The 282365-nt window shown below is 42.6% G+C and overlaps 3 protein-coding genes and 1 pseudogene across 7 annotated transcripts; 2 read left to right on the top strand and 2 right to left on the bottom strand.

Annotated features, from left to right (window-relative positions):
• The first annotated feature begins 52909 nt into the window (after positions 1-52909).
• Ints6 (integrator complex subunit 6) lies at positions 52910-134777 on the top strand. 4 transcript variants are annotated; one of them, XM_036199050.1, is made up of 18 exons: positions 52910-53621; positions 53943-54020; positions 54918-55067; positions 78109-78198; positions 108123-108306; positions 110351-110476; positions 112054-112208; positions 116543-116695; positions 117145-117277; positions 118697-118791; positions 120240-120350; positions 121765-121980; positions 124211-124337; positions 125040-125182; positions 126455-126656; positions 130265-130627; positions 131713-131806; positions 134330-134777. In XM_036199050.1, exons 1-18 carry the CDS (start codon positions 53511-53513, stop codon positions 134421-134423), a joined length of 2625 nt encoding a protein of 874 aa, XP_036054943.1. In that variant the 5' UTR covers positions 52910-53510; the 3' UTR covers positions 134424-134777. The 4 variants fall into 4 exon arrangements, with proteins under 4 accessions (XP_036054943.1, XP_036054941.1, XP_036054944.1 ...); XM_036199048.1 differs by having other exon boundaries at positions 126455-126686; XM_036199051.1 differs by lacking the exon at positions 54918-55067 and having other exon boundaries at positions 126455-126686.
• An 860-nt stretch (positions 134778-135637) lies between these two features.
• Positions 135638-165618, bottom strand: Serpine3 (serpin family E member 3). Of its 2 annotated transcripts, XM_036199054.1 has the most exons (10): positions 165571-165604; positions 164470-164577; positions 164032-164306; positions 156497-156730; positions 154361-154558; positions 152666-152864; positions 143496-143596; positions 138925-139011; positions 138379-138462; positions 135725-135859 (listed from the first exon to the last, which is right to left on the bottom strand). In XM_036199054.1, the coding sequence occupies exons 3-10, from the start codon at positions 164291-164293 to the stop codon at positions 135816-135818; spliced, it is 1209 nt and encodes a 402-aa protein (XP_036054947.1). In that variant the 5' UTR covers positions 164294-164306; positions 164470-164577; positions 165571-165604; the 3' UTR covers positions 135725-135815. The 2 variants fall into 2 exon arrangements, with proteins under 2 accessions (XP_036054946.1, XP_036054947.1); XM_036199053.1 differs by lacking the exon at positions 164470-164577 and having other exon boundaries at positions 135638-135859; positions 165571-165618.
• Positions 165619-210036: 44418 nt separating this feature from the next.
• On the bottom strand, positions 210037-264780 carry Fam124a (family with sequence similarity 124 member A). Its single transcript, XM_036199595.1, has 4 exons — positions 264575-264780; positions 256008-256039; positions 234515-235248; positions 210037-212515 (listed from the first exon to the last, which is right to left on the bottom strand). The coding sequence occupies exons 1-4, from the start codon at positions 264634-264636 to the stop codon at positions 211724-211726; spliced, it is 1620 nt and encodes a 539-aa protein (XP_036055488.1). The 5' UTR covers positions 264637-264780; the 3' UTR covers positions 210037-211723.
• Positions 264781-268385: 3605 nt separating this feature from the next.
• Positions 268386-269709, top strand: LOC118591370 (annotated as a pseudogene).
• Positions 269710-282365: the final 12656 nt, after the last annotated feature.

Raw genomic sequence — 282365 nt, 5'->3', positions numbered from 1 at the left:
GCCTCCATAAGCACCAGGCACTCACATGGTGCAGAGATATACATGTAGGCAAATCATTCATGCACATGAAATATAAATAAATAAATAAAAAGAAGAACTTGTATGACATACCCTTCCTCCTTAGCTAAAGCTATACTTTGAAATTAGGAAAATTATTTGTAAGGTTAAATACATCATAATCTTTTAAAAAAAGATTTATTTTTATTATTTTTATCTGTGCTTGTTTGTGTACACACACACAAGTGCAGTAGTTGGAGTTAGAAGAAGTTGTGAACCACCCAACATGGCTGGTAGGAGTGAACCTGGGTCCTCTGGAAGAGCAGTAAGTGCTCTGAACCACTGAGCCGTTTCTCCATCTCCTGTGTCAGAATCTTAACACTGAGAAACATATTCGCTTTCTGATTGGCAATAACCAATAAAAATATATATCATTGGATATGAGGAGGTTAGAAACTAACAAGTTATGGGAAGATAAAAGAATGTGAAGGTAATCTCAAAGATACACTTTCCATGAAAGGTTTCATGTCCTCTTCACTTATTGAACAGGAATCCAAGAGGGAAACTGATAGTAACTCAGTGTGATGTTCTGCATTTGTGTTACCCAGGGGTACAGAGCAAGTAAATCAATATCCTTAAGCCTACACTAAAAAACAATCATCATTTAAAAAAATCTCCCTAAATTTCTTTTTCCTTTAAGAAATGAAAGCTCTGAATTTGAAGCAATATGAAGACTTGGTATCTGAAAGATGACAAAATTTGACATGTCATGGCACCTTTTAGAAATGTGAACTGGGGGGCTGGAGAGATGACTCCACGGTAAGAGCAATGGCTGCTCTTTCAGGTTCAACTCCCAGCATCAATGTGGCAGCTCACAACTGCCTGTAACTCCAGTTTTAGAAGATCCAACACCTACACACAGACATACATGCAGGCAAAATGTAATGCCTGTTAAATAAAATTAAATAATTTCAGAAAATGGGACTTTGGTGCTGGGGAGATGGCTCCCAGGTGAAATGATTGCCTTGCAAGCATGAGGACCTGCATTTTATCCTTAGAGCCAGTGTTTTAAAATGTCAGGTATGGTGGTGCATGCTTATAATAAATACCATTGCAGGAGAAGCAGAGATAGGTGAATCCCTGGGCACATTGGTTAGCCAGTCTAACCCCCTTGGTTAGCTACAGGTGAGAGACTCTGTTTCAAAAACCAGGGTGGGAAGCTACTGAGGAACAGCACTTGAGGTTGTCTGTCTTCTGCCTTCCATGTGCTCGTGCATACAGGAGTGCACACATATGTGTGAGCTCACATGCATGAACACACAAATAATTTTGGCTTTTGTTGAATAGTTCAGATATTCTTATTTCATCTAGAAAATAATTTGTACCATAACTGTATTTAACATACTTATATATTACTATGTGCACAAAGTAATTAAAATCTAAGGAAAAGACATTCTCCAATTTGTGTTTTGTTTTTCGTAATACTGGAGATCAAGCCCAGTACTTCATGTATGCTGGGTGTCTTAGTTAGGATTCTATTGCTGTGAAGAGACACCATGACCATGGTAACTCTTACAAAGGAAAATATTTAATTGGAGCTAGCTTACAGTTTCAGAGGTTTAGTCCATTCTCATCATGACTGGAAGCAAGGCAACATGAAGGCAGACATAGTGCTGAAGAGGTAGCTAAGAGTGCTACATCTTTTTTTTTTTTAATTAATTAATTTATCTATTATGTATGCAGTGTTCTGTCTGCATGATTGCCTACAGGCCAGAAGAGGGCACCAGATCTCATTACAGATGGTTGTGAGCCACCATGTGGTTGCTGGGAATTGAACTCAGGACCTCTGGAAGAGCAGCCAGGGCCCTTAACCACTGAGCCACCTCTCCAGTCCCCAAGAGTGCTACATCTTGATCTGCAGGCAGCAGGAAGTGAACTGTGTATCACACTGGGAGTAGCTTGAGCATATAAGACCTCAAAACCTGCCTCCACAGTGACACACTTCCTCCATCAAGGCCACACCTCCTGATAGTGCCATTCCCTATGGGCCAAACATTCAAATACATGAGTGTATGGAGGCCATTCCTATTCAAACCACCACACTAGATGAGTGTTCTACCATTTACCCACCTCTCTATTCCAATCCCCAAATCCTAAGGAGTGCTTGAAACTGGAAGCAACCTTCAGTGGCAGTGGTAAGAGCAGAAGAGCCCACACATGGCCATCAGAACTGTAATGAAAGGTTTCCTGTGTCACTAAAGTAGTCTGGCAGACCTGACTGCAGCTGTTCATGTTTCAGAGTATTCGACAGTGGCACATGTGCCAAGGCCCAGCTGTGCCGTTTCAGAGGCCAGAAGGTGGTGTCTCAGCCATGGCTCTGAAAGAGTGGGAGAAGACCTCTCCCAGCAAAGCAGCCATGGCTTTTTAGGGCTCATGAATGAAACAAGGGTCTCCCCCATCAATTCTGTGCTTTCTCAAGGGCCAAACACACAGCGGCATGAAGTGTCGGCCAGGCACTGCTTTGGCAGGACACGGTACAGTAAAGTGATACTTATGTTGAAATAGTCATTCAGAGCTCAAGATAAAAATTCATGGAATTTTATCATTTCTGGGTTTTGTGAATTGTTTGTGGAATCATGTATGATGTAAATAGGAGGTGGGGTCACCCCAAACACCACTGAAGAGCTGAGTCTGAGAGGACATGGTACTTGTGGGGGAGGGAGGGTCTGGGCTGGGAACATTCTACAGCCTGTGTGTGTTCTAGAAGGGCTGGGATGAGACAAAACCCCTCCCTAAACCAGCACGGTCTAACCTCATGATCTAGTCATAGGCCTAATTCTCTTGTTTCTCTTTTCTTCAGTCGACACATTAATGAGTTAATGACATCACTCTAGGCCCCACATCATTCTTTATGTTCTCTCTCTCTCTCTCTCTCTCTCTCTCTCTCTCTCTGTGTGTGTGCATGTGTGTGTGTGTGTGTGTGTGTATGTGTGTGTGTGTGTGTGTTGTATGCATGTGTGTGAACGGATATGCTCAGCCATGCAGAAAGGCCAGAGGTCAATGTTGGATGTCTTCCTCTATCATTTTGAGACAGAGTCTCTCATTTAATCCAAAACTCACTGTTTTATATGAGCTGGGGAGCTAGTGAGGCCCCAAAATCAACCTGTCCCACACTGATCCCCAAGCATTAGAGTGACATGTCTGGCTTTTCTGTGGGTGTTGCAGATCTGAACTCAGGTCCTCATGCATGGACAGCAAACGTTTTACCCACTGAGCCGTCTCCCCACCTCCTCTGTCTCTTCCTCATCAGGGCTATGTAGACTAGGAAAAGGAATTATTCATGTTTTTTTTTTCTTTTTGTACTATAGAGATAATCACCAAGTAATTTTCTTGTCTAGACATTATCATGATGGATATAGAGACATACATAAGTGCATATCCAGAACAATATTAAGTGCCATTAAGAAAACTTGAGAAAGAATTTTGAAAAGTTTTACTCTGGAAATACAAACTCATAAATTTTTCTTCAGTATAGGGGATTTGATCCTAGGGCCTCACACATGCTAAGCAACCATTCTGTTACTGAGCTACATCTCCAGCCCTGAAAACAGATCTTAACTCAAATATATACCTCCTACCTTGGCCACATAGGTAATAACAACAATATGCCAGAAGTCTATCTACTCATAAGTTTATAAAGACCACAGGGCGATTTTATTGACAATAAAGTTGCACTCTAGAATTAGAAGTGATGAAGAAATTCAGTTTGGTTTGTATTGTTTCTCCTCCAAACAAATGAAAAGGTTTTAGTGCCATTCTCCAGATTCTTTCAGTGAAATCTCTGCACCCCAACCCAGATCACAAAGGGTTCTCCATTTGCCACAGAGAATAAATGAGTATGTAAGTGTTTAGCTTACTGCTTATTTTACTATGATAAAAGGTACAGCATTGTCTGCTTTACTAACAAAAATAAAAAGAATTCATGTACTTTAAACTACTGTAGTCCAGTCACGCCATTTTCTAGTCTTCATTGTTTAGTGTCAAATAGGTGGTGGGTCCTGGGAAAATGGAGTCATGAATGAGGTAGACTAAATTCTCATGCAATAGCCAACTTTACACAGACATCAGACAATTGGTACTCTGAGGACTAAGCAGAGTCACCTGAGTAAAGTGTACAATCCCAAGGCCAAGCTGCATGTGGCAAAAACATGTTTTTCCATAGAGGCATATAAGCAAATAACAATAGCCTGGTTTACAGAGCGAGTTCCAGGACAGCCAGAGTTACACAGAGAAATCCTGTCTCAAAAAATCAACAAAAATTTTAAAACATTTTTCCGTCCTACCCCCACAAGTTTACATAGCCCTCCCACAGACACACCGATGATGAAAACTGGCTCATTCTATGAATCAGCTGTCATTTCTTTTGAAGTTTCAATTATTTCAGTCTTTTGGATTTGTATAATCAAAAATTTAAGATCTGTTTCAAAATTTATTTCAGCTTTTTGCTTTTTAAAATGTACATTTTCCTCTCACTTTCCTGAAATCTTATTCTCTAGGATAATAAAACTGTGTGTAGTAAAGTATCTGCCTACCCACTGGTGTAATAGTGGCATTAAGATATGGGAGTAACCAATCACTTTTGGATTGGATTTGAGACCTTCTCTACTGGAAAGAACTCCTGCCTGATATTGTAAACCTTGACAAAGGCCCTTGGGTCAGGAGATCAAAGACCCTTGAGGGGAACCTGTTACTATTGTCCTGCTAAATGACATGTTGTCCACCTGCCTTCAAAATATTTATATTTATACACGTAGATTATTGGCTGCCCTCAGCGGTGGCCAGAGAACTGAAGCAGTCAGCATTTCCTGTGAAGACTAATCATAACTGGTCAAAATGCTGAGAATACATGAATATTGAGTGCTCAGTCATAAATGGGTCATCATCATTATTATAAAAAAAAAAAAAAAAAGATTTTAACCTACAATGCCGAAAGGGAAAGTAAGTTTTAAATGGGAGAGGAAGGTTGAAGTAACAGACAGTACTCAGCAGAGCCTTGTGTCTTGGCATTGAGTGATGAAGTCCTCATGTATACACACACACACACACACACATGCATGCATGCACACATGCACACACGCACGCACACACACACATGCATGCACACATGCACACACGCGCGCACACACACACACACATGCATGCACACATGCACACACGCGCGCGCGCACACACACACACACACACACACACACACATGCATGTGTACAAGAGAAAGAGCACATGCACATACACACAATCCCAATGAAGATATCAAGGCTAAAGTTATCCTTAATGTTGAAATACTGAATGTTTTCTCCTGAATCCTAGGAATACAGCAAGCTTTTCCTGGGTGTCAGCAATTCTGTTCAACCTTGTCCTAGAGATCCTGGAAGGATGTCAGAGGGGGAGAAGGAAGAGACAAGCAGACATAAAAATTTGAATGAAGGAATAAAATTGACTTTATTCATAGCGAAAGTTATTGCATTCATAGAAAATCCTGAAGGACCAAGAAAAAGATCCTTGGACCGGGTGATTCCCGAGATATAATGTTAATATACAAAGTCAACTGGGTTTTTATACAATGAGATGAGCAATATACTGAAGAATGAAAACATAAGACAATGAACTTAGGATTGTATATAATAACACAAGACATGAAATATTCATGGAATTTAAGCATGTGCAAAGCCTGCAGACTGAAAAATACAAGACACTGCCGAGAGAATTTAAAAGTCTAAATACATGTTTCAGGGTAAAATTGGTCAAAAATGGATTCCCAAAAGACGAAAATAGCAAACATTATGAAAAATTGGAGTATGTAACCCATTTTAAGATTTAATATAAAGCAACAGAAGACTGGCTAATTACATTGAAATACTAAATTGAATAACACATTGAAATAACACTAAAAATGCATAGTCTTCCAATGTTTTCAGCCAAGCAGGTGAATCCCTGGGATGCTAAAGTCAGATGTAGTGAGCTCATTTTCAAATGTGCCTAGAGCCAGCTCGGGTCCAGATAAAAACGAACCGAAAACTCTAGACCCTTGAAACGCTTGCTAGTCAACCTGTTCCCTTCTACCCAAACTCTGCTAAGCTGTCCTCCTCACTCAAACTACAAGCTTAGAGAAGAAAATTAGTAAGAGCCAAGCTTGCCTGCAAGGTCATGTGTCTGATAAGTTTGAAAATAAACAGGATGTAAAATGTGGAGATGAACCCACACACAGTTTTGTTCAGAAAAAAAAGACAAATGTAGAGATAAGATCTAGATGGCTTCTGAGACTGCACCTTCCTCATGACTCAGTGATGAGGAAGGGGGAGGCAGGCTCACCCACAAGGGTTTATAAACTGTTCTTGGTGCTCAATAGGTGAGCCTGCAAGTCTAGCCTGACCCCTGCTTATAAATCAAACTGCTTCTTGTTAGCGGCTCTGAGTCTCCAGGGCTCTTATTATGAAGTGAGGATCATTGTTTCTCACACCTGCAAGAGCAGGCTGAATGGCTTCAGCCCCAGTGCCAGCTAATCTTGAAGGTCCCTAAGTGCATGCGTGTGCACCAGGTGCATGCAGTGCCCTCAGAGGCTAGAAGAGGGTGTTTGGTCCCCTGGGACTGGAATTACAGACAGTGCTCTACTATGTGGGTGGATGATGGGAATTGAACCCTGGTCCTCTGGAACAGCAGACAGTGTTCTTAACTGCTAAACCAACTCTCCAGCACTACCCTCCTGCCAGCACAAATTCTTATTTACCCTTAAAATACTAATTCAGCACATAGTTGTACACACTGACGTGCTACAATGTGATAATTTGATTATTATGAACAATGCAAAAGGGTCACATTCAGAAAACTGACATTTCTAACCCCTGAAATAGCTATCGTTTTTTATGTAGCTGGGGAAATCTTATTCTTGCCCTTCAGTTATTTATAAAATGAATAATGAATTACTGCCAACTGTTGTCACCTTACTGTGAGATGGGTACTTGAGCTCAGTCCTCTTCCCTATTTGTTTCTTGGGATCTGTCACCTCCCCTTGAGCATGTCCTTCTGCTGTGGTTGGAATGTTAACTGTTTCCAACAGGCTCCTACGTTTGAACTCAGTTGTTAGGTAGTGGTGCTTTCTAGGGAGGTTGTGGAACCTTCTGGTAATAGCTGGTGGGCCCAGGGCTCTGGGAATGCAGCTTGATGTTTGCAGGCTAGCTCTGCTTCTTCCTGAAGGCTGAATGCTCTAATTCCTGGCCCACAGGGATACAAGAGGCCACACACCACGGATAGAGCCCCAGCTACCTCGCCTTCCCCATTGTGATGAACTACATCCCCAGAGCCAAAATGACCCTTCCTGCCCTTCTGCCCTTAAGTTGTCACTTTGTTGCATTCATGAGAAAAGAAACAAAGAGACCCTCTTGGTATCGAATGGCTACTATTGTGCCCTCTTTTGGTGTCTACATATGAGAGTGTTATATTTGCCTTTCTGTGCCTGGTTCTTTTCAGTTAATATAAGGTCCTCTACTATCATTCACTATTTGATTCGATTATTTGTTATGACACAATAATATTCCATTATATATGCACTGCATTTTCCTTATTCACTGTAAGTAAGTGGACACCTTAGACACTTCCATTTCTTGGTTAATACAAATAGTTTGACACTAATTCAGATTTTAATTACATTTGTTTAGTTAATGATTTGGGGTACATGTGTGTGCGCGCGCGCGTGTGTGTGTGTGTGTGTGTGTGTGTGTGTGTGTGTGTGTGTGGCTGTGTGTGTGTGTGTGTGTGTGTGTGTGTGTGTGTGTGTAGGTATCAGAGCAGCTTGCAGGAGTTGGTCCTCTCCTCTCCTCATGTGGAGCTTGGAGATCTAACTCAGGTTGCCAGGCTTGGCAGCAAGCATTTTTACCGACCAGGTAATTTGTCAGTGACTAGGACTAAACATTTGGTCTCCTCTGTATGTATACTCACAGAACAATGAAGAGAAGAAGCTTGTCTTGAGTTTTTATATTGAATTCCTAAGATACACTGTAATTATTTTTGTTTTTGTCAGGCAAGACAGGAATAGTGGGGCTGGGGATGTAATTCAGGTGTAGAGTGCTTGCTGGCCATGCAGGAAACTTTGTGGTTTGATCCTCAACACGGCATAAAACAGATGTGGCTTACCATATACCTGCGATCCTGGCGTTGAGGAGGGGAAAGTGGGAGAATTGGGAGTTTAGGGTCATTACTGGCTACATAGTAAGTTCAAGGTTATTGGGCCTTATGAGACCCGTCTCAAAAAAAAAAAAAAAAATTTAAAACATCATACACCAAACTTTTTAAAAAATTTTTTATAACTCTTTTAACAATAAAGTTAAAAATCAAAAGACAAAAAAGGAAGTGTGGGGACTGGAGAGATGGCTCCGTGGTTAAGAGCATCGGCCATTCTTCCAAAGGACCCGGGTTCAAATCCCAGCACCCACATGGCCACTCACAGCTGTCTGTAACTCCAGTTTCAGGGGACTGGCATCCTCACACAGACATCTATGCAGGCAAAACCCCAATGTACATGAAAAATAAATAAATCTTTAAAAAATTAAAGTGTGTGTGTGTGTGTGTGTGTGTGTGTGGCTGTGTGTGTGTGTGTGTGTGTGTGTGTGTGTGTGTCTTTTGCCAGAGAAAACTGAAGGCCAGTGAGAAGGCCAGTGGATGAGGCACTGGCTGTAAACCTGATGACCTGAGTTCAATACTGGAACCTATGTAAAGGTGGAAGGAAAGAGAGGAATCCACAAAGCTGTCCTCTGGCCTCCACATGTGTGCAGTGTCATGAGCACACACCCCCATACACACATCATGCACACAACACACAATAATGGTAAAATACGAATTGATAGTGACACACACCAAAGAAAGAATTCTTCCGTTGGACGCAGAGGCCTGTACTCTTGATGGGGGAACCTGAGGAAAGCATGTAAGCAGCAGAAGGAAGCAAACGGAAGGAAGAACATAGGAAAGAGCGGCCATCCATGTGGATACTTTATCACCATCCCAATTACTTTTCTGGTGCATGTTAGTGGCTACAAAAGTTAGCTATACTTATTTCCCTTGCAAGGTTCTGCTCATATACAAGTATTGCTTATAATGGTTAAAGCAACAGACCTGGGGAAAAATCCGTTGGACAGGGCATCTCCCTAGCTTCTTCTCTGAAAGAACATGTGGCCTGGTTAGCACCATCCTAAGAGGAAGGTGATGTGTGCGTATCTACCCTCTACATTACAAAAACATAGTCTATGAATTTGGAAGCACGGCCGTCCTCATGTCAGGGCCGTCCTCATGTCAGACAGGGAATGAGGATTGGTAATACCTAACCTGCTAGATTATGGTCAGGGCTAAATGAGACAGCACATGGGAAAGCCCTATTCGGTTCATTCTCTCTCCCTCCCACTCCCTCTAAATATACTTTCATTGATTTATTTGAGGGGGGCATGGCAGGCGTGTGGAGGTCAGAGGACACCCTGCATGAGTCAGTTCTCTCTTTCCATCATCTAGGTTTTGGAGAAAAAACTCAAGTGGTCTGACTAAGTGGCAAGTGCCTTTATCCAGTCTACCTCCTCAACTATTATGTTGGCCCCCTATTCAGTTCTTTACAAGGGATAATTATTATTGCTAGGAAAAATGATTCATTTTAATTGGTAATACTTGCAAGGTGAGGAAGATGATGTGAGAACACAAAAGACAAGGGGAATAGATTCTGCAAAATTCATTGTGGGACAGTGACAGATATGTTCTGGGAATGTGAAATGAGAGAGAGGTATTGGAGTCTTAGTGGCCTGTAACCCCGGCACTTGGGAGGAAGATGATGCTCTATGGGTTCAATGCAGCATGGTCTACATAGTGAGTACCAGACCAGCCAAGGATGCCTAGCAAGACTTTGTCTCAAAAACAAACAAACCAACAAATACATAAGTAAATAAATAAAGTAGTATTGGGACTGAAAAGAGGACTCAGTGGTTAAGAGAGCTTGCTTGAGTTCAGTTCCTAGAATGTGTGCCAGGCAGCTCACAACTGCCTCTAACTCCCAGCTCCAGAGAATCTGACCTCTCAGGGCTCCAGCATTCACCTGCACATACCTACACCCAGACACAAATGCATACACACAATTCAAATGAAAGAATGAATGGATGGATAAATAAATGCACATTTACAGGTGGTGTTGAGAGGAGGCTTGAAAGTTAGGTCAGGGCTATGGATTGTAGGTGAGACTTGGCTTGTTCGTATGTCATAGTGAGGTAACTCTAAGGTTTGACAAGATCTTATCAGTTGGGGGAAGAGCTCTGGTGATCACAGTGGATGAGTCGAGGTTGGGGGAGTGGAGCTCATGATGAGGGGAGTGGAGCTGCAGGTTTGGGGGATGGGGAGACTTACCAGCATGTTCTGGCAGGGCCTGAGTTGAGTTTTGTTGTTGTTGTTGTTGTTGTTGTTTTATTTGTTTGTTTGTTTGTTTGTTTCTTGACAGGGTCTGTCTACATAGCCCTGGCTGGTCTGGAACTCAGAGACCCACCTGCCTGCAGGAGAGAGCAGGTTTTTTAAAGTTACAGTGCCTGGGTACAGAGTCACCAGGACTGGGAAGGTAGGAGTAGGTGAGTGACCATTGCGCCTGCTAGCCAGCAAATCTAGTCTCATTGGTGAGGCCCAGGCCCATGAGAAACCTTGTCTTGGAGACAAGATTGGGGCAAGTAAAGAAAGGTAGCTGAGGTTGGCTTCTGACTTCTGTGTATGTACACACACACACACACACACACACACAGTAGCAGTAAACTTCCAACATCCAGCTTATCATTATTAGGGACTGTGCTTTCCACACTCTTGGAAGCATAGAAAGATAACAAGAAGGCTGAGTGTAGTGGCCCACGCCTTTAATCCCAGATCTCAGTGAGTTCGAGACCAACCTCATCTTCAGAGTGAGTTCCAGGATAGCCAGGGCTACACAGAGAAGCCCTGTCTTGGGGACAAAAAAAGAAGAAAAAAAAGAAAAGATGGCAAGAAGGCTGAGTGTAGTGGCCCATGCCTTTAATCCCAGCATTTATGGGAGGCAGAGACAGAGAAAAAGAAAAAGATGGCAAGAAGGCTGAGTGTAGTGGCCCATGCCTTTAATCCCAGCATTTATGGGAGGCAGAGACAGCCAGATCTCAGTGAGTTCGAGACCAGCCTCATCTTCAGAGTGACTTCCAGGATAGCCAGGGCTACACAGAGAAGCCCTGTCTTGGGGACCAAAAAAAAAAAAAAGAAGAAGAAGAAAAAAGAAGAAGAAAAAAAGAAAGATGGCAAGAAGCCGAGAGGACATTTGAGAAGTAACAAGCTCCTGGCCTAAGCAGGAAGCTCTGCTTAGTTATGACGTGGGTTGGATTTTGCTGGCTCAGAGATAAGACAGGTGAGATAAATGTTGACAGGTAGGCAGTAGAACTTGGTAGAAAGCCACAGAACGATGCCAGCCAGTGAAATGATGTCATTAAAGGCCAGATGTTTTTCCTTACCAACATTGCAAGTTTCCTGTAAACTGGAAAGGCTTGTAGCCCAGCTCTTCTTCACTCCAGGTTTCCCACTTTGCCCTGATGCTGCTGGAACATACCTTTGTGGTCATCAGATGTGAAAAACAGTGGGTATGTGTAATATTTCTTTTAAACATCAGCACATCAGCTTTCCCTTCTGTCTCCAACCTATTTTAGCGTCAATATTTACTACATACCTTTGGGGATTTTTGCTTGTCTTTGGAGATAGTCTTGGGTAGCCAAGGCTAGCCTTGAACTTTCTGAGTTGCAACAACTTGGCTTCCTGACCCTCCTGCTGCCACCTCCCAGATGCTGGGATTACAGGAATGTACCACCGTGTTTGACCCATAGCTTCATTTTTTTAAACATTAGTTCCCCTCGTGACAAACAGTGTGGCATTTTAAGCTAGTAACATCATGCCTAGAGATGGTGAAAGACCAGTTGATTCCACATGGCTGGTCTAAAAGCCACCTCCCTCCCTCCACAAAACAGGAGGAACCCTGGAGCAAGATCACAGCTCAGACTATGCTGGGTATTTGTTGTTCCCTGGCTTCTTAGCACCCAGCCCTCCGCAGTTCTTAAGAACACTCTGCATTCCTTGTTGGTAATTGTTTTGACCCTCCAGGCAGCAGTCAAGATAGTTTGTTAATTAATGAGGCCTGCCTTGTTTTATTCCCGGCCAGTGCATCTTGAACCAGGTAACTCAACTCCAGTGCTGTTGAAGGAAACTGGAGCAGGATTTATTTTGACAATGGTGTCTGTCCCTGGGGAAATCCGGGGTTGTTCTTCCTGAACCTTGTTTTTCAGATGACTTGTTCTGTATCTTTCAAATACATTCTTTCTGGTCTTAGCCAGAGTTGGTTTCTCCTGTTAAAAACAAAACAAAACAAAAACAAACAAAATTAAAAGTTGTGGCTGGTGAGATGGCTTGGTGGTGAAGTGTTTGCTGCTCTCCCAAAAGACCAGAACCCATATTGGTAGGCTCCCAACCTCCTATAACTCTAGCCCCAAAGGATCATATGGCCTCGCCAGTCCTCTATAGATACTGCCCCCACACACAATTTCTATAAATAAATAAAGACAACTCAGTTTCTGACACAATCTGAAAAAATTTACAATTGTCTGGCAAATGTATCTGCATTGACTGGAGAAATCAAGACTGAGAAAGGCAGATGGAGAGCGGGCTGGGGTGTGACTCAGTAGTAGAGTCTAGGCCTTCTGTGCATGAGTGTCAGGGTCTGAGTTTGGTCTCCAGCATGGTCTTCCTCCTGAGAAAGAGGAAGGAAGAAGGGTGGGGGGAGAAGAAGAAAAAAAAAAAAAAAGAGAGAGAACACGCACACTACCAGAACCAGGTATGTAATTTTAGCGTTCAGAAATCTGAGACAGAGGAATATGAGTTCAGTGCTACCTTGAGATAAATAGAAAGTGAGGAATCAGCTTGTGCAACATAATGAATCCGGACTCTGAATAAATGATAGTTTATCTGTTGTCCTTACATTTAATCAAATTGCTGCCCACATAGGGGCTCACACCAGGGCCTGGAGAGTCACCCTTGATATGTAGCCTTAGTATACTAGATCTACTTTCCAGCTCGATCCTGCTCCACTCCATTCTCTGTGCCCAAGAAACAGTTTATAGAGACCATGTGGAGGAGGCTACTGTGTTTTCTGGCTTTCTTTTGTGCTTGGCCTTACCTAACTCTCAGGAGCAAGGCCTGAGTAGAAGTCCTCTTTCTTAGTCTCTTGCAGCATTCACCCCAGCAAGACTGTACCCAGTGTTTTGCTGGTGGATGTGGACCATCTGGCTCTGAAAGCCAGAGAACATTCTGATTTATAGTATTTGGCTCCTGCAATACCGAAGGGCACAATATTCCCAACCTGCCTGACTGATGCCCGCATCCGTGACCTCACTAGACACAGAGTGGCAAACAGTGCTAGCACTCATCGGGTGGCAGGCAGTGAGCTGGTCCCCTGTATGACTCCTCTCAAGACTTGTTCTCCAAGATTCTCTCTTTCCAAGGTTCAGAAACTCTAGTATCCCCTGGTCTTCCTTACCCCTACACATACTGTTTTGCAAATTGCCCATGATCATTAACTTCCACAGCAGCCTTCAGTGATGCTTTCCTCTTTCCTGGTATTTCTATTCCTTATATTGTGTCAGATTTGATCAGTGTGACATGTAGAATATGGCATACGTGATGGCATGTCCCTTCTGGTACTAACTGGGTCAGTAACAATCTTGATTGGACTGAGAAATACCTAGGAGTTAGTAAAGTCATACTTCTTGGAGAATTCGTTTTCAGAAATGGTAAACTAAGGTAGTGAAGATCTATCCTGAATGTGGCGGTCATCATCCCATAGACTGGTAACTGGAAATAAAATACAAAAGAAAGAGGAAGCCCATGAGTACAGGAATCCTCTCTTCCTGACCGTTCTGATGTAAATCCTTTAACTCAGCAATACCTCCATGATGAATGAAATCTCTGAAACTGTGAGCCAAAATGAACCCATCTTATTTTCTCAGGTATTCTGTCCCAGTGACAAACGTGGTTACCACAGAAAATTGTTAAGTAAGGTCATTACTGTTGGTGTTCCTGACCATGTGGGTCAGCAATGTTGGAACTGGTTTGTGGAAGGAATTTAGAGTAATTTGGAGTCATATAAGCAGAACTTAACAGAAGAGAGGCCATAGGGGTTGGAAATGGAGGTGGAGCTTCCAAAGACCTCTAGGGCTCCTATCTTACAGCCACCGTGAACTGGGCCTGTGGGACTTGATGTTTGCTTTGCGGGGTTTGGCCTTGCTTTGCTCTTCTCTGCTCTGCCTTGTTCTTCCTTCCTTCCTTCCTTCCCTTCCTTCTTCCCTCCCTCTCTCCCTCCCTTCCCTCCTTCCCTCCCTCCCTCCCTCCCTCCCTCTCTTCCTCTCTTCCTCCCTCCCTCCCTTTCTGTGTATACATGTATGTGTGTGGTGCATGTGTGTTTTCTTTTTTGGGGTTTTTTTTTTGGAGACAGGGTTTCTCTGTGTAGCTTTGCGCCTGTCCTGGATCTCGCTCTGTAGACCAGGTTGGCCTCGAACTCACAGAGATCCGCCTGCCTCTGCCTCCCAAGTGCTGGGATTAAAGGCATGTGCCACCACTGCCCAGCGTGTGTTTTCTTTTTAAAAAATTATTTATTTTCAGTTTTTCAGTGTGTGTGTGTGTGTGTGTGTGTGTGTGTGTGTGTGTGTGTGTGTATGTCTAGGGGTATGCGCATATGAATGGAGGTGCTCACAGAGGCCAGAAGATGGCACCAGATCCTCTACCACTGGAGTTACAGGTTATTTGTAAGCTACTTGATAGAGATTCCATGAACCAAATTTTGTTTCTCTGGAAGAGTAGAAACCACTCTTAACCACTGAGCCATGGCTCCAACCCTTGGTCCTCTTTCTTATAACTCAACTCTCTCCTTCTGAAATGGAAACATTAACTCTATGCTATTTTATATTGGAGGTGTATAATTTTCTTGTTTTTTTTCCACAAGGATTCACAAGCTAAATGTTGGCCTTGAGTCTTGAAGGGAACTTTGAACCTGGGATTTGAACAATTTTGAAACTGTGAAGACTATGGAGACCCCTGGAGATGAGCTAGATGAATCTTGAATTATGAGGGGGACATGAGCCCTTTAGGGGTGAAATATTGTGGTATAAAAAGATGTATTGGGGTGACAAGTTAACCATGGATGGATTTCTGACGATTAATCTTGATTGTCGGCTTCATTGGATTGAGACATGCCTAGGGATTTAGGTAAAACTCTTCTCTAGCCTGGTGGTGGTGGTGGTGGTGGTGGTGGTGGTGGCGGCGGCGGCGGCGGCGGCGGCGGCGCAGGCGCACACCTTTAATCCCAGCACCCAGGAAGCAGAGGCAGATGGATTTCTGTGAGTTCAAGGCTAGTCTGGTCTATAGAGTGAGTTCTAGGACAGCCAGAGCTACACAGAGAAACCCTGTTTTTCTGTCTCAAAAAACCAAAACAGAAAAAACGAACAAATACAAAAACCTCTTCTCTAGACATCTCTGTGAAGACTTTCTAGAGAATATTAACTAAGAAGGGAAGAGTTCCCAGGTGTGGGAGGCATCATAGCATAGGCTGGGGTCTGGATGAAATCCATACACCCATACACAGATGCTGGTTCTCTCTCTCTCTCTCTCTCTCTCTCTCTCTCTCTCTCTCACTCACTCACTCTCTCTGTTTCCTGGACACCCTGGTGTAAACTACTTTATACTCTGGCATGCCTTCCTCACCATGATGGACCAAAAGCTCCTTCCTTAGGCATTTTAAGAATCTCACAGGTGTCCCTAAGCCACATTGCAGCCCCTCCCACTCATTCTTTCATGGACTCATATTGAAGGAATCCAGTTTCCATGGCAAACAGCCACTCAGTGAGGACCTGGGAGGCTTATGAACAAAAAATGTGAAACTGGAAGCATGTCCTCCAGCCCCAGCCCACATTTAGATGACCCTGCACCTGCCAACAGCTTGGTTCTTGAGAGACTGGAACAGAACTAGGTAAGCTGCTGTGTCCAGAGTTTTTTTCTTGACACAGAGTCTCACTTCACTATGTAGTCACAGCTATGTGGCCCGGCGCTCACTGTGTAGCCCAGGCTGGTCTTGAACTCACAATGATACTTTTGCCTCTGTCTCCCAAATGCTGGGATTACAGGTGTGCCCTCATATGCACAACTATAATTATTGTTCAAAGTTAATACATTTGGGGGTAACTTTTTTTATCAACAATAATGAAATCAACCATCTTGACTGATACTCCACTTCCCTCTTACTATAAATCCAAGCAGTTACTTCCTAAGCATGACTTACCTGTGCACTCTGTCCCTTCTCAAATGCCAACACTGTCCAAGTCTGGATCACTACAACAGATGATTGAATGGCCTTGCTGACTACCTTGCTGGGATGCTCCATGAAGGCTGTGGTAAACATTTTTACTAAAATCCTTTCCTGGAGATTCATATTTCATAGTGTCAATAGAAAACTGAGTCAGGACCTCATTATGCAGCCCTGGCTGGGTTTGGATCTCACAGTGTACAGATCAGGCTGGACTTTAGTTCACAGAGCTCTATCTACCTCTGCCTCCTGAGTGCTAGGATTGAAGGTGTGCACTGCCATGTCCAGCCTTAAGAGAAAAATCTCCTCCGTACTGCTTTTGAAACCTGGACCATCAACAGCCTTCTCTACTGCCAACTTGTCCCAGGCTACTCTCATTCTTATCCAACTTTCAAGTTTTACTTTCATTTTTGGAAAAAAAAAGAAAAAAGAAAAAAGAAGATCTATTTTAATTATGTGCCTATATGTGTGTATGTCACGTGTGTATGGGTACCCAAGGAGGCCAGAGGCATCAGATCCCTTGAAGCTGGAGTTTCCAGTTGATCTGAATTTGTGTCAAGTTGACAAAATACTAACCAGCTCAGGAACTTAAAAATATCTCCGTGAAGTACACAGTATTAGTTCTATAGTAAATATAAAATTAAGGAAGGTTGTAAGAGACACACTTAGGAAAAGCTTCTAATATGGAGTAAGAAATGTTCTATAGGACAGGATAAAAAAAACAGCACTGGAAACTATTTCTAGGGATTTGAAGAGAAAGATCATGTTTGAGAGAAATCCAGAAAGGCTTCCGCAGAGAAATCTGTTAAGGTGTTTAGAAGGAGGAGAGCTGAAGCATATACTTTGATGGGTGGATAGCTTTGAAGAAGAATTGAGAAAAAAAACATTTTGTGAAGCAATTAATGGTAACAGTCACAAGTTGTATTGCAGAATGCTAACTTTAGGTAGAGGATTGTTCCCAGATAGGGATGCTTTCAGGACAAAAGGCCTAAGGTCGTGGGGACTTGGGAAAATGGTCCACAACAGTGAGTTGCTGTGGTTATTGTTGTGCCTGGGTATCAAGACCTCCCCTGCCAAGCAAGACCACCACAGAGCTGATATCTGATGCAAAACACTCAGGCGTTTATTGATAACAAGCAAGCTCAGGCCTGGTCCGTGTTCAAAACTCTGACACAATGGGTGGAGGAGCACGGCCCCCGAGCCCTCAGGCTGAGGGGTTTTTAAAGGGAAAAAACGCAAGCAGGGCGGTACAAGCCTTGGCATCATATGATTGGGTGAGGGTGTGTAACCTTTGAATTTACTGGTTGGGGGTTACAGTTATCATTTTTGGGCAGGTGTGGACAAGTCCCAGGCTCTGTCCTTGAACTGCCATGAAGACTGGCTGGCCTAGCACACTCACACTGACCCATGCACGTAGCTCTAAGTTGGTGAGGGGTCCCCGACAGTAAACAATTGACTGAACTTTGAGTGGTCAGAGTACATGCAGAAAGGGAGCTACAGCAAGGACTATGTCTTTTGCTCATAGCCCTCCTGGAAACTGCTTGCTCAAGTCTCAGGAAACTGAAACTGAAGCCTGGTCTCTGAGAGGAGACTGAGCAGCCTGTTACGGCGTCTGCTCAGTCCTTTCTGTTATCAAAGTTATTACCAAAGTACTGGGGTTCATTTATCATGTGGACCCCCTAAGACCGAATGCTAAATCCTTTTCTCTTCATAATTATCTCAGGTCTTTTGTTAGAGTGACGGCCTAGGAGAAGGCGATGTTTCAGAACACCCTCGAGAAACAGCGAGGGACTGATTGGTCCACTGGGTAAGGAGAAGGAGAGCCTCCTGTGTCTTGGGAATCCAGAGGTACCAGCTTGCTCTGAGATGCACTTTCCACCCTTCTCCACTGAGCCCTCTGATGCTGACCTGGATTGTCCTACACTCCTTGGCTTCCTAAGATGAGTTTAGTTAGAAGGGATTTAAAGGAGAGGAGATCCTGAGAGCTTGCCAAGGCTGACTGGGACACTTATCACTCATCAGTCCTGTCAGGGGACCCACTACTCATGATTTTCCTTATAGGGCTCTGTGAGTTCTCTTTCTTCTTCCCTTTGGGTCAAGAGATGTAAGCACTCAGCTTCTGAGTCCATCCTACTTTTGGGCTTTCCCCTTAACCAGATGTTTTAATAAGCTTTCCATATATAACAGATACTGCAAGCTTATTTTGGCCCACATCTTTAGACATGTCCAAGTGTGACCACTTTGGCTCTATTATTTGGCAACCAATAGCCCTGCATCTCTATGAACCACGCGGCATAGCAAAGCTACTCACTTTGTAGCCAGCAAACAAAAGAGAGGAAAAGGAGGAGGCTGGAGTACCATAACAATTTTGATTATCCTGTCCCTAGTACCCTAGAGGCCCTTCACACAGAGTAGGATCCACCTCTTCAAGGCTTCACCACATTCCAATGGTGCTGAGGTGAATACCAAGCCTTTAACACAAGGGCCTTGAGTGAGATCCAGATCTAAACTATAGTGCCTGCCTGAGATCAGTCCCTAATAAATTCCACTAACTTACCCTAATGCTATACAGTTCATCTTACTTCCTATTGGGACACTGAGGTCACCATTTACACATGGCAAGCCATTGCCTGGATCATTAAATGCTGACCCAGCATATAACCCTAAGCACCCAGGTTGTTCTGGTTTTGAGATAAAGTCTACTGTATAGTCCAAACTGGCCTCTAACTCACAATAGTCCTGCTGTAGACTTCAAATGCTACAAAGGATAACATCATGCCTAACAACCAGGGCTAGTCTATCACCAACCAACAGCTTTTGTGTATTGGAATCTACAGCAAAATTTAATTTCAACTATAATTCTTTCTAGTCTTCAAACTCCTGCCCAGATTGACTAAGTAGAGACCTTTGTAATCAAAGTAAACTTCTTAATGCTGATCCCACACTTTTTGATAGAGATGCTAATCCCTGCACAGAGAAAGCTTTACTCCTACACAGAAAGGAAGGCATCTCTGAGATGACTTGATCCTCTTAAGGTGCTTCTACAGAAGTCTTTTGGGCATTGCTGTCTCTCTGCTGCCAAGGGTTTAATCAGCAGAAGTTTTTGTAGCTGTCACCTGGAATTGGCCCTGTCCCCAGAACATTCCTGGAGCCAGACTGGTCATCATAATGTTCACTGATTACACACTGACTATAACTTCTGTTCCTGCACTGAGGTGAGAAAGCCAGTCTCTGGGACTAGGAATGTGCCTTGGATTGCATAGCCATATTCTCATTTCTTACTGTTGGAAGTTCCTGTTCTGAGCATTCCATTTGCTTAAAGCGTAAGAATTGCTTTATTCTCCCAAAGTCAATAGATTCCCTGGTTTACTTAGCTGCTGGCCTCCATCGTGATCTGACTTTTTGGTTTTTATCTGCCATGCACACTTGCATTCCTGTGTGCCCATCCTTACAGTCACAGATCAACAGTGCTCCAGTTCTTCCTTAACCAACTAACCCACAGAGCTGTCTCCATTCTTCATTGTTCAGCTTGACTGAACACAGTATGGCTCATTTCATTGCCACAGAAGCTTCCCAGGGGATTAGTGGAATGGAACACGTTTTCCAACACTACAGTATGTGTTTCACAATACTGTGAGAATGTGCATTCCCTATACATCCATTTGTTTAGAGAGTTAGTCCCTGGTTTTACAGTGTAGCAATAAAGGCTAAAGGATATTAGACAACTTCCTCTAGTTTCTAAGGAACCAAAGTAGAAAAGTATACATCCCTGTAGGGAAATTATCATATCAACACAAAGAGAAATGTTGGGTAAGTTCAGGAAATTATGAATGAAAACCAACTACTACTGGCTGAAGAGGTTATAGATTAGGAGAAGGGCCATCAGAAACTGACAAAGTTATTATGGCTGGCATGACTAGAGTCACTGGGAACCAACTCTGTGTGTGTGTGTGTGTGTGTGTGTGTGTGTGAGAGAGAGAGAGAGAGAGAGAGAGAGAGAGAGAGAGAGAGAGAGAGACAGAGAGACAGAGACAGAGAGACAGAGACAGAGAGACACACACACAGAGACAGAGACAGACAGACAGTCAGACAGACAGACAGACACACACACACACACACACACACACACACACACACACACAAAGGGTTTTAGAAGAAATTGATACATGAGATAATGGGGTGGGGTGGTCAAATGTGAAGGTAGAGAGGTAACAGGCCAGCAATCTGGAGCACAATTCCTTCTTTCTGAGGAGTTACCATCCTGCTCTTATATTGTACCAAGAACAAAAGCCAGGTCCCAAGCTAGGAAACGAGCTCTATACTGTGGTATGTCTCTAATCCAGCTTTTCTCTGAGGGTCCTATTCAACTGACTCCCACACATTGTGGAGGGTAATCTGCTTTACACAAAGTCTACTGACTTCATGTAATGTTGTCTAAAAAAAAAAATAATTTCATTGAGTAACAGTCAGTACCGGAGTCAACTCAATTTGACCCATAAATTAACACTCACATCTTGAAAAAAGGGAGGCTACTAACTGGGGTAGGAGATGAATTCTAGGCGAATGTTCTGGTATTGTTAGATTTCATAGTGTGAAGACAGCATATGGGGCATAGTAGGCAGACAACTTACAGTTCCACAGTTCTATTCATTCGTAGGAAAGTTTTGAAGGTTATTAGGTCACTCAGCTGCAGTATTTAGGAGATGTTGGGAATTTTTGTTTGTTTGTTTTTGTTTCTTTTGCTAGTAGTGGTATGATACACAAATGCTCCTCCCCTTATGATGCATTACATTCCAGCAAACCTCTCTTAAGTTGAAAAATGTGTAAGCACAAAATACATTTAATTCGCCCAGCCTACTTGACATCATAGTTCACAATAGCTTATTGTAAATGTATGCAAACCACTTACTTTGCCCACCATAGAGCAAAAGTAATCTGACATGAAGCCTAGCCTGTGCTGAAGTACTATGACCAGAGAGTTTGGTACTGTACATTGCTAGCTTGGAAAAAGTTCAAAAATCAAAGTATGACACCAGATTCTCATCAGCATGTGTTGCTTTGGCACCGTTCACAATCTTAAGTCAAATCACTTTTGGCCAGAGTTGCAAAAGACAGGACAAGGATGAGCGACACAAATCTATTGTCATGCAGACATGAAAAACTAAATTGCATCATTTATGAGGTATTACCCCAGCTTTCAGGTACATTATCTTCTTGAATATTCATACCCATCCTGCACATAGATACTTCTTGATCAATGGGGCCCTGTGACCTCCTCCTCTACCCCTCCCAAAGAACTTGTCCAAGATCTCATAACAGTTAGCAGAGGAGAGAGGATGCAAAGACAAGTCTGATTCCAACCTAAGCCACCAATAACAAAGCTGACCGCAGTAGAACACAGAGGGGGTAAATGCTAACCACACTGTGACATTGAAAGACATTGGTAGCAAATCAGATATCCTGGAGCCAAAGACAATGATCACTGCCACAGTTTTAATCTGGATACATATTATAGCAAGAGAAAACTGCAGATGTTCAGGGAAAATAGAGCAGTCTGCCTTAGGAGCTGCTTTCAGACAATTCAGAGGCAAATCTGGATTTGTTCAAGAAATGCTTATTGAGGCAAATGTACAAAGTGCTGCTCAGTGATCCTGCAGTGGACAAGCAGACTGACCTCATCACGCTTTCTGTGGAGAGACAAAAGCAGACAGAACATATGTAAATGGCAGCTTATGTCAATGACAGGTATTGTGAACAAGAATAAAGCAAGGAAGAGAAATAAAGAACATTTAGAGGCAGTTAGGGGAGCCCTTGCAGAGAAGCCATGAATTGAGGACTTCGGGGAAGAGAAAAAGCCAGTCTTGCAAATGTCTGGAGGTGGGCACATTTTAGCTTCTAACTTTCATACTTGTACACAATGTACTGTGATCCTCCTTACCCCCCTGCTCCCTTCTCTTACACCCCAACTCCTGGAGACCACCCTTCTTCTTCACAACTAGTCTCCTCTTTCTTTCATGTCATGCATATACACAAGAGCTCCTTTTTGGGTTGTTGTTGGTTTTTTTGAGATAAGGTTTCTCTCTGTAGCTCTGGCTATCCTGGAACTCCTTCTGCAGACCAGGTTGTTCTCAAACTCACAGAGATCCTCCTGCCTCTGCCTCCCAAGTGCTGGGATTAAAGACGTGTGCCATCCCCACCTGGTTTATGCGAGCTCCTTTTAAAGTTTCATTTTATTTATTTTTTAATAATGTGTGCTTGTGTATGTATTCACGTGTGCCTGTGGAGGCCAGAGGCATCAGATTTCCTGGAGCTAGAATTACAGGCATTTGTGTGATGCCAAACACGGGTGTTGTGAATCCAACGCAGGTCCTCTGGAAGGGTAGTACATACTCTGAACCACTGAACGGTCTCTCTCCTGCCCTACTTACTAATTTGTTGATAACTTCATACAGTGCATTTGGATTGCATTTACCTCCACTCGTTCTAGTTCATCCCAAATCCACTCCCCATATCTTAACCTAGTCTAACTTTGTGTTTTTCTTATTAAAAAAATTACTCAGTGACTTCAATTTGAGCCACCCACTGAAGTACAGTTGCCTACCTGGGAATCATATCCTTCAAGAAAACTGGCTCCTTCTTCCAGAGGCCATCTACTGTCCACAGATCCTTGCGGATTTGGGCCAGTGAACCTTTCCTTGCTCTGTGCTAGAATGTTAACTGGCTTGATTTTTCAGGTCTCCTGCAGGCAACCACAGCTGCTAAGTGCAAGGATGCAGTGGCCATGCCTGTTCAGAAGACAAGTTTTTTTCCTGGGTCTTCCCTGATTTCTAGCTCTTTTTTTCTACCTCCTCTTCTGTGATGGTCCCTGAGTCTTGGGGGAAGGCAGTGTGATACAAATGTTCTGTTTGTGGCTGAACACTCTGCTGACACTGATTCTCTTCACTTTGACGAGTTGTGAGTTTCTGCACTGCACAAAGACACTTCTCTGATGAGGTCTGAGAACTGCACAAATCTCTGGGTAGAGGGATATGACTTTATAAGGCAGTTTGATACTATGTCCATTTACAGAATAATAGTACTAGGTTGATATCTGGGACCTGTGAGCTCCCCAACTATGGGTTCTTGGCCAGATTTACAGTACCAGGCATGTGTTTCTTCCTGTGGCACAGGCCTTAAATCCATAACATTCATGCCACAATTGCATCACTGTATGTACCTTATCTTGCTGATCATTGTTGCAGTTCACAAGGTTCACACCTAGGACAGACTGTTGATGATTTCCCCAACCCCAGCAACCTGCATAGTACTTCCCAGTACTATAAAAGCTAGTCATCAGAGATGATGCTTTCTGCTCAGTACCAACTTGGTTTCTCCATGTTCTATGACCAATGTATGTCGAGTCTTCAGCAATAAGGTCTTACTATCAAGTCTGATGGGCAACAAAAAGCAAAGGCGATAGCCTGCATTGTTGAGGGGTGTGTGTGTGTCTCCAGGACACCTCTGATAAAAAATTCAAGGGGAAGTATCCCACAGCGGACAATGGGCTTTTGATTTGGCAACCTATGGGTTCTTGAATGAGCATAATCCTCTATGGAGGGTAACTCCAATTAGACTCTTTTGTATGTACATATGTATGTATATATTATCTTTACTGATGAATAAAATCTAATAGTTGGCTTCCTATCTCTCTAGCTCATACAAACTTTCTGTCCCCTCTTCCAGGATGTTGGGCGCAGGAGTTGTGTTGTGGATGTTATCAATTGGGACTAGGTACTCCATGGTTGGTTGTTCTCTGTATTTTGGTCACTTGTGGATTTCTGTGATGGTCTCTGTCTGCTGCAAAGAGAAGCTTCTTTGAGGAGGTTTAAGAGTTACACCTATCAGGCAAAGGTGGCTAGTGAACCAAGATGGTTCGCAGGTTGTGGGTCAGGAGCAAGGGTGGGGAGATCCATTTTTTCTTTATAGCTGAATAAAGTTCCATTGTATATAAGCATCATATATTCATTATCCATTCATCAATTGATGAAAACAGTCTATTTCTATGCCTTAACTACTGTGAATAGCACAGCTACAAACATGGATGACCACATGTTTCTGTAACAGGAAACAGAGTTCTTTGGTTATATATACAGGAATAGACTAGAAGGGTCACACGGGAGATCTATATTTAGTTTTCTGAGGAAGCTCCACATGGTAGTAGAATATTTTAAGGTGTGTTACTTTTGTTTATGTTGCATTTGTTTAACTCTGTGAAGCTGTGTTACTGTGCCTGATGGTCTAATAAAGAACTGGCCAATAGCAAAGCAGGAGAAAGGATAGGTGGGGCTGGTAGGCAGAGAGAATATACAGAAGGAGAAATCTGGGAGAAAAGGATTGGAGATCTAGGATGAAGTAGCCAGAGAAGGAGGAGGACTCCAGGAGCCAGCCACCCAGCTACACAACACCAAGCCACAGGAGTAAGAGTAAGATTTACAGAAGAGAATGGGAAAAGCCCAGAGGCAAAAGATAGATGTGATAAGTTAAGGAAAGCTGGCTAGAAGCTAAACCAAGCTAAGGCCAGGCATTTGTAATTAAGAATAAGCTTCTGTGTGTGATTTATTTGGGAGCTGGGTGGCGGGCCTTCCAAAAAAAGACCAAAGACCAACATACCAACACCACCACACTGGTTTCCATAGTGGCTGTACCAATCTGCAATCCCACTAACAGTGCATTAGGCTTCCCTTTCCCCATACCCACACCAGCATTTATAGTCTTTTGTTTTCTTGGTTATTCTGACTGAAGTAAGATAAACTCTCAAAGTATTTTAATTTGTATTTCCCTGAGGGATAGAGATTGTGAACTTTAAAAATATTTTTTAGCTATTGGTATTTCTTCTGAGAACTCTCCTTAATTCCACAGCTCATTTTTTTGAATTTGGTTGTTTTCTTGGTGTTCAGTCTTTGAGTTCCTTGTGTATTCTAGACACTACTCCTTTGTCAGATGTATACTTGGTGAAGCGTTTTTCCTCATTCTGTGGACAGCCTCTTCAACTGACTAACAGTTTCTTTTGCAGTATTAATTTCATGAAGTCCCACTTGTTGATTGTTGGTCTTGTTCCCTGGGCCACTAGAGTTTTGTTTAGAAAGTCCTTATTTGAGCCTATATCCTGAAATTTACTTCCTACTCTTCCTTCAATAAGGTTTAGAAATTCAGCTTTAGCACTCAGATCTTTGACCCATTTGCAATGGATTTGAGTATAGTATGAGAAAGAAGGATCATGTTTCATTCTTCTACATGTAGATATCCATTTTCCCCAGTTCCATTGTTAAAGATGCTGTCAGGTTTCCAATACGTGTTTAGCATCTGTGTCAAAAATCAGGTAGCCATAGATGCAAGGACTTATATATGAGTCCTCGACTCTGTTCCACTGATCACTGTGTCTGTCTTTGTACTAGTGCCATGCTGTTTTGACTACTACGGCTCTACAATAGAACTTGAAATCAAGTATAATGGTGCCTCCAGCAATATTTTTTGTTGTTCTACATTGTTTTGACTAGCTTAGGTCTTTTGCAATTCCTTATTTTTTTCAAGATTGTTTTTTCAATTCCTGTGAAGCTTTGCATTGGAATGTTGATGAAAATTGCATTGAATCTGTAGATTGCTTTTTTTGTGGGCAGGAAGATCACTTTCACACATTAATTGTACCAACCCATGTGCATGGGCAGTCTTTCCATCTTCTGGTGTTGTCTTTAAGGTCTTTTGTCAGTGGTTTAAAGTTTTCATTGTATAGGTATTTCAATTCCCAGGTTAGGTTTCTTCAAGGATTTTGTTGTTGTTTCTGGCTATTGTGAATGAGATGCGTTCTCTGATTCCTTTCTTAGTCTGTTTGGGGTATATAGGAAGGCTACTGATTTGGGTATTATCTTGTAACTGACACTTTGCTGGAAGAGTTTAGCTTGAAGAGTTTCCTGGTAGAGTCTTCGGGGTCTCTCATTTACAGAATCAGGTAATATGCAAACACAAATACTTTGCCTTCCTCCTTTCTTATGTGTACACCTTCTGTTTTCTTCTCCTGTCTTACTGCTCTAAGCAGGACTTTAAGTACTCTATTGAATGGGCACAGTGGAAGTGAACATCCTTGTCTTGTTCCTGATCATAGTGGGAATGCTTCAGAGTTGTTGTTTTGTTTTCCATTTGATATGATGGTGGCTATTGGTTTGTCATAGATGTTGAAATATGTTCCCTTCATCCTTAGTCTCTACAGAATTTTTTAAAATCATGTTGGATTCTATCCAAGGCCTTTTCCTCTCAACTGAAATGAGCAAGAGATTTCTGTCTCTGAGTCTGTTTTATGTGGTGAATTATATTTATTGATTTACCTATGTTGAATGATAACTCCATGCATGGAATCACATTAATTTGATCATGGTGAATGATCCTTTGGTGTGTTCTTGAATACTATTTCCAAGTATTTTATTGAGAATTTGTATCTGTCTACAGATACAGAGAGATTGGCTTATAATTCCCTCATTCTCTCTCTCTCTTCTCTCTTCTCTCTCTCTCTCTCTCTCTCTCTCTCTCTCTCTCTCTCTCTCTCTCTCTCTCTCTGTTGTTGTTGTTGTAGCTAGATCTTTTTTCTCCTATTTCAATACTTTTTGTCCTGATCTTCATTATTTTTCTCCATCTACTACTTTTGAGATTGGTTTGTTTTTGTTTATCCAGTGCCTTAAGAATCATTGTGAGCTTATTGAGTTCCCTCTGATATTCAAGTAAGCACTTAGAGCTATAAACTTCCCTCTTAGGACTGCACTGTATCTCATAGATTTGGATATATTGTGTTTTGATTGTCATTTAATTCTAGAAACTTTTAAGTTTTGTTTCTTGATTTCTGCAATGATCTGCTAGTCATCATTCAGTAATTGTTTAATTTCAATGAGTTGGTTTTTGCTTTGGTTTTCTTGCTGTTGATTTCCAGCTTTGTCTCATGTGGTCAGATAGAGAATGCTGTTTCAATTTTCCCTATTTGTTGAGACTTGCTTTGTTTCCTAATACGTGATATATTGTAGAGAAGATTTCAAGGAGTGTTGTGATGAGTGTATTGTTTGGTATTTGGGTAGATTGTCTTTTTTTAATGTGTAGGTCTTGTGCAGGCAGTCACTGCTGCTGTGTGCTTTTGATTATAATGTCATGCCATATCCAGAAGACCACATTGTATAGTACTCCTCATCCTCTGCTTCTAGTTTCTCTCCTTCCTCTTCCATGATGTTCCCTGAGCCTCCAAGTGGGTGATATAGATGTCCACTTAGGGCTTCACACTCAGCAGTCTCTTATTCTCAGCATTTTGACCAGTTAGTTACCAGTTTTGGATTTGACCAATGCCCACTGTTAAAAGAGGTTTCCCTAAGACTCGGAGCTGCGCCAGTCTGTGGGGCATAAACAAAAATATTTAGAGGGCAATTAGACTACATATCCATTCAGCAAAACTTCAACAGTGGATTCCTCCCTAGGCCTTGTGACCTCTCTAGACATGGGCTTCCACAGGCACCTTAGTTCCTTTTCTATTGCTCTTACAAAACACCACAACCAAGGCAACTTCTAAGAGAAACCATTTGACTGCACTTATGGTTTCAGAGGGCCAGAGTCCATGATGCAAAGGAGCATGGCAGCAACAACAGCTGAGAGCTCACATCTGGATCCCAATGTAAGAGGCAGAGATCAGAATACTGGAATGATGAGAGTCTTTAGAAACCTCCAAGCCTGCTCCCAATGACACACTACTGCAACAAGGCCACACCTCATAATTTTTCCAAACAGTTCCACCCACTGGGGACCATGTATTCACCATATTAGTTTATGAGAGTCATTCTCATTCAAACTGCTACACCAGGATTACAGGACCAGGTATGGATTGCCTCCCACTGAGTATGATCCAAGCAAGAAGTGGTTGGTTACTCCTGGAACGGTCAAGCCACTATTACTTGGCTGATAGCTTGTTGAGAGCATTGATGACTTTCTCTCCAATAACATGAATAGCATCTTCTGACATGATGGAAGTTAATCAGCAGAGAGGAAGCTTCCTATTGGAGGATTTTGTGCAAAGTTGTTGTGTTGTGACTTCTGCTTTTAAAGCATCATTTTGGATGAAGAGTTCACAAGAGTGTGAAGTAGGATAAAGGTGAGAAAGCCTAGAGACCAGGAAGAAGATTACAATAGCAATCCAGAAAGAGCTAATGGTGCCCAGAAGGAGGAAGTGAAGTCATGCTCTGCATGTGTTTTAAAACTAGCAGAACAGATTGTGGATATCTGGATGTGAGATATAAGAAAAGAATGAGTGGGTTTTGGAGTAGACCAGCAGAAAGCTATTTGGAGTACAAAGGATGTTGTGAGACAGAGATCAAGAAACACTCACAGTAGGGCCAACAATGCAAGACAACTTCAGGGTCTCCAAAGAAAGGTGAGTGGGGAACGTGAGGAAGCATGGAGTGTGAGAAGATAACAGAGCTTATAAACCTTTAATAGTGCAAACGGCGAGAGCATAGGAAGAGGAAGAGGAAGCAGCAGTGACTGAAGAAGAAGACAGACTGCCATCAGTTATATGGAACTTTGTGCTTTGTGATATTCTTTGGAAAAGAATGAATCAATATAATCCAGTACTGTTGTTTTGGAAAGCCTAATGGTGATATTATCTAGTTCTATTTATGACGGAAGCATTTGCCACTGACTCATCATATTAATACACCTGACAGTTGACAGAACTTTAATTTGGGATATCAGAATGATTACTTATATTCTTCTACCATCTTAGTGCTCTTGTGTCAGGCTGCTTACTCTGTACTTATGAGTAATATGTGACTCACCCATGATGAACAAGTCTATTCTTCCCTTGGAGAGTAACCTCACTTTTGTTTGGGTTGTTACTTTTTTTTAATGCATAAAACTCTAGAATTAATTTCCTGTTCACTTTTGTGCTTATAAGTCCTTAAAAGGAGTAGAAGCTAACATCATTGGACTTTTCTTTACATGCCCGAAGGCTATGTGGAAATGAGTGACATAAGCAAGGTCCTCTCCACATTAACAGCAAGGCCCAGGTTCAGCTGCAGAATGAGAGGCCTTCTCTGATTCAGTTCCCATTCAACTGTTCAGAATGTTCCATGTGTACACCCCAGGCTCGGGGAAGTGTCCCACAAATGCCCTCCACCTTGACTGATTTGGATCTGGGTTTCCTCCTAATCCCAGATTCTCAATGAACTCTCCACAGCTGCATCTCATCAGCTACAATCAGCTGTGTGGTTCTATTTCCACTTCCTTTGCTTCACCTGCCTCACCCAGGAAGAGCCTCCTTCTGCCCCTGTTATAGCCTACCTGAATTCTCTTCTGGTAGGACTATTCATTCATCCCACCCCTTTGTCCTTTCCTGTCAGAACACACTAAGAACAATGTACATTGTGATTGCCAACCTCCAAGATTCTTCTAGCACACAACAGATTCCAGCCTGAAGATTTTTAAATGTAGAAGCTTTAAAAAAAAAAAAAAAAAAACATGTTGGTTCATTTTCTTACCTATGCTCATTAGCATAGGAAGAGCTTGCATGAATTAGTAGTTGCAATAGCCAACCCTGGGGGCATACATATGCCGAGCACTGTTTTATTTTGTATTTACTACTTGCAGAAATATTCCCATGTTCAAGTGTTGCTGTCATGTTCGTCTTACAGACGGGACAACTGAATTTCAGACACACAGCCAGAAACGGACTTCAAGTCAAGCTGTCTAGCTCCGTAGCCCACACGGAAAGCCCTACCTACACTCTCCTGCTTCTGTGGCGGCTCAAGATGAGAATTTCACCCATTTTGTTGCGTGGGTTCCCTGGTTTTCTTCCGGGTGACAGTATCACTGGTATGAGGATACATCATAGCTGTGTGGGACAGCTTGGAGAGGCATTTGCACTTGGTGACCGCCCCTGAGTGTGAAGCTCAGTCCTTACTGCCCTTTACCACTGAGACACAGGACATGCTCATTTACTTCTTGACATGTCTCCCAGTGGAATGTCTCCAGATGAGAACCAAGGGAGAAGTTTGCATCGAGAAGGAAAAAAAAAAGGATGTAAAAATACGCACATCGTTTGTCAATCTATGCATCCAATTACTCGGCTTTCTCAACATTTTGTACATTTTATGTAAATTTATAACTTTTACAAATGTTTCAACTTTAAAGTACATCAATGAAATTTGGTAGTTTTCAGGTGTGCCTGTGATGCTCTTTTTCATGTGTGAAGCTAAATGATCTTGGATAGTCTGAACTCTACCGTTTACCAAGAGCCCAGCAGATTTTCTTTTTTTATAGTGCAAAGGTAAACTTGGATCCAGCCTGTACCAATCCTCAAAGTCATAATGGGAAAGTCATGAGGCTTTTCCTGTTTATTTTTGGCTCTCATACTTGAGAACATTACACAAATGCCCATCGTCCTTTCTCAAGGAGACCGGATAGACTAAGAATGAATCCTCCCATCATGCTTTCTAGACTGAGCTAGCCCCCTTCAGTAGACTGTAGACTTGAAGCTGAATCTCCAAGGTCATCACAGAATGCTATCACCTCATGAGGCCGAAATGTGGGCTTCCATAGCTCTATTTTAAGTGACTGTGTCCCTCCAGAGTTCCACAGCAAGGCAGGGAGCTCGGCACTGGAAGGGATGCAGTCACTCAGGGAGGAAACATGGGCAATTACAAGACATAGCCTGAAATAGAAACATCTAGAAACTGTACTCCTGGTTTTGTTCACTTATTAAAGTAGTCTGCCAGTCTTAAACATCCAGATAATTTTACAATGTCTGAGGAGTTATCAGCGCCGAGGTAACAGTAGGCTCTGTCCTCTGCTGCCTGTAATAGCACATCTGTTCTACAGTGTCCTGCCAGAGCTGGGATAATACAGCAGATGAGGTCCCTTGATGGCCCCAAGTACTTCAAATTTAGGTCTCTTATTATTAGAACAATTTAAGGACATAGAGATTCTTTTTTTAAAGAATTTCCCTTTGAGTGCCACACACCTCGCAGCATAGCAAAATGTTTGAAATACACATTTCAAATCAGACAGTGGAAAGTAACTCACAGAAAAAAGTTTTAATGGTTTCTTAAGAATTGACTAATTGAAATGGTTGTGATACAGCTTTAGAGCTGAGAAAATAAGGTAAGACCTATTTTAGAAAGGACTCCCCATATTGTATGTATGCATTATTGTTTCAATGTTGCATTGCCCGACCCCAGGCCGCACATTTCACCTATCCTTTTCTTGGGTAAGAGTTGAAGATGACTAAGCAAAGTGGCCTTACTAGCACTTCCCAGGCTCTTCGTGAGAAGAAATATGGCAGGAATGTGCGGCGAGATTTGTGATGGCTTCCTGCCAGGGGGGTTTGTCTAGTCTGACCTGTGGAAAACCAGCGGATCCAAACACATACAAGGTCTCCTTCCTGTTGTTGCTGCTCTCGGTTTTTGGTTTATGTTTTTCGAGGCAGGGTGTGTGCAGCCTGGAACTCACTCTGCAGACCAGGCTGGCCTCAAACTCAGAGCTCCACCTGCCTCTGCCGCTCAAGTGCTGGGATTAAAGGTGTGTAGCACCACACCTGCATAGGTTTCATATTCATTATGAAAGTGAAAATGGTATTCCTGAAAGCATAAAAGATTCTTGCAGAATGCCTTAGAAGAAAACTGAAAAGCAGTTTAACTTAAATTTTTTATCTGCAAAAGATTGAATATTTAAAGGGAGATGATGAGTAACCGCAAAGAATGAAATGTCTGGCCCAGGGTGGTGGCAGCGCACGTCTTTAATCCCAACACTTGGGAAGCAAGGGCAGGTGGATCTCTGTGAGTTCGAGGCCAGCCTGGTCTACATAGTGAGTTCCAAGGCAGCCTTGGCTATATAATGAAATACTCCCCCCCCTTTTTTTTTGTAAAGTGAAATATTCAGGAAAAACTCAGTGTGTGTGTGTGTGTGTGTGTGTGTGTGTGTGTGTGTGTGTGTGTGTGCTTGTATTGCAAAATGAAGTTACTACCAGCAAAAGTATAGATGAACTGGAGCAGGTTTGTGGAATAAGCCATATGATCTAGCCATTGGCTAAATCAACAAGTGTCTGTGCAGATATTATAACAACAATCTAGTCAGTATTGGAATTAAGAATTAACCAAGTGCTCCCCTTATGTGGTGTTCTGATCAGTTCCAGTGAGAAGCGTTTAGTCGACAAGGAGGATGCTGAGGATGGCAAGTGAGAAATGGGGGTGGGGATGATGCAGAAAGGACAGGTGCATATTTCAGTGAGGTTCGGGAAGATACACAGTCCTTAGAAGCTACCACTCCGTCACACTTCGTGAGATGAGTACACTTCTACTCATTTGCATGTGCTGGTCGGAAGGAGAAATGTTCCTCCTAGGCAGACATATTTGAACACTCAGTCCCCAGTGGCTGATGCTGTTTGTGGGGGTGATGGAACCTTTAGGAGATGGAACCTTCCAGAGGAACTATGTCACTGGAGGTGGGTTTTGGGAGTTTGTAGCCTCACCCCATCCCCTACTCACTCCCCTACCTCCCTTCCTATGTATGGACAAAAGTGTGATCAGCCAGCTACTGCCTCCATGCCTTTCCCACCTTGATAAACTCCATCCTTCTGGAACCATAATCCAAAACAAACCCTTTTTTCCCCTTAAATTGTTTTCAGTCCTGGTATTTTATCTCAGCATCACAAAGAAGTCACACACACAAAAAAAAATGGGGGTGCGGCTGTGAGGAATCTGACCGTGTTTTTCTTGAGGAATGCGCTTTGGAATTTTGGGCTAGAAAAGCTACTGAACGCTGTAAGCAGAGCTTAATGGGCCATCCTAGTTGGTGTCTAGAAGGCAGTAGTGCTAAGGGGTGGATGGGGAGCGGGGCTTGTAGGCCTAGCTCATGATGTTTCAGAAGGAAACAAGACTCTTAGCAATTGGGCAAGAGGCCATTCATGTGCTATTTTAGCAGGAATACAGCTGCAGTCTGCCCATGTCCTGAGGCTTTTTGTGAGGGCCACAGTAATTCCTTTGGTTGAGGAAATGTCAAGGTTACTGAACACTGAGACTGAGGCACAGTCATTACTGATCACTCTTATTCAGATCTATGGTGAAAAACAGCAACCCATGAGGCAGATAGAACAATGTCCAGTTTGGAGAGGAAAAGAACAGTAGCCAGATTAAGATTGCAGTAAATCGTATGCAGAAAAAGAGGCTGTAATCATTAAAGAGATTAGCAGAATTGAAGGGGAGCTTCCTGCCCTGCCCTGAATAGAACAGGTTATAAGCAATAGAAAAGGTTCCCTGATGGCAAGCCTCCAACTTTTTAAAGCAACTGAAGCAAACAAATGCTGCTGTAACTGTGGTCCAAGGGGCCAGGGGCCAGCCCAGGCTGGCAACCAACTTGGCAGTCTTGTCCCTGAAGTACTGGTTTTGGAGAGAAAGAGGACACAAGATGGAGGAGGACACGTGCTCTTTCCCTGTGGTTTCAGAGAGCCACTGAGGCCTGGTACTGTGTGGCGGGGAGATCCTGAGAAGTTACTGTGTGAAGCTCTGATAATGAAGGCTAAGTGTCAATAGAGACTCCAAGAGGTTAGAGATACCAGAGCATGAGACACGTGCCTCAGAGAGCTGCATAGAGCGGGTGGAACCGGCCTGACCCAGCTCTGTGTTGCTGGCAGAGAAGCTGGAGAGCCAGAGCTTGCTCAGTCCCTGGAAAGCAAAGCCCCAGACACCAACACATGGAGCTACGGAATTCAGGGTTTGCCCTGCTGGATTTTCTTTGGTCATCATTTTTCACTATGCCCCATTGTTTCCTTTGGGAGTAGTCATGTATGTCCTGCGCCACTCTGTGTTGGAAGTATGGAATTTGGTTGTTGTTGTTTTGTTTTGTTTTTTTAATTTTATTTTATAGGAAGTCACAGTTTAAAAGATTGCCTTGAGTCTCAGAAGTGACTTTTATACTTTTGAATCTTGTTGAGATGGTTAAGACCATAGGAAATTTTTTAATTACTTTTTTTTTTTTTTTAACCAGTTTTTTGAGACAGGGTTTCTCTGTGTACCCCTCCCTGGCTGTACTAGAACTCACTCTATAGACCACGTTGGTCTTGAACTCATAGGTTCCGCCTCCCTCTGCCGCTCAAGTGTTGGAATTGAAGGTGTGAGCCACCACCACCCAGCCAAAGATTTGCTTTCATTTGCACGTCTTTTTCGCCGAAGCTATCCCCATGCCGCAAGTTCTAGTTCCGTCAGCCTCCTCTAGGATGTCTTCCTTCTACGCTACCTCTTCTTCTGGCTTTGGAACAATTTATTCCTTCTCAGCGATGACCACCTCAGATTGATCCAGCCATGAGCTCTGTAAACTTGACAGCACATCTTAGGTGCGTTGTTCAGCTGGACGAAGGACTAGACAATCTACATCAAAACCCGGAAGCTCAACATGACTCTTTCCATTTTTAAGCATGTACAGCAAAAAGTCAGCACTCTGTGACCATCCCCACTGTTTGACCTGGTCATACCTATCAGCTCTACTCTTGTGCCACTGGAATGGCACACATTGCTTCTTTAAATGATGGCTCTCTGATACTTGGTGGCTTTTGGTATATGTATACCCTTGATGGCCTGGGCAATTTTATAGGTGTTCCTGAAGTGAATATGAAGATTTGAACCTCTTGATTTGTATGATTTTGTTGGATTTTCTGGGTCAAGAGAAGAAGGTCAAAGCATTCTCACAGGTCACCTTAGGTGTTGACAGGAAGAGGTACTATGGGGACCTTTGAAGCAGGGCTAAATGGATTCTACATCATGAGATGGGCTTAGAGTGGAATGCTGTGGTTTGAATGGGAAATGACCCTATAGCTCATGTATCTGAGCGCTTGGGCCCCAGTTGGTGGGCTGTTTGTGGAGGTTATGGACCTTTAAGAACTGGAGCTTGGCTGGTGGACGTGTGTTACTGGGGGTGGGCACTGAGGGCTCATAGTCTCCCCTCACTTCTTCCTTGCATGCATGGGTGTTCTCTCTCTTCTGCTGCTGCCTTGGTTGGTCATTGTCTTTCTGAACACTATCACACTTGCTTTGCCACAATGGACTCTCTCCCTCTTGTATCATGAGCCAAAATAAACCCTTTCTTCCTCAAGTTGCTTTGGTTGTAGTATTTTATCACGGCAATGTAAAAGTGGGAATAGAAAAAGATAATGTGTAGTATTATAAAAATTATGGAAGAAAATCATAGGAAACATAGGATATAAGTATGGAAGGAATACTGGAAAGACGTCCTTACCTGGATTGTAAGGAATTTTTAGAAAAGTGGATAAAATCAGATTTTATTTTATTTCAGTTTTTATATATTTTATTTCAGTTATTATTAATTCTTCCTTATGAGTAAGCCCCACTTCAAAAGTGAGGATGATAATGGTTAATGTTGATCCAGGTCCTCTGGGTCAGAACAGGATGCATGCTGCCTTACAGGGTGGCAGAGGGGTTGAGGGGTGGGATGAAATAGCTGATGTGAATTAATTAAAAAACAATATTCTTCTTGAGATTGGGTCAGGATGACCTCTAACTCTGGATCCTCCTGCCTCAGCCTCCTGAGTGTGGGGAATTGCAGGTGTGAACCACAATGCTTGGCTTAAATGAAATAATTTAAAGAAGGTCAAAGGTTATCTAAAAAAGGCTTAACTATAGATGATGGAATAAATCTAGGTTGAGGAAAACTAAGCATGAATAAGCTCAAAAGAAAAAAATATGTGTGACTTTCTAGGGGGACTGAGGTCTCTAAAATTGCAATTTGAATATATATAATTACATTCATGCAAATTGAATATACACGATTACACTCGTTGGCTAATGAATCAAGTGTTTCCATCATTGTAGAGAAAAAATGATAACCCTTATTCAAATGGAAAAATTTGGGATTAAAATTTGTAAACTGAAATCATCAATTATTCTTTCTTATTTATATTGACTAGGTTGTCTTGGGAAAGCAAATGTCAATCAAAATCACATCTCATGGCTGGGAACACTAAAACTACAATGTATCTGCTGGCAGCATCAAAGGCCCAAACTGCTGCAGGAAATGCTAAGACATCAGCCACTTCCACCACACACTTCGGCAATATGAGTCACAGCTCTTCAGCCCTTGAGTGGAACACAGCTTTCTCTGAATGTATCCTTGCTGTGAGCTTTCCTTCATTGAGTTACTGACTACTCAGAAGAAAGATTAAGCATAATGATTTCTGTGTAGAAGGATTGTTTTCAATACCTAGATTATTTTGCTACACACACACAGACATATATGTACACAAACACACACACATAAGCACACACAAACACTCCTTTTATACTGAGTTTACTTGAAAGATGATGGGTAAAGGTTTTATATTAACTAAATTTTTGTCCATTCATTTAACAGCAATTAGGATAAAGAGATTAGGCCTTTTGTTTTATCCTAAGATTGACTCACGTTTGTAACACTTACATGAGGCAGATGCTAACTCTAGGTGTGTTTTACTAATTTTGTTTTCGTTTTTGTTTTTCAAGACAGGGTTTCTCTGTGTAGTTTTGGTGCCTGTCCTGGATCTCTCTCTGTAGACCAGGCTGGTCTTGAACTCACAAAGATCTGCCTGGCTCTGCCTCCCGAGTGCTGGGATTAATAGTGTGCACCACCACACTGCCGCTGCCACCACTCAGCCACTATTGATTTTTTTTTTTTTTTTTTTTTTTTTTTTTTTTAGTGCAGCGATCCAATCAGTGTTCCCAACGTGTTAGGAAGGCATTCTGCCAGAGTCACATGCCTAACCACAGGTGCTTAAAAATATCATAATCAGAATGTATTGTATTATATGAACACAAGTTCATTTAATAAAAAGATTTTTTTATTTAGGTGTATAAGTGTGAAGTGTGTATCTCTGCACACACACACACACACACACACACACACACACACACACACACGTGGATGCCCTTGGGGAAAGGGTACCAGATCCACTGGAGCTGGCTGTGAGTCACCTATCACAAGTGCTTGGAACTGAATTTGGTTTCTCTGGAAGAGCAGCAAGAGCTTTTAACATCAAACCATCTTGCCAGTGATTTTAGATCCATTAAATTGTTTTATTTCTGTAAAATAGTTCAAAGTGCTTACTTTTCTTATAAAATGTATATTTGTATTTTTATTTATTTTATGAAATTAAGTACATTTTGTAAAATTTCTGTCATTGTCACATTAGGCAGTAACACATTACAAATTATTTCTTTTGACTCACAAAAACCCAGGGTCCCCACAGAGACAGTCTGCAAAGTTCAGGGTCTTTATTTAACAATATATAAATAATAGAAATAAATGTCACCAGCCAGACTATACCCTACTTAGGATAAAACACATAATTCAGTGACAATTAAAACAACAAATATTAGTAGTGGTGGTGCACGCCTTTAATCCCAGCACTTGGGAGGCAGAGGCAGGTATGATCTCTGTGAGTTCAAGGCTAGCCTGTTCTACATAATGAGTTCCAGGACAGCCAGAGCTACAAAATATGTCCCTGTCTCAAAAAACGAAAACAAAAACCACAACTATTTTTCCAAATCATGAAAGAGAGAAATGGGGCATTTGTATTGTACAAATTCAACACAACACTCTTTCCCCATTCTTTATTTTGGAAATAGGGCCTCCTGTCTCCTATGCTGGGCTCCGGTTCACTGTGTAGCAGGGGATGATCTTCAACTTCTTATCCTTCCACATTGACCACCACATCTGGTTTCTGGGGTGCAGGGGATCCAAAACAGGGCTGAGTGCATTCTAGGCAAGTATGGATAGTCTTACCTCCAATACCCTTTTATTGTTATCTAAATAATAATTTTTAAAAAATGAAGTTTTAAAAAGTTCTGCACCAATAATTAAAAACCAACATTTTAAAAGCTTAGTAAAAATTTGTTTTCTTATTTTATTACCATATTGAATTTATTATCCATATGAAAACGTTTCTTCATGATGATTAGAAAAGGAGTCCGGGGTTGGTGAGATGGCTCTGTGAGTGTAGTCAGCTACACCCTGCTAAACCTGACACCCTTAATCTGTTCCCTGGGATCGACATGGTGGAAGGAGAGAATTGACTTACAAGTATTCTGACCTCCATGTGCGCATGCCCCCTTCCCCCATAATAAATACCAAACAAATGTAAAAAGAGAAGAAATCCTGAGAGCTGTCCATTTGTTTAGTTCTCCAGCTACTATTCCGCACCTAGGATGATCCAGGTACAGCACGTGATCCCGTGACCTCAGCTCTCCCAGGCTCTTTGTCTTCCTCGGCCAAAAACTACCCTTCCCAGACTCCCTTGCAAGTGGAAGAAGCCATGCACACAGCTGGCGCTCAGACCCAGGAGGAAATTAACAAGGGAAGGTCCAGAAACTGAATTTTAGGGAGGCAGCTTGCATCTTTTTATTCTTTCCATCACTTTTACCAAAGCAAACTTAGAGAACTAACTCTGGACAGAGAAGCCCATGTGGAGACTAGCTGAACAAGAAAGTAGAGGATTAATGCTCCTGATGACGCCATGGAACAAGAGTGGAGGCATGGAGCGCTGCCCCTCTGACACACATTGGAAAAATAACCCGTTTTTCAGGTTTCTTGTTTATCAGTGAACTCTCAACTGCTTCACCTGGGAGAAAATGTTGACCTTTAGTATCTGGCAAGAGACAGGCAGGACAGGATAACTGATACATAGATACCAGAATAGCTTCTGATATGAGTTCTTAAGGCTTCCCAAACAAGCTAAAGAGCTTTATAAACTTTTTTTTTTTTTTTTTTTTTTTTGGTATTTTTGAAACAGGGTTTCTCTGTGTGGTTTTGGTGCCTATCCTGGATCTTGCTCTGTAGACCAGGCTGGCCTCAAACTCACAGAGATCTGCCTGGCTCTGCCTCCTGAGTACAGGGATTAAAGGCATGCGCCACATTCTTTTTTTTTTTTTTTTTTTTTCAATTTCTTTAAAAAATTTTTTAGATACTGCCTCATTGTGTATGTAGCCCTAGCTGGCCTAGAAGACTGGGCTAACCTTGAATTTAGTGATTCATCTGCTTCTGCCTTTCAAGTGCTGGGATTAAACATGTGCACCACCACACTTATCCACTTCTCTCAATTTTATTTCAGTACATTTTTATTTTAGGAGAGTTTCTTTAAATCTAGTTAATCTTCAGTTTACTCACCTGTTTAGATTTTTCAAATTCATTTATTTCTTTTGGTTCTGGGGCTGTAACCTAGGGAACTGCATGTACTAAGGAAGCATTCTGACACCGAATCCCACTTCTAGCCCTAAATCATCTTTGGTGTTCTAGATAATTCCTAAGATTCTTTATAGAGATTATTAAGACATTATATACATTGACATGTAGTAAAACAACAACAGTGATGATAGCCTGGCCCTCACATGTTTAAATCCTGATGACTCAGGAATATTTGTGACCCACAAGTATCCATGAGACAGGTTATTACGTAAGAGCATCAGAACTCCCAAGACTTAGAGCGACAGTCTAAGCAGACAGCGTCACATGACAGGGACGGAGTCACAGGAGGATGTGGGCTCCAGCTTTTCATTTTGTTTTTTGAGACAGGTTATGCTGTTATAGGAAGAGAGCCGAAAAGTACTCTTCTCTTACGCCGAGTATCATAAAAAGCTCTCAATACTGATAGGTGATGAGTGTAGGGGAAAGGGGTCACCTAAAGAAACCCACCCTGATCCTGGAGCTCAGAACCAGTGAAAGAAACACAGCTAGATCTGGGTCCTGAACCAGGGAAAGAAACACTCTATCCCTGAACCCAGAACCAAAGAAACATGCCCTGACTCTGAAACCAGTGCCAAAGAAATACACTTTGTCCCTGGAATCAGAGCCAGTGAATGAAATATGCCCTGGCCTTAGAATTAGAGCCAAAAAGCTAAGGAAGGCCAGTGAAAGAAACAGTTTGGCTCTGATGTCAGAGCCATCTCTGCCCCTGACCAACAAAAGTAACCAGCCCCTGAGCAGAAAAAATTAACCAATCCCTGAACAGAACATCTTCTCCCTAGAGAAACTCTGCCCCTAAGAAATCCTATATGAACCACCCTGCCTGTTCGGTTGTGGAGGCAGCCACTCTCCTGGACTCCCCCTTCCCAAATAAATCTCTTTCTCAAAAGAGTCTTGGGTGTGAAGATCTTCATTCACCAGCACAGAGAAGAACCTTGCTAAGACATCCTTTAGGGGACTGGGCAGAAAAAACCTTGCAGAGATGTTCCCTTAAGGGGCGGAGTAAGGTGGAGGCGAGCAGAAGAACCTTGCTGAGACATCTTAAAGGACTGAAAAGGGAGCAGGAAAAGTAACAACTTGTTGCTGGAGACAGAGGAGATAGCTACATTTCTGCAGGGGTTTCCCTTTTAGCAGAGGGAAGCGACATCTCGGGCGGAGAAGAAGCAGAGCTCTGCTGGGAAGCCTCCTTAACCGGGGAAGGGGTTCTGAGCAAAGCTCAGCTGTAACAGCTCTCCAGAAGAGGAGCAGAATTGCTATATCCTGTGGGGATACCATCCCCCACCGCACTCCAACTCAACTCCAGGTATAGCCTGGCTCCCCTGAACAGTCAGGATACCTTTCCTTCCAGAGCTGAGCTGTCCCATTGCAGCTCCAGCTGCCAGAGCTATCCTAGAAGCTCAAGGTGTCGCCTGACTCCCCAAACAGTCAGGGTACCTTCCCCCCAGAGTTGCAACACTCGCTTACAATGGTGGACGGGGAAAGTTAAAACAGAAAATTTAAAATGATAAATGGTCAGCAGTATAGTTCAGTGCAGAGCATGTGCTTAGCATTGGCAACAGTTCTAACCCAAGCACAAGCAGCTAAGTATTTTAAACTTAACCGTGAATGTATTTCATTTACCAGTAAAATATATGTAGGCTTTTTAACTAAATGTTTTTAGGCTTTTGCTTTGGGTTTACATAATACCCAATTATTCACTGTAGTTCCAATCACAAGTTTAACTTACATAAACAAGTGTGGGGAAACTGAGACTGAGTCCACGAGAGTGTGGGTGTGGTGAGAACAGATGGCCTCCCACTTAGAGGAAGTCTATAGTTTGGAGTGCACACCTTGCTGTGGATATGCATTGGAGAATAATGACTATCATTTACCTGGCAAATTAAGTGGCTGTCATGGCATCTCCTATGTGTCCATTGTTAATGACAGACATTTCATGCACTCTTTAAAGATCACAGGCCTTTGGTGAATTGAATATTAGAAAACACACTCCCTCTCCCCTTTACCCTTTATCCTGTCCTGTGCTTAAGAGCAAATTCTTGCCTTCGACGGTATTTTGTTGACTATCTCCCCGTCATCTTCCTCTGATCATGAGTGTCTTTTTGGTTCCAATTCCTTCACTCATCACAGGGCTGGGAGGTCTCTCAGCCGACATTTCCACGTGCGGGTAAACAATAACTAAGGTCACACCCAGCATCTTGCCTCTGGATTCATATCCAAATTCTAGTTCCATTTTGCTTTGCAACCTCAGACATTGATAAATCAATCTCCATTAATTACTTTTTCTCAAAAGGGAAACCTAGCCTACAGTCTGATTGGGTTACAGGAGCAAGCAGAGGCCAGAACAAGTTCTCAGTGGAGTGTCTGTTCTCCCCTTCATGGGGCCATTGCCTGTTAGCTCTTCATCATGTCCAGCCTACAGCTCCGAACACTTGCATCGGTGTTTGCCAACCTCCTAGCTGCTGACCGTTGGCCCTGTGGCATCCGAGCTTAGCAGGAGCCCAGGTGGTCTGCTGCTTCCCCACACTATTTTTAGGGCTTGTTCTGGAACATATTTTTCTCACTGCAGCTCAGACAGCCATTCCATCTCTACCTTCTCAGTCTCCGAATTTGTCACTCAATATATATTAAATGACTACTATATAGGCAGGGTCTATTAGGGGTCTTCAGAGAAACAGAATTGGTGTGAGATATCTACATACATATGAATGAGATGAGGAATTGGCTGAATTCTCAGATCTGCGGTCAGGAAGTAGATGGCACAGTTCCAGCCTGTGCAGAGGCCTGACAAGCATGAGTCAAACACTAGTCCACAGACCAGAAGACTCAAGATTTAAGAGTCACTGTTTCCGTTTGTGTTTGAAAGCAGGAAATGACTGATGTCTCCAGTTTGAAGGCAGCCGGGTACAAGGAATTCTCTCTCTCTCTCTCCCTCTCCCCCCCCCTCCCTCTCTCTCAGCATTTATTAAATTCTAATTGATATTTCTCTGCAAATTACTCCATGTTATTTCTATAATATTGGTTCCAAAGGGAAACATCTGGCCTTTGGTAATCTGTATTTGATTTTCTTCCTTAAAATGTGTAAATTCGGAATATAACACTTCATTTTCTTGAAAGAGACTGGTCTCAATATGCTGCTCAGACTTATCTCAAGCTACTGGATTGAAGTGGTTTTCTGGCCTCGTTTTCCTGAGCTGCTGGGATTAGAGTCATGAGTGGCCATGGCTTCCTTGCCTTTCAAACCTTTTTGTCAGTTATATGTCACTGGGCATGGAGGAAGTATAAACCGGAACTTCTCAGGTGAACAATTTTGCTGTACATCTAAAGAGCCCTTAACATGCACGTAGTAACTCCTCCTTCGAGAAAATTTCTCCAAGAAAAATACCGGAAATGATTGAAGTTATTCCTTCCTCAGATCTAAAGTTGTTTTCACTGTCAGCTTCATGTATTTTTTTTTTTCAAGCCACCACTGCTGCTGGAGTACAGTAACCACCTCCTGATGCTTCTTGTGTCTACTCATCTTTCTGCAATCTGTTCTAACTTAAGAGCTAAAAGGATGCTCTGCTCAGAGTCCTCCAGTGGTTTCCTGGGCCACACGGAGGTGATTCCACTTATCAGCTGTTTGACATGCGCTAGCGTAACAACCTTCCCGTTCCACTCAGACCACCTCTCTCGGGTCCCTCACATATGAAAGCTCCACTCCAAATTTAGGGTTGTTAACATGTTTTCTGCTGTTGTCCATTATATACCCAGCTTGTTGCCTCATTGCTCTTGGGTGGTACCCCAATATCATTTTCTCAGTGGGTCCTTTTGTAAATGTCCCATCTGAAAATACAACCCCCCCCCAAGCTACTACTTCACTGCTTTAATTCAAAAAAAATTATTGTAAGTGTACGGTTGCTTTGCATGCACATACGTACATCACATATATGACAGTGCCAGAGGAGGTCAGAAGAAGGAATTGGATCCCCTAAAACTGGGATTATAGTTGGCTATGAGCCACCATGTGGGTGCTGGGTCTTCTACAAAAGCAGTGCATGCTCTTAACTGCTGAGTCATATTTCTAACTCCTGCTGTATTTTACTTGTTTTTTTTTTTTTTTTTTTTTCAGTTGAGTGTTGTGGTGTGCATTTGAATGTGTGCATGTATGTATTGTTACTTTTTTTTCTGTTATAAACACCATGACCAAAAGCAACTTGGAGATGAAGGGTGTATTTCGTTTTACAGGCTGCAGTCCAAACCTGGGTCCTCTGCAAGAGCAGCCAGTGCTCACAATTGCTGAACCATGCCTCCAGCCTCCTCCACCTTATTTTTTGGATACAGGGTCTCTCACTGAACCTGGAGTTCACTGTTTTGAGTAGACTACCTTGCCAGTGAGTCCCTGGAATCCTTCTTCAGTACTAGTTACAGAATTGTGCCACCATGCCTTACTTTTTACACAGGTCCTGGGGATTTGAACTCAGATCTTTATTCTTGCTTAGCGAGCACTTTACCTGCTAAGCCTTCTCTCCAGCCCCCTGCTGTGTTTTCCCCTGGATCGATATCACTATCTGATATAATGTATAGTATACAGCTTGTAAACGCTTGTCTGCCTCGTCAATGTGGGTAGCTTGTTCACTAATGAATCTCAAACATTCAGAGCAGTAGCTAGTATGTAGAAAGTAGTTATGGAATTATTACATAGATCTTGATAAGGTTGGCTCATTATCCTTCTTAATTGAAGATATAAAGTTATTTTCATATAACCTATTCTGATCACAGTTTCCCTCCTTCATCCCCTAGATCCTCCACACTTCCCACTCCTCCAGCTCCATGCCTTCTCTCTCTAAGAAAATAACAGGCAAATAAAAAAGACAAACAGGAATAAAACAAAATGAACAAACTAACAAACAGAAGAAAATGAAGAAACTAGGAAAGAGCATAAGAAAGGCATACATATGTGCTGGGCTCTGCTGACTCCCCATGGGAGACCTTGATTTGGGGGATGTGGGGATGCGGGGTGACTCGGGAAAGAGGGCTGGGGCGGGTGTAGGTAGAGTTTTCCTGCCTGGCCCACAGTCAGGACAAATCTCTCTTACCTGTCAGTTCCACAGTCGCTCAGACCCAACCAAATAAACACACAGAGACTTATATTGTTTATACACTGTATGACCGTGGCAGGCTTCTTGTTATCTAGTTCTTTTATCTTAAATTAACTCATTTTTATTAATCTATACTTTGCCTATACTGTGGCTCATGGCTTACCAGTACCTTATATCTTTCTTGTCATGACGGCGGCTGGTGCCACCCAACCTTCCACTTCCCACAGTTCTCCTCCTCCTTGTCCCACCTACCCTATCCTTCCTGCCTGGCTACTGGCCAATCAGCACTTTATTTTAACCAATCAGAGCAACACATTTGACATATAGAACATCCCACAGCAGTGGGGGAGGGAGGAGGGAGGAATCTGTGATGGTATGTGGAGTGAGTAGAAAATTTCTTAATAAAGAAAAAAATTCTAAAAAAAGACAGGCATACATAAGCACATCCCCCACACAAACAAAACTTATAAAAACTCCAAATCATAAACCATATTATACAAGCAAAAGATCAGGAAGGTACAAAAAAATTTCCCAAACCAAAATGAGACAAAAAAAAAAAATCTCCAAAAATACCTTTTAGTTCGTTTTGTGTTGGCCATTTACTGCTGGGCATGGGACCCGCCCTAAAGTGTGGTTTGTATGTCCAGTGAGACTCCCTTAGAGAAACTAATTTTCCCTTTGTGAGCAGTTGTTAATTGGAATACTATTGTGTCTGGAAAACACTGTTTCCTTGGTATCATCCATCCCTTCTGGTTCTTAAAATCTTTCTACTTCCTCTTCTGCATAGTGCCCTGAGCCTTGAGGGGAGGGCTTTGATGAAGACATCCCATTTAATATTGAGTTCCAAGGGCTCTCACTCTCTGTACATTGTCCATCTGTGCATCTCTGTGACACCTCCTATCTTCTGCAGGAGCAAGCTTCTCTGATGATGGCCGAGTAGTCAGACACTGATCTATGGGTATAGAGGAATACCCCCTCCCCCACCCCCGACACACATACCTTTTTGTTTTGAAACAGGGTTTCTCTGTGTAACAGCCCTAGGCCTAGCTGTTCAGGAACCAGCTCTGTAGACCAGGCTGGCCTTGAACTCACAGAGATCCATCTGTCTCTGCCTCTCAAGTGCTGGGATTAAAGGCGTGTACCACCACCGCCCAATAAGGAATATCTTTAACAGTGTTTTTATTGCTACGTTCCTTTAGCAGAACAACAGTATTTGGATTTCCTATAGGCTCATGGTCTATCTAGTCTCAGGTTCTTGGCCACCTGGGCAGTGTCAGGCATGGGTTCCATCTCATGGAGTGGGCCTTAAATCCAATCAGAGAGTACTTGGTTACTCCCATAACATTTGTGTCATTATTGCACTAGATCAAAGAGTTTCTCCTCTGGTAGCAGGCAGAGTACCTTCCAGTATCATGAAAACAACCAGTTGGGATAACCCAAGAATGCCATAGGGCCAGTTTACTGAGGCAAACAACTCTGTTACATCTAAGACAGACAGACAGACAGACAGACAGACACACCCAGAGAGCTGCGCCTGGGGTGTCTGGGCTCTCAGATCGAGAAACCTCAGCACCTTGGAAGTTCAGCTTGTTTATTATTTAGAGGTAAACAGGGAGGCAAGGTTAATGCATGCAGCTGAACATGGAGTCAGGGTTATTACACACAGATAAACAAGGGGGCGGGGTTTATGATGTACAGCTGGATCAAGGAGATACATAAGTTAATCTCAGTGGAGCGGCGTCTGCAGGGGAGCCGTCTTCAGAGGGAAGAACGCTGTGCTGGACATTTTCTGTACACACGATCAACATCCACACAATGCAAACGTTTTCCTAAAGTTAAACTCTGATTCTTTGGGTCATCCCCTGACCCTCTACCATTCAAAAAACAAAATTCAAAACGTCTTAGCTGGGCCCATGGGACCTTTCAGGTTCGTGCCCAGTTTCCGTTCTCACCACTCTTCCACGCAGAGGCCCTGGCTCCCCTGCCCTTCTTCTCTCCTCTTCACTAACCCTCACGCGGTCTCCACTTGGCTGCCATGTTATGGGAGTCATCTGTCCATCCGTGGTGCTCACTCTGCTCTCTGCATCTTCTCCCAACACTTACTTTAATAGCTATCACCAATACACAGCGTTTCCCCATCACCACCACGTGCATTTCACTTTAAAATTTCTAAGGTTGGAAACTGACTGACAGTGGCATCTTACAGGGCTGTCTCCAGAAGGCAGTTCTGAATGAGTTGTCCTTCCTGGTGCTTATTCCCAGTGGCATGACCATCGTCAACCCTCTGTTTTCAGTCAACCTGCCATGTAAAGAAGGGATTTTAAGTTGATCGCTGTCTGTGGCACCTATTGGATCAGAAACTCTCAGAACAGACGCCAAGAGTTTAGAAGAAAACACCAGAGATAAGAATGGAGTATTCTTAAAAAAAAAAAAAAAAAAAAAAAAACTCTGCCACTCATGCCCCTGACATTCGTTATTATGGATGATTTCTAAGTGATGAGATACTGTCATAGTGTAACTAGCAGTATTCCTACCCTACTGGCCCAAAATGAAGATTCTTTAAGGTTATTTTATATGGATAGATATTTTGCCTGCATGTGTATCTGTGCATTACATGTGTGCAATGCCCACAGAGGACAGAAGAGGGCACCAGGTCCTGTTGAACTGGAGTTACATATGCTTGTGCACAACATCATGGGTGCTGGAAATTGAACTCAGGTCCGCTGGAAGGGCAGCAAGTGCTCTTAATCCCTGAGCCAACTCTCTAGCCCCCCACCCTAATGATGATTCTTGACAATATAAGATATCCCCAAACTGATGAAATATGGTACATCACCTTGAATTTTCCAAGTAATTCTTTAAAGATAAGCCTTACTATGGCGTGCTCCAGGGCTTCTGAGGACACTGTATCTCATTATTTACCTATTTCCTTTCTGTTGAAATATAAAGTCTCTGAGAGCCTAGCATAGTGCCTGCCACATATTCCACATGCACCTAGTATTAGTTGAGCAAGGCATACTGAGTCAGGCCTGTAGTCCCTTGGGAGACTGAGGCTAGGGGACAAATTTAGAGCCAGCGTGGGTTACAGAGGGAGTTTAAAGCTAGTGTGGGCAAGCTTAGTGAGACTCTGTCTCAAAACAAAAAATGTAAAATATAGATCAGTGATAGAGCTCATGCCTAGCATCTGTAAGGACCTTAGTTCAATCCCCAGTGACACAGACACACACACTGAAAGGATATTTACAGCGTTCATGTTCTTCCATGAGAAAAACTGTCTACTTTGAATAATCCTCAACCTGATAAGTACACCCTAAAGGCTGACCTTGGACCATTTGTGACTTCAACTATATTACTGTAAAACACTGCTTAGCAGAAAGCTGTAATTTCTTTTTACTGGCATTTCTTAAGGACTTACATAATGTGTGCAGCCAAAACTAAGTTTCCTTTTATGTATATTATCTGATTACCTTGTTTTGCATAATTTCCTATCCAATTTTATGCTTGCTACAATTCTTCTTATGTTCTCAACCTCACTATCATGACCTAAAAGGGGGTAAACCAGCAGAGAGCTGAGGAAGTGATAAGACAGTCAAATGCAACTTTTACATTACTTTGGATGAACACTGGGTTCATTTGATTGTTCTAAATTTCTTATAAGAAGACATAAACAATGTCTAAGTTCTCAAAGGCAAAACGAGGCAAGAGTTCACCAAAGTTAACTGTGGGGAGCCAATGAGTTCAACTTCCTTACACAGATGAGTTACAGGTGTGTAAGCCTCCCATCTTGTCTTCCCGGGATTATATATACTCTAGCCCTTCCCTCAGGCCAAGTGCAATTAAAACAGAGTTGGGTACAACAGGTAGTAGAGCAGCTGGACAGTCAGGTGAGAATATCATGCCTTCTCTGTCCCTCTGTCCTGGGCTGTAAACCCTAGACAAGCCCAGCTGGGATGATCTGCAAGGGAGTGCAGCTGAATGCCCAAACTGGGGGTTACTTGGCTCAGAGGACAGTCACTCATGACAATGGCACATCCAGATATCAAAAGTCAAGTCAGTGGCACATAGTTATTTTAAAATTGTTACCTTGCTTGTTGGTTTAAAGTGATTTGAAAGGGTTCTGTTTGGGTTTCATGAAAGAATATAACTCACCAGTTTTGTTTTGTTTTTTTTTTTTCAGGATACGTCTTTTTTTTTTCTTCCATTTTTCTTTATTAAGAAATTTTCTGCTCATTCTACATACCACCCACAGATCCCACTTCCTCCCTCCTCCCATCTCCCAGCCCTCCCTCCCAAGCCATCCCACATGCCCACGTCCCCCAAATCAAGATCTCCTGTGGGGAGTCAGCAGAGCCTGGCACACTGAGCCTAGGCAGGTCCAAGCCACTCCCCACTGCACCAAGGCTGTGGCGCAAGGCGCCACACCGCAGGCACTGGACTCCCAAGAGCCTGCCCATGCACCAGTTCTTCATTCTGATGGAACAGTTCCACTTAAACGTTTTGGTTAAGTCAGAGTCAGCACACTGTCAGTTTTCCATATAGTTATTCTCTTTGAAAGTGGAGCAAAGACTTCCTATTTAAAAAAAAAAAAAAATTGCTTTTATGTTTGTGAGTGTTCTGCTTGTATTGTGTATGTGCCTGGTGCTCACGGAGGCCAGAAAAGGATGATGAATTGCCTGGAACTGGAGTTATAGACAATTGTGAGCTGCCATATCGGTGCTGGGAATCGAACCCTGGTCCACGGTAAAGGCAAGTGCTCTTAGCCACTGCGCCACCTCACTGGCTCCTGGATGCACTGCTTTAAAAACACCGGCAAAGACTCTCCTCTCCCATGGTGGCTCTAACTAGTGCCTCCCAGGAACAGCTTTCTCAAGGTTCGGCGCAGCCCTTGCAGACACCGTCCTCTGGCACCTTAGCAACAAGAGCTATTTCTTCAGGTGAATTTTAGGAAATACTCGGTTTGAGTTCAGGGACCACGTTTTAGGAAAGTAAGCCTGGATATAGGTAGATGTCTTCAAGAACCCCAAGAAGGAAATGAACGAAGGAGAGATTCGCCGTGCTCATCTCTTGTTTACTTCAGGGCCAAAGCTCGTGGAGGAACGGTAGGTGCTCTACCAGAGCTATTGTGTTCTTGTTCTGTCTCTCTCTCTCTCTCTTTGCCAAATAAAGTTGAAGTTAGACACATGTCACAAATCCACTATGCAGATTGGTGATCACATTTAGCATTGTTTCCCTTATTTTTTTTAAACAAGTGAAGTAATGGTAAGGGTGTGTGAAAAACACTACCAGATGCCAGATATATATAATTCCTGTACATTAAACATGTAGTATTGTGCATGTGCATGATGTATATGGGAGGGGTGTCCACCACATAAGTGTGAAGATCAGAGGACAACCTCATGGGGTCAGTTTTCTTCTGCCGTGTGTGTTATGAGAATCAGATTGAAATCGCCAGGCTTATGAGGCAAGTGTCTTTACCTCCTGTGCCCTCTTGCCAGCTCTAAATATGGAGTTATTAATCAGCACTATTAAGATTCAGCTGGATAAATTTTAAAAATATGAAGACCAGGGTCTATCCCAATTCTAATTTAATTTTATTATTGAACTTGATGTATGTGATGCACATGGGCAACATCAAGCATGTGGAGGTCATAGGGCAATTTTGTGGAGTATGAGCTCTCTGACCTTTAAGTGGGTTCCAGGGAGCAAAGGCAAGTCACTAGGAGGCAAGTGCTTTTAGTCTCTCAGCTGTCTTGCTCATGCCCATCCTAATTCCGTTGAATTGTCTTTCTCTGGGTATGGACTCTGGGGCATTAGGTGTGAAAGCTCTATAGGCTATGCTGATGTGTAAACCTTGGCTGCGATTTAAACTGCTTTTAAACCATCATCAACCAATGATGAAATTGTGAACCGGAGTCACTTCAGAATAAAGGTGGCCCACTTCACCATTTTGTCTTAGGACTGATTGTGACCGTTTCCTGGTTTCTGACTGTGTATCTATTGCCTCTCTTTTTCCTGTTCAGCTTGATGGCCTTGTCATTTAGAACTTCCGGGCTGAAAACCTGATCTTTGGTCCCCAGTGCCATCACAAGCAAGGGTTCTGGCTATTTGCTTCAGGTTAGTTCTTTGGACTTGGCTCCCCTCATCTTGAATCTGCCTCCACCACACACCTCCAGGACAAGCCTGGAGGCTAGTAGGACAGCCTGTCCACAGCACTGGGTCAGGGAGGAACCGCCATGGGTCTACTGGAAAGGAATTTCAAATAACTGTACAAGCTGCAGTGTTACATCAGCAGGCTCCTTTGATTTCCTGCAAACAGGGTTTTGTTTTCGTACCTCCCAACACAACTGACCTAATATAGAGTAGGAAAATCCTCTCTGGACTAAAGATGTTCTGTTATCTGGGCCTGGCTATCAGCAATGCTGTTCTACCTTCCTCCATTTTTAGTGGCCTGTTCTTGTTTTTTTTCTTCCTCTTCTCCCTTCTTTTCACCAGCAACCGCTGCTTCTTTAACTCATACAGGACTCATATTATTCCACAATACACAGCAAAGACATTCTTACGGCTCTAAAGGAGTCTGTTTTCAGACAGGTAGGACCCCCACACACCTGAAAGGCCTGGTAAAAAGAAAAACAGCATGGCTGTGAAGACAACTTGTCATCGATCCCTCATTAGGATCTAGACTCTCAAGAAGTGCTAAACACAAACCTTGGAAACTACTATCACCTCCAGTTGGACAGGTTTCTTTTTCTTCCCAAATCATGGTAATCATTTTCTGATTTTCAATGTCTTTATATTTTCTTACACTACCACAAACTCTGAAGTCAAGGTCCTCATTTTTTCATATATTAATTCCCACCAGCCCTAGGCATAACATAGTCTGCAGCAAATACTGGCTGTTGGCTCATCATTTTTTATAGTCTTAACCTCTAACAATCTCATGCCTCTCCCATGGTTCATTCCCACAAAACAGTACACTACAATTTATTGTTGATAAATTAAAAACTTTTTTCCCTTGAAATATTAGGAAAAGCTCAAACAACAAAGGCAGATATTTAAAAAAAAAAAAAAAAAAGTGCCACAAGCATGCCACTTAGTTGCCCAGCAGCCCAGAATCTCAGCATAGAGAAAATCCGGAAATGCAGGGCCGGTGGGAGAGGCCCTATAAATACCTACAGTCTAACAAGGCCTCTATGTCCCAAATTCAACTTGTCTATCAGGCAGCGTCTTGCAGTTTTCCAACTACATTTGAGAACAATCCTTCGGACTCGCGGGCGCAGACCGAAGACTTCAGGTAATGTGACATGGGCAGAGAAATGTTTTCGGACACAATACTGGCAGGGACTGAAAGGCGGCTTTCCGGGAAACCTATTCTCTGGGTCACCTGCGCAACGTGGTCATCCTTTCCATTTTAAAACGCGGGCGGTGGATTAGGACTTGGCAAGCCCCTTTTCCTTTCGGAACCTAGGCGAGTGCCCTACACGAGTTGAAGGGGTAACTTGGTTGGGGAGGGCAGCCGTTCTCCTCGTCCACACGAGTTCCCCTTCGTGTTTTTGCAGGGTTGGGTGAGGCACTCCAGGCAGGACCGCCTGCCTGTTCCGTGGGTCCCTCCGATCGGCGGCAGCCGCAGCCGAACGACCGGCGGGGATTAGTACCAGGTCATAAACAACCTTCCACTTCCCCCTCCCCCGCCCGGGTCGTCCCTGCTACCGCCGCGTGGGCCTGCACGGACCCCTCTCCCTCGCCAGTTCCCCTCTTCTTCTCAGCCCTGCACTCTCAAATCACGACGCAGAGCCCTCGCCCACAGGCCGAGGGCGGCTTCCACTTCCCTTCTCCCGACCCTGTCACCGAGCACAGCCCAAAAGGCCGGCCGCCCTGACACGCACGCCTACAGCCGCGGCCGCCCTGCGCCCGCCAACCCAGTCCCCGCCCCCACCCGCGGTGCTTCCGCGGCCTGTCCCCGCCCCTTCCCGGAGCCCGCCTCCCGGGCCGCCGGCCCCCGGGCCGCCCCTGGCGCTGGCTCGAGCGCGCACCCGGGGCCCCGCCTCCGCGCGTGCTCAATAACTGTCCTCTAAGTCGGCCTCCAAGCTTCCCCCGCCCCGCTGCTGTTTGAATATGCTAATAAGGCTCCGAGGACCAGCCAGTAGAACGGCGGGCCTCTGCGTCACGTGACGCGGGTACGTGTCAGGGGCGGGGCCTACGTAGCCCCTGCCCGAGTTAAAACCGGAGAGTGAGAGAGAAAAGCGCTTCAGTAGCGAGAGGGGCTGAGAAAGTGGTGACACCGCTGGGGTGCGGAGGGAGTCCCTGAAACTTCTCCCAACAGCCCCAGGGCCCATCTCCCCTCAGCCCACTCCCCTCTTCGCCAGGTCCCTGGTCCCCACTCCCTGCACTGGGGGTGGGGTGGGGAACTGGGCCCGTCTCCCGCGGGGACACACACAGGGGCCGGGAGTGGGGACGGGACCCCCCAGGCAGCGGGGGACGGACGGACACAGACGTCCGTGCGGCCGCCCCAGCGGGGCAGACGGGCCGGAGGCGGGGGTACGACCGGGAGGACCCGGGCTGGGGAGTTTCCTCTCAACTATCGGGGGAGAAACTCCCCACAGCCGGTGTTTTCCTCCCGGGGGCCGCGTTCCCCGCCCCGCGTAGCGGCGGTTGCCGCCGCCGCCGCCGCCGCCGCCGGTGCCTCCACCTCTGCCATCTCTTCACCACCTCGGGCCCCGGTGTCCCCGGCCAGCACTATGCCCATCTTACTGTTCCTGATAGACACGTCTGCCTCTATGAACCAGCGCAGCCATCTGGGCACCACCTACCTGGACACGGCCAAAGGCGCGGTAGAGACCTTCATGAAGGTACCGACTGACCGAGCCCCGGCGGCGACCCCGACCCGGTGGCCCGCGGGGGGTTAGGGCGGGGGGCGGCGGGGCCACTGCGGGCGCCGCGGGGACCCCCTCCCCCACCGCGCGGGCGGGCGGGCGGGCGAGCGGGCGGGCGCTGGGAGCGGGCTCCGCCGGGCCTGGCCCATGTGGGGCTCGTGTGGGTGCGGGGGGGATTCGGCGGAGGGGCGGCCCTGCGTGTGCGGTGCCATGGGGGCGGCCGGGGGACCCTTCTGCGACTGGTAACCTCGCCTCTGTGCTTCCCTCTCTCCTTCCTGTCCCCACCCTGGCCCGCAGCTCCGTGCCCGGGACCCTGCCAGCAGAGGAGACAGGTATATGCTGGTCACTTTCGAAGAGCCGCCCTATGCTATCAAGGTAACAGCCCTCGCCCTCCTCCCCCCTGCCTCCCTCCCTCCCTCCCTCCCTGCCTGCCTGCCCTGCTCCTTCCTCGCTCGCCCTCCCCGCCCCCCTTCTCCATTATGCTCCCCTCCCCCACCGCGGCTCCCGCCTCCAGGTCCCGAACCCCTGCCGCCTCCCACCCCTCCCCGGCCCGGGAGCGCCGGCGCGGTGGTGGCAGTTTGTGGCCCGCCGCCACCGCCGTCCCCTCCGGGTCCGGCTCGGCCTGGCGGCGGCGGCGCTACGATCAACATGGCCGACATTTCCCCTCCGCGGCGTGAGCGGCAGCAATGAACTGTGGGGGATATTTATTCAAGTTAGCCCGAGTGACAGCCGGGCCCAGCCTTGCCTAAGCCCGGGTTTGCATTCGAAGGCAATCAGCCGAGCTGGCTGGGAAAGCCAGGAAGGGTGGGGGTTCGGTTGGGGGGGGGGGGGCTTCGAGACTTGGTCATCCCAGAGTGGACACTAGGAAGGCCACCGATTGGTGGGACGGCTGTGGTCCACTTAAGAAGTCCTGCTGCCATCTGCCTTCCACTCGTACCTTCGCAACACCCACCACCCCTTACGCACCGTTTTTGCGGGATGTTATGTTAGCAAATGTCCCAGGGAAGTTATTGAAGTGTTAAGACTGTGGTTACTTACCAGAAGGCGGAGGGCAGGCAGGTTCGTTCTTGGCCACCTTTGGAACGGTTTCCTTTCCTCACCAGAGACAACGGTTATAGCGTGTCACCCAAGCCGTATCAACCGAAAGCGAAGTTAACAAACCCCAAGTGGCATACCTGCTTGGTGGACATCACATTATGATCGGTGTCCATGGGTGCTCGTGGCTTCCAATGATGAAAAAAAAAAAAAAAATTCTCACATCTTTCTTTTCAGGCTGGATGGAAGGAAAATCATGCAACGTTTATGAACGAACTGAAAAACCTTCAGGCAGAAGGACTTACGACCCTTGGCCAGTCCCTAAGGACAGCTTTTGATTTGTTAAATTTAAATAGATTAGTGACTGGCATAGACAACTATGGGCAGGTAGGTTGACCACTAAGGTAGAAAAGAGTTGTTTTTATTTACGTGTGTGAAAACACAATCCAGTCAAAACATATGCAACGTGGAATGGAAGTACAAAACATGACGGGGTTGAAATACAGTGTGCACACAGTTCTAAACACCTAAGGTGTATGATTTTTATATCCCTATTTCCCCCTTCTAAATGTATTTATATTCAGAGTTTGGATTTAAGTTCTTGGCTAGAAAGTTGACATGAATTTGGTTTCAGTCCCTCAAAAGTTCATAAAAGACATAAAAGGGAAGATACACACCAGTCTGAAGCTCCGTTACCTGTAGGCACATATGCAACTCTTGCAATGGATCACAGCTGTTGGTTGACGTGGGAGTTGCTTCTATATTAGTAAAGACATTAGAGGAAATGACTGTTTAGGATCTATCCTAACCCACATTGTATACTTGGAAAGGTAAGACTTGTCAGGAGTGCAGTAATTGGTTGACTACATTCAGATGTCTCTTGAAGCATATACTATTAGAAGTTACTGCAAGGAAGTCTGAAATTAATGGCAGATTCAGAATTCTTAAAGTTTAAAATTTCCAAACCCTTGGGAAAATGCTTTCTGTGAAACATGAAAGTTTGCCTGTCTTCCTGAACCTTCCCAAAGTCCCTCTCATCTGTGAGGATGAGCAAGAGCTTTAAATCAAAACAGTCATTCACTAAAGAAATGTGAGGTGATCCATTATAAATATTGCTATCCTAGAAATACAAGCTGCCAAAGAATATGTAGTGCTACCACACAAGGAGCAATATCACACCCAAGGAATTCCGTATGCAAAGCACTATTACCATAAGGCTACATTTAGGAATATATATTGTATACTTTGCCCAAGTTCCATAATGCCCAGTTGTCATGAATTTTGAACATTTCAGGGCAGTTCTTCCTGTGACTTCACAAGCTAGCTATGTGCCTCATTTGGGGGATAACGTTGAAACATTTAACCATCTTTAGAAATGGTTGGATTTAGTCCTCAAGCATTTAAAGTATGCATTACATACATATAAACTAGACTTCCCTGAAAAGCTTTTCCATCCTTTAATTAGCAAATATTTAACACATTATTTATTTATTTTTTTGCTGCTCCTTTGCCACTTGGCCTGTCTCTGTAAGAGCGTCTTACTCCTTTGTTGTATGTAGTGCTATTTTCTACTATCGTTTACGATTTTAATCAAACTTTGCCGAGTTAAAGACACATTTGAAACTTGCTATTAAGTTCCTTTATTTTGTTGTCAGGTTATGTGTTATAGAGCTATCAATTTCCTGTTTTTCTGTGTGACATTTCATAAGAGGGAAGGGCATTTGGATATATCCACCTTCAACTACATACTTAAAACATAGGAAGAAGTCCTTTAGGAGAGATCCAGGGCACTTGTGTACTTACTCTCTAGGAAGTTTAAAGTTGAAGGCAGAGCTTTTGTGTTTTGAGATGTTCTTACTGACCAGGGTTTATTAATTTGCAACAAGGAAGGATAATACCTCTCAGTCATTTTTGTGAATCAGCTAAGATTCAGGAAGCAATGTTAATCCTGAATTTGCACATAGTGAAACTAGCTTTAAAATAATTAAGATGCTACAATTTCTCAATAAATGGAAAATTTTTGAGTAAATTTTATTTGGAAGAAGACATGCTTCTGGATTTTTCATCATAAAACCATTTTTCTTCACTTAAATATTCTATAATTCCTATTTATACAAAAGTTACCAGAATTTTGGATGATTGAAAATTTAAGTATCATTTCGATATTTGGAAAAGAACTTCGTAGGATCTCTAACCTTAATATTTTTGTACGTTAAGTATTTCATACTGAATAATAGGAATACTGGATATAGTCTCAGTAGTTGAAGGAAATGAGAAAAGGTGGGTTAGCTGGAAGACATGTTAGTTTTATAGACCATCTATACATCTTAATATAGTTTTATTTTCATATATATATTTCTTATATTTATTTCTTATATATGAAAAAATTACTTTCCTAAATATGGGTTAAATGTACATGTATTTATTGGTATATTTACATAAATAACCTTTTCCTGTATACATACAGATTCATAGATGATTTTATATAATCAATTGCAAGAACACTAGTTTCCATATTGCCTTTATTAATTTGGCATTCTTAATTAGTTAGGATACTTAAAATTGTAAGGTTAAAATAGCTGAGCAGAAAATATTCTTAAATGGTTTTCTCAAGCACCTTTGGATATTCCACTAACAAATTGCCTATGTAGAAGATCCTCTTAAATATTTGGTGACCAGTACTATTTGGTGGTATTTCTACAGTTGTAGATGAGTGTGAACCATGAGTGGGAACCTTCAGTCATCCTTTATCTTTAAAAGCAGCATCTTAGCCAGGCGGTGGTGGCCCACGCCTTTAATCCCAGCACTCAGGAGGAGGCAGAGGCAGGCAGATCTCTGTGAGTTTGAGGCCAGCCTGGACTCTAAAGCGAGTTCCAGGAATGGTGCAAAGCTACACAGAGAAACCCTGTCTCAAAACCAAAAGAAAAAAAACCAAACCAAACCAAACCAGACCCCCCCCCCCCCCGCAAAACCCAGCATCTTATTAAATTGCTTATTGCAGATAAATTTGAAAGTTTTCGTCTACATGTTAATAGTTTCAAAATTATGTTGATCCTTTGAGAATCTGAAAATAAGCTCAAGTAGATACAATTAGGAATGTAGACACATTGCAAAGTTTTATTATATAGATTGACATGTTTTTATATTGTGTTTTTTTTCTTCAATATTTGTAGCATTTTTTAAAAAAAGATTTATTATGTATAGTGTTCTATCTGCATTAATGCCTTCCTGCAGACCAGAAGAGGGCGCCAGATCTCATTACAGATGGTTGTGAGCCACCATGTGGTTACTGGAAATGGAACTCAGGACCTCTGGAAAAGCAGCAGCCAGTGTGGGTTTTTTTTTTTTTTTTTTTGGTTTTTCGAGACAGGGTTTCTCTGTGTAGCTTTGCACCTTTCCTGGAACTCGCTTTGGAGACTAGGCTGGCCTCGAACTCACAAAGATCTGCCTGCCTCTGCCTTCCAAGTGCTGGGATTACAGGCGTGCGCCACCAATCCCTGGCACAGCCAGCAGCCAGTGTTCTTAACCGCTGAGCCATCTCTGCAGCCCAGCATTTTTTTTTTTTCCTTTTTCTTTTTTTTTTCTTTTTTTAAAGTTAGGTTTAGGGGCTGAATCTGAGTCTGGCCTGCACATCATGATTGTTTCCATTGGCTGACTCTATTTCATTCTTCAGTATAGTAGCAGTGATTGGATTGTTTAGAATGGTGCCTGACCCACTGTGCATTTTAAAAAGAAAAATATTTATTGCTTTGAGGATTTTAAATGAGAGTAGTTACGCCATTTGACAATGATGGTTTTGGTGTGAGATGAGTTGGATGTTCTGTTTTTTGAGCTGGCCTCATTATAGCTATTGCTAGCCTGGAACTCACTGTATAGACTGACCAGCCTTGAACTTCTGAGTGTTGGGATTATAAGGCTGCACCACCATGCCTGACCAGGCTTTTCTTCTAATACTAATTAGTGAATTAGTAAAAAGGTGGTTCTTATTTGAGTTTTTGGTTTTTCTTTCCCCTTAGATTATCAGCAAGTTCTTCAGTATTTATTAAGATATTAATAACCTTTTCAAGTGAAAGGAGATTATTAAACTTGCCTGTATACTGCATATACTACAGTGCTGAAATGTGACCTGAAACAATAGTGAATAGTTAGTCTTTGTGTGGTGTTGGATATGAAACCCAGATCCTTGTGCATGCTAGACAAAGGTGCTGCTACAGAGGTACACCCTTTGTCAGTCGACACTGTTGTAAAAATTGTAAGTCCCATAATTAAAATAAGTTTCATTTAAAAAGATTTAATGACATTTGTGTGTGGGGAGGTATAGCATGCCATAGTGCATGTGTGAAATAGAGGATAACTTGTGAGAGTGGTTCTCCTCCCACCACGCTGGTCCTGTGCTCAAATTCAGGTTCTTAGGTTTGGCGGTGCGCGCCTTTCTTTGCTGAGTCATCTTTCCATCCATAAGTCCCTTATTTAAAAAAAAAATTAAGATGTAGAAAACAAAATTTTCCATCTTCATCATTTTTAAGTGTGCAGTTCTGTGGTATTAGGTATATTCACATTTTTATAAAAGCAGTACCTAGAAAATTAAAACTTTACCTATTAATAACTCAAATTCCCTATATTCCCTTGAGGATGCTTTTTCTATTTCCTGCTTTTTTTTTTTTTTTTTTTTTTATAATAGTTACACTACTGTGTATTCCTTATCACACAACATAGATGAACCCTCCATCTGTGGGCTTGCTTATCCATGGATTCAGCCAACCACAGATCAGAACTATCTGAACAAATCCTGCATCTGTACTGACTTGTTTCTATGTCACTGTCCACTAAATACAACTCTTTACATAGCATTAAGATTACATTAGGTAGGACTAGAGAGATGGCTCAGAGGTTAAGAGCTGGTTGCTCTTTCAGAGGTCCTGAGTTCAATTCCCAGCAACCACATGGTGGCTCACAGCCATCTGTAATGGGATACGGTGCCCCCTTCAGGCATGCAGGCAGAACAATACTGTATACATAATAAATAAATCTTTTTAAAAAAGATTGCATTAGGTATTTTAAATAACATAGAGATGATGTAAAAAGTATGTAAGAGGTTATGTGTAGGTTATAGAGAAACACTATATAGAGTGCTTGAGAATCTGGATTTTGGTATCTTTTAGGGACAACCATGAACCAACTTTTTGTGGATACTGAGGGGATGAGTGGGTTTTTTGTTGTTTGTTTGTTTTGGTTTCCTCTTTGTAACAGCTCTGATTTTCCTGAAATTCTCTTTGTAGACCAGGCTGGTCTCGAACTCACAGAGATCAAACTGCCTCTGCCCCTGTCCTGCCTCTTGAGTGCTAAGATTAAAGCCATGTGCCACCACTGCCTGGTTAAACTTATATTAGTTATGTGAATGCTTTTGCCTGCACATACATCTGTGCACCACATGCATGCCTGGTACCTGAAGAAGTGGTGATCCTCCATGTTGGGGCTGGGAGTCAAACCAGGGTACTTTTACTTTACAAGAACAATAAATGCTCTTAACCACTGAGTCAATTCTCCAGCCCATGCTTGTTGTTTTATGACTAAGGATTATTTGCCTAATCCTTAAAGTACATCCACATTATAGTGTGTAGAATTTTTGTCAGAATTTTCTTGACTATCAGGAATAATACCACAGTTTATGTATGTAGGTAAGCATCTCTTTAAGAGTGCTTTCATTTCTTGTGGATATAAATGTTGAAATAGAATAGTAAATTCTTTTTTTTTTTTTTTTTTTTTTTTTGAGGAGCTCGCCATACTCTCTCTGTTTTTTAAAAGATTTATTTATTATACATAACAGTGTTCTGTCTGCATGTTTCCCTGCAGGCTAGAAGAGGGCACCAGATCTCATTACAGGTGGTTGTGAGCCACCATGTAGTTGCTGGGAATTGAACTCAGGACCTCTGGAAGAGCAGTCAGTGCTCTTAACCACTGAGCCATCTCTCCAGCCCCTCACCATACTCTTTTACATAGTAATTGCACCATTTTACATTTCAGCAATAGTACATACACAAAAGATTATGCTTCCTATGTCCTGCTGACCTACACAGACTCCACAAGTTTGCCTTAGCCATCTTAATGGATTTGAGAAGATAACCATTGCTTTGATTTGCATTTTTTTGAATTATTGTTTATATTTAGCATCTTTTCATGCACTGGTTAGCCATATATATACAGTCTTTGGAGATGTGTACTTAAAGTCTTGAGTTAAACATGGACTCAAGACACATACTGGAGTTTTTGTTGTTGTTTTTGTGTTGTTCAAAGTGTTGGGAGTTGAACACACCCTAGGCTAGTAGTACTCTGTGACTGAGCTACCTTCCCAGCCCTTTGGGGTTCTTTATATGTTTTGGTTATAAACTCTTTTATCATACAATTCACACCTCTTCTGTCATTCTGTAGATTATATGTTTATACTGTTGATTATGTTTTTTGGTGCTCAGAATTTATGTAATTTTTTTCCTGTACTTTTTCATATCTAAAAAGGTTTACTTAATCTAGCATTATTGAAGCTTTTCTTTTATAGTTTTAGAACACATTTAGGCCTTTTATCTATTTTGAGCTGATTTTTATGTATATTGGATTCAATTTTTTTGCATGAGGCTGTCCAGTTTGCCCAGCACTGTTGGATAGTCTTTTGATAAGTCCTTATCAAAAGCATTTAAATGATTTGTGGTGAGGGGAGGACTCCCCCATAAAAGTATTGTTTTAGAGAAGAGCAGTAGCTGGAAATGGATTGCCCAGTCTTGACTTTGTCATTGAACCTCTGTATAATACTGAGCCAATGGCATTGTCACCCTGTGTCTCTGCTGCTTATTCTGAATAAGCAACGATGTACCCATACTGTTAGAGAATGAATGAGAGGCTTAAATCTGATTTATATTTAAAGTGTCCATAGTGCTTAGTTAGGGACAAACAAACTTTAAAGACATCCAGGAAAATGGGCTTGGTGGCACAAGCCAAACTCTAGTCCCAACAGAGGCAAGAAGGCCAGCCTGGTCTGTACAGTGCTTTACATCTAGTTTAGTGTTTTACCTCCCTTATTTGAAATTAGAGTTATAAAAATCCAGTGGGTTTTAATGTTGAGTCCTGTTATTACATGCTTTGAAATCTGTTAGCATGTTGAGATTTTTTTTCCCCCTTGGATTTTAGTTCATCCTAGAGAAGCAGGCGTGAGAACATTCTCTGCTGAAGTTGTCCTAATGGCAGTTGATTAGTATGAGCTTGTGTTTTTACAGAAATACATTCAGTGGAAGCAGGAGTCAAATATTGGGAAGACATGTTTTGTTTGTTTGCTTTGCTTTTCAAGAGAAGGTTTCTCTGTGTAGTCCTAGCTGTCCTGGAACTCACTCTATAGAACAGGCTGGCCTTGAACTCATTACCCCCCCCCCCCCCCCACAGGGTTTCCTCTGTGTAGCTTTGCACCTTTCCTGGAACTCGCTTTGTAGACCAGGCTGGCCTTGAACTCACAGAGATACGCCTGCCTCTGCCTCCCTAGTGCTGGGATTAAAGGCGTGCGCCGCCACTGCCCGGCTGGGAAGACATTTTTAAATCAGTGTGTAGAATAAAAGCTGTTTATGAGTTTAGCTGACTGGTCAGAGATGACAGAAGCCATAATGCCCTTGGTTTTTTTTTTTTTTCCTACAGGTTTGATTTTTAAGGAGCTTTCAGGATCATATATTTTCTTAAAAAAAAAAAAAACAAAAAACAACAACAACAAAACAAAAACTGGCTATAGTATCTTTTTATGCTGTAAATCTGTTTTCCAAACACTTAAAAAGTTACTTTTGACATTTCAGAAGGAAATGAAAAAAAATGACACCCAAAGGACATCATTGTTTGTTTGGTTGGTTTTTTTGAGACAGTTTCTCTGTGTAGCCCTGGCTGTCTTGGACCTCACTCTGTAGACCAGGCTGGCCTCAAACTCACAGAGATCCCACTCACCTCTGCTTCCTGAGTGCTGGGGTTAAAAGCTTGTGCCACCACACCTGACTTTAGGTATTTTCTTTAAATGACAGAAAGCTCATACAATGACTCCATTTCTTCCATTTTACAAAATTGATTTACTAATATAAACTTAATTTTTGTTAGCTTAAATTATGTTATTTAAGCATGTTACATTGATTATAAACATGATACAGAAGAGTTTCTGGTTTTGTTTTGCTTTACATTGTAAATTCTATTTATTATGTACTGGGGGACAAAGCAGACCTTTGGAATTTAGAGGGAAAACATGTAGGAGTTGGTTCTCCCCTCCCCCCTTTTTTGGAGTCAAAGTCTCAAGTATCCCAGACTGGCTTTGAAGCCACTATGTAACTGAGGATGATCTTGAACTTATTTTGTGCCTATTTGCTATTGCCTATATGTGTACATATACATTTATGCCTAGTGTCTTGGCTTTGGATCCCCTAAACTGCTGTTGTGGTGCCGAGGCCCACCTGAGGCCCTCTGCAAAGAGCAGGGGTTCCTAACTACTATTCATCTTGTTAGCCCTATCCTTGAACTCTTGATCCTGTCTGCCTGCACTGCTGAGCGCTGTGTTCTACCATGTGGGTTTGGGTTTATGTGGTACCAGAAGTTGAATGCAAGGCTTTACTGAGCTACATCCTCAGCCCCTGCTTTAGTTTTTTTTATTATTTATCTTTTCTACTCCAACATTTTTATTGGGCTAGAACTTCAAAACACAAATCCTGAACTTGAAGGTTAGTGAATTTTTTTTTTTTTCTTCCGTTTTTCGAGACAGGGTTTCTCTGTGTAGTTTTGGTGCCTGTCCTGGAACTCACTTGGTAGCCCAGACTGGCCTCGAACTCACAGAGATCCACCTGGCTCTGCCTCCCAAGTGCTGGGATTAAAGGCGTGCACCACCACTGCCCGGCTAGTGTATTTTTATATATGCTCTTGAGCAGAGTTTCATCTGGCAACTTATCTTTTTTTCTTTCTTTCTTTATTTTTTTTTGTGGTTTAGTGTATCTTCTTAAATTTATAGAAGAAAGGCTCAGAAAAGTTGAAATGCTTACTTTAACCTTTCTTGTAACATTTTATCCAAATATTGTTTGTTACCTTATTAGCTTCAGTTCAGTTTTTCCTTTCTGGTTTGGAAAAAAGGATACAGTATAAGGAGTGATTGATAGGATTTTATGACATTTTTAAGGACAAGGTTATAATATAAATTTTGCAATTTAGTTTGTTTTGATATGTGTATGATCTATCTGCTGAGTCATCTCTCTGTCTTCTAGGCCAAGGTATGTATGTAGTTAATAGAATTTTTGTTTCCACATTTTAACACTTTATTTTCTGATTTAGGTAGTTAACACACAGCTAATAATTTGTCAGTTAATTAGTTGATCTTTCCATTTGAGCCAGCCAGTAATAGGGCTCCAATAATAACTTCCCTGTACATCTTTGTAATCGGTTAACTGTCATGCTTTCTTTTTGTGTAAGATGGCTTTGAAAATATTTAAACCTCATGTCTTGAGTCAGGAAAATGTGACTGGCTTATGGATTTCTACTACACTGGTGAGTTCCTGGCAGGTTTTATAGCCTCTCATCCTGCATTTCCACTAGGAAAATTAAATACACGAGCTCACCATAGATGACTATGGTGAAGGTTGAGTAATGTGCAACCCACTTCATTACTGAAATATAATTTTGTTAATTTCCTTCTAGATTTTAAAAACTGAAATAATGGGAGCCTAACTTTGGTTTAATTCTGCTTCTCCACTCCAGAACAGTGATACAGAAAACCAAAATCCCAAGCAAACAAAAACAAATCTATCTGCTGTTCTGTCTGTCCCACTTAATAGCTTTTGTTTGTTTGTTTGTTTGTTTTTCGGTTTTTTTGAGACAGGGTTTCTCTGTGTAGCTTTGAGCCTTTCCTGGATCTCGCTCTGTAGCCCAGGCTGGCCTTGAACTCACAGAGATCCACCTGGCTCTGCCTCTGCCTCCTGAGTGCTGGGGTTAAAGGCATGCGTTAACCACTGCCCCCGGCTCTAGCTTATGTTTTGACAAGTCCTTTAATTCTTAACTTTCTCGTTCACAAAGTGTTGCCAGTACCAGTCTTGAAAGTTTTGTAAGGATTAGAAATAATGTTTGTTAATCAGCCTGGCAAAAAACAAACAAACAAACAAAACAAAATAAAATAAAAATAAAAAAAAGATCAGCCTGGCAAAATAACTACCTGGCATGTGGTAGAAACTCGGTTGATGAGGCTCATCATCCTCATTATTAAGGAAAACACTTATCAGGATGAAAGCTTTCTGTTCTGAAACTGACCAAACCCAAAATCGCTGGTGTACTGTGTGCCCCTGCCCTACAAGCTATCCATTACTTCTGCTGAAGTTTCAACTTTTGCTGTAGGGAACATATTTTTGGTTTTAATTTTGAGTCTCAATATGTTGTTCTAAAAATATATTTAAAAAAAAAAACTTTACTGAAGTCTTTCTTGAAATCTTCATTATCTTTTCAAAAGCAGTTTCATACCAGTAGACACATGCAAACACGGTTGTGAATTTCAGAATAAGAAGCATCTTCAGTCTTTGGGGAATCTCAGATCTGTCTATTTCCAGGACTGTATATTTTAGAATTTACATTGGTGATGGTTAGAATGGGCAAGGTTAGAAGATAACATTGTCCAAGGAGTCCAAGTGTAAAATGTTCCCTTTTTGTAGATTTGTGTGACAAAAGCTATTAATACGATAAGCCTATGAATTACTTTTTTTAAGATGAAGGGTATTTTTGACATGCTATTTGAAATTTGATTACTTATCAGATACAGTTGTATGTTGAAAGACCTCTTAATTGTCAGATTAGTGACTTTTTCATAATGAAAATGTAGTCTAATCCTCATATACTTGTCTTTTCTGAAATGTGTACCTTAAAAGACTATGGAATCTTTTCCATCAGTTTGGTTTGCCCAAATACAGTATGGTGCTGTGGTAAAGGTCCTGACAAGGATTATATTTTCTACAACACTTTATTACTAGTTTTAAGTATGTGAGCAAAAAATTGTAATATTGCCCGTTAGGTGGTACTGTTTATGGTTAATGAGTGACAAAACTGATGTTGGTTTGTTAAAATATTTTTTTCATCTTAAAGCTTTTGAGTCTTGTTAGATATTAGAAAACATAAACAAGATTAAGAACTCCAAAAGCAATTATTTCAAAGTTAAAAACAATTATTTTAAATTAGAAAGTTAAGATGATTGTGTACTCAGAGTTAGGCTGTAAGACAGCGGGGGATTACCAAGGCTGTGTTCATGAGATGGCAAGGTTTAGTGCTTTTGGATTGCCAGGATTTAGCAAAAAATAATTTTCATGGTCTTTGGTAATGCCTAAATTGTGATAGTTCATGGTCATTTATGTACTTTTACAATTGTAAAAGTTTGAATTTTTGACCAGTAAGTTAGAAAAAGAAGATATCAATATTCAGAAAAATGGGACTAAATGAAATAGTAAAAGGTCTTAATTTAAAATACTTCTATTTATTCTAACTTTTATTGTTAATCCAGAATTGATAAAGTCTGATCTCAAACAAGGTTATATTGAATGCAGATCCTAATGTAAAAAGGTATTATGTTGTATTCATAGAGTTTCTGGTCCAATGAAATGTTTGTGGTAAGGTTTTAAATTTGTTACAGTCTGTATTTCAATGCATATGTGACATCTGCTTTTTTATGACCCATATTAACATGCTAAAGCCATTGTCTGTGTGTGCAGCTCAGAAGTCTTTTGGACATTTTGGGAGAACTGTGGAGATCTAGCTTCATACTACTTGCCTGGCATATATAAACTCCTGAATTTGATCTTTAGCACTACAGAACAGATAATAAAACCATTTTTGAAAGATGGGTCTGGATAGAAAACTAAATTAAAATCAATTAAAAAAAAAAACCTTCTTTAAAAACCTTGAAACTAACTTTGTCTTACCCAGTTAAGATTTACTTTCATCCATAGCATATGGGAAATAATACCCTAGTTTTGAATTTTTTTTCCTTTCAAAAAATAAAAAAAGCTTTGTCACTAATTTTTGTGATCTGTAACATATATCAGCTAGGTTTTCACTATAGGGAAAGCTTTTGCAGAATTTCATGATTTTGTTTTAAAAATTTTAATTTAAAAATGTGAAAGTTTGGGGTTGGGAATTTAGCTCAGTGGTAGAGTGCTTGTCTAGCAAGTTCAAGGCCCTGGGTTCAATCCTCAGCTCCACAAAACAAAACAAAACAAAACAAAAAAAACCAGTAAAAGTTTATATATGTGTGTGTGTGTGTGTGTGTGTGTGCGTGTGTGTGCGCGCGCGTGTGCGTGCATGCATGTGTGTATATTGAGACAGGGTTTCTCTGTATAGTTTTGGTGCCTGTCCTGGATCTCTCTCTCTAGACCAGGCTGGCCTCGAACTCACTCCGAATGCTGGGATTAAAAGGCGCACGCCACCACCGCCCGGCAAAATCTTTTTATTATTTACATTTTATGTATGAGTACTCTGCATTTATACATGCATGCCAGAAGAGGGAGTCAGATCCTATTATAGATGGTTGTGAGCCATCATGTGGGTTCTGAGAATTGAACTCAGGACCCCTGGAAGAGCTATCATACTTCTTGACCACTGACCCATCCATCTCTCCAGTCCGTTATATTATGTGCATTGGTGTTTGGGGTGGGTATATGTCTGTCTGTGCATCACAGGTGTGCCTGGTACCCTTGGTCGCCAGAAGAGTGTGTTGGGTTCCCTGAAATGAGTTAGGGATGATCAGTAGTTGCCATATAATACTGGGCATTAAACCAACGTCCTCTGGAAGACCAGCCAGTACTCTTAACTGCTAAGCCTTTTCTCCAGTATTCCTATATTTTTATTTTTAAAGACAGCATTGTGTGTAAGTTCATTCTTTTGAGAGTCTGTTTATGATGTAGAGAGAGAAGTAACTAGAGTCATTCTACTTAATCAGACATTCATGGTCTGCTTGGTAGAGTTTTCGAGTTTTGAGTTCAAGAAATGATTTAGTGGGCTAGAGAGATGGTTCAATGATTAAGAACATTATCTGCTTTCAGAGGATGTGGGACAATTCCCAGCACTTACATGGCAACTCACAGCCATCTATCTATAACTTGAATCCCAGTAGATCTGTCACCCTCAGATAGCAGGCACACATTTGGTATAGAGATGTACATGCAGGCAAAACACTCATACACATAAAGTAAAATAAATAAATAAAATGATTTAGCCAGATTTGTGCCAAGGTAGTGTCTGTAGATTCTGTGGTAGTCAGCAAATTAAGGAGATTATTAAACTTGAGGATAGGGTAGACAGATCTGGGTGAGTTGTTGAGGCAAAGTGAGTTTTAATTTTTTGTCTTCATTACCTGTCTATAAAAATATATTTATACTTTTGCATTTATTTTACTTTGTTGTCAACTTTCATTTTGCTGCATTAGTTTTCCCACATTAATATTGCGGAATCCCTGTAATACAATGGATATAATAGGTTTGTATTCATGTTATCAATGCTCTTCAGTAAACTATTCTTGCAGCTTCATTTCTCTTTCTATGGTAGTACAAATTCTGTTTGCCTGCTACTACTTTTTAGGAGGTACCAGAACCAAGTTGCTAATCTTTTTCAAACTTTAGAATCGAGTTTAATTGTAAAACCCAAGTTCTGTTGAAATTACTAAATTAGACTTACATTTGTTCCTTAAATATTGTCTTTTTACAAAGTCAAGCATTAGTAGTTTCTTAATTTTTATGGTGAAGGTTATATCTTTTTATTATTGGATTTAAATGAAATTCCAGAATAGTTACCTAGTCAGTCTGATAAAATAAATTTGTTATGTCTCCCTAACTTTATTTTCTCCAGTACTACAGATTGAGTCTATACTTTTGCTCAAGCCTTTTTATTCTATATATAGATCTATCTATCTATCTATCTATCTATATTTTTGTTTGTTTGTTTTTTGAGACAGGGTATCTCTGTGTAGCTTTGCGCCTTTCCTGGAACTCATGCTGTAGCCCAGGCTGGCCTCGAACTCACAGGGATCTGCCTGCCTCTGCCTCCCAAGTGTTGGGATTAAAGGCATGTGCCACCACCACCTGGCCCTATTCTATATTTTTAATGCTGTTAAAGGGATCATATTGGCATACAGTTTATAGTAGGATTAACTTGAAAATAAAATGTTTCTTTTAGTGTATAATTTTAACATTTTTTTATAGAGACCTTGATTATGTAAAAATATACTACATTTTTGCATTCTACCTTTTTCTGTTTGTTTTTGAAGCAGGGTGGTAGTAAATGTAGCTTCATTGGCATTGAAATGGCCATATAGCTCAGAATGGCCTTTTAATTCACTGTCCTCCTGCTTCGACAACTAAGTGCTAGAATTATAGCTATTAATCACTGTGCCAAACATACACTTGGAGATTTTTATAGTTTCATTTTTGAATCTTAAGCATATTTTAACTTTCATGAATATTTGGGATTTAGTAGTAAATGTATAGTTGTAGTCTTTAAAAAAATCTAATCATTATTTTTAAAGTGATAAAATTTTAAGATGTATTAAAAATAGAAATAAGGAGCTTTAGCTAATGAGTTTCTAATGTATCCTTTGTGTATAGTCAGGCATATTATTTTAAAAGCTTAGTTTAAGATGAGGGTTTTAGAGGCTGGAGAGATGGCTCGGTGATTAAGAGCACTGCTTGCCATTGTAGAGAACACAGATTTGGTTCCCAGCATCCACATGGAATGTCACAACCACCTGGAACTCTAATTTCAGAGGAGCCAGTCCTTTCTTGTGACTTCCTTAGGTACCAGACACATGTGCACATACATACATGTAGGCATAACACTGTTACACAAACAAATCTTAAGAAAAAATGACTACTTTAGAATTTGATTAAAAAAAAAAAATACCTGTTTGTGCTGCATCATTTAAGATCTTAATAAATGTACTGTTTCCAGATTCTAAAACATAAAACTTAAAATTCCAGTTTTGGAATATTGACTCTGGAAGTAAGCCTATTATTTTACTCTGTTGACTTCAATAATTATATTTTGTTTGGAATCTCTACAATTGTATATCCATCTATATAACTTAATGAACAGCCCTACCCTTATGAAGGAGTAGCAGTATTTCATGTTTAGGAACCTTGTTGATTCTACTTTTCAACATTCCTTTGCTTACAGTTTATTTGAAATGGAAGTTTCAGATTATAGAAAATCATGAGCTAGTTTTGGAAATTAAAAAATTTTCCTGTTCTTGGGGATAGCTTTGGCCTAGGGATATACATTTTAATATCTCGTTTGTTTATTTCTGAGCATTTCTTCCTGTCATATATCAAAACACTGAGATTGGAGAATAGTGGTTAAGTGAAGATGTTATAGTAGGAGAGGCAGAGAGCTAGTAACTAACCCTTCCTTCACATTTTTTCTTTAATAGAAGCCTCAGCCGTAGCAAAATAGTAGTCAGGCTCTTGGCTTTGTACATGTGTGGAATGTGGTGGCATAGGAAGAAAATTTGGGTCCACTAGGCCAATAACACATGTAGCCACAACCATTTGTACTGAGTGCTTATGGCTAGTTTTCTTTTGCTTCAGCTTGATTATAACTGGTTTATGGGCCCAGTACAAATTTATGTTCCTCTTCTATTGCTTTTTTTAGGGTTTTGAATAAAATTAACAGACTTCTGTCCCTGAGATTTGTTTTTAAAGAAATTGACTTACAATTTTAAAACTAATTTCAAAATAATTTATTTTAACACTTCACAAGCTTATCAATATTGCAAAAATACTGTTGGTTCTAAGTGGGCTCTTTGCATTAATTCTTTTAATTTTTTGAAATTTTATGCTTTCATTGACATGTTTAACACACGATCAGTTGTTTAACACACGATCAAACTGTTCTTGTGAAGTGGAAGTTTTTACTTCATATTGTCTTGGTCAGTATAAAAATCAGATTTTCTTTTCCATTTCTTTGGTTTAAATTCTAATTTACACTGTGTACTGTGGCCTAGCCTTAAAGTAGGTGTATATAGCCTACTGTCCTCAAACTACAGTTTACCTCAGCCTTCAAATACTTGGATTACATTTTTGTGCCACCATGCCTGCTTAAAATCAGATAGTTGTTTAAAGCAGAACTTTTATAACTTGTCATGTTTTCTAATGATTGTTTGTACTCTGCTAAGAACTTGTCAACAGGCAAAGTGAACTCAGTCCCTCTGTGTGTGTGTGTGTGTGTGTGTGTGTGTGTGTGTGTGTGTGTGTGTGTGTGTGACATAATTATGGGAAAAGATCAGTACAAAAAGGGAGATGGGGAAGTGAGTCAAAGCCAAGTGTGTGTGGAACTGCCTGAAGGAAACCTACTATTGCATGCTACAAAAGCAACATGAACTTTGTGACCAAGGTGAACACCAAGAAAAACTCTTAGGCATTGTCTCCAAATTAAGTGACTTTACATACATTGTGTTAAGAATAAAAATATATTGGGGCTGGAGAGATGACTCAGAGGTTAAGAGCACTAGCTGCTCTTCCAGGTGTTCAGAGTTCAATTCCCAGCAACTATATGGCAGCTCACAGTCATCTATAATGAGATCTGATGCCGTCTTCTGGCATGCAGGCATGCATGCAGATAGAACACTGTATACATAAATGTTTTTTAAAAAAGAATAAAAATTATTATAGACTCTTAAATACAAGATCAGAGAAGCAAACATTATAGGCTTGACTATATAGCTAAAAACACATTGAATTTAAATCTAGTTACAATGTAGACTTTTGAATGCTAAATTAAATTGGTTTTTGTTTTAAAACATGAAAAATAACTTACACTGATAGATAACTAAAACTTCTAATTTGATGCATAAGTAATACTGACAAGAAAAAGTGTCAATTTATTACACAAGTGCTGTGAAAGCAGGGGAAGAACAGTGTAGAACTAAACATGAAAAAAACCATTGCAGCAGCATGTCCTGTTACTGTTAGTGATTTGAAACTCACTCATTTCTATTGTGTAGAGGGCTTTTTACCCTGAAGAATAAAAATAATTCATTAAATTAATTGCATATTACTTTTTTTTTTTTTTGGTTTTTCAAGACAGGGTTTCTCTGTGTAGTTTTGGTGCCTGTCCTGGATCTTACTCTGTAGACCAGGCTGGCCTGGAACTCACAGAGATCCACCTGGCTCTGCCTCCCAAGTGCTGGGATTAAAGGTTTGTGTCACTGACACCTGGCACCTTTAGTCATTATTTAGTTCTATAATTACCTTGTGTGTGATTTTTGCTTAACTCATAGAAGAAAGGATCTTAATTATTATAGAGGGGAATAGTTGGCACCAAGAAGATGATTATATTTTTTCTTTGATACTTATGTGATTTTTCCAAATTTGAAAGACATTAATATTTTATCATCTGTTCATGAGTGTGTGTCTGTGGGTATACTCTGGAGGTTGTAGTTTTTACAAGTAAGCATTCCTGTATGTTGTCATTTGTTTTATGCTGGAAGAAGGTATATTGGTTTATATGCAGAAAAAAACTGGTGTGAAATCACAGAACAGGCAGCTATCCTGTTTTAATTATTTTGCTGCTCATAGAATACATTTAAAAGAACAGTGGTGGGCTGTGTAGCTTAGTGATAGATGCTTGTTTAATGTGTGCAATTCTGATATATTCCATTGCCAGCTGCAAAAGCCATGGAGAACAGCAGTTTGATCATAGCAGAGGACACTGTTGGTTGATACAGCACAAACTATGTTGTAGGATTGTATCTAGAGAATTTATGTGCTACCGGTGCAACATTTATTTTCTATTCCTCCATCCATCCATCTACCATCCATCCATCCATCCACCATCTATCCATCCATCCATCCATCCATCCATCGTTTTTTTTCCTTGGTTTTTTGAGGCAGTTTCCCTGTGTACCCTTGCTGTCCTGAAACTGACTAGGCTGGCCTGGAATGCAGAGATCTGCCTGCTTCTGCCTCTCAAGTGCTGGGATTAAAGTCATGTGCCACCACCACCTGGCTTCATTTTATTTATTGTGTTTTTTTTTTTTGTGTCTTGTGTGGAGGTCATAAGACAACTAGTGGGGATGGGTCATTTTTTGGCTTTCTTCTCCCACTGGAGAACGTCATCAGGGTGCCTACCTGCTGAGCCACCTACCTGCCAGTCCTTGTACAACTTCTTGCTGCCATGGAATAATCATGATTTAGGATTTCAAATTCTGCTTAAAGTTGCTGCTTATTAATCCTGCCAGTACATCTTGAGTGACACCATTTCTTCCTGAAAATTTGACCTCTCCAAGACTTGTAGAACATTAAGTACTCTGTTATTGCCAAGATCTGTGTTAGTGGCTTTTGAGAGCGTTATGTGTATTCTAAGACTAGTAAAATTTTAGCTAGCTTTGTTACAGAAAAAAACCAATGTGCATCCTTTTCTTCACTGTAAATCATCTGTAGATTATAATGCCTAATTCCTTGTAAATTCTGTGTGAATTGTAGTTGCTGTGCTTAGGGAGTAATCGGAAAAATAAGACAACAAACATTTGGAGTATAGACAGTTTTTCTTTACTGAACATTTTTAAGATTTACAGTAGTTGAATCCATAGATGTAGACTAGGGAAAAAGGTCAACTGTATTATTTTTCGTCATACACAAAGGACCTAATTTACAGCGTTTTGCTACTTAATTAAAATTTTGACCAGTTCTCTGGCATCTAAAGCCTAATTTTTATTGTGCTTATGTAAGAATAAGAATGAAACTAAAAAGCTGGGTGGTGGTGGCGACGGCAGTGGTGGTGGCGGCGGCGGCCCGCACACCTTTAATCCCAGCACTCAGGAGGTAGAGCCAAGTGGATCTCTGTGAGTTTGAGGTCAGTCTGGTCTACAAGAGCAAGATCCAGGACAGGCACCAAAAAAAAAAAACAACCCAAAAATGTAGCTGATGATGTATGTATATTTTTAAACATTTATTTATTTTATATGTATGAATGTTTTGCTTGCATGTGTGTGCACGTGCATGTGCGTGCACGTGCGTGCGCGCATGTGCATGCCTTGTTTTTAGAGAGTCCAGAAGAAGGCATCAGATCTCCTGAAACTAGAATTACAGATTGTGAGCCACCATGCAGGTGCTGGGAACTGAACCCTCGTCCTCTGCAAGAGCAGCAAGTACTCTTAACATCTGAGCTATTTCTCTTGTTTCCAGCTAGATGGTATTTATTTTTTAGTCATGATGAAAACCCAGCATAAAGTTTAGTATCTTAATCATTAAAAATTTTTTAAAAATTGCGTTGACTCTGTGTGTGTACACACACACTTGTGCTTACGCACACATGCCATGACATATGCCCTGTGGAGATCAGGAACAACTTTCTGGAAATCTTTCCACCATGTGGATCCTGGAAATTGAATTCAGTTTGTCAGGCTTGGCTTTTACTTGCTGAGCCATCTCCTTTGTGCTCATAGTTTTTTTTTTTTTTAATCTACAGTACAATAATGTTAAGTATGTCTTCATTGTTGTGAAAATGGTATATATCATTGTTATTTATTCTTCGTTGAGACACATTCTTGCTATTTTGTTCAGGCTACCCCTGATACATTGTATGGGCTCAAGCCTACTACCTCAAGGGTCCCACAGATAGGCAACTGCTTGACTTTAAATGTGCTCCATGAAACCACTGGAAAACTCAGGTTTATTTGAAGGAACATTTACCTTAATATAAAGCTTGGAAAATTATATTGTTAGAATTTTAGAGTGGAAGGTTTGGCTTCTGACAGCTTTAGTGACAAGGAAGACTTCATGGAAGAACAGAGATTTCAACTGGGTCTTTGGAGTAAGTAGGAACAGGAGAGTTTTTCAGCAAGGTCTGTAACCAGCATTTACTTGAGAGAGACAAAACTCAGGTGGGAATGGACATTGCCAATATCTGGCTCTGTGAGAAGACTTCCACTTTTTAGAATTTAGGACTGACTTTTAGTGTTATTGTACTAGAAGCAATAGAATGTAATGGTTCCAAAATGTGTTCTCTCTAAAATGAAAAGGGGGGTTAGTAATTATGTTTTTTCTATAAGGGTCTTGAGACATTTCATTGCTGTTGCACATTTAGAATCAATATCTCTTGTTGTTTCTCTAGTCTCTCTCAATCTTACTGCTGTCTCTGTCTCTCTGGGTGTGGATGTGGAGATCAGAGACCAGTGTCATTCCTCAGTTGCTTCTTCACTGTATTTCTTTGAGACAGAGCCTCTCAGTAAATCTAGAGCTCACCTATGTGACTACATGGCCAACAAGCCCAAGAGAGCATCTTGTTTTTGTCTCAGTGTTGGAATTACAGGTGTGAACACGACTGACTAGCTCGTTTATTGTGTTTACTGGGAATCTGCAAGTTATATATCTAAAGGTTTTCTTTGAATCAATAGAAGATTTCACTTTTTAGAACTAATTTTATTCTTTTGATACCAGTTTGAGAAGTATATGTGCTACTTACAAGTTGTCATGGCTTATCAAAATGCTTAATCTAGCAGATCTCCTTTTATGGTGATTATATTATAATCATATAATTACTGAACTGTAAATTCATTCAGCAGATAGTGAGTATGTGTGATACTCTGGTAGAAATTAAGAGTAGTAAATATGAAGTTAAGGGAATAAACTGCAGATGGCTTATGCATATAACCCTGTACCTTACTTTGTAGGTGTGGTCTGTGGACATTAGCATCTCCCAGCTTGTGGTCTTGTTAAAGCACTGAATGACTACAGTTTACCAAGATGTCCAAGTGATTTCTATACTCATTAAACTTTGTCATATATTGATTTACATCAAATTAAATAAAACTTCACTTCATTTTTGCTGCCGATGATAGCAGAGAATTCAATCTATTTGAATTTCCCTCCTTTTTCTTTTTTGAGATGGGGGTCTTAACATGTTGCTCAGTCTAGCCTTGAATTCTGCTTCAGTCTTCTTGAGTTGTAGAGACTGTATCATGCTATGTGTAAGCATCTGCAGCTTCAAACAAGTTTTACCTACCTGTAATTTCTATCTTTTGTCTTATTATTCATTTTATGTGTGGTGTGTGTGCCTGTGTAGAGGCCATTGATTAATGTTAGGAGTTCCCTATTTTGAGACAGGGTCTCTTTGAACCTTGACCTCATTGATTTCAGCTAGGTTGGCTGCCCAGTGAGCTTTAGAGACTTGTCTGTCTTCGGTTTCTCCTGCCATGACTGGGTTTACAAATGTGCACCATTGGGCCTGGGTTTTTATATGGGCAGTGGGATTCAAATGCAGGTCCTCATGCTTGTGTGACAGGTACTGTACTGACTGAACCATCTCCCCAGCCCCTGCCTTTTTTTTTTTTTTTTTTTTTTTTTTTTTTCAAACAAGTTAATATGGAGGGTTGGAGAGATGGTTTAGTAGTAAAGGCACTTTTCACCAAGTCTGATTACCTGACACATGATGGAAGGAGAGAATGGACTCCTACTAAAGTGTCCTCTGACTTAGCACATATATGCTGTGGCATGTGTCTCCTTCACCACCAAATTAACAACAACAAGCCAAGGTAATAAAAAAGTTAAAGGGTTAATAGTGAATTTGTTTAGTTGGTAACTGGGAACCATTTGTTTAAAGAGGCAAGGTTGTATTTTCTTTCCCCAAATTCATTCCCTTGAACTGATCAGCATAACTAGTGCTAGGTTTATTTGAATGGAAGATGGCTAAAGTAGTTTGACCTTACAGAAAACAGTTGATAGCAGCATGTCATTTTGTTCTTGACCCTCATTGTCCAAGCATTTGCTTTTAAGTACTCGTTAATTTTAATTCTTTGTCTTAGACTCCTGATAGTTTTTCTAAGCTGAGCGTAACCCTGAAACTGTGAAATTAGTTTTTGTAGTCCTATCCATGTTCCTTGTCACTTGCTTAGACATTGTGATTACAGGCGAGATTCTGATAATGGTTATCTACTGTCTTATTTTCTTCTTCAAGAATAAACTTCTCCTTAAAATATTGCCCTTTTCTCCCACTCCTAAGGAGGAGGACAGGTGGAGCAGGACAGTGATTACTGCTTTCTGTGCAGCCCTGGAAGTCACCTTCTTCCTGAGTCAGTTCCTTAGTGGTAGATTTGAGTTGTGTGCCAGGCACTTGGCTTTTAGACTGCTGTTTTGTATTTTGAGATGTCCTGCTGTGTTATACAGCCTGGTCCCAAATTCATGATCCTCCTTTTACTTTCCACATGCTGGGAACACAGGTGTGTACCAGCATTTTCCACTAGTACTGGCTTGCAGTTTGTACCATACTCAGTCTTAGCCAAAAGGCTAGGAAGTGATCTTTGGGTTTTTATGACAGCCCTGGCTGTCCCAGAGTTTGCTTTGTAAACCAACCTGGCCTTGAACTCACAGAGATTCGCCTGCCTCTGCCTCCCAAGTGCTGGAATTAAAGGCGAGTGCCACTACTACCTGGCTAAGATAGCACCTGAAAAATCAAATTATCAAAATTCAGCTGTTAGGGCACCATTTAAGAAATTAAATACCAGGCTGGAGAAATGGCTCAGTGGTTAAGAGCATTTGCTGCTCTTCCAGATGGCTAGGACTCAATTCCTAGCACCCACTTTGGGGGCTCACAATTGTCCATAACTTCAGTTCCAGGGCATCTGAATTGTCTTTTGTCTTCCTTTGACCTCTGTGGCACCAACCACATACATAGTACATATGCATGCATGCAGGTCAAACACTCATACACTTAGTATAAAATCCTTTTTTTTTTTTTTTTTTCCTTTTTGGGATGATTTCTCTGTGTAGCCTTGACTGTCCTGGAACTTGCTCTGTAAACTATAGGCTGACCTCAAACTGATCCTTCTGCCTCTGCCTCCTGAGTGCTGGGATTAAAGGCGTGCACCCCATTACCTAGCATAAAATCTTAAATAAAAAAAAAAAAAGAAATACTTTATAAGGTACATAAATGCACACTGTGTAAGTGAAAACACAAGAATATATAAAGAAGTGAGAAATCCATGTTTATATCTCTAGTGCTAACCACTATTAGTGGTTTTATATATATATTAGTATCCTAAAAAGTCTGTTTTAAATGTGTAAACAGGTATATATTCTGTAAATTTTACAAGTAGGAGAGAGGGGATTTAGTGAAATGGCTTAGCGGGTAATAAAAAGGTATTTGACTGCTGAGCCTGACACACTGAGTTTGACTCTCAGGTCCCACATAGTAAGAGAGAACAGACTAAGCTGTCCTCGAACCTCCACACATGCCTTATGGCATTCTAGTACACACACAAAGTAAATTAAATTTAGTGAAAAATGTTTTAAAATGAAAAGAGATGGCATACATTGAGGGGGATTGGGGACATTCTGTTCTAAGAATTGGCTTTGTAACTAAAAAAGTTAAGCGAGAATCTAAGCCTTAATACCTGTTTGTGTTTTGACTTCAGGGAAGAAACCCTTTTTTCTTGGAGCCAGCAATAATTATTACAATCACTGATGGGAGCAAGTTGACTACTACCAGTGGTGTCCAGGATGAGGTAAGTCATGTGTGTGTCACATGGGTCATATAGATGCATGACCTCTTGGTATATGTGCATAATAGGGTATTGAATACTTTGTAGTAGATTTTCTCTTTAGTTACCTGTGTAATTTATAATAACCCAACTCCTGGGACCATATGTCTTTGTTCATAGCAGTTGTCTTTATATTTTCATGACTAGAAATCCTTTCTTTGCAAAATTTGTGAGCATACCTCCTGCTCCAGTGTCAGTCTATATAGTAATAAAATGATTATTTTCGGGTTAAACAAAAAACAACCTAGAAATAAAATTCTAATAATTTTACTTATTTTAGTCGATTATTATGATAGCTTTTAATCACTGACAGAAGGACTGAAGTAAATAAGCTTATAACAAGGAAAGGTTCCCATCCACAGTCAGTAGACAGAGTTTGGGCCCTTTGGTGAGGCAGCATTGGTGGGACAGTGTGAAGGAGTGAGCTTCTCACTTCATGTGGCCGGGTAGCAAAGAGAGGCAGAGTCTGCAATCAGATAACACTTTGAAGACTATCTACCATTGACCCAACTTCCTCCAACCAGGCTTCATCTCTCAGAGTTGCCACCATCACCCAATAGCACCCTGAACATGGGACCGAGGCCTTTCCTAGACATTTCATCCCATCATGTCATCTGGGTGGATTTTGTTTGACTAGAGTCCAGGCTGGAGTACAACAATGCTGAGAGGAGGTTAAAACTAGAAAAGGCAAGATTCTCCAGCATTTATGTTTCCTCTGAGTCATGTAGTATAAATAATTCAGAGCTAATGCTATTGCCCTCTGTCAGTGAGTTGTGTGTGCTGTAGTATGATAAGTCAATTAGATTAAAGGAAGCAAACTTTAGAGTGTTTTTATTATATTTGAACTGTTGGTAAATGTGTTACTCATTTTCTTCTTGATGTTCTGATGATCTTTTTAAGACTCGTTACTGTGCGCATTCGCTCTTAGTTACTGTGGTATTAGAGTTTGAAATGGGAGAGGTATGGACTTTAAAGAACAAGATTTAGATTTGGGATAAGAATTAAAATTTAATTAAGGATTTGGAATTTATTTCATTTGTGTGACACTGGATTATAAATTACATGAGGTCAGAGTATGTGGGTTTCTTTCTTAATTCAAGTACTTGTAGTAATGAACTTTGTACCAGTAATCTAATTTCCCTAAATCTCTACCTTATTGATGAAATAATGACAGTAATTCTTGCTTTCCTTCGTAGGGTTGTTGAAATATAAAATGAAAAAACTATGTGGAAGTGGTGGACTATAAAGAAGAAGTGTATTATATCATTCCATCATGAGGCAATAGAATCAGTGCAGAACTTAGATTACCTAATTTGATTTAGGAGGGAGATGCTAGAATTGCATTGTTTCAGTAGTTCATGTTAAAGGGATTTTAGGATATAATCATTGAGATAGCACAGAAAAAGTAGATTATAAACTATAGTTAGCTATTTTATGGCCTGCTTGAAAGTGGAACTGAATGGGTTATTGGACTTTCTTAGACTTAGTTGACATGTATAGCCATTTATGGTCCTGCCACTCTTAGTAGACAGACACTGATTGTATCTTTAAACACAAACAATAGAAATGTCATTTAGCTTAAACTTAGAAACTCTCAAATTGATTTTTCTCTCTTAACCATAATAATTTTAGTGTTTGTGTTCATTTTGTAGAAACTCTAAGTCTTTGTTTGTTTGTTTTTGTTTTTTGTTTTTTTGAGACAGGGTTTCTCTGTGTAGCCCTGGCTATCCGGTAGCCCTGGCTATCCGGTAGCCCAGGCTGGCCTCGAACTCACAGAAATCTGTCTTCCTCTGCCTCCTAAATGCTGGGATTAAAGGCGTGTGCCACCACACCTGGCTCAAAATTCCAAGTCTTCCAATGGTCATTGTTTCCCTTGATGATTTTGATGAAGCAGTTCTTTCTGTTCTCTGTGGTAAACTATGCCTATCCGTAGGCTGTCGATCTGTTCAGGGCACTCTTTGTCTTGCTTTTGTCGAAATGCCTTTGGTGGTGTGGTTTGTTCCTGGTTACCTGGACCTATTTTATTTATAAAGATCTACTTGCGGGGCTGCTTTAAGAGGTCTTGAGATGTACGGGGTTGGAGTCGTCGTGCTTGCGTTCTGACCCTTCCTTGGGAAGGGTAGTGCTGGTCTTTATAGTACTCCATATTAACGTGCAAATAAGATTGAGAAGGTTTTCTTGTGGGCAGAGATCTTAACCTTTCTGTTCTTCTTACTTTGTGTAATATTTACTATAGTACTAAGAATAGAGTTCACATTAAAAATATTACAGATGTTGATGTGTTGAATCTAATAAGTTAAAAATTAATTCCTGTTGCTGTTCCTTACCTAAAGCAGAAAGTTCATTTATTTTTAAGGCAAGCATTTGGATTATGAAGTTTATTCATGTTTGAGGAAGCTCCTGTGTGTTTCTCTCTTCTTCTACCTCTCTCTTCCACCCAGTGCTGTTGATCAAACCTGGGGCCTAGTGCATGCAAGGCAAGTGCTCTAGCGTTGAACAATATCCCAACTCAGTGTTTCTCACTCTGTGGATGTGTACATGTGCATTTATATGCTTGCTCCATGCATGATCTATATTGTTATTTTTACTAGGGAATGTCAGTTTCGTGTTTACATCTCTTCAAGTCTCTACCTTTGCTTTTGGCAAAACTGGATTCTCTGTATTTTTGAATGAGTAAATGTGATTAATTTCCATTTAAGGAATTTTACAGAATGCGTCTATGTAATTTTTAGTGTTTTGGGGGCTGCTTTTTATTTTATTTTTTAAAATAGACTCTCTCTCTATAGCTCAAACTGGCTTTAAACTCATTGAGTAACACTGGCCTCAAACTTAGATCCTCTTGCCTCCACCTCTGAAGTAGTTGGATTATTGGTATGCACCACATTTGCCCAGCTGTGACTACTGTTGATGTAACCTATTTCTCTTTGTGGGTTTGTGTGTTCCACTCTCATGATACACTTTGCTTGAGAGGTATGTGGTAGGTCCTATCTGTTCTGTTAGTCCAGAATGAGTGACCTTGCTGCTTTCGCATAATCCTCACAACATATATATATATTTTTAGTCTTATCTTGTATTTTACAAATGAGGAAATTGAGATCAAAAGAAATAAAATGATTTACTTCGGTTATGGTATTTGTTGCTGCCAAAATCTATATTAGAATCTAAATTTTGAAGATATCCTAGCCCAGTGGTGCTTCCCCCTGCTTCCTGGATCTACCCAGCACCTCTTTGATTCTGTTGTTGAATGCATTTAGAATTTATCTTCCATTGTGTACGTTTGTGCATGTGCTATGTGAGTGTATTTGCAGATACATATGCATTCCATAAGTTGATTTTGGTATCTTCCTCTATTGCTCTTTACCTTATTTTTGAGACAGTTTCTTCCTGAACCTGTAGCTAAGATGGTTAGCAAATCTCGGGGATCCTCCTGTCTCTGCCTCTCTAGTTCTGGGGCTTTACAGGTACTCACTGTACCTGGCTTTTATGTGAATAACTGGGATTTGGTGAGTCCTTGTGCTTGTGTGGTAGGTACTTGTCTGACTGAGCTGTCTCCACAGGCTAATTTACTTTCCATCTGGATTTTTACCTTTATTTCAGCTTTCTATGCAAGTATGATATAGAGAATTCTGATCGGAATTTGTTTAGTCTCCCATAAATACTGAGCAGAACATTTCTAGGCAATGAAAAACAGGATAAGTCTTTGGTGTTGTGTTTCGTGACAGTATTTAAGTAGTGTTTTGAGTGATAAAAATAGTGATTCTAAGTATGTGGAAGCGCTGTAAAGGTAGACTCATCCCATCTCATAGGCACTGCTACCTCTCATGTAATTGGCAAATTCTTTTTAACATTATGTACAATTTAATTTGATTTAAAGATCTTAGCATAACCATTTACTGTGTGTGATTTACTGCATATATTTGTGAAATTTATATATAAAAAGACTCAGTATTTTTTGAGTGTAAAAAAGGAGTTAGTTTAAATATTTAGAGCCATATTAAGCCTTGGCCTGAGTATGTACAGGCCCCAATTTTTTACAGCATGTTTGTGAGCAGGTTAATAGAACAGCTGTGTATTCTGTCACAGCTCTCAGGAGAGAAGACTGACTGCTTTATGCTATAATACTCTTGAGCTAGATGTGATCATTTTATATTAATTAATTAAATGAAACCTTGAGAGTCATTTAATAAAAGTCTAGGTTATTTATTGCTTGAGGTGACCTGAGTATTGTCCAGGACTTTTGATGACTGTTTGGATTGCAAGTTTAGTGTATTATTCTGGCCTTTTTTTTTAGTGTTTATATGTGTACATGTATACAGCCATTTAGTAAAACTGGTTGTCTCCAGTATTTTTGTATAAGGGAAATGGGCTATGTATGGATTTGAATTCTGATATACCCAGAACACTAGCCTTCTTACTCCCACAGTACTTATTTTTTGCTGTTAATAAACATTCTTGTGCCCAAATACTCATAATGCTATTGTATATGCTATAATGTATTACTGGCATATCAAATGTTTTGGTAAAATCACCAAATTATAATTAGAGTTGTTTGTTTTATTTACTTAAGTTTTTGAGACAGGGATCTTCCTTTTAGGTCAAAGCCAAGGCTGAACTTGAAGCCTAGGCTGGCTTCACATTTAGGCTGAGGAGGCTCAGCCTCGGCCTCCAGAGTGATAAAGTCACAGTCGTGTGTCACCAGGCTTTGCTGAAAACTTGATTCTTTTTATTGTTTGCAAAGATCCTCTGGAGTACTAAGTTGCAATGGGAATGTGTTCTGAACTGATTCCAGAAACACATGGCCAAAATTATTCAGTAAGGCAGCAGAAGAAACCCTGCTATAACAGTCAGTGTATTGAAATGGTTATTTTTCTTGTTCCTGAAGATGCTAATAGTAGTCTTCTATTTCAAATATTGAGATTTCTCTGTATAAATGAGTATGTTGGCATTTCTGTATTATGATTGCCATGGAGGTAACATTTTTGAGAAGGTATTCCTTTATCAAAATGAACTGTTGGCTATGCAATACTAACTAGGTTTAAAGACCAACTTGAATAACTCCTTTACAACTTACTGGAGAGATGTCCATTTAAGACACTTGGATAGAACAAGAATGTAAGAGCAGTCTCAGCTTACGGGTTCAGTTGGTCTTATATTCTGATTTGTCAGTTCTTAAAGTTGGTATAAAAGTCATTCAAGCTATGAGTTACTGGATATGATAGCACCATTTCTTGTTTTTGGATTATCCTACACATTACATATTGAAAATAGTTTTACTTTATCTGACAAGGTGTGTAGTTAGGCATTTGCCTTCTTAATGATTCAAAAGCAATACAGACTCTAATATCTGAGATGATTCAGAAACTACTGTTTCCTCCCTCCCCAAAATGTTTTTATCCACTGAAATAAAACTGTTTGCCAGAGGCTCTTAAAACTATTTTATAGGTAAAGACTAGAAAACACATTTAGAGTAGGTTCCCCACTCCCTGGTATGCTTAGAACATTGGGCAACTTCCTTTGTTTTAAAAAAGACTGTAAGAGAAGGGCTGGAGGGATGGTTCAGTGGTATACTGTAGTCCCATGCCCTCTTCTGTATGCAGTGTACATACAGACAAGACACCCACATGCATAAAGTACATAAATAAATCTTATCTGGAGGACCTTGATAGTGTGATGTGAGTTCTGTGCTGTCTGTAGTGGCCTCTCCATGGCGTTACTGGAGTCTAGTAACCCTTAAAGAGTGACTGCACATTTATGGTGAAATATTTCACCCTTGTGGTTTGTGTCACCTCTACCAAGGCAGCTTTGTAATAACAGCTAAGGGAATTTGTTGGATATTTATAGATAATGTACATTTTCTTTTTCTATCTATATTTTTGCCTCTATCTTCTCCATTCCTGGATTTGCCACTGTTGGTATAGTTTAGAAATGTTCATACTTGTAATTAACAGTTTCTTGAAAATACATAATTATAAAATAAGGAAGCTTAACACAACATAATATAGTGTACATTCAACAGTTCATTTATACAGTAATACTGTTAAACTTAGTAAGAATAACTCCTAAGAAAAGCATCTAAACAAACAGAATAATGATAAAGAAATGTTTTGGTTATTCTAATGAAAGTGGTATGACAGTAGTATCTATTACCTAAAAGTCTGTGGTAAGATAAATCAAAACAGTTTAGAGACATTTCTATCACTGCTTGTGGCCCTGCCATACACAAACTACTGTGGCACTTAGAGTGGAAGCTTTTACACAGCTGCATCCAAGTCACCAAGTGAGCTTGTAAAGTATACAGACCTTGACTCTGAGGATGGGGCCATTGCTGTAGGCTGGAAATGGAGATGTCAGTATTTTGTCAAAACAATCCCAATTGATTCTGATGATGAGCAGTCAGATTTGAAAACACATTATAATTGCCCATAGTTTTTCTCACGTAAAAGCATGTGAACATACCTTAATAAACAGTAGTGAAATGTTTTTAACTTAAAAAGGCTAGCCTGAAGTTATTCTAAGGAACAAATAATTCTTGATCTTTACAATTGTTATACTTGGAATCCTTTCCAAGGTTGTGGAATTGGGCTTGTATGAATATTTATAATAGGATTATTTTCTAATCTGTTGATGTTGTTTAGAAGAGATTATTGGACAGTCTTAAAATACTAACTTCCATACTGACTGCCTGTCAGTCTAAAGTTACTGCCTCAGGTGTGCTGTATTGAGGACTTTCTTTCAACCCTGAGTTTAAGATGGGGTAGAGGAGGTGAACTGCTAGGAAGAGCTAAGTAGTTAACTCATGTTGCCTGTTATTGCTATCTCTGCCTTAGAAGTTTTCACCCAAAGGATAAGAGTAGAATTCTGGTGTCTTTACTATGCTGTAATTACGTTCTTGAATGCTATGTAGCTAGCATTATTTAAGAAATACGTTTCTTTGATCCCGATGAGGACTATTTATTTAAAAAAAAGATAATTAATAATTAATTTTCTGGAGAGTTGCCACTTAACTACCTTCCAGAATGTATTCTTCAGATTTGAGTTGTTAAATATGCTTTAGTTTATAAAATTTTTCCCCTGTGATATATAATAGGTTTGGCTGTATACCAGAGCTTTGACAATCACTGTACACATTGTATAGTGTATATTATATTTTAGCTGCTGCAGGAGCAGAGATGGAAGTAAATAAGACTTTTTGCCTCTAGAAAACACACTGTCTTTGGAAACAGGCAACAAAATTAGTACTTGTATAGTGAGAAATGTCATAGCAAAAATAAGATGAAGTTTCTTAGCATAAACAAAGGAGCTTTAAATTTTGAATAAGGGATTGAGCTGTGATATTCCAAGAGAGAATAGTATGCCAAAGTATGAATACATAGACACCATTTAGTAGATGATTATAATCTGAAAGTATAAGACACAGAAAATATAGGTAGATGGCAGGTGATAGTGATAAAAGGATACAGGACTTCATTATGCTAATATTTGTAGGGGAAGATATTCAGATTGAAGTTGACCAGACACATGAAATTTCCATTTTTAGCAGAGTTGTTCTGCCATCTAAGTGAGTGAATATGGACTAAAGACTAAAGTGAGTGCTCTCGGGAAAGAATTAGTAAGCTACATTCAATAGTCCAAGAAAGTAAGTGTGTGTGCCAAAATTAAGCCAGGGTTAAACAGGTAGGTAGAAATCAGAAAAGATTTGATAGTGTGTGTGATGCAGGTTTTTAAAGATGTGTAAGGTAGGAGGAAAGCAGTATTTATAGGGTTCTGAACCTAGACTCTGTAGATGTAACCGTCTTGTTAAATAAGAAACACAGAGCCAGTTGCAGAGTTAAAAGCCAAGAGGTCAGAGCAATAGCTGAAAACCTTACCCTTCACTGCTGCTCTGTCTTTTCTCTCCGCAAGAGACCTACTTCTGTGTCCTTTTATATAGACTTTCTGTTCTGCCTTCTCATTGGTTGTAAACCCAGCCACATGACCTGCTTGTCACTGCCTGTCTGTACAGACCTCCAGGTCTTCTATGGTTGGTACTGAGATTAAAGGCGTGTGTTGCCATGCTGGCTGTATCCTTGAACACACAGAGATCTACCTAGCTCTGCCTCCCAAGTGCTGGGATTAAAGGCATGCACCACCACTGCCCAGCTTCTGCTATGGCTTGCTCTGACCCCAAGGCAACTTTATTAATATACAAGTAAAATTACATTTCAGTACAAATAAAGTATCACTATAAGACTCTTTGCCTTCTATAAAATACTTAAATAGCGAAATATTGTGTTGGTGTGCATGCACACTTTCCTGGGGTGAAGTTCATAGATTTGTCTTACTTCTTTTGTTTTTGGTGACAGTGCTCTGGTAAGTAAATCTAGGCTGTCTTTAAACTCAGTCCCCCTCCTGCCCTCAGTTGCCTCAGTGCCCGGATCTCAACTGCATTATTACACCCAACTCTATTAGTAGCTTTTCAGACAAGTTTTAAAAAATGGTCTAGTATTATTTCTCGGCTTCCATCTTGTGTGTCTATGTAGGTAGTAATAGTGTTATCTGGAATATGGAGGATATAGAAAAAAGTAGGAAGAAAGGAAAATAAAATAATTGCTTTTAGAGTAAGGCTATTGTCAAGGAATTATGAGGCAACTTGTAAAACAGTCATCTCAGGGCTGGGATAATGGCTTTGTCAGTAAAGGGCTGAGGAGTCGCTGCTGGGTGCTCGATGCCACTGAGGGCAGAGAGAGAGGATCTCTGGGACTCCCTAGTCAACTAGTGTAGCCTAATTGGTGGGCTCCAGGTCAGTGAGGGGTAGACAGATAGTCCTTTAGCTTTATGACAAACAATTGCGTCAACTTTGTTTTTTGTTCTTGTTGAGACAGGTGCCATTGTGTAAGCCCTTCTGCTTCGTTCTTCCAAGTGCTATGAATGCTTCCATGTATGCCCAGTGTGGTCAAGGTTGTCCTGTTGTATCCCCTCACCCTACACTTCAGCCACCTCTCTGGCCCATTGTTTGTATTTTATTTTTAAAAGTTAATTTTGACACATTCTCTTTATGTTCACTTGGCTGGCATGGAACTGACTATATAGACCAGGCTGGCCTCACAGACATGTGCTTGACTCTGTCTCCCAAGTGCTGGGATTAAAAGTGTATGACACCACATCCAGCCTCATTGTCTTTTATTATTAAGAAATATTTAAATTTGCTTATTTAAAGCAACCATTGACATTCAAAAATTACTAGAACAGACTGGAATATTCTCTCTTCTCTCTCTTTCTCCCTCCCTCAACCCCTCCCCCTTGTGTGTGTTTGTGTGTGTGTGTATACACGTGTATCAGTATGTGCATCTATAACCCAGGCAATTTTCTGTTGAATTTAGTCTGTTTGCTTATTTTCTGCCTTTCTGAGTCAGATTATAATCTGAGAAAATGCAAATGTTAACATTTGGATTCCTGATGGCCACACTAACATAAACGTTAGGCTGTTAGTTACTTATTAAATATATTGCTTATATTAGCTCTGTTCCCAGTTTTTTAAACTTAATTTTCACTTTTGGTCCTTTTCAGGTGTAGTATAGTAATTTTAAGTCTTTTAGATTTATTTATTAGAAATAAACTTGAAGTGACTGGAATAATCTTGAAACTTTGGACTTTATACCAACACGAGGCTACATTTTGATCTAGACAAGGCTGTCTGGGTGTATTTTTCCCCACGCTCTCTTTTCAGATTGAATTACTGACTTCCCCTCCCCCTGTTTTGTTTGTTGTGGTTTTGATGTTTTTTTTCCTTTCAGCTAAAGGAGCAGCCCAGTGGTTTTCAAGAAGTGCCAAAGTGCACTGACTGTCTCATGATGACTGGTGCCTCAGGGAGGGTCATGATTGTCACTTCAAGCAGTCAGATCGTGGGGAAAAGCCTTGTCTAATGGCTAGCCTTCCTCAAAAGTCTGATGCTAGTCATCTCGGAAGGCCTCAGAAAGCCTTGAAGGTGAGCAGAGTAGAGTGTAGTTCTCTCTGGGGACTGTGCCTTTTTGTTGGAGAATCGGATTCAAAACAGAATGATAACCCTAACCTGATTATTCAGGTTTGATTGGTAAACTAACCTGAAGCTTAAAAATCCATTGATGATGATCAGACCCCAACTTTGAGTTACTAGAGACTTTCTTTATGAGCTTAACAGTCATATCGGGAGGAATTTGCTATTTCCCATGCTCTTCAGAGCTTTAGCTTAATACTTGTTCTCTTAATCAAACACCACCTTTCTGTTGTAGCTAAGTGATAACCTTGATTACAAAATCGCATTCAGTTGTTAACTACAAATAGATACTAAAAACTTAATGAACTGTTCTTTCAGTTTGTACATTTATCATATAAATACCAGGCACTTAAGCTTCAGAGGTTTGCATTTGACTTTTGTCTGTCATAAAAAGTTTGTCTAAAAAAAAAAAAAAAAACATAGTTATTACTGGGTGTGGTGGTGCATGCCTATCAATCCTAGAGTGGGGGAGGGGTAGGAGGATTATGCATTTATTTGGGCTGCATATTATGACCCTGTTTCAAGAAAAATGGCCAGGTGGTGGTGGCACACGCCTTTAATCCCAGCATTTGGGAGGCAGAGGCAGGCAGATCTCTGTGAGTTCGAGGCCAGCCTGGGCTATAAAGTTCCAGGAAAGGCACAAAGCTACACAGAGAAACCCTGTCTCAAAAAACCAGAGAAAAATGAAAAACAAAAACAAAACATTGAAAAACAAAAAGCACAGTAGCTTTGAAGCAATTCATATTTTATTGTATTGACCCTGAAGAATATTAGTACTACCTCCTTCATCAATATCTTTTATCATAGTAAAATAAAGATTCTTGAAATATCTTGGCCATTTTATTTTGGAAAAGTTTAATTTTAGATTGCTTTCTCAGTAATGTGAAGCAATTGTAGAATCTAGTAGTTCGTTAATAACGTAGGTTTCTAAATTTAAGTAAACTGAGAAGTCCTAAGACCTAATTTCCTTTTTTTAAATTACTATTTATTAGTAATACATTATATGGAGCATGTACAATTCCCAGTGTTTGTACTTTTTAAAGTTTAGTACATATACTAGGACTGGGAATGTAGCTCAGTGTAACATGCTTGTAGATTGCTCAATGGGCCCTGGATTCAATTTCCATCATTCAGGAGAAAAGTCACATTTTTATATAGATAGCTTATTTGTTTATTATTTTATGTACATTGGTGTTTTGCCTGCATGTATGTCTGTGTGAGAGTGTCAGATCTTGGAGTTACAGACAGTTGTGAGCTGTTGTGGGAATTGAATCCAGGTCCTCTGGAAGAGCAGTCAGTGCTCTTAACCGCTGAGCCATCTCTCCAGTCCACATGTGTTTATTTCTGTGTGTATGTGTTACCAAATTTGCTTTCTGTGCATTATGAGCTGTGATGTTTCCCAGAAATTTGTATTCTGTCTTGCTTAATGTTGCTATGATGAAACACTGACCAAAACCAATTTGGTACGTTTATTTCATCTTACAAGTTATGCCATGATTGAAGGAAACCAGTGCAGGAGCTCAAGACAGGAACCTGGAGGCAGGAACTGAAGCAGAGACCACAGAGGAATGTAGCTTACTGGCTTGCTTTCCTTAGTTTGCCTAGCTGTTGCCCTTGACCAGCAAGGATGACGCAACACCGGGATCCTTCTTATCACAGTTTAATCAGACCCTTGATTAATTGCATTGTCTTTCTCTCTCCCCTGGGGCAAGCCTCTTCCAGCACCTAAGTAGGGCTGGGCTGCCAACCCCAAGCAGCCACGTGGGCACTGTCCACAGGTTCACGCATATGCCAGCAGCACACGAATCCAGCCATAGCCAAATAAGGAGCTGTTTACCATAAAGAGTGTTTGCCATCGGGAAGGCAGAGGGTAGAAGTCAGAGCCATCTTTAGGGTGCGGCTACACGCAGCTCTCTACACCTAGCTATTTTTCTTATACAGTCCAGGCCTGCCTGCCTGCCCAGGGATGGCACTTCCAGCAATTGAATAGACCCTGTCGCATCAAATAGCAATCTGGAATATGCCCCATAGACATGCTCACAGGCCCTTCTGACGGAGGCACTTCCTCAAATGAGGTTCCCTTTTTTTTTGGTGTGTCAAGTTGATAACTAAAATTAGCCTTCACAGTTTGGAAACTTTTTAATTAAAAAACTAAATAGAAGCCCTAGAGAACATATGGAGCCAAGAGAACCCACTCTTGAAAGTTGTCCTCTGACCTCCACTCATGGACCATGGTACACACACAGCATATGTATGCACATACACATACAAATGTATAGTGGTTTTTTTTTTTTTAAGATTTATTTATTTATTATGTATACAGTGTTCTGCCTACATGCATGCTTGCAAGCCAGAAGAGGGCACCAGATTTCATTATGGATGGTTGTGAGCCACCATGTGGTTGCTGGGAATTGAACTCATGACCTCTGGAAGAGCAGCCAGTGCTCTTAACTGCTGAGCCATCTCTCCAGCCCCACAAATGTATAGTTTAATATGTTTATAAAAAAAGATAATGAACATTTTCAACCCATGTTCTATTAGAATTACTGACTTTTGCTGTTATAGGAAAGAAGCACTCACACAATTATTAGTGAGTAAGTAGTGGTGTGTTCAGAACAGTTTTGTTTTCAGAGATAGACTGGGCTGCAGTAGACTTGTAGACCACAGTTTGGGAAGCCCTGGAATGTCCTGTTTTGTATTCCACTGCAGTAGATCATGGGGTTATGTTACTGTGTTAGATGTTTCCACATCAGCTTTGGAATGGTCTTTATCCATACAATTACTCTTCCTGAATGCAGTGAGCAGAATAACACTAGAGCCAGAATGCACTCAAGTTTTTTGAACAAAACTGTAGAACTGCTCTGAAGTGTAGGCACAAGGTTAGGTGCCGGGTCATGAGGGGCAGTTATCTGTGTGCTGGATTCCTGGTATGTCATTTTAGTCTGCGAGTTTATGTTGTCTCAAAAATGTTACTCTTTTACAGTCTCTCCCAGGTATTGCCTGTACACCCCAACCCCTCATTTCTGTTCTTTTTGGATAGTAGAATTCTGAATTGAACTTCATTTTTGTGCTATATTTTGTGTGAACTTATGTTTTGTTTTTAAATGCATTTTCTTTCCTTCTGGGCATAAGGCACATGCCTACAATCCCAGGACTCCTAGAGGTAGAGGCAGGAGAATCTCTGAGTTTGAGACTAACCTGATCTGTGAGCACCAAGCATTCTGGGATTATACTAAGACCTTCTTCTTTCCCTTCCATCCTCTATCCTCTGCTGTCCTCCAATTCCCCTTTCTCCTACAGCTGTCTTTATTGTTTGGGGCATTTTCTTTAACTGAATTACTAAATTGCTTGACTTTTGGAAAGGTGTGTGTGTGTGTGTGTGTGTGTGTGTACGTGTGTACACATACATGATATGTGGGAATGCATGTGGTGGCGAGACAAGAGTCTCAAGTGGAACCTGGAGCTCTGATTCAGTTAGATTTCCTGTCCAGAAAACCCCAGGGATCTCCGGTATCTATTTCTCTAGTACTAGGATATTGGTACATTCTGCTATGCTTGACATTTTATTTAGGCTCTGGGGATCCAAACTCAGGTCCTCATGCTTGCATGGCAAACATTTCACCAACTGAACCATTTTCTCAACTCTGTGTGTGTGTATTTGAGGTGATGTTTTCATGATAAAATTAATCATTTTGAAGTTAATAATATTCTTTGGCATTTATACACACACACACACACACACACACACACACACACACACACACATGAATGTACACACACACACATTTTTATACAGTGCTGGGTATGGAACCCTGGGCCTCATGTGAGTTCTGTAGCAAGCTCTGTGCCACTGAGCTACAACCTTGGCCCATCCCCCATTCCTTTTTTTTTTTTTTTAAGTAGACTTGTGCTTAGCATCATATGAAATGCATAAATCCTAGTATAAGCAGGTGTCTTTCATGTGCCTTGACCAGATAATTTCAGGTTGGATATCCTTGCATTTGGAATTGATGTTCTTAGAAATAATTAGAAAAAGTACTAAGGATTGAAACTACTGGAAAGTAAAACCTTCGAGAATAGAGGTTGAGGGTCTTTGCTCATGATAGATAGTGTGAAATCCAGTAAAGAGAAGGCCCAACAGAAGAGAGGTATCTACTGGGAAGAAGGAAACTGAAGTAAATCTGTAAGAACTGAGTACAGCATAGCATCTTGTCTTCCTCTGATTTGTTTTGAATTAAAGACCAAACTGAGGCAGTATTGTATTTGAGAGATTACCTTTAAGAAACACTGAAGACATTCAACTGTCTCCTCTAAAGTTTCTATCTCTGTTACCTAAGCAAATCTGAGAAATTGGGACTGGGGACACTAGTTTTCTACTCAGTGTATTAGAATGTATGAATTCTTGCCCTTGCTTCAGCAGCACACTGCCTGGTTTGCTTTTTGAGACAGGGTCTCAGCTCAGATTGGATCTCCTGCCTCTACTTCCCAAGTGCTATACCACATGCTACCATATAGAGTTGGTTTCTCTTTGAATGCGTAGTTTCTGCAGTAAACAAATTGACAGACAGCAGTACTCAGCCTGTGGGACTCAACTAGAGGGGTCACACACCAGATATCTTTCATATCAGATATTTACATTACAAAAATTAATAATAGCAAAATTATAGTTCTAAAGTAGCAGTGGAAATAATTGTATGGTTGGGGGTCACTACAGTGTGAGGAACTGTATTAAAGGGTCACAACATTAGGATGGTTGAGAACCACTGCTCTGGGTTTGTTTTTTTAAATTGGTTTATCGATCTTATTGGCAAACGGTAACGACAAAAACAGAGACTTTTATTTTGAAGGTGGGTTTGATCAGGTAGCAGTCCCAGAAGTAGAGTGGCTCTGCTCCAAGCTGTGCTGGTGTCAATTGCTTCCAAGTGGGCTCCTTTTACAAACATCCTGCAACCCAGGTTTGGCTTTCAAGAAAAGCAGCAGATGTTGGAGAGCAGGAGGTTTCTTTAGATGAAGATGACTCCAGATTTAACACAGGACAGTCCCTATCAGCATTCGCCAAGTAGAACTTTACAACTTAGTTCTCTCTGTTGGTTACATTGAGATTTTGGGGGTTTGGTTAATAGGAGGAGGAAAGACAGATTGATGGGGGGGGGGCAGAAGGAGCTGGAATCAAAGGAATAATAAAGATTAAGCTTCAGAAGCTTGACTATTTTTTTGTTTTCTTATGTAATGGCTGTTCAAAGGTTACATTTTTGCCTTAGGCTTAGAATTGGGTCAGGTTTCTCATGCTTAGCAAATGGTGTATGGAGACTATACCCTGGGCTTAGGGGTGATTCTTACTATTGTGTTGGTGTCCGTGTTTCAGTCAACCCCCCTCCCTGCCCCCAACCCATTGCCATTGTCAATAGACAGTAACAAAGTTAGGATTTTTTTTATCTAAAAGAAAAAATAGATTATATATTAATATTTATATCTACTTCAAATTAAGTTATTTAAAATTCACTAGTTGAAGTATTTATTGTTAAGGACCAAGTTTTGAATCCTGGCTATGCAACTAGAGATCTAACTGTATCTCTTTCGATACAAGGTTTAGTTTTACTGACTTTAGAATGAGTATAATAAGGTTACTTTGATTTTCCAAAGTCCTCCTTATCACTGAACAATGATGAGACATTTCTACTTCTCACAGGGGTTTGGAAGTTGTCTTTAGAGGGGACTGTGTGTAAGTGGGAAGTAGCAGTTTATTTAGTCAGAAGAAATACCTGGTTGTAAGAGACTTTGTGAGGCCATGGTCTGCATTATTTAAAACCTAGAGCATACTGGTTTTCTACATCTTGAAAATCTCCAACTTTTCTTTTTCAAATTGCTTTGTCTAATGTAGAGGCTTTGACTTTACGTTTAAATTTGGAGTTGGGATTCCTAAGTCTTACAAGAAAGTTTACTGAAGTTTTGATTAGGAATCCAGGTAAAACAGTTGGAGATGGGATTGACATTAATATTTTGTCATTCTGATTCATTATTGTTGCTTATTTTTCATATTTTCTACATCTTTAATTTTCTGAACAGTATTTATAGTGTTCAGAGTGTGAACTTGGTAGATCTTTCATAAATTAGATTTTTACTTTAAGTTCTGATTGTGTGTTACTAGTATAGAAATATATAGTGGGTTTTTGTTATTGTTCTGAGACCTTTATCCTGTGAGCCGCCCAAATTTACTTACTGTAGAGTAGCCTTTTCTGGAGTTTTTAGAGAGTTTGTAGACACAAAGTTGTGTCTAAACACAGTTTTACATGTTCTCTCTTTTCACTATTTATCTACCTTTTCTCTTCTTCCCTTAATGTACTAGTAAAAATGGTGAGACTTGGCATCCCTGTCTTGTTCATGATTTGGGGAGATGAGGTTAGAAATGAGTTAGCCTTTTCCTCTGTTGATAAGATATTAACTGCAGGTTTGTGTTTGGTTGGGGAGTGGGCAGTGTGGACCTGTATGGTTTTTTGTTTATTTGTTTTTGTTTTTCGTGACTGCCTTCCCCTGTAGCCCAAGCTGGTCTGACACTATGTTGCGTAGGCTAGACTTAAACTCAAAATTGTCCTGCCTTGGCCTTCGAGTGTTGCTGTGATTACCAGCTAGCACCGCCATCTATACCTGACTATATGCTGGGCTGGCACTGCTGTGCTGCTTAGAATCTTTTCATCAGATTGAAGCAGAAGTTCTTCATTATTCACAGTTTGCTGAGATAGAGGGTTTTTTGTTTTGTTTTGTTTTGTTTTTGTTGTTGTTGATAACATTTTGTTTTTTAAATTGTGAATAGATGTGAGTTTTAAGATGATCATATTTTCTTTTTTAAGTCTGTTAATATGGTTAATTATATTAACTTGAATGTTAAAGCTTTTTTTTTTCTTGAGGCGGTTTCTCTGTGTAGCTTTGCGCCTACCCTGGAGCTCACTCTATAGCCCAGGCTGGCCTTGAACTCACAGAGATCCACCTGGCTCTGCCTCCCAAGTGCTGGGATTAAAGGTGTGCGCCGCCACCACCCATCTTTAAAGCAATTATTTATGATTTATATATTTTATACATCTGTTTTGTAGGTGAGGAAATGTACACAAAAGTTGTGATGTAGTTAGGTAATCATAGTAACCAGAAAACAAGTATGAGCTTGCCATGCATAAGATGCAGCAGGAAACATAATAAAACCAGTACATTACACACTGTAAATATTAGTGAGGTTCCAGACATGGGATAGGCATTTAGCACATTGGTTCTTTCAAAAACCTGCATCAACTAGGACATATAAACCAATCCCATGATGGAGGTCTACTTACCCTGGTCTCCTACCTTTCCAGTGATAGTTATGACAATTATGTTTCTTTGTATAAAATACTACTCACTCATTCCCTACCTACTTTTCGAAAACAGGATGGGACTAGAAATTACTGACAGAAAATTGCAAGTTTCCATGCACGAGAGTAGTACATCACCTGTATCTGGTTGTAATAGGCCAGTACATATACTCACAAGGGTATATGGTTGCTCAGTGGTCCTCCAGCTGAACATTTGCTTTAGGATAATACCTCATGATGTTGAGAATTTTAAATTCTGTTTTAAGTTTATGATTTTTTTAAAAAAAATTATTATGTATATAGTGCTCTGTCTGCATTTATACTTGCAGGCCAGAGAAGGCACCAGATCTCATTACAGATGGTTGTGAGCCACCATGTGGTTGCTGGGAATTGAACTCAGGACCTCTGGAAGAACAGCCAGTGCTTTTAACCACTGAGCCATCTCTCCAGTCCTAAGTTTATGATTTTTAACAGATCATTTTGGCTGAGTTTAATTGGAGAGGTAGTGATAAGTAGGCTTCCCTTCTTGTTCGTTTCTTTTCCTCAGAAGTCTTCTAGAAATTTAACATAAAATTGGCTTCCTAGTTAACCTTAGAAAAAGAACAGCACAACCCGGATGTAGTGGCTTAGCCTTTCAATCTCAGCACTCTGTACTGTAGGTGGAGGCAGCAGGGTCAGATGGAAGGCCAGCGAGGACCACAAGCCAGCTGTGCAGAGGTGAAGGGGCTCTGGAAAAACTGACCAGTCAGTGTAAAGTCAGCTTAAATCTCCAAGTTTCTGAGGTTCAACTCAAAGCTTTCAGTGGTATTGTAAGTGATTCAGCAACTGTGAAGAATTTGTTCCAAGTCAAACTTTAAAATTTAAGCATTATTCTGTCTTATAGCTTGCATTTGAAATAAGGAGAATATGAAATTATTCTAAGGTTAATCAGGTAGGAAACAAATAAAATACTAATAGTCTTTAAGGCATAATTTCAGGATATACTTAAACTATAAGGTGTTTTTAAAAATCCAAGATTACAGGCTGGTGCTCTGCTGAACCTTATTTATTTATTTTATGTGGACCTCTTTATTCTATTTTAAGTATATGGGTATCTGCCTGCATGTATGTCTGTGCACCATGTCCCTCAGAGGTCAGAAGAGAGCATTAGACTCCTTAGAACTGGAACTGTGGATGGTTGTGAGCTACTATGTAGGTGCTGAGAACTGAACTCAGGTCCTCTGCAAGGGCAGCCAGTGCTCTTAACTACTGAGCCAGATCTCAAGCCCTGCTCTGCTTAACTTTTAATGGCCAAAAAGAATTTAGAAAAACCTTCAGCCAGTTTGTAGAAGAGTTAGACCCAAGTCCTCTGACATTCAAACTGTAAAATTCTATATGGAAGAAGGGGATAGATATCCACCTTTATGGATATCATACCCTGTTGTTGGGATTTGAAGACATGATGATGGTGATGATGATGGTGATGATGATGATGATGGTGATGATGATGATGATGGTGATGATGGTGATGGTGATGATGGTGATGATGATGATGATGATGATGATGATGATGATGTCGTCGTCTAGAGAGTGTGAGCATGTATGTCACAGTGCTCCTGTGGCGGTCAGGATAACTTGGCAGAGTCAATTTTCTTTCACGTTTACACGGGTTCTGAAGATGAAAGCCAGCAGGTCAGGCTAGTGAGAACAGCGCCTTCACCTACTTGTCATCTTGCTGCTCAAAAATTTTATTGTATGTGTGCTCAATCTTAAGTTTTGGGAAGCAAAGAAATACATTAAATTGCTGCTGTTCCTTAGAGTCTAAGTCATAGTTAATAGATTTGTTAGGAGAGTTAAATAAAGGAACCTGATGGAGTTAGATTTACTATATGTGTTCAGTAAATGGAGACTTGTTAGCCAGCTTACTGATTTTTGGCTTTCCAAAATGATATATAAAGCTTTTATTTTGGTTTTCTGTACCTATATGTTTTAAATTAACTTTCTGACTAACTAGTTTATGATTTATTTCAAGCTAAATGTTTCATGCTGGATTCTGAATAGTTTGGGGTATAGTTAGTGTATATAGTTGCACTTTGTGTGTGTGTGTGTGTGTGTGTGTGTGTTTTCAAGACAGGGTTTCTCTGTAGCCCCAGCTGTCCTAGAACTCGCCTTGTAGACCTGGCTGGCCTTGAACTCACAGAGATCTACTTAGCTCTGCCTCCCGAGTGCTGGGATTAAAGGAGTCCGCCACCACTGATGAGTAGTGTTGCACCAAAGTTGATAATGTTGCACATCTTTTGAGAAACATGTTCTGATTTGTGTGTCACTGGAGATGGTTAGAACTTAGTTTATAGTTTAAGTCATGATTCATATGGTATGGTTTTGAATGTGTTAAATAGTTTCTGCAATTGGCAGTAATACAGATATTGGAGTTGTGGGATATATCAGCAGGCTCTTTGTCACGCCTTCCGTGTCTTTGGTGTCCCATCCTTTTTGTTAGCGATCATTATTCTGCTGCCCCTTTCTTCTTCCATTGACACTAGTTGTTGTGCTTTTCTCTGTCCTTCCTTTCTGTTTTCCTACAGTGTCTAGCCTCACATGCCAGACACTGTTAGTGTATTCCTTTTAGCAAAGCATTTGTTTGTTTTTATTTTTCAGTTGTGTATGGCTGTGTACACATGAGTACAGGTGTCTGAGGAGGATCCCCTGGAGCTAGTGGTTGTGAGCTGCTTCTTAACTGCTGAGCTACTTCTCCAACCTGTTTTTCCTTTCTTTGCTTTTCTTTCTCTTTTTTTCTCTCTCTCTCTCTCTCTCTCTCTCTCTCTCTCTCTCTCTCTCCCTCTCTCTGGTTTTTTCGAGACAGGGTTTCTCTGTGTAACAACCTTGTCTGGATTTGGAATTCACTTTGTAAGTCAAGCTGGCCTCCAGCTCACAGAGATCTGACTGCCTTTGCCTTCGAGTGTTAGAACTAAAGGTGACTGCTACCACTGCCTGCCTCGCCTGTTTATCTTTTATTCAATCACATTTGTATATTTATTTTGTATGTGGGTGGATATGTATGTGCCATGGTGTGTGTGCAGAGGTTGTTTTGTGAGAGTCAGTTCTTCTACCTTGTGGATTTTGGGGATCAGGCTTAGTGGCAAGCATCTTTATCTCCTGAGCCCTCTTGCTGGCTTGCCTGGTTCTTTTTATGACTGCCGTAAATCTGCCACATGTGGCAGAATTTCTCTAAAATACACCATTTATTTGTGTGTATCATCTGCTCACACTGTCTCATTGCTTTCCATTTCCATTCGATTTCTTGGTGCTTCACAGTTTAGCCTGGCACATTATTAACCTTTTTATTTTCATTCCGCCATGTTTATTGAACAACTTCTATGATCTAGATACACTAGAGTCTAAACATAGCATGGAGAGCAAAGCAAACAGGATCCTCCTCAGGGGGCTGGAGAAGACAAACATTGTGAAAAATAACTTTGTTAATGAAAGTAAGTTTGTATCCATTTCTTCTCCCCAAAGGGAGGACTATAGAATGGTATCTAACTCAGTGGAAGAGTGCTTACTTGGTATGTATGGGAACAAATGGGGGTAGAGCAGAGCAGGGAGGAACATGCTAGAGAGCATACAGGAAGTACTGTAGACCTAGTCAGTGAGGGCATGCATTGTTAATATCCGAAGAGAAGCCAGTGGGGTGGCTCTGCAATTCCCCAGCACTGGAGGTGGAGGTAGGAGGACTCCTATGCCAGCTTAGGCTACAGAATGAGGCTTTATCTAAGAAAAGACCCGAAGAGAGTAAGTTTTATTACATACAATGTACAAATGAAGATCATACCAGGCAGAGGGATTCTTCCTCTGAAAGGAATGTTTGAGAATGAGAAACTAAACCTTGGGGCATTAACAAAAATGGAAATTGTAGGAGAAGATGGAAAAGGTTTGGCTGTGCAAGGAACTTGAACTGTGAGGTAATGATGGTGCTGATATACAGTGAGGGGCTAGACATGTCACTCAGTGTTCTAGAGTTTGTCTAGCATGAGGAAGACAGGCACACGTCGGTCGTTAGGAGTTTTGTGTAGTGGGTAGGGGAGAAGACGGCAAATGAGTGTTGGAAGACAGCTAGGTACTGCTGTGTTTTAGCAGTTTGGGCAAAGAGATGGTGTGGTAGTAGAATAGATGACAAGCTCCATAATTTAATGAAATACTTAGGAAGTTAAATCAGTAGAAGTCACTATCATAGATTGTATTTAAAGTTTTTTAAGGGGTGGGGAAATGGCTTTGTAGATAATGATGATGTCATTCATTTCCTGGCCTAGAGAATATTGTAAATCTTACAGATGAAGAAAAATCATGAATTAGGTTTAGAATGTTTAGGTTTTGAGGTATCTCAGAATCATTTAAGGATGAATGTTGCTGGGCAGTGGTGGCATGAACCTTTAATCCTAGCACTCAGAAGGCAGTGGTGGGTGAATCTCTGAGTTCATGGACTGTAGCATGAATTTTAAAAGGTCTTATTAATAGAAAAACCCAGAGCCAGGTATTGGGGTGAATTCTGAAAGATCAGAGAAGCAGAACAAGCCACAGCTAACCTCACCTCGCCAACTTGTCAGCTGATTTTGTTTCCTCAGACTGGAAGCCTCTGAGTCATCTGAATGGATCTCAACTGAACTGCTACTAAAAGCCTAAAAGCTTAAAAACCCTAGTTCCTGGTGCTCACGCCTTATATACCTTTCTGCTTCCTGCCATCACTTCCTGGGATTAAAGGCATGTGTCTTTCCCAAGCAAGACATGAGATCTCAAGTCCTGAGATTAAAGGTGTGTGTCACCATGCCTGGCTCTGTTTCCAGTGTGGCCTTGAACTCAGAGATCCAGATAGATTTCTGCTTCTGGAATGCTAGGATTAAAGGCATGTGCTTCCACTGCCTGACCTCTATATGTTTAATATAGTGGTTGTTCTGTTCTCTGATCTCCAGATAAGTTTATTGGGGTATACAATATATCAACCACAGTAGACAGCCTAGTCTACAGAGCAAGTTCCAGGACAGCCAAGGCTACACAGAGAAATCTTGTCTCAAAACTGGGGGGGGGGGGGGGGGGGGGAGTGAATGTCAGATGGAGAAGAATTTGGTAGTCCAAGGAGAAAATTTGGCTGTGCATATTCAAGTTGAATATGATCTAGATTTAGATAGTGATTAAACTTGTGAGTAGATAGGGCTGACTGTAAACTGGCAAGGACTCAAGAATAAGCCTACAGATCTTCAAATGTTGGTATTAGGGATTGAGACTGGGTTGAGGGTGAGGCTAGAAAATAGGAGCATCCAGAGGAGAGAAAATACGAGAATACTAAAGTGTGAGAGAGGGAATTGAGAGAGAGAAAGAGGGAGGGAGGGAGAAAGAAATTTCAAACACTCTTTTAAAGATCAATCAGAAATCTCAAGATTTGATGATGACTGTAGTTTTCATTTGATGTATAACATATCATCTTGAAACATAACTGGCTTAGAACCATTTATTTGGGTTATGTGGGCTGGCTGCATTCATTTCTGGGCTTTTGGTGCTAGCTGGCAACTGAGGTGCCTGGCTTCTCTTTCCTGGAGCTTCTGTGTCCGTCATTCAGTAATCCAGTTCAAGTTTCTTTACATGGTTTCCATTCCCCACAAGGGTGAAATAAGCCTCTCAAGGCTTAGTAAGACTCAGTTTAGAATATTTTGGCCACACTGTGCTTCTACCACAGCAACTCAGAATAGTTAAGAATTAGTCCACTTGGTTAAGTGAGTGGACTGGGAGATAACTAGAAGAAAAGTACCTTTATATTATCTTCTCTAATACTCTTCTTGCCCTGAACTGGACTGCTGATTTCCCTGAATGTGGGGCTGTTTCTTTCTCCTCTTACTGAAACCCGGCCTGTTTATTTGTAAACCACTTGTTGATGTCTACTTAGGGGTTGTGGTGCTGGTTTTTATTGTTTCTTTCCTTTCCACCCTGTCTTATCCTTCTCCCTCCTTCTCTCTCTCCCTTCCTCCTCCCTTCCTCCATTCTCCCCTCTGCTGCTTCCTCTTTCTGGCCTCCTTCCCTTCCTTTGTGTCTCCTCCTCTTTTGGAGGTCTTAAGGTCTTACTCCATCACCCAGGACGATCTTGAAGTCATGGTGACCTTTAGCTTTTTGCCTGGATTATAGGTTGGAGCGGCTATGCCAGGCTTAGAGGTGTTCTAAAGCCTCCAGTCTTTTGCTCTTCCCGTCTGTTCTAAGTAGCTTTTACTCTCAAGTGTGTGTGTGTAGGGCTGTTGTCCCTCCTGTGTCTTTAATTAGCTTCACTCTCCCTCACCTCCCCATCCTCCATGAGGTTGTATATTTTCAGTAAGCTGTGCATTCTTTATTTATTCCTGCCTGGGAAGCCTTTCCCCATTTCCTCCCAATAATGAATTACTCTTCTGTCCTTGTTTATGCTTTTACTGTTGTACATGCTATAGTTATTTACTCATATGATCTCGAAGATAAGAAATTATGATGGATAACATGTTCCTTTTCACTAAATAGCCCGAGTCACAACTTGATTTATGATCTCTATTCCTTTCTAAAAAGGCCTCACCTGATAACAATTCAACCTTATTATACCTTTGGTACTCTGCCAGGCTCATTGGTATGAGGCCAATGCAGAAACTACAAAAGAAAGTTATGGTTTGGTGTGTTAGGTAAAATGTTACAAGAAATGATATATGGTCTTTTTTTTCTTCTTGTATATCTTAGTAAAGTGAGAATTTGTGAGGTTGTCTTCTGTGTGGGTCTTAATGGAATTATGTCTGACAGAAAATTTTCATTGTGAGTGTTGAACAGGATAAAAGAGCTATCATGGCATCTGCACAGGGAATATTTGTCTCTGTGTTCCAGGTGTTGGGCAGGTTTTGTAGCTCATTACTTTATCCTCTATGTCTGTGTACATAAAAGTGCTATGAGATAGACTAAAACTTGTATATCTGGAGGTGGGACTACCTGGTTTTATGATCCATTACATTTTTGTTTGTTTGTTTGTTTGTTTGTTTTTTAAAACTATGTAGCCCTGGCTGGCAGGGAACTCACTGTGTAGACCAGGCTGGCCTTGAGCTCACAGATACCTGCCTGCCTCTGCCTCCTGATTAAAGGTGTTCACCACATGCCAAACTCTATCACATTTGTTTTTGGTAATTGTTTGTTTCTGTGTTTGTTTGGTGTTGAGGTAGAGGTAGCAGTTTCTGTTGGTAGGACACTGAAAGGTGCTTTTACTCTGGTTTACAACTCTGACTTTTGCATCATTTTCTTCAGACTTTAATTTGAAAAATGTAATGGGGATTGGGGAAGAAAAGAATCAGATTGTCCCCTCAACCCTCACTAAACCAGTAAGATAGGCGCCAAGTAAACAAGGCCATTAAAAGCTCAAGTGGGAAGTACTATCCTGAAAGGACATACTCTTGCAGTTAATTTAATAACAGAGCTGGTCAGTCGAACATGCCAGAGAAGGTACAGTGTCTTATGTTTTTGTGCAGACTATGTTGTGGCTCTTATCTAAGAACCATTTGAATTACAACCAGTAGATGTCTGATCAGATGCCAGAGTTAGAGATGTTTTATGGTTTCTGTTTATTTCTTATATTCTGCAATTTAAAGTGTAGATAATGTGTAAGAATTCTGGTTATTTGAGATTTTGTATGTTTTCCATAAAAAGTGAAACAGCTAAAATATCTCCCACATGGCAGCATACAAACGTCCAGAATTCTAGTTCCAGGGGATTTGATACCTTCTTCTGACCTCTGCAGACACACACGTTTCACAGACTACTTAAATGTAAGCAAAACACTCATGCAGTAATATAAATCTTTAAAAAGAACCTTAGTACTAATATCTCTACTTTTGTTTATTTGGCTTTTAATATACTAATATGTACCTGCCCCATGAATAACTAAATAAATTGAAAGTGAACTTCTAGTTCACTTTTAGCAAGGTCACGGATAATTAGGATCCAAGCCATTGTCAAATGTAAGACCATCTGGAATGGGGAGATAAGCTGGTAAAGTACTTGCTTTGCAAGGGTGAGGACCTGAATTTGGGCATGGCAACAAGGCTGACCTTAGGCTGAGGCTGTGGAGGCAGGGAGCTGGCTGGCCAGTCAGTCTAGGCAAAGCCTTTTGTCTCCGGGTTCAACAAACGAGACGCTGACCGATAGAAGAAGCTGCCAGGCGTTGACTTCTGGCCCGGCACACCAGCATGTACATTTATCTCACACCATACACACATGACAATCAAATAGGCTATTGAACTTTATAAAGACAAAGTTTGAGCTTGCAGTATGATAAGTTGTTCCCAAACTGCTCTGACATTTGTTTTCAGAGCAGTGTTTGGAAGAAGTTTAGTTTGGTAAGAAGCTTGAGGAATGGTAATGCCACCAAGGGGAAGTCCCCCGACTTCAGACGGGAGCTGTATGTGCTTTTCAGTCGGCCACCAAGAGAGTCATGTGTCTGGATTGAAGATGTTGCTACAAGAACTCATTTATAATTAACAATATAGAAAACCTTACTTGTACCCAAGTTAAAACTTTGTAAGTACATACAACAGTTTCCTTTGCCTATTTGTCCCTTAGACTTGACACTTGCCATGCAGAATTGTATAAAGGCCATTGTATGGTTATGGGAAAAGTAACTGTTACTAAGTCACGTGATTTATCCAATTCTGAAAGTTCACCGTCCTTTTTAGATTGTATAGCAGGGATTGTTTGAGGGTATTCTAACGAACATGTTTCTGAACATAGCTGATATTACCCCTTATCTCTGCATGTGGAATAATGATATCATTATCTCCATTATAATGTTATAAACATTATATCTAAGTCTTGTAAAATAGTGCTCAAAACATGCTATTGTAATTGTTTATTAGTCATTGTTAGTACCCTTGTGTTGAGAATTAGCAGGGGAAGGAGAGAGGGAAGAAACTGCTCTCTCTGTGAGCTGGAATGGTGACTGGCAGGAGTAGAGTCTGTATAGCACAGCACTTGACCGTAAGTGCTTCCCAGAGATGCGAACACTCTTGCTGGCTTATGATCGATCACTAGCTTGATTCCCATAGAAATGTAAAGTCTTTCTTGTGTTTGGTTTTTGTCTTCTTTTGAGACGAGGTTTCACTGTGTAGCTCTGGCTGTCCTGGAACTTACTGTGTAGACCAGGCTGGCCTCATAGTCACAGAGTTCTGCCTCCTGAGTGCTGGGATTAAAGGTGTGCGTCATCACCACTCAGCTTAATTTTTTTAAAGTAGTTATTTTTATGAGGTTTCAGATTTTTTTCATTTGATATAGTTAGATCTTTTAATTATTCCATATTTGATTTTTTTTAAATGCAGATTGTGTGTGTGTGTGTGTGTGTGTGTGTGTGTGTGTGTGTGTGTGTTTCAGTAATAGGTTATATGACCCAGTGTTAAAGGTCACATAGAATCAGGAACCAGATTACCTAGACTTCAATTCTGTCTCATCACTAACTAGGTATCTTCCAAAAGTGCTAATATGCTTCTGTATTTTAATTCTTTAAATCTGTAAGTGGGGATTAAGTAGTAGTCCTTGTTTTGAGGATTAAGTGAATATTAGTAACTACTGTAAAAGTAGCATTATTACTCATGGCTATTTATTTATTGCCAAAGCCTCCCTTAGGACTCATCAAAGTTATGTGTGCATTTTACCATTGGATCACATCTCTAGCCCAGCGGCTGGTTTTGAGATCTGGTCTCACTAAAATTTCCCGAGATTAGACAATATCTCTTACAAAAATATTTTCTTATCAAATGTTCAAAAATAGAAATCCTGTTAAGTACCATGAAAGTTGTGCACTGTGGTTTTTAGTTTTCTTCTTTTTTGTTTGTTAGCTTAATTTAAGCATATCTATGAAAGAGATTCCTAAAGGGTCATGACTCCCTCACACACCGTGCTTTCTCAGTGTTGGAACCATATTTTATTTCATCTTTAAATCACCCAAACTTAAAATTTGCCTAATGTTTATTTGGTAGCTACCTGGGGGGGGGGGAGGAGAGCACAATTGTACGTACTCTTTAGATAGCTGATCAAATAGACATCTTTTAGGGTCCTAACAGATGTGTGAACTTCGGGGTTAGTTGTCTAACTTCTATTTCACTGAAGCACATGTGAAGTTTTGTTACTGGTTTTGTAAAAATAATGACATTATTATTTATCAAAAGTCTGGATACCTGCCTAAACACTTCATTGGTTTTCACAGTTACATCAATATGTTCTAGTAGTTTGGACAAGAATAAGTGTAATATAAACATTTTGCATATTTACTTAGTCGTGTTCTTTTTGTTGTGGATTTAGCACATTGAAGAGAACACTGCAGATACATGCGAGTGTAGTCTTTATTGTCTTACATAATGCCATCTTTGTGCCTCTTGTACAGTTTTCTGGTCCATATTGTCCTGCTAGACATAAAGGAGATGACACTTGTTTGCTTTAACCCTATATAGAGATTGTGTTCGCACACGAATACTCTTTACTCAAACTTTCTGTGAAAATGAGGGTGTCTCTGGGTGGTGAAATTTCTGTGGTCTGTGCTAATCTTCAACTCTGCCAAGTGACATCATTGCCCTCCAGATGGCCAGATATTTACCAGCTCACCAGAATGTGGGGCATTCTCACTACTTTATATTCTCACTACTTTTGCTGATCTTATGAGTATGAAATAGCATTCCTTGATAATCAACTTGTATTATCTGATAACCAGTATACTTGGTCCTCTTTACACGTGTTGTTAGCCACTTGAATTTCCACACGAGTACTTTCCCATTTTTTAATTTTGAAAGTATTAATTTTCATTGCATATTTTTATGATCAGCTTTGTGGGTTTTTTTTGGTTTATGTGCAGTTGTTTTTAATTCTCACAGTATATATTCCTGAAGAGTCTTCCCCTTAGTGACTAAGGCTAATGAGGATCTCAGCTATTTTAGGTTGGGTAATGCAGTCTTCCCAGATTTGTTCCCTGTGCCTGTTTGGCAGCCAGTGCTTTCCTTCATTTTACTCGAACGTTTCCATGCCTTGGAAGATGAGATGTTGGTGACTCAGGGGAGTGAATCAGAAATGCAACAGAACATGAGTGAAAGTGGCCAGTTTTATGCAATTGAAATAACCACGTGTGAAAACATGAAAATATTCTCAGGACCCTGTCTTTTTTGAATTAGAAGTGCATTTTAGACTTGTCATTGGACAACCAAGGACCTGTTGTTTGATGTTGTCAGGGCTGCAGGTGTTTGCCATTGCACAGGCTGTGTATTCAAGATTCCAGTAGAGCCTTTTCTGGCCCTGAATGCTTGAGGTGGTCCTGTGCCTCTTCTGAGAGCACTGAATTAACAATTGAAAACGTCTCTAGCCAGTGCTTTTGATTAGTGCTTTTAAAAGGGAATCTGTTTCTTTACTAATTTATGTCTCTGAGTGTGAAATGTCACACTGAGATTTCTGAAATTGGGGTCTTCTGTCCATTTTATCCTTATTTAAGACTTGAGTTTCTATACTTACTTAACAGTCCCTTAAAAAGCTTGATTTCTCTTCTAGGAAGTGCTCCCTGTGAAATTGTACTCCACCAGTACTTCTCACCCAAGGATTCATGCTAGTAGACTGTATTTTAAGTCTGTGTGCTAGGTATAATGATCAGTCAAGGTTTTTGTTTGTTTTGTTTTTAAGTTTTATTCTAGAAATTATTTATTTTTATGTGTATGGATGTTTTGCTGGTATATAAGTCTGTGTACCATGTATATGCCTTGGTGCCCTTAAAGAAGGATCCCTGATACTTGGGTTACAAACAATTGTGAGATACCATGTGGTTTCTGGAAATCAAATCCAGGTCCTGTGAAAGAGTAACCAGTACTCTTAACATCTGAGCTATCTCTCTAGCCCTCTTAAGGTTTATGGTTTATCCTTACTTTTAAGTGAGTGTGCGTGCGTGCGTGCGTGCGTGCGTGCGTGCGTGTGTGTGTGTGTGTGTGTGTTGGTATATACCAGGAGGCCAGAGGTGTTGGATCCCCTGAATCTGGAATTAGAAGTAGTTGTGAGCAACCTCTGATACAGAATCTGGTGGCGGAATGGGAGTCCTCTGCTGAGCCATCACAGTAATACAGATTTTGTGTTTCAGTTTAAGGTCTTCATAGTAAAATAGTAAAGTAGTATGCGATATTAGGTATATCTGAAGCTTTAACTTCGGAATTTTTTTTTAGCATGATAAAGAAGACTCAGTTTGGTTTAGATGTGTGTTTTTAAAGTTGATTTAAAAAATAGTGTACTTGGGGTGGAGAAATGGCTCCTAGGTTAAAGAGCACTGGCTGCTTTTCCAGAGGACTGAGGTTGAATTCCCAGTACCCATGGGACAGTTCCCAGCTATCTTTAACTCCAATTCTAAAGGATCTAATGCCCTTCCTGGTTTTCATGGTAACCTGACATGCATACAAGCAAAACACTTATTATTGTATGTATTACATACAATGATAAAATCTTTAAAATTAAAATCAAAAGACTGTGGAAAACTTATTATTTTTCTCTATTACTTTCAGCTCCATTTACCTCTTAATTCTCCTTTGCCTGGAAGTGAATTGACCAAGGAACCTTTTCGTTGGGATCAGAGACTCTTTGCTTTAGTACTGCGGTTGCCTGGCACCATGTCAGTAGAATCAGAACAGTTGACAGGTGTGCCTTTGGATGACTCTGCTATCACACCTATGTGTGAAGTGACAGGAGGTAAGCTTTTTAAAACAGTTTCTCTGAATGTGCTCAAATGTCCGCATTGACAGACCTGTAGTTTTAAAATTGCATGTGTTGATGATGGTCTGTGGTCTTAACAAGTCAATAGTTGTAGTTATTGTTAGATATCATGAATGTTAATTTTTATACTTATGTAGCAAATGGTGGTATTTGAAGTTGTTAAGTTGTCTACAGTGATCACCAACAATCTAGCTGGCATGGCGGTGCATACCTCTAATCCCAACACTGAGGAGGCATAAGCAGGTGGATCTGTGAGTTCCCAACTAGCCAGGGCTGGCTACATAGTGATTCCCTGTCTCAGAATAGAAATGCTGTGGACAGCCGTTAATTAATGGGTTAGAAAATGCAAACAAGTTATAATCTTAATGTGAAATAAAATTGTTAAAAGATTTTATAGAAAATGAATAAATAAATCACTTTATAAACAAAATTCTATTAATCTGAAATTAGCTGAAGAGAAAAAGCAACTTTTTCTGCCCTTACAAACTGAGTCTTATCCTATGTAATATTTCTCTTATGATTATTGTTTAGGTCAAATCTCTTCTCTGATAATGTTTGATAATTTCTACCAAAGCATAAAAGTCTCTAGAATTGGTCTTTTTAACTGTGTGAAAATGAAGTGTATTATTGCACAAGTTAAGAGGTTGGCTTATTTTCAGTTATTTAAAAAAAAAAGTTTGGCCTTATTAAGTATAATAAACCTGGAGTCAACATGAGCATCTGAGTGAAACAATAAGGAGTCAAAAGAGATTTTGTGAGTTAGGCCAAAGGGACAAGGAAAGGTACTTATTAACTCTAGAAAAATCAGTAAGTGGTTTTTCATAAAATGCTTTTATCTTTTGAGTAATATGTGTGTTGGATGCTTTTAAATTGCCCTCATCCCCAAACCTCCTCCCAATGTGCACAAGTGATTGAGAGCCCTGTAGCTCATCTCTTCAACTCAAGACCAATGGAGCACCTTGGGAATTAATCCTTGGTTCTTCCTTGCATCAGAGTACCTCCTGCCACCTCCAAATCTGGCAACATAGATAGACCAAAGTATAATGGTCCCTTACTGGTCCTGCTGCTTCCCTTTTCCACTGTACAATACTATCTCATTGAAAAGCTGATCTGAGCCAGGCGGTGCGCGTACACATGTTTTTTATTCCTAGCACTTGGGAGGCAGTGGCAGGCAGGTCTTTAAGAAGTCTGACCTCCTGCCTTGTAAAATGGCTGTCCATGTATGGCAGATAAACACTACTTATTATGACCTGGAAGGCACTTAGTCAATATTATGTTGTGTCTCCACTGCCCCCTGCTCCCCAAAGCCTGTCTCTTTAAATTGAGCACTTAACCCCATGTAAGCTCACAGTATATACTGTCAAATGCATGCAGTATGTCCTTTTCTGTACTACATTTTCTCTTTCCAGATCTTCTTGTGGTTCATTTTCTTTTTCAGTTTCTGGTTCAAGTATAACCTTCTCAGAAGAAACTTAGCAAAAAATACTCATTGTCAACCCTATTTTTACTATCTATATGTTAAAATAAATATAAATAGTTAAAATCTGCAGTAACTGCTAAGAGACCAGTTGAATAATTATTATCGCCTCTATAATTAGCATTTGTTTTAGGGATAATAACTTTTGTTATTATCAAAGCAAGAAGAAGAGTTTTGGAGAATTTTATTACTGCTAGATGTTGTGTGTATGTATGTCTGTTAAAAGATAAATTATATTGGCTAACAGTTGGCAATAACAGCACTTTATAAAGGTAGATCGGTAATTGACTTTTTTCCCATTGTGATTTGCTCAGTTCAGGGTTTCTCTATATTCCATATACCTATAGTTAGAAGAAAATACTTATATACTCACCTACAATGAGATTGTTGGTGGGAAATAATAATTTTTTGCTTATTCTTCCTTAAAATTGGAAAATACCTACCTTTACATTGAATTTCTATTAATGTTGTCAGAAATCCTACTGTAGTTCTTCCAGGGAGTAGACTTCTTACAACTAATTTGCTTCATTCTTTTTATCTCAGGCCGCTCATACTCTGTGTGTTCTCCAAGAATGCTTAATCAGTGTCTGGAATCCTTGGTGCAGAAAGTGCAAAGTGGGGTGGTAATAAACTTTGAAAAGGCAGGACCAGATCCTTCCCCTGTAGAAGGTATTGTTGTATTTTTCTTGACAGTCATTCTGAATTTGATTTAATTGAGCTAGTCACCTCCCCCAGGGTGTGTGTGTGTGTGTGGTGGTGGTGGTGGTGGTGGTGGTGGTGTTGGCATTGAGATCTGCAAGGCAAGGCCATCTGTGTATATCAACAAGGCAAGGCCAGCTGTGTGTGGTGTGGCACACGTTAAATCCAAGCATCTGGGAGGCAGAGGTAGGTAGATCTCTGAGTTCAAGGCCAGCAGGACAGCCAGGTCTACCTAGAGAGATCCTATCTCAAAATAAAATACAACTTAAAGATTAACAAGCCAGTTGTCAGGGGTTCACAATTGCTATTGGCCCAGAAAGGAAGAGAGTAAGAATAGCAGTATAAACTGGTGGTTTAGGAGCATCATCTTTTCATAATGAAGATTGTTGTCTGGGGTTTTAGAGAACCAAACAGCTTTTTATAGATAGAGCAAAGTCATAGTTCCATCTTATTTGTAGGTCATTGACTTTAGTATATTCACTTTTCAAACTATGCTTGGTAATGCTTTGTTCAACTTGAGATTCTTACTCAGTTCCTTAGCTACTGTTGCTCTAAGCATAAGGATGTTAATGGTTTGTGTGGGCACCAAAATGAGGAGCCAGCCTTTGCTGTTGAGGTTGGTTCTTTTAAAAATCCCGCTCTGTTCCACCTGACTTTATTCTCAGCTTGGTGTCCATAAACTATAACAGCCAGTGGATTGAGGGCTTACATAGATCCCATGGCAGTTGTCCATGGCACTTTGCAAAGGTAATTGGCTACAGGATGATTGAGAGAAGAGAAAGGCCATGGGGTGAGTTACGGCAACACTCAGAGGTGACACAGGGAGAGACCAGATGACAGGAAGACTATAGTGAATCATTGTATCAAGTTTATATAACAAAAAATTTTCAAGGTTATTAGAATGTATATTCTTTATATTTATTTTAATGATTGGTTTAGGCCTAAGTCTAAACTGAGTAAAATGTTTATTATTGAAGAGAATTTCTGTTTTGCTAGAATTATTCTAGATTGAAGGTAATTCAACTAGTTTTTCTTATGCCTTGGTTAGCCTTTAATTCTAAAATTGCTTTGCCTTTTAACTGTGTGTGTGATGCATTAAATCCAGGGCACTATCCATGATAGATAAGTGATCCACCAAATCGGAATACCTAGATACTACTTACTGTGTGCCTGATACTGTTTGACAGTGGATATTCAGGGACAAGGAATGCAAAGTGAGTGCTTGCCTTTATCATCTGGCAGGGAAAGCATGTAATTTATTAAACCCACTATGAAGTTTGTTTTACACATTCCAATTGAATAAACAAAAGGTAAAACCTTTGGGCTGGTGACTTTACATTTGAAACGGGCAGATTTTACTAGGTAGTGAACTGCAATCCAGTTTAATTGTTAAGCAGGTATGGTATTCTTCCACTTAAGAAATAGAGAAAAGTTCATAAATCAACAAGACACTAGAATGTTTTTTATTGATTATTAATGGATGTAATTTTATTTTGTTTTTTGTCACCTAACGTTGTGTTTTCTTTGTTCTAATATCTTTGTTATAGATGGGCAACCAGATATATCAAGACCTTTTGGATCTCAGCCCTGGCATAGCTGTCACAAACTCATATATGTCAGACCAAATCCTAAAACTGGGGTTCCTATAGGCCACTGGCCTGTTCCAGAGTCTTTTTGGCCAGATCAGAATTCTCCAACACTAGTAAGTACCAGAGAGACCATGACTACCTGATGAAAACCATTTAGATGACAATAACTCCAGATGACTTTGTTTTGTGGCTCTCCTTGTTTTTGAGAAGGTCCTGCTATGCAGCTCAGGCTTTCTTGAGCTAACTATAGCACAGGCTGTCTTGAATCATAATGTGATTTTAAGCCCCGTTACTTAAAGGCCTGGCTTACTTACAGAAATTAGACAGATTATAAAGCGTTATGAGCCATTATTTTGCTTTATCATATGGTGTTGTTGTGCAGCAACAGGGAAAAGTTATCTTGTTTCTTTTGGAATTTAATACTATCTTACCTTTTTGTTGTTGATATTTCAATACTGAATTGTAAATGTAAGATTTCTTTATTTGGATTTTTGTTTGTTTGTTTGTTTGTTTGTTTTTTTGAGACAGGGTTTCTTTGTGTGTCCCTGGCTGTCCTAGAACTAGCTCTGTAGACTAGGCTGGCCTTGAACTCACGAGATCAGTCTGCATCTGCCTCCTGAGTGCTGGAATTAAAGGTGTGCCTCACCACTGTCTTTATGTGGATTTTAATTATAATTTAATATGTGGATTTATCCTTGGGTTCAGTTTAAATTTAAATGAAGGCTTAGAATACTTGGGATAATTTACCCCCAATCTTGGAAGTCATAGTCTCAGAAACTCACAATCTCTTAACTTGTACACCTTTAGTAGTGTTCAGTGTTGCTACTTGGAAGTTCAGCTTGTAGGGATTTTTCTAGTTTTTATTTTATTATTTTTTAAAATTTATTTATTATGTATGCAATGTTCTGCCTGCCGGCTAGAAGAGGGCACCAGATCTCATTACAGATGGTTGTGAGCCATCATGTGGTTGCTGGGACTCAGGACCTCTGGAAGAGTAGTCAGTGCTCTTAACCTCCGAGCCATCTCTCTAGCCCTGATTTTTCTGGTTTTGCCCACATGAATTGTTTTACGAATGTTGATGGTTGTTGAGTGATCATGATACATTATCAGTATTCTTTATGGTAGAATAAATTTAAAATTGTAATTATTATATTGGTTGTTATAATTAATAATTATACATTTTGTATGGTAATTTACACAATAAATTTAAAATAACTAAAAATAAAAATATCTATTCAGACTTGTTTAACCAATAATTTTTTCAGATTAGTTCTTTTTTTGTTTTTTGTTTTGTTTTGTTTTTTTGTTTTGTTTTTTTGTAGCGTCTAGGGCATGACAGTTACTCACTGATATTACTCCTAGAAGATAGGTTGAATTTCAGAGATTTTTGAGCAATCAGCTATTATTCATGAATTAAAGTGAACAGCTTATGCTTTTTGTTTTTTACTTTGAGATATGAACCTCTATATGTATTAATAAGGTCTTTAACTAGTAGTACATGAAAGTAAAAGTTTATTAAGTTTCATTGAATTATCTTGTTTGTTTTTTCTTTTCCACATTGAATGTATTTAATTTTTTGGTTTGCTCTTACAAACAAGCTTTCCATTTCCTTGGTGATTTTTACTTTTTTTTCTAGAACTTTTTTTTTAACTCTTTCATATTTTTATGAAATATCTTCTTGGTCATTAATCTTCATATTAATGACTGCAGTATAGTCAGTCTATAGTATTTCATGGAAAGTGAAAAAAATGGAAGTTAAAAACAAAGAACAAGGTGCATTTAGAGGAGTGGGGGAGTTAGCTGGAATAATACTGGTTAAATAAACCAAACTACTTGTGCTTAAAATACAAGACTAGGGAATGTGAGCTTCTCCTAGTCCAGGTCAGAGTGGCATTTGAAGTTGTTTTTAAAGGGTCACCACTTCAGGAAAGTAACTTGGTTTTTATTTGGAGCAAATTAGGTAAGTTGTAAGGGCAGGTAGGTTACTTGCTGGGCTAGTAATATGGTTCATTTAAGAGATAGTTTTTGTTTTGTTTTTAACTAAAACGATGAAAGAGAATCATAAGAAATAATACTAGAAAGAGCTCTTTAAAATTTGTTAGTTGAAGGCTATTAGCAGGGGAATGACATTTATACAAATTACTATTTTAAGTAAGTATTGTTACTGAAGTTAAAAGTGAATCTCCATTTACTGTTGGCCTCTGGATCATGGCTCTTGTCTTCCAAGATTGTTTTGGGAATTAAATGGAAATTCATAAGAGAATTTTCTGTACCTAATTTTAGAAGATTTTCCTCTTGGAAAAGGAAAGAGGAATTTTTAAGACTGGCCTAAAAGATTGTATTTTAAATATTTTAAATCTTTATTCAAAGTTAAATATTTGGGTAAAATATCCCCCCACCTCCTGAAAATAGGGTTTTTGTTTGTTTGTTTTTTGTTTTTTGTTTTTTTTGGTTTTTCAAGGCAGTTTCTCTGTGTAGTTTTGTGCCTTTCCTGGATCTCGCTCTGTAGACCAGGCTGACCTCGAACTCAGAGAGATCCGCCTGGCTCTGCCTCCCAAGTGCTGGGATTAAAGGCGTGTGCCACCACCGCCCGGCTGAAAATACGTTTAAACAAAATGCAGCAAGGCAAGAATATATTTACCATCTTGAACATTACTGATCTGTGGACGGATTCTCAGACATATATACTGGAGAGCACAGTTTGCTGACTGCAGTGGGGACAGGGCAGAATAACAGGAAATGGGATCTGCTTGGTGTATGTTTGGAGTACATATTGGGAAGAGGTACTAGAAATGTCTCTCAGAGTTTGATTCTTGGCAGCTTACTCATTCTCTAAAATTTAGTTTTAAAAGAGAAAATCATGAAAGAGCCAGAGTGAAACACAGGGGCATGAAAAATAATGACCTATTCACACAGCTGCCTGTGGGTAGCATGGCTGGAGCATGGAGTCCATCTGTAGGTTATGACTGAGGACTGAGACTAAAGCAGTGAGGCTTTTATTTGTGGAATTAAAGGAGCCTGGGGTCTGTCCTGTGGGGGCGCCCCCCCCCCCATGCTTGGCTGCTACTTTTACTGCATTATTTTAGGTAGTGAACTACATAAAATGACAACAGGGTTATTGGAGTGGGCTAACTAGTCAGGGAGACTAGTTAAAAAGTAATTGTGACAGTCTAACTGGAGAAACTGAAGATTTGAACTGATGTGGTAAGAAAGATTAGTTGTTAAAGTTGAGGATTTGATATTATCAAAAAAGAAGGTGGCAGCAGCTAGCACTGTTTGTTCTGGTGGGTTCTTAGAATTGCAGTTATTTATTTGGCATCTTTTTGAAATGGAAAATGGCAAGGTTATTAGAAGAGAACTTGTGGTTTGGAGAGAACTAGATTAGATATAATGTATCTGAAGGCTGTGTAAGCGTCAGAACATGCTAGTAGACAACTGTAGACATAAGAGAAATGAGATAATTTTGATCCTTTAAGGTGGATTTAGGAACCACCAAAGTATAGGTATTTCTGAAGCCAGCTGAGTCCTTTCTGGAAATGCAATCTCAGATTCGAGCTCATACATTTTTCCTAACTGGTGAGGTATTTATGAAGGGGACTATATTTAGAGATAAAGAAGTGAGTATCATTTTTTTTAAAGATTTTATTTATTTATTATATATACAGTGTACTGCCTGCATATATGCCTGCAGGCCAGAAGAGGGCACCAGATCTCATTAGGGTTGGTTGTGAGCCACCATGTGGTTGCTGGGAATTGAACTCAGGACATCTGGAAGACCAGTCAGTACACTTAATCTCTGATCCATCTCTCCAGCCCTATCATGTCTTTTTTAAGTGTTGTGTTTATTATGTCTCTAGGACAAGGACCTTCAAAATAAGGTTTTGTTATCTTTAGGAATGAATATACCAAAGGAATAATCTGCCAGAGGAATCCATTGGGGAATTCAGAAAGAAATAAAACTTATAGATAAAAGTCTATGTCTTTTACTACATATACATTTTATTATATCTATCTCTATATCAATAGTTTGTAAATAGTGTCTGAATATTATATACTCAGAAATTAATCAAGAAATAGGATTAGTGTGGAAGTTACTATTCTGTATAAATAGATTGCTACAAATGAAGATTTGGACATTTCTTTCTTGGATATAAAAGTAGTGAATATCTTTTAATTCTAAATTAGTTAAATGCTTTTTATTCTAAATTTTGCACTTAGGACATATTTGATTTTTAACAAATTGATTTTTATTTTACAGATTTTGATGTTTTCTTTTTCTTGGGGATGTTACATAAACATTAGTTTGTTTCTTTTCTACCAGCTGAGTGGTATTTCTAGTAAATTAAACTTACAAAACTGAGGAAGTAAACTTTGACAAGAGAAATGTACTTAAGATGTGTTGATTTCTGGTATTTTGTATAAATAGTAATGAGATTTTCCCCTCTAGCCACCTCGTACATCTCATCCTGTAGTGAAGTTTTCATGTACAGACTGTGAGCCAATGGTTATTGACAAACTGCCTTTTGACAAATATGAGTTGGAACCTTCACCACTGACTCAGTTTATTCTAGAAAGGAAATCTCCTCAAACATGTTGGCAGGTAAGCAAGATGTTTCTTTTCTCTTTTTTCTTTTTTTCTTTCCTTTTTTTTTTTTTTTTTTTGAGATGTGTCTTAACAAAGCTAAACTGGGGGACTAAAGAGATGGGCAGTCAGTAGTACTATATTGGCTGTAAGAGCACAAAGACCTGGTAATCCAGATTTTGGATTCCCAGCACCTGTTTAAAAAAACAGGTACAAAAGCTTATCTTCGCATTGTGGTGGAGACCTGGGATTCGTTGGCTAGATGTCTGGCTGAAATGGTGAGCTCTAGATTTAGTAAGAGACTATATCTCAAAGAATAAAACAGAACAATTGAGGAAGGCACCCAGGGTCAACCTCTGGCCTCCTCACATACCTGCACACACAAGCTAAACTGAATCAATCTATGGTTTGCAGAGCACCCACTGCAGGTTTATTGAATGTGGATTTTAACCTTTCTTCTTAAACAGGTGTATGTGAGCAATAGTGCAAAGTATAATGAACTTGGTCATCCCTTTGGTTACTTGAAAGCTAGTACAGCACTGAACTGTGTCAACTTATTTGTGATGCCTTACAATTACCCAGTCCTCCTTCCTCTCTTAGGTAAGTCATTCTTGTCATGTGCTCTTATGTAATGCTAAGGAATGGCCTTCTCTTCTTAGCTCTGGAGATTAATGAGAATGCTAAACATACTTAAGGGCATTTTAATTATAACCTGCTTGTGTTTGTGATAAATTGGAAGTCAGTGTAAAATCTGCAGAGGTACTCTACTATATCTAAAAGTTTGAAAATTAAATATTCTAACTTTCTACAAGTAAGATTTCTTACAAATGATAGTTTCTAGTGTAGGCTTTCTGCATAATGCACAAAGCGTGCTATATTCATTAATATGTGAGTACATGTTCTAAGAATTTATCCAACTTTTCATTTGGAAAACAGTTTTGTGTGAGTATGTGCATGTAGGTCACAAGTGACAGGTCGTCCTTGGACATTATTGTTTAAGGAGCCATCCACTCAGTGGTTGTTGGGTTGTTTAAATTGATGTTTATTTTTGTGTAAAAACATGTGATTCTGTGTGCATATGTGCCATGGTGCTACAAGGACCACTTGGGAGACTTGGTTCTCTTCTTTGACCATGTGGGTGCTGAGGATCAACTTGGGTTGTTAGGCTTTGTTGCAGGCACCTTAACCCACTGAGCCATCTTACCAGCCCAGAAAGTACCCTATTTTTTTGGTTTTTCATGACAGGGTTTCTCTGTGTAGCTTTGGTGCTTTTCCTGGAACTCACTCTGTAGCCCAGGCTGGCCTCGAACTCAGAGATCCGCCTGGCTCTGCCTCCTGCATGCTGGAATTGAAAGCGTGTGCTACCACTGCCCAGCAACCAGAAAATACTTTTATAATGAAGGAATTTGTTCTGACATGAGAAAGCCCAGTGTTTGTTTTCAGGTTCAGTCTGGCTGTCATTTTTGAAGAGTGCTGAGAAACATTCCTTCCACAAAACATCAGATTTAAAAGTTGTAGTGAGGGGAGCTGGAGAGATGGCTCAGCGGTTAAGAGCATTGATTGCTCTTCCAGAGGTCCTGAGTTCAATTCCCAGCAACTACATGGTGGCTCACAACCATCTATAATGGAGATCCTAAGCCCTCTTCTGGCCCTCAGAGGCACATAGAGACAGAGCACTGTATACATAATAAATCTTAAAAAAAAAAAAAAGGTGTAGTGAGGATATTAGTGGGTATTTTTTTTATAAGAACTATTGTACATATTTGATTTTTCTAACAGGATATAAAATTTCTTTTTTTCCTTGTGTATTTTTTGATATTACTTCATTTTTTAGATCATAATTAACACCGTTTTACCTTAAAATTGAATTACAAACAAAAACCCTTAGAGCTGGGTTTCCCGCTCTTAATTTTGTTAAGATTTTCTGGTGTTGCTGCCTCCTCAGTAACAAAGCAGATTTGAGAGGAGCTTTGACTAGATCCCAGTGAGTGATGCTATTCTGCTGTTTACTGTTCCCAGATGACTTGTTCAAAGTGCACAAAGCCAAGCCAACACTGAAGTGGAGACAGTCATTTGAAAGTTATTTGAAGACAATGCCTCCCTACTATCTTGGGGTAAGAATAACATTGTTAAAGTAGACCTGGATGCTTACAGCTTTTTGTCAGTATTATAACCTTTTACCCATCACTGTAAATGACATGAAAATGGAATGTACAGATGGCATATTATGAGTTTAATGATGTAGATTTTAGTGGTTTATAGAATAATAGTGATTGTGAAAATATGTGAATACTGTATAGCCATGGCCAGGTACTGTGCTGGCATGATGTGTGTAATAGTGTTTGGTCCTTATAGTCACTCTGTGAAGCAGACTTGCTTCACAGATGAAGGTCAGGAACTAAAAGTAAAGTGGTCCATTCCTAGCTCTAGTTTCTACTTTGATGCAAGAATTTTCCATCTCTGTCTAGAACTAATCTTCAAGGCAGCCCCAGGTATCATCAAAAGATTAATAAAAGTTTAGTTGCTTTGAAAGTCTAGCATAGGCTGGAGAGATGGCTCAGAGTTTAAGAGCACCAACTGCTCTTCCAGAGGTCCTGAGTTCAATTCCCAACACCACATGGTGGCTCACAACCATCTGTAATCAGATCTGGCACCCTCTTCTGTATACATCATAAATAAATCTTAAAAAAATAAAGTCTAGCTCAGGGTACTTGTCCTGTTATAGAGTAAGAAGGAAGGGACTTTCAGATAATCCTGACTCAGTTATCTTTCATAGCAAAATCTTTAAGAGCATTACATATGAGCTCTGGGATTTGATTTCAGCAGACACCAGAGCTTATGCCCTTACCATGCCATTGGTTGTCTTTCTTTTTCTGGCTGTGTCTTGTCCGCATATATTAGACATGTTTACTGGTGACAGTTTACTGTATAAGTAAATGTAGATATAAGTGACTCAGAATTAGCACCTTCTTACTATTGAATGTTTTCCTGTTATATATTTGTTTTAAAGTTTTTATTCTGTTTATTCTCCTATTTGTTTTCCCTCTTGAGAGCTTATTTTCTATTTCAGCTTAGCTAGTGATGGTAATAGTGAGGGTCGACACCTGTTTTCTGTCTGTCACTTGTTTACTGTGTGCCATGACACTCACCTAATTCCATGACAGCTTGATCAAGATAGATGTTACTGTCCTCCTTCTGAAAGTGAGAGCTAAATGAGGAGAGGGTGTCTCTGTACTGAGTTGCAGTTCAGTGCTTACCCTCAGGTAGCAGTCAGACTATTCCCCCAGCCCCACCCCGGTGTGCCTGCTCCTGTCTTGCACAGGAGTATCTCCCCATGGTACTCTAGCATTTCAGGACTTCATTCTTACTGCCCTGGAATGGATTATTATGCTTCTAATTCATGTTAATTATCTTAAATTGCTTTTCATGCTACTGATAAATTGTATTATGTTCCTTTTAAGGCAAAGAATGCAGTTTGGGGTGGGAAGTTTTACAAAGTCACTATATAGAACATTTTTAACAAACTTGACGTTGAATGCTATTTCCCTTTTCTTTTCTATAGCCCCTGAAGAAAGCTGTTAGAATGATGGGCGCACCTAATCTAATAGCAGACAGTATGGAGTATGGACTCAGTTACAGTGTCATTTCATACCTCAAAAAATTGAGTCAGCAGGTAATGTCAGAAAGTGGAAGTGAGCATTAAGAATTTGATGGATAGCTAGCTGGGCAGTGATGGTGTTCGCCTTTCATTCCAGCACTCGGGGCAGAGGCAAGCAGATCTCTGTGAGTTTGAGGCCAGCCTGGTCTGCAGAGTGAGTTTCATTACCCTGTACTGAAGAACAATAAAAAACCCAAAACCAAACAAAGAAAAGAATTTGACTGATAGCTAAGATAGTTAATAGCCTAGAAGCTCTTTCTTGATAGCTGTCTTCTTTATTGCTCTGGTGCTGGGATTAAACCCAGGGTTTCTCACATGGTAGGCAAGCACTTTGCCACTCAGCTAATATCGCTGGCCAACACTTTCTTCCTTTCATTTTAAGGCAAGTGAATCTACAGCAGACTAGAATTTGGTAGTCCTGTTGCTTCAGGCTCCTGAGTAGCTAAGATGGCAAGTGTACTACCACATCATAGCTAACAGACTACAAGAAAGTTCCTGCTGGTTCTCAATTGCTAACAATTCTCATTTATGAATATGGCTTAACTTCTATATATGGTTATTGGGGATTTTTTTTTTTTTTTGAGAATTTACTTTAGAAAGATCTTTCCCTTAGGGAAAAAAATTACCATTTTATTTTGCTTTGTGTTTTAAAACCTATATTTTTTGGAATTGTTTCTTTGGAGTTTGTAAAACCATGGGATTTTATTATTCTAGCTATAAGTTTTATGAATAGATACTGTGACTATCAAGCAGTAGGCAGTTTACTTCCATCCAAATTGTGAATGTCTTTATAAACATTTTTTTTCCTAGTACTTTAGATACCTCTCTGAAACGTAAAAGGAATCAAAATGTGGCTCAAGTCTGCATCAGTGTTTACCATATCTGTACATGTGTAGTTATGTGTTAAAATACATTGTCTTCAATTTGTTATCTTATTTCCTATTGCTTCTGAATTGGGAATGTTTTCTTCTGTGAAACATTTATACATCATGGTTTCTGTGTGATGAATATTAATAAATAAAATGAAGGCATGTTTGGCTCACTACAAAAGGTTAGAGCTGTGGGGGTTTGTTTGTTCGTTTGTTTGGTTTGGTTTGATACAGGGTTTTTCAGTATAGCTCTGGCTGACCTGGAGCTCACTCTGTAGAATGGGATGTCCTCAAATTCAGAGAACTACCTGCCTCTGCCTCCTGAGTGCTGGGATTAAAGGCCTGCACCACTTCTACCTGGTTGAATTGTAATTATTTTAACTGATAAGGTATTGTTATTTAAGGTATGTTTGGTTTACCTAGTACTCAATGTAAACTATGATTACTTGGAGACTTTAATTTTTTTAATGCAATAAATTTATGGAAGGGCATATTCAGTAGTATCTGAATTTTTTTTTTCAATTGTGCATTGATGCAATTCTTGTTTCTTTTTATTTTAGGCCAAAATTGAATCTGATAGAGTCATTGGATCTGTGGGCAAAAAAGTAGTGCAGGAAACTGGGATTAAAGTCCGAAGCCGGTCACATGGTTTGTCAATGGCACATAGGAAAGGTTTTCAACAAGTGCTGCAGGGAATTTCAGAGGATGTTCCCCACAGGCTGCTGGATCTTAATATGAAGGAATATACTGGGTTCCAGGTTGCTTTACTAAATAAGGTAAGAGTCAGCTTAACACTGCTTTAGTTGTGTTCTGTTCTTTATGGAACAAGTCACAGTTGACATTACTAACGTTCAGTGTGTCCAAGCTTCAAGAGGTCCTTTTATATGGCTGTAGAATGATCCTCATTGTATTATCACTGAACCATTGAGTTTTGGAATTCAAACAGAAATGGTATATGGTATGAATGAATGAGTTGATTGATGAGTAGTAAACTTATTTGTTTTATAGATGAAAACAAAGGCTTAAAGATTGCTAAAAATTATAGAGCTGGTGTTAGAATTCACCTACACTGAAGACCTTAAAATGCTTTATACTCATTATTAAAACTATTTTCATTTCAGCAGCCTTTTTGTAGACAATAGCCAAGCTGATTCTAGCATTTATATGGAAATATAAAGGCGCTGGAATAGCTGAGCCAATTTTGGAATAGGAATAAAGTTAGAGGAATGAATACATGATTTAGATCTGAAAAACTATAGTGATTATATCAAGATGATTGGATGTGGTTAAATACACAGAGGAGAGGTCGAATGGAATAGACTAGAAGCGGGTTCTCACAGTCATTTGACAGGTGCCATGATAATCAAACAGGAAAAAAGCCTTGTACAGTGCTACAACAATGGATAGTCCTATACAGAATTAATTAGACCATTGCCTCACGTTATTTGAAGTAATCATGGTCATGAATAGAAGAATTAAACCTTAAGCTTACAGAAGAAAAAAAAGTCTCCATGATGTTTTCAGCTAATGAAGATTTTTATAATACAACATAACAAACAAAATTGCAAACCCAAAATGTTGGTAAATTGAACTTTTAAAAAAATTAAATATCTTGCTCTTCAGTGAACTGTTGTATTGTAACAAGATGTAGATGAATGGTTGAGTGGTAGCCTAGCATCTGAGAGTTCCTATTTTTGCCCTCACTACTATATACTTTAACGAAAGAAGAAAAAAAAAAAAAAAAAAAACCAAAATGGGCAAGGTACATGTTAGAAAGAAATACATAACATCTGATAAAAGACTGGTATCAAAATAACTGACATCCAGCTCGCTAACAAAAATTGAATATCCCAGTAAAAATAACCAAAATAACCCAACCGAAGAAACACGACCAGCACATAAAAAGGTAAATAGCCTCGTTAGCCACCAGAGGAATGCAAATTAAAGCATGATGTGATATTCATAGTTACTGAAGTGTGTAGTGTTGGTTCAGACACAGAAGAATTGGAACGCTCATGAGTGAAGGAAGGCTAGCTCAGCATTTAAGAGCAATTGGCTGCCATTCCAGAGGACCTTATTTTGAGTCTCAGCACCCATGCCATAGCTCATAACCATGTATAACTGTAGTACCATGGGATCTTGAGGCACTGCTTATACACAGTACACCATGCAGGTAAAACACTCACACACATATAAATAAACTAATTAAAAATAAACAAATAAGTGGCTGAAGGGCCGTAGCTTGTGGTTTCTTAAGAGGTAATAGAAATATTTGTTACAATCAGCAATTCTTACTTGTGTCAAGACAAACGAAAATACTTATCTATATAAAATACATGTGCCAAAATTTCATAGCCACGTTATTTATTGTAGCCAAAAAAACATCCATGTAGTTTTTTAAAAAAACAAAACAAAATGCAATAGTGTTGTGGACTAAAAAAAAAAATCAGGCTAGTGAAGTAAAAGAAGCCAGATGTGAAAACTTAGGTATTAGAATATTCCGCACATAAGATGGAATGAATATTGGTAGGCAGAAAGCTACCTATAGAGGATAGAAATAGGAATTGATAATAAACAGGGCTAGGGAACTTTCCAGACCATGAAAGTGCTGTAAAGCTAGGTTGTGAGGATATTACCCAACTATAAACTCACACACTTACTCATCAGGTCACATGTTGATGGCAAAATGTTTTTTAGAAACCCTTCTAGTGTTTAAATAAGGAGTTTTGTTAAGTGATTTGCTTCTCTTACCCAGAACATACTAGCCCTTAAAGTTAAAGGTGAGGTTGAAATTAGTTTGTTGAGCTTACCATAAAATTTCTATCATTTGGCCCTAAAACAGTGTTTAAGATGGCATCATGTGTCTGTTTCTTTTTTCCTTTTAAAGCTACTTAGTTAACCTACATATTTTATATTTTATTTCTGGTCCTATGCTCCAGGCTAAGAGATTGAACACCCTTTTAAGTTTTGTTTAAAAATATTTTATCCTTGAATGTGTTTATATAGGATTTGAAGCCTCAGACCTTTAGAAATGCTTACGATATACCAAGACGGAATCTTCTGGATCATTTAACAAGAATGAGATCTAATCTTTTGAAGAGCACCCGAAAATTTCTAAAAGGCCAGGATGAAGGTTAGAGTATGATTTTAAATATTTGTTTGTAAAGTAATTTTTCTTTATAATTTGTAAGGGAATGGTAACATGAATTTTACAGGCTAATAGTCTCATTGTTAATTCAAACAAATGACGCAAAAGGAGAGAATCTCATTCACACACACATACATATATATATATATATATATATACATACATATATACATACACACATAATTACAAATTTAAAAAAATGAATTTTTTTAAAAAGGGTAATTTATCCCTTGCTTTCTTCCTTCTTTCTGTCACATAAATTCTTTGAACAGTTTGTTTTCATTTGTAGCCTTCAGAAACATGGCTACATGTAGTCGTTTTCTTGCACTATTTTAGTGTCTCTAATAGTTTGACTCTGGGTGGCCATTTCATGGCATATTCTGCTACTTTGATGTATCTATGTCATCTGCTGCAAATCACATCATTAACCTTTGCTGTGACTTAAGTGTTCTCACTCACTGCAGGTTTATATTCATGCAATAATTCCACTTTGCTTTTTTTTTTTTTAACAAATGCTACTATATTTTGCCTAGAAGAAAAAATTAGTACTTTAAATTTTTCTTTTGGAGATTTAAAGGCTGTTATATTTTTAATTTCTCCATACTAACTTCCAGTACGTTGTAACATGGGATGAGTGTAATTATTAGTGAGGGTAACTTTTATTGTTGATATATTCTCTCTGAAAAGATCAAGTGCACAGTGTACCTATAGCACAAATGGGGAATTACCAGGAATACCTCAAGCAAGTACCTTCTCCACTGAGAGAGCTTGATCCTGATCAGCCTCGAAGGTTGCATACATTTGGCAATCCCTTCAAACTGGATAAAAAGGTAACTCTGAAATGTTCTATGATATAACTTGTTTGTGGTAGCTGTTGCCAATTTAGCTAAAGTTATTTTCTGGGTAGAGTATCTTATTAAGATGTCAATTGACTAAATTGTTAAAGAATTGAGATTAGTTGTGCCATTTAAAAAGCTGTATAGAGGGACTGGGTAGACAAGAGACCATGTCTTAAACAAGGTGGAAGGTGAAAACTGGTACCTGAGTTTGAAACCCCTGACTTTCATATATCTAGTATGGCATGCCCATATCCATGCTGACATTAATGTATGTACCCCCACACAAATGGCATGGACATTCAAGAAAAGGGTAATTTCTGTTTTGGTATAGAGTAGAAAAGTAGATAGATACCAGAGGCTGCTGGAAGAAGGGGAAGATAATAATTAAGGGGTACTAAGTCTTAGCTTGAGGACTAAGTTTTAGTGATCTATTGGCAACATTGTAATCCCAATTAATAATAATAATGCATTATATATTTCAAAATTGCTAAAAGAACATATTTTTAACTCCCTCACCTCATCATACTTGAGTTGGTAAGATAATGGCTGTGTTAATTTCCCTGATATTGTTTAAGTTTTTTTCTTTTGATTTTTTTGAGAAAGGGTTTCTCTGTTTAACAGTCCTAGCTGTCCTGGAAGTTGCTTTGTAGACCAGACTGGCCTTGAACTCATAGAGATCAGCCTGCCTCTGTCTCCCAAGTGCTGGGATTAAAGGCATGCACCACTATTGCCAAGCTTAAGATTTTATTTTTTACTTTCATGTATGTGTGAGCCTGTGGGTTATTCTCCACACGTGTTGGAGTTTTAGAGACTAGAAGAGGGTGCTGGGTCACCTGGAATTGGATCTGTAGGTGTTTATGGGCTGTCACATGCATGTTGGAAACAAAATCTAGTTAAGAGCAATAAGTGCTCTTAGCTTTTGATCCCACAATTAAGTCTTTAAAATATAGTGTGTGTGCATGCTCATGTCATGGCACACGTGTGGAAGTCAGAGGACAAATTTTTGTGGAGTCGTTTCTCTGGTTCTTCCACTTTCTATGGGTTCTGGGCTCAGAACTTGGGTCCCCAGGATTGTGAAGCAAAGCACCTTTACCTTCTATTCTACCTTGCTAGCCCTTGATTAACCCTTTCTACACTGTTTGCATAAGTCATGCTATTATATTATATGCTATAAATGTGTAGTTATCCATCAGTTAAAATACATGGTGGCCATTACATTTTAAAAATTGTGTATAAATCTAAGCATTTTACATCTATTAATAGGGTATGATGATAGATGAAGCAGATGAATTTGTGGCTGGACCTCAAAATAAACACAAACGGCCTGGAGAGCCAAGCATGCAAGGGATCCCCAAGAGGCGCCGGTGTGCCTCTCCACTCTTGAGAGGCCGGCGGCAGAGCCCTGCTGTGAACAGTCACATCGGAGGGAAAGGACCACCCGCACCCATGACTCAAGCACAGCCAGGTCTTATTAAACCCCTTCCTCTGCATAAAGGTAGCACTTTGGGGCTTTCAAATAACTACTTGCTATTTGGGGGTTCCTAAGGGAAGAGATTTTTTATAATAGAAACAGAAAAAGATTGTTCAGCAAAGTCCAGTGAGTATTATTTATTGTGAATTGGTATGTAGTAGTGTTTGGGTGTCTTTTATAACATGTATTCATACTTTATATAGTCATAGTTTATTGTATTATATGTCATGCTCTAAAATGACATTAGTAAATTTCAAGTATTTCACAAATGATTTTAGAACGAGTATTGTCACTACCAGTGAAAATACGCTTTTCCGTTTAGTAAAACCCAACAACTATTAAATGTATATTATACTGTGCTACAGATGTGGGCAGGGCAGTAATGATCTCTGTCCTCACAATAGGTAAGGAAGTCATATTCAGTCAATTCCAAGTGTGACAAATGTTAGAGAATATTCTGTGGAAGTATTTGACCTGAAGAATTAATTTCCTGAGAACATTATGTTTGTGGATGGGTGTAAATTGAAGCTTTACCTATGCTGAAGAGTCTAAAGAGAGTATTCATAAAAATACATAAAGAGAAAGGTATTAAGGAGACCCAAAAGAATCCCATTATAGCCTGATACTGGGCATATTTAGTAAGACAAGAATGCAGAGATATTCAGAGTTCAGATTATGGGTAGCCTTGGAACCTACTGTAAAGATTCTCTATTTTATTCCAAGGACAGTGAGAAACCATTGAAAGGTATGAAAGAGGTGGCAACCTGGTTAGTTAGGATTTAATAATTATATTTGAATATAACATGGGATATCAACAGGGAGAATGTATATATGGGAATATAGAAAGCTTAATAAATCAGTGTTTTTATTAATTACACATAGTGACCCCACTGGCTTATATAACCTCTTAAATTGAGAGAAACCCAATATTATGTACCATTTGATGGGGTTCTGTAATATTCCTTCATAAATACTCTTAACACTTCTCCCCTACCCTTTATTGAATATCAGAATGATCAAGCCTCTAGATCCCATAATTCCACAGGAAATATAAGACAGAAAAGCATGTTAAATAACAAAAGCGGAGTAGAGTCAGAAAATTAAGGTCATAAGGAATTTTAGAGGACAAAAAAAGTCTTATTTTTGTTGTTAAGGTGAAAAGAGAGGTACAGAGGTTTATAGAGTCCAAGGTAGCAGGAAACAAACCAATTACAATGCAAGGGCCTCATTTGGACCTGGAATCAAATAAGTTCAAAATTTTTCAAAAACAAAATCTATAAAATAACTGAAGGAGTAGATGCTGACAGGATAGTTGTTGTTATAATGTAACTCTTGTGTGTCCACAAGGGCTGGTTACTAAATACAGATGATTATAACCTGACAGTGTATGTCTTGAGAAACAATAGGCAAAATGAGAAAAGCAACGAGTGTGAGTGTGCTTTAATTGTGTTTTGGCAATTTCAAATGCTTTAGAAACAGACCAAGAAAATTAGAAACTTCTTTTGGTCTCTGCCTGTTTTACCAGTAATACTGTGTGGAGTATAAGACAGAAAGCTTAAAAAAAAAAGAAAAAAAAAAAAGATGAAGGAAAGTGAGAGGAAGAGAAAAATAGAGACAATGAGTATGAAAAACTAGTTTTGAGTTTAGCCTAAAGGGCAGAGAGGCTGGTGAGTAGTCCTGAAAAGTTCATAGAGAGGAAAATGGTGGTTTTGCTCGAGAGTGTTTAAATCCTGGCATGATGGACACATTATAGAGAAAGGTCAAAGTAAAGATGAGAGAGGCCATAATCTCCACCAGGAAGGCAAGAGGAAATGGCCCAGAGTGCTGATGGAAGAGTGCTGCTTCTGCTGAACAGAATGGGTTTGGGTATAAATGAATTAGGAACAGGGGCATAGACGAGATTGCAAGGCTTTGCTTTTCTTCTGTAAGTAGGAACTAGATACACTACTGAGATGGAGGTGAGATTAGCAGAGAATGAAGGAAGCTGAATAATACCTGTGGGAGAGGAAGAAGATGCGCGGGAGGCTTGCTAAGCACTGCTGAAGATCTAGACCTAGGTGGTCATTGGGGTCATCCCTGCAGACCCGGTTCTCTAGCAGCTGCATCACTCCAGTGGAAGGTTTGCAGCTAGCAGACAGAGTCAACTAGCCATTAAATCTGGTGTTTTACTTGACAGATACACCATAGTGCAGGCAGAGTGCTAGAACTAGATCATTGGGACATTGGTAAATGTGACCTACCATGGAGATGAATCTCATAAGAAGAGTGAATATTTAGCAAAAGTCTGATCATTAGATGAAAGTGTAGAGGAGCTGCTGGAGTAAAAGTCCAGCTGTGCTGTGTGTGGCCAGGGCGCTGGAGTTCTGCGAAGGGACGCACCTCCCTCTCTGAGTTGTGTTAGTTAGATGGAGAGGTGGAAGTGGGACTGAAAGGTTTTGAGGTCAGGTTTTTGTTAGATGATGCTCTGCATAGGTACTGGTGTTGCCTAACTTATCCAGTGGACCACGAATGAGGTTTACCGAGGATTCTTGTTTAACTACTCATGATCTTGCACATCAGGGCTGGGCACGAAGGAAGCATTTGAGAGGCTACTGCAACTTTGAGTTGTAAGAACCTCCTAGAATGTCAGGAGGGGCTTGAGAATATACAATGAATGAGGTGCCAGAGCATATGCACTGAACTGGATATGAAGCTGGTGAAGGGATTAGTTAAGTGATAGTATTGCTCAAAAGTGCAAGAGTTGTTTTTTTTTTTTTTTTTTTTTTTTTTTTTTTAAGAATTAAATAGGAGAAATTTTGAAATTACATTTAGGAGGTGAAGGAGTTAGTAGCTGTATGTCGCACTTTTACACTCATGAAAAAGCAATTTCTATTCCAGGTGTGAAAAGGAGAGCAGTGTTACTGTTTTTATTTTTAAATAGGAGAACTAGGTTTCCATTAAAGCAGAAATATTTGTGAGTTTTAGCCTCAACCTTAGCCAAAAGGCTGAGATGAGTTCAGCCGCTGCTCTGGAGGCCGAACAATCCACACGTCTAAGAGTCTTGTATTTATTGGCAAGCTTTTGGGTCTACTGATGTAATGAGCTGAAGTGGGCACCAAAGTGTTGCATGGCTGGGGCCCGAAAGGCTGGCTAGAAACCATGTGCTGTGAAGTGTGCCCTGTTTGGTGTTCCCTGCAGAATGCTGAGTGGTAAACATTGTGTGCTTTTCTCTCTAAAGAACAGCAAGTTTATAAGGCAAAAGTAGGCTTAAAATGAGGTAGGTAGAACTCTAAAAGTAATAATAACAATTTTAGTGATGTATTTTTCTCTGACGTACTGAAAACTTGTTTAATAAAAATTGCTAAAATAAGGTAGAAAACTGAAACCTAAAATAGGCTTTATTTTAAATTTCTTTCTAAGGGCAGAATTGCAGGTTTCTGTAAGTGTTACAAATGCTTCATATTGATATACTGTATCTTTGACAAAGCCTAAGAACCATATTACATTGTAGTATGTCTTAGTCTAAGAAATGAGTTAGTAGTAATTATGTTACTTGAGCATTTTTATTGTGTACTTTAATACCAGGTCTCACTTTTGGCTCCATATCTTTGATTTCATTTCAGAAGCCACTAATGATTCAACAGTAGATGATGTGGTTGAAAATCACGTTGCAGACCAGCTTTCATCAGACATGACACCAAATGCTATGGATACTGAATTTTTAACATCTCCAGCCAATCTTCTGGAACCATCAACCAATCATACAGAGGCCCTTGGTCATGAACATTTAGGAAATAATGACCTCACTGCTGGTGGATTTCTAGAAAATCATGACGAGCCAAGAAATAAAGAACAAAGTGCTGAAGAGAATATACCAGCATCTTCACTCAGCAAAGGGAAGAAATCGGTGCATTGCAGAAGCCATGAAGAGGTCAACACTGAACTAAAAGCACAAATAATGAAAGAGATCCGAAAGCCAGGAAGAAGTATGTGGAATAAGAGAGAAAACTTGTTGATTTCTTTATGTGTTCAAATAAGCGAAACCAGTCAAATTCACTAAAGCATACGTCTGATTCTAGATCAGTCTTGAAGTACTCTCTGAACTCTGTAAGATTTAAATTCTTATTGAGCTGGAAAACACTGAATAATCTTGGTGCTCATGGTACTCCAGTGTAGTAGACAGCAGGGAATTTATCTAAAGAGAACTCTAGAGATGTAGTCAGGTAGCTGCCATGACAGGGACCCAGAATCTTGACTGTTACTCCAACCAGGAGTTGAAATTTTAGTAAAACAGCAAACCTGGACAGATAGAGTGCACACTACTAAATGACTGAGTGCTGGGCTGACAGTGTATTTAACAAGTAGGGTACCTGTACAGCCCAAATTTCAGTTCTCAACATGTCCCTTCTGCAAGCTCCTTGAAAACCTCTCTACTGCCCATTACCATGTATAAATTATGATAGCTATCTGGATGTGCTTTAGCCCCAAACCAAAGTCATCAAGACTGCACATGAGTGCAAGAGAACTCTGGGTACAAGAACTGTGAGGAGTGGTGGCATCCATTCAGGATATAACCAGGCCATCACTACTGTGATGGTATAATGACATGCAGCAGAAGGGCATTGAGGAACTTGTAGAATCTTGGACAGAATTAGATCTGGAAACTGGAAACTGAAGCAGTGCCTTTAACCTTTTGGGGTTTTCTCCTTCCATTGTGTTAGAGTTTAGAATTTCAACGATAAAGGTGGTTTCTGTAAAGGCTGTTTGCCTGTTTCTCCAGATGACTGCAGAGCTCTTTAATTCGTTCATCTCTAAGCTGGCTTGCTATCATACTGGGAAGTTTTGGCCAAAAAAGGGGGAGGGGGGCTTGGGAAGTTGTTTAATTTTTGATGATACATACTTTCATGCATATATCTTAACAAGTAGGGCACCTGTATCTGTATTAACAGTGGTAACATTTTTACGTGAAATATTTTTGTCTGAGTATATCTCAATGCAAAGAAGCTACAGGAGAAACATTGTGAGAATACAAATAAAGCCAGTTAATTATTTTTCCTTCTCTTGTTTTAAGAATATGAAAGAATCTTCACTTTACTGAAGCATGTGCAAGGCAGTTTACAAACAAGGCTAATATTTTTACAGAATGTCATTAAGGAAGCATCCAGGTAAAGAAGCTTGTTTGTTGCTAAATTCTATGAATGCTTTTCAGTCTGTGTATGTGATATTTGAATGGCAGTTGTTATGCCCTTGAGTTTATGCATGCATTTGATTCATTGAAATGTGTGGGTCTCCCCCATCCCCTTTTAGGTAATTCAGAGTTGCTCATTGAAATACACACACAAACCCTTGAGGAATTATGGGCCTTTTCCCTTGTAAATTACTACATTTTAAAAAAAATTCTTCTTTTTTCTTCTCTGTTGCTTTATGATGTTTATTGTAGATCTTTAATTTTTTTCTCCCTTTCTATATTAATAATTATTTTAAGTGATTAGAAATAACCTTGAAAGGTAATATTGTAATGTTAGGAAGGTTGAGAATAATTGCTTTAGTTAGGGTCTTTTCATTTTTTGTTTTTTTGGGTTTTTTTTTTTTTTTTTTTTTTTTGATTGGCTTGGGTGTGGGTTACTTGAATGATCAAAATAAAGCTATACATTTTCATATGAGTTGAAATATTTTAAATTATTCAGCTTTTAATGAAAACTATTCTGTCTTTTGTTCAGTTCAAAGTGTGTCTTGAATTTTTAGTGTAGATGATTTTTGACATAGCATTTTGCTGCATAGCCCAGGCTAGCTTCTGCCTTAGTTTTCCCAATGCTGGGATTCTAGGCATGTGCCCCCATAGCGATGCATCTTGGATCTTGTGTTCCTTGGATCTGTCTTTCAGCCACTTTTGTCGTAGAACTTGGTGCCTGTTAGCCTCATTTTACTAGTAAGAAAGCAGTAGGAACAGAACATCCAGTATTTTGAGATACTCTAAAAAACGTGAGTGATAGTAATGATTTTGTATGTACGATTTTAGACTATTTGTATTGGTACTGAAGAACATGTTGTGCTCTGTATCTATCCTGTGTTGTAGAAACCTTATTCCACTTGATGTGCTAGTCCTCAAATGTAGTAGAGCCTGTCATTTTCACATGCTGCCCCCTGTTTTCCATTTCCTTTCGTAGGCACTTGCATTTATTGTTTCCATTCTTTCCAATACTCACTTTTCAAAAAGGACTAGATGGTACTACAGTAACTGCTCTGGGTTCCATCTTTACTATAATGTTCGGAATCCTTGTGTACATTATTTTCTCCTTTTATCTTTTATCTTCCTTTTTGGTGGTAGGAAGAATGACCACTCTCCCCTTGTTCGTAGGACTAGATTTGTTCTTTTAAGGAAAAAACTCTTAATTCTGTTCTGATATGCTGAGTAATTTACAAGTCTTTCATCAAGTTTGTACCAGTTTATTTTGTATGTTTGGTACACATGTGGAGGTTAGAGGACAACTTTTCGGAGTCGAGATTGAACACTCAAGTCATCAGGGTTCAGGGTTGGCTGTCTTGCTAGTCCCCAACAGATTTTCTTGTAGTATGAATCTTAAAGAGTCTTATTAATAAAAATCAAACCCAAGGCCAGTTATTGGGGTGAATGCTGGAAGATCAGAGAAGCAGAACAAGCCACAGTTTACTTACCTCGCCAGTTCCTCAGCTGGTCTTGTTTCCTCATCCTAATGGCTCTCATCCCAGCTGTGCTGCTCCAAAGCCTGAACGCTAAACCAGCCAAAATGCTTCTAGTTTCTGGTCTTCACGCCTTATATAATCTTTCCCTTTCTGCCTCCACTCCCTTGGGATTAAAGGTTCACTTTCTGGGATTAAAGAAATGTGTATCACCATGCCTGGCTGTTTCCAATGTGGTCTTGAACTCTCAGAGATCCACCTGGCTCTGCCTCCCAAGTGCTGAGATTAAAGGCGAGCACCACCACCACCCAACTTTGGCTACAGCTTACTCTTCCCATTTTCTAGCCACCATTTGTGGCTCTGTATCTAGTGGCTGGCTGTTCTCTGACCCCAGATAAGTTTATTTTGGGGAACATACAATATTTTGGGGGAACACAATACCACATTTTCTTTTAAATATTTTCTTTTATTTAATTATTTTTTGAGATTATAGAATTATGGCATTTTCCCTCTTCCCTTTCCTCTCTCCAAAACCTCTCATATAACCCCCTTGCTTTCTTTCAAATCCAGATCCTCTTCTATCATTAGAACTGTTGTTACATACATATAGTTGCTTGTATGTGTGTATTTGTATATGTGTTTTTATCTCTATATAAAACAGTCATATATATAACCTGCTTGGTCTGCGTAGTATTACTTTTGTATGTCTCTTTTAAGGGCTGACCATTTGTTAATGCATAACCAACTGGTGTACTCTTCCTGGAGCATTCCTTAGTTGCCTATTAGTTCTTTGTGTAGGGTTGAGACCTCATGAGCTTCTTCCCTGTCCACTTACCATGTGTCTATTCATATTATCCTTGTTTAACTCATATTTAGGCATTTCCCAACAGATGTTATGTGTTTGTTTTTATTTTCATTCTACTTTTAAATAAATAATCTTTCCCAAACCAGTTTTTCTTTTTGAAACATACTAGTTAATGTGTGCTGTCCGTTAAGTAATTGATAATGTTTTTATTTTTCTCCTACAGGTTTAAAAAACGAATGCTAATAGAACAACTGGAGAACTTCTTGGATGAAATTCATCGAAGAGCCAATCAAATCAACCATATTAATAGCAATTAAAAGAAAATAGAATGTGGCCACTTATTTCACTGTCTTCTCCAAATACAAAGTAAATACAAGACTGTTGTAATCTTGCATTCATTCTTTGACATGCATTGTTTGCTATTTGAAATACTAAAAACAGTCTACAGATCCTTTCCATCATTTTACAGTGACCTTTTCATTTTGGTTTATTTTTGTAATGTGAAAAGTATCACTAATTTTTTTTTAATTTAACAAACTAAAACTATTCTCCAAATCCTCTGCTTGTCATTGGCTCTTGCGTGTCAGTTTCCCTCAGGTTATATTTTCTTAAACCAACCTTTAAAATTGTCAGCTCTGTTAAGGTTGAATTTTGCCAAAAAAAAAAAAAAAAAAAAAAAAAAAAAATTAAAAAGAAGTTACTTTGTAATTTTTGGGGAAAAAAGCACATACATTAAGAACTAGGTAATGTTTTGTATATACAGTTATTTTGGATATATTATTGTAAGTTGTACAAATGTATTTTGAAGAATATTTAAGAAAAGCACTTTTGTTATTCCATCAATAAATGCTCTATTTTACTCTTGTGTGGTTTAGGAAATAATCACATTTAAAGTATCTACTTAAAAACATTCTAAGACAATGGAATTTTAAAGGCCTTGCTTTTTAGCATTGAAAAATACACAACTTAATATTTGTTAAACTATTGTAATTATATGTTACATAACCTGCATTGTCTTTTTTAATATATGTTCTTAGTTTTGTTGGCCATGCCAGCATACTCCACTCTTACCTAGATAATCGGAATGGTTATGCCTGTGGTTGACAGACACATTTTAAAAAACATTTTTAAAAATAGATTACTTGGTATTGAAAGTTTCTTAGCACCCTTTAACCTTTCTCACAGGATTTGGATGACACTCAAGTCTAGCCATTAGTTAGGGCATGGTAGGTTTAGGGTATGTCACATTCTAAAATGTCTAGTATCTAGTAATTTGGTCCCATGTCATGCTTACATGAGTCCATGACATGGTGATTCAGAGGGGATCTCTTGGTTCTGACACTGAGACTGTTCTTTAGAAGATGACTGTGCTCTTTTCGTTTGCCCTGGACTTGCACAGGATGAGGCTCTCTGGTACTTAGTTCTCCATCTTCACAGGGCTGCACACCCTTACACAGGATGGGACCCTGTGTTCTGACTCATGCACACATTCATAGATCACTGCTGTGCCTTTTAGTGGTTTGGAGGGATACAGTAGAAAAGGTTAGGATTTTTAGATTTGGAATAATTGAGGGGGGAAAAGCTTCCAAAATTATTTTTTTAATGAATTATTTTTAGATTAATAATATTTGGAAATCACATACCCTTAAAATAAATTGTAAATATTTATGAAGGAAAGCATACATAGAACATTCTTGAGATGTGCTATTTTAGTCAAGGGGATTTGAAACTCTCCCAATACTGAAGACAAACCCTGTAAAGAAAAAGAAGCATTTAATGTGACTTGTAGTATTTTCATATAACAGTTCATTAAACATTTCTTACCTCTTCAAAATACCTGGAAGTAATTGAAGATACAATTTAGAGATGGAATTACTGAAGTCATTGCCTGTAGTCACGCTGCTAAATTCAGTTGGAAGCATACAAAATCCAGATCGACTTTGTGGTCGTGAATGTCATGGATTAAGAGTCAGATCAAGGGAACACTGGAGTCATTTTAATAGAAGTTATACTTAAGTTAGAGCACCTGGGGAACTGTCCTTGGAAGGGTGGTCATGTCACAGGCTACTGGTGGAAAAGTGCTCAGATCTTCTGCCTTTATTACTTTTTCCAGAGTGAACCCTCCAAGAAGGTTGTAAAACAGACTCTTCTCTCTGTGCGCTCTCTCTCTCTCTCTCTCTCTCTCTCTCTCTCTCTCTCTCTCTCTCTCTCTCTCTCTCTCTCACACACACACACACACACACACACACACACACACACACACCTGTCTGGCATAATACTCTTTACGTGATAATACTAAAACTTAGTTCCAAAGTTTGCAGCCTATCAAAACTAATGCTTAAGATCCCATCTCAGGCTTTTTGACTTTTAAAAAATGGTGGGCAAGTTATTAGTTAAACTAGTGAAATTTCTACTGAATCCTTGTCAGCAAAGTTAAGGGTGGGGGTATACCTGGGGGTTGGTATTTTTAAGTCTTGGAGGTCATGGAATGATGCTATGCTGGACAAATGGTACTCCCCAGAAAGATTAATATTGGAGTTTTTAGGTAATTTTTTTAGTGTTCTCCTATGTGTTCATTTGTTGATTGATTGTTTAATTGATTATATCAATATAAGACTTGTAAGCTTTAACAGTGATGGGTGGGGTTTTTTTTTTAAAAGGTTATTTTTTATTTTATGTATTCAGTGTTTTGCCTACATGTATGTAAGTGCACCACATGCATGCCTGGTGCCTGTGGAAGCCAGAAAAGAAGGAGGTGTCAGACCCCCTGGAACTGGAGTTACAGATTGTTGTGAGTTTCCATGTGGGTGCTAGGAGTGAAGAAAATGCTTTTAATGACTGAGCCTCCGCTGAAACATTATAATCCCTTCAGTAATGTCAGAAAAGTAGCTACTTGGCCTTGGGTAATGTGAACAACCACCTTGTAGAAAGGAAAAGCCACAGGGACTAAGATTTGAGGGGAGATAGGGAACTAGTTTTTATTAGACCTATATTCTCATTGTAATTACTAGAGCAGTTCAGATGTATGCCATTGAAATGGTGGTAAGTCTTTGTCTAGTCCAACAACCTTACGTGGCTGTTATACAGTGGAATTTCAAGAGTCTGTTGTTTGTCTTCTGATTGTCCCTCTATTGGACATGAGCTTTGGCAGTGGCCCTTCTGTTCCTTTTTGTTGTTACCTTCTTTTTTTTTTTTTTGGACATACTCTCTGCACCTGCTCTGAGTGGTCAGTGCCATGTTTGTCTAGTTGGCAGTCACTGGGGTGGGTCTGGGTGGTCATGGTGAATACTAAATGAACATTGTTATGAACACGCTTCCCAAATGATCCCCAAGTAGATTATTTTCCAGGGAATGACTAGATACATCTGACCCTTTTTGTCAGGATGTGTTCCTTTGATTTTTAGCACAAGTTATGGCAGTATACAAATGATTCTCAGATAAAATGATGTTGACAGTATTTCCTTTTAACTGTCTATGTTAAACTATACTAAGTTTCATTCAAACTTTTGGTATTTTTTTTTCTTTCCACAAATAAAAGTACTGCCTGATGTTTAGTTAAAGTCAATCCACCTTGGCTTGATTTTATTAATCTTGTTCCATACTGTTGTTTTTAACACTACTGAGAATTGCTAACAACTCTTTACTGAGAATCTCTTCCTTTTGAGGCCAATTGTTGGGAGAACAATTAAGGGAAAAATAGTTGAAAGACTATTTTCAATTTTGCTGAAATTTGGGGCCATCTGCTTGTCCTGTTGTGCTAGCTAGACTAGCCTGTGCCTGCCATCTTTGCATTGAGACCCTCTAAGTAGTGGCTCGGGAAAGTACTATGACAAGTCTTTGTTTTTTGAGAAAGGCCAGCAAACAGCTTAGAAATCTGTGCATCGCTAAAATACTAGAGTCTCTGGGTGATTTCTGTGATGTATTTTGGCCTAAAAAAAACCCGTCTTTTCTAAAATGATAGGACAGCAACAAGAAAGGCAAGATTTGATTGACTTGTGTTTTCATGACTTTAAGCCTCTAGGGCAGAAATCTACTTAATTAGAAAAGGTCAGCATTAGCTACAAATAAATAGAATGGAAAAGTAAAAGCCAGGAAGAGATTCCTTTGTACTTTGAAATAATTTCCTTTCTCAGGTGTAAGACAGCAGCAGCTAGGAAAACACCATAGAAAGAGCTAGAAGAAATACTTATTTGAGATTATAGTGGATAAGTAAAAGTAGGTTGCTAGAGAGATGAAGAGAAATGTCTGAATCCAAATTTTAAGAGTCAGTACCTGTGCTATGTTCTCTTAGAAGAAAGATGAAGGGCCGATCTGCTTTAAAAGCAGGAGTCCGGGACCTCCTCAGAAGCAGCACGGCTGGGGAGAGGATAGACCCTGTCACATTTCCTGTCCACTGCAAAGCACATGCAGATACGACACATAGATACCAACCTTGATTTGTCCTTAAGGAGTCAAACCATCTTAGTGACGTTTTCTGTGTGGTACGATGGGGGTGCAAATGGTGAAATTAAAGAGGAAAGATACTTCTTAACCAGTCCTGTGTCTCATTTTTAAAACATTCCATGAACTAGCTTCCCTCAAAGGTGAAATGCTGTATGACTCTTATTTCTTGTTGATGGAACAATGATACTTGGTTAAAATTGGTATCATTGCTTTTCAAAAAATTTTGGCTTCTGTCATTTAAAAAAAAAGCAATACCACACCTGGGTTTGGGCTTAAGTGATGTGGTTTACTACTGGAGTGAACTGGGCAGACTCAACAAGGCTAGACCTGCGTGAGCCGCTCTGCACTGCCGAGTGCTTGGACTTCTGGATGTACCTGTGGCTGCCGATGACTTGGTGCCCTCCTCTGAAAGCTCCATCTTGGCCTTGTGGGTTGCTTCAGAAACATAAAAGTCATCTTGTCCTAATTCAAAAATGACAGAAACATTTTCTGTATGCATCATGTATGTGTTTGAAGACTTATAGGTGTTCGGTGCTGCAAGTACACAGGGAGTGATTAGATAAGAAACTGCCATTTTATTTTTCTCCAACTCTCAAAAGCCTTATTCACAACATTTAATACAGCTTCCCCCAAATTAGTAGAGACTGAACTCAACAAGTTCATTTTAAATGTTAATATTAAAATCTTTAGCCCTATGTTTCTAGAACTTAGGTAAGTCATTAGGTTCCCAAGAGTGTGTTATAAAGTAGATACTGTTGCCCAGGAAGAAGTTCAAGAAGCCTTTGATATAATTTCCCCTGTCTGAAGATAAAGTCACAGGATTGTATTACAAGGATAATCCAGTGTTAGAAATCCCTGCTATTCCATTTTAGAAATCCCTGCTATTCCATTTTATGGAGCTGGCTATGCTGCTTGGCTAGTTAGCTCACCTTACCAACTGGAACCTGCAGAGAAATGTGAGGTTACAGCTATATGTGTGCTAACAGTTTAAAAGATAAGCTTAGCAAATAGCTTGACAGATTTCTATAGTTGAACAGTTCTCCAAAGATGAAATATGTGTTGCAATAAAGGGCGATGGTCAGCATGTAGAACTAAGACTTTAAGCTGCCCAGCCCTTCTGTCTGAGAGGAAGTGCTAATCTGGTATCACACACACCCCATCAGAACTGAGAATATCCAGGTTTCAGACCCAAAGCCCATTTCTACCCAGCCGCTTCCATTTAAAAAACTGCCCTCTGTAGCACACCATCAGAGAGACTTGGGTCTTAGCAGTCGCTTTGATGTATTTAGGGAGCTTTGCTTGTTAGATTGGTCTGCACTAGACATGCACATGCAAGGAGATGGTCCCTGAAGGTTAGGAGACTGAAAAGAAGCCCAGGGTACAGATTCTTGTGTATCATCATTGCAGTGAGACAATGGGATATCAGATGGTTATTCCCCTTACAAGGAACAACTTTGCTGGCAGTAGAGGATAGGAAGAAGTCAGTAGATATTCACTTGGTACCAGTGGAGAATCAGATTGATTTAACAATTTTTCTGCTTGACTTTGAGAGAAGAAACAAGATTCCCTGTTAATGATTAACCACTTCTAGCCCACTGAGCAAACTGGCAAAATTCAAGTTTTGTAAAGAGCAGCTTTGATAGTTGAGGCTTTACTGTCTGTCTGTGACTTCCATTACTATTCTGTCTGAACACTTTGTTATGATTAAGTGAGTGAAACTTCCATTCAAAACCTCTTATCAACTAACATACAGCAAATCTGAATGCATCTTCCATAAGCTAGGTCGTGCTGTTTTCAGTGTCTTTGAAAAGGCAAGTGCATTATTTAAATAGCGCCCCCCCCCCCCGCCCCTGACCAGATTCGAAGAATGACCCAGTAATTGTTGTTTGCATACCCATAGCTGAGACTACTCATAGCTAGTTGCCACTAACATAACATCTTTGAAGTTAATATGGGAGATGAACATTAATAGCTCCCACATTGTTGTGAGTAGGAAACTTTCTTTGAGCTGCCAATATGCTAATGTTTGCTGTTGAGTGGCTCCAGCAGAATTGCAGTACATAGCTTTCAATCCCAAAGCCACCCTCACCTTCCATTTATCCCAGTTTACTAGCTGAACTTTCTGGAAAATACTTCAGCCAACTATAAATATATCAGTGCCAATATTATATGTTGCACAGCAAATGTGAAGGATTCTTCCACCCTCCTCAGCATGCTGCCCATTTCTCTTCCATGGCACTATTAAGGATTGTCCCTCCCTCTTAGACTCTTAGTTCTAGCAAGTAGAAATTATGGCATATTCACTTTACTACCTTGCCCAAATTTCAGAATAATGCTTAGTACATACACGTGTCAAAGAAATGGTTGGTGTATATATCCAGGAGCAAGCACGCTATGGTCTTTGGCAAGTATTCAATTCCCACCCCCTTGCTTGGTCTACTGTTGGTCACACATTTGTAAATCATTGTCTGCCTTTTGACATCAGCTCCTCCTCAGGACGGGGATAGGACATCATTTGCTTCCTTTTGTGTCTCTGATAATGATGATTTCCTTTGGGAAGAGCTACTCGCTTGTCTTTTTCATCCTTTGACTTAACCACTAAGAAATGAATGGTAGGTGTGTAGTGTACCACTGCAGCTAGCCCAGGATGTAAAGTGCCAGGAAAAATCTTGGGTGGCTCAACTAGCTACAGTTGGTTGCTTTCTCTGTCATTTGCCTCATTCTCCTTATTCCTTTCTGTGCAGTTGTTGACTGCTCCCCTGACCCGAGTTAATTCATGCACTCTAGACAATTGGCTTATTCAAGTCATTACCTTGGCTTGAACTTCTTACAGGACAGAAGAAATGGGAAGCTGAACACCTCCTGAACTGGGGGTGTTTGTATCAAAGCCTGCTGATGGTTCTTAAGGGAGGGAATTACCCAGAAAGTTACCTACCTGTTCTCTCCAGTGAGGAGGAGACTGGAACAATTCAATACAATAACTTTGTAATCTGTAGAGGTGTCAGTGGGGAGGGGGAGCTATATCTAGGGTCAGGTGAGCTTTGAAATGTGGAGTTCCTGTTTTGTTTTTTTTTTTTTGTTGTTTGTTTGTTTTAAGATTTATTTATAATGTATACAGTGTTGTGCCTGCATGTATGTCTACAGGCCAGAAGAGGGCACCAGATCTCATTATCAGATGCTTGTGAGCCACCATGTAGTTGCTGGGAATTGAACTCAGGACCTCTGGAAGAGCAGTCAGTGCTCTTAACCACTGAGCCATCTCTCCAGCCCCTGAAATGTTGAGTTCTTAAAAGAAGTGCTTTTTAGCTGGGAGAGGAGATTGTAAGTGATTCTGGCTTTGGAACCGAATGGAAAGAAAAGCTTTGTTGGGCTTCCTCGGGAATACAAAATGTGGTGACCCCTTGTTAATTGAAGAGAGGGTGGCTCTGTTTTATGATCATTTCTCCTCTTGTAAAAACTGCAGATAGGGCTGGTAAGATGGCTCAGCAGGTAAAGATTGCCTCACAAATCTGATGACCTTGTTTCAATCCTTGGAACATACATAAAAGTGGAAGGAGAGAACTGACTTCTCAGAGTTGTCCTCTGACCTCCACATGTGTGAATCATGTACTCCCTCCACCCTAGCATGCACACACGATTTTTAATTTTAAAAACCAAGATATTGTGCCATACAATTGGTAAGGTGGATGGTAGCTCTCCATTTGTTTCAATGGCCTTGTCTCTACAATAGGCAGAAGCCCACTTGGGTACTGACATGAGTGGTCTTGGGTTATGTTTAAAGAAGGTCTTTGGAAAGCTTTATCTTAGTTGGCAAGCTGTATCTATTGAGAGTCAGATATTAAAAATTTTACCACCAATTTCATGTCTGTCCCAGTAATTCAGTTTCGTTACCATAGAAAGAAACAGCCTTATTATTTTTTTTTTTTCAAGACAGGGTTTCTCTGTGCAGTAGCTCTGGCTGTCCTAGAACTTGCTCTGTAAACCAGGCTGGCCTCAAACTCACAGAGATCCATCTGCTTCTGCCTCCTGAGTGCTGGGATTAAAAGTGTGCACTACCACAGCCTGGCAGATTATTTTTAATAAGTGTAAGCTGCTTAATTAATAAAAGCAGATGTTGGGTCATCATTTGTTGATTTCTGTATTAACTGGCACAAAACAATGGAAGAAGATTGCTAAGTCTTATCAGTAAGAAACATGAATACAAGGTCCATATTTAACACATGCTGAATTATTAAGTAAGCCAGATCTTTGATCCTAAAATGGTACCCACCTAAATGGTACCCATAAGACTTGGTGACAGGCTGGGGTGATGGCTCAGTTGATAAAGCTCTTACTCTGTAAGCATGAGAACCCAAATTTGAACCCATTATAGCAAAGGGACATGGTGTGTGTGTGCAGTTCCAGCACTGCATGGGCTGGGAGGAGTAAGGGAGAAAGGCAGTGGAGTCCCATAGCTTGCTGCCCAGTATAGCCTAGTCCCAGTGAGCCTTTCTGTCTCAAAAACAGTGGATCACTTATCTTATAGGCCATGGGTATTTTCGCTTATAGTGGGACTGCAAGATGGGTGAAGACCACTACTGTTTAAGGGCACAAGATTAACATTTGAGTAGGTCTTTCTCACACTCTGAGGGAGAAAGGCCAGGAATTACGAAGGAGCAATAGTAAAATGGATTCGTGCAGTGGTACGGAAGAGAGGGCCAAGAATAGCCTCAAAGCTGCTTAATTTTTTCCATCTGGTACTGGGTACAGAACCCAGCACCCTAAAGTTTTTAATTTGCTTGACTAAAAGAGTAATAGAATTCCCATTAGCTACAGGGGTACCATAGCTGAATTCTGAAGCCTTGAGAAGACCACATGATTGCCCATTATGAGATAGAATATGCATAACTTGGCTGTCCCTGGCCAAATGTAATGTCCCCTAAAGATTGGAAGAATTGAATTATTACCTGAAATTCCTTTTAAGTTAGCTTTGAGTGGGTCAAAAAGATCAGTGATACCCCATGTTCTTAAAATGCTTTTTAAGTCAAACTGATTTTGGATCCGAAACCTGAAAAACAAAAGCAAACTATCAGTTGCTATTTAGAATTTACACTATTCTCTCACACATACTGCATGAAGTATGAGGTTCTAACTGGACATCAGTACACGCTGGATTCCCACCCCACTGTGTTTTTAATTAGTCCTTCCCTTGAGTCAGACCTGGGACTAACCTGACCCCTCTGGGCTTTTCCCCAGTGTGTCTATACTGCTCATTTATGATGGCCCTGTTTTCCTTGACTGCTTTTTAGTAACTCCATTCCTCAGCTATGACTTTTCTACTCAGATTTTCTGACTTTCTCAAAATGGTACTAGAGTTAGAAACCAGGACCTCCTGCATACTCAACTAATATTCTATTACTTGAGCTCCACCTCTAGCCTAGTCCCTCCTGGCTCTTAAAGCCCAGTTTGCAAAGTTGTACTCTTAGGGTGTGCAGAGTATGTGGTGCACCTCAGTTCAAATCTGGGCTATGGAAGTGTGGAGCCCAGCCACGATCACTTGGACTTTGCTCCTCACATTTGGGTAGAATCTCAGACATAATAGATGCATAAAAGTAGCTATAGTACCTAGTATAGTATTTTTCTACTGTGTAACACATTTTCATGTTTGCTGTGTGCAGTATGTGCCTTTGATGTGAGCAGAGAAGGAACTCAGCTTTGAATTGCCCAGTAAGCCATTGAAAGCAGAAAGAATCAGCACATCAGCATTTCCCCAGGAGAAAGCACTTATTTGCTGTTGAAGAAGCCTTCTAATAGACTGCTACTGCTGTTTGTCTTTGAAAATAAAAAAAACTCTGAAATATAATTTAAACGGTCTTTTGTATAAACCATACATAACTTTAGAAAAGCAAAAAAAGTATGTTGACATTTCTCAAACTATTTGGCCCACTTCTGTAATTGTCTTAAGCACAGAAAACATCCTTTTTGAAAACTGTAAACGCTGAATGTAATGCTTTTTTTAGTTTGGGTCTTCTCATCAGGAACTTCTTGCTTTACAGACTCAGTGGCAAGTTCCCTGACATCTATTTCCTGGTTGCATTTCTTTGTGAAGTGAGCGTGACAGCAGTCAAATCTAAATAGGGTTATGACAAGTCAATGCAGAGTAAAGAGTTCAGTGCAGTGCTCAACATGGCCTGACACTTAGCATTGTGTTTTCACTGTGGCTCACAACAATATTTAGAAAGTTAAAGTCTACTACTCAGCAGAGAAAAATAATGACATCATGAGGTTTGCAGGCAAATGGATGGATCTAGAAAAAATCATCCTGAGTGAGGTAACCCAGACTCAGAAGGACAAACATGATATGTACTCACTCATAGGAGGATACTAGATGTAAAACAAAGATGACTAGACTGCTACACAACTCCAGGGAGGCTACCTAGAAAATGGGACCCTAGGAAAGACACAGGAATTGCCCAATGACAGAGAAATGGATGAGATCTACATGAACAACCTGGATGAGAGTGGGGGTAATGAAGGGCAAGGTTTGAGGGAAAGAGAGCTTAGGGGAGCAGGAGATCCCAGCTGGATCAAGAACAGAAAGGGAGAATGAGGAATAACAGACCATGATAAATGAAGACCACATGAACCAGGAATAGGCAGAGTGCTCGAGAGGTCCCCAGAAATCCACAATGATACATCCACTGTAGACTGCTGGCAATGGTCAAGAGAAAGCCCAAACTGACCTAGTCTGGTGATCAGATGGCCAAACACCTTAACAGTCATGCTAGAACTCTCATCCAATAACTGATGGAAGTGGATGCAGAGATCCTCAGCCAGGCCCCAGGTGGAACTCCAGGAGTCCAATTGTCAAGAAAGAGGAGGGACTGTAAGAGTGTGAATTGTTGAGACCAAGATTGGAAAAAGCACAGGGACAAATAGCCAAACTAATGGAAACACATGAATTATGAACCAAAAGCTGTGTAGCCCCCAACTGGATCAGGCCCTCTGGATAAGTGAGACAATTGAATAGCTTGAACTGTTTGGGAGGCATCCAGGCAGTGGGACCTGGACCTGTCCTTAGTGCATGAGCTGGCTGTTTGGAACCTTGGGCTTACACAGGGACACTTTGCTCAGCCTGGAAGGAGGAGACTGGACCTGCCTGTACTGAATCCACCAGGTTGAATTGAATCCCCAGGGGAGTCTTGGCCCTGGAGGAGATGGGAATGGAGGGAAGGGGCTGGGGGGAAGGTGGGGGCAGGAGGGGGGAGGACAGGGGAACCCATGGCTGATGTGTAAAATTAAAACACAAATATAATAAATAAAAAAAGGAGAAAAAAGAAAAAAAAAGTTAAAGTCTCTTTGAAACCAAAGATGTGGGTGAGAAAACCGAACACTAATACCATGTTTTAGTAGCAGCAACACAATTCAGGTCTGACTTCAAAAGATTCCAGTGATGTTCCTGTATGATCATGAAAGCAGAGCTAGAAGAAATGGCACAGGAACTTGAATAATTCAACAGCCAAGAAGCTGCCTACCCTGTACAGAAGCTAGACTAGGGTATTAAAGAAAACAAAGCCATGTTCCGTATGAATTCTCAACAACATAGTAGGGATTGACTTGAAATGAATTGGGTCCAAATTGAGTCCAGCATCACATAAATCCTTCCACAATCAGGTAGAATTTATTGCAAGAATGCAAGACATGAAAATAAGATAACACATGTTAATAAAGTAAGGGGTTAAGACCACATGGTCATCTCAACAGATGCAGAAAAGGCTTTTATCAAAATCTAACACCTTTTCATGAATGAAAATCAACAGGACTTAGGGGGATGTTCAGTGATAGAGCACTTACCTAGCTTGCTTGAACCTCCCTGCTGAAAACAACAAAAAACAATGTCCAAACAAAAAGCCTAACAAGCATCAAATACTCAGCCAACTTGGGACATGAGGTGACTCAAGATAAAGAATGTCCACAAAATCCCCACACCTGGCATCTTTCAAGTTTTCCATCTAAGAAAGCAAGACAAGGATATCCACTCTCACTACTTCTATTTGGCCTTGTGCAGGAGGATGGGAAAGGCAGTTACACAAGACAGATAAAAGCATCCATATTAGAAAGGAGGCAAAGGCTAGGGATATAGCTCAGTGGTACAGCACTTGCCTAACATACAAGAGGCTCTGAGTTCAGTCCCCAGTACCATGAAAAAAATGTAAAATAAAATATAGTTTAAAAAAGGAAGAAGAGGGGTTGGGGATTTAGCTCAGTGGCAGAGTGCTTGCCTAGCGAGCGCAAGGCCCTGGGTTTGGTCCTCAGCTCCAATTAAAAAAAAAAAGGAAGAAACTATCTCAATTCATAGATGACTTGGTCTTATGTATAGAAAATACTGAAAAACATTCAAAAACCCTATTAAGGCTAATTTGAGATAATCCTATTTGATAGTGAGATACACTATCAATATATAGAGATCAATGGCATTTCTAATATTGACAAAGTGAAGAGGAAATTCAGAAAATAGTTCCAATTCTAATCTACCAAAATAAGCCAAATCCTTAGACATAAATTTAGTAAAGGAAGTGCAAGGTATGAATACCTGGGCGCACAAAACACTGTCAAAAGAAACTGAACTGAGAGGGGGTATCCAGAGCCCACAGCTTGAGACACCCGTGTCAGGATATAGCACTCCCTGACTCACACACATATTCAAGACGTCCCCATGTCTAATGCCAACTTGCTTGTTTTGGGCAGAAACCGGAAAGGTGATCTTAAAATACATAAGTAAAAGTCTTTAGAAAAGAGGGAACAAAGTTGGACTCACTTCCTGATTTCTAGACTGGTGTTCTAGGAGCCACAATGACACAACATTATAAAAATACAAGAATCTATGCCCATAGAATCTAACAGAGTTCAGAGATAAACCCATATGTTTGGCAATTAATTTTGACAATGATATATAATGACATAATGAAGAAAAGAGTAATCCTTTCAACAAATGTATAGGATACTGGGCCAATTACCCCATGCAAACACATGAAGGCTTGGCCTCTCCACACTAAAAACAGTTGACTTTCAAAATAACGTGGGCTTCAACTGATGGGTCCATGTACCGTAGATTTTTCTTTTCTTTTCAGAAAATTTGCAACAATTTGAAAAGCTTATGGGTGAACTATGCAGCCTAGAAAAATAATGCTGAAGGGGAATGTATGTCATGGGTACATAAAACTTACGGTCTAATTTGCTGTTTCCTACCAGAAGATACGAACAAACTTATTAAAACAAGTTAAGCTTAACATACACGTAGAGATGGCCACATGCAGCGGTTTCACTCTTGAAAATGTGAGCAGATGCAAAGGCGCTGTGTTGATTCCTAACTGTGTAAGATTGACACCCCGATGTAATCATTTCACGGCCTCTTCTGCTGAGCATCTGCAGTGCTCCCTCCACTGTTCCATGATTATCTCTGTGAAGGTGGCCAGTTAGAAGTGGTCTCCTGTGGGCCTCATTTATTTTTAACCATACATAATACACACTGCACACAAAATACATATGGTGTGTAGCAACTTGATATTGGGACAAGAGCAGTCAAGAGCAGGCTATTAGTTTTGTGGAAGCCAAGAGTTACATGCAAATTTCCTACAGCAAGGGAGGCTGGTGTTTCCTGGCCCTCAAGTTGTCAAGGATACAATAATTAATTCACAGTGGACCAAAAACCTAAAAGTAAGGGTGAAACCTATGAAACTCTTGGGAAAACTAGGCATTGATTTTTGAGACTTTAATTAGGCAATGATGTTTAGGAATTACACAAAACAGTATCTCTTAGAAATGGCCGCATAAGCAAGACCAGAGCGGTGGCCATCTCAATGGACCCATTAACATGAAAGGGGGAAGTTTCCTCTGAGTGACACCTGCAGGTAAAGAACTGAAGGCAGCTACTGACTGCTGTATGTATGTATGTAACAATGACAGCAATTTGAGGAGGGGCATGGGAGGGGCTCAAGAGAGGGTAGCTGGGAAGGCCTGGAAGGAGGAAAGGGAAGAGGAAAAGTAATATTATTCCATTTCAATTAAAAACATTTAAAAAGAATGCTTAAATCAGATAAGGTATATCCATGTACTAGAATGTTATTCAGTCATTACAAAGAGACGAAATGTTCAAACTTTGTGCTAGGGGAAAAAAATGTCCAATAAAAAGGCTAACACTGTATTTTTAATTTTGCATGAACTACCCTAAAAGATAATCCATGGAGATAGAGTACAATAGTGGCTGCCTAGCACTGAGAAGTGATGACTAATGAATTTGAGTTTCTTTTTAAGGTAATGAACATCTTTCAGAACTTGGAGGTGTAGCTCAGTTGATAAAGTGCTTGCCTAGTATGCACGAAGCCCCAAGTTTGATCCCCAGTACTACATAAACCAACTGCCCCTGGTGCACACCTATGAGTCCAGCATTCAGGATCCAGAGGCAGAAGGATCAGAAGTTCAAGGTCATTCTTGGCTATGTGAAACATTCTCAAAAGAAATTGTAATTAGTATTCATGGTTGCACAGTTTTGTAAATATACTAAAAAAGACATGCAATGTGCACTTATTTATTTATTTATTTATTCATTCATTCATTCATTCATTCATTCATTCATTCATTCAGATGGGGTTTGCTAAATAGCTGTGGCTGTTCTAGAACTAACTATGTAGACCAGGCTGGCTTTGAACTCTCAGAGATCTGCCTTCCTCTGCCTCCTGAGTGCTGGGATTAAAGGAGTGTACCAGCACACTCAACTCAATGTGCACTTTAAAAGTGACTTTTATGGGCATTATATCACATTTAAGAGAGAGAGAGATAGATAGATAGATAGATAGATAGATAGATAGATAGAAAATGACCTTAGAAAAGTGTCGCACATCATGGTGGCCAGTGGCTTCTTCAAGGAGGCAAAACTCAGTTACATCATTTCAATCTTGCTTGGGTGTGTCCCCAAAGGTTCTTGTGTTGGAAGCTTGGCTCCCGGGGTAGTGGTAATGAGTTGGTGGGGCCTTTGGGAGGTGGGGCCTGATAGAAGGTGACCCCTTAGGACAACCCTTGAGGGCTAGAAACATAGTTCTTCTGTTGCTTTCCATGGGAGTGGTTCTCAGTGTAAAAGAGGAAGTCAGGCCCTACATCTCTCTCACATGCTTTCTTGTGTGACTGCGTCTGTCACCATTTCATCTTCTGTGTCACGATACAGAGCAGGGCAGATGCCGGTGCCAGGCTCTTAGACTTCCGGAACTGTGAACTAAATTTATGCTATCTATAGTGTGTGTGTGTGGGAAGACAGAGCAATAATGCATCAGGGAATAAACTGGAAAGTAACCTAATTTAGATCTGGTTTAGACATATACCTTGGACCACAGCAGGCACAGCCAGGTTTTTGTTGTTTGTTCATTTTTTTGCATAGGGTCTCACTATGTAGCCCTGGCTAATCTGAGCTGTTCTGTATTCATAAACATACTACTTTCTAGTTTTAGGCATTGTTTTTCAAACCAATACAAAGTAGGCCAGTACAAAATCATGTCTAATATTGTGAATTTTCTTAGTTTTCTCCTCTATAGACATAGAACCAAGCGTTTTAGTCATTAAATCTATATTTGACATTATTACTCATTTCTGAGGAATATGGATATGATTGCATGATGATGGCTATCAATGGCCTATAAATATCCATTTTTGGTTTTCCTGATTATTGAATAGGTTAAATGATCTTGATGAAAGCTGAAGATCCTTTTTTAATTTTATAAATAAGTGATTGATTGCTCTAGAAGATGGCATCATAGTTCACCTCAGAGTACTGCTTGGTGATGTTCAAACTCAAACACACCCACTGGGCTCATGCCAAGTACATGCGACAACACAAACTGCCGTCCACACGGTGTAAGATCTTCAGGTTCTCATTCAGTGACATCTATATGATGACCACATTATGCTAAATGGTGAATGAATAATTTGAGGGGGCCAGAGGTAAATTCTTACTCAAAAGCTGACTATGTAGTGGCATGTACTGGCACGTGCCTTTAAACCTGGCATTAGAAGGCAGAGGCAGGTGAATCTCTGTGAGTTTGAGGCCACCCTTATCTACCTCGTAAGTTCCAGGCTAGCCAGGGCTGCATGTGAGTATCTGTTTAAAAATCAAACAAGCAACGAAAATCTGGCTGTGTGTATCATGGTCCAACTAAATCCAAACCTAAAGCAGTTTTAACTTTTCAGTTTATTCCCTAAAGCTCTGGTTCTCAACCTTCCAATGCTGCGACCCTTTAATACAGTTTCTCATGTTGTGGGTGACCCCAACCATAAAATTATTTATGTTACTACTTCATAACTGTAATTTTGCTATGTTATGAATCATAATGTGAATGTCTGATATGGGACCCCTGTGAAAGGGTTATTTGATGCCCAAAGGGGTCACGACCCACAGGTTTAGAACCACTGCCCTAAAGAGTTTACAACTAGGCTTTTTGTTTGTTTGGTTTTGTTTCTTTGGTCTGGTCTGGTGTGTGTGTGTGTGTGTGTGTGTGTGTGTGTGTGTCTGTGTGTGTGTGTGTGTGTGTGTGTGTGTGTGTCTGTGTGTATAAGGTTGGTTTTGTTTATAGAATAAATGGCTTTATTTTCCTAAAAATCTTCTATTAGTCTTGGATTAGATGCTTGATACCTTGGGGTGATTACATATATTTATCAGAACAAGCTTGTTAAAGTCATTGCTGAGGCCCTCAGACCTCCTCCTCCTCCTCCTCCTCTGCCTCCGCCCTGTGTTTTCAGGGTCACTGCTGAGGGCTTGGGAGAACGCCAGTGTGATGTTCTCCTCTCTCTATAGAGCGGTTTCCTTGGGATTCTTCCTTACATTAGCACTCCAGGCTAAGCTACTCATCTTCATGTGTGACAGCAGGTTCTTTACTAGGCTGCATTTTCTCTCTACGAAGACTGCAAGAACTGCCTTCCCTCCTGCATTAATTACTCCCAAGTGTAACAAGATGGGCGCGCTGGTAGGGGCTGAGCATTTGCCTTTTGAGAGATGGGTTTGTCTTGGCTTCGAGTTCACCTTTGGCTCTTCGGTAAGCCTGATCTCATTTTAGACCTGGGCCCTGCCTCTGTGGGTCTCTCCTTCTGTTTCTGATCCAGGAGATGGGCTTATTTTTAAGCGCCTGGGGGAGGGAGCATTGGGAGGGAGCACTGCTAAGGCCTTTGCCTTCGCCCACTGGGAGCCCTGGCCTTAGAGTGTGACCAAAGCCCCAAGTGGACATGAGTGTGAAGAAATTGTGTGCTATAAATGAGCTCTTGGACATCAACACTATGCACTTAATGCTGACCTGCAAAGTTATGCTGAATCTTCAAATGGCCAGACAAGCTCATCATTTGAAAAACTCTAGGCAGAGCCCTTTGGTGAAACAATGAGTTTTGCTAACATCTTTGCTTTGGAAAACAAGATCACTGTCATTAGATTGATTGATTTTCAATTTATATTTGTTATCTATTGGATTTTCTTCAAGGAAGGAAGCTCCCCACTTAGAACAAATGTATCTTCAACACAAAGATGTCAAAATTTGAATTTACTAGCTAATAGAGACAAGGTCTCACTAAATCGCTCAGGCTAGCTAGAATCACTCTGTAGCCCAGGCTGGCTTTGAACTTGCTGACTACCATCATCCTGACTATCTGGAGTTACAGCTGTACCACCATGCCTGTAAAACTCTTGAATTTTTGTGTCCTAATGTGGCTTCTGACTAGAATTACATATCTGCTTTCTCAGTTACATAAGCCATCTTGTCTCTTTGGTTTGGGGGCAATGGCAGCTGTGCCCACAAGGGTGCCTCCTTACACTTCTTTATCCCATGGTGGCATGCTTCTAGAGCAAGGAAGTAGGGACTTGAGTCGGCCCAGGGAGAGTAGTTGATCTCAGGAAGACCCAGGAAGTTAACTCAACTGTATGTGCCATAATCTACTTTGCAGTGATTTTGGAAGAGACTCGATCCCCAGGGAACTTCTCCTTAGCCTAAGCTCATTTGACAAGCTAGCCCAGTAGGAGGATAGATAGGCCTTGGAGTCTGACTGCTCCCACTTAGAACACTGGCTACCATAGTAATTCCCCTGTAAGGAAGACTCAGCCACTCACCTGGGGAGGAACACATCCATCCTGGTTCTCTTCAGCCTGGTGGCCCAGAGATGGATGACTCTGGCTGTGAGGTGCGGTTCAATGAGGTTCAGAGGGGTGTCCTTGTCTTTCGGGAGCACCAGGAACAAACTGGCCACCCTTCCCAGGTATAACAGCTCTAGAACATGTACTTCATGGCCTGCAGCATCCTGGAACTGACCTAAGGTTCAGTGGGTCAGGAATTAGCTCTGTCTTAGGAGTCAGGGAAACCATACATGCCATAACCTGGGGTAGGCAGACTTCCAAGACAGCAATAGCAAAGGAGAGTGCCAATTCCAGCCTCAGGAAGCAGTCTGAGTGTGGGAACTGTTGGGTGACATGGCCCCTTTATTGATCCTAAAGCCCTCTAAGATTTCCCATGGGGCCTTACTCAAGGATCCATAGCAGCTGAGCCTGCTGGGGCAATGTCTTGAGGGAGCTTGACCAGTCTGGGCTTATTGGGGCCCAGGATCTTTATTATTATTATTATTACTAAATATGTTTATTTATTAAAATTTTTTCCAATTTACATACCAACCCCGGTTCCCCCTCCCTCCCTTTCTCCCGCCTCTTCACCTCCCTCCCACTCTGCCCCCATCAACTCCTCAGAGTGGGTAAGGCATGGTAGTCAACAAAGTCTGCCATACCAAGTTGAAGGAGAGCCTAGCCCCTCTCCATTGTATCAAGGCTGAGCAAGGTATCCCACCGCAGGGAATGGGGGCCCAGGATCTTTGTCTTACATCTTGTTTTTAAAGAAAGGTTTTAAATCTACATTTCCTATGAAAAATTCCCAACTCTTTTTTTTTTTTTTTTAAGCTGAGGATCGAACCCAAGGCCTTGCACTTGCTAGGCAAGTGCTCTACCACTGAGCTAAATCCCCAGCCCTTAATTTCCCCACACTTAAAACACCCCACAGACCCAACAAAACACACATCCTGGCTGGATTTGGCCTGAGGACTGATTGTGTTTAACTGTGACGTAAAGAGTTCTCAGGCTGGCACCTGTGAGTTTGTGGGTAAAGAAAATGGCTGGTTGGAGACAAGTCCAGGCCACCAGGCAGAGTGTGATTGCAGAAGGATGTGATGGGACAGGTGGCAGATTGCAGCAGAACACACTGAGCTGGAGGAGGGATGGGGTGCTGCTGGGGGGATTTAGGGAGAAAGGTGGAGATGAGTGTTAGCTACGGCTCATCCTTAGCACAGAGCCCGCTGGCATCTATGGCATACATGAGACCACCAGGCATCTGCTGACACTAGGAACCTCCCCTACTGATTGGGACAAGTAACCATAGGCAGGAGGGTCACACAGAGCAATGGCATTTCAGGACCAGGGGGCCCTGTAGTCTGGAGGACGTTTAGCCCTCATTTGGTCCGGGCTGGGTGTTCTGCCATGAAAGTGTCTCCTAGGAGAGGTGTTTGGTCCAGGCATATTTGATTTCATACAATCATGTTCATACTCAGTGCAGAGGCCAATGCCAGGCATGAAATTGGGTTCTCTTTCACATTTGTGTCCTCAGCATCCAGATGGACCACCATCCAAGGCCCCTCTGTAAGTCTCCTGGACTCTGCACTTTCCTTCACCCACCCATGTGTCCTGTAAAATAGACCATCTCCCCTCTCTTGTCTGAGTTGCTGGGTTTCCTCTAACTTTCTGAATGTGAAGGGAAGGAGGACTCACCATAGCTGACCTCTGCCACTTGGTGCATCGCTGGGACTTGAAGGATGAGGCCATGGGCGCAGGTGAAAGGCAGGGGCTGCGAGGCCAGGGAAGAGAATCTCCTCTGCCAAGTACTTTGGAAGGTCATGGTGCTCACGATGGAGAGCTGAGTAGACAGGGCACCAGCCCGTCCCCACACTGGGCTACCTGGGCCCTCACCTATAGATAGAAGAGCTTGTCTCTCTCCCTCTCCCTCCTCTCCCCCCTCCCCGCCTCCCTCTTCCCCCTCCCCACTCCTGATTCATGTTATTTTCAGTTTATCAGAGAAGCTTTAATTTGTATGCTGCCAAGGGACCCGCAGTGGCTAGTGGCTAACTGGCTTTGAACTTATTGTCATGGAAATGGGGAGGGAGAACTCAGGCTCCCAGTGGATCCCTGATAACTGCACTCCCGCTTCAGGGACAGTGAGGCACCTTAGAATTTGAACTGCAGCCTTCTTATTAGCACGTATTCATTATAGTCTCCCTCCCTCCCTGTTTCTATCTGGTACCCAGAATGCCCCGGGTCTGTTGAGTCATTTCCCAGAGATTGGCAGGCAGTCTCCCCAGGCGGATGCTTGCACGGATGGAGGCTCTATGACTAGAGAAGACCTCACTCTGTCACCCCCATCTTGGGGCCCACTAATTGCTGAGCTGCATCCCTCACCACACCTTCGCTGAGGCAACTAGGATCAGCACACAGTCTGGGGAGGGCTGTGGTTAGAATGCCATGTAAGAACAGGAAGGAGCGAGCAGACCATTCCTACTGGGGCAGTTTCTGTTCCAGGCCGTCACATGTTTAATAAATACACTCTGGGCCAGGTTCTGCCTGAATGCTTGAAGCAATCTCCCTGACTTTTTGGTGTCATTCCTCATTTCCCAGATGAGAGAAGTGGGGCTCAGAGAAGTTGCCCACATGCTACCATCTACCCAAGTCACCCCCCTCCCCCCCAAGACCCTTGCTTTTGAATCTGAGCATATCCATCAGCTCCATTGTCATCGCTTCGAATAGCTACACCAAGTCTTCCTTTTTCTTAAAGGGAAGCCAGGCTGTGAGTTGAGAACACCTATGCTGAATTTTGAGTGGGTTCCCTGGCAGCTCAAGGAGGAGACAGGGAATCACTCCTTAATAAAAAACATATTTTAACTATGTGTCTATGTGTTTGTCTCTGAGTGAGTGTGTGCACATGAGAGCAGGTAGCCTTGGAGGCTAGAAGAGGGTATCAGATCCTCCACAGGGGGTTAAAAGCAGTTGTGGGCTACCAGGTCCACCCTCTTCACAGCTGAACCACATCTCTGGCTGCAAAGATCACTCCTTGTAAAGTAAATTGCTGAAGACAGCATAGAGCATTTGAGAATACTGAGAGAGTGCAGCACTCTGTCTACATGTATCCCAGCTTTCTGTTTGTTTGTTTGTTTGGTTGGTTTTCCAAGACAGGGTTTCTCTGTGTACCTTTGGAGACTGTCCTAGTCTCACAGAGATCCACCTGCCTCTGCCTCCCAAGGCTGGGATTAAAGGCATGCACCACCACTGCTCGGCCTCTGCCCTGTTTTTAAGCAACTCTGGATTTTGAACATTCTCCATGTATCTGAGCCTTTTGTGTGTTTCCCAAGAACACTGCAGCCAATCTACCTGGATTAGAATCCTGGCTTCATGGCCCAAGGGCAAGCAGGGAACTCAACCCTTGGTGCTTCAGTTCCTCCATTTGTAAAAAGGAGACAGCCCCCACCTTTTAGGATCAATGGGCGGGTGAAATGGAATCCGATTTCAAACAGCACTAAATAAATAGATGAAAGGCTAGCAGGTGTTTGTGAGGTGATAGGCTCTGAGGAACACCTTTCTGTGTGCCCATGTGCTCAAGTATGGGTGTTTATGTGCGTGTATGTGTGTATTTATGCTGGGGTGTGAAGAGGAGGGACAGAGGAGGCACAAGACAGCTTTGGTTGTTTCACAGAACATGTACATCACCATCACTCAAAGGTAGATCTGCCATCTCAACCTCTGCTGTAATTCAGGGCATCCTGAACCTCACCACGGTTTCTGACAAATGATGGGTGACACTATTTCTTCACAGCCCTCTGCCCTTAGCCTTGCCAAGGAGGATGGTTTTCCTTTTACCTGGGCTCTGTCTGGGTGTGCCCTTAGAGACCTCCGGGGTGGTGCTGTTGGGCTCACTAAAGTTGGCTGGCTCCAGACTGCTGTTGGCCCACCAGGAGACCTGCTCCACAAAGCAGGGAGATAGAGATGTTCCGGTTTGCATGAAAAGGGTGCAGGCCAGCTCCATCCCGGTGCCTTGACTGGAGTTGTGCAGTGTGGTATAAACAGCGTGCAGGAATGCTCTCACTCTCGGGTCTGTGGAAAAGGACTGTTTGTAAGGCTTGCACAGCTCCCATCTGCAGGTTGTCTCAGGTGTGTCCACCCAAAAATCCCTCGCTGGAAATGGCATAGCTGCCTGAGTCGAAACCCACCTAACCCTGCAGCTTAAAAGTGGGTCTGCAAACATGCTAGATCACAAACAAATCTAGCTGGGAGGATGTGGTAAAGCGGCGCTGTCCTGACTTCCTGATTCAGGGACATTGCCGAGTTCCGGGAAGTGAGTGTAGCAAGCTTTTTTTGTCAGCCACCAGCTCACAAACATGGAGACGTCTTATTAATTACGAAAGCTTGGCCATTAGGTTAGGCTTGTCCCATTAGCTCTTATAATTTAAATTAACCCGTTTCTATTAGTCTACGCTCTAGCACATGGCTCAGTTACCTTTTCTCTGTCCCATATGTTGGACTTGTTCTGCAACCTCTTGGCATCTCTGGTGCACCTAGAGACTGGTACCCTCTGACTTCCTCCCTCCCTGCCAGGAAGTCCCACCTATCCTCTCCTGCCTGGCTATTGCCCATTCAGCTTTTTATTACACCAATCACAGCAACACATTGTCACACAGTGTACAAATATCCCGCAGCAGGAGAGCCTAGAGCTGGGATCTGGCAGGTCCATTGTGCCATGATGGAATTTCGAAGATGGAGCCAGAGAGTTAGTTATGTGCAGTATTGTAACAATGGTGGGCAATGGCTAAGGAGCTTCTGTCCGAGTTAGGCTTTGCCGTGATTAAGCACTACAACCAAAGGCAACTTGGGGGAAGAAATAGTTTATTTTATTTTACTTTTACAGTTTACAGTCTGTCAATGAGGGCAGAAACTCAAGGCAGGAGCCTAGAGGCAGGAACTGAAGCAGAAGCCACAGAAGACTACTGCTTCCTGGCTTGCTCCCTGTGTCTTGCTCAGCCTGCTTCCTTACACAACCCAGGGACTAGCTGTCCAGGTGACAGCACCCACAGTTAGACTGGGTCCTTCTACACCTATCATTAATCAAGGAAATGTCACACAGACTTGCCTACTGGACAATCTGAGGGAAGCATTTTCTCAACTAAAGTTCTCTTCCCAATGTGTTAGAACATCTGCCTTGTCAACGTATCAAACCTGAGGTCTCGAATGTAGGGTCTTACTGAGCTACACCCCCTCCCTTAAACTGCTCTTGTCAGATGTTTCATCACAGGAAAAAGAACCAACAACACACAAACAAACAGCAAACAAAAATATAGCCTGGGACTGGTGTTCTTAGAGCCAGAAACAGTAGCAGAGTGAACATCCTGAAGTGGATTTTTATGTGATTTCTTGTCTCCACTGAGCCTGACTTGTCCCTGCCCATCTACACACAGAGAAGCTCTTGTACAGACATTCCAGAATGTGCAATGCTAGAAGAGATTTTTAAAGCTTGATGCTGTCTACAAACATTGTTCACAACACTCCACGGTCCCGGTTACAATGAATGCTCTCAGCAACACTTTGAAATAAAGGCTATGGTCCTTCTGATGTAGGGAGGAGGCAGCTGAGGCTCAAACCCATTCATCACTTGCTTAGGGTCACCATGTCGGAGGTAGTACTGTCTCCTCTTCCTGTGGCGCACAGGAAGAGGAACGTCTGGGCTTGAGAAGACCCTGCTTAGGAGAGCTCTGTTCTCCTGCTGCACAGAAGGTATGGAGCAATAGACTTTTGGGGGGGAATGGGGCCTATATTTACTACATTCTAGAGCCTTCTAGAGGGGCAGAAGTGAATGGTTTGAGAGCTGAGACAAGGCTCTCCAAGCTCTCTGAGAGGAACCATGTCTCTGCTGGCTTCTACTCAGCCTCCTTCCTCCAAAGTAAAAAGGTGTTGGGAGAGTGCTTATAATTAAGTAGTTGTAACAGGGTGCTGAGAGAGAAAAGCAAGAAGAAAATAAACCCATAGGAACTGAAAAATCATCCTTTTAGTTTGTCTGATAGGTGACTCCAAAGCTTGTGGATCTGGGCTCTGGAAGATTCTAGACTCTGGAAGATTCATGTCTAAAAAATTTTTGAATTATGAGAAATGTCTTCCAAATACAGATATTTTAATTTTCAAGAACTCAGAGAAGGGTATGTGCAGGTGCTCCCCAGCAGGTGTGGTTGGGATGGGAGGATGATGAAGCTGCCTCTGATGAGGAAGAGAGAAAGCAAGGTGCTTATAAATTGATGCAACTGCTTCCCGGCCCCAGTGGGGCTGAGGAACTATAGAGAGAGCACAGGCTTTTGAATCAACAATCTGGAGCTTGAACCCTGGCTCTGTCACCTGCTGCTGGGTCAGCTGGGCTTTGCCAAGCCATTTATCTCTTGTGTTAGTCTGTGAGAATCAAATGACACAGTTGTAAAAGAAAATTCAAATTACAAAACAGAATTCTTTCCCTGGGACTAGACCATCTTCCGTTCCGAACCCTCTGTGCTAAAATGTTCTCATTAATTTACCTAGAAGAATAATGAAAATGCTTAGAAGCTGGAGCATTGGGGAATTATGCATTCCCTATAGACACAAGACCCAGAGAATCCAAGCTGGATCTGACTTGAAAGCCTGCTCCCTGAGGACTCATTGTCACAGTATTGGAAGTTGCTGTGCAAGCTTCCAAGGGAGGGAAGCAGCCAATAGTCTTACCCAGCATAACTACAACAATGACCAGCACAGCACAAAACCCCCAGAGGTGGAACAGTGGCACACATATCTCGTCAGTAACCAACAGCTCTCCAATTGAACTTCAGACCCCACTCAACAAGAGGGAAATCATCCTTGGTACGGGAAACGTGGCCAACAACATGGATCTTAGAGGAGAACCTACAACCACTACTTTACTAACCAGCATAATTCCTAAGTGCATTCCAAATATCTATTCTTTATACCTATAGATAAGAGTAGCTCTCAACCTTCACCAAAGAAACGTCTCCTTGCAACAGATTGGAGACTATTTACAGAACACCACAACTGGTCAAATGCAGTGCATAAATGATTCTGTAGTGCCCAGACCCAATAGATAACATCTGCAGCACAACTCCTTCACCTCAGGAAACATAGTGAGGGAGAGGGGGCTGAAAGAATGGAAGAATGAGAGGACCAAGAAATCTACTGTGAGATTGGGTCTCCTACAAATGACAGGGACGTTTTACCCACAAAAGCATAGCAACGACATACATGCAAATATAGAAGGGAAATCTCATGGAGTCTTAGCCCTAAAAAAAAAAAAAAAAAAAAAAAAACTCCAGGCAACTAAGGAATGCTGAGAAAGGAAGAAAGAGCCACCCCCATGGAAGAGCCTCCCCCTAATTGGTTATCCAATACCAAGTGGTCAAACCCTGAAAGCATACATATACAAGTAACATGAAATGGACTGAACAGGCTGTGTTTATATATTTAGGTATTTACGTGGGTGTGTGTGTGTGGGTGTGTGTGTGTGTGAGTGTGTGTGTGTGTGTGTGTATCAATAGCAAGTAAAAAAAGGCCATGATTTCAAGAAAGAGCAAGGGGGTTGGAGGCATACATGGGAAGGAGTTGAGGGAGGAGAGGGGAGAGGGAAAATGATGTAATTATATTTTAATTAAACATAAAGACTATATTAAAAGTTAAATTCCATGTATATGTATGTTTGTGCACATGAATGCAATGCTCACAGAAGCCAGAAGATGGTATTGGAGTTGGAGATACAGGTGTTTGTGAGCTCTCTGGCGTAAGTACTAGGAACCAAGTTTGGGTCCTCTGCAAGAGAAGCATGTGCTTTTTTTTACATTTATTTATTTATTTATTTATCTATTTATCTATTTATCTATCTATTTATTTATTTATTTATTATATTTGTGTTTTAATTTTACACATCAGCCATGGGTTCCCCTGTCCTCCCCCCTCCCGCACCCACCCTCACCTTTCCCCCAGCCCCTCCCCTCCATTCCCATCTCCTCCAGGGCCAAGACTCCCCTGGGGATTCAATTCAACCTGGTGGATTCAGTACAAGCAGGTCCAGTCCCCTCCTTCCAGGCTGAGCAAAGTGTCCCTGTGTAAGCCCAAGGTTCCAAACAGCCAGCTCATGCACTAAGGACAGGTCCTGGTCCCACAGCCTGGATGCCTCCCAAACAGTTCAAGCTATTCAGTTATCTCACTTATCCAGAGGGCCTGATCCAGTTAGGGGCTACACAGCCTTTGGTTCATAATTCATGTGCTTCCATTCATTTGGCTATTTGTCCCTGTGCTTTTCCAATCTTGGTCTCAACAATTCACGCTCTTGCAGTCCCTCCTCTTTCTCCACAGTTGGACACCTGGAGCTCCACCTGGGGCCTGGCTGAGGATCTCTGCATCCACTTCCATCAGTTATTGGATGAGAGTTCCAGCAGGACTGTTAGGGTGTTTGGCCATCTGATCACCAGACTAGGTCAGATCAGGCTTTCTCTTGACCATTGCCAGAAGTCTACAGAGGATATATCATTGTGGATTTCTGGGGACCTCTCCAGAACTCTGCCTATTTTGTTCTCATGTGATCTTCATTTTTCATGGTCTGTTATTCCTTGTACTCCCTTTCTGTTCTTGATCCAGCTGGGATCTCCTGCTCCCCTAAGCTCTCTTTCCCTCAGACCTTGCCCTTCATTACTCCCACTGTCGTCCAGGTTGTTCATGTAGATGTCATCCATTTCTCTGTCATTGGGTGATCCCTGTGTCTTTCCTAGGGTCCCGTGTTCTGATATCCAGAATATATAAAGAACTCAAGAAATTAGACAACAAAATGCCCAACAGTCCAATTAAGAAATGGGCTATAGAACTAAACAGAGAATTCTCAACAGAGGAAGTTCAAATGGCTGAAAGACATTTAAGGAATTGCTCAACATCCCTAATTATCCGGGAAATGCAAATCAAAACGACTCTGAGATACCACCTTACACCTATCAGAATGGCTAAGATCAAAAACACAGAAGACAGCTTATGCTGGAGAGGATGTGGAGCAAGGGGATGCTCAATCATACCACAAGGGCATTTGCTCAGCTATGTTCATATCAGCTTTGTTTGTAATAGCCAGAACCTGGAAACAACCTAGATGCCCTTCAACTGAAGAATGGATAAAGAAAATATGGCACATATACACAATGGAGTACTACTCAGCAGAGAAAAACAATGATATCATGAGGTTTGCAGGCAAATGGATGGATCTAGAAAAAAATCATCCTGAGTGAGGTAACCCAGACTCAGAAGGACAAACATGGTATGTACTCACTCATAGGAGGATACTAGATGTAAAACAAAGATGACTAGACTGCTACACAACTCCAGGGAAGCATGTGCTTTTAACTGCTAGGTTATGGACATCTTTCCAGTCCTGTATTACCTTTTAAAAGAAAAGCTGGGCTGTGGCAGGTAGCTGGCATTGGTGTATGATTGTAAGCAGGGCACAACACAACCAAAATGGAGAGAGTGATGAAGAGGACCCTGAGGATGGCCTGTCTCTGTTCTTACTAACTGATGATGGCTCCATGCAAAGGTAGAGCAGTGTGCGGTTCAGAAATGTAAGGGGTTTGTTGTCCTGCAATAGAACTCCTACACATGAACAGTATCTAAGGGGCTCTGTGGAAGTCCTGTTTTCATCATCATATTTGTCACCAGTTAACCAGGTACCATGATGGGATCTGGTCTCACAACTGACCCTCTCTTGCATGTCCCACCCGAATCATCCCGACTTGTGTGAGACTCTGTTGAAGGCTGAAGCGCCGACTTTTCTTTTGTATTCTCATTTCTGCTTCCTGGCCAGATCACATATACTATTTTATGGGGATCCTCTGACCTGCTGGTGGAATCACAAAAACACTTGGCACCCATCACAATCTATAAACACACATGGCACCCACCTCCATTTATAAACACACATGGCACCCACCTCCATTTATAAACACACAGTACCCACCTCCATTTATAAACACACACGGCACCCACCTCCATTTATAAACACACATGGCACCCACCTCCATTTATTAACACACAGTACCCACCTCCATTTATAAACACACATGGCACCCACCCCCATCTACAAACACACATGGTACCCACCCCCATCTACAAACACACATGGCACCCACCCCATCTACACGTGTTGCTCCCCTGAGACAGAGTTGCTGCCCTCAGAGTTCTCCTCATGTACACACAAGCCAAGTCCCTAACCAGTCGTGGCCCTTCTAGTGAGAGCATCATAACACTTGGTGAATTGTGCTGTGCTGACTGTAATGGGAGCCTGTGGACCTGTCCACTGCTATGGCATATAACTGCCGAGAATGACAAGGGTCTAAAAACTACCTTGAGTTTCAGTTGTCACGGGAGAGAACACACCCATCTGTTATCCAGCTGGAGTGCAAGACTTGTTTCAGCAGTGGCCAGTGTGTGCACCCACGAGGAAGGGCAGTTCAGGTGGCTCTTGGTACCTGGCATGTTGAGTGCCAACCTTGACTTGCCAGCTCAAGGGTCCACGGCAAAGCCAGGCCGGGTTGACATTATTTCTTGTGACATTATTTCTTCTGACAGGTCTTAATTCATACAAAGACCACTCGTGTCGTTTTTAGTGACATGTTCATTGTCTTTGCTTCATAACTGGAACCGAGAAATCTGCCTCAGCCGCCACAGTGAGCTTTTTATTGGCGTCCTGTTCTGAGATTGAGGAGGGAAGGTGATGTTTGCTGTAGCCTATAGTTGGTCAAGTGCTGAGCTGCGTTAGGAGTGTAGGTTCATGTGGGCTGAACTGTGTTCTGAAGACTCTCATTGCTCTCAGGGGAGCTGCTCTGAGATACACAATACACAGATTTAAGCTGACGAATTGAGCGCTGGCCGGAAATCACAGAATCATGACAATAGGCTAGTCAGAAGCATAGTCTTGGATCTCAACAGTTTGCATTTAAGTCCAGCCCTGCCACTGATTGGCTATGTGACCCAGCAAGTTACCTCTACCCTGTGCCTATCTACTTCCCCAGACAGCGATAGAAATGAAATCATCAACCTCAAAAGGGTGTTGAAGCAATCAGCGAATGTTTATAAGGTGTTTCCCATGCTGCCCAGCTACAACAGGCACAATAACTGGGGGCAGGGGGGCGGTGTGGGGGGTTAACTCAAGACTGAAATACTGCCATGAGGCTAGAAGGGAGATTCCACAGTTGAGAACTTCACTTGGCTGTAAAGTCTGACTGTTTCATGCATGGCCACGCATCTGTGCCTGTGCACACTGGGAGCTGAACTCCCCACTCCTGAGAGCACGCGAGCAGAGAGGAGCAGGAACCAGGAACAAGAGAAAAGCCTCTTACCTTGCACGGTATACCCCAGAGCACTTGCCAGCTGCCAGCCAGTGTTTCCCCGGGCTCCAAACTGCAGGATCTCCAGGGAGAGGGACACACTGGCGGGGGAGATGACAAAGTTTGTCCTGTTCCTCTCTGCTGCTGCACTCCGATAGAGGTGAAGGGCAAACTCGGTCTTCAGCAACCACAGGCCTTCACTGAGGGGGCTGCTTCCTCCTGCTGAGGAGCAGGAGGAGAGAAGAAAGAGGGCGACCAGCAGGAGAGGTGGCATGGAGGCTGGGCACCTGCAGGTCAGAGGGAGGAGAAGCAGAAGGAGGGATGTTGGCGACAGCGGTGACAGCATGTCTCGTTGCCTGAGAACTGGGGCACCCAGCTTTGTCTCCAGTGGACAGGAATGGCCAAAGAACAGGCTTGTTGAACTTTCTTGATTACCCACCGTGATCCTACCTGTCTAGGTTGCTTGACTGGGCTGAGATCCTTTTGAAAACTCAATCACGTGCTTGAAGATCTGCTCCGGTTACTTACTGCACGCGTGGCCTTGGGAAAGTCCTGATCCTATCAAAACAAACCATTTTGTTGGGGAAAGGACTGCCCAAAGTGCACCCTATTCCTTGTTCCTTGTCACTTAGCCTGTTTACAGCTGTGCCACGGTTATCATGAGTAGTGATAACATTGATCATACTCAAAGATTATCTTTTATGCTAAAGAAATTATATACACTGGGTTAATATTCTAATAAACACACTAGCTTTCACAACTACAGTCAATGGGGACTGTGTGCTAGAGAACTCAGTGACTCATCAGTATGGGGAGAGTAACAGGGCTTGTGACAGATCCTGGCCTTCAGGAGTGCTACATAAAATATCAAGAATGCATATGCACATTCAAAGACTGATTCATGGGACAATGGGGCCTAGAATACTAGAATCCGTTCTATATGGGTTACTCTACAGAGTGTAAATCAAATGAAAGCCCCTCCTCAGAACTGTGCCCTTCCAAGGAAGACAGGATACCACAAGTAAGAAAGTCAATACCCAAGAGAGCAGAGCAGTGTTTCCAATGGCTGTGCTAGTGGACAGACAATGGCAATCTTCACTAAGTGCTTTAACTGTGGGACCAGGATAGGCTGATGGGAGAGAGAAACTCAGTCCAAAGCACTTCCTACACAAGCTTCCAAGTAAGGCCCTGGACTCAGCGGTGTTCACTTTAGATAAAGACCCGAGAGAAAAAGCCATGTTTTCCAGTTCTTCCCTTCATAGCTGAGTACACATGCACATAGCCTTGGAACCCAGTGAGTGGGAATTTGCCTCTCTGTGTGTGTGCGTGTGTGTGTGTGTGTGTGTGTGTGTGTGTGTGTGTGTGTCTGGAGGGAAAGTGGCCTTTAGCCTAGGATTATTATTGAAAGCTTTAAGTTTTACTTTGAGAGCTCCTGCAGCTTCTAAAAACTCCCAAACACTAGCTACCCTCAGCAACCAGACTTTGGTGCCCAGGCTCCAGGTGACCCAAGCCATGCCCTGGCTACCAGGGATGAGCTGCATGCATACTCACCAACTCTTTGATCAAATGGCGGTTTCCTTGTTTGATTCTGTTCTTGTGTCTCAAGCATCAACATGCTGCTCTTTTAAAAAGAGTGGAGCAGAATGTGCTCTGAATCACAAGACACCCCAGGGAGGAAGCTGGCGATCGCCGTCTCCACCGGCGATGTCTCTACCACTCCGTCCAAATTCCTGGAGTGTGGAGGTTCTGCAGGGAGCCAGGAGAAGCAACTCAGCTCTAGGCAGCAAAGCCCAGATGAGAACAGAGTATGTACGCCCTGGGGACAGAGCCAGCCATGCCCATCAAACCTTCTTAGGCTTGTGACCTGGTTGTACCAGCAAGGAACCCTTCATCGAGCCCTTTATTACTTTGAAGAATTCCACGGTAACTCTGGCTTTTGCTGGGTGCCAGGTACCTAATGCTTCTCCCCTCCTCCTGGAAAGAAAACAATAGGTCAGTCTTGGAGCATGACCTGAAACTTTGAACAAGAGCAATGTTGTAAAGGAAAGCAGTGCAAAGTCTGGTTCAATCAGGATGGGGCAAGACAGCTGGCCTCACCTGTTACCAGCAAGAGCAAGGGTGCTGAGTAATGTGAGCACTAGAGCAGCCCTCCGGTACAGTGTTAACAGCCCACTGGAATAATTTGACCGAGAGAGGTCCAGTGGGGGCTCTCTTTAACCTGACAAACACTCACACCTCTGTAATCAGTGGGCAATTCACTTTTAAGTTTTATTGTAGATACTCAAGTCAAGGGTAATTTGGTCTTAGGAAGGTTACAGTTCTGTAACTGTTTCATATGAAATCTCTCCAAATCTTGAAGTTTGATGTAAATTCACGAGTGTGTGTCTCAGACTCTAAGCCACAGTATGACAAGGGAAAGGAATGTATTCAACTCCTGTTCAAGGACTCATAGAAAGCATTCCATCCATCCATGCAGCCAAGAAATAGCTCCTGATTGTTTGCTGGGTTCCAAGGCTCTGGGCCTGGTTGGGGAAATGCAGTGTTGAATCAGCAACCGGTTCTTCCTCTCACTGGACTGGGTCTTTCTCTTTGCATGTGGACGTCAGGTGTGCTCGCTGCCAGTGTTAAACAGGAAAGCTGCAGGAAACGGCAAGGGCTTCCTTGCAAAACTGTGACGTTCTCAAGGCTGGACTTAACTTAGGAAAAGTTGGCTACTTGCCAATGTTAGTATGGATTGCTGCTTGAAAAACAGCTTCTGAAATTGGGCGATCAGTCTGTGTCCATTCTGTGAATCTGATTTCCCAATTTTAAGAAGGCACAGTTCTAAATTGCTTTGGAAAACATTTTCACGTTTTCATGAACTTTCACAGGGAAACTTAAAATGCTGGAGATACTTCTCACATGGATTAAATATTTCAACGTGAGGATGAATAAAATATGAGTAGCAACCGATTTTTCTTTGGGGGTACTCAGCAGAAGCTGGTGCCATCGTGGTCTCTGATCATGTCAAGATTGGGTATTGGCTTCCATCTGGCCAGGACAGATTGGTTATACTGCAATATTTATTCCTAGATATAACAACAAGCAAGCTGAACATTACTGAGTATTCTCTGGGTTCTAGGAACTATGTTGGATTCTTTCCATTCACAGCTGCACGTTGTGTGAATCCCCATGACAAATGCTGTGAGGATATATATTATTCCCATTTCACAGAGGGGAAAACTAAGGCAGAAGAATTCAAGCTTTTGCTGAGGTTTGAACCTATTGCTAACTGCTTTCACCCTCAGACTTAAGTTATTTCTCACAGTCTTGGTGGTGTGTTAGGAGGCCGAGACACTGGCTCTTTTGAGCTCCCCATGGGATTCTATGGCTTTTGATAATCTATCCAGACCCCAACGGCTGGTGATGTGTTTCCACTCTTCTTCCATCTCCCAGTGCTGCTCTGTGGAGTGTGTCTAGACAGACAGAGTGCAGCGTCTTTAGATTGTGACACTTCTCTTCATTCTATTCACTCCACTGAGACCTCCTCCAGGCCCCTCTCCCTCCCTTTGGGACTCACTAGCTCTCAGACTGTTCCCCCACTTAGGGACTCTTCAGCCAATGCATGTAGCTGGAAGACACGGGCTATTTCCTCCTATGGGGCTCAACAGAGACCTAGCTGGAAGTCTGGCTGGGCCCTCTCATTGTCCTAGCCCATTTCAAGGTCCACACTGTTCCAGAGGAAACTTGTTTCATGCTCCTGGATCAAGCCACTGAAGGTATCAAATTGTAACTGACAAGCAGAAGACCTAAGAAAGAGGTTGTATCCCCCTAAAACCAGAAAAACAGAGGTAATCAGCATTCCCAACCCTTGTATGATTAGCCTCCTGAACACTGTAATCACTCCTGGGGAGAGAAGAAAGGCGAGTTAAACAAAAAAGAAAGAAAGAAAAAAAATGCAACCAACAAACCAACTCCAGATGTTCAAATCCCAACACAGAAATAAAAACAATATGAAAAACCAAAAGTAACGGCTCCTATTGAAAAATAACCTGGAAGAAGTCTCAAAAGAATTAAAAATAACAATAAATACTATGATCCAACACTCTAAGACAAAGACAAAGAGAAGAATGAGACAAAGTAGCTAATCCAAGACATGAAAGTAGTTTGAATTTTAAGAAAACCCCAAGAAATGATGCTGGAAATGAAAACTCAATAAGCCAATTAAAAATCTCAATGGATCCCGTTTTCTAGGTAGCCTTCCTGGAATCGTGTAGCGGTCTAGTCATCTTTGTTTTACATCTAGTATCCTCCTATGAGTGAGTACATACCATGTTTGTCCTTCTGAGTCTGGGTTACCTCACTCAGTATGATATTTTTCTAGATCCATTCATTTGCCTGCAAATTTCATGATGTCATTGTTTTTCTCTGCTGAGTAGTACTCCATTGTGTATATGTACCATATTTTCTTTATCCATTCTTCAATTGAAAGGCATCTAGGTTGTTTCCAGGTTCTGGCTATTACAAACAAAGCTGATATGAACATAGCTGAGCAAATGCCCTTGTGGTATGATTGAGCATTCCTTGGGCATGCCCAAGAGTGCTACAGCTGGGTCTTGGGGGAGATGGATTCCCAATTTTCTAAGGAAGCGCCATATTGATTTCCAAAGTGGCTGTACAAGCTTGCAGTGGAGGAGCGTTCCCCTTGCTCCACATCCTCTCCAGCATAAGCTGTCTTCTGTGTTTTTGATCTTAGCCACTCTGACAGGTGTAAGGTGGTATCTCAGAGTCATTTTGATTTGCATTTCCCAGATAATTAGGGATGTTGAGCAATTCCTTAAATGTCTTTCAGCCATTTGAACTTCCTCTGTTGAGAATTCTCTGTTTAGTTCTATAGCCCATTTCTTAATTGGACTGTTGGGCATTTTGATGTCTAATTTCTTGAGTTCTTTACATATTCTGGATATCAGCCCTCTGTCAGATGTGGGGTTGGTGAAGACCTTTTCCCATTCTGTAGGTTGTCGCTTTGTCTTGTTGAACGTGTCCTTTGCTCTACAAAAGCTTCTCAGTTTTAACAGGTCCCCAGGGATCACCCAATAACAGAGAAATGGATGAGATCTACATGAACAACCTGGACGACAGTGGGAGTAATGAAGGACAAGATTTGAGGGAAAGAAAGCTTAGGGGAGCAGGAGATCCCAGCTGGATCAAGAACAGAAAGGGAGAATAAGGAATAACAGACCATGATAAATGAAGACCACATGAGAACAGGAATAGGCAGAGTGCTCAAGAGGTCCCCAGAAATCCACAATGATACATCCTCTGTAGACTGCTGGCAATGGTCGAGAGAAAGCCTGATCTGACCTAGTCTGGTGATCAGATGACTAAACACCCTAATAGTTGTCTTGGAACTCTCATCCAATAACTGATGGAAGTGGATGCAGAGATCCTCAGCCAGGCCCCAGGTGGAGCTCCAGGTGTCCAACTGTTAAGAAAGAGGAGGGACTGCAAGAGCGTGAATTGTTGAGACCAAGATTGCAAAAAGCACAGGGACAAATAGCCAAATCGAATGGAAGCACATGAATTATGAATCAACAGCTGAGGAGCCCCCAGCTAGATCAGGCCCTCTGGATAAGTGAGACAATTGAATAGCTTGATCTGTTTGGGAGGCACCCAGTCTGTGGGACCAGGACCTGTCCTTAGTGCATGAGCTGGCTGTTTGGAACCTTGGGCTTACACAGGGACACATGCTCAGTCTGAAAGGAGGGGACAGGACCTGCCTGCACTGAATCCACCAGGTAAATGAATCCCCAAGGGTGTCTTGGTCCTGGAGGACATGGGAATGGAGGGGAGGGGCTCAGGGGAAGGTGGGTGTGGGTGTGGGAGGGGGAGGACAGGGGAACCCATGGCTGATGTATAAAATTAAAACACATAATAATAATAAAATAAATAAATAAAAAATCTCAATGGAATACCTCAACAACAGGATGGCCATGATGGAAATAGAGAGTCAGGGATGGAAAACGGAATAGAGGAATTGGATCACTCAGCAAAGGTCAATGAGAAATTTAAAATACATAGAAAATAACATGTATATGTGTATATATATGTATATACATGTATATGTATGTATATGTATGTATATGTATATGGGGGCTGGAGAGATGGCTCAGAGGTTAAGAGTACTGGCTGCTCTTCAGGAGGTCCTGAGTTCAATTCCCAGCAACTGCATGGTGGCTCACAACCATCTATAATGAGATCTGGTGCTCTCTTCTCTCATGCCAGCATACATGCAGGCAAAACAGTGTACATAATAAATAAATAAGCCTTAAAAATATGAATGGACCACAGTAAGGTTTGGGGTACTATGAAAATACATAAGCTCTGATTTATGCTCATAAAGCAGGAGAAGAACACCATGGTAAAGACATAAAAATATCTTCAGGAAAACCATAGAAGAAAAAATTTCCAAACCTAGAGAAAGAGATGTTGTCTATGTAAAAAGAGTACTTCAGAATGTGAAACAAACAAGGCCAGAAAAGAAATTCTCCTTGACACATTACAACTAAACATTAAAAACTGAATAATGAAAGGTCATTGAAATCTGTAAGTGAGAAAGGTCAAGTTATGTACAAAGTATGCCCAAGAGTAGCATTGGATTTCTTGACAGAAACTTTTAAAGGCAAAAGGGCCTGGAAAGCTGTGTTCCATATCCTGAAAGGCCACAGCTGCCATTCAGATTAACATACTCAGCACATCTATTAGAGTTGAAGGAGAAATAAAACTTTCTATGATAAAAACAAACTAAAGGACTTTGTGACTACCAAGTCATCTCTGTAGAGGATATGAGAAGGAATACTTCAATCTGAAGAGAAGAATAAAAGCACCTAGGAGTCCAAATAATACCAGGACAGCTAATCAAAAGAGATCCAAGAAAATATCATTAAAAATGATATCATAAAAATATCAATGAAAATGACACATATTTCAATAAGACGTCTGAATATAAATAAATGGTCTCAATTCCCCAATACAAAGGCACAGGCTAGCAGATTGGAATAGAAAACAAGATCTGTCTTCTCTCTGCCTCCAAGGAGCAAACCTCACCATCAAGATAGCCATAAGTTTATGGTAAAAGGATGGAGAAAGGTATTCAAAGCAAATGGAACTGAGAAAAAAGCGGGCATAGCTATTCTAATATCTGACAAAATATACTTCCAACTAAAACTAATCAGAAGATATAGGGAGGGAATTACTAAAAGAAAAATCCACCAACACGATATTATAATCCAAAACATATGTGCACAAAACATGGGGGAACCCAGTTTTATAAAGGAAACACTGTTAAATATGAAAGTACAGATTGATGCCCACTCAGTGATAGTGGGTGATTTCAATACCCTGCTCTCGCCAATAGACAGACAATTTGGCAGAGGGACTAGAAATCTGGAGCTAAATTATATCCTAGGTCAAATGTATATAGCAGACATCTATAGGATTAAAAGAAATTCTACACAAAGATTAAAGAATACACATTCTACTGAGCAGCCCATGGGACTTTCTTCAAAATCTGTCACTTAGGACACAAAGCAAGTCTCAACAAATATAGGACAACTGAACTAACTTAACACCTTGCATCCAATCTGACCACAATGAAATAAAGCTGGATATCAACAGCAAGAGAAAGTACACAAACTCATGGAAGGTAAGCAACATGCTACTGAATTACAATTATGTCCAGAGAGAAATGAAGGAGGAGATTTAAACAGTTCCTGTAACTGAATGAAAATGGAAATCTACGGGACACACCAAAGGCATTCCTGAGACTATAGAGCACTAAGTACCTACATTAAAATTTTTGAGAGATCTCGAATTGACAACTTAATGATATTCATGAAAAACTTAGAAAAACAAGAACAAACATCATTCTAAAAAAAATAAACAGGGAGCTTAATCAAAACCAAGGTCAAAACCAACAATATAGAGACAAGCAAACAAAAAACAAAAAAGCAATAAAGAGTTGGTTTTTTGAAAAGATTAAGAAGAGTGACAAATCTTTATCTAACTAAATCAAAAGAAAAGAGAAAGAATTTAAATTAATAGAATTAAGGATGAATAGGAGACATTGTAACACACAATTAAAAGGGCATGCTTTTTAAAAAATCTATATTTCACCAAAGTAGAAAACCTAAAAGAAGTAAATGAGTTTATCGATAAATATAGCATGTCAAAGCTAAATCAAGATAAATAAATAAATTAAATATAGCCATAATATAATGATGAACTAGAAGCACTAACTAAACATCTCCCAACTAATAAGTACAGGGCAAGATGGGTTCAGCACAGAATCTTACCCATCCTTTCAAATAAAAACTAACATTAATACAATTCAACTGTCACACAAATTAGAAAGTGATGTACATTTTCAAATTCTTTATACAAACCTAGTATTACCCTTATACCAAAAACTAAGTAAAGACAGAACAAAAAAAAAAAAAAAAATGAAGACCGGCAATTAAAAATTGGTACCTCAGGGTTGGGGATTTAGCTCAGTGGTAGAGCGCTTGTCTAGCAAGCACAAGGCCCTAGGTTCGGTCCTCAGCTCTGGCAAAAACAAACAAACAAACAAACAAACAAACAAACAAACAAAACCAGGAAAAAAATTGGTATCTTATGAAACTGAAAAGCTTCTATACAGTAAAAAACATCGTCACTCAAGTGAAGAGGAATCCCACAAAATGGGAAAAACTTTGCCAGCTATGCATCTGATGAAGGACTAGTATCTAGACTATAAAGAACTGAAAAACTAAACATCAAGAAACAGACAACCCAGTTAAAAATTGGGGTATGGAACTAAAGAGAGTTCTCAAAACATGAGATACAAACAGCTGAGAAATGCTTACAAAACCTCCAATCTCCTCGGCCACCAGGGAAATGCAAACTAAAACCATCCTGAAATTTCATGTCACCGCAGTCAGACTGGCTAAGGTCAACAAACAAACCAAATGATGACAAATACTGGTATGGATGTGAGGAAAGGAGTGTAAACTAGAACAATCACTGTGGCAATCAGCGTTCCTAAAAAAGCTAGAGATGTATCAACCAAGTGATTCAGCTATACCACTCTTAGCTGTTGTGCTGGCTGGTCTTATGTCGATTGACACAAGCTAGAGTCATAAGAGAGGAGGGAGCCTCAACTGAGAAAATGCCTCCATAAGATCTGGCTATACAGCATTTTCTTAATTAGTAATTGATGGGGGAGGGCCCAGCCTATTGTGGGTGGTGCCACCCTGGGCAAGTGGCCCTGGGTTCTATAAGAAAGCAGGTTGAGCAAGCCATGAGGAACAAGCTAGAAAGCAGCACTTCTCCATGGCCTTTGCATCAGCTTCTGCCTCCAAGTTTATAATCTGCTTGAGTTCCTTGTCCTGACTTATTCCAAAGAGTAGTGATGTGGAAGTGTAGGCCAAATACCACCCTCCCAATTTGCTTTTGGTCATGGTACTTCATTACAGCAATTGCAAGCTTAATTAAGACAGATTGTATACCCAAAGGACTCCATATCCCATTAGAGAGATACCTAAACTTCCATGTTCATTTCTGCTCTATTCACAATAGCCAGGAGACAGAAATAGCCTAATGTCCATCAACTGATGAATGGATAGTGAAAGGTGGTATATTTACACAATAGAATATAACTCAGATGGTAAGACAAATGAAATTATGAGATCAGCAGATAAATGTGTGGAGCTGGAAACCATCTACTGGAGTGAGGGAACCCTGATCCAGAAAGACAAATGTCACATATTTTCTCTTCTTTGTGGATGTCATCCTTAGACCTTCAGATATGTGTGTGTTATTTGGAATACCCATAGAAACAAGAAACTATTAAGGGTTCATGGTGGGGGCACTCAAGAGAAGGGAGATAGAATGCAGTGGTATAAAGGGCGTAATGTGGTATTTTCAGCAGTAGAGTCAAACTGTGGTTTGGAGGAGAAGGTAGAGTAGAGGAGAGGACAAGGAAAGGGAAAAGAACACTAAAGATCTTTTGAAGAAGTCGTATGGAAACATAATGTTGAAGCTTCTTGAAGCATATGTGTATATATACATATATATATATATATACATACACACACATATATATTATATATTATATTATATATATATTTAAACATATATATTCAAAATGGAGTTACCCTATAATGGAGTAAAAATGCCTCTAACAGATACCAAAGGCTAACAAATAAAAAGCTCAGTGCCGGGAATGGTTTACATCTTTTGTTGTTGTTGTTAGCTAGTGAGGTTCTATAACCCCCACAACATTACAAGCTTGCAAATACCTTTGATTACCCTCTAGATATTGACAGTAAGACTCTACTGCTGAAAATACCATATCCCTGAGTTGTAAAATATAGAGAAACCAAACTGGAAGCTTTAGCCCTGCTTGCTAGCTTTCTTAGTGCGGGAAAGTTCTATATAGCCTCCTAGAGGAGAAAATAATCATCAGTCTTACCCAGCTGTGAACCCTGTGAGCTGTAATAATAATGACCGACCTGGTAAGATATGCCCACTGATGCAATAGTGGCATGATTATCATGGGAGTAACCAACCACTTTCTGTTTAGATATAAGTCCTTCCCCACAAGATAAAACCAATATCTGGCACCATTATTAGACCAAGGGCCACCTACTGCATTATTCTGCTAAATAGACATAGTATTATTAATCTGGATCCTAATGATATCATTCTACCCATAGATTAATGCATCTCCTAATCTTCTTCAGAGAAGCTTCTATTTGCAGTAGATGGTAATTAACACAGAGATCCTCAACTGGCCAAGGTTCAGAGAATGAACTGAAGAATGCTTAGCCCTAAATGGAACATTTATACTGCACCCCTCCCCCCATTACAAGATTCAGGGATCATTATGGAAGAGGGATGGAAAGAGTGTAAGAGCTAAAGGTGATGGATGGCCACAAGGACACGATGTCTTCTGGACCCAGCAAGGTAGTTGCACATCTGAACCCACAGTAGTTTATGACAGCATGCACAAGGTATGAGAAAGCTCAGGCCAGACAGCATTCTAGCATGGCAATTGGAGTTGGTCATGAAATTCCACCCCCTAACTGAGTAGCTATTAGCAACTGATAGCTGTGGGGACAGGGACAGTCAGTTTTCTCTAAGAGTATAGCCCCTGGTAAGTCATATCCCAGTGGAAAAATGGGCTTATAGGAACTACCTCTCATACTGAAGGCGAGTTAGCCTCTCTGAACCACCTAGCATGGAATCCAGTAAGACTGACAGGTTAAAACTATCAGAGTCTTTGGGTCATATCTTCTTGTGCCAGCTTTCTGTTACAGTGACAAACTACATAAGGAAGTCAACTTATAAGTACAGGTTTATCTTGGCTCACAGTTCTACAAATCCCAGTCCATGTCTGTCAGTACCACTGTGTTTGGGTGGTGAGTATAGCATGCTGGAAACAGAGTTGAGCAACTTTCTCATGTCATGGCATGAAGGTGGAGGGAGATCAGTTCTAATAGTCCCTCCAAGATCTAACTTCTCCAAATCAGGCCCCACCTCTTGAAATTATTTCCTAGTAACACCATGGACTGGAGACCAAGCCTTTGACCCACCAGCCTTTGGGAGACATTTTTGATTCAAACTACAGCCTCTAAGCCATCTCAGGTGACTATTGAGGTAATTTCATGTGTACATATGAAAGACCTTGGGAGTCACCATGTAACTACTTGAGACATACATCTATGGCATTTCACACAAAGGTATTAAAATGTCTTTCAAAAAGAAAGCCTAGAAATTTTACTTTTTATTTAAAAATTGTTTTACATTTATTTATAACAGAGGCTTCTATTCTTAAACTCAGAACTAATTTTCTTTTTAGACAGACTCTCTCTATGAACCCCTAGGCCGGCCTCAACATTGTGATTCCCCTGCTCTGCATGTGTCCAGCTTCAGAGGTAAGTTTTATCTAACTACAAAAAACCAAGTCATTCAATATTGCTAACTTGGGGTTCAAGGTTACTTTTTCTTGTTTCTCTGACCAAATAATTGTTAAGAAGCAACTTAAGGGAAGAAGAGCTGATTTGGGCTTCCAATTTGAGGGTGCAATCCATCATGGTGGGGAGGCATGGCAACAGTTGAGTAGCTGGTCACACTGGATGCCCCATCAGAAGGTGGAGAACACAAAGGAAGCGGGGCAAGACTACCAAACTTCAAGGTCTGCCCCCAGTGACTCCCTCTGGCAATGCCCCACTCCTAAAGGGTCTACAACATTCCAAGTAAGATCCACTAGCTGGAGATCCAGTGGAATCCAGTATTTAAACACAGAAGCCCATGAGGGAAAGATTCACATTTAAATCACACCCTCAGGAATAAGTTAGCCCTCCTCAGTGCATGCAATCTCTCTCCTGGCCCCTGTAAAGCAACCCCCTCTTGTTTCTTCCTTAGTCTCCTATGAGGAATACGCACTTTTGGATGGCTCCATCTAACTTTGCATACATGATTTTATGCACTTCGCTAAGACTCTTAATGGCCTTCAGCAAACACTGTGTTCTTAGACATCCCATTTCCTCCTTCCAGCCAGCTGCAGCAACCTTCACTGTGTGTAGCTACCACAGTGACTTCATCTACTCCCACAGCGTGGTTCCCAGTGCAAATAGTCCTTGCACTTCTTACATGGACTGCATTCCCTAGAATGATTACAGAAGAAACCAGTTTGGGGGACTAGGATGTACATGCATGTAGCTGGAACATGGTGCACATGGAGCAGTACAGCATCTATTTTCATTATACTGCCTATATCCCACATCCAAACCAACACAGAAAGGCTTCACTTCTCTCTTATTTTTTTGGCGTATTTGATGTAAAATCATATTGTGTTAATTTGGTCATGTGTGTGAGCACCAGTGGCTTGAGGATTTCATAGTTTGTTTTTCTGCTTCCTCTCCTGAAATTACCTCCTCATATCCATTATGTGTTTTTCTATATTTTTCTAAATTTCTTATTACATTTTATTTACTTAAGTGTGTGTGTGTGTGTGTGTGTGTGTGTGTGTGTGTGTGTGTGTGAGATCATGGTGCATGTGTGGAGGTCAGAAGACAGCTAGAGGGAGCTGCTTTTCTTCTGACAACATATGAGGCCTGGGATCCAACCAGAGCCATCCAGTCTTTACCCATGAGCCATCACTCTGACTCCCATGTTCAGAATTTTTTAAAAAATGAATTATTTGAAAGTTTCATTCAATGTATTTTGATCATATTCACACCTCTACTTCTCCACCTACATCCTCCAATTTGCATACACACACACACACACACACACACACACACACACACACACACACACACACTGGGTGGGGACTAGAATTCTAAACGGTGAAGCAAATGGCACCTGGCTCAGGACACTTCAGGGAGATTCAGGGAGTTAAGGCTCCATGGTTCAGAAATCTAGTTGGGATTCTTCTCTATGAAATGCGAGGCCCAGTGCTCAGGGATTTCCCCCACAGCCTGTGGGTTACAGTTGTATTCACCACAGTGAGATGCCACAGATTACTTAGGTGGCTATGTAAGTGGCTTCCAAGGTATCCCACAGTCTGCTGACACATCCCATCCATTTTTAGCTGATGCTGTGTGTCCGACCTTGGCATGGAGTAGATGGTTCTCCTTTGAAAGGGCAGCTCTGTAGTTGTCAGTAAGAGAGGGTAAGCATACTTACAATGTCGCTTTTGAGAAAAACATTTCACAAGTAAACAAATGCTTTTGGTGGAACCTTAATTACCAGGTTTAAGCCAATAAATATGCTTTTTTATTCACTTACAAAATATAAGATAAGAAACCTTTATGAGTTCTATTGTGTGTACCACAGGCTAATGGGTTACCTTTGGTACCTACTGTTTGTGTTAAAGTTTATTTGCATTCCTCATACTCTAGACTTGCCCTTCTAGAAGCAGACTACTGCCTTCTCATTTGTGAGTATTCTATTGAGAAGAATGCTACAAAGATAATGCATAAAGAACAATGGGGTTGTGAGTGTATTGAAAGCTGGAAATTTGGCTTTAGATTTTCCGAACACTGTGCTCCATGAGGATAGAGAAGGTTCTCATTCACAGCTACATTCTTAATTCTGAGAAGAGAGTCTTACCTGTGGGAGGCCCTTAACACATACTCATTGGTTGATTGGAGGAAAGACTGCTAGTCATCTGTCTATCACTATAATAAATATCTGAGCTGATCAGATTGATGGATAAAAGGCTTGTTTTGCTTCACAGCTTTAGGGTTTCAGTCTATTGTGGCCACATTGCTGTGGGGTCTGTGGGGATGTAGGACACCATGTAAGAGTGTGTAGCAGAACAAAGCCAAAGCCACTCACCTTATAGCCAGAGGTGAAAAAGAAAGAGAAAGAGGTTGCAGTCCATTGACCTGAAGGTATCCCACTGGGTCCCTACCTCTTAAAGTTTTCACTCCCACCATCTGGTCCAAGCTGGTGACCAAGTCTTTAACACACAGACCTTGGGGGCACATTTATGATCCAAACCAAAGCAAGATAGGAAAATGAATATGTTTTGCTTTTGTTTTCTGAGGTAGTGTCCCATGTAACCTAGGCTGACCTTACACTTCCCACATGCCCAATGCTGGTCTTGAACTCCCAATCTTCTTTCCTCTGGGATTAGAGGCATATAAGGAGGCTGAATGTTTTAATGCTGGGTTACCCCATCCTCCATGTCAGGGAGTTCAAAGCACTAACTACACTTTACTTTTTACTCTAAGCCCTTTTCCCCTTTGAGACGAGAAAAGAAAAGGCATTTGAACCATTGCACAGATAAGAATAAACACATACTTTAGAAGCTTTCTCTTCAGATATTCAGGTAGGGTAATAGTGAGGGGGGTTCCCCTGGCTTTTCCTAGGCTCTATGGGGGAAGGGGTGAATAGCAGCCGCTCAGCTAGGTGGGACAGTGTATGCTATCTGCCCTCAGGTCTTCCAGGGGCAGCCCTTGTCCCAGACTTGGACTCTGGATCGTGAAACTGGCTTCCTTCCTTTTATCTCTCAGGCCTGGTGTTTATCCAAAGTCCATGGGTTGGGAGGGGTTTTCAGGGACTAGGGGACTAAAACTCAAAATTCTCAGAAACCTTGTGCTTTGGTTCCTAAAACTCAAAAGTTAACAGGGAGCCCTGGGTGAGGGACCCATCAGCAGTGACAAGTAGTTTTTCTGAAGAGGCCGAGGTGAGAGGGGACAGAGCCCAGGTTTCCCACTGGTCCCCATGGTGACTCAGTTGTCATGCCTGCCACATGTCAGCTGACCAAGCCTTCTGGACCACAGTTTTGTCATGTTTTGAATCACACTCTCACAATCTCTGAAACAGGAAAATAAACGACCGAAACAGGTGACAGGAAAGCACACTGTACTCAGCACGTTTGAGAAACACATTTTGTCCGATTTTTATAATACAGCTAACTTTTATGGAGAGGCACCATGTGAAGCCTTTCAGAAGTTCTTGCTATCTTTTGTTAGCTGGCTTATGTTCTTCATGGTCATTGAAGAAATAATTTACTGGGCTGGAGAGATGGCTCAGAGGTTAAGAGCACCGACTGTTCTTCCAGAGGTTCTGAGTTCAATTCCCAGCAACCACATGGTGGCTCACAACCATCTGTAATGAGATCTGGCGCCCTCTTCTGTATACATAATAAATAAATCTTCAAAAAAAAAAAAAAAAAGAAATAATTTACTAACACAGAAAGACGAGGACCCTCCAGTTCCTCTCATATACTGGTACTTACGGGTTGCTGTACTTTTCTTTTTCTGGGAGAGATGTTGATGCTTGTGGGTTGAAGGGGACAGATGTGTGTGCAAGGCAGTATGTGCCTCTGTGCTCTGGCATTGACTCTGGCAAGTGGGGGTGGGTGGCATGGGCCCAGGAGGAGCTAGAGTACATAAGCCCAAGAGAAGTAGGGGAGGGGCCTCCATCTACATGGCTATGGGAAAGTCACCATCTCTACGGGGATATTTTCTGGTGAAGCTTTTTGGGGTGGAGAGAGCACCCACACCTCTGTAGACAGCCCTCGCCTGGACTCTATAAGGAAGCTCATTAAACTCATTGTTTCCTCAGAGTGAACTTGGATGGAATCATGTCTCTGTTAGTCATTGGGACCATAGAAGGAGGACTGGATGTTGCTTATGTCTTCCCCTGGGAAGGAATTTTGGCAACACTCAATTCTCTGTGGAAATTGTATTTGTCTGGGAGGGAGAGGAGAGCAGGAACATGCTGGAGAAACAGGAAGGGCAGTGGTGTAAGCCCAGTCCCCAAGGCCAGCAGATGCAAGATCCAAGGATGGTCAGAGTTCAGTTCACGTCCTGAGATGGGAAAAGACCAACATTCAACTTGAGATAGTCAGTCCTTCCCTCTCACTCAGCCTCTCGTTCCACGGAGCCTGACTGACCACATCAGCTCCTTCCGCATCAGGCAGGGCCATCTGCTTTGCACTGAGGACCAGTTCCAATCTCCAGCTCACGCAGCGTGCCTTCTTGGGAGCCATGGAATAATGCTGGCCAAATGTCTGAGCGCCTGTGTGGCCAGAGCAACAGTTTACAATCAGTCATCATAGGAGGGGATGGCACGGGTAGCAGATCTCAAGTTCTGAAGCTTCTAGATCCTGAAACTTGAGGCTCTGGGGGACAGTTGGCCCTGACAGCAGTCATTTGAAGTGGCTTGGACAAAGGTGAAACCTGCCATCCATAAGGAGATGAGAGCTGGTGAGATGGCTCAATGGGTAAAGGGGAAGGGTGGAGAATCCTGAGTGAAGGCTGAGGCTGACTGGCATTGTGAAGTGCCCTTTGGGTTAGTGTGCATAGGCCTCAGCACTTAGGAGGCAGCAGGGATAAAACTTGGATATATTTATCATGTCAAGTGGCCACAGGCTGGAGCCAACAGAACATGAGGAACCAGAAGTGCCTGGCCAGGAAACATGGCCATCTTCAGGGGAGATGCACACGCTGAAAGTCTATATGAGGTTCTGTAATTGTAGGGTCTACAAGGGCTGTGCAAAGACATTGTCTATCTATTTTATAATAATAGTACTGCTGGGAGCTAGGAGTGACCACCCACGGTTAGAGATATGGGAACTTAGGAATGTCTGTTTCTCTCTGTCGCTATCTGTTTCCCAAGACAACAACCTGTCTTTTCCTCATTCTCTCTTTCATCAAAAAATACTTACAGAGTACCTCCCATGTGCCAGACTGTGCTAGGAACTAAAAGCAGCACATTCGTCTGTGTCTTCTCAGGCACCTACGACCCAGTGCTCGCACAGGCGGCAACCACATAGCAGCATTTAAAGCCATGGCCTCTGCTGGGATGATGGGAAAATGAGGAAGAATGTCAGCTTTGGTGCCAATCAAAGCCACTCAGCTGGTGAGAATCAAAGCCTATCTCTTGAGGCTAGGGTCTTGTGTGCTATATGACCATAGTTCTCAACCTGTGGTTCATGACCCCTTAGCGGGTCAAAAGACCTTTGTCACAGGGGTCACATATCAGCTATCCTGCATATCAGATATTTGTATTATGATCCATAACAGTAGCAAAATTATAGTTATGAAGTAGCAATGAAATAATTTTGTGTTGGCGGGGGTCACCACAACCTGAGGAAGTGTATTAAAGGGTTGCAGCATTAGGAAGGTTGAGAACCGCTGCTGTATGTTAAGGAAGGCTTGAACATCAACCATGGTTAGAATGAGGCAAATAAAGAGGGAAAATGTTCTAGAACTATGACAGTGATATGTGAAACCCTTGCCTCCACCCCGAACTGAGCGGCTTTAAGTGCAAACACTGGATTGCAGATGTCTAGCTCATATTAGTCAGACATGGTCCTCAAGGACATGATTCTCTCACCAAACACAGAATCTCAACAGAGTGTGACCTTTCATCTACTGTTCATAGAGTTCCCCAGGGCATCAGGACATGACAAACAGAACTATGAGGAAACGCAGAGGGTTGGGCACGTTATACTCCCTCATCATGCATTAAGTTGAAAATGAACGTGAGGAGGACACCATCTCTCGTCTCAAAGACTTAAATGTTTTATGAGAAAGATGGGCCTGCTATTAGTTAAGAACACAAAATTATTATTCATTTCTCTCTATACTAGTGAATTAATTAAAGTATTGTCTCTCAAATGTGGATTTTGGGCTAAGGCACTTGGGCAAGTACAGGATATTGGGGGGAAAAGATATTACTCATCCCTTTGAGTTGCAGGTGATGGAGACAGACACACAGGATCTTTCCAACTGCAGGGCCATACAAGAAAAGAATGGGGCACCTAGGTCAGCAGGGCAGTGTGAAGCAGAAAAAGACTTGTAGGGGATATGATTTAGATGGGAAGGGGGTGGTCCAGTGAGGGGTCCTGTTTCCTCACAGGAAAGAGTATCCTGTTCCAGAGTGTGTGAGCCAAGGCCCTGTCGCACTGCATGTGAGATGAATCTGGGGAAATGGGCTGGGAAACAGCTTCACAGACACAAGGTAACCTGCAGCAGCCCATGCCACATAGGAAGCTGGCCTGAAACTATTTGTGGTGCTTAGTAGGGACAGAAACAAGGCACACAGGAACCCCAAGGAGGGGTGCTTGATTCTGACTAGGAAGCTGGGGGTCAGGCATCATGCAGAAGTTTATGGGAAGGATGGGATGGAGTGAGGACACACCCCAGGGAAAGGAGAACTCACATATCCTCAGAGGCATGAATGCATATAGGGTGATCAGTTTTGACTGGTACAGTTGCAAAACTCCTTCATCACCTGATATAACCTACACAAGGCTGGACCCTGTACCAAGGTGTCTATCAGAAGACCCAGATGTCTAGGCTCAGCTTATTGTTTTGGGCAACACCTGGCCCATACTGGCCTGTTAGCAGCTTAATCTTTAGACAAGTGGCTCTCAATCTGTGGGTCATGACACCTTTGGCGATCACATATTGCACATCTTTTATATCAGATATTTACATTATGATTCATAACAGTAACAAAATTACAGTTATGAAACAACAATGAACTAATTTTATGGTTGGGGTCACCAAAACATGAGAGGCTGTATTAAAAGGTCACAGTGTTAGGAAAGTTGAAAACCACTGGTTTGGACTAAAGCTGAGGAGGTCCCAGGCTAGCTCTGGGTGCTGAGCCCTCGTTAGAGCTGAGCTCAAGCAGGACACTTCTGGAACTGATATTGTGGGTCTTTAGTTGTCACTGTCCCCCTCTTTTGAATCCTGGCTATTCAGCGTTGCAGAATTCTCCAAGCTTGTCCTTCTAAAATAATCCCTTGTATTTTTCTGTTAAGTGGACTTTCACTGTTTCTATGCATCTAAGCCCAGTTCCCCTCCCACCTGCCCAGACACTGGCTAGGTAGTCTATCTAGCTCCATGGGGGCGGGTGGCTGTCCCCAAGGTGTAATGCAGGCGTGGGGCCAGGCTGATATGGGGAGAGAAGGGTAAGCAGAAAGAAGCCAAGATAAGCCTGATCATGCCATAATACCCACCCTGCAGTCAACGATATGAATTTGAATGTGAGACAACATTCTAATACCTGCTCATCATGAATTCTAGAAACTCTTCCTGGTTAAGAGGCAATGTCTATTTCTTCCTTGGGACTTAGAAGAAAGCTAGAACATCACCCATTCTGGGTGCATTATATGGTTAATTAATTGATTTATGCATGAAGATTTTAGCTGGTTTCTCCCTGCTATGAATGAAGTCTACATGATCTCCGGTCTGTTTCTATGGTTTCCTTCCTCTGCTCAGATACATTAATCAGCCTGTCAGTTTATTATGGATTTTGGTGCCTTTCTCTTCCCTCCCCACTTCAAATCTGAGTCCATGTTAATTTAGTTTTCATTTCAACACTGTTTAAAAATAGAACAAAATTGTTTTGACTAGCACACAATCAAACGCTAGATGTTGAAGGAATTTACCTCAGCAGTCTAAATCTCCGTTGCCTCTCTCTGTCGTTCTGGGATGTCGCTGTGTTCCCCTGGCTCAGAGCAAGGTGAGCCAGCCTCAGTTGTCTCAGTGATACTCTGGGTCAGTCAGTCGCCTCCCAGGCACAACACCCTCCCTGTAGTGTTTCTGGAAGGAACTCTTTTTTCCTCAGTGCCCAGTGTGCTGCAGAGTTTAAGAACATGAGCCTTGGTGCCAGACATGGGACAGGCTCCTAGACTCTCTTACCGACTGGGAGGGCTTGTGCTGACTTCCTCCTGACTTCCCAAGCCCCAATCCCTTACTTATAAGATTAGGAGAACAAAGACCTACTACTTAAGATTGCTGGGAGAGTCAGTGGAGATGACACACACATGTAGAACAGGGCCTCCACTGACAGTAGCTTCTTGCTATCTTTAAAACCCTGTTGCTGTCATTTGGGTCTTGAATGTCACCTAGACATCCATGAGTCAAAGGCTTTGACCCAGAGTGATGCTATCAGCAGGTGTTACAATCTTTAGGATACAGGGCCTTCTGAGAGGTGTAGAGGCATTAGAGTGTGTCACTAAAGAGATTGTGGCCTTTTACCCACCATTTCCTCCTCTTTTGCTTCCAAGCCATGAGGTGAAAAGCCCGCTCTGCAATGTGGTTCTATTTTTGCCACCTGACACTCTTAAGGGAAGCCTGAAAGTGATGGGGACTCCCCTCCCCCAGAGCATGGGCTGGAGCCTCTTAAGCCATGAACCACAGGGACCCTGTTCTCTTTGCACGGTTGTTTATTTCAGGAATTTTGTGAGACTGACTAAAAGCCAGTGCCCACCGCTGGTGACATGCTCCCTCTGCCTAGAAATATTATGCTTATGACTCCATGTCCTTTGATTATTTTGAGACAAAAAAGGCCCAGGCAGCCATGAAACTCATGATCTCCTGCCTCAGCCTCCAAAGTGCCAGGGGATAGAGCTGGATGATTTTGTAATTTTCAAAAAGCATACTTACTGCATGCTGGCTACTTTGTTAGACTCTTCTGTACACTCCAGTTTTATTCCCATGGCAACACTATATGAAGTCACTCCCATTTCCTTGTGAAGCCACACACACTCCCCTGTGAAGGCACACACACACACACACGCCTCTGTGAAGGCACACACACTCCTCTGTGAAGGCACACACACTCCCCTGTGAAGGCACACACACTCCCCTGTGAAGGCACACACACTCCCCTGTGAAGGCACACACACTCCTCTGTGAAGGCACACACACTCCCCTGTGAAGGCACACACACACACTCCCCTGTGAAGGCACACACACTCCCCTGTGAAGGCACACACACACACACACACACACACACACACCTCTGTGAAGGCACACACACTCCCCTGTGAAGGCACACACACTCCCCTGTGAAGGCACACACACTCCCCTGTGAAGGCACACACACTCCCCTGTGAAGGCACACACACTCCCCTGTGAAGGCACACACACTCCTCTGTGAAGGCACACACACTCCTCTGTGAAGGCACACACACACTCCTCTGTGAAGGCACACACACACACTCCTCTGTGAAGGCACACACACACACTCCCCTGTGAAGGCACACACACTCCTCTGTGAAAGGCACACACACACAGTCCCCTGTGAAGGCACACACACTCCTCTGTGAAGGCACACACACACAGTCCCCTGTGAAGGCACACACACACTCCTCTGTGAAGGCACACACACACACACACACACACACACACACACACACACTCCTCTGTGAAGGCACACACACTCCTCTGTGAAGGCACACACACTCCCCTGTGAAGGCACACACACTCCTCTGTGAAGGCACACACACACTCCTCTGTGAAGGCACACACACACACTCCTCTGTGAAGGCACACACACACACTCCCCTGTGAAGGCACACACACTCCTCTGTGAAGGTACACACACACTCCCTGTGAAGGCACACACACTCCCTGTGAAGGCACACACACTCCTCTGTGAAGGCACACACACTCCCCTGTGAAGGCACACACACTCCTCTGTGAAGGCACACACCACCACACACACCACACACTCCTCTGTGAAGGCACACACACTCCTCTGTGAAGGCACACACACTCCCTGTGAAGGCACACACCAGTCCCTGTGAAGGTACACACTCCCTGTGAAGGCACCACACTCCTCTGTGAAGGCACACACACTCCCCTGTGAAGGCCACCACACTCCTCTGTGAAGGCACACACACTCCTCTGTGAAGGCACACACACTCCCCTGTGAAGGCACACACACTCCCCTGTGAAGGCACACACACACTCCCCTGTGAAGGCACACACACTCCTCTGTGAAGGCACACACACTCCCCTGTGAAGGCACACACACTCCCCTGTGAAGGCACACACACACAGTCCCCTGTGAAGGCACACACAGTCCCCTGTGAAGGCACACACACACAGTCCCCTGTGAAGGCACTCACACACTCCCCTGTGAAGGCACACACACACTCCTCTGTGACAAAAGAGGCCCTTGAGGCTCAGTGGGTGAGGCCTCCTGTGTCACGCAGCTGTCAAGGACAGGGTCAGATCCTGTTTTGGTTTCTGCTTTTTGTTTTATTACATTTTTGTAGACTGTCAACCTCACCACTCTTGACTCTGTAGTCTGTTTTGTGGGCAGGAATGCTCTGCAGGGCTCTGCTTGGGCTAACTACTGCAGGGTGGTGGTTCACACAGCAGGGATATGTCTCCCTCTCCTACAGGCCAGAAACCCAGGTCACAGTGTTAGCAAGATGAGTGTATTCTGAGGCTGTTTTGCTCAGCTTGCAAATGGTGTTTTCTCCCTGGATCCTACATGGTCATTTCTCCTCTAGTGCCCATGTCCTCATCTCTTCTAGGAGGACATCAGTCATACAGATTTGCCTGTCCCAATAACCTCATTTTAGGGTTGTTAGTTTTCTAAAGGTTCTCTCTCCAAATGAGGTTACATTCTGAGGCACTGAACATTAATTAGAATGTCAGTAGGCATGCTGGTATGCCAAAGAGGGCTTGTTTTAAATATACCAACAATCATTGTTACTGTCACATTTGGTGATGTCATAAGGACCTTTTTCCCAGCAAAATTGGGTGGGCTGTAAAGCAAATGGCCTATGTATGAACTTGATATGGGCCCAGTATGGCACACTTGAGGTGCTAAGAAGGTCATATGTTGATAGACTGATGGAATAGTCAGAAAAAACTATGCTAGTGGTTTAATAGTATGTATACACATATACAATGTGAAGCATATATATTAGCATACATAGATATTACAGTACACATATATGTATCTAGAGAGTCATATACAGTGACAATAGCGTATGTATTTTGTATACACACACACATACACAACACACACACACACACACACACACATACACAGTATGTGTATGTGGTATATCTTTAGTAATGTGGTGGCTGTAGTATGTATTAATCTTTTATATGTATATATCTATATGAGCATACAGTATACACATGTATACAGTCTATTTGTGGTAGCATCTATAGTGATTTTGGTACAGTCCTTGGGCTGCTGAGGATGTCTTTCTTTCTGACCATAACTCATCATTAAGGTCTCGACATGGTTTTGCCTCATTTCCAACTGCACGCACTGCAGCTTCCTTAGAGCTTTTAAGCCACGGAGTATACCTCATTTTGCAGTAATGACAGCCTCCAGGAAGAGCACAGATTGGATTAGCACACAGCACTGTTATTTCAGCACCCTGGGGAGTCACAGCTGTGAAGCACAGCTGTGAAAAGCTGCTTCAGCCCCACTTACTTTCTTTAAATCAGCAGTGACCTAAACAAATGAACCCCAGTGCTCAGGAAATGCAGCTGGAGTGGGCGCTCTGAAAACTGAAGGCACACAGGACAGAATGAAAATGTTGTAGCTGCCAACAGCTGAAGCTGCAAGGCAGAATTGATTGATTTGTCAGTGTAGCCTTCCAGAGCTCAAATTCCTCACAGAAGCTGCCAAATCATTTTGATGGAAATTCGATGGCTATCCCAATCTCCCTAACTTTCTCATGTGATTGAAGTTTGTGCATCTGTTTCTCATGTAACATTTTCAAATCAGACTAGCTCAATGCAATGCATTTTGTGAGCTCCTGAAAGGAGTGAGGTGCAATGTAGAATTCCTAAGGAATTAATAGAATAGCAAAGAAGTCATATGATTCCAGCAGCCTGGGAGAGGCATTGAGAAAACTGGAAGTATGGGGTAAGCAGATGGAAAGGAGACATTAATTCTGATCTGAGTCTGGGGAGCCATCAGTGAGACACCATTTCCTCCTGGAGAGACTATAGGACCTGGGTCTTCTCCGATTTTATTGCTTCTTTTGCTGGGTTACACAGGGCGAGAGAGGGGAATCCATGCAAAGGAAGCATGTTGCTGTTGTACTTGAGAGCAATGGTAATGCTAGTGAGGAGAAGAAGAGCTCATGAGGCAAAGCTCCACACAGATGGAAAAAGAAAAGAAGCTGAGATGAAACACACTGGGATTTCTATCTTCTCAGAGAAGTAGGACCCACCTATGCCAGTGAACACAAACCAGGGGCGGAGTCCAGTGCTTCCAAACAAGCCCTACTAGATAGGTGGTCCTTTCAGTAATACACTAGCCAAATGGTGATTGGAGAAGACGAACAGATTTCATTTCAGATATGAACACTTTAATTTTGCCAAGGTACAGTTTGACAATTTTTGACTGTTATTGATTAATTTTTCCACTTTCTGCTTTATGGAATATTTAAAATAGTCTGGAGTTTACTGTTTATTTATGCATTACTAATCTGCTTTCACTGATGTCAAAGCACTCTTCAGATCTCCAACTCCTTTCAGCTTTGGTGACTGCAACACACTTCTTTCTCTTGGGCTGCTTCCACCTCCTGTTAGCAGCTCTCCTCAGCAGGTATCCCATGACTCTGGCATCTCTAACATCTTGGAGTCTCCAAGGAAATCCAGGCTTCACCTTCACAGCGTCATGCCATCGTCTCTCTAAGCCTCCATTCAGGAACAGCCTGACACATCCCTCAATTAAGAATTTTTCTGAGTAATGTCTAGGTATGTCAATTTGACAACTAAAAACTCACCATCACATACTCCCAACACCCATGTTAAAAATTCAGGTGTGGTGGCATGGGCCTCCACTCTCAGTTTTAAGGGTGAGGCATAGATACAAGCCAGTCCTTGGAACTCACTGGCTAGTCAGATTAGCCAACCAGTGAGCTCCAAGTTCAGATGGAGATTTCATCTCCCAACATTAAGTAGAGGGCTGGGGAGATGGCTCAACAGTTAGGAGCATGTGCCTATCTTGCAGAGGACCTGGATTCACTTCTCAGAATCCACATGGTAGCTCATAACCATCTGTAACTCCAGTTTCAGGGAAGCTAATGCCTTCTTATGGCCTCTGTGGGTAGCAGACATGGATATGGTACACATAGATACATGCAGGCAAATATTCATACACATAAAAATACAAATAAATACATCTAAAAAAGATATAGCTTAGAAACTATTTTTTTAAAGTGGAGAGTAATCAATACACCCAAATCCAACCTCTGGCCCACATGCAAACATATGCATATACATGTACACATTCAAAACATTTACCTACAAAACACACACACACACACACACACACACACACACACACACACACACACACACAAATTTAAAAAAAGGGAGCCCAGCCTGCTACTTAGAGTCCTCTGCTGGCTCCCTGGGCTCCTTGCACACCAGACTCTTCATATGTGGATAAGCTCCTTTCCACATTGCCGTGGCAAAGCCCCTGAGGGAAATAATGAAGGAAGGATCCACTTTGACTCATGGTTTCAGGAGGCTTTCAGCTCATCCTATGGGGAATCCATGGTAGAGTTGCTGTATACCTGGGTACAAGGTGCTGACAGTTTACATGGTACCTGGATCAAGAAGCAAAGAAAAAGGCTAGAACTTTCAGGACATACATAACTTTCAAAGGCCTACCCCTATCTACCTGCTTCTGATTCCATTAGATAGATGCCACCTCCTAAAGGCTCCATAGCCTCTCACAAGTTGGGTACCAAGCACTCAAAATATGAGCCCCTGGGAGACTTTCTGAATTAAACCATAATAGCAGGGCTAAGGAGATAGCACAAGGCTGCATGGAAGTTTGTTCTTGGCTGAAAACTGCATACTCGACATCTCACAGTAATTTAACTGAAGTAATAAACATGAAGCTTTAACTCTCTGTCATAAAAAATCTTAAGGACTCTCTCTGTTCCCTGTTCCACCAAGACTTGAGAGGATCACAGTTGGGAAATCATCTTGAGTCTCAGAAGAGATGTTGGGCTTGGATGTTTGAACAGCATTGGGACTGCTAAAGACTCTAGGGACTCTTGATGACTTATGGGGACCAGAGGCAGAGTAGTGTGGTCCAAATGTGAAATTTCCCAAGGGGGTTCATGTATTTGAACACTTGTTCCTCACCTAGCATCACAGTGTTGGACAGTTGAGGACCCATTTAGGGAGTGAAGCCTCCTGGGGTGGGCCTTAATGTTTTACAGCCTGGCTCTACTTCCTCTGTTACCTGTTTGCTGTGTCAGCAAAATGTGATTTGAGGAGTCTCTGTTGCAGACTCCTGTCACCATGGGGCCTCCTGTGTATACCTTCCTTTCTGCAACAGACTATACTCCTTCAAGCTGTAGGTCAAAGAAACCATTCCTTAATCTAAAAAGCCTTTCCATGGTTGGTTTAGCAGCTCAACAATGTTAGGACCTTTGCTTTAATCTTGGCATTTTCCTCATGGTTCTTAGGAGCTGCCGTAGCTTCCGGCCTCACATCTTCCCAACTGTTCAGATGAAGGAAGGGAAAATGGCTCTTTTCTGTCTTTCTTTTTTTTTGTAATAAAGAAGGAAAAGATTTCTCCCAAACTGGCTAATTTTCTTGAGGTCTTTGGCCTCACACAGACATATCATGCCTACACCATGGCTACCAATTGACTGGAAAGTATATTGTAGAAAGAAGGTTCTGCTTAAAATTCATGTGCTGTTGTCTGGTGGTCAGTTGTGTATTCCAAGAATGTCACATTATTTCCTAGCACAAGAGTGACTGACTATAAGATGAAGTATTAAAAACCCATTCCCTGTAACCATAAGACCTATTACAAATATTCCCTTTGAGACCGACCTAGACCCTCTGCATGTGTGTGACAGTTGCGTATCTTGGTCTGTTTGTAAGGCTCCTAGCAGTGAGATCAGAACCTGTCCCTGGTGCTTAGCTGGATTTTGGGAACCTGTTTCCCATGCTGGATTACCTCACCCAGCCTTGATGTAGGGAGAGGAGCTCCGTCCTACCTCAACTTGATGTGCCATGCTTTGTTCAAGCCCATGGGAGGCCTGCCCCCTTTCTGAATGGAGATGGAGGAGGAGTGGATGGGAATGGGAGTTGGAATCGGGGAAGGGAATGGAAGGAGAGGATGGAGGGAAAACTGTGGTCGGTATATAAAATAAATGAAAAAAAATGTTAATAAAATTAAACTAAAAAAATCGAATATCCCCTTTGAATTGTTATTGTCATGAGTTATTAGTCAGTATACAACTGATAAAAGGATAATATTATACTAATTTTAATAAATAATGAAACAGGAATTATGAATGAAGAAAAACATGACTTTGTCAACACTGTCTTTCTTAATATTAGGAGAAAGTTCACAGTGAAGAATGTAATCTGCTGTTGAAATGGGACAGGGTTAGTGGCACTTGCTTTTCACTTTCCATATTATTGGAAGGGGTAGAATGGGAAATAGGATCCTCATAACACCTCCACTCAAGGTCTGCTCAGCAGATCTGATGGAGGAAGCGGGCAGAGGTCTGTTGCTAAGATAGGATCAAGAACCATCTTCCTCCCGAGCAAGGATCCTGAAGAGTACAAGGTTTGTACAGACCAGGCAGGCTCCATGGGACCAGTAGGCAAACAGGTGAAAGGGGCGAGGTCCACGCAGGAGAGAGCTCATCAGCCAGGAAGGGAAGGCAGCAGCCTGCCTCGAAAGGTCCTCACCAGAGGACTCCATTCTTTTGTTGTTGCAGGGATCACAGGGAAATGACAGTTTGTGCCAAGGGTTGGGGAGGGGAGGTGGAGTCGAGCCCTGACTACCGCCATGCTCTGTGCTCTTTCTGTTTTTTTTTTTTTTTTTTTTTTTTTTTTTTTTTGTTTTTGAGCTGAGGATCGAACCCAGGGCCTTGCGCTTGCTAGGCAAGCGCTCTACCACTGAGCTAAATCCCCAACCCTGCTCTTTCTGTTCTTAACATTGAAACTTGCTATGTTGAAGAGTGAGATAAACAGGGTTGCTTGACAGTACAGAGTCACCAACGAGGGGCGGACATGCTACAGACTGGTGACAATGACCAATAAAACTGGGGGGCTGACTTTGTCTTACCACCATGTAATTACCATTGGCCTTCTCCTCCTCCTCCCTCCTCCTCCTCCTCCTCCTCCTCCTCCTCCTCCTCCTCCTCCTCCTCCTCCTCCTCCTTCCCACCCTAACACCAGAGAAGTAAACCCATCGGAGGAGTGGGAATGGGAGCCGTATCCCCTGAATTTTCTGTGCAGCGGGTTTGTGGTTGCATCACCTCTTGCAACTCTGTGTGTAGTTTGAGATCCTCTATGGGTAAGACTATTTAACCCCCAGGGTCAGCAGAACCCACAAACCAGTGCTTCACCTGTGACCAGTGTGCTGGACTTGCCTTTGGAGAGCTCAGCGCTAGTCAGGAAGTGCACAAGTGAAGAAAGACAGATAGGGGGCGCTCTAGAGGTCATTCCCAGGGGCCTCTCTGAACAGACAGTACAGGTCTGCTGTTGCAGAGAATTAGACACAAGCATATGGGAATTGGGGAGCGAGGGGCACAAGATTGAGTTTGACGTCATACATCACGTGTTCAAGAAAATGATAGACACGATCATTTCTAGGGACAGAATTTAGTATGAAAAGCAAGGTTTGTGCTGGGCTTCCTAAAAAGAGTGAGTCGTTCTGACTTGGGCTGGTTTCTCATAAGTTTCTCTGGGAAACCTTACCTGAAATGAAAAAAAAAAAAAAACAAAACCAGAACAGCATAAAGGAGTGTTAACAGCCCTGCCTCTCGCCAGTGGTGCAGTTCTGGGATCCAGAGAATCTCTTTAGGCCCCAATGGGTGTGGCTAGAAACTCAGCAGTCACCACAACGTGAGACAGGAGCCGGTTAGGAAGTGATTCACTCTGCACTTGTTCTCGGCCTAACCAGGGAGATGATCATGCTCTGCCCATGGCCCCAGTTAGAGGTGGTTCACAGCCTCCCCTCCATCCAGCGCGTGCTCTGTTAACTGCTGACTGCCATTGACTGCAGCCTAGGTTTGCTAGCCTTCAACCGTGCAGCGGCTGCAGGCTGCTAATCAGACTGCGCGTCTTGTTCTCACTTCGCTCTGGCTTCTTCTATGGCGCAGCTCGCTCCTATCACAGCTGTGGAGCCACAGTTGTCTTGGCTACCTTGCCTGTGACTCCATGTCTATGCAGGGGTCTGAGTAGGCTTTTTCTGGAAATAGGTGGGGACTTCTTATGGTCTGTTCTTGCAGACAGTTTGGTCTGTTACAATCGGCTGCATTAGAAGCAAGGATATCCAAAAGGGAAGCGGGGCCTTGTCTATGTGCCCCAGGATAACTCAAGCCAGCAGGCCTGTTGACACGGACTTTGCTTCCCAGCATCCTGTGTCTCTTCGTTCAGGGTGACTCTCACACCCAGCTGTAAATCCTCCCATACTCCTCAGTGTTCCAGACTCCACTGTTTTAGCCCTAACAGTCCATTTATTCATTTATTTACATTTATTTTTGAGACTAATTTAATTGCAACATTTCTCCCTTCCCTTTCCTCCTTCCATATTCTCCCATGTGCTTCTCCCCGCTCTCCTTCAACTTCATGGCCTCTTTTTTCATGAATTGTCATTGTATGCATATATGTATATTCCTAAATATAACCTATTGAGTCCATATAATGTTACTGTATGTATGTGTTCAGGGCTGACCATTTGGCATTTGGAACCAATTAGTGTACTCTTTCCTGGGGAGGATGAGACCTCTTCCACTCCCAGCTTTACTCAGTTGTCTATAGTTCTTTGCATAGGGTGAAGGGCCCATGGGATTTTCCCTGCCCAGTCTGACATGTCCACATGTGTCATCCTTATTCAGCTCAGGTTTGGGCTGTCCTGTTGGTGAGACTTTACAGGTTTACCTTCTAATGTTACTGGAGATGCAATCTCACAGTAAATTCCCCAATCTTCTGGCTCTCACAACCTTTCTGTCCCCTCTCCCTCAGTGTTCCCGAGCCTTAGGTGAGGGAGTGTTTTGCAGATGTATCCATTGGGGCTGGGCTCCACAAGTCCACAATTTGATTGGTTGTGGATTTCTGTAATGGTCTCTGTTGCAAAGAGCAGTTTCCTTGGATGGAGAGTTGAGACTACACTTGTATTTGGGTATAGGACCAACTTTAGATTGTTGTTAGTGATTGTGCTGGTATAGTGAATTAGTGGTTGTAGATTCTCCTCCAATATCCATGGCTTCACTAGCACTGAGCCATTAGCTAGGTTTCCAATAGCAGGTGTGTTTTCCCTCTTGTTGAGAGGGTCTTGAGTACAATTAGAGAGGTGTTGGTTACAACCAAGGTGTGCATGCCACTAGTGCACGCTTAGGTTATCAGGCTATGCTGGGCCATTGATTGGTGTTCTAACTTTCTTTTTAACATCTGTTTTCACAACAGCAACTGTTGTCAGCCTAGAGTGGTTTTTGTTATTATTGCTGGTTTTTTGTCTTGTTTTGTTTTGTTTATAAACCACAGGCCTTGCCTTGCCTTCCTAAGTGAGTTGGCTCCTCCTCACCTGCAGAGCCCCCGAAAATACTTCTTTAGTGGCTAACAACCCCTACTCCCTACCCCAAGTTGAGATGGGTAGTGGGTCTTTAGTATCTACTAGTCTATCACTAACTCTAAGCCTTCAGGCACAGGAGGCCAGCATGCGCACGAGGAAGCAATTTAAAAATGGATGGGACTAAAGCTTAGTAGCTGAAATGGAATCATCTTAATAATAAATGATTGGAAAAGGGTTAAATGGATGGAAAAGTCTCTGGGGGACCTGCTACTCAGCAGAAAAGTTGATTTTGGCAAAACATAATGTTATATTAGAAAAACAGTTTGCTCCATGTGCCTCTCCACCTCTTTATTTATTTAAGTTAATTTTAAAATTTGCTTGTTAGTGCCCCCAGGAATCCACAAAGATACCCCCACTGTAGACTACTGGCAATGGTTGAGAGAGTGTCTGAGCTGACCTGCTCTGGTGATCAGATGGCTGAACACCCTGGCTGTCATGATAGAACTCTCATCCAGTGTCTGATGGAAGCAGATGCAGAGATCCATGGCTGAGCCCCAGGTGGGGCTCCGGGAGTCCAATCCTCATGAGAGAGGAGGGATTGTATGAGCGAAAGATGTTGAGACCATGATTAGAAAAAGCACAGGGACAAATAGCCAAACTAGTGGAAACACATGAACTGTGAACCAATGGATGAGGAGCCCCCATGGAACTGGACCTAGAGGTGGGAGGAGGGGCGGGAGGAGGGAAGACGGGGGAATCTGTGGCTGATATATGAAATTAAGTTAATTATAAAATAAAAATCTTAAAAAAAAATTTGCTTGTTGGTACTGGGTAATGGACCCAGGGCCTTATACACGCTAAGCAATTGCTTTTTAGCTAAGCTGTGCCCCAGACACTTGCCTGTATTTCACAAGTTGGAACTACTCAATAAAATTGCATGTCTCAATAAAACAAAAAGATGCTAAAACAGCCCACTGTATAATCAAGAGCTGTGGAACATACCAGGAAATATTGGGGATCTTAGTGATATGTTCCCCCAGTGACAGCCACTTACCTCTGAGCCCTTGCTCTTGCCCTGGGCTTGGTCTCCATGGCCTCTTGACCATAGGGCAGCACTAATAGGTCTTGTCCTGTCCCAGGATCCCATCTCATGCCTGACGTGGGTGTGGGGTGGGCACGCGGTGGCGGAGAACTGTACCTATGGAGTTGCAGGCTCTAAAAGCAGATTCTGTAGAAGCCTCGGGGTCCCCCTCCCTTGGCACTGAGGCCACTTCTAAGGCTGAGCAGCTATGCAGAGAATTGGTTCCTCTGCAGAGCAGAATCTTTTAAGGAGACTAATTGTTTTTATAATAGGACTTTCAAGGGACGGAGGGAAATGCCTTCTCATAAAAGCAAATGGATTCAGTCTCTGCTCAGAAAGAACATCTCTTGCCCAGCAGGTACCCAAACCCAGATGGTCCTTTCACTTCTCCAACTGGGCATTTAAGGAGGAAAGAAGGGCCCTGGGTCTCTTCCCTCACAGGGGAGTGCAGAGTCTCCTTTCCTCCGAGACTCATTTGGAAGGAGACAGCTATTTTAAAGAAAATGTAAAAGATTCAAAGTTTAGATGGAACTTAACTCAAGGTGTATTTTTATGAAGATGACTTTCACAGGTGTCCCTAGAACCAAGGCTGTTGCCACATGGTGCTATTCCAGCCCCAAAGAGAGGTTTTCACACCAGTTAGGACCAAGCTTGGGCTGGAACAGACATCTGACCACAGTCGCACAGGCAGAGAGAGAAATCATTCTCTTTCAACAAAAGTGTGGCTTGTGCAGTCCAGAGCCTCCCCAGGTTCCCCTGGCTTCTGGCTCCTCCTTTGTTAGCATAGACTGCCTCTGTACCCTGAAGGTGCAGTCCAGAAAAATGACAACAGGCAAAACACAACAGTGCAGGGCCATGATCCAGCAGCCACAGGCCTGGGCATCCAGCAGACAGACGACTGCAAACTTATCTACACACAGAAGCCAGCACATGGATGACGCTGTTAGCTTTCTCCACCATTGCCAAAACTCTGAAGCAGCCAGGTATCCTTCAGTAGGTAAAAGGGAAACTGGCTATGGTGCACACGTGGAAGCTGGGGGTGGGGTGGGGTGGCAGAGGATCACATCAAGTTCAAAGCCAGCCTTGTCTACATGCCAGGGCTACATAGCAAGACTGTTTCAAAAAACCAAAAGGGACGGGGGCTGGAGATGTGGCTCAGTTGGCAAAGTGCTTACCTAGCATGTATGAAGCCCTGGGTTTGGATCTTAGCACCACATAAACAAGGTGAGGTGGCGCATACCTGTGATTGTATCGCTTAGGAGTGGAGACAGGAGTTCAAGATCACCCTCGGTTGTACAGCAAGCTGGAGGCTATCTGGGCTACATGAGACTCTCTCTCAACCTCCCCATATCCTACCCTGCCAAACAACAACAGCAACATGTACCAGTAGGAGAAGGGCTACATCAACAGTGGTACATCCAGACAATAGACCATTATTCAGCACTGAAAAGAGGTGGAAAGAGATGGAGGAAATGTGAAAGCATAGCGCAGAGCCAATGAACCTGATCTGAAGGCACACTGTTTGAGCCCAACCATCTGTCATGCGGGGAGAGAGAGAAAGGATCCATGGCTGTGAGTGCTGGGAGGAGAGAGGGATATGGGGACCACAGAAGGATTTATCCGCAGTCACTATTCTGTGTGCCACCACAGTGACAGGACACACCTAGTCATCACACGTAGTGCCAACCACAGACCCTACCGACTGGGACCGACTCCTCTTGCATGCTGTGGACTGTGGATGAGCATAATGCCACAGTGTAGACAAATGTATTGATCTGATGGGGGTGGGGTGCCAGCAACAGGGGTCACCTGTGAAGGGATATCCGTGCATGTCTGAGGGAGAAGAAAATGTAGATTTTCAGTATTCTCCTCAAAGTTTTACTTGGAATCTAAAATTGCCTTTTAAAAAATTTGTGGTATATGGGTATCTGTGGCTATGTGTGTGAGTGAGTGAGTGTGTGTGTGTGTGACTATGTGTGTCTGTGGTGTGACTCTGTGTATATGAAGTGTATATGTCTATGGGATGTCTGTGTGTGTGACTGTGGTGTCTGTGTGTGTCTGTGTCTGTGTGTGTCTGTGGCATGAGTCTTTGTGTCTATGGGGTGTGTATGTCTATGGGATGTGTGTGACTGTGGTGTGTGTGTGTGTGTGTGTGTGTGTGTGTGTGTGTGTGACTAGTGTATGTGTGTCACATACACACATGCAAACATACACAGAGGATGGTGTCTTCTTCTCTTCCTCTCTCTCTGTCTTATTCCTCTAAGAGAGACCTCTTTCTAAACTTGAACCTTGCTATTTTAGCTAGCCCAGCTGGCCTGTGAGTTCCTAAAACTCACTTGTCTCTGCTCTATCAAAGCTGTGGTTACAGGCAGAAGCAGCCATACCTCACTTTTCACATGGTTGCTATAGATTTGAATTCAGGTCCTCATACCCACTGAGATAGATCTCCAGCCCCTAAAATCAGGTTGATTGAAGTATTAACAAAACAGTAACTTCCCTAGAAATACCTCCCAGTAAACTTTTTACATTGGGTCACCTGATCACTACCTGAGGTTACTTCAAATCCCCATTAGCTCTTCTGCACCAAATTCGAAACACCTTTAACCTGGAGGGGAAGCTGGTGACCTGGATGTCTGTGGCAAATTCCCTACCTGACGAATCCTTGTTCTACCCGCTGACCCCCCCAGATCAGTCATCTGGTTAAGTTACATCTTTCATTTAAAGGGTGTTTTCTATGCAAGCACAGTATGGGTGCAGCCGAGCGGCATGGCTGCCTCTCACTGTCAGGATGAGTTGCCTTACCACTCATTCCCACAGGTCACTTTTCTTCCAGCTCTAATATTTTCAAACCCTTATTTCAAGACTGGGTTCCTCGAGCTGCTTTCTGTGGTTCTTGGGGACTGCCCAGCCATATTCAGCATCACATATCTTAAGCATGCATGAGACATCACTCATGCCGTTTCTGTGGCAGACACTTTGTATGACTGTGGCTGCCAGGCCCTTGGCAATCTTCTCCCTTCTGCCTGACTTGCTTTTCAGTGGAGAAGGCAGAGTGCATGCCCTGGGCCACTAGAAGCCAGCACATAATCATGAGAAAAGTTTCCAGGAAGGAGACACCTCTATTTCACAGCAAGGGGTAGAAGTTAACATCTGCAGAACACATTTTAGAAAAGGCCATGGTCTGGCCTTGGCTATGAGACTCAGTGACAATAGCAGAGGGATGGCTCCCAGATGTGCAGCCCCTCCCCCCCAAACCCAATCCATCGGCTCCCAGAAAATTGATACTTATTTCTTTCACAAACCTTTGCTGTGCCTGAGTAGGCTGCCCATAATCCATAACTCTGCCCTTGACAATCTTAGGACACTGTCCAGAATGCAGGCCTCTTTGCCCATCTGTCCAGTCCATGTATACACATCTCCATGGTGACAATACTCTGTAATTTCATCCCCCATTTCATGGCTTTCTTTGCCTTTACTGATCTCAAAAGAAACACCGCTCCCCGAGGAGTGTTCTCGTTTCTTTCTATCGCAGTAATAAAACAGCATGACTAAAAGCTCCCTGGGGAGGAAAGGGTTGATTTCATCTCACGGCTACAGTCCATCATGAAGCCAAGGCAGGAACTCAAGGCAGGGGCCTGAAGGGAAGGGCTGAAGCGAAGGGTGTGGAAGAACACTGCTTACCGGCTTTCACCTCAACGCTTGTACATCCCGCTTCTGCTACGACGCAGGACTACTTGCCTGGAGTGGCACCACCCACCAAAAGCTGGGCTCTCCGATATCAATCTCTAGTCAAGAAAACAACACACAAACTTGCCTACAAGCCAATCCGATGGAGTCATTTTTCTCAACTGGGGTAGCCTCTCCCCAGATGACTCTGTCAAGTTAAGAGAAAAACTAACCGGCACAGTGATTAAGTTCCCTCATCTCCATGCCCTCCACTATCTGGCAGATGTGGAACCCTAGCTCATTTCTGTCCTATGCAAGGGACAGGTCATTCATCCCTGCTACACACATGCTGGGCCAGTGTTAAGGGAGGCTGACATATCCCTCTCGGTCCTGTTTGAGTTTCCTTTATGGCTTCCTTCAATGATAGATGACAATGCATAAGTTGAAGACAAATAAGTCCCCCTGCCCCCAACTGGCTTTTTTGGCCATGTTGCTTCATTGCAGCAATAGAAACCCTAACTAAGACAAGTTGGTACCAGGAGTAGGGTATTGCTGTTATAGACCCGACCATGTTGTTTTGGGGAAGATTGTGGAAGGACTTTGGAACTTTGGGCTAGAAAAGCCATTGAGTGTTGAGAGCTCAGTGGACTGTTCTGTGGGAGCTTGGGAGATAAGAATGTTGAGAACAGTGCAGACAGTGTGGGTCTGGCTTGTGAAGTTTCAGAGGGAAGCAAAGACTCTTTCAGGCCATTCGTGTGAAGAGTCTGTGGTGTCTGGTCAGCTAGACCCGAAGAACAGGCTGTGAGAAACAAGAGACCAGCACCACAGAAGTGAAACCTTTGTTTTGCTGGGACTATGGATGCTGGTCAGCTGGGGCTAAGAAATTAGTAGCGATTAACAAGCATCCTCAAGGTGAAATATTTTGGTGAGGGAGACCTGCTCCCTCTTTTTTCCCCAGGGTCCTCTTGAGCAGGGAGAAATGAGGAATATGTAGATAGAAAGATAGAGGAGAGAGACAGTTAGAAAACACAGGATAGCCTCAGGAGGGCCTGGGTCAAAACCCACCAGCTCCTTCTGTCTCTACTAAAGGGCTTTTAAAGGAATGCCAAGGGGTGGAGCAAAAGACCTTCCCCTAGCACAGCCCAGTGCAGACCATCCCAGACACTTGGTGACCATGCACGTGGTCCAGCCATTCCCTAATGCAGCCCTGCTGTATAAAGCAAGCTTGGATCTCACTAGGAAACCTTTGTGGGCTCCCACATTTTGGGAAGTGTTTCCTAAGACTCATCACACAGAACTGTGTTCCAGAGGTGGCCAAGGTTGTCTCTTGCACTGGCAGCTGAACTTGGTAGTATAAGAGTCACCTAGTGGTTTTGAAGGCATGAAGGGTTCATGGGGAGTGGCTGAGGCCATTAGGGAAGATGCAACATCAATAGCAGTTGAAGCCTAGGACTGCAGGGGTCATGGAGAAAAGAGCTGAGGTTTGGCACCATGAAGAGAGCCTGAGAAGGTATTGGTGGAAGTGCAGCCCAGTTGCAGCAGAAGACCCCAGCATTTTGGAGATGCCAGTGCCATGGGAAGACCATCAAGAACAGCAGAAGCTGTGGAGTGGAGTCTGCCGAAGCCTAGAAGACAAGCTCTGTTCTGCAGAGAGCAGAGCTGGAGAAGTAACCCAATCCTCCTGGAGGATCCAGAAGATCCTGAGTGGATCCAGACATTGGACATTGAGTTATTTACACTGTTGGAGTTTGGTTTTGCTTTGCTCAGATTGTGACTTTGTCCTGATTCTTCCCTCTTGAGTTAAGTATATATTTATTTTTTATTTTAGAAAGCCCATACTTGAGAGACTGAATTTTAAAAGAGATTTTAAGTTTTAAAAGAGACTTTGATTTGTTTTTAAAAAGACTGAATTTAAAGTGTTTGAATTTGTAAAAACTGTGGGACTTTTTAAGTTTGTGAAATGTTTTATATTGTGATATTGGTATTAATGTGTCATCTTGGGAGAGAATAAGAAAGGAAAGGTTGTAGGTTAACAGTGATGTTTTTGTGTGTCACATTGACAAGGGGGGGCACTTTGTACTGGCTAGTTTTATGTCAACTTGACTCAAGCTGAAGTCATCTGAGGTCCTGTCCTGACTTCCTTCACTGATGGACTACATGAGTAAGTATAAGCCAAATAAACTCTTTCCTCCCCAACTTGCTTTTTGGTCATGGTGTTTCACTGCAGCCATAGAAACCCTAACTAGGATAACCCCAACAGTTATCAAGAGGTCTGGGAAAAGGTCTTGGGAAAGAAGGCATGAAAAATACTTAAAAACTGGCTACATGCATAGACAGACCGAAGTAGGTGGATGCTAGGACCATGAAGACTTGGCCCCAGGACCATGATGCACCTGGAGAACACAGCTCCTAGTGACGTGAAAGGGAGCTCATGGCTCTCAAGCAGCAGAGGTTAAAAGCACACCTTGTGTCCTGTAAACAAAACTCGTTCTGACCAAAAGCCACTGTCCTGTGTGTCTCTGTGACATTCTACTGTAGCCACATTTGTTGGCCCTCTCTCCCAGTGAGGGCCTGGGAGGATTATGTATGAGCAGGACACGGGGTGGAGACTTGGTCACTTGTGGCCTTACTGCTGACATGGTCATTGATCCAACAGGCAGTGACAGGTTGAGGGGGATTCTGTACCACAAAGACACATACACGGCGCAGTGAAGTATTTGATGGCTTCAGTTGACAGCTGAGGAAACTGAGTCAGAGAAGGTTAAAGAACTGGTTATGGCTAAAGAGGTGAGGATCCAGGTTTACCCACCAGTCTGTGCTGTCTGTGTACTAGGGTGGGAGGGAGGGGGAACACAAAGCTCAAAGCCTAAAGAGAACACAGACAAAAGTCAGGCAGACTTGGTGATGCCATCTGAAGAGTCGAAGGGTTAGGTTTCTCCTGTTTTACTATCTATACTTTTATTATAGAAAATATGTCAAATTCAAAAAAGAAAATGAATAGAAAAAATATGACTCATGTTTCTGGAAGCAATTTCTACTTTGATACACTGATTCTTTTTTTTTTTTTTTTTCATTTTTCTTTATTAAGAAATTTTCTACTCACTCTACATACCACCCACAGATCCCACCTCCTCCCTCCTCTCACCCCCAGTCCTCCCTCCCAAGCCACTCCACATTCCCACATCCCCCAAATCAAGGTCTCCCATGGGGAGTCAGCAGAGCCCGGCACACACTGAGCCTAGGCAGGTCCAAGCCCCTCCCCACCACACCAAGGCTGTGCAAGGTGTCACACTGCAGGCACTGAGCTCCCAAAAGCCTGCCCATGCACCAAGGATGGATCCTGATCCTCCTGCCTGGGTGCCCTCCAACCAGTTTGACCCAAACAACCATCTTCCATATCCAGAGGGCCTAGTCCAGTAGTGATTCTTTACATTGTATCGTCCTCTGATTGCTTTTATACAATCAAAGACATCTTAGACAGTGTATGTTACTTCCTCTTTGTTTATTAATTTATTTTGAGAAAAACTCTCATGTAGCCCAAGATGGCCTCAAGCTTGCTATGTACCCAAGGCTGGCTTTGAACTCATGATCCTCCTACCTCCTCTTTTTAAGCACTGGGATTGCAAGCATGTACTACCACACCTGTATGACATATTCTTTTATTTTCTTCCTTCCTTTCTTTCTTTCTTTTTCTTGAGACAGGGTTTCTCTGTGTAGCTCTGGATGTCCTGGAACTCACTCTGTAGACCAGGCTGGCCTCGAACTCACAGAGATCCGCCTGGCTCTGCCTCCTGAGTGCCAGGATTAAAGGCGTGCACCACTACCGCCCAGCAACATATTGATATTTTTTAACCCTAAAATTTGATCAGGCTTTCTCTTTTGTTGTTAACACCCTTTGAAGCATTATTCCTTGTATTTGCACGCACTCCTAATTTCCTTTTCTTTCCAAATGTGTGAACCATAGAATATTCAGGTTTCTCCCCCTGTCCCCATGGCTTGATAGTATAAACTATCCTGTGATGAATATACATAAACCTTTAGCTCTGTTTAAATAATTTCTGGGGATAGTCATGTAAACAGAATAATGGGCTATCCTAAAACCAGTGGTGATAATCAATGCTAAAGCCACAGATACACATAAATTGGGTATCTTAAAAAATCTTGGCTAACTTTAAAGGTGGATGAAAGCTGTGTGTGACTTGGGAAAAGGGCTTCATTTCTGATCATATTAATCTTGATGGCTGAGGTTTCTGGCCCAAATTCTGAAAGCTTGCCCCCAGTGCAAGTACCTCTCTCGCTTCACCTGCATCCTGGCTGGATCCCCATAACTCTGCAAAGGAGGAAAACAAGGCTGAGGAGTGATTTATGAGGGTCACACAGCTCGCAGGTGAGTCTCGGGTAACTCCACAACTCTACCGACTTTGCTGTCTTAGTGTGTCACTCTTGGTGTCTGAAGTGAATGAGGAGATAAGGAGGCCCTTGACAGACTTGAGGACCAGGAGCAGGAGCTGAGAAGGGCTGAGAGAGAGAGTCCTTTGTGATAGGTAGTTGTTTGTGGTGCTTGGTGGGGGGGGGGCGTGGATGAGGCACAGGAAAATGTCATAACATGGGTGTGTGGCAGGCAGCTGAAAATCGAGATGTAGCGCCTACAGAAATGTGATGGGATGTGGGAGAGACTGGGCAGGCACACAGGACAGGACAAGAAGACTGAGACATACAGAATGGGAAATCTCTGAGCACAGGCTGGGGAGAGTGCAGGACAGAATGTGACCAATAGAGCTGCCTGGGGTGGTTAGTGTGACCCAGCTTCGAGGACCAGGGGGGGCTGCAAGACCACTGTTTCTGGCAAGGGCAACACTGGCCAAAGGGACAATTCTGATGACAGGGCAGAGCTGTGAGTGCTGAACCTTACCAGGAAGGCCAGTGGGTCCCCACGGGTCTACAGGAACAGCCTGGATGATGAACACAGACCCAGGAAGCCACTGAGTGTTATGACCAAGGAGACCTCCAGGGCCTGGCAGGGGCGAGCAGGATCCTATTGGGTACAGGAGGCCCATTTCACAGGATGTGCAATGTAACCTTTGGAGAAGAAATAAGACAAGGAATCTGTGGTTCACACCAGTTCCCTCTGCTCTGCCAGCTTGAGTTTCAGGCTTCCAGCACTGCCAAGGATGAAGGCTTTGGCTGTACACTCATTTTACTCATTAAAATCCTGGTTCCTTTGTGCTTTTGTGTCTTATTCAATAAGGTGGGACCTCGATGAAGGAATGGGCGACCCCGGCCCTGGTTGAGTGGGGGCAGTTTAGCTTCTGAGAGCAGAAGAATACAAGGTGACTTGGGACCATTTGGGAAGTGAGAAGGGTTTAGATCATGGAAACTTGTAAGAGGTTGAATAGCAGAGGATGTGAGTAAGGATGTGCAAACGTTATCTGGAGATAAGGGATGGAACAGGGCATCTTACAGGAGGGCTGAGAGCGGATGAAGATCATAGGTCAGAGGGTCAAAGGTTGCTAGAGGGCAGCAGGCAATGGCACCTTGGGCCCCTATTGGTTAGGCAGGGAGATGGTCCAAGGATGGCAAGCGGCTCCTATAGGCGTGAAGGGTTGGAGAGGGCAAGAAGGAAATGATTAGGGAAGGGATGCTCAGAGGGAGGGTTTTGAGAAGGAACAGTACAGAATAACAGACTGTCCTTGGGTCTGGCTTCCCTGGTGATGGCTTGAAGCAGACAGGGAAAAATGAGACAGAACTAGGGTTGAGGGAATGATGGGCGGCGAGGTCATTATCATAGCTGTGACTTCCTGTCTGGAGAAAGGTGGAGGGATGCTAGGAGAGCTGGCTTAGACAAAACCTCTTTCCCCCACCTCCTCGTGCTTGGGAACTATGGCCATTCTTTAGAAAAGAAATGCCACGTTTCTGGAACCTGTGAATGTAAAACCTAGGGTCTTTGACACAAATTATATAATTAAAGCCTCGAAATGACCCACTGAAGTCCGTATGTTGCAGGTGATGGACCACTTCTGCTCACAATGAGTGACAGGCAGGCTTTTTTTGATGCTAAAATTCTAGACTCCATTTGCGAATTAAACGGAGGTGGCTAGTTATGTGAAATGATTTTAAAATCTATGGTTAAATGGTAAATAGTAATGATAGTTGAATGAATGAATGAAACAATCAAATACTGACATTGTTGAAGAAAGGAGTATGGAGACATGTGTTCCTCTGGACTTTCAGGTACCTCAGCACAGGCAGTGTGTGTGTGTGTGTGTGTGTGTGTGTGTGTGTGTGTGTGTGTGTGTGTGTGTGTATTTACAGTAATGGCTGCCTCTCTTCCAGCTTAGAGAGACTAGCACACGGGATCTGGCTTTGCAACTGCAGGGAATGGCTGAGGATGCAGAGGGAACTGGGTAGACGGGAGCCCTCTGCCAACACAGGCTGGCACGGCGGCTCTTGGTAGGATGTTAGTCCTACCTCTGCTCTTAGTGCAGCTGAAGGATGTCGGAGAGACACAGAGATGGGGTGCAGCTGAAGGATGTCGGAGAGACACAGAGATGGGGTGCAGCTGAAGGATGTCGGAGAGACACAGAGATGGGGTGCAGCTGAAGGATGTCTGAGAGACACAGAGATGGGGTGCAGCTGAAGGATGTCTGGAGAGACACAGATGGGGTGCAGCTGAAGGATGTTGGAGAGGCCCAGAGCTGGGGTACAGCTGAAGGGTGTCTGGAGAGACACAGAGATGGGGTGCAGCTGAAGGGTGTCTGGAGAGACACAGAGATGGGGTTCCCCCTCTTCCAGTTGTGACTTCTACCCTCCAAGCCACTAACTTAGACTGAAGTAGTAACCCAGGTGAGAAGGTGACCTTAGGAATCTTTTCCAAAAACGTCTTGGTTTTCTCTGAGCATCTGCACCAGGGTGACAGACAAGTTTCCACGAGTCTCCTCGGTCACATATGCATGTGGATGTGTATACACAGATGTACATGTATGCGTGTATATGTATATATTTATGTGTATGTATATCTATAGTTATAGTTCTAGAAAGCTTCTTTCCTTTCCCTTTTTGCTGGATTTTAGGACATTCAATTAGAGCAGTTATAATTTCCTTTATATTGCTAGGTATATTTGTACACTCCTTTTTTTTGGTCCTAACTTTCTATTCCTGTTTACATAATTTAACTCGTCTCAGTATTTAGGAAAACAAAATAGAAAGTGAACCTCAGGATAATAAATGGAAAAGAAATGCCGTCTCCCTGTTCTGATAGAATCTTCTTGCCCGAAACAGGGACTGGGTTTGTTGTGTTTGGTAGCAGTGGCCGCCAGGCGGCACCAGAGCCCTCCTTCAGGGAGGCCCTTTGGCCTGTGAGTGTCTCCCTGCAGGGCCATTTCCGGCAAGCCACACATCCATGGGATGACTCCTATTCAGAAGCTCTGGGCTCAGGGCTGGAGACAGGCACATCTGACTTAAGTGGCCTTCAGGTTTCTGCCAGACACAAAACGTACATGGTTATTGTCACAGATATTCCCAAAGGAATGGAACTGATCAGTGGGGGCTGGTCCAGGCCTCTGGAGGTGGAGCTTTGTCCCTGCGCTGGTTAGCATTTTGTCACCTTCACACATGCTAGTGTCACCTGGGAACCTCTGTGAGAAAATGCCTCCATCAGACGGCCTGTGGCAAGTCTGTGGGACATTTTCTTGATTGATTAATGTAGGAAGGCTCAGCCCACTGTTGGCCTGGGGTGGTATAAGAAAGCAGGTTGAGTAAGCCACAGAGAGCAAGCCAGGAAGCAGCACCCCTCCATGGCCTCTGCATCAGCTCCTGCCTCCAGGTTCCTGCTGTGAGTTCCCACTGTGACTTCCCTTCACAATGGGCTGTGATTGGGACATGTAAGCCAAATAAAACCTTTCCTCCCAAGTGGCTTTTGGTCATGGTGGTTATTACAGCAATATGCCAAGACAGTCCCAAATGGAGCATTCAGGGAGGGTGCCATGGGGCACAAGAGGAACATTTTCACTGTCACCAAGTGTTCCTTAGACGCTTGTCTGAAAGGAATATACTACTCCTGGTAGTGGCATGCCACCTCTACAAAAGAAAGCAAGTGACTGGGGCCCTCACTAGAAAGATCTGCGGGTCCCCATGCTACTGCTCATGTTGGCCTGCATTCTTTACAAGGAGGGATTATGGCACTTAGAGACATTTATAACTAGCCCTCTACGCCCCCAACTAGAAGAAGCCTTTGGTAAAAATTGGAATAATATACTTACGTATAATTTTTATATTCAGGTTCCTGACCCTTCCTAAATCCATTTGTTGCAATAATTAATAGTGACAAAGTGTATTTCTCCTGAGAATTTTTTTCCAACATTAGCTTCGCCTGTTACTCTCTCAAGCGTTCCCAGGATATCCAGGAGAGGTGGAACCCAGCAAAGAGCAGACACATGAAGCAATGGGGCCTGGGGTGTGGAAGGGGGGGCACTGTCCACTTGCTCCCAGAGTTCTCCTGATATCCAGGCCTGGAGTTCACCAGCAAGAACTGTTGTTGGTGCTGTTGTCGGGGTGTGCTATGGAGGAGCACTCCATAGTTTGCTTAAATTTTTATTATTTTTAGATTTATTTCTGTGAATGAGTATTTTGACTCTGTGTATGTATGTATACCACTTGCATGCCTGGTATGAAGGCCAGGAGAGGGATTCTGACACCTTGGATCTGTAGTCATGGGTGGTTGTGAGCCACTGTGTGAATGCTGGGAACCGAACCCAGCTCCTCTGAAAGAGGAAAAAATGCTCTTAACCACTGAGCCATGCCTCTCTCGTTTTGTTTGATGCTGGGATCGATCCCAGTGCCCCATGCATACTAGGTGAATGGGTACCACTAAGCTATGCCCACCACCCTCCATGGTTGATTTGATTTGCCCTAATTTTTTTTTCCTGTATTTCTGTGAGTGTGCCCAGGTGTCTGATAGCTGACAGAGTAGAGAATTCGTTCACTACAGAGAGAAGGGCTAGAAAAACAGGCATTTCTCCTGGTTTTCCAGGGAGGAAGACACCAGCCATGTACTTAAGGCATTCTTGGCTAAAAGCAAACATCTGGTCTCCCCTGGGGCTCTCTAGATGGAGCAGTGGAATCCTCTGCTATGATGGTCCTGCTCTTTGGGCCTTGACACTCAAGGAACACTAGGACTAAAGCCAGTTTGTTTCAAATAATACCACCCCTTTCCTCTGTCACAAAAGGGTCATCCCTGTCCCCAGGAGTCCCTCTGATACACATGTAACTAACCGATGCAACTCAAGGTGACTTTGTAGTTTGTCAGTTCAGTTGGGGACAGAGTGAAAAATATCTGATGTCTAAAGCAGTCACTAGGTAGTGCTTAGTGTAGGGCAAAGTGACACCCTGGACAGTAACTAAGAATCAAGGCAAATAAGGGATGGAATGTGAACTTGACCAAGGCATTTACTAGTCAGCCTTTGCTGGAGGCTGGGGTGGTTTAAGGTCAAGAATACAAGAGATTAGGTCTCACTTAGACAACATAAAGCAAGGGATGAAGTGGATATTCCCTACATCATTGAGCCTAAGTTAGAAGAGAAATAGCTTATGTGATCGTATCAGTATTTTTCAGTTGAACAAAGTTGTCATATACTGGATTCCAGTATGTATCATAGGGTACAGCTTGAAGAATCAGGATCCACTCGTGGGCATCAGGAGGAATGTAATAGTTAGCACAGCCCGAAGCCAAGGTTTTACAGAATGGAACTGTGCCTGTGACCTTCTGTAGACCCCTCCAAGTAGGGGAGCTGGGCATGGTCTGAGGCAGAAGGGTGGCATTCACAGGCCTTTCTTCTATGTGGTAGCTCTGACATCTTTTGGGGTCACTCAGTTTAGTAAATAGAATTGTGGGGGGACATTTCACAGAGGAAGGGTAGAAATGCTGATAATGGAGTTGGGCTCCAGAGCAATCTTCATGGGGCAAGTATACTAAAACGTGTACCGTGGAGAACAAAGACAGAAGCCATTACGGGATATAGGGCACTCACTTCTGCCTCGCTGACATCTGGCTGTGATGCACTGGCTAACTGTCCCTGGAGGCTTGCCATGACCTCAAAGTTATTTTTCCTCTTCTCTGATGCTAGCATGCTGTTTGTGGACATCAGCTATCGACCCAGAGTCATACTTCTGGGCTGGAGGTGGGCTGCAGGGGCTCAGTGGGAATCAGCATTGCAGAAAGCATCCCTTTGCATTCTGAGCCTGTGGCTCTGTAGTCACTGGCTTGAGCTGAGAAGCCAAGTTTTTTTGGTGTCTCACACACACTAGCAGCAGCAGTGTCAGCTTGGAGAAATCTAAGCTGATGGTCCCCTGGCATCTCGAATCAACCTTCCACAGCAATCTGCTTGAAGAGTCCCCAATACTGACCATAACCTGTTCTTAGAAATGAAGTTTGATTGTAGTTCAGCCACTCTCATTCATATATATTTTATTTTTCATGCTACAGTAGAAGCAATAGCAACATATTTGGATAAAGTTTAAAACATGATTGACAAAGTTTATAATATTTATCATCTAGCCCTTTTCAGAAGTTGGCTTACTCCTGGTCCAGAATTAGAAGAGACCATGTTTTTATTTATTTACATTGGAGCAAAATTCAGAGTCCTAGGAAGTCCAAAGTGTTTGAGGCCAGGCAGAGTCCCAAGGCTCTCTATGTGAGGATGGCCAAGTTGAGGCTGACTCATGGTGATGGGTGATAAGGGAGCCCGAAGGCACTGCTGGAAAGTGTCTGAGCTGCTGGTGTAGGCCCTTCCAGAGAGGAGAAAACTCGGCCATGAGTAATTTAGGCAAGAAGCACCACACTGGGCAGGGAACAGTACACACCCATGCTTTTTTCCCCCCCAAGGATAAACAGAATGTAGGAACAATTTGGCATTGCCACCAATGCCAGCACTTGGCATTGGTGAGGTTGGGTTGTAGACATAGCCTCACCAGGAGGTCTAACCACCACTCACACAGTGGCAGCAATGGACAACAGTGTGGGATGGGGAAAGCTGGTGTGGCTGCGGCACCCACTTTCCCCAAGGCTTCTGTGCGCTGGAGGTTGGCTGGGCGGGCAGCACTGTGCACAGAGTTACTTCCTACTTCGGGGAGTGGGGCATGTGCTCACATGTACAATCAAAAGGCCAGCCAAAAACCTTCCAAACATTTGAACTGTTTACTGGAGACAGTGCTACAAAAGGTGGTTCTGGTCATTTATGGAGGGATGCATGCAGCCCTTAGAGTGTGCTTTTTAAAGTCAGAGAACCTCACACCCAATTCCCTATCACACTTTATAACCTGCTACTTGCAACTGCAGGCAATGAGTCCTCTTACACAAATCAGTCCAGAGGGGATGGTCTACAGGCTTGCTTACTCCCACGGACCGGCCGTGCAAGAGTGTGCAAAACTACATTTCATAACTCAGATTATTTTGTAGTGTGAAAGGCATTGGTTATTCATGCTAAACCCTTATAAGGTTTACTAGCCAGTTGTGTGTAAACTCAGATTTTCAAGTGCTAAATGGCTTCAAAGCAAGGCATTCTGCTGTCTGACACAGGTTGGCAGCTGTCCTATGAAGCTATCATATCCACAGGGAGCAGGATTTCAGGATTCCAGGGTCTATGGTCCCTGTTGACTGTCTGTGGGGAACCAGGAAGGCATGCATTCTGTACTGCACACTGAACTCTGATAGGAGTCACTTGGTGTCCTTCTCCCATTCAACATTTTGGCTTTAGTTACATTACTTTCATAGTATGAGCAACTGTTACATCAGCTCTGGCTGAATACTTTTTTTTTTTTTTAATTTCAAATAATTACATGAAACATTAAATTGTATAATTGAGCATTCAAAAATAGATTAAATAGATTTTATGATTTAAATGTGTTGAAAATTTATTTCCATAAAAATTTCAGTTCTTTTTTTCTGAGCCTTTAGAAATATGCCACCTATCAGTTAAGGATAGATGGCATGACAAACATGCTAATGATCTCCCAAGATAGATAATTAAGTTCTTGTCAGAGCAGGCAAATGGGACCAAGATCACCCTGTGAACAAAGAGCAGCAGGCAGTGGTACCCAAGTTTCTGTGACTGAGTCTGTCTGAAAACTAAGACACGCTCAGATGTAGAACTCCTCCATGTCATTATCCTTGGGACCAGCTGTTGTTGGGGGCAGGAGCACATCTTGGCCACACTGTGTGGCTTTGGAGTCATGACAAGGGAGCTGTGGGGATGACTCTGTGAGCAAGGAGACACCAGAAGCCGAGAGAGCAGGAGTAGTTATTTCTGCGGGGCTGGGAGACCCTTTGATGAGGAAAGGACGGGAATCCCACAAGATGTCTGGGCTCACCTCACTGGCAGCAGGCAGTGGTTCTTCCTTGGGACTCTTGGGTGCTGGCCAGTGGTTGCTACATTTCTTGGAGGGGAGGGATGACTCTACTGTGTTGCAAAACCTACTGGGTGCAGAATACGCAGAGACCACAGACAGGTCTGAAGAGGACAGCCGCAGGCCCGTGTCCACATCTGTCTCCTGGGCCCCCTCTAAGTCATCAATGGACAGGAGGTGGCCGGGTCTCCACTCTGATGCACTATGTCTCTGGGGACCAGTCAGCGGCGGCTGTGGTTCAGTTGGGGAGGGGCCTCCACTGGGCAAACAAAACAAAGATTTGCTCCTCTGGAAAGACCAGGTAGGGCTGGAGGTGCTTGCCTGTGGGGTACACTCCTGCTTGTTCCTGGGAAGCAGGGCCACCGGGCTAGACCCCAGGGATGGGCTGTTCTGCAGGGCTGTCTGGCTGCTGCCCTGTGCTGTGCTTGGGGTGTGGATGGTTGTTGAAGGTGTGGGATGAGGCTTCTTCTCAGAGGAGTGGTGTGCTCTGCTGCCCCTGGGGACCTTCTTGTGTGTCCTCTGTGCCTGTGGAGAGAGGGCTCCATTAGTCAGCGGAGAAACTGGGGCTCACTGTTAAATGCAGCATGAAGCATGTTGCCATTCATTGGAAACTTCCAACTCTGTCTAGGAAGCTGTCTCCAAGACTGAGAAATACAGCTGACTCCTTGTTGTGACAGGAATCGTGCTGTGTAAAGTCCACATGTGAATGTACCGAGGAACGAGGGTGCAGAGCAGCTGACAAATGGAGATGAGACTCCTTAGACATCTCCCTGCACTCCCCAAAGCTCTGCTACCTCTGTTTCTGCTTTCCAGCTTGGCGCACACAGCAAGGTTTTAGCTGAGGGAAGACTAAACGCTGCCCACACTCTTTCGCATTTCTAAGGGTTTCTCATTCTTTGGACTTGTCTGTGGGGTACATTTACTTGTTGACTTTAAGCAATATGATTTCCTGTCACAATGAGTAACCAGTTGTATCCCCTCACCCCTAGATTGAGATATGCTTGAACAATATGAGAGCACATCAGCAAGGGACCAGATGCCAGCACGTATGGTTTCCCAGGTGTCTTGTGACTCTTCCTGGAGAGACATGAGCAAACATCTATTTGACCAGACAGGGTACTGATGATACATTAAGTCCAGCTTGGTGGGCCAATGAGTTCACTGGGTTGCTTACAGTAGCCACTCCATGGTAGCTATATCACCAAAAAAGCTCAGCCCAGCATGAGTGATGGATGACTCACAAAACCTGTATCCTTTGCTATCCCTACCCAACTTGCGTGGGGCTTCATGGAAGAGAGTCTCTCCCCAGCAACTGTTTACTGTTTTTATCACCTTGGAAAGGGCCTTGTGAATCTCAATTTTCTCAGTGTCCTAAGACACTCAACTTCCTGCAGCTCCTTCCAGGAGGGACTGTGTCTATTCAGAGAAAGTAGTTTCTCAACACCAAGACACAATCTAGTATGGGCAGTATGTTTTCCACAAAAGAGAAGGTGTTGGGGTGTGGGGTGGGGGTCAGCATTTATTTACATGCTGATAGGAACTACAGGTTCCTTTCTACACTTTAACTTTCAGGAATTAGGTACAAGAAGGGGAATTGTTGCCTCCTGATGAATTGTGAGGATGCTTGGTAGGGAAGATGGTTTTACCTTCATCTCCTCACTCTGCCCATGTTTACCCACTAGCCCTGCTCAGCTTAGCAGTTCACCAGGACCTGGTACCTTCCGCATGAAACCGGGCACTTTGATCATACACATTTCACCCCCCTCTGCTTCTCTCCAATTATTCCTCTGGCCCAGAACCAAGATTATAATGCAAAGTTTCAATTAAACAATGGGTTTGAGGACAGTGGGTCTGGATTTATTTGGGAAAGGTGCACCTGCTCTAAGAATCCCCCAAATAACAAAGTTTCTGCCAGGGTTTTACTTCTGGTGCCTGCAGCTGTCCCCAGACCTGTCTCTCATCTCCTTTAGTAGCTAGAAGAGGTGGGCATTTGCTTCTAGCAAGCTGCAGAACTCATCTTCATAACAGACACTCCCACCTTCCCCAGCAATGAGGAACCTGGTTTCCACAAGCCACCTAGGAACTATTGTTCAGTAGGATATGTATCCATTGAGTACTTCTCATGGGCAAAGGCGGGGCAGCTACAATGGAAACAATTCCGGTTTGACCACAGGAATTTACTTTTTAAACATCATTGAAAGGATAGAAGGCAAAACCAACAGGAGACTAAAGGATGGGATGGTTGGCCCCTGAGGGAACTGGGAGAGAATGCATCTTCCCAGTGGGGCAGAGCAGACTTCAGTGGAGGTGGGTTCCGAATCACACACAATACGGGACATGGCATACCAAAACTAGGTGGCTTTCTAGCAGGATGGTGGTGTGTAGCAGGGAAGGAGTTGGATGGAGGCAGGGAGCCCATTCAGAAGTCATTGCCATGATGCTCCAGTTCTTACGTTTTAGGGATACCTAAGCTCTACCTGCGCCATACACACAGTCTATCCTCAGCCATGGACTCAGAGCAGAATCTCTTGGGATGGTCTGCTTTGGTGTTTCTCTCTGTATAGCTCAGTCTGCAGCCTGTTTTGCTTTTGTCCCCATGACTTGCTGACCCTATTCCATCTCCTAGGCCCTCCATGTCACAGTGGCATCCCAGAGCTGTTTTTATTAAGTATAACTTAAGGAACTAAAGTCAATCAGCAACAACAAGACTTCTGCAGGGCTGCAGAGATGGTTCAGGTGCTAAAGTGCTTGTTAACAATTGTGGGGACCTGAGTTTGGATCCTTAGCAGCCATGGAAAAAGACAAGCATGAGTCTGCCATCCCAGGGCTGGGGAGGGAGATGGGCAGATCCCTGGAGCTTACTGGCTAGTCGGCCTAGCTGAAATGGTAAGCCTAAGGTTCAGTGAGAGACCTGATCTCAAAACATAAGGAGGAAAGAGTTTGTGAAAGACACCTACTGTTGACCTATGGCCTCTCCATGAATGTGCACATGTGCATCCACACAAAACCGCATATGTACACCACACCTACAATACGATATTTTTCTCAGAGCCTAAATTTATGGATGCTTAAAGAATATCATGCAAGGCCCACGTGCCCCTGAGACAAACCAGCTGTTGTGAGACAAACCAATTTTCACCATCACTTAAGCTTGGCTGGGTAAGAGAGAAAACAGGATGAGCTTGTTGGGGGAAGGAAGCCCTGAGGGATGGAGACTTCTTCAGAGTCTGGAAAGGCACTGTTCCCCCAGGTACCCAAGTGTTGTCTGCTTATTGACAAGCATGAGCCACAGTGCAGCCGCTGCTTCAGCATCTCTATGGTTCTTAGTGAGGGAGCCTGCAGTCTGGATCGACTTGAAAAAGGAAGCTGGTGGGCACAGCTTTGGGGGATGCCGAAGATCAAGGTTCCTAGTCAAGAGGGAACCTACAAATTTGTCACTCTCAAGGAGCATGATGGAGTTAAATTTGGCTTAAAGTCCAGCATGGTAGGCAGGTGGACTGTGGGCTTTAGCAGGGGAGTTCATGCTTCCACAAGCCCACATGTGTTCTCTTTAGTTTCTACGACACCATGAAGGCAGGAGGCCAGAGAAACCCCGCATCCTGCTGCTCTGAAGAAAGCTGGCCACCACTCTGTTTGGCTGGGGAGTGCAACATTGTACAGTGGAGGTGCCTGCTGGGTGTATGTAACTCAGGCTGGTACAGTGCTATGGACAACCACAGGCATCCTGGGGGAAGGAGGCTGTGGAGCCTCTTCTACACCACCATCTTAGAGCCAGCGCTGATGAACATGGTGCATCTACCTGGCTGCAGGCTGAGGTCATTCTCTAGCTTTAGCCAGTAGGATCTCATCGGACTAAAGACAGCTCATCCATGTCAAGGATGGAGCCTCTCTGCTGTGTTTCCCCAGGGCTGGCACTGTTTGCTGCCTCTCTTGTCTGCTTGACTAGGAACAACAGGGGCTGAGAGTGAATCCAGAAACTCTACCCTAGTGGGATTTACCAGAGTGAAACGGGAGCTTAGGCCTTCAGTGTTTGGCTGCCAGCTCTCAGGGGTGCCCCCGTGAGCGCCAACAGTGTGTGAAGGCAGCCTCCCTCCCTTCTCTCTGGAGCAGTGTGGGCTGGATGCCCTACTGGAATTCACAAGCTCCTTTCCTCACTATTTAAGGAACTCTCTCACAGAGCAGAACAGCATGCATAAATTATCTGCTGAGGGCAACCAGCCAGGGAGACCTGGCCATGCTTCTCATGTCACCAGGAAATTGGAGTCCAGCTATGAGCTCGTCCTGAGAAGGCAGAACAGGCAGTTTTCTGATGAAGTGAAGCCGCCTCCTGAGCCGAAGCACCGTTCTCAAAGGCTCATTCCTAGACATGTAGAACCATTCCTTCTGTAAGTGCTAGTGGAGGTGATTGGGTCTCCCTTCCAGGGGCCTGGAGTGTCTCCCAGCTTGTTCAAGTTCAGGAAGTCCTGCCTCTGCCTCCTCTTTCTGAATAAGGCCATCCTCTCTTGTTCTGTCCTTGGCAAAACCATGGCTGGCACAGCACTGTCTGCTGTCTAATAAATCAAAGACAGACATTTGAACTCAAGGATTAATAACAATGAGGAGCATCTCAAGGAAACTGGGTAACTGAGTCATGAGAACCCGGGACTTTCCTCTACAGCAGGGGTTCCCCATAAGAAGGTGGGCTTTGCTCTCTGCTCACTTTCCTCTAGGAGGTGTCCATATTCTTTCTAAGGATACCCTCTATGGCCAAAGCCTATGTCCCCTTTTGAATGGTCAGGAGGAAAAGGCAAAGTCAGAGGAGAAGGACAAGGTCAACTTAGGTGGAGTCAGCCAGGTACAATTTGTAATCCCTGACATTTTGAGGCAGGAGGTTGGGAGACTGTGAAACAGATGACTAGCTGTGTGAATACTCGGTACTTTCAGGGGACTGGGGAGATGACTCGGCAGTTAAGAGCACAGGCTGCTCTTCCAGAGGACCCACATTTGACTCCCAATACCCACACGACAGCTCACAATGGTCTGTAAGTCCAGATCCAGAGGATCCAACACCCTCTTCTGGTCTCAGTGGCACCTGGCACTCATGTGGCACATAGACTTACACGCAGGCAAAACATCCATGCACATAAAATAAAAATTAAAAGAAAAATGCTAGTAGTTGAAGCCAATTTATCTGGAGTGTCATTTCCTACCCCCTTTCCTTTCCACCTTATGGAACTGTGAGGCTTCCTGTAAAACCATTGGTTAGAGCAATGTGTTAGCTTTACTCCTCACAATGGCGGGCGGCATGACTCAGGTCTAGAGAGGCATGTACTCCCTCCCTAGCTTTGGTAAAATGTCATCCAAGTGAAGATGATTCACCCCAGCTGAACTCCTGACAGACTATGTCTTCACTCTGGCGTCTCCCCACAGCTGAGTGATTCCTAAGAGCAACCCCTGGGTGTGGCCCTAGGCTAACACCCTCCTTAGCAAGCTAGCTCTGTAAGACCCTTCCTTCCTGTCAGCTGTGCTTTCTGAAATCCCATCCTGTGTGCTCTGGCCATTGGGAACTTCCAGTTCTATTCTGAAACACCAAAACTTCATTCACGCCTTCACGAATGCTGCTATCTATCTCTGCTTAGACACCTGCCATTCCTCTGAGTCAAAGTGCAACAGGATGCTGAGAAAACTTATTGGCCACCTCTCTTCTGCACAGTAAGAAGTGTTCAGTCTCTTGGGCACATTAATAGGAACAGGGTTTCTAGACACCAGGTATGCATATATTTAGTGTTAATAGGTACTTTTAAACACTCCAGAACTGATGGTAAAAAATGTATAATTCTTCCAGGCATTTAAATGTATTTCAATTACTTCACACTTCACCAAGATCTGGTATTATCATTGTATTTAGTTTTAGTCCTTCTGGTGGGCAATAGTGCTTCATCTTTATATGAATTTGTATGTCTCTAATGACCATGCCACTTCTGTCTCCAGGGTCTCCCTATGTAGTCCAGGCTGGCCTCAAATTCAGGATCCTTCTGCTGCGGCCCCGAGGGTTGGAATTACAGACCTGTACCACCATGCCTGACTTCAAGGGCATCTTTCCATGCCCATTGACCATGCAGATGACTCTGTGTGTCATCTTTGGACATACTGTGGACTTAATACTTTAAAGAAAACATAAGCATCACAGATATTACCAACCCACCTGGAACTTGTGGTTTTATTCTGATTGTTTTTATGATTAAACACTTTTATTTTTAATAAAGACATTTACATGTTTGTTTTTTAATGCTGCTGCTATTGTGCTATTTTAAGAATGAGTTGTGGGTGCAGGTGAGGTGACTGGGTGTTTGCTATGCAAGCATGAAGCCTAGGTCTGATCCCCAGAACCTCTAGTGAAAAGGGGCAACTGAGCCCTGGAAGTTGTCTTCCGACCCTCATTCCTGCCGTACCTGCAAAGCTGGGCCCACGCATGCACACATGCATGCAGGAACTTGCTTCTAAAACTCTTTATCAAGGTCATTTTAAGTGCTTTATGTGTATGTTAAAATATATCATGAAATAGTTATTTGGTTTTTGTTTTGGTTTGGTTTATTGAGACAGGGTTTCTCTATATAACCCTGGCTGTCCTGGAACTAGCTCTGTAGACCAGGCTGTGTTCAAAATCAGAGATCTGCCTGCCTCTGCCTCCTGTGCACTGGGATTAAAAGCATGTACCACCATGCCTGGCCTTGTCATTTGGTTTTGATAGGGAAAAGTCACAAGGATTCTGGTATTAAACTAAGACAGCAGCTACAGCTAATGGTAGAGAACAGTTGTTCTATGTGAGAAACATCTGCAAAGTGCCTCAGGAATCTGCTTTGGGTAACAACAGTTGGAACCACTGGGAAAATGGAGCAAAGGAGGTCTGGGAGACACCAAAGAGAGAGGGAGAGAGCTCCTAGGAGTGCTGTGAGCCGCCATCATCATCATCATCATCATCATCATCATCATCATCATCAAGCGCGCGCGCGCACACACACACACACACACACACACACACATCCACTATGGAGAACACACAGTCTTTCAATTGTCCCTGGGGCATTCTTCACTCTCCTGCCAGCACTAGTATAAAGAACCCTGCTACTTGTGTCTTGAAGCCTGTCAGGGGAGATAGGGTTTGTGGAATCACAATGATTCCAGGAGTGGCATGTAAAACAGCACCTTGCCCTTCTAGGCTCCGTGTGCATTCCCACCCTTACCCCTGTGCTGTGTTTACAGGTCTAGTGTGGCAGGTCCACATTTCCAAAGAATGAGCCTCTGCCCCCTGATCCCCTGGCTGTCAGTCAGTCTGTCTGTCTGTCTCTCTCTCTCTTGTGTGTGTGTGTGTGAATATATATTTACAAAAACAGCAGTTTGGTTAGTCCAACTGCTTTGTGTGCATATGCAACAATAAAACTTGATTATTAAACAATTGACAATATGGAGGTTCCATTGTTGTTTGTGTATTCTAACAAAATTTACTTACAAAAATAGATAGTGGGCCATATTTGGCCTATGGCCTTTAGCTTGTTGACTTTGGCCAATTGCTTTTCCGATAGACCGTAAAATCAATGTTCTAGTTTTATCAACCTCTTACCTAAGCATGAATTAGGATTACTGTCTGCCTGTCTCTTTTCCAGCTTGGTCATCTTCCTCTGACCCCTCCTTACAGCCATGGCAACACCAGCCTGGAGCATTGGCTCTTGGCCATTTCATGGCTCACAGTGAAGACAACAGGCAGTCAGCAAGGACAGGAAGAGAGCATGCCCTGCTGCCCACTTGCATGCCTCCAGCTTCTCATGTGGTTCTGTTCAACTGGACCACCCAGTCTGCCACGAGGAGGGAAGAGGCTGGTCTGATGGAGAAAGCTTCAATCATGGGGAGCTTTGTGTTGTTTTGTTGTTATTGTGGTGTTTTTTTTCCCCCTGGACTTGAAAGCATTCATTCATGGATAACTGAATCACTACCATCTTCCATAGATTAGAAATAGGCCATTAGAATTCAAAGGCAGCATTACTGGAAGACTGGGCTGGCTGACCACATCGGAAAAGGAATACTAATGAAGTGGCCTGCCAAACATCTCCCAAACTTCTACTGGCCTTGGCTGGCCTTATATTATGGCTTAGACGACAGCTGGTAAACTCCTAGCACCTTAAACTTGGGCAATTCACAGCACCATTGGACAAATGGCTACATGTTTTTGCCAGAAATGATACTGGAGAAATTGTCTCAAGACTGAGGTTGTCACCAACATACACCAGGAGGAACAGAATAGTTGAATTTATCCCGTGGCACGGGTCAGCACTTCACAACCCTGAGTACATCTGGGAGGCTTAAAAAAAAACCATTCAACTCTGTAGCAGCAGAAACAGCCTCTCTCTCTCTCTCTCTCTCTGTCTCTCGCTCTCTGTCTCTCTCTCTCCCTCTCCCTCTCTCTCTCTCTCTCTCTCTCTCTGTGTGTGTGTGTGTGTGTGTGTGTGTAGGGGGGAGGGTGGTGCGGCAGGCAGGGTGTATGAAGCTCCTTGGGTAACTTTAATGTCCAGCCAGAGCTGTGACTTCTTTGACTTTCTGATGGCTTCTCATGCCTCACCTTTTTCTTTTCTTGTCCAAGGTTCCACAGCCATTTCTATGGCCACTGAAAGGGCTGACTTGAATGGCTATGTGTTTTTGTGACTACAAACTAGAACTGTAAGAACACCTTTTGCTGATCTACATGAAGTAAGTGTTTGCAACTTGCTAGCTCCAAAAGTTGGCTCTGGAACACAGAGACCCAGAGAGTTATGGGGAGGGGACCATGGCTTTCCTCTTTGTCTAGTCTCCAACTATGGCAGTTCACTTTTAGCATGTGCTCCTCCATTTTTATACAAGTATTTTGGCTAAGTTACACTGAACTTGTCTTTTAGTTCACCTGTCTGGGGAATAAGATGGCAATGGGAATTTCACTGCCACATCCCCTTCTCCATAACCTTTTACCTTGTCCTTATCTACAAGTCTGTTTTGTTTGTTTGTTTGTTTTTTTAAAGATTTAGTTATTGTGTATACAATGTTCTGCCTGCATGTTGTCTTCAAACCAGAAGAGGGCACCAGATCTCATTAGAGATGGTTGTGAGCCACCATGTGGTTGCTGGGGCTTGAACTCAGGACCTATGGAAGAATACCCAGTGCTCTTAACCTCTGAGCCATCTCTCCAGCCCTGTAAGTCTTTTTTTTTTTTTTTTTTTTTTTTTTAACAACAAAGCTTGCTTGTTAGCCTTGAACCTCATCAGTTCCAACTATTTCTACAGCTTTAGGAGTTTGCTCTTGTGAGACCATCTATTCATTCACTTAAAACAGAGGACAGCTACTGAATACATTTGTAATTTGAATACCGGGAACACCAAGACTGCTTACATCAGAGGAGATCAACTGACTCTCACAGAACAAAGAACTCTCCCAGAGTTCTCACAGCCCAGGCTGCACAAAAGCTCCAGGGGCCTTCCTCAGAGCACAGGTAGTCATGGCTATTGGAGAGACTGAGGAGTAAAGACAGATTAATTTTCCTCATAAACCTCCTGGGAGATAGTGTTGACTACTGAGCTTGGTCTAATACCAGTGTTTCTATTTCACAGAATTGGGGTCGGCACCCCAAAGTTTCCTGTGTTTATATGAGGTGCCCTAGGAGTGTGTCAGGAATCCCATCCACCCTAAGGTACTCTCCTGGCCAGAATCTGTGTGGGCTTTTCTGGGTGGTAAACTGTAAATAAAAATATCAAATAACAACAACTTGAAAACCTGAAGTGCTCATTATTTAAGAAGCAGGTGCAGAAGCGCCTAGAGATGGAAGAACTCGATATTCAAAAAGGATGGTGATTCTCACCAAGCACAAGGTAAAATGCAAGCAGCTTTGTATGGCATAAATGATGAATGTATTTTCAGTGTGTCAATAATCTGACATTGGGTAAGTTGGCATTTGTCTGAAGACACACCAGCCATTTTTATCTCCTAGGGACAAAGGCTGGAGGACAAATCTGGGCCTAGGGTCTTTGAGTGAAATTGGGACAATCCTGGAGTCACAGATGGCCTTCAAGGGGGTGGGGCAGATCCCCATCTTACAGGCTTACTTTGGGAACACAGTGAGTTAGACTAGGATCCTAGAGCTGTTCACTGATTCTTAACTCTCCTGGCTTAATAATCAGGTCCTTAGAACTTCTCCAGGGCTGGGACCAACCTTGGTTCTACCTGGACCAGTCCTAACTGGAATTAAATTTCTTTCATTTTCCAGAGTGAGGACTGATTTCAGATAATCAGTTCAGATTCTGGAGCATCAATGCAAGTGCTCTTGATCTGCGCGCTCGCTCTCTCTCTCTCTCTCTCTCTCTCTCTCTCTCTCTCTCTCTCTCACACACACACATACACCAAAAAAAACTACCACCCAAAGCTCCTAATTACAGTGTGTGTGTGTGTGTGTGTGTGTGTGTGTGTGTGTGTGTGCCACAGTCCATGTGTGGAGAACAGTGGACAACTTCTCTCTACTATGTGGGTCCCGAGGTCATCATGCTTATAGCAAGTGCCTTTATCTGCTGTCTTAGGGGTTTTATTGCTGTGAAGAGACACCATGACCACAGCAACTAAGAAAACATTTCATTGGGGCTGGCTTACATTTTCAGGTTTAGTCCCTTATCATCTTGGTGGGAAATATGGCAGCATGCAGGCAGACATGGTGCTGGAGAGGGAGCTGAGAGTTTTATATCTTGATCTGCAGGCAGCAGAAGTGAACTGGCTGGAGCTTCTCAGACTTCAAAGCCCCCCCTCCTCAGTGACACACCTCCTCCAACAAAGCCACGCCTATCCCAACAAGGCCACACCTACCCCAACAAGGCCACACCTATCCCAACAATGCCACACCTGGTAATAGTGCCATGCTCCATGGGCCAAGCATTCAAACACATGACTCTGTGGGGGCCATTCCTATTCAAACCACCACATCTGCTAAATCATCTTGCTAGCCCCCAAAAGCTACTTCTGAAGCTGAATATTTAGGGCAAAGAATATAGCTCAGTGGTAGGTCATTTGCCTGGTGAGCGTGAAGCCATGTGTTCACTCTCTAGCATCACAAGATAATAATGATAATGACGTGGTGTTAATTAGAACTGTCAGTTTTTATTGGGTGGGTGGGTGGGTCTATGTGCTTGTTGTACCTGCATGTGGAGGTCAGAGCAGGGCTTTGCCTACCTCTCTTTATCCTCCTCTGTGTTACCACCTTGAGACAGAGCCTCCCAATAACCAGAAGCTTGCTTGCCCTTTGTGCTAGGCTGGCTGATTAGCAAGCTCTAGGAATCCACCAGTCTCTATCTGCCAATACAGTGGATACAGACACATGCAGCCACCATGCTTGGCTTTTTATGTGAGTGCTGGGGATTCAAATTCACATCTTCATGTTTGCATAGCAAGTGCTCTGAGTCTCCAGCCATCTCCCCAGCCCCCAAAGCTATCCATTTTGCTTATAGTTGATTTCAGTTCAATTTGCAAATCTTATTACACTATTAACAAATCTGCAAATGTTAGCAAGAATTGCTTTAAAGGGGCCTTTTGAGGCTGAATTAATTTCCTCTAACACATTAAAAATGCATTGGATGCATTTATGTATTTAGTGGATTGACTTGTGTTTTCATTAGGGATGCCTGGAAGGGAACCCAGGGCCTCACACATGCTAAGTACAGTCTTTTACTGGCCTTACCTGCAGCAGTCCTAGTAACAAAATCTGCAATCATTTACTTAATAACTTGTAGGTTTAATCAACTAAGCATCTAAACAAGTGACCATTCTCTTCCAAATTGCTTCAATTTTACACATTTGCTAAAATTTAACTCATATGCTTCAACTTAAATTTTTTTTTCTTTTGTGATGGTGGTGGTGGTATGAGGGTTTGTACTTAGGGGCTTGCACCCTAATAAGCAAAGAGCTTATGGTAATTGTAAATGACATTTTAAAATCAGAATAACAAGTTCCTGATTTAAAGATTAAATTCTCTATGTGGTGGTCTGAATGAAAATGGCCCCCACAGACTCATAGGGAGTGGCATTATTGGAGGTGTGGCCTTGCTGGAGGAAGTGTGTCATTGGGGAGCTTTGAGGTTTCAGAAGTTCAAGCCAGGCCTAGTGGCTCACTCTCTCTTCCTGCTGCCTGCTAATCCAGATGTAGAACTCTCAGCTCCTTCGACAGTACCATACTGCCATGCTGCCCACCTGATGATAATGGACTAAACCTCTAAAACTGTAAGCCAGCCCCAATTAAATGTTTTCCTCATTAAGAGTTGCCATAGTCATGGTGTCCCTTCACTGCAGTAGACACTCTAACTAAGACACTCCAAATTTCACCAAATCCTTAAAATACCAAACAAAATTGTTTCTCAACTTAGTATAAAAATGCCAGTATCATGAGTTTAATTTACCATTGTATTTTCAGTCTTAATTCTAAGGTTTTCTGAGACTAGGTAAGAGTTCACCAGTATTGGTGTTCCATTCCAAGCAGTTTGGGGGATGTTTTTTTTTTTTTTTTTTTTTTTTAGCTGATTGAGCCTGGGAGGTGTCCCAGCAAGGAGGGACAAGGACCCCTTTTACTGTTGTTATAGCTGGGATTCCCCAACTTAAGGGGGTTTGGCTCTATGGCCCATCTCCTTGCACTTACATCAGTATCTATTTCCACCCTTCTCAGACTCTGCAACCCCCATGGCTAATTCCCACTGCTTCTCATCAGCTCTGCCAGGCCTGTGGTTCTCCTCTATTACTTACATACTTGACTGAATTTTATATCTCTCAAAACTTGATTGCCTCTGCAGCCCTCTGGTACCAGGGTGCTCTTGGGTTCATGGAAGAGAACCTAGAAGATCCAGCCATTTGGAATGTCCCACTCAAACGCAGTACCAAAGGCCTGACTGCAAGGCAGCTAGGCAACTGAGGGGGGAGGTCAGAGGTCAGCAATAGTACTCACAGTGGTTGCACTATTAGACTTTTGTGGTGGATGAATAAGGACGGCCCCCATAGACTCATATATCTAAATGCTTAGTCACTAGGGAGTAGAATTCTTGGACAGAATTAGAAGGATTAGGAGGTGTGGTCTTTCTAGAGGAAGTGCATCACTGGGAGGCTTTGAGGTTTTCAAAAGCCCACACCTAGCCCAGGCTTTTCTCTGTCTGTCTCTACTGTCCTGTGGATCAGGCTATAGCTCTGAGCTACTGCTCTAGTACCATACCTGCCGCCACGCTCCTTACCATGATGGTAATGAACTAAGATCTGGAAGTGTAAGCAGACTGCCAATTGAATGTTTTCTTTTAGAAGAGTTGCGTTGGTCATGGTGTCTCGTCACAGCATTAGAACAGAGACTGAGACTTCAAAGTATCTTTCAAGGCAGGTAGGTTCCCTGCTGGCTTCCATGAACCTACAGCATCACTCATGGGCCATCTTTCAAGGCAGGTAGGTTCCCTCTCTGGCTTCCATGAACCTACAGCATCACTCATGGGCCACAAGCCTCCAGTCTCTATATCCTCCTGAAGTCCTGGTTCTACATGTTCATGTCATACAATCCTGTTCCTGCCACCTATGTGACTGTGCCAAGGATGGACATCTGGTAGAAGGGAAAGCAATTAGCAGGCTAGCTTTCTGGATTCTCCCATCCCACCAGACACAGAGGAAAATAGTCACACCAAAATTTTAGTGAGAGTCTGAGGTTTTATCCAAAAGAAAAACTGTTAGTTCTGATATGTCCCCATTTTCTCATGTGAAAAATTAGAGCCCATCTTTTAAGAACACTGGGAAGCTGTAAAACTGTCTTTAATAGTGATCAAGCTCTGGAAACTTTCTCTTTGTCCTTAATAATATTTCCTCAACTGTTTGCATCCTTCCTCTTTGTGTGTGTGTGTGTGTGTGTGTGTGTGTGTGTGTGTGTGTGTGTGTGTGTGTGTAGGGTTTATTTTACCATACAGCTCATAGCAAATCATGAAAGGAAGTCAGAGCAGGAATCAGGAGGCAAAAACTGAAGCAGAGGCCATGGAAGAATGCTGCTTACTGGCTTTCTCTGCTTTCTTATACACCCTAGGACTACCTGCCCAGTGACAGCACCACCTACATTGGATTGGGCTCTTCCAAATCAATCATTAATTAAAAAAAAATGCCCTATACAGGATTACCTACAGGTTACTTTGATGGGGGTCTTTTTGTCAATTGAGGTTCCCTCTTTTTAGAAGACTCCAGCTTCTAAAGTTGACAAAAAGCTACCCAGTGCAGCAGGAATTCAGGACAAACCAGAACAAGGGCTATGTCTAAACCAAAGGTCCACTGGCCTCTCTTGATGGGCTCACATGAGCATCCATCTACTCATGCTCCTTGCTGTTCTTGATCTACAAGGCTGAAGTCAACAGCAATGAACCCAGAATCTGTTTTTAGTCATTTGGATAGCTGTTAGGATAGTTAGAGTCACACTGTGATGTCCCTCCCAGACGGCTGCTAGAGAGGAAGAGAGAGAAAATATTTAATCATCATGTGTCTTTTTAGGTTAAAAGCAATAGTGGGCCTATCTCTTGGTGGCAGGTAGGTGCTGCCGTGTGGAATTAAGCTCAGGTCTGAAATATTGTATCTAGGCAGCATTTTTCTTATCAAGAAGAAAAATAATTAGTAAAACATAGTTGTCTAAATGGCATCTTATATATAGACTGATGTCTATTATCTGGGGAGTGCAATCCACTGGACTATTAAAAAAAACATATTGATCATTTAAGTCTTTGGTTATATTTTCTTGCTGGATGTTTAAGACCATGTAGGTGGCCATTAACTAACTCTGTTCTGTTTGTTTTCTGAGAGACAAGATCTATGTCCCCGGCTGTCCTGGAACTCTCTATGTAGACCAGGCTGGCAGTGAACTCAATGAGATCCACCTGCCTCTGTCTCGAGAGTGCTGGGATTAAAGGCATGCACCACCACTTCTAGATGGTCACTGTTTTTTACTGCTAAGGCCAGCTCAGGATCAGGTCGTCAGTGTCTCTTGGGTTTGGCAGGGCACCACTGGCTCCTCTGGACTTCCCTTTGCTAGCTGCTCCCCTCATGAGAAGATAAGTCAAGGGCCTTGCTTGACCATGGTTTCACCAGAAAGCACTGAGGAAGCAATCATCCATGTTGACCCTCTCCTTGTAGACCTGACACTGGTTAGAATCACCAGGTGGGGTCTCGATGGCTCTCCTGAACAGGTGCAATGCCACAGATACAGAACATTTGAGATGTGCGCTAGTCCCCTGGGGACTCACGGGTCCCTCCTTTTTAATTCCTGTCGCCGTCAGCATGGCCTCCAGTTGTGGAACACACAGGAGACTATTTATTCCAATCTGACACTTGTCACTTCTGTGCAGTAGTCAGAGAAAGCTGTGGCCAGACAAACATTTTCAACTGAACTGGATCAATGCGGACGTTTTTGTTTTCACAAGATCCAATCATCAGTGGCTCCCCTGATTTAAGCAGAGGTTTGACCTCAGTGTATTGGACTTTGACTTGAGAAATTTTAATATCATCTCCATCATCTCCAAGTCTCCTTCTTTACACACTTTAACTTACTTAGACCTTTGTAACTTGCCTGTGTTTTCTCTATGCACAAGCCCACCTTTACTAAAACCATTTACTGTTTTTTTCCCCCCTTAATACCACGAGGCACGTGACATTAATAAATACATTTACCATCTGCTGTGAGTATTTCCCCTGTCTGGGAGTAGAGGAGACTAGGCATTGTCTACACCCTTCTCATGAAGTCCCAGTGATGAACCAGAGTTTGATTTCACCCTGGGGAGCCAACAAGCTTATTGGATTCCCTTCTAGAACATGGGTGAGGAGTTACTGCAGAAGCCTGAGAGACTCCAAAGCAGCTGCACCCGAAAGTCTTTACCCAGCATAATGACAGCTTCCTCATAGGCATGGTGGAGTCCCCACTCCCTAGCCTAGATACTCTAGCTGGTCCCCAAACCACTAGGCCATGTGTAATTAGGACAGATTACAACTGACTAGGAAGAGAGGCTGGATACTGAGGAGGGATGATGACCCTGCCCAGACTTTCATTTGATGAAGGAGCATTGACAGTCAAAAGGTCCAGCTGTGGCGATTTCTGCACACAGAAGTCAGAAGATGGCAGTTTGGCACAGAACAGTGGTTCTCAACCTTCCTGATGCTGTGACTCTTTAATACAGTTGCTCATGCTGTGGTGACCCCCCAACCATAAAATTATTTTGTTGCTACTTCATAACTGTAATTTTGCTACTGTTATCTGATATGCTACCCCCAAAAGATTGTGACCCACAGGTTGAGAACCACTGGCTTAGAGGATAGTGTTGTGCAATGCTAGCTTAATGAAAGAAAGCAGAGCCAAAACCAAACACATAGGATAAATGTAATAAATTAATATTATCTGTATACATGCTTATTACTCCATGAGGCTGTGTAAGTTCCCAGGAAACCTTATGGTCCTCATAACTTTATGTAGTGTGGAGAGTCATTCACCATAACTGTGGTTTGAATTTTGAAGTGAGTGTAAGTAGCAGATAGAGAGAAGCAGCAGATATATAACAAAAATGGTTAAAGTGATGTTTTAACATTCAGCAGAACTCAACCAAGAAAGCCCAGTGAAAACCGTGGTGCAGAGCTACTCTAGTGATATTTGTTTTAGGAAGAGGGTCCTCTCTCCCCCTCCCCATGAGTGAGCCTTCCATTAGCTGTTCCTACTGTAGACCTTTTCATACCCTGAGATAAAGGACAATGACCTCTGTTGGAAATGCTCTCTCCCTTAGGTGTTCTCGGGGCACACTGTCTTTATTCTGGGCTGTTTGGTTATCTTCCCTTATCTCTGTCTCTAACTCTAGCCCCAGGAGATCTGATGCCCTTTCCTGGCATCCATGGGCACTCACACATGGGGTTCACAGACATGCATGCAGGTAAAGCACCCAAACACACAAAATAAAAATAATTTTTTTTTAAATTATAAAATAGGGTTGGGGATTTAGCTCAGTGGTAGAGTGTTTGCCTAGCAAGCACAAGGCCCTGGGTTCGATCCTCAGCTCAAAAAAAAAAAAAATTAAAAAATAACACTCGGTTTTGTAGGGTCATCTCTGATATCTTTAAATGTTATAAGGTCATGGGTTAGTGGCAGTCAGCACACATGGCTTCTTACAAGGACCAGGCCCACAGAAGTATTTGCTTTTACTGATGTCTAGCTGAGATCTTCCCTGGCTAGATTTGGATGTCAAGGTTAGAAGCCTATGCCCATAGTCATTTTTTAATGTGTCTGCATGCAAAAGTTAGAAGTTCCTTTTCTCTTATAAAGAGATCAGATTGTAGGACAATATAATACATTGTGATTTTCCCACAGAGGCCACCTTTTACCCTGCAGTGGCCAGGCCAGGCCAGTGTGTACTTTTAAACCTCAGCTTCCCTCCCTTCTTATAGATAGTTCTCTAGAAAGATGGAGCTCAGCGCTGAGTTTTGTCTATGAAAACTTAAGTGCATTCTTCCTTTGGCTATCAAGAACAAACACCCACTATGAAGAAGGGAGAATTCATTTATTTGAGATTAAACTACATCTGTGGTGAGCACCGTGTTTTGAATGTGAAATGTCCCCGATGGCTCATGGGTTGGAACACTTGGTCTTTAGATGATGCCACTGTTTGTGAAGCTTACGAAATGTTTAGGAGGTAAGGCCTCTTTGGATGAAGTGGGTCACTGGGGGTGGGTTTTGAGGTTTGACAGATAGTCCCACTTCCCTTTCTGTCCATTCTCTGCTTCCTGTCTGCAGAGGCAATGTCACCAGCTGCTTCTGGCTTTTGTCACCCCACCATGGTGGGCTGTCTCCCCTTGAACTGTAAGGATAAACCCTTCCCCAGAGACAAGTCATTCTTGTCCATCATTTTGTCATAGCCATGACAAAGACAGCTAATATACCGAGGAGATACCTTTAGCTGCGAGACCATAGCTCCAGGGGATGTACAGCTGCAACTCTGAGACCTTGTCTCTTTTCTGCAAGCGAGAGCCATTCCCTCCACTCAAAGTGGGGCAGCTTTCCCTCCCTAGTATAAAATGCAGCTTCTGTCTGATCCCAAGTTTTACATATGGGGGTTTCAGCCCACATGGTAGGTATATCAGCTATAGCCAAGAAGGCTGGACGCAGTTAGCCCAACACAGTACATCAACTGGGTTAGCCCAACACAGTGTATTAGCTACAGCCAGGGAAGCCAGACTGGGTCAGACCAACACTATATATCAGCTACACCCAAGGAGGATGGACTGGGTCAACCCAACATGGTAGGTACACCAGCTACAGCCAGGGAGGCTGAAATGGGTCAGCCCAACACAGTACATCAGCTACAGCCAACAAAGTCAGACTGGGTCAGCCCAACACAGTACATCAGCTACAGCTGTGGGTGGGTAGAGGCGCTTTCAGCCAAGGCCTGCTACAGAGGGGATATCTCAGCAAAATATAGAGCTGACCAGCACCTGCCACAGAAGTGGGCAGCTTCACCCCTGTCCTCAACCTCCACTAACTGCTTCAGTAGAAGCCGTTTCTCATAAACAGCTAAATTCCATTTCAGTTACATGAATGTCACCCCTGCAGGAAACGAGAACACTGAAAACCATCTTTTTTTTTTTTTTTTTTCAAGACAGGGTTTCTCTGTGTAGCTTTGGTGTGAAAACCATCTTGTTTACATGGAATTTATATAACAAGAACCCCGTGCAACCTCATGCCTTAGAAAGTGATAGGAAATAGGCAGCAGCACACAATAACTCAGGTGCAGCCCGCCTTGGGGTCCCAGGTATCTTCTTTGCTTTTCAGGGTGTTATTCTCCTTGGTAGCTGTCTAAGCAGTCACAGATCCACTCAATTACCACAACGAAGATTTCAGCTTAGTAATACACTAGGTTCAGACAAAAATGACCTACATTTTGGAACTTTCCAAAGACTGTATGACATACACTATGCAAAGGCAGAAAAATGTATCTGAAAAATAATATGATCCATCTCAGAGGATGTTTATACATGTTCTGAAGTTTTTGGCATAGCTTACCAGGAAATCTTAGCCTTCACAAGGACAGTTCTTACTTGACTAAAGTTAACTGAAAACTTTTAGACTTGGATGGATTAATAAACACTGCTTTTATGAATAGAATCAACTTCATAATGGAAGTTTTAGAAGATAGGTGGAATTTTTTCCCCAGCACCTCCTAACATACTCTATAATTTTTATTGTATTTATTTTTTTGTTATCTGCTTCCCCTGCTAGAAGATAATTTCACCAAGGAAGGGACTTTTGGTTGGCTGCATTCAGAGATCACAGTGCCTGGCATGGAGAAGGCAGCCTATGAATTGTCTGAATGTCCAACTGGTTAAAGTTAGGCACGATATAATTTCCTCATGACCTACAGATTCCAGGAGAGTGTGATTCGAGCAATGCCTGGAAGGTTAGTTACAGTAGTGGGTGCTGTGCTGGGTTAGTACTCTAGGACTGAGTGTCCGGTCAATGTCCAGGCTGAACAAAGATGACTAAAGCAGCCACTGCGCACATGATCGCCATCTTTCAGTGAAGACATTCTCAGGACTCTGCCTCAAAGCTCATTTTGACAGACAGCAACTCTTTGTGGCACGATGCCTTGCTTTTTAAATCTTAGAAATATTTATTCTTATTTGTTTTTACATGTGTGTGTTTGTGCACGGATGGGTGCACAGCGTGAGGATGCTAAGAGGTCAGAAGGTGTTGGACTCACAGGAGCTGGACTTATAAGAAGTTGTGAACCACCCAATGTGGATGCTAGGAACCAAACTGGGGTCCTTCATAAGAGTGGCAAGGGCTCCTAACCACTGAGCCATGTCAACATTACTCTCTACTTCAGATCCTCATGGCTATTACTCTTCGTGCTAAGTAAGTGTCTTTATCAGACATCTTAAGTCTTTTTAAAAATGTGATATCTACTCACGAGTACACAAAAATGAAGACACCATAGCCAGTCTGAACCTTGTATTGACTAGATACCTCCCTTCTTGAGTAATATAGAGTTCAGGGAGGAGCTGAGTTGTTTATAGAAAAAACAAAAATCAAATATTCTTTTCTCTGCTAGAAGAGTTACAAAGAGAGGAAGGGCCTCCTAGACACAGGGTTTGGACAAAGTGGAGGGAGAAGGGAACGCGATCTCAATCTGAACAAGGCAACTGAGAAACTATGCAATGGAGACTTTCCACAGTGTAGCACTACATCCACGGCACAAGCATTTCATCTTAAAAAGTATATCTGAAAAGAGTGTTAGGGAACTGTGACGGCTAATTTTGACTGTCACCTTGGCTGGATTAAGACATGGCTGGAGATGCCTGTGGAGGTGTCTGTGAACATCTGCAGAGAGCCTTGACTGAGGAGGGGAGACTCTCTCTAAAAGTGGTGGCACCATTATCTGTGATGGGCTCCCATGATGAGTAAAGAGAGAACAAGGAGAAAGCCGCCTGAGCACCGGCATTCACTGCTCGGTGCTTCCTGATCTGCTGAGATGTGAGCGCAAAGCCGCGTGCTCCTGAGGCCACAGCTTCAAGTTTCCCCGTCGCCATGCCCTCCCCGACACAGTGAGTCCAAACAAGTCCCCCCTCCCCCCCCAGGTTCTGTCTGTCTGTCACAGCAATGAGAAAGGTAACTAGAAAGGTAGGAACAGTTGGTGCCAACAAACAAACAAACAAACAAATAAACAAAAGGTATTTTCTTCAGTGCCTTTCCTCTTGTGGCCTGGATATCTTACTTTTTTTGAAGATTGAACTATACATTTTTACTTTGGAAAGTAACTTAAAGAGATGGACAGGTGTGCACCTCAGTTTACAGCGGGAGGCTGTTCTCTGCACCAAAACAGGCCAACAGTGGCCATTCTCCAAACTGGGAGGTGCTGTTTATTGCCTCTGCCTGCGGTATTGAACATACCACCACTAATCTGGCTTGAAGAGAAGTTAGTTCTGCATTCCTTAGTCCCAAGGTACGAATCGCTTTTTTTTTTTTTTCTCTCTTCCAGCAATTCCTCATCTTTGAAAGCCTGCACCTATACAGACTTCCTAGTCACTGAAATGTGTAGATGACCTTTGACACCTTTCAGTGTTTCCTTGGAGGCGGAGTCCAGGCCAAGCCTTCTACGCTGTTCTTTCATTTATGATACTAGAAGGATCAAGAGAGGACAATTCATGGCTCTGGAGAGGAAATGATCTCTTCAGCAGCCATCACATGCGTTTGGGTCTTTTAGTACAAATATAGTCCTTTGCATTTTGTTAACTTTTATTGGTGCAACTGTCATACTTTGCCTAAAAAACTTGCAGTCTTCAGATGCAGAATTGTTTTTCCACACATTTCAAGAGCAAAGGCTAATGTTTAGTTTATTCAATAATAAAGCAAGGTGCCCTGGATGCCGTTTGGGCCAGTCATCTGAAACGTATCACTTTACCTCATCATGTAGGGGGTAAAGTTCTGGTGTTTAAAGCCACAGTCAACCCAAATGCTGAAACTTTACCTGTGACCCCAGCAGGCACAATTATCCCCCAGAGTCACTGAGCCCCCAATGGCTACTGGTTCTTTCTCTTCAGGGAGTCAGACATGAAAAGTGGGATCAGAGAGGCTGAGGCCACTGGTGATGAGGAGAGAGGCCAATGTCTGGAGCATGGTATGAGTATTCTACCCCTGAGCTACATCTCCAACCCAAAGCAGTGCAGGAAAACACAGCCCTCTTCCCGCGGGTCTGAATGACCTATGGACTCAGGGGGCCTGGCTTGGAAGGCAGTGGTCGGGTAAAGCCAGGGGTAGGGCATTCTTTAACTTCCATGTTTAATTTTGAGTTTTAGATTGTAATCGCTTGTCTCTGATGAGTGTGGGACACACCATGCTGAGGTACAGGAGAAAGGAGGCTTGAGGGGTAGCAGTCTGAAAAGGTTGGAGCCTACATAGGCTCCCTAGAAAAAAACACTCAGGTGGTGGTGGTGGAGCTACTTCAAAGGCGTCCCACACTCCTTCAAATGTTGACAAGGGGCCTGTGGCAGCAGGTGTGGAAAGCGGAGGGTGGGGGCAGCAGAGAAAAATTCGAAATCTCCTCTCCAGACTCAGTACAATTTTCAACCCCCTGGGCTTCTCGTGTAGAAATGGAGAATACACTGGGGAACCTCCCCGGTGTGAAAGATCGGATATAGGGCTCTTTATCAGTAAGTCCCCCAGGAGAGAAGCCTGTGTGCTTCCACCCCCAGAGAGCTGTGAGTGTTAGGAGTGCTCAACCCGGGGTGACACCTGAAGAACTGTGCATGTGTCTACAGAGGCCTGCACTGTTGCATGGAGGCTAAAGGAACCAGAGGCAGAGATCTTTCCACCTCTGCTCCTACTTGGAAGAGTTTGGGATGCCCCAGCCTGGTCTAGGATGGACAAACCATCGTGCTCTTCTTTGCCCTAACTACATGGCTTTCTGGCACAACAGACTCGCAGACAGACAGACAGACAGATGTCAGACGACCTCTGTACCTGCAGAAGGATCTTGTTACCATCGTGGTCCGCAGTCTGCCAGCGTCCCTCGCTGATGGGGCTGCAGGGGTTGGGAAGGAGGGGCACCAGCTGCCCGATGTCCTTCACTCGGAACTCCAGCACAGAGGAGTCGGTGGGCACTGGGCTCTGGTCGCGGGGCAGTCTTTTCAGGGAGAACTGGATGTCTATATCCAGGTTGGAGAAGATGGGGAAGATGCAGAAGTCCGCTTTCCGCTGGCTGGGGCTCCGGCGCAGGATCAGCTCATAGAAGCGGAGGCTGTCAGCATAGCTGTCATGGCGACAGTAGATGGTGAAGCGCACGATTTCTTTGCCATAGTGCACCGGCCGGATGGCCCACAGCGGGGTCCCAGGAGCCAGAGTGAAGAAGTCTTGGCTACAGGGCAGGTAGGGTAAGAAGCGGCCGTGCACGCGCTCTGTGTGGTGGTGGCGCCAGGGCGGCCGTTGCAGCACCTGGTGCACCTGCAGGATCTGCTCCTCTCCATACTCCTCCTGCAGGAACAGCACCACAGCCACCGCCGGCTGCGCACCCTTGGGTGACTTCCGCCTTCGCCTGCCTGTGCGCCGCTCAGACACTCGGAACAGTGGGAGGTCAGGGTGAACCCACGCCAAAACTTTGTCGATGGCCTCCTGCAGTGGCTGAGATGCCCCTGGGTCTGCGATGATGTGGATGCTCACCAGGAAAGGGTCCTGTGCCTCCTCCACAGAAAGCTCACCTGAGGCACACAGGAATGAATGAATGGATGGGTGGATGAATGGATGGATAGATGGATGGACAGACAGATGGACGGGTGGGTAGATAGATGAATAGGTGAGCCAATGGTTGAGTGGATATCTGGATGGGTGGATGGATGGATAAAAAGGTACATGAGTGGATGGATGTGTGGATGAGTGAGTGGACAGATAGCTGAGTGTATGAAGTGATAATTATTCCATTAAGAGAAACAGTAAATATATATATATATATATCATTCACAGGAAGAGAAGCCAAATTCTAACTGAATGGAATCCATGATCTTAGATTTTGTGATCCCAAGTTCTAGAGAGGAAAAGGGGGCTATTACTTTATGTTGAACCATATTAGGAAAACCTTGGTTCTGTCCAGCAGGTTTCATAGTTTCTTTTAGATAGGAGAAGCCAAGTCTTTTGACTCAGAAAGCCCTAGTGGGCTCATGAGCCCCTTCACACACGTGCCTGTTGTGGTAGGGCTTTAATAATGTTGGATCAAATCTTGTCTGGACTCTTCATCTCAACTGTTATCCATCTTGAACAGTTGAGTTCATTGTTACCCTTCTCTTATTCACTCTCACATTATCTGAGCAGCTAATATCTGGCAGGGAGTCTGTAGAGAGACAAGGAGGGCCCTAGGAGTCTGTTTAGGAAGACTCTGAATGAACAGTGCTCTCTTATGTGGTCTACAACCTGTGTCGCCTCAGGCAGTGGCTTTTTAAATCACCATACCCATGGGTGAGAGTTTAATGAGTAAGGTGGGAGATGCAGATATAAAAATGTAAATTCAATGTGATATGTGTCTCTAATGAACGAAATAGAATAGCATCTTGGGATGGGGATCAACAAGAAGTTAGGACTACCTATAGAAAGTGTAACCACTGGGATCTTCCTGAAATTCTTTTTAAAGTTTCTTTATATTTGGGTGGGAGGGGAAGTCTAGAGGACAGACAGCACGCTGGAGTAGGATCTCGCTTTCTACCATACGGGTCTCAGGGACTCAAACTCAGCTCGTCAGCCTTGGCAGCCATCACCTTCACCCACTTAGCCAACTCTTGACACCCTTCCCAAACTTCTGACAAAGAACAGACGGCATGGACCTTCAACAGGACCATACAACTAGATATGCACATGTGTCTTTGGTTGGATGCCGGATGAAAGAGCCAGCTTGCTTCTGGGCTACACGTAACAGGATTGCCTCATTTCTTTAGATACCAGACCCCTGCTTGGAGAACCAAGCTTCACTCTCAACAAGGCTTCAACAGAATATGCGACAGCTTCTAGGTAGGCACTGGAGGATTTCCTAAAATGACCACAAAGCCCTACCCACAAGTGTTTCCTAAAACACCCACAATCTTTTGTTTTGCTTATTTTTTTTTGGTCTGTTTTGTTTATCCCTGTAATGGACTTTGAAGGGCACTGTCCTATGTGCTTAGCACTGAGTAGGATAGGGAGCACCCAGTGTGGAATGGGGCGTTCACTCTAGTCTGCAGCTGAGGTGTCTAGCACAAGCCTCACTCACTGGAAGAACCTGGGACTGTGCTGTTGGAGATAAAGGAAGGAGCGTCCAGAGCTGAGCACAACACCTTAGGGGTGTGGTTAGGAGCCAGGTAAGGTGGTGAGGCAGGTATGCTCAGGCAAAGCTACTTTTCTCTACCCAGAATTTTACAAATCTTGAATGGGTCAGTCACCCTTCCTGTGCTCCCAGACAGATACCTCTGCGGTGGTCTGAATGAGAATGGCCTCATAGGCTGATCTGTTCGAATGCTTGGTTCCCCGTTAGTGGAACTGTTTGGGAAGGATTAGGAGGTGTGGCCTTGGGAAGAGGTGTGTCACTGGGGGTGGGTTTGAGGTTTTAAAAGCGTAAGCCCATCCCCAGTTTGTTCATATTCTCTCCTCCCCACACCCCGCCCCTCTTTCCATCCCCCTTCCTTGTGCTTCTGATCAGATGTAAGCTCTCAGCTACTGCTCCAGTGTCATGCCTGCCTGCTGGCTTCCTACCTATGATGATCATGATGATGATGAACCATCCAAGATTAAATTATTTCTTTTATAAGTTGCCTTGGTTATGGTGTCTTGTCATGGCAACAGGAAAGCAAGAAAGACAACCTCCAACGGCAAAGCTGAGTGTTTAACCAGGCAATACTTTGCCTTGGGGGTTTGCTGGCCACAGGGGTGTGTGCCCACTTTAGAAACCTTACCTGAGAAAGATGCTTGGCCTTTGAAATGTACTGTGTGCCTAAACCTAAATGTGAAGGATCCTAGGTGAATGTGCTATGTGTACCTTTACCTAAATGTCATTGATCTTAGGTGAATCCAGGCATCTTTCGACCAAGTGTGAGAGGGATGGAGTGTGGTAGGCAGGTTTATCTGGAATCCAGACCTGTCCTCACAATGCCACCAGCTGTGAGGCACAGAGTAAGCCATGGCCCATGATGTCTAAGCAGTGCAGTGGACTTTTAGCAGCCACAATCCAAACCAGCCACAGGCTGGCAAGATGTTGTCTAGGAGAAAATACTCCACTGAGCCTGGGAGGGGAATGGGGCAGGAAGGACCACCCTAGCTGAGCCCAAGCTAGATCAGACAAAGACAGACTGCAAGAGAGATCTGGCTCAGTCAGGGTGAGATTGTTGACCCAACACACCTGGGAAAATGACAAATGAGTGAGGAGACAGGAGTTGATTGTTAAGTAGCAGTACTGAAGATGTAGGTGGAATTGGGGGAAGTAAAAGGACAGGTGTATTGTCACAGGATACTTTGGAGGCATGAGGGGTGGCCTTGGAGGCCACAGCCACAGGGCAGTACATACAAAGCAAGAGAGTGGAGCGCTCTGACGTTTCTGTGATGTGCTGTTTAACTGAGAGGCGAACAGAAGAGAAGGGCGGGTTCAAGGAGAAGACCGAGCCCTCTGCCAGGCCACCTGGCACAGTAGTTACTTCCAGAAGGCTGTCTCTTGGTTATGGGACTTGGATGCTGCTGAAGTGGCGGCCAATCTAAGGATGGACCTGCTACTTGTAGACAATGTCTTGCACTTGTGTGGTTATATGACATGTGTGTTTCCATTCAGATTTGAATTATGGAAATCCATCATGCTGGCTCAGAGAACAGTCAGGGGATTATTCTGGCCAGCTTGGGCTCACCCTTTCTGCCTAACTGGCCTCTTCCATTTCATTTCACGTTGATACCATCACCAGCAGCAGTGCCGCTAAAGCAGTAGTGAAGATGCAGTCAATCCCTTTCCCCCAGCTCCTCAAAAGACTCCATCCATGGCTACCAAAATGTACACTGCTCTCTCCCAGGCCGCCTCGAACTCCTAAGTCCAAAGACATACGACTCTGCTAAACACCAGTCAATTCTCAACACAAGTGGGAAAAGACAGAAGGGTTTTGAACAAGACGATGATGAAGTTTGGTCAAGGAATTACAGTTTCTGTCATGGAAACAGGAGTAGATGGAGCAGAAGGAAAGGTGGGAAAAGCAGCTCTCTGAGAAGTGAGGTGGCCCCTTTAAGACCCAGACCCCCCTCACAGGGTGTACACATAGCCAGAAGCCCGGAGTGAACTAACAGGTGTTCTTTTGTAAAGACCTGAGCACATGGGCTCATTTGTCCCGGTACAACCCTTGAAGTGGCTGAGATCATACCTCCATTTTAGAGAGGAGAAAATCAAGGCACAGAAGCTAGTTACCCACCAACAGCGGCAGAGGCAGACCCCTCTCTCCAGCACAAGGGCCTGTGAGCCGCTGCACCCCCATCCCTGCTGCACCTGCTCCCCAGAGGGAGGCTCAGCTGCCATTCTCTACTCATCCCCACCTGGCTATGCTGCCCCACCTTTCCCTCTCCCACTCAGTGGCCCCTTCCCAGCCACCAGCTTTGTGTCTCAGACACTCATTTGCATTTCTTTCCTCTGGCCCTGGGTCTCCTCCTGAGGACAAGCATTTGCAGAAGCCACCTCCCTCTTGGCTGCTGCTAAAGTCTTTACATCTCAACCATTGCCCCCTGCCCAGAGGGCAGCCCGGGCCAGAGCCACAGGTGGTGGTACCCAGGAAATGAAAACAGAACAGAGATTTCAAGAAAGCACACAGGTGGGCAGGGGAGGCTGGGCATGAAGAAGCCAGGGGAGTAGGAGCTAAATTTCCCAAAGACTCCAGAGTGGTCAGAGCCCTTAGCCTTTTGCCACCTCCTGCTGCCACATAAAGGTTTCCCAGAGAGCAGGCACAAAGGCTGAAGCCTGCCTGGATGCCTGTGTGTTTACAGCTCTGCAAAGGGCAGGCTGCCCAGCCTGGGAGAGTGAGCTGGGCTGAAAAGCATTGCGCTCCACCCCTGACTGCTGGCAACCAGGATGTAGCCCAGATCCAGCAGGTGGAAGACAAGGCCAGAGCCTGAATTGCCCTTGAGCTGCGTGAACCGGGAGTCAGGAGAGGCTGAAGTCCTGCTCCAGCCCAGCTCTGTAGAACAGGCAGTGGCATATGTATGCTTGCTGGGGCTCACTGCACGTGACCCTGAAACAGCTCTAAACTGTCATCGGGCACTAGGATTACACGTGCGTCTCTATGGCACCGATCAGGAGACCAAGTATTTGAGGGGAAGGAGAGAAAATGTGAATAATTAATTGTCATGAAAAGCCTCTAGACCTCCCCGGAGAAGCAGAGCCACCGTGCCAGGATGTGCACTGCCTTTATCATATCCATTACCTGTCTTTTCCAAGGACCCCACAGAGCACCTGCTCCATCAGGGCAAAAGACAGCAAAAGCGACACCACAAGGACCGTCCCACGCCGCTGCCTGCCAGGCTGGGAGCAGCCACCGGGACAGGACTGCCTTCCAATTAGCCCAGGTCTTCAGAAAGGAGGAGGAGGGCTCCTCCTGTGGTTCCAGGATCAGAGTGGAGCAGCTCCAGCGTTAAGGAGAGCAGAGTTGAAACTGGGCCTTCTCTGAGAAAGGACGCGCCGCCCGCCCAGGTTTTCTGCACCCCCCACCCCAATAATCTTTGACCCTGTAAACCCCCAGGGTTTTTTTTTTTTGTTGTTGTTGTTGTTTGTTTTTTTTTTTTTTTGTTGCTACCAAAACTCAAGAAAAAGACAGTAGCAAACATTTATTAAGTGCTTATTATTTGTCCACTACTGTCCCCAAACCTTATTTGTGTAATCTCATTTAATCATAATGCTAGAGGTGTATCCTTCCCACTTGGTGACTAGAATACTGAGTTGCTCAAGGCCCTTTGGCTAGAGAAAAGCAAGGGCTATCTGAACTCCAAGTCTCCCCAGGCACTATTGTAAGGGTTCTGCCCTTAATTACGTCATCAGCCTAGGATGTGGCCCAGCATAAAAGGCGGGCGGGCCCTCTGTGTCTCTCTCTTCTCTTTTTCTGCTCTCTTCCCTCCACATGGTGTCTGTGTCTGTCTGTCTGTGTCTCTGTTTGTCTCTCTCTCTCTCTTTTTCTCCCAATAAAGCTCTAAAAGGTAACTATGTTACACTGACTCTTCTGTCCAGCACTCTCCGCCAGTGCGGCCACCTTAACCAACATATGGCTTGTGACTGACTCCTACACTCTTGCTCTGTCGGCATGGCCTCTGCCCGCCATGAGCAGCTCCGATTTAACCAACCAAAGATGCTGTCACCTTATCAACCTTCCATCTTTGTCCCAAGCCTTAGCGTTATCCTGTTATGAACCAGCTGACCACAGTCACATACTTTTGTGCTATGGAGGAGAGGGGAGGGGACCAATGCCTTTCTGCTTGTTGAGAGACTGGGATGCTAGATGGCTGCTTGGCTAAGGCTTGATGCCTCCTACATAGAGACCCTCACCACCTCTCTCTCCAAACCAGGGCCACACACTAGCCTTGCCTGCACTAGCTCCCACCATCTGGTTCCTGCTGCATTAGACCACCTTTCAGGACAGACTGGAAGTCTCCATAGCACCTACTTCTCGGTAGTGGGCATGACTAGCCTTCCAAAGTGACCCTCTGAATTCGTCTTAGCATCTGACAAACTCAGATCTGCTTTGCTGGATATTTCAACAACGGTTGATCTCACTGTTACTGCACTCTTAGTTTGTCACTGACAAGTGGTAACTCATTTACTGAACCAAGGAGTGCTTATCGAGCTTCTACTATGTGTTAGGTGGCATATAACAGACAGTAAGATGCACTTTGCCTTCAGAGAGCTTATGCTCTTGTGTGTGGCCATGAGCAGCCATAGCTACTTTACTTTAGACAACATGAGTTCTGTGCTCACACAGGGAGAGGTACCCATGGCAGCAGTCAGAAGCAGGAACTGTCAACTGAACAAACCACTCAGTACCTTTCCAGTGCCAGAAATACCCCAGTGCTCTGAGGACTCAGGAGGCTCAGGACTCCGAGTGAGGGCATCTCCAGTTCTGTGGGCTGTTTTAGGAAAGGCGCACGAGGGTGGGTGAAGCTGTTTGCCTCTCTAAAGCTTCCACTCGGGCAACGGAGGAGTGCTCCAGATACGGATGTGACTGTCAAGTCAGCTAGACACATGCAATCGGTCATGGAAAAAACAGGCTAGACACGCAACAGAGTCACCCAGGGCACTGGCTGACACTGAACCAATCCCAGGCCAGAAGGCAGGAGGGAAAAGTTCCTAGTGACAAAGAACACAAAATCCATAGAGGGCCACACTCTCCCTTTAAGCAGGATCAGGAAGGGCACAAATTCCTTCCTGGGAGAGCCATTCCTCTGGAATATAATGAATAACCTGCTTTCCTTGCTTTTAGCATGTTTTAAAAAGACAATTATTTGCATCTCTTAACTAATGAGAAACCCATGAACAATTCCCTTAAGCAGCCAAGAGTTAAGATAAAATCTCAGACATCCTCAATTTTTGGCAGTTTTATAATCTCAATCGTAAAATTGGCAGGAAAGTGAGTAGGCAATTCCCTGCCGCATTTATAGTGTAAGTAGTACGGCTCTTCCCTTGTCTCAGGTCCTGCAGTTCAGGACAGAACTCAGGCTGCGGCGGTTAAGCTGAGACCCGGATTTTCGCTTGGTAGAGAACAATCAGCAATCTTTGTGCTCCCTGGGCCTTTCACGCCTTTGAAAGAGAGCTGCCTTGGCTACAGCTGCATCCACTGGGCTCTCAGTTTTCACCTTTTCAACAGAGACAATGGCAGGGGCCTGCACTTCTGCGTGCGGAGCTCTTCTGAAACCAGGGCATTTTTAAGAAAAGAGAGACAAGAACACAGCCAGTGAGGCGGACAGCACGACACTTTCCTCCACTTGGAAGCAGGACCTCCATTTTACCTTAAGTGTATGTCCGAGCCTCACTCAGGCTGTGCTCTGAAACACCCGTGGGAAGGAGAGAAGAGCAAAGGCAGCCACCAAACAGTGACATAGGACACGAGATGGACATACCTGACAGAGATTCTGAACGGGCCACTGATTAGTTGGAGGAGTTACAAATACAGCTAGAAACAAACATACTAGATGATTTACGTCTAAACACTGCAATGATTTTGTCAGTTTGGCGACTTTGAGAACATTCCCCAAGATTCCCCAAGTCCTTCTGATCTGCTAGCCCACCATGTGTCAGAGGTAGCACAGGATACCGACTAGGAGCTGCCCACTGGAGTGGGATCCACTTCCCATGAAGCTTTCATAGCCCGATGGTCTTGTGGCTACTACTGCTACCTGAGCCTGAAAGAGAGTGTGGTCATAACTTTAAATGCCAGGAACAGGAAAGCCTTCAACTAGAGGAGCTCCACGCAAGAGTCTCCTTGTTTCTCAGCTACTCCATAGATCACTTTTGCTCATTGCCAATCTACAGTTAGTCTATATGCACTCTGTGTCTACATGGATGTATATCTCCCGTTTGCATACTAAATCACAATGTTGATGAGACATCTGGTTATTCTTCAGTGTCAGTGGGAAAATGAAATGGTCCATAGTGATAAGAAGAAGAGGAAGGGGTCATGAGCTTTACAAACAGCACACTTTATCTCAGTAATTCTATCTGCAGGAGTTCCCCCTCATAACGGATGTATCCAATAAATTATGAGTTCCTCCCCATTGAGTAAGGATGTTCCTGGCAACCATGTTTATAATAGTGAAAGTGGCGTACAACCCGCAGGGTCTACTTTGGGTACTGGTGACTGTGACTAAGACCCATGAAATAAATACTACATGGGTGTTCAAACTGCTGTACAAAGATGTTCCTGGAGACACACTCATTTACGTCTATAGTGGGGAAATAAGACATCTTCTGTCTGTCATCTGTCTGTCTCTTCCATTCTAATAAATATGTCTATAATAATTAAAATATGCAAAGGCAGAGACCAAATGACAAATAATGGATTTTCTGAGTGGGATTCTAGGTCTTAATCGCCTATGAATTTGCATTTTCTGACTTCAAAGAAAACAAAATAAAGAACCAATGGCTATGAACTATTTGGGCAGTAAAATTCTTTCTAAAATGAGAAATGTCATAGCCACATCAAGGGCAGGTGCAAGTGTGTCAGCTACTCTCTTTTGACCCCTCCCGTGGGGTCCTGACAATACTGGCAGAGACCTGGATGTTCCTCAGGGGCCACTTGGTCTTCTCTGGGAGAATCTAAGCAATAGAGTCTGGCTCCATTTCTCTTTTACTTCCTTGGTAGAAATTTGGTATAGCTGCAGTTAGTTCAAAATGAAAACCCTGAAGCCGTATCTCATACCTTTGAAGTCGGAGGGATTCTACTTTTTTTTTTTTTTGAGACAGGGTTTCCCTGTGTAGCTTTGCGCCTTCCCTGGATCTCGCTTGGTAGACCAGGCTGGCCTCGAACTCACAAAGATCTGCCTGCCTCTGCCTCCCAAGTGCTGGGATTAAAGGTGTGAGCCACCACCACCCGGCTCTACTGTATTTTTAAAATTAGATCTGAGTGCAGCAGAGGATAGAGTTGCTGACTGTGTGCTAATGTCTTTACCCTTCGATTTCCAGATACACAGCTTGGCTTATTGCCTTTTTCCTATTAGCTGTCAAACAGCCACAGTGCCGAGCTTTCAGCTCCCAAGCAGAGAACATATGAGGCCTACACCATCAAATACACATGCTTTAGGCTGTTTCATTATCTCAGAGATTGTGTTTGCCATTTCTATCAGTGTTCAAGTAAATGCTGCCGCCATTTGTCAGAAAGAGTTCCAAAACATAAGGGATCTGTTCCATGTTTTAAAGTAAACCATTCTTAGTGGAAGGATGTAATGACTTATTTATAAAGTTCAAAAAAAAAAATAATTCAAGTATTTAGCAAGTAAGCACATTTCCTAAGCAGACGGTCTGTAAATCAGAGGACCACAAAGCCAGAGTCCAAGTACAGGAAATATAATCACACGCCACTGGGCTAGCTCAGGGCTTCTCAGACTTTCTCTATATGCAACTTCAGGTGGGACCTGGCATTCTGCATCTGAAGCAGCAGCAATCCAAGGTAGTAGCTGCATGCGTTCCACCAGACTATGAACAGCATCTCTGGGCAGCTGACAAGATGTGGGACCAAAAGGGCTACCCCAAGCTGCTAACTGTGGCTAAGCCTCCACCTGAATCATTTGCAAGAGTGTTCTCTACGAACTACCTAATGACTCCATTCCTAAAAGGAAGGTCCAGGAATGTGACCAATGTCTCCAAACTTGAAGCTAGGCTGGTTAAATGAAGGCCTAATGTGTGGGGTGTGGGAAAAGTTGCCTCCAGCAGATTCTTTTTTCCCTTAGTGTGAATGAGGCCATTGCTTTGGGGAAGAGTAAATAAGGACACTGTCATAGGTGTAGGTGCATCCTTAGGCATCCCATATGGTAACATCAGTATATGCAACAGACACGTCTAAGTAAAGTCTTTAAATAGACAGCTTCTGTAGAGCACAGAGGAAGCAAGATGGCTTTTTCTGTGAAAATAGTAGCATCTAAGTGGTTTCTTACTGGTCTCTGTGGCCATCATCCCACCCAAGAGGAAGGATGCAATTCCTGACATCATTGACTAACACCAGCCAGACCTGAGAGCCCTGTCTAGGCCTTGTGGTAACTCACCATGATACTCCCTTGCAAACAGACCTGTATATGAACATCATCATTGTTATCAAGGTCTAAAACATCAGAAAAACGGAGATGGTCTTATTTGGGGTTCACTTGCTGGATGCTATTAAATTAACCTTGTGTCACAGTAGAGTAGAAATTCCAAACCTTAAGAATTTCCTCCATTCAGAAATGAGTGTACCCCCTCCCTAGTACTATAATGTGGTGTGGGGCATCCATAAGGTTACAACCATACAACAGTGTTGTTAAGCAGTCAGCAGTACATTTGTGTTGTTAATCAGCTCCTCAGAAACCGAGGGAGAAGGAAATCAAGGAAAGAGTGATGATAGACTGAACGGATGCACAGAAGTCCCACAGCTAACTTCATCTAGCTGGGGGGAAACTGGAGGGTTTTCTCTCTATGGTTTCCTTGTGTTAGGGATGGGCATGTGAGTTTTCCTCTAAATCTACGTGCATTGATGTTCTTTGCTAATCACGAAGTCAGCAAATCCAATGGCTAAAATAATTCCTCATGAGGATAATGAATAGATTTGGGTTTTGTTAGATTTTTATGGAATCGGACTCTGAAGAACACTTATCCTGAGAATCACAGTCACGTGCTACAAACAAAAGGGAAGCATGATTATAATGTTTCCAAACAGATCAGATGCTGTTAAATTTGATGCTGTCAGGTCTTCCAAAATACTGATCTTCCTTTTCAGGGAGTGACATGGTAAAAATGGCTCCAAGGAAGATAAATCTGTCAATAAGTGATCACCTCTGATAAACAGGAAGAAAATGGTAACTCTTGTTCTACCGGGGTCTGTGTGGAGCTCCTGCACATCATGAGCTGAGGGCAGGAGGCTGTCTCTGCCACCTACTCTTTTCAGGAAGCAGTTAAGCTAGTGATTAAACCACAGTGAACTCACTGTTCTCCAGCGAGCTACAGGGTTCATGAAGGTAACCAGTGTAAAATGGCAACCTATGATGCTCCAGTCAGTATCCTGGGACTGCAAGAGGAAGCAGAAGCCCCTGATAAATCAAAAGGAGAGAACCTGCAAGAAAAGATGTTCCCAGGACAGGAGGCATGGCCATCAGGGCCCAGCAACATGGCAGGAATGACAAGCCTGGCCAGCTTCAGGGCCTTGCAGCAGCCAAGATGCTTAGACTTTCTAATGGGAGAATACCCGTAACTCTTTTGATTCCTCTTGTGATAAGGAGCCAGGAAAGCTAACAGATGTCTTGAATTTGTAGCTAGGGCCACTTTAGGCCCAAATTGGGAGGGTCAAATATGGCTAGTTCTTCATCTATCTCCTACATGCATTACTCTGGGGTTAGAGAGCCTTAAGAGATGTCATATGTTCCTAACAATGTAAATTTTAAGCTCCAAGTACCTGCTAAGAGTAATTCTCAAGTATGATCATAATCTTTATGTGAATGGAAACCTCCAATCACACAGGCTCAGATCTCAGCAGCATTACATGGCACACTTAATATTTACCCCCAGTATAATTATTGTTTTCCTTTCATCCCGTTTATAAAATTCACCCCTTTTATTCAAGCCACTTAAGAATGCAAATCGTGCCTCATGGCTTGATGATCTCACCAGAGTTCTGGAAACACAGCTTAAAATTCTGAGAGTGAATGGAATTCCTCTTCCTTTCTCTCAGAGAAATTCTCTTAGGGTCACAGTGTGCTGAGCTCTTCAGCACACAGAAGTAGATCTGGCTTTTTCTAGCAACCTATAAAGGGCAAAGGAACTATCTATAACTGGGAAAAATTCACCCTCCCACCCCAAAAAAAGAAATAAGCCACACGTTAAAGAAACCCCTCAGCTACGCATCCTCTGTGGTTGACCGGCTTCATGAGATGTAAGTGCAAGTGAGATTCCAGGATCATGAAGAGGAGGCCTACCCACTGGCTCAATCCTCCTAGCCCCCGAGATGGACAATGAGAAGAATAAAAAGCAGTCTTTGCCTCAGGTCGAATCTCTTGCAATTCTTGGCTTGCAGTCAGCAAACAGTCGTGGAAAAGCTGGGGGTTGTCTAGTACCAAGAAATTCCTTCCCCCCAAATCTGGCATTTAGACACAAGCCAGCGTTCCCCCAGGGACTAGAGAAAATAGTTCCGACCTGTCTGAAAGGGATTATTCTCTTTATCTCCAGCAAAGGGGACCTATGGCTCGCAACACATGCTGTGGTACCTATTAGCATATCAAGGTCTAAGCTAGCTTCTAGGCTCTTTCGATTCCTACTCACAACACTCCAAAGCCTCCCCACCTCCCCCAGCTCACAGGTCCCCTCTCCTCCCAGATACCTGTTCTCTTAAACCCCCAGGAATTTTCCCTCACTGCTTCTTTCTGTTTTCTCAAGAGACAACCTTGGCAGTTTGGAACGAACTTTCCCCCTTCCACCCATGGAGTGGCCATTCTAGTTTCCTTACTGCGCTACTTATCTGTGATATTCCATAATGGTATACTATAAAAGGGTCAGGAAAGTAAGGTTCCCAGCTTCTCTAGGGACTGACTGTACTTAGGGTTTAAATTTTTATTTTGAGACTAAAAGATCTTCAACTCAAAATTTTAAGGCTCAAATAGGGATTAAAAATATAAATTCTTAATCTTATAAAGTCACTAATGTATAAACTGTTACATAATTCATCTAGTGACAAGTTTTATTTAGCCTCCTATATATGTTTAAAATAAGCTGTTTGTCTAACTTAGGTATGTGTAATAGATTATAGTCCTCAAACTCTTCAGAGATCTACTGAATATGGCATTTAAAATGTTTAATGAAAAAACTTCCCATAATAGGCAGAAATGCCAGCTCCTAGCAGGAACCCTAAAGGCCTCCAAAGAAGACAGATGGGGCATGACAATTCCACCTGAATTGTGGTAAAGCTAACCATTGGGGAAACTGCTCCATGCCTCACCTGCTGCTAGGGTTCTGCTCAAACTATGGACACCGTTGGGTTGACTGTTGTGTTCTTCCTAGTTAAAGTAAGGTCAACCGTCCAAGTTCCTTCTCCACAGGACCATCTCTTGGAGCTTCTGGATCTGCCAGCCAAAGGCTAATGCTGCTCTGTGTGGCAGCTGAAGATTTAATGCTATCCTGTACGACTGGTGAAGACTGACTACTTCTGCCCTCAGTGAAGCCATTGAGACCATGGGAGCCTAGGGCAGCCATCTTAGTAGTCGGTGAGACCGATGTTTTAATTGATACACAGGCCATTTGGATTATAGCTCCTGCAATGTTTTATCCTTTTCAGATCTCTACTGATATTGACTGGACTAACAACAACAACAATGGCTTTAGCGACATTTAACACATTTAACAAATGTGGCTTTAACAACAACAATGCTCCAGTGTCAGCAGGAAGTAGTCATAGAAAAGATTATGCTGCCCTTTATCATGTATTCTCAACAGAAAGGCTGGGGTGTTAGGTCTCAAACCCAGGATGAATAGCTGACGCGCCTATTTAACGTATCAAGGCAGATTCTGGATGCCAGTTTCTCCCAGCACCCTCCATTCCCACCTGTTACAGGGCCTCCTTGCTGGCATACCAGCCCCCTACTCTGAATTATCCAGTGCAGGGGCTGGGCTGTCCTCTCCCAGCTGCTCTTCCCTATGTCACCCAGCCATTTTGACCATGCTGGGCCCTTTTGCCCCTTTTACCTCCTTGGTCTCTTGTTTCCAGCTCTCCTCACCCCTCCTCCCTCTCCTCACACGGCCACAGCTCAAGTCATGTTCACTATGGACTTTCCCCGGTGTCTCTGCCTCAGCCTGTGACTGTATTCTCCCTTTTATCTACAATAAACTTTTTCCTCCACATACCAGTCATGTCTTCCTTTTTAATTCTTTTTTTAGTTCTGGGTTGACTCCTTTAGCCCTCATGGTGGAATGAATGATGTTTACTTCCTTGTATTTTCATTCTGGGTCAAAGAGAACAAATTTGTGCTCTAACAAATAAAGCTTGCCTGGGGATCAAAGGACAAAGCCAGCCACTATATTAAACATACATGTCAGGCAGAGGTAGCACACACGCCTTTAATCCTAGCATTCAGGAGGCAGAGATTCATCCAGATCTCTGTGAGTTCAAGGCCACACTGGGAACAGAGCTAGATGTGGTGGCACACGCCTTTAATCCCAGCACTAGTTAACCATAGAGGTCTGGAGGTCTGTACAGACAGACAGGAAGTGATAGAGCTGGGTGGAAAGAGGAAGTGGTGTATTTGGGTGGACAGAGGAAGTAAGATGGCAGGGCACAGGAAGGTTTATAGGCGGGAGTATACAGGAAGCAGCTCTTTCTTGGGCTGAGGATTTCCTAGTAGTAAGAACTTGAGGCTGGCTTATTCTATTCCTCTGATCTTTCAGCTTTCACCCCAATATCTGGCTCTGTTTTATTTATTTATTTATTTTTATTAATAAGACCATTTAGCAATTCGAGTTACACAGGTTCTTCTGTTTCTCCCTACACAGCCACGTTCAGGGCATTAATTGATCCTGCTGGTCATACAGAGAGACCGTGCCAAGCTCTCATGATGGAGAGAGACCCCACCACAACAGAACCTTCAAGACAATGACACACTTGTCATCCTGTCCCTACTCCATTCTTTGAGTATGATTGTTTAGGTCATGGGAGATGTAATTTTAATGATCTATTTGGAAGAACATATTGCATCGTGGTGGTAATATTTGTGTTTTCCATGGTAGACTTTAGGCTTAATTAAACAAAAAAATCTTTTCAGAAAGTTCACTCTCTTTCAATGACTGCACAAGGGGTCTTCTGCATGGGGGGGGGTAAGATTTATGTTCCTGGCTAGGAGCAGAGTCAGGCCAGGTGCTGAGCTGAGGCAGGGCAGCTGTGACCCACCAGTATTCTTTAGTATCAGGAGAGGGCTGCTTACCGCTCAGAACTAGAGATAAACATTTGATGACGATCTGGCTCAAAGGATAAGAAAATTATCTTATTATTCAAAGGTAATGTCTTTGGGAAAACTTTAAAAGCAAGAGTCAGGGCAGGAATGTAGCTCAATAGTCCCTTGGTTATTCAAACTATTGACATGACAGTGCTCAAGAGATCAGAATTCCCCCAGGAGTCTTGTACTGGGGAGAAGGGGACAGAAAAGCTGAAGCCTGGTGCCAGAGGAAGAACTTGCTTCCCAAGAAGGAAGTCCACACAGTTCCTGTAACCATGACAGGAGAGACGGGAGTCACGACAGTGATGGGCAGGACTATACCCAGACAGCTTAGTTATGCTTACCTTTGGCCCTCTGTGTTAACCTAAAACTCATGATGGACTCAGGCTTCCTCATTCCAGTGTTTCCACACTGGAAAAAAAACAAAAACCAAACCCACACCTCTCTCTGCTCTCCACTGTTACCCATGTCTCTTTAGTTGGTGTACTGATGATGGGTGGCCAAGCTTGGCTTGTTAGGGCTGCCAGGCTTTGACTCTAAAAACTGGCAACACTCTGGCCTTCCTCTTCTCTCTCTCCTGTTGAGAGTAAGGATGTGAGGATGGTTGTGGCGGCGGTAGCTGTCCCTCTCAGGCGACCTTACAAATGGGAGCCCGAAGCTAAGAGCGGTGGAGCAGAATGACTGAAAATACTCCAGATCTGCCCTGCCTCCTTGGCTGTGGCCATTCCATTGATAGAGGAGGATGAATCTCTGCTTGCTTAATGCTTATTTTCCTTTATCATTTGTAGCCAAACACAGTTCCCAATAAGAGCACACACTGTGTATGAGGTCTTGTGTGTGAAGGGCGAACACCACAACTTCAGGGGAAAGAAAGAACAGCCACTCATTATTGATCAGACTGCCACTAAGACAAGGGAGAAGAGGGAAACATCCAAGCCAAATGATCAGGCTCACTGTGGTGACCTGGAGGACAGCAAAGTGAGCTACAAATTCGGCAAGGGCGGTAGGCTGGGATTTTAGAGAAACTATTCTTGAGGAAGTGTCATGTCTGGGTCAAAGAGGAATGCAAACGGCAGGCTGGAGAATAGTTCGGGAGGCTTAGCTATGCAGCAGCTAAGGTACTGTTCTCGTGATTCTAATGGCTTTAATAACCAAGGGGCAATGCTGGGTCTTCAGCTGTCTAGACTATCAGAAACTGCTCACTGCCGTTTCCCCTAATAGCCAAGTATAATTGGACACTAAATTACAATTCCAGATACTCAGCTTTTCTCACAGTCCCTACTGCAGAGGAAAACCAAGCCAGAACATCAATAAACATAATGAGCCAATTAGGTGTCTATCCAGTTGGGAATTAAGAGTTGAAAGTTTAACAGGACCATGAGGGAGGGTGGAACAATTCAGTATTTATTAAAAAGTCAAGATAATTGTTTTGGGTAATTTTAAAATGAATGTTCAATCAATATGAACAGCTTTGATGTAATGCTTTTAATCACTGAAAATCCTGTCTAGACATGAGGCATCATTCCTTGTGTGTTCATTTATTTATATTTCAATATTAAGTATGAACATTTCTCAATGTTCAGAGTATTGGTATAAAACCTATTTCTACTCATATCTTTATTACATTTAATGATAACTTATAATCAGGAATTATAAAAATAGGAAGATGGGCTAATAAAAATGTCTACATCCAACTACTCAGTGAGAGTACTTGCTTAGCAGGCCTTGGACTCAGTACAGTCTCTAGGGTCACTAAAAAGTCTACTCTTTGTAGCTAGATTTGAAGTGGAGAAATGATAGTTAAACTGTTCAATCACAGCCTTTGTTGGTGTTAGTGTTGCCGTAACACACTTCACAGGAGTTGTCAGAGTAGGGTGTCCCTTCCAAGTTGGACAGGGACAACATTTGGCCAGAAGAGACAGTCGTAGAAGAAAGGTACAGAGAGAAGTCAGCTGGAACCCGTGGAGGCAGCATAGGCTCTGAGCTTACTCTTGGCCTTCATGTAGCAGGGACTGGAGCACTTGGTGTTAAGGAATGAGTTAGTTTGGTTCCTGAAGAGGGTGTTCCTAGAAGGTCTAGAGGATGCTGAAAAAGCCAGGGCACGTCTAACTGGCTGGCTCTCCATAGGGAGAGGAGTCATATATCTCAGGTAAAGGAAGAGCCTCCAGCCTAGGGTTAGAGTTCCCCATATCACATTCTTTGGAAAAAGATTCCTTCGGTGATCCCTACTCACTATCAAAGCATGTACTACATAGATGCTTTCTGTGGTACTGAGCCCTGGGGGACTGTTAAGACAACCTTGATTCCTCAATGGAAAAGTTCAAATCTACAAGAGCCTGAGCAATATACTCAAAAGTTCTAAAGATCATGGATGGCAATCTAGACTACTGCAATCAGGAATCTATGTTGTAGTTAAAGGAAAAGAAACACTTCCCATGATACTAATAGGCTAAAATACTTCAGACGCACCAAGTCAGTACTACAGAGAATACTAGAAACAGTATTTTGGACTGAAGAGAGGAATGAACATAGTCAAGATTCTCTACAAAGAAAACACACGAAGCTGTACTTACTGAAATGCAAAGTATAACTAGAACACAGCAGCAAAACAACAACAACACACAATAAAAGGACTGCAACCGAGACACAATTTTCAGTAATAACTTTAAGTATTAATGGCCTCAACTCTAATCAAAAGACACAGTATAACTGAATGGATTAAGAAACAAAACCCACTTTTCTATTGTCTATAACCAACTTATGTAGTAGCTTTTCTATAACCATCAGCAAACACAACGGGAAAAGAGATCATGGACACACGCCCATTCACAACATCCTCAAAGAAAAGAAAATATCGAGGAATAAACCTAACCAAGGAGGTGAAAGACCTCTACATTGAAAACTTTACCTCTCTGGAGAAACAGATTAAGGAAGACACTAGAAAATGAAAAGACATCTCATGTTCATGATTAGTAGAATTAAGATTGTGATAATTACAATTCTACTAAAAGTAATTTACAGATTCAATCCAATCCTAGCCAAAATCCTCATGACAATCTTCACAGAAACAGAGAAAAACATGCTAAAATTTATATGGAACAGCAACAACAACAAAAAAAAGAGCCCAGAGCAACCCTGAACCAAAAGAGCAATGCTGGAAGGGTTATTGTTCTAGATTTCAAGATATATTATAGAGCCATAGTAATAAAAACAGTATGGCAGGTCCATAAAAACAGACATAGCCATCTGTTATTGACAAACAGGCCGGAATCATAGACTAGAGAAAAGATGGCATCTTCAGCATATGTTGCTGGGAAAACTGAATGTCCACGTGTAAAACGACAGCGTTAAGACCCTTACCTATCACCTGCATAAAATTAACTCCAGATGTATCAAAGGCCTTAACATAAAACCTGAAACAACGAAACTGCTAGAAGCAAACATAGTCTGTATCTTATGTGATACATATGCAGGAAAAGACTTTCTAAATAGGACTCAACTTACCCAGGACTTCATAAAACTAAAAAGCTTCTGCACAGCTAAGGGGAAAAAAAAATCTATTGATTGAAGAGGAAGCCAACAGAATGGGAAGAAGAGGAAGAGGAATCCCACAGAATCTTTTCCAGTCATACATCTGACAGAAGATTAACATCCAGAATATATAAAGAATTCAAAACAAAGATTCAAGAAAACAAATGGTCCAGTTTAAAATGGGTTTTAGATCTAAACAGAGGTCTCAAAAGATGAAATAAAAATGAATAAGAGACATTTCAAGAAAGTATTCCTTATCCTTAGCAAATAGGGAAATGCAAATCAAAACAACTGATTTCATCTCACCCCAGTCAGAATGGCAAAGATCAACAAAACAACCAACAATAAATGCTGGTGAGGATGTAGGTACCCCTCATTCACTGCTGGTGGGATTGCAAATTGGTGCAGTTACTATGGAAATCAATGTGGACTCTCAAAAGTTAAAAATAAACCTACAATATAACCCAGCTACACTTCTCCTTGACATATGCCCAAAGGACTCTACCTCCTGCTTCAGATACTTGCCCAGCCATTTCACTGCAGCTTTTATTCACAATAGCTATGAAATGGAAACAACCTAAATGCCCTCCAACTGATGAATGAATAATGGAAACATGGTACATATTCACAATGGAATATTACTCAGATGTAAAGAAAAAAGAAATAATAAATTTTGCAGGTAAATACATGGAACTAGAAAATATTACACTGAGTGAGGCAATCCAGACCCAGAAAGACAAATTCCATGTGTTCTCTTTTATCTGTGGTTCCTAGCTCCAAATATTCAGAAGTGAGTATATAATCTAGAGTAACTGCAGAAACCAGGAAAGTAAAATGTCTGCGGTGTATGTGGGAAGGAGCTCCAGAGAGGAGGATAGCAGGATAGAGGTGAAAGAACAGGGAAAAGGGATACCAATACAGGAGAGGGAGGGAGGGAGGAGGGGCAAATAACACTAAGGATGTTTGGAAAGGGCATAGGGAATTATTATTTTACATTTGCCTAAAATTATATATAAAACATATAAGTATATGTGCTTACATAAATATAAATACACAAGTAGTATAAATGCAGTTACACCACTTTGGCTGGCTATAATAATCCATCCAAGACCCATAGAAATCCTAGTACCAGGCATGGGAAACCTCCTTTTGAATTATTGGGCAAGGGAGTTTACAAGGCCACTAAAACACCATAGGCTAATGTAGTGTCCTTGGTTGCCTCTATTGCCGAAGACACTACACATTTTGGACATAGGACCCAGAGGATTGCAGATAAAATTGAGCTGAATGCCTCCCCCCAGAAACTAGCTTTCATAGTTCCAGAAAGCACTATGAAGACTGCTGAGGGGTGTAAGTAATCAATAGCCCTACCCAGCTTTGAAACTTATGAACCACAGCAATGGCCAGTGTAAGAAGATAGCCCTAAAAGTGCAATAGTGGCACTTAATTTTAGCAGTAACCAACGGCTGTCTACTTGGACTCAAGGCCTACTGATCAGGAGGGAAATCATTCCTGCTACTGTAAACCTATCCAACTACACCTGGCTAGTGAAAACATGGATCTCAGAGGAGAACTTACAATTACCCTTCTCCTGAACCAGCATCACGCCTAACGACATTCTAAATACCTAGCTTTCCACGCACAGTTAAGTGTAGATCTTACCCTAAGCAAAGGAGATTCTTTCCGCAGCAGGAGACCAGTTCAGAAAGCACAACCAGTCAAAATTCAGAGAAAAATGGACTGTGGGGTGCTTAGCCCCAATTTATACATCAACTACACAACTCCTGCATCTAAGCCCAGGGAACATCATGGAAGAGGGGCTGGACCAGTGGACCAGGCAGTTTGCAGTGAGTCTGTGGCTTCTGGCTATGACAGTGAAGCTATACCTGTGAAATCTCAACAGCGTGGCTACCCCTCCATCACCAGCTGACATCCCAACATAGATGGGGGAAATCTCATGGGGGCCCCACCTCTAGATGAGGGCCTACATGCAATTAACAACTGCTGAAAGATGAAGAATTCGTCTTCTCCTGGATAAGCCCCCTGGTTGGTTATCCAATACTAAGTGGTCAGTCCTAAAAGCTTACACATGCAGCAACACTGCATGGACTGAGCAGGGTCTATTTACGTTTCTTGTTTATATGTATGCGTAACAACAATGGTTAAGGAAAAGGAGGTTATGAATTTGGAAGGGAGTTGGGGGTACAGGGGAGGGTGAGGGAGAAGGAGAGCAAGCAGGAAAATGATGTAACTATATTTAAAAATTTTAAAAGACAACTTTGAAGGACATTCAAAGAATACTTACTGCTGGTGGAGGACAGATGGCTGTAGTCGGACCTGAAATGTAAGATGTAAGTAGAATTAGATATCATTTTTCCTTTATCCAAATGAACCACTTGAGCTAAGAGCTTTGTTAGTGGGAATTACATAGTTAGTAGCATTTGCCTGCTGAAGCCGTTGCTGGTGAAAAACAGTGTTAAGGCTTCTTTGGTGCAAATTAGTGCAAAATTCTGAAAGCAGAGCTGGAGCCTGCACATGGGCTCTGTGGGGCACCCTGTGAGATTCTCAGGCCCTCTGGATTTGTTAGAAAGTTTCTGAATATTTGTTTATTTTCTGGTGAGAAAGCCTCCAAGTTTTCAACAGATTCACAATTCCCCATAAGGTTACACTCTCATTAAGGGACACTTTCCCAGGGTTCACACAGCGCCATTGAGATGCTTCTCTGATGACATGATGGGAGGGACACCTGTGGAAGGAGGATAGAATTGGGCTGAGGAGTAGGGGTGTGTAGTGGGTAGCAACAAAATTAATAAAATTAATAAAAATTCGATTCGAACAGGAGAAACCCCTTGATGAGGAAAAGTAAAAGATCATCCACCAATGTGACATCTCTTCAGGTTGTAAGAAAAATTTAACAATCAAAGGTTGGGATAGGGTTCTGTTTTTGTCTTTCCAGGATAATGCAAATACCCATCTTCCATAAATCATAAGGCCTTGGATATCCAGATGTTTATGGCCTACTGGGCAAAGAACTGCCCTTGCCTCAACTGCTGACAGTACAAATGCTGTCCTTTCTGGACAAGCGGGACACAAGGAAAGCGACCACTATACTTTGCCAAGACAGGGTAAGATGGTCTTTCAGAATTCCTGCTTCTAAAAATGGTCTGTCAGATACTCTAGGCCTGTAGCCAATTTGAATGCACCAACGATGCTGAGAAACATTAGGTGACTGTCCAGGCTGCTAGCTGTCTCTGTCTACTCTTGCAAGACTCCCGAAAGTTGCTTGCATCCTTCTCCCATTTCTCAGGTATTATTATATTCCTTCTCAGGTCTTTGATGAGGTTAAAGATTAGCAGTTATAGTTACAACTTAGTATATATACATATATAATATCTTAGATAGGATATATTAAGTATTAGACTCAGGTTCTTTAGGATAGGACACCTTTTGGAATGATCTTTGTAACACGCCACCTACCCATGCCCTAGACTTCCCTGGATTTTACTATGTGTTTTTTGCTTGATATTGTTTGTACTTATTGTAATTCCAACTTATCTAGGTCATTATCCCTCATTACTCCTAGACAATATTTGATAAGCATCTCTTTGTATATAGTCTTGTATTAGGTTAGAGCTTTCTTATTTAGACAAAAGGGGGAGATGTAGTGGGTAGCCATCCCAGCATTGGCCTGGAAGTTCCAACCCCCACTGAGGCTTCGGTAATGGTCATGCCCACAAGGCGGGGCAGAGGAGGAAGCGGAAGACGAAGGATCGGGAAGAGCTCTGTCTCTTGGTTCCCGGACTCTGGACGCTGGAGGTAGACCGAGCAGAGTTCTCCAGAGAACACCGCCGGACTGCGCTATACCCTTGCCAGACCCTGTAACCTACCCCTTCATTTGTAAGTTACCCCACAAAATAAACCTCCCTTTTAACTACGTGGAGTGGCCTTAATAATTTAACCAATAGGGGTGTGTCCATACTCCAGGACTGGCTGACCAGCAGGGACCTTCAGCACAGGGCACTTCAGTTGATTTCTATTTCTAATCCCACTAGATAGGAGAGTCACAGGCTGTGGACTGTGGTGGGGAAGGAGAGCTGAGGAGAAGTGGTCCATATGGGTTTTATGCTGAGAATTCAGTGGCTGGCTAGCAGTCAGTCACTATGAGAATGGGAATCCTGCCAAGAACCTGTTCTGCCTGGTCTGCCAAGTCCCTGCCCCTATGGGCAGGGCTGTTGAGACTTTCCTCTTTGGCAAGGAACTTGGTGTAGAAGCTGTTTATTCTCTTGCACCCCCAAAGTCATTCTCAGTAGGAAATGAATCCCTCAGGGATGCAGGGATTCACAGTGCCTGGCAGTTAGGGGATGTAGTTAGGCAAACAAACTGGTACATTGTGTTTAATTTTATAGGTACACACCCCATCTATCACCTTAGTCTCCAGTTGTCTTTCCTGAATTATCCAATTTTCACTCCATTTACTACACTAAAAAATGCATAGAAAACTTTTTGTTTAAATTGTCTATTATGTGTTATAATTACTACACTGCTCAGACCATGACACCCTGAATTATTGGGAAGGAATAAAATGGAAGGGAAATGACACTGGTTTTCTCTTTTTCAATGAAATATTTTAGTAGTCAAAATCCTGTTGTTTCAAACTGGAAAGATTAAAAACTGCAAAAGGGATTTGCATGTCTCTTTGTAAACTTCACTCCCACGTGTCAAATTTGATTTTATTTATTTTATTTGATCAATTTTCGTATGAGTCATGCCAACAAAATACCTAACAAAAGCAACTTAAGGAAGGGAAGAAGGGTCTGAATGAGTGTGAGGCAACTGGTCAAACTGTGTACAGACAGAAGTGAAGAGAGATGGATGCTGGTGCTCAGCACGCTTCCACCTTCTTCTCTCTTTATTTCGTAGAGAGCCTCAGCCTTTGTGATGGTGCCACCCATATTCAAGATAGGCCTTCCCTGCTCAACTGAACCTCTCTGGGAGCATCTTCACTGACTCGTCCAGAGCTGTGTCTCTGAGGTGATTGTGAGTCTAGTCAATTGATCTAGTCAGTGGAAAGTGATACTATCTGTAAGGAGACCAGAAGTGAGGAATGGACAGGGTTTGCACTCACCAGGCAGGCAGCATGGATGGGTAATGAACAAGCTAGGAAGCAGGATGGGTTGTGCTAGGGCATAGTGCCACATTGGCTGGGGGAAATGAAAGCATCAAGGATTGGTGACATACTGAAACCCAGGGTTTCTGCACCCAGGATTGGCACATGAAATTCTTTCTGGAGCCAGACAGTACAGAAACAACACATTGGGATGATGCTGAGAAATCTAGCTATAAAAGTACAATGAGTGCCCAACACGCATCCACTACTATAGATCAATAGCAAAGCCCTTCCATCACACCATGATCATGGCCAGATGTTCCAGAAATCGTACAACTATCCACATAGGACATGGAGAGTGTAATGTTACTATGTCTCCTAGTGAGAATGCGCCAGTCTTTTTAGCTAGGGCTTGCCAAAGATGAAATTTACATGGGCAGGCGTTGTAAAGAACTGCACACAGATGGATATGGACATAGACTGAAAATTACTTTGAGAGTATTTTAGGATAAGTGCTAACATAAAGGGCACTCCTCCATGAGGTCCCCCTAAATCTCTCAAGACTTTCATGGCAAGTTGGGGTTAGGCTCGCCAACTGGCCAGTCTCTGGCAGACTTTTGATCTCCAACTCCTTCACACAGCAGCCAATCTGCACAGCACCAATCTAATCATGTCTGACTTTCAAGGACATTCATGCTCATTAATTAAAACATAGACCCCTCTCTCTACTGAAGGGTGGTCTCTGCCCAGCCCTGTGGCCTTCACGCCATTAAAACACATCAAGGGCGGTGGTGGTGCACGCCTTTAATCCCAGCACTCGGGAGGCAGAGGCAGGTGGATCTCTGTGAGTTTGAGGCCAGCCTGGTCTACAGAGGAGGTCCAGGAAAGGCGCAAAGCTACACAGAGAAACCCTGTCTTGAAAAAACAAAAAAACCAACCAAACAAAATAAAACAAAACAAAACAAATAAAACCAACACACATCAAACAAAAGAAGCATCTAAGATTTCACCTTGCTCTCCAACTTCTGGTTCTAAGTTTCTATAATCTGCATATTGCTACCATGATAGAGAGAACAGCCCTGAACTGTTCTTTTCATTTTAAACCATGTGAACAAGCTGCTTGGCAGCTCCTGTAGCTACCACTTCAGATGAAGTGACATGCTGCAATTTACTCAACCCCTTCTCTTTGGAAATGGCTGCATGATTGTTCATGGTTCACATTTGCAGAATACTGGGTGATGGGATATTTATGAATAAAGCTTTATATTTATTCACTTCCTTGTCCTTAGAAAAATTACCGTGATTGGTAATACAGACAGAGTCAAGGTTTTCACTTCTGTAGCTCATATTCTAAGTAAGATTATTTAATGGCATTGCCAGTGAAGGACAAACTGTAAAGCCTAAGACAACCTCATGAAGAAATAGATTAAAATAGTTTCAGAAAAAAATCAGGTGTTTGACTAGACTGCTCTGAAGGACTTCATGCTCCTCAAGGACAGGTAGGGACAGCTTGAGATTTCTGTTTATTGGTCTCATATCACAAAGGGTTCCCTGGCTAGCTCTTCACACAACATGGAGCATGAAAGGTAAACACAGGAATTTTATGATGTAAAATTCTTGAATCTATACAGTAGCTAGCATATAATAACACAAGGATTATTTTCTCCCACCATATATGTATGTATGTATATAATTTCTGAATATTGTTTTAACATATGTATGTTAATTGCATGCATTAGGATTATATGGGAGGGTATTCTGTAATTAAGATAGTTCGCTGCTGCTGGAAGTCTCACTAGGCAATTTGCACACATATTCATTTTATAAAAGGAATGTCTTTCTAGATTCCCTTTTCCAGGAAACTATGGCCTAAGAACTGAACTTGGCCTTTCTGTAAAACTGGCCTTCCTGTTATTGCAAACACAAGGCTCCCTGTGTCATGGCCTTCCCTGATTATTCTTAGTGCACTAAATTGAAGGTCATGGTAACAGAGCTAACTAGCCTTGGACACAAACTTCATACAGGACTAAAAAGTCATTTTGCCTTCTATATAAGATTTCCTTTAAAAAATGCTAGCCCATTTAAAATATTATTGTACCTACTCTTTCCCATCTACCTGTTCTGCTTCTCAGTGCTTGCCTCTTACCATAGGCAGCAGGGAAGCATTGGCTGTAGTTCCCTGAAAAGTGTGACACTGCCATGGGCCAAAAGGTGGGCGACAGCTGATACAGAGGTAGAATTCCACTGATGCCAGACCAAACTACTGATGGAAAAGCACTCACTAGGTATAGTCACACGTGAAAGAGCAGGGTAGAGGCCATGTCTTGGAGACTCACTAATGAAACTGTCGTTGCTGGCACTGGCTTTTATTTGTATTTTCAAGGAACTGCCTGTCCCTCTGTTAAGAAATTCTGTGTCATAAGCGACTTTGCCAAAAGGGGCTTGCTAGTTTCTCCTAGTAGCACACAGAAGCACAGACTCGCTGCCCAGCGGAGCTTCCAAACGACATCAATTGCCACAGTCTGCCTTTAGTCTTGGCCCATGTGAGGTGGAGGTAGGTAGGTGGGAAGAGGCAGCATTTCCTCCAAAAGCAAACAAGGACTGATTATAGATGGAATGGTTCCTTGGGAATGGTTAATAGGTGGGAAGGATGCAGAAACCTTGGGCTGCAGATTCATAAGCCATATCCCCATTGAGTTGCTGCATCCTATTTGTAAAATAATAATGACAACACCAAGGCATGGCCTGGATGTTCTGAATGATGATGACCAGCCTCCTTAAGGTGTCTGAAAGCATCTGTATGTCTATTGTGTTGGGTATAAAGAATGTATGAGGCTTGGTACAGGGGCACATGCCTGCAATCCCAGAACTTGGGAGGCTGAGGCAGAGGTATTCTAAATGGGACATCTTTCTACTCATCATTTTTCTGGATAATTTTCTAGACTCAATTGGCTCAATTCTCTTTCCTCACCTTCCACTCCTTTCTAGAGCCAAGCTCATCTGGCTTCTCACCACCCCTCCACTGCCGAAGCCTCTCTTCAGTATCTCCATTAATCAAATGGCACTTCCCAGTCCTCATCTTAATGAGACTCTCAGTCAGACATTATTGACCTTCATTCTCAAAAGCTTAACCCTCTCCCGGTTTCCAGGACAGCCTGTTCCTCCTCCTTGGGCTCTGCCATCAGTTCTCTGCCTTTGCTGACATTTCGACGCAATGGCTTCTCAAGGCTGAGCTTAAGGACAGCCAGATGTGCTGAGCTGGCTAAGGACTCAGTGAGCCACTGAGGCATGCAAAGGTTTATAACAGCAGACAGCATGCAGTGGATGCTGGGTAAACGTTTGCTGGGATCTTCAGTTGAATTCATCTCTCCCAGGGCTTTGAGGGAAGTTCCAAAGACATCATCATGTTAGACCTCCACACTGAACTCCAATGATACCCAACGTCTGACTGCTCATCTTAATGTCTCTTCATACTGCCTCTGCTGATGCTGAAATGTCCCACATTCTTCCCTAACTTGGTTTAGAAGGGATCATAGGCTAGCTTGAGAATCCAATTAAAAATGTTTTTACTTCTCACAAAGCTTTACCAGGTCTATTAGTTTGTATATGTCTTGAATCCATTTGTGGACCCCACGTTGAAGACTGACATCCTAGTGGATACGTCACTTGAGCTGGGTTTTGAGAGAGAGAGTAGAATTTCACCTGGTAGATAGGCATGCCAGTCAGAATGGGCAGAGCTTGCAGGAAGGGCAGTATGGCAAAAGTCGGCATCAGAAAAGTATGCCAGGATGGCCAAGTCAGAGAGCAAAGAAAGGTCTGAGGAGAACTGGCCAGCACAAGAGGAGCTTACGGTCCAAGGCCATGTTCAATTCTTGCCCTTGATAGACAAAAGAGCTGTAAACACTTGGGAGAGGGACAATACTAAGGAAATCCTGGCATGGGGCACATTCCTATAATCCTAGTACTTGGGAAGTGGGGCAGGAAGAACAGAGATTAGGGTTGTCATCAACTACTTGGTGATTTCAAGTCCAACCTGGACTACAGGAGACCCTGTTCCAAACAACAACAAGAAGAAGTAGCAAACACGTAATGAGTAAGTTCTGTGTGCTTTATACTTAACTTGGCTAGAATAGAAAGGGAAAACATCAGAAAAATGAACCAACTACTAACAGCAGGTTTGATAGCTAAGCTAAAATTCCAGGTATATGGGGTAGATAGCAAATACACGGCTAAGGGGCATGAACTGAAACTTCTGTTTCAAATAATACATTTTAAGTTTGCTAGTGGTGCAATAAGAATTCTTTAAACAGTTCTGTCCTGGTACAGCAAGACTCTTTAGTGACAAGCAGAATCTAGAATTTGGGTGTCTCCATATTAACTAGCCCTTCCCGGGAGTCCCTGGTAGCTCTCATGCTGGTCTGCATCCCGGGGTGAAGCCACCCCTCAAAGTCAACACTTACTCCCTCTTCCCCAAGGCCAAGACCCTTCTGCAAACATCTGCTTCAGGAGAGTTACAAATCAGTGGGACAGAGGCTGCTTCACAGCAGTTACAAAAGAGCTGGGCAATGTTGCTTTGTTTCATTCTATTCACGGAAGAGAGGGCTCCAAGGATGGTCAGCTAAAGCTGGTAAGTAACGTGTGTGTGTGTGTGTGTGTGTGTGTGTGTGTGTGTGTGTGTGTGTGTATGTATGTGTCATAGTCAAAGAATTCTTGTCTACTGTGCATGAGGCCTTAGGTTGGGACCCAAGCGACACAAAAATCAGGAAAGAAACTACACTGACAAGTTTCACACCAGCAAAATTGAAGCAAAAGCAAGGCGTTGGGGTGGGGGGTGGGGGCTTCGATCAAGCTACTCCTCCGCCATGGCTACCACAGTTGGGTAACAGGAAAACCCCGCTGTAGGGAAGAAGGTAGGTCCAGTTGGGTTAGGTCAGAACTGAGGTCCATTTTGGAACAGACAGACCTCTGTCTCCTTGTCCTCAGTAGATTGCCAGATCCTAAAATTAGCTTGAAACCGCCCCACCTTCCAGGAATTCCGAGGTCTTCTGTAGTCCGGGTAGCCCCTGACCTCAAGCAGGATTTCTCTAGATAGGAGAAGATACCCTTTCCCACTGAGCATCCTGGATATAGTGCTGACTGTGCTCAGGGAAATCCTCTAGATACGGGCTGGGTGGAAACCATTCCCGGACATTGGTTTCTGACAAACGCATTCTTTTGTCCTCCTCAGGAAAACTGCTGTTGGGAGAGGGCTAATTAGCCTCCAAAGGTTTCAGCTAATTACTTGAGTCCTTTGAAGCACATAAGACCCCGATCACAGCATCCTGCGGGTACCCAAGGCTGGCGGGGTGGAGAGGCGGCTCGGCAGCACAGTATAAGTGAGCTATGCAGCTCCCTTAGCGGGCTTCGGGGAGTCTTATTCTTCGTGCCAGGTGTCCCACCCTCTCCACCTGCTTTCCTCGTCTCCAGGGCCCGATTCTCGGGAGGCTCCCGAGCTACTAGAGTTCCCCAGCTGGTGGGAACAAGTGCAGGCGCATCTCTATCTCACAGGGAATACTGGCTGACCCTGGCACCGAGAGCTACAGGGCTGCGAGGGATGACGCCGAGGCTCGGGTCCCACCACCTTCCAGCCCCGGGTGGGGCCCTTCCCGGCCCTCTCCGCCCTGCCCCAGGCAGCCACGGACCACGCCACTAGCCCGTAGACACTGAGTCCCAGCCCCGACCCCGCCGCAGTGCCTCGGGATCCCGCCCCTCCTGGTCCGGCTCACCCTCCGGTCTCTGCGCCCGAGTCCACGCAGTCCTCCTCCTCACCGCCTGCCTTCGGGTTCATGGCGCGCGTGCCCGCCGCGCTCCCTGGGCCCCGGGTCCCTCCGAGCGTCTCGTACCCGGGCCGGGCAAGGACCCGGCCCCGCGCGCCAGCAGCTCGCCGCGCCCTCTCGCGGCCGCGCCCTCCCCGCCCTCCGCTCCGCGCTGCGCGGGCGCGCGGGTGCCACCAGGCGAGGACCCGAGCGTGCGCACGGGATGCGCGCGTGTGCACGAGCGCAAGCGTGAGTGGGGGAGGTGTGTGAGGTGGCCTATCTCTAGGAACTTGGGGTGTAGTGGGCGTGCAGTGTTTAATCTTGCACCCGCCTGAGTAAGTGCCCGGTGGCTGTGCTTTCTCTAGAGCGGGCAGTAGATGTGAGTGTACGCAGCAAAGCTGTCCTCCCCTGGACCCACAGTAAAGAGTCCGGAGTCCCCGGGCTTGTCCAGAGATTTTTCCAGCCTCAGTCTGCGAGCAGCACCGGGAAAACACCCACCAGCACAACCAGGACAGGGTGGAAAGCCTGCATTTGAGGATCAGTTAAAACACCTGAGTGATCTGCGGAAGCGCCTTGCGCAGAGTGCAAACCGGGCAGAGTGGCTTCTCACTGACCGACCCAACTTGCTGGCGAAAGCATTCTTTTGTTACCTGTTTCAAAACAACGCGAAGAGGTCTGGACGTGCCTGCTTTCAAGAAATCTGGCAGCAAGAGGGTGGTGGGTGTTAAACCCCTCCATCCTTCAGGCTGGGTTAGTTGAAGTAGCAGGAGGTCATCTTCTAGTAGGTTGAGGTGAGGCAAGTTGTTGTTGTTGGGTTAAGAGCAAGTTAGACTTAATTCTGGTGGTATTGTCATTAGAGGACATGAAAGGCATTACTTGTGTGTTCTCTTCTGAAGGGTAGCGCCTAGGACAGAGCCTTGCGCTGTTCTATCACCCAGCTATATATAACCCAGCCACCTTTTCTTTTCAGACAAGTTATTTAACCTCCTCTAGCCTTAATTTCTTCACTATTGGGCTACTGCTGTCTTTCCTGTACCTCTGTGGTTAGATCATGTCTGTAAACAGTTTCAGTCCTGATACCTGCCAAATACCAGTTACAGGGAGCAGTCGGTGGCGTCCCAGGCAAAGCCTCGCTAGGCAAAGCCTCCTTAGCTGAAGTCCCACTCTCAATTCTCACAGTGGTGTCTCTCCCGTGTGACAAGTGATGAGGAGCAATACTGTTTCCTTCCTTTCTTCCTCTCCTTCCCTGCCCTTTCTTCCCACTTCACAGAATTGGCATTGCTTTCTGATTCTTATTTTAAACACGTTATATGAGAGAGAGAGGCAGTAAACAAAAGCAGAGTGCATATGCAATCTCACAGTCAGGAAAAAAATATAGTTGAGTGTGCCCACCACAAATCTGAATAACCTTTCCTAAATCTAAAGTTCTTTTTCCCAAACAAGCAAAAATGGATATGTTATATTCAATTTGGTGCTCATTAGTTTAAACAAAGAAGCAGTTCTTTAAGGGAGACGTGTTGTAGAATATTACTTTAACTGTGGAAAGGTGTGTTACATTTGTTTATGCTGCATTTGTTTAATTATGTACAGATGTGTTGCATTTGTTTCACCTTGTCAGCCTAAGGCACCTGATTGGTCTAATAAAAAGCTGAATGGCCAATTGCTAGGCAGGAGAGGGATAGGCAGAGCTGATGGGCAGAACAAGTAGGGGGAGAAATCTAGGCTTGAGAGAGAAAAGAAGTATGGTGATATATTGTGTACCCTAATAAAATTTGATCAAAGATCACAGAGACAAAGGAACAAGCCACTGCCACATTTTACCTCTTAGACTCCTCAGCCTGAAAAAGCTCTCTAGCCGAAAAGCCTTTGGATCTCAAGTGCTTAAAGGTGTGTGATTTCCAAGTACTGGGGTTAAAGGTGTGTGCCACCACTGCCTGGCTGTTTCTCTCCTAGACCGAATCAATCTCATGTAATCCAGGATGGTTTTGAACTCACAGAGATCCGGATGGATCTTGACCTCCCAGGTGCTAGGATTAAAGGTGATACTGCCTGGCATCTATGTTTACTCTAGTGGCTTGTTCTGTTCTTTGAGCTTCAGGCAAATTTTATGAGGGTCCACAGTATATCACCACAGAGAACAGAATGAGGGAGAAAGAGAGGGACATGTCAGGGCCAGAAGCCAGGCAGCTGCCATCCAGACATGGAGACAGCAGGAAAGTAAGATACAAAGAAAGGAAGGAAGGGAGGGAGGGAGGAAGGAAGGAAGGAAGGAAGGAAGGAAGGAAAAGAGGAAGGAAGGGAGGAAGGGAGGAAGGAAAGAAGGAAGGAAAAGAGGAAGGAAAGAAGGAAGGAAAAGAGGAAGGAAAGAAGGAAGGAAAAGAGGAAGGAAAGAAGGAAGGAAAGAAGGAAGGAAAGAAGGAAGGAAGGAAGGAAGGAAGGAAGGAAGGAAGGTAAAAAAAGCCCCAAGGCAAAATGTAGATGAAGAGAAGCAGATTAAAGTAAGAGCTAAGGCCAAGCTTTTCAAAACTTGTGTTATGATTTGGGAGCTGGTTCATAGCCCAAAGGAAAAAACCTGGTACAGAGACATCCAATTTACTGTGTTGTGGTTTTAATCTAAAAATGTGCCCTAAAATTGAATGTGCTAAGAGCTTGGCGACCAGCTGATGGCTTTTAAGAAGTGATTAGATCATTAAGGCTCTAACCTCATCATTCCCTTGGTGAATTCATAGTTAATTGGACAATTAGAATGGGGGTCTAGTTGAGGAAGTAGGTCACTGGGGATGTATCCTGTCCCCACTGGGTGAGCACCTCTACCCTGCCACACCTTCTGTGACATGAGGCTGAAAACCATGGAGCTGAGCAACCACAAACTGAAACTTCTGAATGTGTGAGCCAAATCAAATCTTTCCTCTTTTTTTTCAACAAAGAATCAAAGTGCATTGCTTAACACATTCAAGATAACCTTTGAGACACCAGAACACGTTGATCTCACGTTAAGAAATGAAAACAAAATGATTCTGGGTTTAATTTGATGACAGGAAAACACACATTTGAATTGTCCACCTCTATTTCCATGTCTTCTGTCTGCTTGTAGTTTGTGGTTGCCAGCCTTTCTGTCACCTGGCTGTTGTGTGATGCTTGTGATTTTTGTCTGCCCTAACAAAGGACTCAGCTCTGTACTCACAGAGCAGCACAGGAAGCATGGCGTGCGGAAAGGGATGAGAGATTTGCTACAGAAATCTTTAACAGAATTTTCTTAGGAGTGTCCTCGCCTGACCACCCAGAACAGCAAAGAGCAAGACAAACATGTTCTCAGGCTGTAGCCACAGGTTGTTTCCAACATCTGTGTGAGATGTTTGTTGTATAAGGTTGCTTTCAAACTGTATTAGTCAGGTTTCTCTTAAGGAACAGATCTGATAGAATGAATATGTGTATTTTAAAAGAGGATTCACTGGCAGCTCAGAAATGTCTCTTTAATGCTCTCTTCAGTGTCTACAGAAACCTTTTTTTTTTTCCTTTCTGTATGGAGATTCAGAAATTCACCATGTCTATTCTCAAGATCCATGCCAGAGAGATCTTTGACTCTTGGGGAATCCCACTGTTGACGTTGATCTCCATACCTCAGAAGGTCTCTTCCAAGCTTATGAGCCTCCACTGGCATCTACAAGGCCCTTGAACTCTGTGACAAGGATAAGACACACTACATGGGGAAGAGGGTCTCAAGTGCTGTTGGACACATCAATAAAACTATTGCACCTGCTCTGGTTAGTAAGGTACTGAATGTTGTGGAACAATAGAAGATCAAGAAACTGAGATGGATGGCACTGAAAATAAATCTGAATTTGGTGCAAATGCCATCCCTGGAGTGTCCCCAGCTGTCTGCAAAGCTGGTGCCATGGAGAAGGGGGTGACCCTTTACTTGGCTGGCAACCCTGAAGTCATCCTGCCCTTCCATCTGATCAACGCAGTTCTCATGCTGGCAACAGGCTGGCTTTGCAAGAGTTCATGGTCCTGCCTGTGGGGACTTGCAGTTTCTGGGAAGTCATGTGCTATGGAGCAGCAGCTCATCACAACCTGAAGAAGGTCATCAAAGAGAAATATAGGAAAGATGCCAGCAATGTGGGTGATGAGGGTGGGTTTGCACCTAATATCCTGGAGAACAGAGAAGCTCTGGAGCTGCTGAAGGTCGCAATTGGGAAGGCCGGCTATACTGACCAGGGTGTCATGGGCATGGACATGGATGCCTCTGAGTTCTTCAGGTCTGACGAGTATGACCTGGACTTCAAGTCTCCTAGGGTTCTAACAAGTACATCCTATCCTGAACAACCAGCTGGCTGACCTGTATAAGTCCTTCATCCAGATTATCTGGTGGTGTTCATTGAAGACCCCTCTGGCCAGGATGACTGGGAAGTTTGGCAGAAGCTCATAGCTAGTGCAGGCATCCAGGTGGTTGGGAATGACCTCATGGTGATCATCCCTAAATGGATTGTCAAAGCTGTGGCAGAGAAGTCCTGCAACTGCCTACTGCCCAAAGGGTACAGATTGGTCTTGGGATGAGTCTCTGCAGGAGTATAAGCTGGCCCAGTCCAAAGGTTAGAGTGCCATGGAGTCCTAGCACTCTGGGGACACTGAGGATACTTTCATCACTGGCCTGGTGGTGGGGTTCTGCACAGGGCAGATTAAGACTGGTGCCCCTAGCTGATCCAGGGGCCTGGCCAAGTACAATCAGATCCTTAGAATCAAGGAAGAGTTGCCAAGTTTGCTGTTAGGTCCTTCAGGAAGCCCCCGGTCAAGTAAAGCTTGTGCTGGAGATCCCTGGAGCCACCAGACGCTTAGACCCTGTCCCTGATGTCATCAAGGTGTCTCAAGGCCATCCCAGTTCTTGCCCCTCCCAAGCCACCTTAGAAGTTCGAAGTTCCTGACTACATAGAGCCCTGCTAGAAATCCCAGCTTTGTAATCATGTGATTGGTCCGAATCATTGTTTCTGTCACCTCCCTTCCCAGCTAGTGTCTGGAGCCCCACATCATCTCCAGGGTGGCCACAGGCAAGACACTCCCCTGCCCCTGCCACTGTTGTGATTCTACATGCAAAATAAAAACCTCAGTGACTCATTTAAAAAAAGGACTCATTAAAAAATGGCTTGCAATCCAGTGGCTGTCTCCTGATAGAAAGGCCAAGAATCCAGTAGGTTTGGAATCCATGAGACTGTGTTTCAGCAGTCCCAGTCTAGTGCAATAACCCAGGAGGATCCCTAGGGAGCTGTTGGTCTGTAATCTGCATTGAAATCACAAAGAAGTAGGTTCTAATACCATGGAGGGATGCCTCAGCAACAGAACAGATGAACTTGCCTATGAGAGTGAGCACAGGCAGGCAAAAAGCAAAAGTTTCCTTCTTCTGTATCCTGTTATGTGGGCTACCACCAGATACAGCCCAGATTTAGGGTGGGTCTTTCCACCTTCCCTCACAGTTGAGACATACTGCTTAGGATTCAGTTGATGTAGAGATTAGCCATCATACAACCTGTTGACTGCTTTCAGCAAATGATTTACCACAACACACCCATGCACACATATATTACCCTGGATCAAGGGCATGGGATTCTACATAACCTAAGATTAAAGCTACGAGTTAGTTTAAGTTGCAAAAGCTGATTCAATGGGAAATCCAAGGCAAGTAAGGTTGGTTGCATTGTCTCTTAAAGGCAAGTTAGCTTAAGTAGGCTGACTACATAATAGGATAGCAGATTGAGTACATAGTCTTAAATGATCTGTGGCTGGGGCTTATTTTTAACTTTGCTGTGAAACTTTGCTGCCAAAATTTGGTCTCTTTGGGGTAAAGGGTATTTCCCAAAAAAAGTAACTTTATTTTTGCACACACACACTATCTATCTATCTATCTATCTATCTATCTATCTATCTATCTATCTATATTATATATATTATACACACATTCTATATTATGTATCACACACATACACATAAAATCTTTTGTGCACACACACATGCACATGTATGGAGGTCAGAGGAAAACTTTCAGATGTTGTTTTTTTTCTTTTACCATGGGGGCTTTTGGCTTGAACTCAAGTTGCCAGGCTTGGTGGCAAGCGCCTCTACCCTCTGAGCCATTTCACTGGCCCTTCTCCTTTTAAGTTGTTTTTCTTTAATATTTGTTGCAGCGACATGAAGTGACCAACACAAAACTCGGTTCGCAGATGTGGGCTTGCTCTTGTGGCTGTAGCTGCCCATGCAGCCAGGAGCATTTCAAACTAGTTTATATAGAGAACGTGGAAACGTTTAGAGAAGCAGGCTGGAAAAAGGATGCTATAAGAAGGTCTTGATGAGTTGTCCTTGTGGGATCTCAGAAGGCCACATTGCTGATAGCAATGTAGACTCTACGTAGACACTACAGACTGTATTCATGAGGGTTCAGATGGGAAGCCCCTTCTGGCAATTAGAGCAGAGGCCGCTTGTGTTACGATCTGGCAAAGAACTCTCTACATTTTGTTCATTCCCTAAGACCGTGGGAGGCTGAATTAGAGACAACAGACTAACTTGGCAAAGGGAATTTTAAGGCATGCCAGCATTCAGATTATGGTATAGACACTTCTGGCTGCTTTAAATTGAGTTTTTAATGAGAATAATAAATAAAAAAATAGATTTAAAAACTTGCAGTGTTTGGAGGAAAAATAAGGCGTGGTTGCAGAAATTGGTGCAACCAGGAAGGAGGCAGTTACTCCACGGACAGTAGGAAAGATGCCTTTGGGGCTTGGCTGCACTCTAGCAAGCTCAGAGGTATAAACACAACATCCCATTTGAAAGGAGGGTTCTAGGGTTCCCTGCTTGCACAGAGTCTCTTAGGGAACAGTTCCCCTAATTTTAGACATCCAGGCCCTCAGAGGAATGGCATCTGTGCAGAGCTCTAGTCAGGCTGATAACAGACCTCAACACCATCTGCAAGGTGCTGGTTTTGAAGGCATGCAGCAGGAAACAAGAATTCTAGCATCATGGCCACTTCTGTGTTTCTGAAGATTTCCAAAGAAGGTCTGGGGAGGCAGAGCGCATGTGACAGGATTGGAGTTTTTACAGGGAGGTCATGAAAAGGTAGTCCACAGAGTAAAGTGAAAGCAAAGCTGCTATCTACACCGCAGAATGTTGGTGATGCCAGCAGGAGCATGGAACTGCAAAGAAAGCTGCAGGCAGCAAACAGAGCCAACTGAGAGCCAGCTGTGGGCTGCAGCCAGCAAGGTCACAGAGGCGGGGCTGTCTGAGTCATTGGTGCTGATGTTAGACCATGTGCCCTGAATGGTAGACATGGAGGTAAAAGACAATGTTTGCCCTGCTGGATTTTGGGGGTGCTCTGCCTCACCCCTCCTTGTAATTTTTCTAGTCCTGCTTTTTGTGTAATGTGAATATTCATGGCATTTTATGTTAGAAGTATGGGTCGTCTTTTGAATTCTATGGGGCCCATAGCTAAGACTTTGCCTCTGGTCTCAGAGACTTTGGACTTGGGTGTCGTCCTGGAACTGTGAGATGAGCCTTTGAGGCTGAGGGGGCAGCGTGTTCCTTTAGATAGGAAGAGTTCCCGCAAAGACTCGCATTGAAAGCTCAGGCTAGAGAGCACTGGGCCATGAGAGTCATCACTTGAGTCACTAACACATTAAGCCCTTGAGGAATTATAGCTGAATAAATCCCCATTATCCATTAAATACATTCACGTGGCTTAATCTTAATAGCCGTGTGTTGAGTGAGCAAGCAGAAACAGCTCCTGTGCACACCGGGAAGGAGGCCGAGGCTCCTAGCAGGGCTGAGCACAGAGTTGCTCACCAAGCAATCCAGTTAGGGAGAAGTGGCTGGGGCCGCACGGAAAGGCAAAGGCTGGAGTGAGATACTGACGAATGTGACATTCGTGAATTCACCAGTAGACAGCTACCGCATGGAAAGCAGGGCAAATGAAACAGTCATGGATCCAGGATCAAAGGAATAGTGGGGTACGTGCTGTGGAACTCCCAAAGAGTTAATAAAGAAGTTAACAACAATAACAAAAAAGGAATGGTGGAGTTGGCAAAGCAGGAAGTCTTGACAAGCACCCCACCTTCTTGTTAGCCCCACAACCATGAGGAATCTACTTTTCTAGGTGTAGGGACATTTCAAGCCTGTCTCTTATTTAGCCCCAATGAATCCCTGTGGAGTAGATGCATTTCCCCTTTTGTGGTTAAGGAAACTAAACTCTGCCTGTCTCTGATCTCTGTGGAGGCAGTACGGTGTCCACTGAAGCCATCCAGAGGGATGGTAGTAGGGGAAGATGCACCCTCAGTGACACTAAGGAACAGACAGGCAAGAAGAACCTGGAACATGAGATGACATTGAAATGATCTCAGTCTTTCCCTGTGCCCAGCATAAGGCCATGTTTCCTTGTAGAGAGAGGATGAAAGTCTTCCCATTGGCTGGCAACTTGGAGATGCAATTCCATTGGAGAGAAAAGTTGGAATGGTGTCACAATCTCCAGTCATTCTGCTTCAGACCCCAGGGCTTAGAAGCCTCATTGGTTGTGGTGTAAGAGCTGTAGGTGAGTAATTGACTCAAGAGCTGTACATTGATCAGCATGGGGAATTTAACCTTGTGGGGCCTACATTCTCCATTTCCAAGCTACTTAATGTTTATCATTTGAATCATGACATACAAAGCCTTCTCCCTTTGCCCCTAGAAAGAGGTCAGAAGAGCATTCATGGTCAGCTCTGGTTGCATTTCCCGCTGTCCTAAAGATATTCTATCCCAAGCCTAAGGACTGTCTTGAGAGAGACTGAGGTGTGGCTGGAAGTATAGCCACCCAGCACACGTGAAGCTGGCTCTGGTCCTGAGCCGCTGTGTTTAAGTGGATGCTTTGCTACAGCGTCTCATTAATTCCTATAAATACTTGACCCTTCCACTGCCCTTGAAGTGGGGTTGTTGATCTGAAAAATCAAAAGAAGTTCCAGTTCCTTTTAAACTACAAAACTTATGAAACACAAGATGTCACTCAGCTTCCCATCACCGTTTCTCATAATGGTTGGGTGCATTTGTACTACCCCATTCCACCTCTCCTGATAGTGTTGCATGGTTAAGAAAACAAAGCCATTCACACACTTACTTAGTGTACACTTAGTGTGCCAGGCAGTGACTGGGGCCCATTGGGAAACAGCCAAACCTCATTTCTGGCTTTGTAAAGTTTTAGGAATCAGGAGAGCTCATTTATCAGGCTTCATAGCCCGAAAGCAAGGCTGACATTGTCACGGAGTCTATCCTTCATGATCTTCCACCTACTCAACAAGTGCATGATGGGATTGGCCAGTAGAGTAGGTCTAAATCTCGATTTGGGCTTCAAGGGAGGTGAAGTCACTTCTATCCTGTGCCCCTGTACCACCTGCATGAGAGCAAATCTGATCTAGTGAAGAGATTTAAATAAAGTATGTGTTTAGATTATCCAGCATTAAATGGAACTGTAGAATTATATTGTTTTAGGAATTTTGGGTCATTTATTTTAATTAATTGATTTAAAAAAAACACACACTTACCAGAAGTCCAGGTTAAAGAGAAATGTGGGGAAAGGTCATTTTCTTCCAAGTTTCCTGAAGTTTGTCTAATGTGAGAGTAAATGTTTTGATCATGACAAGAGAAATTATAAGCCCCTGACAAATGTACTAAGACAGAGAAGCCACTAGCCCTCCGTGGAAGCACAAGGGGACCAGATGGCAGAGGCAGGGTGAAGGGAGGGTGGCTGTGAGCTGTAAAATGATCCCATCAAGATTCCAATGACTGCTCCGACAGGCCCCACCTCAGAGTCTTCCAAAGACTTCCCACCTGCAGCTTACACTTCCCCACCTGCCCACTGTGCCCCCCAATTCCTGGCAGCCTGATAAGCGTAGAATGAGACAGGAACAGAAAAGCCTCATGGGAACAAACCATGGAATGTAAGAATGCAAGAAAAATCCAGTTCAGGGCCCTGGACTCTGGCCCCTTGGAGGTTAGAGAGGTCCTCTGGGAACCGTGGTGGAGTCATCTATTCACTGTGATACCAAGAACCTAAAGATAGAAGGTGTGGGCCTGCTCTCCTCAGACTCTCTCTTCCCTTGGTAACCCAAGTCTTCGATGGCTCATATGCCTGGGACTCACTCTGCCAGGATCACTATAGTAAGGCAGCACAGCCTGTGGGGTTCAGGATGTCAGGCAACATTCAAGACCAAGGTGTGTGGGCAGAGTTGGTTTCTGCTGAGGCCTCTGAGCTTGTCTTGAAGATGATTGTCTTCTTCTGGTATCACCATATGGCATTCCCTCTGCATACACACCCTGTCTCTTCATGTGCCTAAATTTCATATTCCAGACTCCACTCAGACTGGGTTTGGATCACTCTAGTTATCTCATTCTGAAACAGCCATTTCTTAAGATTGTATCTATCAATAATACACTTGCCTTCTGAGGTACTAAGATCCTTGAGTACAAAATCTAGCCCAGAACACTGTCTTTGAAACACTATCTTTGAAGCTGTTTCACATACAAGACAAGAGCTAGCAACAGGTAGGACTGCCCAAGTTCAAATCCTCCCTCTATCATCTACTAGATTTGCTTTGGGGAGCAATTAACTTCACCCCCCCTGGCCCTGCTCCCTTGTTCATATGAGGACTGCTCAGTTTCTACATATAGAGAGTGAGATCGTGTCTGGCTCATGGGAAACACATGGTATTGCCATGGTTCTCTGCAGTTGACTTCCAAGTCCCAAGTCTGTGTCCCAGAGTTCCTCTCCATGCAATGCCTTCATTACTCAGCAACATACTGATGTGGATAATATTCTGGTGGATCTGATGTAGATAAGATGGAGACCCTACCCTTGAGCCCTGACTGTCAGTGGTAGACAATCAAGGCAAGGAAGGTACCCCTAAACCCTAGTATAATGTGTTCTGCTTGCTTTGGCTCAGAAGTGTCCCTGAAAGACATGTACTAAGGCTTGGTCGCCAGCTGATAGAGTTAAAAAAAATAAAAAAATAAAAATAAAAACAGGCCTATTAGGAGAAAATGGGTGCTTAGAGACACATCCTGAAGAATATATCTTTTCCCTGGTCCCTTCCTCCTTTGGTTTGTTTCCTGGCTGCTTGAGCTGAGTATCTGTGTTCTGCCTTAGCTGACCAATAAACCCGTGTGAGTACTGTCCTGCAGGGCTATGTGAAACTCAGTTCAGAAACTTGTCATAGATGCGGTAAGAGCCAGAATGATCTGAAGATGGAGGGGAGGGAAGGGAAAGACAGGAAGAAGTGAAGGGAAAACTTCTGCCAAATGAATAATGTGGGTTGGGTTTTAAGGAGTGAATAGAGGTCAGCAAAGAGCTTTTTTCTTTGGTAAGGGAAGATACAACCTTCTTAGGCCCCCAGCTCTCTCCTCACTGCTGCTGGTGAGCTGTTACAGACATTTTGGTTCCTTCACCATGCCGTGGGAGGACCTTGGTGGCGTTTGGTTCAAGATCATGCTGCCCAGCTCAGCTGCTGAACCTTAGTGGCTGTTCCACTAAGGCTGTGGGTGGTATCAAAGGTGCTTTCTTGCTGAATATTTATCATCCAACATAACACATAGTAGGTCTTTCACAAATGTTGATGAAAGGTTGGCTGAATAGATGGTTTCTGAACATTACTATTGCTCCTGTAACCCCTGTAGGAAACTGTGACAAATGAAAAAGCTACTCTCAGCCGGGTGGTGGCGGTGGCGGTGGCGGCGCACGCCTTTAATCCCAGCACTTGGGAGGCAGAGGCGGCGGATCTCTGTGAGTTCAAGGCTAGCCTGGTCTCCAAAGCAAGTTCCAGGAAAGGCACAAAGCTACACAGAGAAACCCTGTCTCAAAAAAACAAAAACAAAAACAAAAACAAAAACAAAAACAAAAAAAGCTACTCTCTTTTTAAAAGGCAATTTTTTCTTCAAGTGTTTACTACAGCAAGGAAGACTGGAGTCAAGCAGACGCAGTTCAGATCATTATGCTTTCTCCCCTGGGAGTTTAACTGAAAGAGGCATGTAAAAAGTACAATGAGTGACAATTCTAACCCCCACAACTCCCCAGAACTGACCTGACTGGACGCTGTATGACCTCTGGCCTCTTTTAGGCATGAGTAATCTAATTTGGAAAATGTTATTTGACGATCTGGCTGTGCTTTTCTGTTTTCATCCCCCCCCCCCCCCAATATTTTCCAGAATTCCAAGTATTCTGTCTGAGTCATCTCTAGGTGTTAGGTCACTTTCTTCCATATCTATCTGCCAATGCAGATCTCCAAATGCAATGGGCGTTGATGCTGGGTCACCCAAGGGTCCTTCAGGGTGGAAGTCAGTCAGTGCGGGGAGTTGTGTGTTAGAATCTTCTCTGTTGGAAGGAAGGGGATGTCTTTTAAAGATGGAGAGTACTCAGTTACTTGGGGTTAGGTTAACAATTTTGTGGAAAGGGAGTGGATTGATTACATAAGTTCCCCGGGGTTCCTTCTACATTATGATACCATGGTCCTGTTGATGTTTGATGGAAGGGCAGGTGTGCAACCCTGTATAATCCCTGAGTTGTCTCCTGGGGCTGAGATTAAACAGAAAATGGAATAGATCATAGTGATGGAAGTCTGGCTGTATGTTTTGGAATAATAACTATTCCCAGGGTTTTGTCACCTTGGCAACAGGCAAAACCCAATATGGGGAACTTGGAGCGCTTATGCTACTGACTAAAAATTCATCTGGATTCAGCTATGTGGTGGGAGGGAATGCATGTGGCATTTTATCTGTAAGTCTCAGAACACTGTCAGATGCCATGCTAAGAGACTTCGAAACCAACAGTGCATAAAATGAGGAGGTCCAGAAGAAAACACTGGCTTTTAACAAAGAAGATGGCAATGTGGGTCAGCAAATTATGGAAAGTTCTAGATTATTTTGCACATTTGTAAATGCCAGGATGATTTGTGAGGGAAATAGAAAGCTAAACATCTGTCCATTTGGTTTATACGATGCCAAACACTGAGATATTTGAAAACATTGAAATGTTTGGCATTGGAAAGACATTTCTGGATGAACAATTATGTGCTTTAAAAAAAATCTCTATTTTGGCACTCAATAAGTAATTTTTGTAACTTCTCTTTATTGCATGTAACTGGAATTTATATTGTAAATCCAGAGAGCCTTTAAAAATAGATATTCCAATTCCATAGTAGATTTTCCCAGGAGCGGGTTAGTAGAAACTTCAACTTGACCCTTAGCAGCAGCTCTTAGATGTACACCAACCTCCCTGGAGCACTTCCTGCTCTTGACATCCATGGTTGTCATCCATGTAGGCTTCTTTCTGCTTTTCTGGGTTCTGTTCTGTTTCCTTTGCTAGATTCTGTAGCTCAACTGCTGTCCAGTCAGACCTGGCCCCTGCCATCTCATTCTTTTCCTCCACCTTGATAATGCCAGGAATTCTCACGACTACAAGTTCCCTTCACTTCTTTCCCAAACTGAGCTTCAGCACTAAGTCCCTGTCTCAGTTACTGTTCTGTTGCTGGGAAGATATAACCATGACCAAGGCAACTTATAAAAGGAAGCATTTAGTTATGGACTTGGTTGCAGTTTCAGTGGGTTAGTCCAGGACCATCATGGCAGGAAGCATCGCAGGTAGGCGGGCATGGGGCTTGAGCTGTAGCTGTGAGTGCTTACATTCTGATCCACAGGCAAGAGGCAAAAAGAGAGACTAGGCCTGGCATGGGCTTTTGAAAACCTCAATACCCAACCCCAGTGACACGCCTCCTCCAACAAGGCCCACCTCCTAATCTTTTTCAAACAATTCCACTAACTCAGGACCAAGCATTCAAACATATGAGCCCATGGGGGCCATTATCATCCAAACTTCACATTCCACTCCTGGCCCCCCTTGGGGTTTTATTCATGTCATAATGCAGAATGCATTCAGTCCAACTTCAAAAGTGCCCATAGTCATTCACAGTCTCAGCATTGTTTAAAAGACCAAAGTCTCTTCTGAGACTCAGAGCAACCTCTTAACTCCTTTCAAAATCAAAATCAAAAAACAGATCACATACTTCCAACATACAATGGGACAGGATATACATTACCATTCCAAAAGGGAGGAAATGGGGCATAGTGAGGATATATTGAACCAAAGAAAGACAGAAACCCATCAGGGAAAACGCCATTTTTTTTTTTTAAATCTCTAAGCTTGATGTCAAAGGGCTTATTAGATGGCTTGTCATATCTCCTATTCTTCTCAGCTTTGTTGACTGAAATACACTTCTCTCTCTTAGGCTGGTTCCACACTCTGTCTTTAGTTCTCTTTGGTATGTATCCCACGGCTCTGGCCTCTCCAACATCTTTAGGGTGCCAATGCAATCAGGCCTCGCTTTCATATCTTCACACAGTGGCTTTTCCAAGCCTCTATGCATGGGCTCCCTGACACATACCTGGCTTTGGCAACTTTTCTTAACCACAGAGGAAGAATCCATGACTGATTTGCTCCCGTACCCTTCTTGATAAAGCCAGAACCATGTGGTCAAAGCTACCATATTCTGTTGCTTTCTGGGCTGGCCCCCGGCCCCCTCTATGACTAAGATTTGCACAGGCTTTGACTTGTTGGTGAGTTCCTTTGTTGCATAAGTTTTTGTTTAATTCCTTTTTCACAAGTTAGAAGCTTAGCTGGGTGGAATCTTGCCTTGAGGCTAACAGTCTCTCCATTCCATTTAGACCAGACCTTTCTTTAAACTCTCATCTTCTTGAGCACAGGACTTGGCTCCAATACTACAATTCCTGGTACTCCTTTTCTCTTCAAATTGTGCATTTTGTATTTCTTCTTTGCTCTTTTCCACTGTGTACTGGCACAAGAATGATCATTAATAATCATGTGACACACTCAGTACTAGGTTGTCTTAAAATCATCTTTGCCAATGCTATTAATCAAAAACCCTTCAATTTAGCCTCAGGCAGATTTTTTTTTTTTTTTTTTTTTTTTTTTGACAAGAGCAGTAAGCAGCCACATTCTTTGTCAAAATAGCACAAGAATGGTCTCAGATCATGAGTCACACCATGGAAATGTCTCAACGTACCTGAGCACTTTTGTCTATTTGATAGATGCAGATAGAGATCCCTGCAAGAAGTGGTCTTGGTTTGGGTTGCTAGGAAAATATCATAAACTGAAATGGTAATGATACCACCTCAACTCAGAGCCTCAGCATGATTATTAGGTATAGCATAGTGGAAGGGTCAGCTAGTCTTAGTAGGAGGTGTCTGTAGGAGATCAGTCTCAGGCTGTAAACATCAGCAGGAGGAAGCCTCAGTTGCTAGTCTTTTCACACGCTGATCAATCATTCATAAACACTCATACTCAGACCATTCCTCTTCACCCTTACTCAAGTAAGGCTTTTGTAATTCCCTTGTGGCTGGGGCTTTTGTGTCCTGAACATGGTCCTGCCCATGTCAACAATACACATTGACTCGGGATTTCAATCATTGAGGGATTCCTCTGTTCCCTGTGGACCAAGAAGAGAACATTACAGACAAGGAACTTCTTAGGTTTTAAACAGGCTAAAGCTAGTGGGGTTTGAAGTAGCTACACAAATGGCAACAATTACAAGGAGAAATTGTTATAGAGGAGAAAGCCTGACCCCAAAGAGTGACCCCGATAAGCTCCTAGCATCACATGCCATGCAGTCGGTCCCAGCATTTGCTCTTGTTCATTTTGGAAGGCACAATTGAGCCATGCACTATTACCTTCCCACTAGCTTGCTGGAGATAAGGCCTCTAGTATATGGGGTACAATGACAGTTGCTTTCCTCCTTCCTGTTGACTCTCTTGGCCCTCCTTTCTAGTCCATGCCACATCTTCGTACTAGAAACACTTTCTACATGGAACCCCCCAGTGGCCACTTCTGGTGGGGACTTGGGTATGGGATTCACGATGTCTTTCCTGTCTTCTGTTATGATCTCTCCATTCTCACCTTCAGCCCCATTATAACCTGCTTACAGCTGTGCCCCCCACCCCAACCTCAGCTCCATCTACTGGAGACTCTAGCTCTTGGTTCAGACCCAAGGTTTGAACCTTTACTAATTACTATCTTCCCACAGAATTTGCTTTCCTGTGGCCTACTTGCAGGATCCCCTCTTCCCACTACTGTTGGTTATGGCGGTGCTGCTCGGGGCTGCCATGATGGAAGAGAGTGCCAGCAGCGTTGGAGGAAAGTCACGAGCCATAGTTACCTTTCTAGAGCTTTATTGGGAGAGATGGGGAGAGAGGAGGAGAGATGGGGAGAGAGGAGGAGAGAGGGGGAGAGAGGGGGAGAGAGGGGGAGAGAGGGGGAGAGAGGGGGAGAGAGGGGGAGAAAGGAGGAGAGAGGGGGAGAGAGGGGGAGAGAGGGGGAGAGAGGGGGAGAGATGGGGAGAGAGGGGAAGAGAGGGGAAGAGAGGGGGAGAGATGGGGAGAGAGGGGGAGAGAGGGGGAGAGAGGGGGAGAGAGGGGAAGAGAGAGAGAGAGAGAGAGAGAGAGAGAGAGAGAGACCACACAGAGGGAAGAGAGCGGAAAGAGAAAAAGGGATGCACAGAGGGCCCACCCGCTTTTTAGGCAGGGCCGCCATCGCAGGTTGATGACACAGTTAAGGACAGAATCCTTACAACTACACCCCCACATTCCTGGGACTCCACCTCGAGGTACAAACAGGATCTCTTTAGCTTTGTCCTGAAGCCCCATCAGTTTTTCTCCTAACCCACTTCTATTTCTCTCTTCCACCAACTGACCCGCAGAAGTACTCCCTACCAGGCAACCCACAGCCACTACATTTTCCTAAGATCCAGAGAGGCCAACAGTGTGGGAGTCCATGGGACCTTTTGAGGGGTTCTTAGGTGGAGGACACAGGGATAAGAAAATATGAGATAGGAAGAGAGACCTAGCCAATGAGGAGAAAGACAGAGACTCAGGATAGCTTTGGGAGGGCCTGGGTCAATACCCAACAGCCACTTTGTTTATTCAAAAGGGCTTTTTATAACAATGCCAAGGGGAGAGGCAAAAGACCTTCCCCTTGCAAGATCAAAGCACACCATACAGCCAAGTGTAGACCCTTCCAAATACCTGGTAACCATGCCCATGGTCTAATCATCCCATTATGCAGCCCTGCTGGGTAAAGCAAGCTCAGATTCTCTGTCCTTGAGTAATTTGGGCTCCTACACATCAGAAACCAAAGAACAAAAATCCCACCCAATGAAGACAAGACCAGATATCAGCACTTAGAATAACAATAATCCCAACCCCAGATGCCTAGACACCAGCACAAAAGCACAATCAATAGCAGCTGGGGCAGTATGTCTCCACTAGAACCCAGTAACCTTACTACAGAAGGCCGTGGGAAATATAGTATAACTGAAGCACAACACAAAGACTTCAAAATAGCTATGATGAGTAAGGCTATGAATAAATCCCGTAATGAAGTATTTAAAAACACAAACAGTGGAATGAAGTAATGAATGACATGAAAGTATTAACAAAAAAAAATTACTTAAAGAAAATCCAAACTGAGATAAAACTGTAAATAAAAACAACAACAAAAACAACAAACCAGGAAGTCAAACAAAAACCTTGGAGGTAAGACTCAACAACAGAGTAAAAGATAAGGAATCTCAGGTATCTAAGACAAGATAGAAGAAATGGATACCACAGTCAAAGAACATTTTAAGTCTAAAAACCTCCAGGCATAAAATATTCAGGAATGCTGGGACACTATGAAAAGACAAAATCGAAGACT

Source organism: Onychomys torridus, chromosome 9 (genome assembly GCF_903995425.1).
Source record: "Onychomys torridus chromosome 9, mOncTor1.1, whole genome shotgun sequence".
Taxonomy (NCBI): Eukaryota; Metazoa; Chordata; class Mammalia; order Rodentia; family Cricetidae; genus Onychomys; species Onychomys torridus.
This window is presented reverse-complemented; position numbering and strand designations above follow the sequence as displayed.

What these genes read in the sequence shown, in the direction of transcription:
- Ints6 (XM_036199048.1), top strand. Translation starts at nt 53,511, where the DNA reads ATGCCCATCTTACTGTTCCTGATAGACACGTCTGCCTCTATGAACCAG. An exon ending in TATGTGTGAAGTGACAGGAG is followed by an intron (nt 108,307 to 110,350) that starts GTAAGCTTTTTA and finishes TTTTTATCTCAG; the next exon opens with GCCGCTCATACTCTGTGTGT. An exon ending in TCTAAAAGGCCAGGATGAAG is followed by an intron (nt 124,338 to 125,039) that starts GTTAGAGTATGA and finishes CTCTCTGAAAAG; the next exon opens with ATCAAGTGCACAGTGTACCT.
- Fam124a (XM_036199595.1), bottom strand. Translation starts at nt 264,636, where the DNA reads ATGAACCCGAAGGCAGGCGGTGAGGAGGAGGACTGCGTGGACTCGGGC. An exon ending in TCGGGCGCAGAGACCGGAGG is followed by an intron (nt 256,040 to 264,574) that starts GTGAGCCGGACC and finishes CTTACATTTCAG; the next exon opens with GTCCGACTACAGCCATCTGT. An exon ending in CCATCTGTCCTCCACCAGCA is followed by an intron (nt 235,249 to 256,007) that starts GTAAGTATTCTT and finishes TGTGTGCCTCAG; the next exon opens with GTGAGCTTTCTGTGGAGGAG.
- Serpine3 (XM_036199053.1), bottom strand. Translation starts at nt 164,293, where the DNA reads ATGCCACCTCTCCTGCTGGTCGCCCTCTTTCTTCTCTCCTCCTGCTCC. An exon ending in ATGGATGTGTTCCTCCCCAG is followed by an intron (nt 143,597 to 152,665) that starts GTGAGTGGCTGA and finishes TTTGTTTTTCAG; the next exon opens with GTTTCGGATCCAAAATCAGT. An exon ending in TAACTTAAAAGGAATTTCAG is followed by an intron (nt 139,012 to 143,495) that starts GTAATAATTCAA and finishes TTTTTGAATTAG; the next exon opens with GACAAGATGACTTTTATGTT.